General features: G+C 32.0%; 36 protein-coding genes, 3 long non-coding RNA genes and 1 other non-coding gene across 46 annotated transcripts in view; 21 read left to right on the top strand and 19 right to left on the bottom strand.

Moving 5' to 3' along the window:
- The first annotated feature begins 11,729 nt into the window (after positions 1-11,729).
- Positions 11,730-16,487, top strand: LOC126654557 (formin-like protein 1). The gene is made up of 4 exons (XM_050348460.2): positions 11,730-13,771; positions 13,894-14,093; positions 14,815-15,059; positions 15,365-16,487. The coding sequence occupies exons 1-4, from the start codon at positions 11,925-11,927 to the stop codon at positions 16,163-16,165; spliced, it is 3,093 nt and encodes a 1,030-aa protein (XP_050204417.1). The 5' UTR covers positions 11,730-11,924; the 3' UTR covers positions 16,166-16,487.
- A 64-nt stretch (positions 16,488-16,551) lies between these two features.
- On the bottom strand, positions 16,552-20,377 carry LOC126654558 (acyl-coenzyme A thioesterase 2, chloroplastic). 2 transcript variants are annotated; one of them, XM_050348463.2, is made up of 5 exons: positions 19,831-20,377; positions 19,255-19,432; positions 17,959-18,425; positions 17,086-17,214; positions 16,552-16,941 (listed from the first exon to the last, which is right to left on the bottom strand). In XM_050348463.2, the coding sequence occupies exons 1-5, from the start codon at positions 20,251-20,253 to the stop codon at positions 16,762-16,764; spliced, it is 1,377 nt and encodes a 458-aa protein (XP_050204420.1). In that variant the 5' UTR covers positions 20,254-20,377; the 3' UTR covers positions 16,552-16,761. The 2 variants fall into 2 exon arrangements, with proteins under 2 accessions (XP_050204420.1, XP_050204419.1); XM_050348462.2 differs by having other exon boundaries at positions 17,959-18,428; positions 19,831-20,376.
- A 93-nt stretch (positions 20,378-20,470) lies between these two features.
- Positions 20,471-20,543, top strand: TRNAE-CUC (transfer RNA glutamic acid (anticodon CUC)). The gene has a single exon. It is a non-coding gene; the product is annotated as a tRNA-Glu (tRNA).
- A 2,864-nt stretch (positions 20,544-23,407) lies between these two features.
- LOC126657238 (agamous-like MADS-box protein AGL62) lies at positions 23,408-24,138 on the top strand. Its single transcript, XM_050351900.2, has one exon. The coding sequence runs from the start codon at positions 23,414-23,416 to the stop codon at positions 24,101-24,103; it is 690 nt and encodes a 229-aa protein (XP_050207857.1). The 5' UTR covers positions 23,408-23,413; the 3' UTR covers positions 24,104-24,138.
- A 4,570-nt stretch (positions 24,139-28,708) lies between these two features.
- Positions 28,709-31,173, top strand: LOC126657536 (UDP-glycosyltransferase 74G1-like). Its single transcript, XM_050352241.2, has 2 exons — positions 28,709-29,464; positions 30,356-31,173. The coding sequence occupies exons 1-2, from the start codon at positions 28,811-28,813 to the stop codon at positions 31,067-31,069; spliced, it is 1,368 nt and encodes a 455-aa protein (XP_050208198.1). The 5' UTR covers positions 28,709-28,810; the 3' UTR covers positions 31,070-31,173.
- A 1,288-nt stretch (positions 31,174-32,461) lies between these two features.
- Positions 32,462-35,397, bottom strand: LOC126655732 (probably inactive leucine-rich repeat receptor-like protein kinase At5g48380). Its single transcript, XM_050350012.2, has 3 exons — positions 35,077-35,397; positions 33,773-34,735; positions 32,462-33,650 (listed from the first exon to the last, which is right to left on the bottom strand). Exons 2-3 carry the CDS (start codon positions 34,634-34,636, stop codon positions 32,637-32,639), a joined length of 1,878 nt encoding a protein of 625 aa, XP_050205969.1. The 5' UTR covers positions 34,637-34,735; positions 35,077-35,397; the 3' UTR covers positions 32,462-32,636.
- Positions 35,398-40,529: 5,132 nt separating this feature from the next.
- On the top strand, positions 40,530-45,841 carry LOC126655263 (FRIGIDA-like protein 3). Of its 2 annotated transcripts, XM_050349371.2 has the most exons (5): positions 40,530-40,723; positions 40,916-40,969; positions 42,609-43,663; positions 44,347-44,522; positions 45,212-45,841. In XM_050349371.2, exons 3-5 carry the CDS (start codon positions 42,619-42,621, stop codon positions 45,626-45,628), a joined length of 1,638 nt encoding a protein of 545 aa, XP_050205328.1. In that variant the 5' UTR covers positions 40,530-40,723; positions 40,916-40,969; positions 42,609-42,618; the 3' UTR covers positions 45,629-45,841. The 2 variants fall into 2 exon arrangements, with proteins under 2 accessions (XP_050205328.1, XP_050205329.1); XM_050349372.2 differs by lacking the exon at positions 40,916-40,969.
- A 1,353-nt stretch (positions 45,842-47,194) lies between these two features.
- Positions 47,195-51,722, top strand: LOC126654697 (TPR repeat-containing protein ZIP4). Its single transcript, XM_050348642.1, has 5 exons — positions 47,195-48,629; positions 49,111-49,300; positions 49,401-49,433; positions 49,522-50,142; positions 50,756-51,722. Exons 1-5 carry the CDS (start codon positions 47,263-47,265, stop codon positions 51,395-51,397), a joined length of 2,853 nt encoding a protein of 950 aa, XP_050204599.1. The 5' UTR covers positions 47,195-47,262; the 3' UTR covers positions 51,398-51,722.
- Positions 51,723-52,218: 496 nt separating this feature from the next.
- On the top strand, positions 52,219-54,451 carry LOC126657624 (rhodanese-like domain-containing protein 4A, chloroplastic). Its single transcript, XM_050352333.2, has 4 exons — positions 52,219-52,875; positions 53,027-53,129; positions 53,754-53,987; positions 54,184-54,451. Exons 1-4 carry the CDS (start codon positions 52,259-52,261, stop codon positions 54,229-54,231), a joined length of 1,002 nt encoding a protein of 333 aa, XP_050208290.1. The 5' UTR covers positions 52,219-52,258; the 3' UTR covers positions 54,232-54,451.
- An 876-nt stretch (positions 54,452-55,327) lies between these two features.
- Positions 55,328-58,530, bottom strand: LOC126654731 (uncharacterized). Its single transcript, XM_050348691.2, has 9 exons — positions 58,343-58,530; positions 58,140-58,221; positions 57,686-57,765; positions 57,256-57,358; positions 56,992-57,148; positions 56,717-56,845; positions 56,521-56,607; positions 55,757-55,801; positions 55,328-55,541 (listed from the first exon to the last, which is right to left on the bottom strand). Exons 1-9 carry the CDS (start codon positions 58,458-58,460, stop codon positions 55,401-55,403), a joined length of 942 nt encoding a protein of 313 aa, XP_050204648.1. The 5' UTR covers positions 58,461-58,530; the 3' UTR covers positions 55,328-55,400.
- A 3,059-nt stretch (positions 58,531-61,589) lies between these two features.
- LOC126656625 (photosystem I reaction center subunit XI, chloroplastic) lies at positions 61,590-63,154 on the top strand. Its single transcript, XM_050351234.2, has 2 exons — positions 61,590-61,796; positions 62,558-63,154. Exons 1-2 carry the CDS (start codon positions 61,644-61,646, stop codon positions 63,047-63,049), a joined length of 645 nt encoding a protein of 214 aa, XP_050207191.1. The 5' UTR covers positions 61,590-61,643; the 3' UTR covers positions 63,050-63,154.
- A 3,107-nt stretch (positions 63,155-66,261) lies between these two features.
- Positions 66,262-68,357, bottom strand: LOC126656247 (probable flavin-containing monooxygenase 1). Its single transcript, XM_050350760.2, has 5 exons — positions 67,892-68,357; positions 67,554-67,791; positions 67,306-67,481; positions 66,743-67,101; positions 66,262-66,669 (listed from the first exon to the last, which is right to left on the bottom strand). Exons 1-5 carry the CDS (start codon positions 68,354-68,356, stop codon positions 66,324-66,326), a joined length of 1,584 nt encoding a protein of 527 aa, XP_050206717.2. The 5' UTR covers position 68,357; the 3' UTR covers positions 66,262-66,323.
- Positions 68,358-69,707: 1,350 nt separating this feature from the next.
- Positions 69,708-75,021, bottom strand: LOC126656245 (probable flavin-containing monooxygenase 1). The gene is made up of 5 exons (XM_050350758.2): positions 74,535-75,021; positions 74,162-74,399; positions 73,919-74,094; positions 70,808-71,166; positions 69,708-70,146 (listed from the first exon to the last, which is right to left on the bottom strand). Exons 1-5 carry the CDS (start codon positions 74,967-74,969, stop codon positions 69,798-69,800), a joined length of 1,557 nt encoding a protein of 518 aa, XP_050206715.1. The 5' UTR covers positions 74,970-75,021; the 3' UTR covers positions 69,708-69,797.
- An 8,580-nt stretch (positions 75,022-83,601) lies between these two features.
- On the bottom strand, positions 83,602-87,060 carry LOC126657697 (uncharacterized). 2 transcript variants are annotated; one of them, XM_050352441.2, is made up of 2 exons: positions 86,100-87,060; positions 83,602-84,307 (listed from the first exon to the last, which is right to left on the bottom strand). In XM_050352441.2, the coding sequence occupies exons 1-2, from the start codon at positions 86,442-86,444 to the stop codon at positions 84,242-84,244; spliced, it is 411 nt and encodes a 136-aa protein (XP_050208398.2). In that variant the 5' UTR covers positions 86,445-87,060; the 3' UTR covers positions 83,602-84,241. The 2 variants fall into 2 exon arrangements, with proteins under 2 accessions (XP_050208398.2, XP_055959695.1); XM_056103720.1 differs by having other exon boundaries at positions 86,100-87,057.
- Positions 87,061-92,756: 5,696 nt separating this feature from the next.
- Positions 92,757-96,753, top strand: LOC126656381 (uncharacterized). The gene is made up of 13 exons (XM_050350944.2): positions 92,757-93,011; positions 93,103-93,157; positions 93,252-93,307; positions 93,595-93,692; positions 93,844-93,913; positions 94,321-94,390; positions 94,964-95,020; positions 95,116-95,183; positions 95,274-95,354; positions 95,465-95,542; positions 95,640-95,795; positions 95,920-96,072; positions 96,482-96,753. Exons 1-13 carry the CDS (start codon positions 92,859-92,861, stop codon positions 96,557-96,559), a joined length of 1,173 nt encoding a protein of 390 aa, XP_050206901.1. The 5' UTR covers positions 92,757-92,858; the 3' UTR covers positions 96,560-96,753.
- A 136-nt stretch (positions 96,754-96,889) lies between these two features.
- LOC126656382 (uncharacterized) lies at positions 96,890-100,499 on the bottom strand. Its single transcript, XM_050350945.2, has 14 exons — positions 100,349-100,499; positions 100,141-100,257; positions 99,955-100,017; positions 99,750-99,848; positions 99,173-99,253; positions 98,948-99,072; positions 98,755-98,856; positions 98,509-98,625; positions 98,370-98,435; positions 98,135-98,201; positions 97,984-98,037; positions 97,812-97,901; positions 97,678-97,716; positions 96,890-97,554 (listed from the first exon to the last, which is right to left on the bottom strand). The coding sequence occupies exons 1-14, from the start codon at positions 100,364-100,366 to the stop codon at positions 97,456-97,458; spliced, it is 1,137 nt and encodes a 378-aa protein (XP_050206902.1). The 5' UTR covers positions 100,367-100,499; the 3' UTR covers positions 96,890-97,455.
- A 1,868-nt stretch (positions 100,500-102,367) lies between these two features.
- Positions 102,368-105,795, top strand: LOC126657782 (uncharacterized). 2 transcript variants are annotated; one of them, XR_008791085.1, is made up of 4 exons: positions 102,368-102,545; positions 102,780-102,858; positions 103,769-103,853; positions 105,114-105,795. It is a non-coding gene; the product is annotated as an uncharacterized LOC126657782 (long non-coding RNA). The 2 variants fall into 2 exon arrangements; XR_007633419.2 differs by lacking the exon at positions 102,368-102,545 and having other exon boundaries at positions 102,560-102,858.
- An 11,861-nt stretch (positions 105,796-117,656) lies between these two features.
- On the top strand, positions 117,657-120,708 carry LOC126657781 (uncharacterized). Its single transcript, XR_007633418.2, has 3 exons — positions 117,657-117,835; positions 118,070-118,148; positions 119,059-120,708. It is a non-coding gene; the product is annotated as an uncharacterized LOC126657781 (long non-coding RNA).
- A 4,597-nt stretch (positions 120,709-125,305) lies between these two features.
- Positions 125,306-129,635, bottom strand: LOC126657257 (uncharacterized). The gene is made up of 2 exons (XM_050351923.2): positions 128,892-129,635; positions 125,306-128,059 (listed from the first exon to the last, which is right to left on the bottom strand). Exon 2 carries the CDS (start codon positions 127,436-127,438, stop codon positions 125,306-125,308), a length of 2,133 nt encoding a protein of 710 aa, XP_050207880.1. The 5' UTR covers positions 127,439-128,059; positions 128,892-129,635.
- Positions 129,636-130,766: 1,131 nt separating this feature from the next.
- LOC126657699 (uncharacterized) lies at positions 130,767-134,538 on the top strand. The gene is made up of 2 exons (XR_007633401.1): positions 130,767-131,084; positions 132,245-134,538. It is a non-coding gene; the product is annotated as an uncharacterized LOC126657699 (long non-coding RNA).
- A 1,881-nt stretch (positions 134,539-136,419) lies between these two features.
- On the top strand, positions 136,420-137,572 carry LOC126654611 (uncharacterized). Its single transcript, XM_050348525.2, has 2 exons — positions 136,420-136,803; positions 136,909-137,572. Exons 1-2 carry the CDS (start codon positions 136,796-136,798, stop codon positions 137,495-137,497), a joined length of 597 nt encoding a protein of 198 aa, XP_050204482.1. The 5' UTR covers positions 136,420-136,795; the 3' UTR covers positions 137,498-137,572.
- Positions 137,573-139,163: 1,591 nt separating this feature from the next.
- Positions 139,164-141,034, top strand: LOC126654740 (uncharacterized). Its single transcript, XM_050348705.2, has one exon. The coding sequence runs from the start codon at positions 139,395-139,397 to the stop codon at positions 141,000-141,002; it is 1,608 nt and encodes a 535-aa protein (XP_050204662.1). The 5' UTR covers positions 139,164-139,394; the 3' UTR covers positions 141,003-141,034.
- Positions 141,035-141,110: 76 nt separating this feature from the next.
- Positions 141,111-142,393, bottom strand: LOC126654741 (protein FAR1-RELATED SEQUENCE 5). The gene is made up of 3 exons (XM_050348706.2): positions 142,279-142,393; positions 141,504-141,964; positions 141,111-141,397 (listed from the first exon to the last, which is right to left on the bottom strand). Coding segments are annotated over exons 1-3 (645 nt in total). The 5' UTR covers positions 142,280-142,393; the 3' UTR covers positions 141,111-141,214.
- Positions 142,394-143,052: 659 nt separating this feature from the next.
- Positions 143,053-145,302, top strand: LOC126654812 (protein FAR1-RELATED SEQUENCE 5-like). The gene is made up of 3 exons (XM_050348811.2): positions 143,053-143,163; positions 143,990-144,408; positions 144,974-145,302. Coding segments are annotated over exons 1-3 (624 nt in total). The 5' UTR covers positions 143,053-143,162; the 3' UTR covers positions 145,178-145,302.
- A 1,303-nt stretch (positions 145,303-146,605) lies between these two features.
- LOC126656121 (protein FAR1-RELATED SEQUENCE 5-like) lies at positions 146,606-148,817 on the top strand. Its single transcript, XM_050350605.2, has 3 exons — positions 146,606-146,712; positions 147,357-147,957; positions 148,596-148,817. Exons 2-3 carry the CDS (start codon positions 147,403-147,405, stop codon positions 148,797-148,799), a joined length of 759 nt encoding a protein of 252 aa, XP_050206562.1. The 5' UTR covers positions 146,606-146,712; positions 147,357-147,402; the 3' UTR covers positions 148,800-148,817.
- Positions 148,818-149,795: 978 nt separating this feature from the next.
- LOC126654569 (uncharacterized CRM domain-containing protein At3g25440, chloroplastic) lies at positions 149,796-152,765 on the bottom strand. Of its 2 annotated transcripts, none has more exons than XM_050348476.2 (4): positions 152,586-152,765; positions 151,531-151,849; positions 150,928-151,335; positions 149,796-150,528 (listed from the first exon to the last, which is right to left on the bottom strand). In XM_050348476.2, the coding sequence occupies exons 1-4, from the start codon at positions 152,714-152,716 to the stop codon at positions 149,983-149,985; spliced, it is 1,404 nt and encodes a 467-aa protein (XP_050204433.1). In that variant the 5' UTR covers positions 152,717-152,765; the 3' UTR covers positions 149,796-149,982. The 2 variants fall into 2 exon arrangements, with proteins under 2 accessions (XP_050204433.1, XP_050204434.1); XM_050348477.2 differs by having other exon boundaries at positions 151,531-151,827; positions 152,586-152,674.
- A 1,876-nt stretch (positions 152,766-154,641) lies between these two features.
- Positions 154,642-155,891, bottom strand: LOC126655020 (calmodulin-like protein 3). The gene has a single exon (XM_050349022.2). It carries the CDS (start codon positions 155,662-155,664, stop codon positions 155,194-155,196), a length of 471 nt encoding a protein of 156 aa, XP_050204979.1. The 5' UTR covers positions 155,665-155,891; the 3' UTR covers positions 154,642-155,193.
- Positions 155,892-162,991: 7,100 nt separating this feature from the next.
- Positions 162,992-163,716, bottom strand: LOC126655051 (uncharacterized). The gene has a single exon (XM_050349057.1). It carries the CDS (start codon positions 163,657-163,659, stop codon positions 163,201-163,203), a length of 459 nt encoding a protein of 152 aa, XP_050205014.1. The 5' UTR covers positions 163,660-163,716; the 3' UTR covers positions 162,992-163,200.
- Positions 163,717-164,220: 504 nt separating this feature from the next.
- Positions 164,221-176,831, bottom strand: LOC126655050 (uncharacterized). Its single transcript, XM_050349056.1, has 10 exons — positions 176,434-176,831; positions 175,953-176,102; positions 175,638-175,852; positions 175,481-175,551; positions 175,199-175,361; positions 174,009-174,198; positions 173,646-173,804; positions 173,125-173,213; positions 172,652-172,871; positions 164,221-164,600 (listed from the first exon to the last, which is right to left on the bottom strand). The coding sequence occupies exons 1-9, from the start codon at positions 176,786-176,788 to the stop codon at positions 172,779-172,781; spliced, it is 1,485 nt and encodes a 494-aa protein (XP_050205013.1). The 5' UTR covers positions 176,789-176,831; the 3' UTR covers positions 164,221-164,600; positions 172,652-172,778.
- Positions 164,777-170,715, top strand: LOC126655049 (linoleate 9S-lipoxygenase 6-like). Its single transcript, XM_050349055.2, has 9 exons — positions 164,777-165,142; positions 165,805-166,085; positions 166,161-166,401; positions 166,520-166,858; positions 166,962-167,047; positions 167,365-167,451; positions 168,375-168,673; positions 168,926-169,189; positions 169,697-170,715. Exons 1-9 carry the CDS (start codon positions 164,959-164,961, stop codon positions 170,460-170,462), a joined length of 2,547 nt encoding a protein of 848 aa, XP_050205012.1. The 5' UTR covers positions 164,777-164,958; the 3' UTR covers positions 170,463-170,715.
- Positions 176,832-177,491: 660 nt separating the features above from the next.
- LOC126657351 (poly(A)-specific ribonuclease PARN-like) lies at positions 177,492-181,075 on the bottom strand. The gene is made up of 8 exons (XM_050352022.2): positions 180,698-181,075; positions 180,246-180,376; positions 179,701-179,889; positions 179,514-179,626; positions 179,256-179,372; positions 179,050-179,164; positions 178,737-178,952; positions 177,492-178,607 (listed from the first exon to the last, which is right to left on the bottom strand). Exons 1-8 carry the CDS (start codon positions 181,036-181,038, stop codon positions 177,967-177,969), a joined length of 1,863 nt encoding a protein of 620 aa, XP_050207979.1. The 5' UTR covers positions 181,039-181,075; the 3' UTR covers positions 177,492-177,966.
- Positions 181,076-181,960: 885 nt separating this feature from the next.
- Positions 181,961-188,248, bottom strand: LOC126656099 (serine carboxypeptidase 1). The gene is made up of 14 exons (XM_050350584.2): positions 187,990-188,248; positions 187,481-187,632; positions 186,815-186,891; positions 186,328-186,450; positions 185,979-186,081; positions 185,867-185,904; positions 185,246-185,347; positions 185,073-185,153; positions 184,414-184,662; positions 183,604-183,669; positions 183,401-183,522; positions 183,038-183,151; positions 182,912-182,957; positions 181,961-182,336 (listed from the first exon to the last, which is right to left on the bottom strand). The coding sequence occupies exons 1-14, from the start codon at positions 188,148-188,150 to the stop codon at positions 182,253-182,255; spliced, it is 1,518 nt and encodes a 505-aa protein (XP_050206541.1). The 5' UTR covers positions 188,151-188,248; the 3' UTR covers positions 181,961-182,252.
- A 3,008-nt stretch (positions 188,249-191,256) lies between these two features.
- On the bottom strand, positions 191,257-196,326 carry LOC126656624 (monocopper oxidase-like protein SKU5). The gene is made up of 9 exons (XM_050351233.2): positions 195,991-196,326; positions 195,100-195,209; positions 194,737-195,007; positions 194,502-194,640; positions 193,809-194,172; positions 193,003-193,368; positions 192,836-192,914; positions 191,868-192,064; positions 191,257-191,529 (listed from the first exon to the last, which is right to left on the bottom strand). Exons 1-9 carry the CDS (start codon positions 196,126-196,128, stop codon positions 191,418-191,420), a joined length of 1,776 nt encoding a protein of 591 aa, XP_050207190.1. The 5' UTR covers positions 196,129-196,326; the 3' UTR covers positions 191,257-191,417.
- Positions 196,327-196,851: 525 nt separating this feature from the next.
- Positions 196,852-197,912, top strand: LOC126657258 (uncharacterized). Its single transcript, XM_050351924.1, has 4 exons — positions 196,852-196,878; positions 196,968-197,464; positions 197,695-197,812; positions 197,865-197,912. The coding sequence occupies exons 1-4, from the start codon at positions 196,852-196,854 to the stop codon at positions 197,910-197,912; spliced, it is 690 nt and encodes a 229-aa protein (XP_050207881.1).
- A 7,058-nt stretch (positions 197,913-204,970) lies between these two features.
- LOC126657385 (uncharacterized) lies at positions 204,971-206,525 on the top strand. 2 transcript variants are annotated; one of them, XM_050352058.2, is made up of 2 exons: positions 204,971-205,607; positions 205,688-205,999. In XM_050352058.2, exons 1-2 carry the CDS (start codon positions 205,122-205,124, stop codon positions 205,754-205,756), a joined length of 555 nt encoding a protein of 184 aa, XP_050208015.1. In that variant the 5' UTR covers positions 204,971-205,121; the 3' UTR covers positions 205,757-205,999. The 2 variants fall into 2 exon arrangements, with proteins under 2 accessions (XP_050208015.1, XP_050208016.1); XM_050352059.2 differs by lacking the exon at positions 205,688-205,999 and adding an exon at positions 206,023-206,525 and having other exon boundaries at positions 204,979-205,607.
- Positions 206,526-220,277: 13,752 nt separating this feature from the next.
- LOC126656356 (probable sodium/metabolite cotransporter BASS3, chloroplastic) lies at positions 220,278-223,737 on the top strand. The gene is made up of 5 exons (XM_050350901.2): positions 220,278-220,874; positions 221,547-221,642; positions 221,741-222,047; positions 222,141-222,388; positions 223,182-223,737. The coding sequence occupies exons 1-5, from the start codon at positions 220,420-220,422 to the stop codon at positions 223,417-223,419; spliced, it is 1,344 nt and encodes a 447-aa protein (XP_050206858.1). The 5' UTR covers positions 220,278-220,419; the 3' UTR covers positions 223,420-223,737.
- A 13,496-nt stretch (positions 223,738-237,233) lies between these two features.
- LOC126656100 (transcription factor IBH1-like) lies at positions 237,234-238,167 on the bottom strand. The gene has a single exon (XM_050350585.2). It carries the CDS (start codon positions 237,870-237,872, stop codon positions 237,378-237,380), a length of 495 nt encoding a protein of 164 aa, XP_050206542.1. The 5' UTR covers positions 237,873-238,167; the 3' UTR covers positions 237,234-237,377.
- Positions 238,168-257,985: 19,818 nt separating this feature from the next.
- LOC126656519 (fimbrin-2) lies at positions 257,986-262,577 on the bottom strand. Its single transcript, XM_050351102.2, has 14 exons — positions 262,186-262,577; positions 261,900-262,070; positions 261,467-261,711; positions 261,201-261,372; positions 260,967-261,005; positions 260,749-260,817; positions 260,549-260,665; positions 260,027-260,238; positions 259,774-259,929; positions 259,422-259,621; positions 259,165-259,322; positions 258,868-258,964; positions 258,688-258,779; positions 257,986-258,358 (listed from the first exon to the last, which is right to left on the bottom strand). The coding sequence occupies exons 1-14, from the start codon at positions 262,270-262,272 to the stop codon at positions 258,185-258,187; spliced, it is 1,989 nt and encodes a 662-aa protein (XP_050207059.1). The 5' UTR covers positions 262,273-262,577; the 3' UTR covers positions 257,986-258,184.
- Positions 262,578-266,932: 4,355 nt separating this feature from the next.
- LOC126657529 (protein PEP-RELATED DEVELOPMENT ARRESTED 1, chloroplastic) lies at positions 266,933-270,674 on the bottom strand. The gene is made up of 9 exons (XM_050352234.1): positions 270,259-270,674; positions 269,753-269,908; positions 268,999-269,067; positions 268,730-268,900; positions 268,276-268,419; positions 267,954-268,112; positions 267,765-267,830; positions 267,502-267,561; positions 266,933-267,285 (listed from the first exon to the last, which is right to left on the bottom strand). Exons 1-9 carry the CDS (start codon positions 270,601-270,603, stop codon positions 267,241-267,243), a joined length of 1,215 nt encoding a protein of 404 aa, XP_050208191.1. The 5' UTR covers positions 270,604-270,674; the 3' UTR covers positions 266,933-267,240.
- A 9,810-nt stretch (positions 270,675-280,484) lies between these two features.
- Positions 280,485-284,107, top strand: part of LOC126657259 (uncharacterized) — a 5,451-nt gene continuing 1,828 nt past the window's right edge. The window contains exons 1-2 of the mRNA XM_056103814.1: positions 280,485-282,490; positions 282,557-284,107. The exon at positions 282,557-284,107 is cut by the window's right edge and continues 1,828 nt beyond it. Of these exons, the coding sequence (XP_055959789.1) occupies positions 280,485-282,490; positions 282,557-284,107 (3,557 nt within the window). The remainder of the gene's footprint in view (positions 282,491-282,556) is intronic.

Here is a 284,107-nt window from a genome sequence, read left to right on the forward strand (position 1 = left end):
TTAACCTATATTCTAATAAAACGTTAATGTTAATCATTTATGTATCTTGTTTTTAATATTTTCATCTTTAAATTATTTAAATTATCAAAAAAAATTACTCTTGGGGTACAAATGAAACATAAAAATCGAAAATAGGGTACAATTGAAAATTTTCCTAGGTCGTTGTATAAATGAAAAAAAGTTGCAAGGTGAGTGATTTTTAAGTAATTAGGTCATGTTTTAATTAATTGACCCATGCAATTCTTTTTTGCTCGTTTGAGTCCATGTACATCTCTTTTTATTTGTCAATCGAGTCCATTTCTTGGATATTCTGTCAGGATCATGAACTCATATGTGGTTAACTAACGAAAAGACACTAAATTTTCATATAGGAAAATATTGGTGACATGGTTATAATGATGAAAAGAGAAAGCATCCATGATTTTAACCCATAATCATAATCTTCATTGTGAAAATTTTTCAAATACCTAAAAAACAGCAACACAAATTCAATAAAAACATATCTTTACCAAATTCTTAATTGATTTACAATGAGATGCTAGGTTCTGAAAATCATTTCTGTTGTGAAATTTGCTATTTAGCTCGTGGCGATTGTGCGTTAACGTGAGAAAAGGCCGAATCACGCTATCGTGGGAAATCATGTTTGCAAATGTATCTCCTACGTGTGGCAGATTTGGATTCGTTAAAAAAAGATCTTATTGACAAAAGATGAAATGTACATGGGTTCAGGTGAGCAAAAATAAATTACAGGGATCAGTTAATTAATATGCATACAGTACATGGGCTCTAATACGAGTTTAGCCTAGATTATGGTTTTTAATCTAAGGATGGCCAACTGGGTTGTCGCCCTGCGCAGCCAAATTTGGCAGTTTTCCCCCATTTGCTTTGGTGTGAGCTTCTGTTGTTAATACCAATTATTTATGGCTTTAGGGTTTAGGGTATCCTTATGTAGGAATATTTTATAATTTAGTGGTCAGTTCTGACTGCAACAAATGCACAACTTGGGGTGAGCAAAAATCCGACTAATCAAACTGATGACTTTTGATCGCTTTGGTTATAAGTTTGGGCTGGATTGGTTCGATTTTAATTAAAAAATTGTCGATTTTTAGTTTTTAGTTCGGTTTGCGTCTTGGATAGTTCAAATTAATCTAACCGATTGAAAAAACAAAAAAAATTGGTTATTTTTTTAAAATTTCTTGTATTTTTTTTATATTAACTGAACCAACCGAATTACCTGTTGCCTCTTTTTTTATTCGGTCTTTTTGGTTTTGGTTAGATTTCTTTTCTAACTGGTTCAATTTCGAGCATTCTATTGATCAATTAATTCAGTTCGACTGAACCGGCTGAATGCTCACCTATATGCACAATTCTTTTTAATGGTTAGTTTGGACTAAACTAAAATCTTTATTTTTTTCATCCAGGACGCTTAAATCTGAGTTAGTATTAGGTTCGTTTTTCAAATGTCGGTTTGAATTTTTATTTTTTGTTAAATTTTATGTATGTTTTAAAAAAGTCGATCTGTAACTGTATATTATAATATATGAACTGAATTTTAACAATAAATATAAGTTCAGAATCGAATTCAAACCCGACTTAAAAATTTATATAAAAAAGTCAGATCAATCTGGAGCTATTCAACCCAGGGCTATGATGGAGCATAATCACAAGGGATTTTGGGGGTAGGGGGGGCTCAAAAGACTCCATAGAGACCTCTCCCTACATCAAAACCTAGTGGGTGAAGAAGGATGTTCCAAATTATGAACTTCAAAGGGCAATATGCCCTAGACCTAATTTTTATATATTTTTTGAGGTCCATATGGCTTCAGCTTCATAGTTAAATGAAATAAATTAAGGAGAGTAAATCTAGAAATGAACCCTTCAAGAATGGAAAGTTCCACAATTTTGTTTAGTTTTATATAAGAAAATGCCAATCTAAAAAAATTAGAAAAACCATATCAAGACAAAAATCCAATAACAAAAATATAAAAATTGAAGTGCATGATGATGCATTATAAAATTAAAGAAAGCAAGTTGTTACCCATGTGAAGATGCGATAATTTAATGATTAATTTACAATATGGTGAATCAAATAAACGGTCTATAAATCATTACTCACTAGCTACCATTTTCAAGCATTATTTTTTTAATTATTATTTGTTTTCATCTTTTAGATATGTATATCAATTATCATATCATTGGCCAAGAATTATTCAATATGTTTTGGAGTACCTTAATTTCTATTATCACAATAATTACAAAAAAAATTATATAAATTGTGTCTATCATATCGTTATTATAAATTAAATTAAAAAACTATAATTACTCATCATTGAATGATATTTTATTCTGTTAAAAAAAGAACGATATTTGACAATATAAAACAATTTTAATAGTTCCGTTTGATGATGATAAAAAAATGTGTATATACAAATTTCTCAATAATTATGGCCTAAAGTATTGATTATATCTGCCGACAAACTCATTTTGGACATAATTGTTGCAGACTTTTACTCGATTTGACATAAATGATAAGTAAAAAATTAAGTTTCTATTAGTGTAAAAATCATTGGTGTAGCAAGGATTAGTCTTTGTATTCAAAGGGATTAATTAGACTTTTGGTTAAAAATCGATTTTTGTTATGACAATATGGTGGATAGAGCCGATATAATTATATCACATCATTAGTAATGTCTAATTGATTAATAATATTAATTTTTTTGATATTATGTTTTAATTTAATTAGGTCTGTCTGCCTATGGGTAAGAGACTTTATGTAAGATCTTTTCTGAGTTCAAATTTTCACACCACATCCATATGTGTATATGAGAGTTATATTATTTAGGCCTAATATTTTAAAAAATTCTGACCTTTCATTCTCCTTTTCAATCATACTCTGACGTTGCAAATCAGTCAATTTTATTTTATTTTGAATTTTTTCATTTCAATTGTACCCTAATGCATAAAATTGACCTTTTTTTATATGGTAAAAATTCTCTAAATTGATTCTTTTTACATTAAATTAATTTTTTATATTGAATGGACCATTTTTGAAGAATTCTTTTAAAATTTTATCAAATAAATATTATGCTTCAGGGTACAAATTGAAATGAAAAATGCAAAATGGGATAAAATTGTCAAATTTTTAACGTCAAGGTATAATTAAAAAGGGAGATAAAAGGTCGGGATTTTTTTTAAGACATTTAGCCTATTATTTATAATGAGTTTAAGAGAATAAGCAACTCTTTGTTATATAGCGCACACAACATCTGGCATCTAATGAATAATTATATATTCTCTTTTTTCTACTAAAAATATATTTTTAGTAGATTTTAAATAGATTATTGACAAATTTTTAAAATGAAAACATATATATGTGTGTGTGTGTCGAATATCTATAAAAATTAAAATATAAAAATCCATTATTGACAAACAAAAAATTGGAGAAACCAATCACAAAAATGCAAAATGTTTTTTAATATTCATAACTTTATCATTTTGAAGTACATCCATAAAATACAATTTAAACATTCTGATGTGTTAATTTTACGAATTGAGATAAATATGATTAACGCTCAATTTAAATATATTTTTGGCGCATAATGCTTATCTTAATTTCAAAAAGTCATTTATGGAATTAAAAAAACATAATGCTTAACTTTACACGTTTAAAATATATTTAAAAAAGCATAATGCATAATGAAGTTTAAAATATATTTAAAAAGTGGTAATTATATTTTAAAAATAAATTTAATGAAATGACCAAAATTATGAATTTAAAAAAGCATTTTATCTTATCATAAATAAAATAAGTATAAGGACTCAAAAGTACGTTATGACTATTTCTAAAAGAATGAATCATGGGAATAATGCTATATGGTCCAAGAAAAATTAATTGGACTTTTGTTTTTTACTCTTTTTTATATTCTCTTATGGGTAGTTAAAAGAGTGGGCACCTACAAGATGCTGTATAATTACTGAAAGTTAGAGTGAAATTGTGCAAAACCAATACTAGATTTCAACATCAACCAGGAACATAGCTATAATAAGATGTAACCTATTATTTAATGTTGATTAATAGTGAAAATATTGTTTTCCTTCCTAAATTTAGTTTCTCTTTGATTAGATTGTTTACTTTATAGGATCCTTGTTAAATGGAATCTATGCTACTATGTAAAAGTCAAATAGGATTCCTGATAACCTCAACACGTAAATGAGTTAATAAGGCGTTCTTTTATTTTAAGTGAGATTGCGGGTTCGAATCGTACTTATATATACAGCCGTTTAAAATTTAGAGTTAGAGATTTACCTCTCACAAGAAACCTACGCGGCTCGAGTGAGGATTAATCTAGATGTGTGAGGGTTACAAACACCGTCTTATAATTGAGATCCGTTCAGGAGACCTCACAAAAATGCCAAATAGCGTGTATTCTCTTTATTTTTGTCTGAAGACGGAACCAAGAAGATAAGATAAACGGTCGCTCTTCTAACTGTAAGTCGATAATTCTATACATGCAATTGTGCTTTTATCTTCTTGATTTAAAGTGCAGATAACTTTATTATTTTTTTGATAATTTTAGATTTAATGATTTTTCAATACTATATTAAGACTTTAAAGTTATTGTTAGCTGAACTTTTTTCTAGATTTGAAGTATGCTAACCCCTTTTATTAATTGAAATTCAGACTGTCCATCAATTTCAATGATGTTTGATATAATTAATTTTTAAAATATAAATACATATTTAATTAATAAGAGAGTATGTAAATATTTAAGATTTAATATTGGGTCCTAAATAGCAGTAAAATCGAAGAAAAATATGTTTTATTTGGTCATACTTTATGAAAAAATGTAGGTGGATATCCCACTTTAAAGGGCTTTTTGGTGTTTTCTAAATTTTAAAAGTTCTAAAGACAAAAAAAAAAGAGTTAAAAATGAAAAAGATTTGCATAAAAATGTATCAATGTTTGGGTAAAGCTAATCTTTGAAAAAGTTTGAGGATTGAAAGTGTCCTAAATGCTAATACCACTACAAGAAAAGTAACTTCTAATAATGTTCTATTACAAAATTTACAAAAATTAATGTAAAAAAATAATTTTGCTGTAACAATTCTTTAATATTTCAAATATAATTGTCACAACTATGAATGAAATTATTATAAAAAATAACAATTTATGTAGCAACTTATTTTATATTACGTTCAAAAAATAACAGTTCGTGTCCCGTCAATTTTATAAATTAGAATAAATATATTCAACTCTCAATTTAAATTTATTTTCGCCAATAGTCTTCATTTCAAGCTTACATTACCTTTCCTAAGCAATTGTACAAAATAATTATTCATAAAATTAAAAAAAATTAAAAATAAGCATTTTGTTGAATGGAAAATAAGCATATATAATAGGAGTTTGAAATATAGTTGTCTCAATTTATAAAATGGTTGAATTATAATTTTTAAATCATTTTAAAAAAAATATTTAACAAAATAATTGAACTTATAAATTCAAAAATCATTTTGTCAAAAAGTCATAATTATACTTATGGCAATACCACAACTAACTTTTGTTGTCATTTTAAAAAAATAATTCTGTATTTTGAATTTTATAATGGCATATTGATGTTACTGAACTTTTAGATTTATAAACTCTCTTAATGATCCCAAACTAATGTCGAGCGATAATTGCAATAGTCCCAAATTTAGAATTATAGATTTCTTCCAAGTAGTATAATCTGAATTTCTGAGATTAAAGACCATAATAGAGATTGAAGAAATTGATATCAAATATCTCATTCTAGGTATAAAAGGAAACCTAGAAGGAATCTGAGGGTCCTTAAAGCCGTTGTATTAAGAGCCGAACGGGGTGATCGAATAGGTGAAGCCATCGGTTTCCGGTTTTTAATTACCGGTAAAACCGCTTCAGTTAAATCTTAATTTAAACAAAAGAATACGTAAACCGCTTTGCAAGTAAAACGTGATTAATATAGCTGGTAAGATTCTTAAACCCTAAATGTCATTCTCATTTACTTATACATAGTAAAAACTATGTTTCATTAATAATAATTTAAAGTACATTATATTATAGTAGTATATACTGATACGTCTGCCACAATACATGAACATAAAAACTACTCTCTGTAACAATAGTTTTCTCCCTTCTCTCTAAAACCAAAAAACTCCTTTTCTTCTTCATCTCCTTCAAGGGTGGGAGATGATGATTTTTCCGGTTAACCGGAAAATCATTTTCTCTCCGCCCATAGTACTATTAATCGCAAATCTATTTTTTTTGTTGCAATAATTTTTTTCTAAGGTGTTTATTTGAATGTTATTTTGATTGAATAAAGTCTTTTAAGTGCTCTTTAATCCGTTCGAGCTTTAGATCTATGTTATTGTAGATCTAAAAATTGGAAGATCACTAATGGATCGATATTGAAGATGGGATTTGGAAAGTTTCAAGAATCAAGCGTTTCAAGATTGTATTTTCAATTTGAACCATGTATGTTTTGGGTAACCTTTTAATGGTTGAAAAAGCCCTAATCGGTGACTGTATTAACAGCTCTCATCATTATTTTTAGAATAGTTTCTTTTAATTTGTTGAAGAACCATTCATATATATAATTTTCATTTTCATCAATGAAAGTTTTAGCCTTTATTAAAAAAAAAAAAAAAAACCTACTCTCTGTAATTAATTATCTCTTCAACTATTAATTCAAAACTTCCTATGACTAATTTTACTTTTCTGAGTGATTTATTTAGTTCCACGTACGTCAGATGTACCATATTTCAAATAATAAATTATTTTAATTCCTTCTGCACTAACATATTTCAAAGCTGAGAGAAAGCGTGTTAAACAAGGCCATGAAAAATGTAAAAATTTGACCCAAAACATTAATATAAAATAAAAATATAATATTGTTGTAGTGAGACATAACGTTGAGAATACTTAGGACAAAGTTCATATAATATATAATATATGTCGGCTGCATGCATTATTATTTATTACCATCAACCCCAAAAAATCCCTCACCGTCAATCTTCTGTAGTAATTATAATATCATCATTTACCATGAATCAATGTCCTTTTTATTACAAACTATAATATATTACTATAATATACACATATATAAAGAATTATAATTTTCTTTTTTCAGTTCAGATTAATTAAACTTCCCAATCTTGTAAAATAAATATGAATTTTCTATACCTCAAACTGCATGTGATATATACCACCCCTCCCCATGAATGTTCCCTATGTACATGCTCATCTATATTTCTTCTTTTGTTTTTTCTGTTTCAGAAATTCAAACATTTTCATTTTCTCGCAAATCCAATAAATACTTCTTATTTTTCAATATTTACAGTGACAAATCAAAACATTTGATACACATATATTTAATTATTTTAATGTTATATAGCTTGAAAAAAGAATTGTTAATATATTGTGTAATTGTCGGTGAGGTCTAGCCGTGCCCAAATGTGTATTTTTGAGAGATTTGGTTTCGAGTCAGTTATCTCTAATACTAACAACTAACAATTAACCTAATTATTCTTAAAAAGCAAAAACAATTAACTTAATTAAATTTTATTTTTTTAATATCAATTGAATAATTTAAGATAAAATTATTAAAAATCTTCAAGATTGAGTTGAAATAACTCAAAATTGATTTATTTTTTTAGGAAATAAATATATATATGCATTTGAAGGTTACTTGTTTGCTTTATTTGGTGATTCGTTGTTGTAAGGGGACGAAACTATTTTATTAATATAATTTTCTAACCAAAATTATGCACTATATATGTTACACAAATTGTCGGTGGGTGCTCCATTTTTTCACACATGTGCTTCATGGACTTGTTAGATACATCTCCCTTTTATATGTGTGTGTCTATTACAAAAATAAGATGATACCATATAATATGTATTTATCTACTAATTGTTTTATGTGTTTTCTTATAATTAAATAAAAAATTATTTAACGCTTATATTATTTGATTTGAGCTATAATTTATTGATTAAATTAATAAGATTTTAATTTTTAAAATAATATAGTTTTAAGGAAAAATTATTTTAATGAAATAAAAAAAAGTAAATTAAAGAACAAGTAAATTTAGAGAGACTCTAGTTGGTGAGATAAATTATTTATAGTATTTTAATTTTATTTCTTAGAATAAGAAATGATATTTTATAATAATTTCATTTTTGAAAAGGAGTTCAAATTTAAAACTTTTACATTTCAATAAGCTGTTATGGCAGATTAAATTCAGAATAATTATAAATTTTGTTTATAAAAAGTAAATAATTTAACTCATCAAGAGTCAAAATAAGTAATATTTGAAGTGAACATTGTGATTAGCTGTGTACCATCTGCAATTGTATAGTATACTATAATGGAATGCAACGTTATTTTCAAAAGTAATTTCAAGTGTTCATAATGGTATGCAACATGCTATATTTTATGAACAGAAATTTAAATTAAACAAATATCAAAGTGAAAAACGAATTTGGTATGTTGATTTTTTATAATTATATTTAAAAATAAAATAAGATAAATAATAGTTTAAAAAAAGGTTAAAATCTATACCGATCTCTGTATTTTATAACTTTTATTCAGAAATCTCCTATCTCAAAAAAGTTATAGTTTTAGTTATTATAGTTACCGAAATTTAATTTTCACGCCATTTTTTTGTGACTAAGAAAGAACGTATAAGTAGAAAGACGTAAAAAAACACTAAAAATGTTATGAAAATAGAATTTTGGCAAGTATATAGAGGGACTGGAAAAGTAATAAATATTTTATCAATATAAAGTGGCAATATACAAAAATTTCAGAATAAGTTTAGTCAACAAAACATTCTTCTCTCCAAAAAAAATGTCAATCTTCTTCTTTCTTTTTTTTTATCCCTTTTTTGGGATTTTTTATTAAAAAAACTAATGTAATCACCACCGATCATTTTATTAATCGACGGCTTCTATCGTCTCTTGTTATTTTAGTACTATTAAATTTACTTTAATATAGTATTATATTTTTAAGGATTTTTAATCTTTCTACACATGTGTAATGTTTTTAATGATATTTTTTTGGTAAGTTTTAAAGATATAAATTTCTGATTAACTCGTAAACTTTTTATTATTAATGAAATATTTATAATTTAGACTATATTTTCTAAAAGAACCTCTCCCTTCTCTTTAAAAAACTCCAAATCAAAAACCATAGTTTTAAGGAGGTGGTTTTGATCTTTGGCCTGAAAACCACCTCTTCACAATTTGATCTCTATTTTTTTATTAGTGATTTTTGATTATTGTACAATAAAAAAGATCCTTTTATTTTAAATTGATGAAGAAACATAATTTGAATGTGGTTTTGGTGGCCGAAAAACTCACCTTCTCACTTTAATTAGTGATTTTTTTTAAAAATTTATTAATGAAGTTTTTTTTTTCTTCAGTCGATTTGACGGATCTTTATTCGGATCAAAAAAGTTGAAAACTTTTTGAAAGTTTGTTTGCTCGGATCTAAATACTCAATTTAAAAAATAAAATTTTTGTAGTTGCTTTTTTCTAATATGTTCTTTAATGTTGTGTTTGTGTTTTATTAGATTTAATTTTTAGATTCATGTTAAAGATAATTTGAAAAGTTTGAAGTTTCAGGAATAAAGCAGTTTTAAGATCGTATTTTTAACATTTGAACTATAGATATATTGGGTGATCCATTTGATGGTTTGAAAAGCCCTAATCGATATGTATTTACCGCTCTAATCATTATTTTAGAATAGTTTTTTTAATTTAATAAAAAACTTTCAATTATTGTGTTTTTATTATTATTAATAAAAAAATTAGCCTATAACAAAAAAATTATAATTTAAAAGAATGAGTGATGGTTTAGGCAGATTGAATAGAGACTGGTGGACCGATTTTATTGACCCCCCAAATCAAGGGGCGTAATTGTCGGTATAAAGCCTAGGATTATTATTATTTCTTATAATCAAATTTCATGCAAAGGTTAAAAATTAAAATAATGTTGAAAATGACATGATAATCCACTTTTATCTTTGTTTGGGGTGATGGCATAATAATAAATAGTTATTTTCAAAGCTTTTATAGTTAGTGATGATGCTCGTGAACTATAGAGAAATGCTAAGTTAGAAATCATGATATAACATAATTATGCAATAGAGAAATGCTAAATTTCAATTTCATTTATTGATAGAGGGTAAATAGATGACTATCTTTTTCTCTTTTTGGGTCCTCATAGGATCATACAATCATATATGCTAAAGTAAAAGTTATATATTGATAATATTTAAATAATTACCGATACAAACTAAATTTCAAAATAAATATAATAAACCGAGTCATACAGGATCCGCTCTTCAGAGCGAAAGCGAAAGTCCAAAACTGATGGCATAATAAAATCTGCAAGATTTATTTATAATTTAATAATAATTTTATTAAACATTAAAAAAATTAAAGAATAAATCAATGACAACTCCTCTTGTGATAGCTTTTCTAAATTTTATCTTATTTTTATGATGGAGATCATTAAATTAGGTTTAACAAAATTTACTATTAATAGGTATAGTAATATCTAGAGAAATTTTATTATCGGTCATTTTTAAAAGAATACTTACTTAAAAAAGTATTTATTTTGCATTCTATATTTAAAGTTTTCACTATATATTATCAATGATATATAAGCTAAGTATATCTATATGCATGATGTATTTTTTTTATATTCAAGTGAAATGAAATGAGAGTTTTAAGTAATTAATTTATATGCGGCTCCTTCTCTTTCTCAAACAAATTGTACCCGCCTATACTTTTTGTATTATTTCCTCTCCGACTACCGTAAATGGTTTAATTTAATTGTTGGTGTTAGCTATCTCTTTTTTTATATTAATTGCTTTACTTCCATTACCTTTAATAAATAGGCAATTCTTTTTTTATTTTTATATTTAGTGGATTAAAATTTATCGACGAAATGTGTATCAAAATTAATTTGTAAATGAAGAATCGAAGATAGATTGAAGACCTTTCAACAATAAAGATGAAATCATTTATAGGCTATATTTTTTTTTTTATTATTTGTTGTCCTTTATTTTTGAAAAGTTTGATGTTCTTTTTTTGTGAAAGGTTTGTTGTCCCTTTTTTTAAAGATTTGTCAAGTGATGTTGAATCTGTTAAGGATATAGTTTCTGATATCATAATTCAAGTAGCGGACGTTGAAAAAGTTTGATCAAAAACTGCATTTAATTGGCGAAACAGATAATAATTCAGTTTTTGTTTTTGTGAATACGATCAGCGAATCAGGCAATGCATATTTGCATAAATAGCCTATTCCATTTCAAGTCATCGGTGTTCAGTTTTTGAATTTCTCTAATTTTTTATAAATGTAATTGTTTCCGACTCAATTTAATGAATAAAAAAAAAAGTAAAACGAAATGAAATAAAGGGTAAGTATTCAAGAAAAGGAACGAGTAGTATCCATTTGATAGATTTGGGCGGAATAGAGACCGTCCAATAATGGTTAATACAAAATACTCATTCCACTCATGGCCCCACCCCATGAGCTCCTCACACATTCACTCCATGCACTACACATCACTCACTTCACGTACTACCACTTAAAAATAATAAAATATTCTGCTCAAATTTTATAAAAAAACATACTAATAGTAAAATTTTACTTTTAAATTTATAAAAACATACTGTAGATAAAAAATGTTGAAAAAATGGCGTAAAAATTTGACAAATGGGAATCAAAAGCCAAAAGAACACATAATTTAGCAGAATCTTAGCTGGATGCATCTCTTCCTCTTCTTCACAATTCCACCCTTTCCCATTCTCTTTTCCATCACTTTCCTGGGAAAATCTCAAAGAGAAAGTTTCCACTTAATTCACACTCTCACTCCCAAACTGAACCTCCATCTCAACAATGCCCACTTCCTCTTCACTCATCTTCATCGCATTCTTCATCTTATCCTACACCCCATACCTCTTATCCTCCGCCCCAACTCGCCGAATTTTACACCAGCCATTTTTTCCGCTCGACAACATTCCGCCGGCCGAACCACCTTCTGCCTCTCCGCCTCCTCCGTCTACTCCTCCTAAAATCCCATTTTCCACTACTACCCCTAATCAATCTCCGTTTTTCCCGTCCTACCCTTCTCCACCTCCTCCTACTACTTCTCCGGCCACATTCGCTTCTTTTCCGGCGAACATCTCATCTCTTATTCTTCCTCAGTCTCCTTCGAAACCCAAGTCTCAGAAACTCCTCGCCGTCGCAATCTCCGCTGTAATCTCTGCCATTATTGTACTGGGTCTCATTATCTTTTACTACGCTCGCCGGAGACGAAACCAGGCTGGATTTTCCGATGACAAGACGTACAGATCCGATAATAGTAACAGAATTTATCAAGCTCAAGTGGGTTCGAAGAGCAGTACGAACAGTCGGAAGTTGAGGACAAGAACTAGTTCAACTAGCTCGGAGTTTCTTTATCTGGGTACGTTAGTTAATTCTCATAGTGTTCATGACTCTTCAAATGCTCATGAAAGTCCTAGTCTTGGATTGGATCATCGGAAAATGGACTCGCCGGAGTTACTGCCGTTGCCGCCTCTTAACAGGGTTTCCGGGCAGCAGAATTATGTGAATGGAGATGTGAGTTCCACTGCCGATGAAGATGAGGAGTTTTACTCGCCGAGAGGTTCATTAGGAGGTAGAGAAAGCTCTAGTGGTGTAGGATCAGCGTCTAGAAGAGTGATGGCCGCCGGTGGTGATCATTTTGGTGGTTTAAAAAGCTCTGATTCGAGTTCATATACATCTTCTAGCTCAGATTCTCCTGATAGGTCTCAGTCATTGAGCATCTCGCCACCAGCAAGTTCAAGTCCAAGACCAAAGTCACCGGAAAATAATGCTGCTGCTGCTCCTCTTCCACCGTCACCACCGTTAATTCCGCTCAGTAACGTACGGAAGTCTCAATCTTCATCTCCTTCAACTCTGCCTGCTTCATCTCCAGATGAGTCACCCAGAATATCATTTGATTTAGAGCGAATTGTACGGTCTCCATCACTGTCCCCAGCTAAAATATTGAATGGTTTGAAACAAAATACGCAATATTTATCCTCTGTGTCTACATCCCCAGATAGGGCTTTGGAAAAGATTCCGTCTTCAGGAAATTTATCAAATGATTTGAATCGAAATGTAATGTTTTCAGCTTCTCCTTCACCGGGAAGAGGATCGGAAATTAACCCTAATCAGAGTATAAAGTCTTCTTTAGTGTCATCAGCTTGTTCATCACCAGGTAGTAACTTGCTGAAGAGTACTAGTACTACACCACCAGATGCATCACCAAGTGTGAATTACGGATTTTCGGGTTTAAATGCGAAGATTAGCAATGTTCTAGAGCAGCCTATTTCAGCTCCGCCGCCACCTCCTCCTCCACCTCCACCACCATCACTTCCATCCCAACTACAACTACAACAGAGATACTCTTCAGCACCCCCGGCGCCGCAACGAAAGGGACTCTGGGATTTGCCAGTTGCATTGACTCCAACAGGGCAGCCAATTTCTAGGCCTCCGGCGATTATACCACCATCTAGGCCTTTTGTGTTACAAGGTTCAGCACCGATGGTATCTCCGATTGAGTTGCCACCAAGTTCTGAACCAGTTGAGCATGTTGAGGAGACTCCCAAGCCTAAGTTAAAGCCGTTGCACTGGGATAAAGTTAGAGCAAGCTCTGACCGCGAAATGGTTTGGGATCAGCTGAGGTCGAGCTCTTTTAAGTAAGATATTGAAGTCCTTTTCACTACTTACCTTGCTTGTGTTTATTATGTCTGGTTTGGTTATTTCAACCTTGAGTTGGTTATACTCCTATATACTAAATAGAATGGGGTGATATTTGCAGATTGAATGAGGAGATGATGGAAAGTTTATTTGTTGTTAACACTCCAAACCAAAAACAAAACCAGACAACTCCACGTTCAGTTGTTCCGTCTCCAAATCAAGACAATAGGGTACTTGATCCTAAAAAGGCACAGAATATAGCGATTTTGCTCAGAGCCGTGAACGTGACAATTGAGGAAGTTTGTGAAGCTCTTTTAGAAGGTAACTGTTCATTTACTGTTGTTAGTCCTGGTTCAGGTGCCTACTAGCCTGCTATATAGTTGCCATTAGTTTGTTCGTATAAACATTCTCTTGGCGCTTCTCTTATGTGTGCCTGAAAATGATTATTCCATTGTATAGCTTGAACACATTGGGAAATCTAACATTCTACTCTCTAGTTCTGTTTGCCTTGTTTGCAACTTTCATTGTATTATGTCGTTTTATTGCTTCTAGTAGCAGGAAGGAAATCATAAAATGCAAGATTTTTTTCGTAGCTATATTTTGATAACAGCTTGACATTAATTTGTTAACGCAATGCTATGTTAGTTATAGAGGGCCAAGGGGCGGATAATGATGAATGCATGTGGCATTTTCCATCAGTTTTATTTCAACCTTAGTCCAATTCAAAGTCATAACTGAGTTCACTTGTTTCCAGCTATAATGTCATTATTAACTATAATTAATAGCTTTCAGGTTGCAAAAGCTCAAAGTACATATATTGTTTGGTAGCATGGCGTTGCCGTAAACTGATATATCATCCTAAAATAACATACACTTGAAATTATGAAGTTTAAAAAGCTTTTTGTTCTGTCAAATGTCATTTTCAAATTAAGATATGTGGTCCTTCTACATTAGTGCATCTATATTAGGCAGTATACTTAATTACCAAGTTTATTTTTGAACTTGAGAACCTGCTATTAAAATAAGTGCCACTTATGTGCAGGCAATACTGAGACACTTGGAACTGAACTTCTAGAAAGCTTACTGAAGATGGCTCCTACCAAAGAAGAAGAGCGAAAATTAAAGGAATATAAAGATGATTCACCAACAAAGCTTGGTCATGCTGAGAAATTCCTGAAGGCTGTCCTTGATGTACCTTTTGCATTTAAGAGAGTGGATGCAATGCTTTACATAACCAATTTTGAGTCTGAGGTTGAGTACCTCAAAAGATCATTTGAAACTCTAGAGGTAAATGGCGGTCTCCTTCATATTTGACTCTCTTTCTTGCTTCCATACTTGGAGCCAAAATTGAATGTTGTTGGTTCATGGATCCTATGAAATTGAATATTCCTCAATACTATAGGAAATAATTGTACTAAAGCAGTTAATGAAATTTATGTGTGGAGTTTGGACGAAACATTTATGGCTGTCGAATGACACAATTTCTTGGCCATTTTGAGTTTGCCGGATCATAGTCGATGCCAAGAGATTTCTTCCTGCTATTATTTTTGGATTATTGTACTACTTTTCTCACCCGTTTCTCCATTTCACAGGCTGCTTGTGAAGAACTTCGAAGCAGTCGGATGTTCTTTAAACTTCTAGAAGCTGTGCTCAAGACAGGAAACCGCATGAATGTTGGGACTAACCGCGGTGATGCCCACGCCTTCAAGCTTGACACACTACTCAAGCTTGTTGATGTGAAGGGAGCAGATGGAAAGACCACACTCTTGCATTTTGTCGTACAGGAAATTATTAGAACTGAAGGTGCTCGTCTTACAGGTATCAACCAAACTCCAACTTCAACTGAAGATGCTAAATGTAGAAAGCTTGGACTTCAAGTTGTTTCCGGTCTAAGTTCAGAGCTCACCAATGTGAAGAAAGCAGCTGCTATGGATTCTGATGTACTTAGCGGTGACGTTGCCAAACTTTCTAAAGGCATTGAGAATATTAATGAGGTATTGAGATTAAATGGAACAATAGGTTTGGAAGAAAGCAGACAGAAATTTTCAGAAGCAATGAAAAGATTCATGAAAATGGCCGAGGAGGAAATCATAAGGATTCAAGCCCATGAAAGTGTTGCTTTATCTCTAGTGAAGGAGATCACAGAATACTTCCATGGAAATTCAGCTAAGGAAGAAGCCCATCCTTTCAGAATCTTCATGGTGGTCAGGGATTTTCTGGGCGTTCTTGATCGGGTCTGCAAAGAAGTCGGTTTGATAAATGAGCGAACAATAGTCAGTTCCGCCCATAAGTTTCCGATTCCAGTGAATCCTATGCTGGCTCAGGCTATTGCTGGACTCAATCCAAAGAAACAGTACAATTCTTCAGATGATGAGAGTGCACCATCTCCTTAGTAATTGTGGATCAGGCTGAATTTTTGTTGCATATAGCCTGAAACTGTGAGGCTGGTGGTTCTTCAGGTTTGCCTGCCTGATTCATGTAATTTATTTATTTTTTCTTTTCCAATATTTGTATAAAGTTTTGGGATTGCTTGTCTTATAGATAGTATACAGAGATCTTTGGGAGGAATAATACACATACCGATCTCGGGTGGATAATGAATCTCATGTAAACCTGTCAAAGACTTTGATTATAGGAATTCTGTTTAGTTATAGAAGTAAAGATCTTAACTTTAGGATTTTCCTGTTATATAGAAGAATTTATGCATAATTTTCATATTCTTGTCCAGAAATTTCTTTATTGAGCAAGATAGTCATGCTTTATGTTGTTATTATCAGCATGACAGCAATTTTATTTCAGATTTCTATTTATCCAATTAAAAAATTTATGATGATTGATTACAACTTTAAGGCAGAGAGTTTATACTACTCTTCTGCAGTACATAAGGATAAAGAATATTTTATGTTAAGATATCAGGCTTGCTTATTTCATTACTAGGAACCTATGATTGTTTCTCCGTTTCTGTCTCCGTTTCTGTTGCTTGGAACAATTAGGAGATATTGTTTGTTGGGCATGTCTTGCTTGGCTGCAAGGTCTTTGCATCTATGCGTTCTAGGACTCGGCGTGCTTCTTCCTCTGTTGCCGGAACCACATTGCGAATCCTATATCCATTATTTGTGGCTTTCGCCTCTTGACGTACTGTGAACGTGAAGTAAAATGTATTTGATACCTGTTTCAAACAAAACGATCAAAAACTCCAACACACATCTGATAACCATATTGTAGGAATAGTCTTATAACGGATCTAGCGATGATATAGCGAGACAATCAGCTATGCATATTCTATCTAAGAGAGCAGTGTGTAGAGGTTTACCTCACTTGACCTCAATTCAGGCCTCGTAACATGAGCAACAACTTCTATGTTGATCAGAGGCTGGTCAGGGTTTTCAAGTTCTGTGTAAAGAACACACGACTTCAGTCGCAGGAAGTCTCCAACATCCACCTGTTCATGAAACATACTTTATTAACATGGATTTCTATAGCATGGAGCTATACTTTATATTGAATTAGGAATGTGTATTTTGTTTGAACCGAAATGAATCAAAATTGTAATTTTATTCAAAACTGAACAGAGCTATATTTACAAAGATTTACAATATTTCAAACCAAATCAAACCAAACCAGTCTTCGATTTTATATCAAAAACTGAATAGAATTTTTTGATACTTCTAAAACTGAACCAAAACTGAAAAACTATTTTCTTTATACAATGTCAAATGGAACTTTGTGCAGTTTTTGCACACCCCTATATTGAATGGTTAATGACAACACAACAACTATCTACATACCTAGTACAACACTGCAGCTATCTGCATTTGACCCCCAAGTTGAGTCCAAGTTCGTGATTTTGGACAAAAACACTCGTAATTTATCAATTTTGGACCATTTTACACCGTTGACCATAAATAATCCAAAATTAACAACTTGCGGGGTCTTTTTTTGTCCAACACGAACTTGGACTCCTCTGGTCTTTTATTCCAAGTTGGCGGGGCCAAATTAACCTTTGTTGGTTAGACAACAACAGAATCACGTTATGCCTTCAGATATAATAAAAGATAATCCTTGTTAGTGACATGTAACTATAGTTGTTCAGTTTTGGAGTAGAGACTTCATTTGAGAGATGCAATCACAATCAACAATCAAGTCAGAGCTAATAATTCAACAAAAGAAAGATGGTGGCACTCACTGGTCTTAAGAAATCAACATGATCAACCTCTAGAAAGTATGGGACCAATCCAGCAAATGCATAAGCAGTTGAGAAAGCCAGCTCAAATGCCCGATGCATCAAAAACCCTCCAAAGATGCGGCCATGGATGTTCCTTTGCTGTGGCTGACAAATCAAAGAGTTTTCAAGGCGAGTATCCCGTAAAAGAATGCTGTTTCTGTCTGCTAATGCTGGCATGTCACAGAAGATTCTTCCTTCAGCCAACAGTGCTTCAAGTCTATTTACACCCCCATTCTCGCATTCCTTTCTCTCATCTATTCTCTTTCTTTTCCGCAATTTACTCCTTGCTTCCGCTTCTTCAAATAGTAACTTTTCTTCATCAGTTTCTGGTGACAGCCTATTCACTGGAGCAGCTTTCCCTGTCTTCGAGTCACGAGCCACGAAAATGAAGTTTGCCGTAAGAGCAACTGAGTTTAAAGCATCAGAGCCTTCTGCAAAACAATTTATCAAGTCCTTTAGTAATTGACAAATAAATCATTGATCAGATGATATGAAAATAAAGCATTTAACCCAATTATAAGCAAGAATAAGTTACACATTACATTTAAATAAATAAAAAAACAGACTTCCATGTATTTTGGAAAACACGTCAGTTGAAAAAAAGAAGGCTTTTCCTCTTCCGCTTCCATTCAGTTCTTGAAAGTTTAAAATGTGTGTCGTCAGAGCCTGATGGAAGGAATTGTTTAAATATCCAATTAAATTACCTTATCCTTGTAAAACTATAAAGTATAAACATCTAAAATGCTAGATCTTGATTCTTGACCATGGGTGTAATCCAGTTGAGCCGAACCACTATCAAGCTCGACTAGATTCAAACATGGTCGAGTTTGGTCGAATAATTGAGATCGAATTCGACTAGATTATCCATATCAATATTTAAAAATCAAATTTTAGAATAAAAGCAAGGATATTATGATAAACATGTTTAGTTATGAAGGATAAGAAAAGTAAATTACAATACTTGATTAGGCATGAGAGCTAGTTGAACGGAGTATCTTGATGCTCGAATTCAACTCGAGTATTTTAAACTCAACTTGATTAATAATGAATCAATTTCGTATGACTCGACTCTGTTACACCCTTAATCTAACTCGACTCTGTTACACCCTTAATCTCATCAGAAAAGAATGAAGTGCCTTTTCTAATCTTGAAAACCATACCGATTAAATACAACTCTAGACTTGATCACTTGCTAAATTTTGAAACTATGAATTTCTTAAATATAGCATCTAGTTGGAACTTGGAAATTAAAAATACCTTTATAGAACTGAATGACATCCAGTTGAATTTCAATGGATGACCGACCAACCCATATGACAGAACCAATTATTTTGAGATCAACATCAACGCTAATCGGCTTCTTTAGAACAATCTTGTCAACAGAAGCAGTCACCAGCAAGAGTGGCCTTGTTGTACAATCATCATCATAACAATGCTAATGCTCCAACAAACAACACATTCATTTAATCAATAAATATACAACTCTCAGCCACAAAACTACTCACTCTAAAACCACACGAAAAGAATTGCAGCTAAAAAAATATCAATCTTTTACATTCAGATAATTAAGTTTTAATCAAAACCCAGTTCAGATAATCAGATTCTACTCGAAACCCAGTTCAGATAATCAGACTCTAATCAAAACCCAGTTCAGATAATCAGATTCTAATCAAAACCCAGTTCAGATAATCAGATTCTAATCAAAACCCAATTTAGAAAATCAAATTCTAATCAAACCCCAATTCAGATAATCAGATTCTAATCAAAACCCAGTTCACATAATCAGATTCTAATCAAAACCCAGATTTTATTGAGAGCAAAAAGACGAAATACCTTGACAGAAATGGTGCCAGCTAAAGCATCAAGATCCTCAAGCAATTTCCCAATCCTAACTTCATTCCAAGGATCTCTATACTGTTCTCTAAGTATATAATCAGTAGAAAGATTATACAAAATGCTCGTACGGCTCTGATTAGGAAGTTTAGTAAGCAACTCACTTTGAGGAGGAGCATCTTTAGGTGGGTCAAGGAGTCTATCAAACATTTTAGACCTAGCTTCCCACAGAGCATTGGTGACCGGAGAGTGGTACATTCCGGGCCATAAGGCTATGGGTTTTTTAGTTTGGGGATTGGGATTTAGAGTGTTGGGGTCGCTAATTTGAAGAAGAGAGGACGAATTGTTGGAGTTGATGTCGAAGGGGTTGGCGAAAGTGGAAACTACTGAGATTGTTGGAGGTGAAGAGGGATTGAATTCCATGGAAACTGGGAATTAGAATTTGATCAGAGATTGGGATTGGAATTTGATTTCTGAGTTGAATTGAATTGGAATGAATGAAATTGGGTGGAAATGTACAGAAGTAGAGGTAGTTATGAGGTGGGTAGATAGTGAAGTATATACACTCCATAAATGCGGGAAGCTGACTGTAATGTTCATGTAAGATATATATTTTGTTTCGTAAGATGATACACAAGCATCCGTTGTAGTCTAGTTGGTCAGGATACTCGGCTCTCACCCGAGAGACCCGGGTTCAAGTCCCGGCAACGGAATAGCTTTTTTTACGCCTTTAAAATAATGAAATTTACAATTAATTTTTTTAATATAAAAACTGAGTTTCTGAGTTCTACAAATCGGAAAATCAAAGAGTATATTTTTTTGTTTCAATAGAAATATGCAATTAAAATAAAAAATAAAATCCATCATTTTTGTTTCATCATTTCAAACAAAATTCTAAAATTAGTGCAGAAACATGAAAAATAAATATATCAAATTGAATAGCAAATCAATGGAAAAATCCATGGCTAATATGGGGATCAATTGACAATCTTTCGAAAAAAAATATTACATGGATTTATTAGTACATTTTTTTATTTTGTTTGGAGAGGAGATTTTTGAAGGTTGTGTGATGATTTGATCTTATAATTCTAATATAATGATGCGCAAGACTCATATTATTTGAACTATAGCTTTCGATTAACATTATTTATTATAACCACACATGTTAGATTCGTTTTTAATATATATCTACTATATCATCCTTTTATTTTATACTATATCACAAATTGCGTTATCATTTAAAATAGAAATTTACATATATTATATTGACCAAATACAGTATTTTAATTTTGTAGTTCAATCAAACTAAAAGATAGATATTCCTACTAATTTGGAGACAATTTAGTTATTTTTTACATACTAAATTGGAGATAATTTAGCTACCTATTCTAATTAGGACTTTAATTATAATAGTGATTAATTAAATAACTGATTAGTTAATGACTATAAAACATTTATTTAGTAGTAAACTGAAAAGGATTATTCAGTAAATTTGTTTGTCCCCCCATCCGTGCTTTTATATGTACTATAGTAGAGAGATTTTTAGGTAGACTCAGTACACCACGTCATCCGTAGACTAGCCTATCATATAATGACACGTCATTAAAATGATGGCAATCTTGTAAATTTGTTTATTACAAGATTTACACTTTTGAATAGTAATATTACAAGATTGCCATTATATTCCATAAATGCCGCAAGCCTACCGCAACAGAGCTGTATACTCGGATGCACTCCACGAAAGCTGATAAGGGTGTCATGGTAGACAAGAGGGCCCAAGACATGAGTGTAAGTCATAAACAATCTAATTTTAGTAGTTGTTTTACTTTACTCAAGTGTTAGATTAAATTAGTGTAAAATGTGTTTTAATTTAAATTGTAAATGTTAGATTAGGTGTGTTAACAGCCGGTGGGTTGTATATGAAATCTATATGTTTGCAGGATGTCCCTGAAAAATGGGTGTTGATCAAATTATAGAGGAAATGCTGCCGAATTTTCGTTAGGATTTATACTTACATTTCATATGTTATACGTTTTAATTAGCTGTTATGTGATATATATGTTTTTCAATCTTTTTGTAGGATGCAATTGCTCAGAGACTTGCTGCTGCATCGTAGCCGCCGACCGGAGAGGGTGGTTCGTCTAGCACAGCGGAAGTCGACGAGACGCAGCTATTTCTGGATATCGAGGGCGTCAACAAGAAGCGGCGTGTCTACGGGTTGGGTTCAGCGACTAGTGCGTACGTGGATACGACGACGTCTAGTAGGGCGAGGACCAGGTCCACACAGTCACAGCGAACTGAGGAGGAGATCGAGCGGCGTGTGCGGGCGGGGATCCAGGACGGACTGCGCCAGATTACCACTGCGGTGGAGGATCTCCGTGCCCAGCAGGCGAGAACCAATGAGAGGATGGCCGAGATTATTCAGGCCGAGATGGCGAAGATGATGCAGACTCTTCCTCCGCAGTATCGCCCACCCCCAGGTCCTTCAGACGATGACGACACTCCGACTTTGTAGTGTCACGTTTGTATTTCTGACATTTTTATACATTTTGTGTTATCTTGTTTTATACATTTTCTTACGATATGTAAAATATAACATGTTTTTATATGAAATCGGTCGTTTTACTGAGAGTTGCAAATAATAGATTTTACAGATTTTAATCGTCGTGAATTGAATAGGAAAAACGGACGGAAAATAGATAATTTCTGTCCAAATTGCGACGAGTTTTGCGACGGAAGAGAGTCCGTCGCAAATATTACCATTTTGCGACGGACTTGACTCCGTCGCAAAAATGATACAAGTTTGCGACGGACACATAACCGTCGCAAACTTGTGCCATTTTGCGACGGAATTGACTCCGTCGCAAAATTGTAATATTTGCGACGGACTCTTTTCCGTCGCAAAACTCGTCGATCTGTCGCCAATACGTCTCCCTTTTCATTTTTTGGGAGACGACATTGGCGACGGTGTGTTTGGATATGGCGACGGGCTGGCCGTCGCCATATTTGCGACGGACTTATTCCGTCGCAAAAGTGTATTTGCGACGGATTATGAGTGTATTGCGACGGAATTGTCCGTCGCAAAACAGCTGCAATGCAGTAGTGGACGTGTCATTATGTGATAGGCTTAGTCCACGGATGATGTGGTGGACTGAGTCTACCTAAGAATTTCTCACTATAGTATAGATGAAACTAATTAAATGTTAGAAAATCTTATATATTTTTAACAATTTTTTTATGTTCTAACATCTAATCAATTTAGATCCGCCTATCATCCATGAATAACATATAAACCGGATGAAGCAAATAATTCTTCAGAAATAAATATGTTCCAATGATTTAGATTTCATTTTATTTTTTATTTCTTACATATATATTATCTTTGCCCATAATATATATTCGATTAATTAATTTGAAAATAGTACTCATTGACCATATATTCTCCTAAAGTCAGTGACTAATTCCTTAAATATCTCCTAAATCATAGAATGCTGCCATATTAGTACGTAGTTAAAAAAATATTGTCTATATAAAAACCCTAATATAAATTACTTTTAGTATTCACAATCACTACTCACAAATTATGGTTATCATAAAAGAAAATCAAAAGCGAACCAAAGGCCGCCAAAAGATCGAAATCAAACCCATCGAAGGCAAGAGCAACCTTCAAGTCACCTTCTCCAAACGCCGGGCCGGACTTTTCAAGAAAGCAAGCGAGCTCAGCCTCCTCTGCGGCGCACAGGTGGCGGTTCTCGCTTTCTCTCCGGGCAAAAAGGTCTTCGCCTTCGGCCATCCCAACGCCGACTCCGTTATCGATCGTTATCTTAACGAGTTAGGTTTAAACGCTAACTCAGAGAGTAATAATTTAGCGACGGGGAGTAACCAGTTAGTAGTTGAGCAATGGAATAAAGAGTATGAGGATGCAGTGAAGGAGCTTGAAGAAGAGAAGAAGTGTTTAACAATGGCGGAGGAGTGGAATAGGGTTAGACAGAGTAGCGGCGACGGCGGGTTTTGGTGGGATGAACCGGTTGATGATGATCGTATGGGTGTTGATGAGCTTGAAGAGTATGTTAAAGCTTTGAAGGAGTTGAAGAGAAATGTTGGAATTAGAGCTAATGAGTTGGTGATGATGGGTAATAATAATAATAATAATGTTAATTATTTAGTTCATAATGATAATAAGAATAAAAGTAAAATTAATTTGCATTATGGTGATGTTGGGTGTGGTAGTTCTGATTTAGGGTTTGGTTTGGGAGTTGGGAATTTTAATTGAAGTGGTTTGATTATAGTTTTCTGTGGTTTATTTTGTTGGGAGAATTGATAATTGATGTAATGATCTTAACTTATTATTGAAAATATTTAATATGTGAATGATCATAATATTATTAGTAGAGATTATATGTGCATGAGATATAGATCATTCATTTTCATGGCCAATTCCATTAAACTTATGACATATTTTCTTATTACAATAAAACATACAATTGATTATTTAAATATAGCGGCTGTGCTTGTTGTAAACAGCGCGTTAGTATTACAATAAGCCGATGAATATCTGCGGTATAAAAAAAATTGAATTATTTTTTATTCTTTTGTTATTAAATATTATGATATTACAAACGTTTTATTGATTTACTTCACGAATGACGTTGCGTTGAATAATTATTTACTTTACCAGCCAATAAATATCTGAGTATATGCTTCCTATACCGAATAGTGTTATCCGAACACACCAACCGGGTAGGCGATCACTATCTAAAAAACAAATTATGTGATCATGGACAGTTAACTCCGAAAAATATGGTGATCTGTGGTTGGAACTAGACTCTAACTTAGGAAGGTTGAAATTTTCACATTCGGTTATTCAAAAAAAATCAGGCGGTGGTAAATTGACACGGTGAAACTTTGGTAACTAAAACCGCCCTACAGGAAGAAAAACCGCCACTAACACTTCTAAAGACAATTTGTAGGGGCAGTTATACACAAAAATGGCCATTTAGTTGTATTTGTTTTTTATTTTTCCGGCCGACCCTCCTGACCTTCTCAGGGACGAAGCCAAGATTTTTTTTTTGGAGGGGCAAAAATAATCTTAATATCCATTCAAAAATTATGAAAGTTAGAGATTTACTTAGTTATGAAAATATATTAATGATATAATTAATTCTTTTATTAAATGAATGAATAATTACATTAAAACAAAACTTAATCACCAAATCTTTTCACCATTTAACCCTTTCAGTCTCACACCAACGTTGTAATGTTGTCAAATTTACCCAAATTTACACCTTTAAGTTTCAATTCCACCCTCAAGTATTAAATTGATCTCTTATTGATTCGAAAAAAAGTTTAAATGAGACATTTATTTTTAACTTTTTAAGCGGAAAAGAGTTCAAATAAATACTTTATAATGGTTTTTATAAATTTTCCAAATAAAAAAGAGTCCAATTTATAGTTTTGAGGGTGAAATTGGAGATTAAAGATGTGAATTTAGGTGTATTGGGCAAAATTACAACGTCAAAGTGCACTTGAAAAAGGGTTGAAAGATAGAGGATTTTTTTGGTGATTAAACGTTGGAACAATTTTATTAACTAGTTTAATATATATATATGAGTTTTTTAAAATTAAAATTTGTATAAAAGTATTGTTCTTAGGAGATTTTCCTTCACTAAACTTGAAAAAATTGGATATTTTGGAGGGGCAAGTGCCATGGCATGCCCCTCCTTATCTTCGTCCTTGGACTTTCTGGATCCGCCTCTGGTTGTAGATAACCCATAATCAGTCTATTTCTTTCACCTATGATATAAATAGTTGGAGAGAATCATTGTTAACAAGCTAATTATCACTTTCAAATTAAATACTAAACACTACCTTACATACATTTTCTTTTGCGGGCGATATAAATCTGATTTTATCATTAGAGTAGTTTTCAGGCAATTTTAATGTGGTTTCTTCTAACACTGTTCCTTGTACAAGTATTTCGTCTATGCCTCAGTGAAAGAAGAGAGCTAACATTTTCTTTTAATTAACTATAGACCTATATATTTTACATTAATTGTTAGCAGAAATTAGTTATTAATAATTTAATATTAAGTATTTTAAATCGGGCAAATCGACGCATGAGCAGAGTTGGGGTCACACCCTCAACTTCATGTGCAAAGAAGGATAGGCCAAGCCCTTCAAGTGCAGAATTGACATTCATAAATGTATGAATAATTAATTTTCATAGAAACCAAATTCTATCGTAACTATACTAAAATCGAGTCCCACAAGATATACCCTCCGAGAAAATATTAATTCTCGTTCAAAGTATAAGAACCCGATAATATTGATGGCCGAATTCATGAGATTCGCACAGTCTGAAAATCAAAGGAAAATTCGCCGAATTTCCAAGGTAAACTGGAATCCCCGAGGACTCAGAGAAAGCGAGTCGCTTGAGGGATTCGCTTAAACACCGAATATACGGAATATTTTTTTCATTCGAATAAAAACTCCAACTAATGAAGATAAGTTTATTGAGAATATTTCTGAATAAGACTTCCTTTAAATAAAAAATCTGTTTTCTATTCAAATTCAATCCCTATTAAATAAGAACACTTTTTTATTCGAAGTTTATTAGGTATGTCGAAAAACACAACTACATTAAACATTGCTTAAAGTCTAAACTGACTTTAACAATGGAGAGTTAATTGGACAACCACCATTCGATGAGCATCCATCATATTTTGCAGGTTACACACCACATCATAGGCAGACTTTATCGATGACTAAAAATTCAAAAAGAAAAAACATTCAAGAAGAGCTGACCTATTGAGTTACATATTACGGTACTTGAATTTTAAAATAATAAACTCAAATAGCTTCGTTATGTACAACAAAATAAATGAGGAGGAAATTAGACCCAGCACTGTTCATACTTACTTTATTCTCAAATATGGTGTCCGACCCTTCCTTCCCTACTAATATTGTATAAGCTGAGTTTGTTTGATAATTAACTTTTTTTCTTTTAATATTACTGTTAACCAACTTCACTAACACGATGTTTCTCCTAGCCACGATGTCGACGTCGACAAAGATGAGACTGACGAAGATGTCGCCGCTGCTAAGAAAGACTACCTTAAAAAAAACAATACGGATGAAGACAACACCGTTAATATAGTGAGCATGTGATTGTATTTATCGATCTGTAATTCGAATTTGTTTGAGTTTTACTATTTTAATTGGTTTATGTTTTTGAATATATGGGTGTGATTATTTGAAAAGATGCATGAAAGAAAATGGACCATAAATTAGGTGAGTGGCAAAGGAGATGAGGCTGTGGGTGGAGATGGAGTGTCTGGCGGTGGTGCGGATGGCATTGTTATATTTAGGTTACTTGATTCATGTTTGTTAAAATGCCTCTGTGAAAAAGCTTTGTAATTTTCTATTTGAAAAGTCTTACCCAGTTTACTACTTTTACATCCATATGCTAATCATTATTTGTTTTACAATTATCTTTATAAAATACATTTTCAATTTCACACAGTTGTGGTCTATATTATTATAGTTATAATATGTGATGCCTTGACTTATAACTGTGATTTAGAAACTAAAGTTTTAGCTAATTGTCACTGTATGACTTTGTGATTGATTGTAATCTGTAATGTTTTTGTGATTGATTGTACTTTTGCAGATATGGAAATGCAACTATGGCTTAGTATACAGTTAGTAAATTAATCTATCTTTTAGTAAGCTGATAGTAAACTGTTAGTAAACGGTTAATAAATTAACTATACTTTATATTTGATGAATTAACTATATTTAAAAAAAAATACTAGTAGTAAACGGATGGTAAATTAACTTATTTTTTTTAGTAAACTGATAATAATCGATTAATGAATTAACTATACGGTTAAAAAATAAATAAATAGTAAATTTGATTTTTAAGTAACCTGTTAGTAAACAGTTAGTAAATTGATAGTAAACTTTTTGTTAGTAAACCGATAGGAGATTTATCATATTTTTATAAATAAAAACCGTTAGTAAATTGTTAGTAAACAGTTAGTAAATTTTTTGTTTGTAAACCGTTGGTAAACTGTTAGTAATCCGATAGTAAACTTACTGGTTTTTTAAAAAAAACCGTATTTTTCAACTCAAAAAGTGTATCACAATTTTTAAAAGTCAACCCAAATTGGTCAAACCGTATTTTTTAAAATATTTATACACAGTATGAGTATTTTGGGAAAACTTTCATAAATGAGGCCATAAAACGTAAGCAATTACGTAATGTGTTGTGTACAAGACCTTATACTATAAGTTATAGTAATAAATTTTCTTTTTATATTGACATGTTTGGAAAAATGTTAAGAGTAAATATCGAACTTGGATTGTCATTGTTGTGGCTACATTATAACATGGACCCTCCGAGCATTTATATACTAATAACTACATTTGCCTACTGCATGGCTACTATATGAAACATAAATACGATATAGTTGGTTTAATCTACGGATAACGATAACGTGATAGACTAAATTTATTTGATAATTTCTCATAAATATATACCATAAAATGAAAAATTAAAATGCACACTGCTATATTTTTTAGATCGTGCTCAAATAAAAAAAACGTAAAATATATAAAAGATTGGGATTCCCTCAAGTTCATTTTGAACTTAAGAGAGTCAATTTAATGATCTACACCGTTTATTATAAAATGAACGGTATAAATCAAAAAAGTACAATTTTAATCAAATTAATCTACACTGTTTATTTTACAATGAACGGTGTAGATTAAAAACATGACCCCCTCAAATTTATTTGAAATGGAGGGAATCGCAATCCATATAATATATTACGACAATAACACTAAAAAGAATCCAAAAATGTGAGGCTACTAATTTACTTATAAATAGCAAGAATGCCACTGAAGCCAAGTACAAATACCTTGCTGCACACTCCAAGAAAACACAGAGATCAGAAAAAGCTTCAAACTAAGCTCAACAATGGCGGAAAAACAAGAAACACCCACTAAACCCCATGTTCTCATCCTCCCATATCCAGCTCAAGGTCACATAAACCCAATGCTCCAATTCGCCAAGCGCTTAGTCTCCAAAGGACTCAAATCCACACTCGCAAACACCATCGCCATCAACAAATCAATGCACTCAAACCCCAAAACCCTAATCGAAATCGAAACCTACTCCGACGGGTACGACGAAGGCGGCTACGCTCAAGCTGAGAGCGCAGAGGTTTACTTACAAACTCTAGAAGTCGCCGGTTCGAAATCCGTGGCGGAGTTGATCAAGAAACTTGGAGACTCGGGTCAGCCCGTTACTGCAATTATTTACGACGGGTTTATGCCGTGGGCGCTTGATGTGGCTAAGAAATTTGGAATTGTGGCGGTGGTGTTTTTGACTCAAGCTTGTAGTGTTAATGTTAGTTATTATTGTGTTCAGATGGGTTTGCTTGAAGTTCCGGTGGTGAATCCTACGGTGGCGCTTCCTGGTTTGCCGGTGTTTCGGGTTTCGGAGCTGCCGTCGTTTTTGTCAGATTATGGATCTCATCCTGGGTTTGGTTATTTGTTGGTGGATCAGTTTAGAAATATTGGTGAAGCTGATTGGGTTCTCTGCAACACATTTTATAATTTGGAGGAAGAGGTATTTTACTAAATTGAACCCGATAAAATGTGTGCGTTTATATCATTTGAGATATAACTCGTTGTATGAAAACTGTTTTGCCATATTTTTAGAAAAATAATTCTATTAATTTTATAAATTGAAAGAATTATATTTATAATATGGATTGCTTATGTGGATTTACTTGGTTAGTCTAGTTAAAAATGAAAATTTTATAATTTTAATTGAATTGAAGTGAATTGAATGGAATTGAAGTTTGAGTATAATTATATTAAGTTGTTAAATCGACAACTAAATTGTTGTTTAAAGACTTTATATATTGAAATTATTAAGTATGTAGAACTATATCGCCTATTATTTTAAAACATACTTTATAATAGTAGTCTTAATATATCGAAAAGTGATGAGATATGATTGTTAGAAATAAATTTATACTTTTAGTACCAATTTGATGTTAATTTGATTCTTAGTGCCAAATTAGAATATATGGAAAAAATGTGGTCATCCCATTCCCCATATTTATTAATCCCACATTTTGATCACTTTAGTTTGTTGGACGATACTTAAAACTAGGATGTCCATTTCGTTAACTCAACCAAATCAAACAAAAAAATTAATGATTTTTTAAATTAAGCTAAGCAAATTTATAAAAAAATTTAAAAAATTTAAAACTTAATTAAATAAAATTAGTCGGTTTAATTGCTTTTTTCTTCTTCGGGTTTGGTACAAAACTTAATAAAAGACGTTTTTACTTTTAAACTCGAAACTGAACCTAATTTATTTTATAATATCAAAGTAAATTTGTCAGCTCGATTCAATTATATAATTTGGCTTGACTTTTGCATACTGAAAATACATATAACTTAAATTGCATATTAGTAAATAGTAATGATGTGTGTGTATTTATTTTAGGTGGTGGACTGGATGGCTAAAAAATGGAGACTAAGAACAGTAGGACCAACACTGCCATCAAAATACTTGGATAAAAGACTTGAAGACGATACAGATTACGGCATCCATCTGTATAAACCAGATTCAAGCACATGTATACATTGGCTCCAAACCAAACCTACCAATTCAGTCGTATACGTCTCCTTCGGCAGCATGGCGGATCTCGGAGCAGAACAAATGGAAGAGCTAGCATTTGGATTAAAAAGTACTAAATACTACTTCTTATGGGTAGTAAAGGAGTCAGGAAAACACAAACTGCCCGACAATTGCATCGACAACGAAAAAGGTTTGGTGGTGACATGGTGCCCGCAATTGGAGGTTTTAGCTCATGATTCAGTAGGTTGCTTTGTGACACATTGTGGATTAAACTCTGTTCTTGAAGCATTGTGCTTAGGAGTTCCGATTGTGGCGTTGCCGCAATGGAGCGACCAGCCTACGAATGCGAAGATGGTCGAGGATGTATGGAAAGTGGGGATCCGAGCTCCGCGCAATGATGATGGTGTTGTGCAAAGAGAGAGCGTGGAGAGGTGCGTTAGAGAAGTGATGGAGGGTGATAAGGGGAGAGTGATTAAGGAGAATGCTATGAAATGGAAGATTTTAGCTAAGGAGGCGGTTGATGAAGGTGGAAGTTCTGATAGAAATATTGATGAACTTGTGGCTAAATTAAATAGCTAGCTTGCTTCTTGATATTTTAGCATTGAATTTGTATTTCTACGTTGATCATTCGTATCTTCATTGTTGTAATGTTTAATAAAGAATTAATGTACAAAATTCTAATATTTCAAAAAAATAAAAAACACTAATCAAACAATTTTTATTTTAATAATTTGTTGACATAACGTATATTTGAATTCATACATTTGCCCTGACAGTGGATCCCTGCATTTATATTTATCAACATTGAGTCATTTTTTTTTGTCAAATGCTAAAATTTCATTGAATGAAATATGAGAAATACAGAGATGAACGACTTCTCAACAATTTTGAGTCATTATACTTTTAATTTTATAGACATTGAATTCATCCATCACAAAAAAATAATACCGGTGTCAATTTATAACGAATACAAAAAAGACTATTTTAGAGACTTAATGTCAACAAATATAAAAATGGACAACTGAATTTTAATAATATAAAAATATGAAAATGGATAAAAAAACTTATATGTGAAATTTACGCATTTCATTTTCATAAGAGATGGACCAAATAATTACAAAATTAAAAGTGTAGAGACTCAATATTAACAAATAAACGTGTAGGGTTTCGGTGCCAAAAATGAATAACTGCAGTAATTTTTTGGTTTAGTTTTTTTTTTTTTTTTTTGGTTAGCCCATCCGGTTTCTAGAGTTTCGCCCTGACTAATCCGGATTCGACCTGCGTCACGCACCTGGCATGGTGGGTGAGCCTGCCCGTGAAAATTTTCTGCATTCACAAGATTCGATCCCGAAACCTTACTTAAGCGATATCAAGCCGCTTACCACTTGAACCAACTTCAATTGCTTATTTTTTTGGTTTAGTTTTAGGAGCATAATTATTCAATTCATTTTTAGTACAAAATGAAGTGACTATTTTGATTCAATTTAGTTTGAAAATTTTAAAAAAATTAAAAAGTTCTGTCTGATTTTAAGAAGAAAAAGAAATAAAAAATTTGACTCGCTCGGTTCGGTTTGAACCGAATGCATACCCTTGCTACCATACACTAACACCCTCAGTTGAATTGAAGGTGAAGAAAACATGAGTAATGCACATCCTAATCCCATCGAAACCAACATATATACACCTTCAGTTCAAGTAGTTGCAGCTAACAAGCAACCTAGGCATTAAGACAGAAAACTATATATACAGAATTTTACTATTTTTCAAAAACCGAACTGAAGTGCCACACAGAAATGCCATAACTTTCACATTCACATAGAAACTATTTACATTATTTGGGAAAAAAAAAGTTGCAAGATAACTCATGAAAATATGTAATCACTAGCCAATATTTCATCATCCAAGAATATAAAGCACTGATCTAATTACAAGAAAGTTGTAATGTTGAGAAATTAGAAGCAAACCGAAATATGATGCTGGAAAACTATAAAGCTAATGTCATTATAGCAACTTCTCAATACAGACATGAATAACAACTAACAATACAGTTTATATATAATATTAACAGTTTTATTTAGACTGAGCATATGGCAACATATACTTACATATAAATTCAGCTAAAACAATTTACCTACCTCGCGCCTTTTCAGACAGACTGGATTACATCTCGAGCAACGATGAGTTCCTCCATAAAATCAGCACCATTGTCCGAAGGCATCATAATTTCATCCTCCGTGGTGAAATGGTATCGCTCACCAATAGCTCGTAGAAGCTGGTAAATTTCGAACATCGTGGGCCTCTCTTTAGGATTCGCCCCTACACAGTTACATGCAACTTTAAGAAACTGGAATATCTCATTATCAACGCCTTTCCCAACCAAAGATTTATCTAAGGCTTCATGAAGTTCGGAGGTGCTCGAGAGCTGTGTAATCCATTCGACCAAACTACCCTTAAAAGTTTCAGGAGCTTTAGACACATGGGTAGGTTTCTCACCAGTAACAAGCTCCAGAAGTACGGTTCCAAAGCTATAAACGTCACCCTTTGGTGTAGCCACCAGCGTTCTTGCATACTCGGGAGCAACATAACCCAAATCCCCGAATTCTCCATTCACAAAGGTACTCAAATGTGTATCGATTGGATTCATTAGTCTGGCAAGACCAAAATCAGATATCTTAGGCTCAAAATCTGCATCCAACAAGATGCACTTAGAGCTTACATTGCGGTGGAGGATACGGGGGTTACAGTTATGATGAAGCCATGCGAATCCTCTAGCGGCTCTTATTCCAATTTTGAGCCTTAACGGCCAGTCCATAGGCTTCTTAGCTTCATCTGCAGGGTGTAAATTATCGTAAAGGGTGCCATTTGGCATATACTTGTAAACCAAAAGCCTTTCTTTATGAGCTATACAGAAACCTAAAAGGGGAACAAGATTAGGATGCTTTACACTTCCCAAAGTAGCCATTTCAGCTACAAATTCCTTTTCAGAACGCTGTGAATCCTGTAATCTCTTAACCATTAGCGACGTGCCATCCTCAAGTTCCGCTTTATACATAGTCCCCGTTCGTCCTGAACCAATTATATTTTCTTTGTTGAAGCTGTTAGTAGACTTCATAAGATCGCTCAATTTCATTTTAGAAACTGATTTTTCAAACATAGAGATCTGCAACAGCAAAAAAAACAATTGTCGTGATCAATGGTAGGAGAGTGAGTTAAAAATTTCAAAATGTATGCAAGGTAAACAAAAGAATTAGCATGATTTTAGAAGACACGTTAGTAACTTGCCTTGATGCCCTTAACTCCTTTTAAACTCTTTGCCCATTTATTTCCTTCAGGATCGTCATCCTTCTTCTTCCTCAATCTACCAGCCTTGCGATAGTAGAACAACAAAGCAATACCAATACCTAATGCAGCAATAGTCACCCCACCAACTGCTGCTCCAGCAACAATGCTACTGTTAGAGCCCTTTGAACTTGAAGTACAAGCTGCTAAAGGCTTTCCACACAGTCCTAGATTATTTGCATAGCTATCCGCTGTAAAGCTAACATTGAGGAAATTTGGCACCGGACCGCTCAGACGATTATTAGCCACACTAAATGTCTTAATTCGATTAAGCAAGCCAAGTTCAGCAGGAATTTGACCAGTCAGTCGGTTATGATCCAGGTTAAGAATATTCAAATAGCTACAATTTGCAAGGCTCGCTGGTATTTCTCCGGAGAAATTGTTTGACGAGAGATCAAGAGATGTCGCAAACTTAATTATATCATTGATATTGCGAGGAATCGGTCCAGAAAGGTCGTTGCTTGAAAGATCAATCCCGGTCATAGTTGTGCAATTCTGGAGGCCGATGGGAAACGCACCTTTAAGCCCCATATCCGAAAGCCGGAGATTCAAGACCCTGTTTTCGTCAGGGTGCCAACATTCAACCCCAGTATATCTACATATATAACCTTCCGTATTGTTGTTAAACGTCCAAGAAGAATTCAAGTAATTGAAAGGATCTTGGAGGGAGGCTTTTATACTCTTCAAGCAAGCAATATCAGTCTCAGTAGCACAGCTCAAACTACAGCTAAGTAATAACCAGAGACTACTGCTAACTAAAACCCTAACAACTTGTCTACTCAACATCATTTTCACTAAGAAACCCATCAAATTATGGCAAGAAAACCTCTTAAAGTCGCTCTCTTTCGCAAATTAGAGCTCGAAAATAACTAAATTCACAATACCCCAGCTTCATACCGCTAAAACCTGAAAAGAATTCGAAATCAAGAAACAATAAAGAAGCAAAATTTAACAAGTACACCACACAAAAACATCCGATCATATACAATATATATCCGACGAGATAGAGCTCAAAAGGTATAAGCGCTGAACAACACTCTGCCAAAGTCGTGGGTTCTATTACTCCCACAAGCGCTCCCCCCAATTATAAGCTAAATATATTAACATGAACGATAATAATTCAAGCAAAAAGCTCAAAATTAACGAAAAAATGATGAAATTGAAGGACCTGTTGACTAAATAAATTCCTGATCAAAGCTGGATCAAATTGAAAACAAAGTAAAATCAAGAAACAGAAGAAGACCCACCTGAAAATTGAAGGACCCAAGACTCAGATAGATCGAACCCAGAAACCCTTTTGTTGGTTCAGAGAAATGAGGAAGAACATAAAGAAAAAATTGGAAGAAAAACAAAAGGAAAGTCTATGGTTTGATTATTCAAAGCTCTATATTTAAAGAAATAAATTAATTCTTACTAAATAATTTTATTACAGTAACATTTATAAGCTGATTTGGATGTGAAAGTGAGAAGTGGCTGTAATAGCAACAGAGAGCTAAGGAAATTAATTTAATTTTTCTTAAGTTAGAAATAATTTTTGGATATTTTTTTTTGGTTTAGGGTTTTTGTAATTGATGATTGGCTGGTTGGTTCGTCGGGTCAAAGAAGCAATGCCACTTTTTTCAAAGCAAGGCGACGACTAGACTTGGAAGATAGAGAGAACGCAATACCACCTAGTGTTTTTGCTTGACTTGCTTCAAAATCATCCTTACAAAAATCAAGTGTGAAAATTATTTACTCTATATTTTTTATTTTATTTTTAAGTTTGATGTGTTAAGATTCTCAATTTTTTTACTACTTAAGATTCATTATAATTAAATCTCTTAAATTCATAATATTTGATATGTTTAGAGAGTTTTTGTGTAAATTATAGCAAATTTTATTAGTAGATTGTTTTTATGAAAATTTAGGTTTTCTAAGTGGCTATCACTTTAATAATAAAATTAATTGATTTTATAATTGTTAAAATTAACATACAATCTGAAAAATAAACTCAATAGGATGATTTTCAAAATTTTGATTAGAATTGGAGAAATTTTTAGGTAGACCTGAGTCTACTACGTTATCCGTATATTAAGCCACTACCACCTCATTAAAATGATGGCAATATCGTAATATCACCATTAAGATTTAAATGCATTTATTACACAATTATTACGATATTGCCATCATTTTAATGAGATTTTGCATTATGAGTGATTTAGTCTACGAATGACGTAGTAGACTCGGTCTACCTAAGAATTTCTCTTAGAATTGACTCAAAACATGAAATTTAATGTGTTTACAGTATTAAATCTTTTCTTAATGATTCCATAATTTTCTATTTTAAAAATATCTTATTCTTTTAATATGGTAATTGATGGAAACCGAATTTCAGCATAAGTATAGTGAAACTAATAACATTAATGGAGGAATTCGAAACTATTGATTGAATAGAAAAATAAGAGATAAAAAGAATAGAGGCTAACAATATAAGAGAAAGTCTTAACCTGAAAATAATATAAAAAGCTTTTATATAGACAAAACTAAAACAGTAAAGGAAAAGACTATAGTACTCCACAATAACATATTAGTTACGCTAATAGAAACAAATCGTACAACATTTGCTCTTCAGAGTGAATCTCAAAACTCGCCTAAAGCATAAATGAAGTAACCAAATTTTAAACTATAAACTGTTTGCTACATGACAAAAACCATTAGGATTAAATGTGTGTTTAATAATATTTGCTAAGTGCTTCACATACAATCCCAATCAAGTCATATGTGTGTCTCACATGATTTACCGTTTTTCTAAACTTGTTTGTATTTTCAGCACATTATCATATGTACTACATATATGATTAAGATTAGATAACAGGATATGTCAAGTAAATACAATTTTGATAATATATAAGAATTTTGATAGTGTCCATCAAACCCGGTTTTTTAGTCTGATGTAAGATAACTTAGTTAGGTGACGACTCTACTTGTTTCAAAATCTTTCCAGATTTGAATTCAACCATGAGTCTGGGTGAGCGGCCCACAGACCCGCTCTGCTCACACAACTCATAATCAACTTTATTTTTTAAATATACACTTATTATTTTATTGTGTGTTTATATAACTATAAACCGAATCTTCGTCAATTTCATATTTTAAACAGACATCTACTAATTAATCATATGTTTTTGTAATAATAAAGCAAGACATTGTCAATTCTATAATAGACACTAACTGTGTTTATATAATCATGAATTAATTTTGTATTTTAAATATATATTTTATTTATTTATAGTATGCTTTTATAACCATAAATAAATTTATTGTCAGCTCTAGATTTTATTACCTCGTAAACCTTAAGTACATGTTCTTGAATAAAATAATTAGAGAAAAATATATATGATTTTTTTATGTATTTAATATTTATATTATTTGTATTGAAATTTATATTTAATTTTGTTATTTAAACATTAGTTGTTGTAATTTGTTCTCATAAAAACTTAAAATCAACTTTGAACCTAATTTATGCATGTAAAATGTCAATAATAAGCATAAATGTAAAACCGCAAATAATAATTGATTATATTATGAAAGTAAATTTAGTGTAAAATCAGAAGTAACAAAATATAAACTTAATATAATCTTCATGTAAACTCAATATAAATTTTATGTAAATTCATTGTAACTAATTTTTTAATTAGTTGATTATAAATTTAAAAATATATTTAAATTACTTAAAGTAATTTATATAAAATTTGCGATGCTAAAAGAAAACATATTAAGTGAAAAATTATTGACGTTTTACTGAAAGTATAATATTTAAATTTAATTTAATATAAACTCAGTATATGTGTGTGAATATATTTTATTTATGGTGAAAGCTATCAAATCAAATTTTGCCTTGGTGATAAAACACTTGGTCATAAACTTTAAAAAATTATCAGTTCAATTTCTAGAATGAGCCAAATATTTATTTTAATTTTTATTTTATAGTTTGACCTATGTTGACCACTGGTCTAACATTCCTTAACCGCTGGCCGGGGTAGTCCGTGGTGGTCGCCAAAAGTTGATTGGAGGTCGGTCGTTGATGGATTAGTCAAAACAGGACCCACATTTGCCGCGTGTTAACATCTTATTAACTTACAATAGAGACTAATGAGATATTGAAACATATAAAGAATAATATTATCTTTTATCTATACTATTTATAAACTCACGGATGGATGGGAGGGGGTGAGACATGCACATTTATATTAATGCCCTTTTCACTTTATAAAATATAATTATTAATTAAGAACTATTTAAATAATTATTAAAATTAGAGTACTAACTAAAATAAACTACTATGATAAAATAATTATTAAAGTTAACAAAAATAAACTACTACGTTAAGATAATTGTCTAAAGTACTAATTGAAATAGAGTACTTTAAATATTTAATAATTATTTTATAAATCATATGAAATTCTAAATAAATTAAACTACTATTGCTATTTTAATTATTTGATATTTTCTATTTAAATTCTCTATAATTATAAAATTTGATTATCAATTAAAAATATTAAACTATTAATAGAATTATCTAAAACATTAAATAAAATAAACTATTTCTAGTTAACTACTATTTTAAATATTACTTAATAATTTGACGAGTCATACTACGAGCCATATGTGAAACACATAAAGTGATACTAGTTTGTTAAAATATGCTAATTTGAGATATAAACAAAAACATTTAAATTTTATTAAGATATAACAAATTTTTTTGTGAAACACAAATCAAAAGGGGATAATTAGGAGAATACCTAAATAAGAAAAATATTTACATTTGTTAACTCAAAAATCACAATTTAATTTACCTACCCTAGCGTGTCACATATTTATTTTTTTTACTCTTCTATTTATTTTTTTACTCCATTTATACTTTATATGTTTTATTGACAGTTTTTCTCTTTTCCTTCTTCTTTTTTTTTCTTTTTCACCTCATTCAAAGTAAAACAACTAACAATTCAACAATTTAATTCAAAATTTTCAGCATATAATAATTTAACAAACTGATTTCTCTAATTTTATCATAACTTCTTGAAAATTTATAGCGAATTTCAAATTTAATTTTGATCTGCTCGAATTTTTAACTCGTAATCAAATCGCTTCAAATTTCACTTCGAATTCAAATCTAACGATCATAACTTTCTCCAAAAAACAAAGAAAATTGTAAATTATTAATTTATCTGTTCTCATTAAAAATCTATTAACAACGGTTTCAAATGCAGTTTCAAATTCAGTTTCAAAGGTCTCAAACAGTCTAAAACAGTTTATAAAAAACACTTATAAATAGTCTAAAAAATAACAGTTTCAAACAATTTCAAAAAAAACAGTTTCAAACCGTTTACAAAGGTTTCGAACAACATAAAACAATTTCAACTCGTTTACAAAGGTCTAAAACAGTCTCTAAAAAACACTTTCAAACAGTCTAAAAATAAAAGTTTCAAATAGTATAAAACAGTTTCAAATCGTTTACAAAGGTTTCGAAAAACAGTTTCAAAAAACAATTTCAAATGATTTCTAAAATTAATTAAAAACGTTTGAAAACCAGGTAAAAGCATTATTAATGAAGAAAATGACGATTTTTTCAAAAAAAAATTGATTTTTTTTCTTCAGAAAACGATACTATAATAGTTTAAAACAACATAAAAAGACAGAAGAAGAAGAATAATAAGTTTCTCATCTATCACCCATCATATTTTCCCTTAAACTCATTCACAATTAGTAAAAAGAAAAAGACGAAGAAAAAGAAAAAAAAAAGAGTTGCAGAAAAAAGGAAAAGAAAAAAAGGAAGAAGAAGAAGAGGAAAAATGAGGAGGAAAGAGAAAAAGAAGAGAGAGAAAAAGTTGTAGAGAAAAAAACGAAGAAGAAGAACAAGAAGAAGGAGGAGGAGGAGAAAAGAGAAAAAGAAGAGAGAGAAAAAGAAAAGAGAAAAAGAAATATTCATATGCTTAAAAGAAGGACAATAAAAATACAAATAAATTATTTTACTAATTGAGAGTATAATTAAAAACAACAGATAAATAGAGTAAAAAATAAATTTTTAAAATTAAAGTATTAAGAATAAATAAGTTTAAAAAAGGAGTTTTTTGTGCAAATTTTTCAATCAAAACAAATAAGAATTTGTGAATTCCGCCCGACTTAAAATTGGATAATTTGTGTAAAGAGCCAAAAATTGAACTGGGCTTTTAAAAGACAGATGTTTTTATAAAGCCCAAAACCACAATTTTAAGAACACTCCTTATTATGCTATAATCCCACTAAACTAAACAAAGTTGCCATATGTCACATGCCATGATATGAACAGCAACCTTATAAAAAAAAACAACGCTAAATTTATTTTGGATTAAATTATTATTTTAATTTATTAAATCCATCAGCTTTTACTTAACTTTCTTAAATTTTTTTATTCAGTAGGTCCTTTAAATTTCTATTTGATTTTTTTAAATTTTAAATTTTAAATTTTTTAATTCATTAAATCCTTAAACAGATATCTATTTAAGGATATAATGAACGAATAAAAATAAAAATTTAAAAATTTAGTGAAAGAAAAACAAAAATTTAGGGACTCAAAAAATTAAATAAAAGTTGAGAAAACTGATGAACTAAAAAATAAAAATTTAGGAACTCTAAAATAAATTTAGCCGAAAAAGAAAACAAAAATGAAATAGCAAAAAGAAGAGTGGTGAAGAAAAAGCAAAAGGAGAGAGAAGGCTGCGACACTCTTCTTTAACTTTCCCCTTTGTTCTCTCTTATTGGATGCTAGGGATTGCGATTTAGTAGCAGCCACACTTCCATTTTAACCTAACCATGGATTTCGATTGACTCTTCGCTCCACTTTTTATCATCTATTTTCCGTTCAATTCAACTCAGGTAACTCGCTCATCCTCCTTCAACTTTGTTTCCTCACTCAGTTTCATGCGACGTTTTTGTTGTTGTTACTGTTCTTTATAGATCGGCTTCGTTAGAATTTGTCCTTTTTTTTGACTCGTTGAGCTCATATGCTGTTATTCTTGCTGGTATTTGTTGTAGTTTTCTCATCGTGTAGCTTTTTTTTTGTTTCAGTGTTCTTGTTTTACTGCTACTTGCTGTTATCTTATCTCTCCGGCGAATTCACTGGTGAGTTTTGCTAAAAAAAATTCAATTGCTAATAGTTTCGTGTATGAGTGGCGCTGCTGGTATGAATGCGTTTATCAGTTACTTATTTTATCTCTAGCTTGTACAGGAACTAGTACGTTTTAGGTCTTTGTCAATTCTGTAGCGGAGTCTGCTCATAACATGGAATAGCTGTAAAGGCGAGATGTGAAATCACACAATAAAGGTTATAGAAATTACAAAATAAAAAAATATGGACAAGAGCAGTGAACTTAAGTAGTTTATGAATAAAGGCTGAATTAAGAACTAGAAAGCACTAGTCGTATTTAAGGTGCTGGACTCTCCACCGACTCCTCAGCTCGATCACTAAACTTAGGTTGGCTTATGAATTTTATTAATTAACTATATCTACTAAAAAAATTAAATCATCTACTCATTTTCGTCGTCAAGGTCAATAAAATTGTCGTGCGACTTAGAAGTCGTCCACCTTTTGGCAGGTGAGGCACTAACAACTATGTTTGCTGGCTGATAATTTATTATCTGATATTTGAGAGAAGAATCTACTTTCATTAAGGAAAATCATTGCATTAAGTGCTCATGTATGTAGCATGTGGCTAGATCCTTAGGTTTATGATGTTATTAGTAGAATCATCATAAATTTGGATAGTTTATGTTGTAATTCTCCATGAAGTTTCTGATTAAAACAAAACGTTTTTCCCTTTTTCTACTGAAATTTAAACGGGTCTATATTTCTTTATACCCTACTTCTTTGCTGGTAATGTGTAATTGAGGGCCAGGTTTTAAGTTACTTTAAGATAGTATCCTGTATGCAAAAGAAAAAAGTATATATACAAACTAGCTAATATGTAACTGACTGTTTATTTGCTTTCAGTCATACCAACAGTTCTCGACTCTTTGATATCCCTGATGCTAATTGTGCTTCTTTTACTCTGATTGGATATTCTTTTCCATTTCTTGAGTCCATTTTTAGAGTTGAGCAGATAAGAGAATTAATAGCAGAAAATTGTTTTAAGTGGTTGAGCTCTCTTCTTTGTTTGTATATCATTATATGTATGTGTCAGTGTCACAATGAGTACATATTGTATTCGCTCTTGAAATTTATGAGCTTGGGTATGTCTCTTGCTCTTCATGCATGTGCATCATAACATAACCAAGTATATTTAGTTTCTAGTGATCATATACTTTGCAGCTGTGACCTTGATTCTCCTCCTCGTCTATAAGCTTTCTTCAAATTTATAACTGTAGAAATCTATTTTTCGCCTTTTCATTTCATCTTCGAAATTTGTTTTTGGACTTTGATGGCTTATTAGGATTTAGATTTTCTCATTGCTTCAGATTTGAATTAATATATCGATTTGTTCGTCAAAAAACGAAATGTCATTCTTAGCTTTTGGGTGTTTTTGCCTAATCTAGGGGACACGAGGATAGAGCATTTTACGCAACGCACTAATGCTCGTCCTGATGCATTTTACGCAATGTGCTAAATAATGCTCGTCTTCAACAGTACGACCGTAGGCTTACTTTTTTTTTGACTTTGTTAAGTTAATTTATAAATAGCAGAACATGTAATGCGCTAATGCTTATCTTCCACAACATGCAATGCGTTAAATAGCGGAGTATTTTCATATTCTTTTCTCTCCAGGTTCTCTGCCATGGAAAATACAGAATCAGTTGCAACACTCATAGACTCAACAAGCACTAAGATACAGCAACTTCAGAAAGCATTTGCTGAACTTGAAAGTCACAGGGCTGTAACACTCAACTTGAAATGGAAAGAACTTGAAGAACATTTCCATGGGCTTGAAAGGTCCTTGAAGAGGCGTTTTCATGAGCTGGAAGATCAGGAAAAAGAGTATGCGACCAAAACTACTAAAGCTCAAGAAACATTAAAGAAGCGTGAAGCTGCTGTTATGGCCAAGGAAGAAGCTTCATTGGAAACACTTCAAAAGAAAAGAGATGCTGCTGTCTTTGCAATTTCTGGTGCACTAGAGAAGCACAGAAAAGTTTCATCTGTAGAACATGATGCTGTTACCAAAGAGTTCCACTTTGCAGTCCCAACTGTTCGAGACGAACCATCTGATACCACAGCTTCTGATAGTTACCTGGGAGAGACTAATAATTCTTATGAACATGAAAGTGTAGAGGTTTTGTCGTATCCAGAGTTGATCAAATTATGTGAAGCAATGGATTCAGAAGGGTTGCATAAATTTGTTTCAGACAATCGAAAGAACCTTGCTGTCTTGAAAGAGGAAATCCCGATTGCTCTGAAGGCTGCAGAAAACCCAGCCCAATTGATTCTGAACTCTTTGGAAGATTTCTATCCCATTGAAATACCAAATGTTGATGGGAAAAAAGATTCTGGCCTCTTGGGTCTTCGTCGAACTTGTATCATGTTGATGGAGTGCCTTAGCATTTTGCTTATGCATACAGATCTACTTTCTGATCTAATCTCAAAGGACATTAAGGAACAGGCAAAAGAAATTGCTGAAGAATGGAAACCCAAGTTGGATGCTCTTGATGTGGATGCTAGCAACGGGAATTCCTTGGAGGCACATGCTTTCTTGCAGCTTCTGGCTACATTTGGCATTGCTTCTGACTTTCACGAGGAAGAACTAACCCGGCTAATTCCAATGGTTTCTCGCCGTCGTCAAGCTGCTGAACTTTGTCGATTTCTTGGGCTGTCAGAGAAGATGCCAGGTTTGCATTTATATTTGCCTGCATTCCCAATTTTGAAGTTGGTTTTCTTTTGATCATAAAGAATATGGGCTTGACCCAGTAGTAATGCATATTATAGCAGGCATAGGCCATTATGGTTTTATCTCATTTAGTTGTTCCCTAGATCATTTAGAACTACTAACACTATCATTCAACATTAAGATTGACGTGAAAATCTTTTCAAAGTTGAAGAAATATATCTATTATGAGGATTGGTTTTTTTTTATGCAAACATTGCTGTTTAGTTCTCATTCTTTTGTCCCCAAATTTAACTGTTGAAGTAATTGCTTTTGATGCAATGACTCCTGGGATCTTCTTAAGTATGACTGAATATTGGATGGATTTTATGTCATTTTGAAACTTTGTAACAAATCTAATTTACAAGCAACAACTATGCAAAATTCCTTTTGTCAAAGATTAGAGCTGTTCATGCCACCTTTTTGTGTCTGTAAGTTTGGTTCTCTCCTTAGACCTTACTTGCAAAAAAATTGACACAATCTCTTGGTCTTTTGTTAATGGTTCCGGTTGGACTCATACTACAACAACAGCTGCTTATTTAGTAACTAAGATAATACATCGAGTGTTCCTTTTGTGTTGCTAGTTTTCAACTGTCTGATTATTAATTTTGTTTTTCTTTTTTCGTCTTTTCAATCGGGATAATTCAGGGATTATTGAAGTACTGGTAAATAGTGGAAGGCAAATTGATGCAGTTAACTTGGCTTTTGCTTTTGAGTTGACCGAGCAGTTCTCACCTGTACCTATATTGAAATCATACTTGAAGGAAGCAAGAAAAACCACTTCACCTGTGAAGCCTGGAAGCGCATCGCCCACTTCAGTGCAGGTATGTACTCCGTTCCAACTGTATTACAGCAAATTGCAGGCTTCTATTCTTGCAACCTGGCTTTTTATCTATTGTGCAGATGACTATTTTGCTATCAGCTGCCAACTGTCTGCTTACAATTTGTTTACTTTTTAACAGAAACTATGCTAGTGATATAAATGCTGTCTTAGTGTTGACGCTCCCAAATATATTGAGATTCTTTATGACTGAAGTAGGGTATCTCCAAGATCCTAGTAATGGTGTTTTAAAACCCGGACTGGTGATAGAGGTCACCGGTTCAAGGTTTAGACGGTTGAACCGTTTAAATAAAAATAAATATTTTTAAATTTTTGTATAATATATAAATTATAAGTATGTTTTAAAATAATTTATATACATACTATGTATACACAACCCTCTTATATTATCTTTGTTCAACGGTTTGCCGGTTCGGGCGAGTTTTTCCGGTTCAATTTGGTTGAATCACTTTTCCGATTTTTATACAGAATCAAACCAATACTGGCCACCAGTTCCGGGCCGAACCAGTTGAACTGGCCTGTCCGGTTTTTGAAACAGTGCGTAATAGATGAAAGCACAACACCATTTGTACATACTTGAGAGCATTTTTAGCTGAAACCATATCGTTTTTGATATGTAAATAATTCCATGCATGCTTTTGTAAATCACTAGTAAATCTCATTTTGTTTCAGAATGAGGTCAACGAACGAGAGCTGACTGCCCTTAAGGCTGTTATAAAATGCATCGAAGAGCAGAAGCTTGAGGAGCAGTATCCGGTTGACCCGCTCCAAAAACGCCTTCTTCAGCTGGAAAAGGCCAAGGCAGACAAGAAGAGAGATGCCGAAGCTGCCAAGCCTCAACCCAAAAGGCCTCGTGCTAATGGTGTTGGATGTGGGGCCCGTGTAACTAATGTTGCTGCTGACAGACCATTCTATCCTAGAGTCCCTGATAGGTACCCGCAGTACGTGTATGACAGACAATACATATACCCCAGCCCCACTGACAGCCATATCCCGTCTCACATGGGTTCCGCTACTTACAACTTTGCTCCAAGTCACGGCAACTACTTCGGAAATTGCTACCAGTATCAGACTCCGTATCTTCACTAGTTAGCAAAGGTGGCGAATTAAGGTGACCATGATCCTGATTTTAACTGTTAGCCTTAACCCTTTCAGTCTGTTGATGTTGTATGATGAATTTAATTATCTGAAAAAAACCAAAAAAGAAAAAAAAAAGAAAAACTAAGTAAAACTGTTCTGTAATTTTAATCTGGTGTAGAAGAGTTAAATTGATCCTCTAATATATGTACTTTGTTTTGTGTATGTGCTGCCTTTTGTAATCTTTTTGTTTCTGTTCTCTAATTATTACTTGTTTTTGCCCAGTAAGCTTTATATTGAATTGCATTCTCATTCTTCGGGTTGCCTTCTATGTTTTCAATGAAGACTATTCAACCATCCACCCTAGAAAAAATAGGGTAATTTTCACCAATGGTCTTCCAATTTTACTCTCTCCACCACCCGTCCCTAACTGTTGGAATACGTTTTAAACTATAGGAACGAGTGCGGGAGAAAGTAAAGTTTGTGGATTGTTGATGAAAATTATCCATACAAATGCATTTATTAAATGAAGTTAAGTTTAGGAACAGTTGAAATATAAATTAAAGTTTAAGGAAAGTTCAAAAAGAGAGAAATTGCCCGAAACTATGAGCTCTGAAATGCTTTTCGAAGCAAAGAAATGGAGTTTCTTATGGATCAAAATTCAGTTGATCGAACTAATTAGAAATATGCATTCACAATGCTTCATCCTGTTCAAGTGAGCCAAACTGCTCATGAGCAACTCGCTAGCTTAACTCGGTAAGGACTGGTTCAAACTCTCTTTCAATTTATTAACAATTAACAAGAGATATTCAAGTTCAAATTTGAGCGTATTTTGACATATAAGCCTAATCTTAAACAAAACATCCAACTTGTTTAACCTAATGAGCTTGCAATTCAAGAAAACAATGTTGGATTTATAGCAAAACCAGAGATAGAGGGAGGTTAGTCTGAACTGCTGGAATGTTAAAGATGGATTAGATGCTCACAAGTTATTTAGTCCGAGCTGATTTTTTTTTTCAATCGTGTCAACTTGCATTAATAAATATTTGAAATTTTGAAGTACACTCATGTCTCTTGATAAAAATGAAGTACTATAATCATAATTTGCATGCTTAGTATAATTTATTGAGTATATTGAACTTTTTTTTTGAACATTTTTATATAAAAATTATGTAAATTTATTTTTTAACATTTAGAATGGGTAAGAGAACCTAAATGTTTAAATATTAATAACTAAATAGTAATATGAAATTCGTAATAAACGATAAAAATCACTGTTTAATTGAATATGTAATTAATACAAAATTTGAGTTGGACTCAACTCGTTTTCAAATGAAAATACTACATTTATTTGATAATATTCCTGAAAATTAAGTATCAATTGTAGTACTGATTCAATCGCGTGTGCGCCTCTTAAACTAATAAGGTCACAGTTGAAAATTGAAATGATTTTTATTGAGCAAAAATTGTGTAATTTAATTGTTATAAAATGCTGTTTTAGATTTTAAATTAAGTTGAGGGACGAATTAATCACTTTATCCATTTATTTTGCCTCCAAACCCTTTTCCCTCCAAAAGAAACAAAGAAAGAAAAAAAAAATCAATATCATCCCTTCCAAATTCAAATTTTCAAGTCTTCTTCACACAATGAGAATCGCCGAAATCTCGTCGCCGGAACTCCGGCAATCCAGCCAAACCTGTCCTCCGTCACCAAACAACCACAACCACAACCACCACCTCCTCCTCCTCTCTCAGATCGACTCTTCAATAAAACAAATCGAATCCCTCTCTTCCATTAACAACAACAACAACAAACATTTACCAGAAACCGTCTCAACTAACCTCCGTCAAACCCTAACTCAGCTCACTATTCTCCATCCTCTTCCTAACTCCGTCAACCTCCAAATCTGGAAACTCAGTTACCGTTTATGGAACGCCTGCGTCGACATTTCCAACTTCTCCTCCTCCTCCTCCTTATCCACCGTCTCTCTCCGCCACATCGCTTCCGACATGCTATCTCTCGCCGGAAACGTCGCCGGAGTTCCTTCTACCGGTATCAAATCCGCTTCCTTCTACTACAAAACCGGTCTCATCTATCACGACCTTAAAAACTTCGACCTCGCTTCCACTTGCTTCGAGAAAGCCACCGATATCATCTCGAGAATCGATATAACCAGAATCTCCGATTCCGGTGAGAAAAAACTCGTTCTCGATTTAAATCTCGCGAGATCTCGTACTGCATGGGAGGTAAACGACCGGAATCTGGCGGTTAATTTACTGAATCGGTCTAAAAACTTACTGTTCGGTTCGTTTGATCACTACAAAACGTTATCTCTTCAGTACTTAGCTTTCAGCAAAAGCTTGCTATCATCAAAAGCTGAAACTAACAATAATAACTCATTAAACGATGCGTTTAAGCTATTATCAGAAGCTCTAGATTTATGCCAGAAAGGATCGAGTGTATCGCGAACACGAGAACAAACAGTGGAACTCAACGACGTGAAATCCAAAACGCTGCGTTTTATCTCCGCCGTGCATTTACAGAAAGGAGAGTTTGATAGCGTGATTAAATGCGTTAGGGTTTTAAGAGAAGGTGACGGTGGTGGGGACAGTGGGGACCACCATGCGAGTCTACCTGTTCTGGCGATGAAGGCGTGGTTGGGGTTGGGGAGATATGAAGAAGCGGAGGGGGAGTTGAGGGGTATGGTGGCAAATAAAGGGATTCCTGAGGGTGTTTGGGTGTCTGCAATTGAGGCGTATTTTGAAGTGGCGGGAACAGCTGGGGCTGAGACTATTAAGGGGTTGTTTTTGGGTTTGTTAGGGAGGTGCAATGTTAGTGCCAGTTCTGCTGTTAGGGTCGCTCATAGAGTAATTGGGGAGAGTGGTGGTGAAGGGTGTAGTATTAGGGCTAAGGTTGTGGCTGAGTTGGTTTCTGATGAACGAGTTGTGGCGCTTTTTGTTGGGGAGGGAATGGATAAAGAGAGGAAAGCAATGCATGCTATTCTCTGGAACTGGTGAGTTTATGAGTTTCCTGTTAAAAATGTGCACATTCTGATCAGTTTTTGAGCTGATTTGGCATTATAATTTACGAATTCTATGGAACTTCTAATGCTATATGATGTTTTCCTGTTAGTACATTGAACAGTAAATCAATAAAGCCTGTGTTAATATTATGTTCCCAAGTATTTTGGTATTGGAAATATTGAATTTTAAGAATTAGATATGCAGTATGTTCGTAAATTAGCCGGACAGCATGCCATTGGATGTTTCATAGAGCTGTATATTGTATCATGTTACTGCTGCAGCTTGAGGGATCTAATGCACACTGATTTATTTTCTTGATGTGATCGACTTGCTTTGAGTATAGTGAAAATGTTAAGTTACATTAATTAGAATGTATCCACTATTTAACTGATAAATGACTGAATGATGCATTTGCAAAAGACTTTGTTGTGGAATCAGATATTTTAGCAGTTTTAAATTGGTCATTTGCAGTGCTTCAGATCATTTTAGATCAAAAGACTATAGGATGAGTGCAGAGATGTTTGAAAAGTCGATGCTTTATATTCCATATGACATTGAGAACAGGATTCTTCGTGCAAAGGGCTTTAGAGTTTTGTGTCTCTGCTATCTTGCTCTCAATCAGCTTGACAGAGCCGAAGAATACATAAATGAGGCTGAAAAGGTATCCTGAACAATGTCCACCTGGATTTTTGCTTTCAAAATCATTATGTTAACATGCGAAATTGATCGACATTTCTTCTTAATGCTTTTCCATTTTGCAGCTTGAACCCACCAGTGCTTCTGCTTTTCTTAAGGTGCTCTCTCTATCTATTTCTTTCTGTAGTTCACACATGATGGCATCGAGTGTTGCAAGTAGCTTGACGTTTCTTTTGGTTTGTCCAGTTCAAGATCTATCTCCAAAATGGCAACCATAGCGATGCTATCAATCAGATCCAAGCAATGAAAAGTTGCATTGATTTCATTCCAGACTTTCTTACCCTCTCAGCCCATGAAGCTCTCGCTTGCCATTCACTTTCCGTTGCTGTTGCCTCTTTGTCCAATCTTCTGAACTTCTACACTTTGGGAAAACCCATGCCAACAACCGAAGTTGAAGTACTACGAACTATAATCACAATCCTTGCTAAGGACCCTGGTAATGAACCAGAAATTTTGAAGTTCATGAAACGGGCTCTTGCAAGAGCTTCTGAGCTTGGAAGAGAGTGTTTTTTTGGAAAAGGTGAGGTTGGGAGAAGAGAACAAAATTGGTTTTTAGTGACTTCATGGAATTTTGGGACAAAATGTGGCAAGGATAAGAATTTTGAACTGTGTTCAGAATTTTTGAGATTGATTACAGAATTCTATGTGGATCCTATAGATGGGCAAGCAGAGGAACATTGTATTATGGTATGCAAATCATTGATATTGACTGTATCTGCCATGATAGCTTCAGAGAATCAAAAGGAGGTTGCATTGATGGACTCTGAACTGAAACAAGCTGTTGAACTGCTAGATAAAGCAGGGAAGGTATGTTTATCTCAGTTTGATTTCTCAATTTTCATTGCATGGATGACCTATAAAAAGTGCATCCCCTCGTAAATAGCTAATAGAATAATTATTCTATGCTGTGTCACATCATTTGCACAACAATCCAATTAAGATCTGTGGAATGTGAGAATCTTAATGCTTGCATAGTTATTATAAACAAAGTTTCCTACATTCCACACATCTTATTGGTTTGTTGTATAGATGATATGACACATCAGTTGCGTAAAATAATTACTCAAGCAAAAATGCTTGTGGTGTGTGGTAAATTGTGTGCTTATGAAGATATCTCATGTAGGGGTGTGCAAACCGAACTGATAAATTAATTTTGGTTCTGTTTGACAATATAAACAATTTGTGTATCTTTTAGTTTGTTTTGGACATAAATTATTTTAGTTAAGTTTTTGACAAACCGAGCCAAAGAAACCAAACCCAACCAAAAAAGTTTAACCACATAATTTGGTTTAGTTCAGTTTTAAAAAGTTTCATCCTGGTAAATTTGGTTATGTTCGTTTTTTAAAAAGCACAATTTCGATATGGTTCGGTTTTGACTAAATGTCATAATCTCATGCAATAAATTGATGCAATGCTGCAGATGCTGAAATCAATCACAGTAGGAGCTCGACTTCTCGATGATAAAATCACAACAATCGAGCCAGAGCTTGTCTTCATGTACACCTTCAATGCCTACGACATACATGGACGACTTGATAATTCAGGATCCCAACAGCAACTCCACATTGTAAAGACTTTTGCAAGCTCAAAAGCATGCAACCCAAAGTATCTTCTCCAAATCGGCCTGACCGCCACTCGCGGTCCACGGTCTAACCCTGAGGTAGCCACATTTGCTCTAAACGAGTCCCTTTCAGCCCTACTTTCATCACCCTCACCAGATTATCAAGACATCGGTATCATACTACGAGCACTGATTTTAATAGCGAGTCTTCACAAGGGTGACTCAGATGATGACATTGTGTATAATATGTACAAACAAGCGTATCGGATAATGGTTGGATTGAAGGAAGGTGAGTATCCCATTGAAGAAGGGAAATGGTTAGCAATGACTGCGTGGAACCGGGCGGCGGTTCCGGTTCGGTTGGGTCTGGTTGATGGTGCAAAGAAGTGGATGGATATTGGATTAGAACTTGCCAGAAAGGTTTTAGGGATGGATACATATAGGGCTTGCATGGAGGATTTTATTACAGGTTTTGGGAAGAAACTTCAATTGCAAAAATGATGGTTAGACATAAAAACCTGCCTAGTAGTTTAATAACTTGTAGTGATTGTCCAATAGTAGTACATATTAGTTGAAGATATTATAGTGCATACTGCATACACAATATAGATAGCTGAATATATGATAGTGTATAGGCAATGCATGAGATTTGACTATCTTGAATTAGGGGTGTAATTGAGTAGGGTTACCTTGTGAGATATTCGAAATTGATTATAAAAGTTGAAATGGAGTGATAAGGGTTCAATTTTTCTCATTAAGAGGTTTTGAGTTTAAGCCTTGTATATGAAATAACTTTAAAAATAATACTTATTAGAGAGTTTTTTCACCTTAATGAATTTTATCCTGTTCAAATTAATTGAAATAGTGACTCTGTATATCAGACGGTACCTGTATTAATCAAAAGATATTTGATTTAACAAATATTAAAAATTAACTCGCTATCAATCGAGTTGAGTTTAAGTTATTCTAGTCAGTTATCAAATTGAATTTAAATATCACAACATTCGGTTCGTAAACTTAATTGAAATTTAGTGAATTGATTTTTTTTATTTTTTATCCTTATATATATTTATAATAATATCTTTATATTTTTATGAAAATTAGTTTATAAATAGATATATAACTAAACTCGAGTTCGAGCATCTAAAAATAAAATTTTATCGAATTTGAGTTGAATTTTGAATTTTCAAATTTAATCAAACTCGAATTTGTTAGTACAATTTTGAATTAATTACTAATATTAATTCTTTTGGGCCCGAAATAGCCCAACCCAAACACCAATACTTTCATATATCTACCCAAGCCCAAATCCAACTGCATTAATCTTCATTCTTTATCATCCTCCACTGTACCCACAGCTTCATGGTTATCACCATGGAGTCTCTCTCCATCATCTCTTCTTCCTCTCCACCCATCAAAAACCACCCCAAAACCTTCAAATATCCCATCTTTTCACTCAATTCTCATCAAAATCCTTTACCCATTTCCAAATTCCTCCCCTTCAAATCCCATCACTTAACCAAAACTTCACTCTCATTCTCCACACTTCACCTCCTCACTTCTCTTCCCTCACTGGCCTCTGAAACTCTCACCTCTCAGTCTGAGCAAGTCTCAGACAAGATAAGCTTAGAATCCATCTTGGTTTCAATTGATAACTTCTTTACTAGCTACCCTTTTTTTGTTTATGGGTGTGCTTTTATTTGGTTGGTTGCCATCCCTGTTGCTCAACAGTTGTTGAGCAAGTACAGGAAAATATCAGCCATTAATGCTTTTAGGAAGCTTAAGGAGGACCAAAAGGCTCAGCTTTTGGATATTAGGGATAAGAGAAGCTTGAAGGCTATGGGGTCTCCTAATTTGAGGATTGTTAAAAAGAATGTGGTTCAGGTTGAATTCTCTGAGGAGGATGAAGAGGGGTTTGTGAAGAAGGTTTTGGAGAAATTTTCGAACCCGGAAAATACTGTGGTGTGCATTCTTGACAAGTAAGTGTTATAATAAGTTCTCTAGTGTTCAGTACTGCACTTAGCTATAGATTCAACTCAAAAGCATTGAATTGATTGATTTTGATATTGTTTTGTTTTACATGCATACATATCTTTAATTTCTGCCTTGTTTCCTCCTTTTGTAAGGTAGTTTTGATGGTAATTCAATGAAAGTGGCAGAACTGTTATTCAAAAATGGTTTCGAAGAGGCTCTTGCAATAAGGGGTGGAGTCAGAGGCAAGAAAGGGTGGTTGGTATGTTTTTTCCTTTATGCTTTACTTTCCTATTTACGACTCTTCAATACGAAAAAATAGTATGCCTAATGGGGAAGCTATTGCTTGGAAGTTGACCGGTTTTGACAAAGCTGTATACTTAGTTCAGGTTATATCTGCAAAGCAGATTTTTGAATTGAAACTTCGGATGTAGTTTAATAGAGTTCACCTGTTTGACATCTAAAATCCTTGATACGAGATATGATGACAGTAAGAAAACCTATTATAGGCAGGTTTTGCATATGATTGTGTTTGTTGTCTTCAGGTTGATACATTGCAATGAAAGTTTCAAACATGTAAAACACTTTGTCAAAGCTTGGTTGTCCCATTAATGTGTAGATTATGAGGGGCGAATGATTGAAGTCTTAAAAGAAACCAATAATTTATCACAATTATAAAAGGAAATGGCTATTTACCTATCTTTTTACTTCATCTATCGTCTTGTAGAAAATAATAAAACTAAACATTATATATCTTTTGAGATGGTGCTTTGTCTGGCTAAGCTTTTCTTAGACTATAGTTTCCTCACTCGTATCGTGTGCTTCCTAAATCCAGCCGATAGTAACAGCCGTAGAAATATTGATTTACTGTATTGCTTTCTTACAGGAGATACAAGAAACCCTTTTGCCACCTTCCGTCCATATGAAACTCAAGAAGAAAGCTAAAGTCTCAAAAACTGAAATTAATGGAGTTGGTCAGCAGACAGAAGAAAAGAATGTCAGTCCATCTTCTGCAGCTCTCTCAACAGCAGAAAACCAGAGAGTGGACAATGGACATATAAAGTCGTCGATAGATTCCACACCTCATATGAAAATTGATTCCCGATCTCCCTATCCTCATGTATTTTTCTCTCTCCCTCTCATTTTGTGTCACAAATATGCATGATATAGTTGAAATTTGAGATAAAAAGTTACTCTATGTTAATCGACCGTTTTTGTGGGGTTGCGGAATTTTTGGTCATTGTTCTGAAGCATGTTTTTTACTGCAATTTCTGCATAACACAATAACTAACCTTCATGTCTCTTTTTTGATGCAGTACCCAGATTTGAAACCTCCTTCTTCTCCGACTCCATCGAAGCCATGAAGTTGCTGCTCGGAAATCTCTCTTTTTAGGGGTGACAGCTAGTATATGTATGTTGTAATTGATTTCTTTCTCAGTTTTTAAAGTCCATTGTGATCAATTTGAGGATGTAGAAATTGAGTTCCGTTCCGTTTTGAGTGTGGGAAGTATCTGTAATTTAGTGCATGATCCATATGCTGTGTACATTCTGGTCATCTTATTCAAAAATGATTGTGCAGCTTAATTCTTGCCGGATTATGTGAGTTATATAATAATTTTGTTGCACTTTTTTTTTTCAATATGCACTAAAATAATGAATTTAGTTTGATTATTTCACTCTATGAATTTAAAGAAAAGTTATAAGAAGTTATAATAAAACAAATAATATTATTTCATTCTTCTTTTTGTTTTGGTTTTAGAACCGAAATCAATGGAACGACTCTCAATTTAAAAATATTTTTCTCAAAAGTTGCGTTTTTGTAAATACTAAAAAAAACTGCATTTTGTAAATATTATAATCAATGTGTTTTATAAATATTTATAGTTTTTGCACTCAATTTTCAAGTTCTTAAAAAGAGGAAATAAAAATAAATCAACCATGTCCAAATGTATATTCTTTTCTTCATTTTACTTTAATTTTGCATATCATATTTGTTTCTTATTAATTTCGGTATTTTCTTTCCAAAACAATTAATTAAAATCAATTTTTGTTAACGTTTATGACATGAGATAGTATTAGGGTTAATGTTAAGGGTTTGTATTAGGTTTAAGATTTGAAAACGTCTCCTCTGAAGAGATGTTATCTGGAAACGTCCTCATAAGATTTTTAGAATTTTTTTTAGGAGCGGTATTTAATAGTCCACTTAATTAATTTATCAAAGTTATCACATGAAACATTCAACAAATGTTTTAGTGTGTTTTGCAACAATGTCTATGGCAAGTGTGCCGGTAAAAGATAAACTTTTACTTATTGAGTTCTTAATAATTAATAGGCATAATTGTTAAAAAATATCCCGAATTTAAGTCAAACTAATTAAATTCTCCCTCACGTTTAAAAAACATAAGATTGTTTTCCAGAACTTTTAGTTGATTTAGTCAAATGATCATCAAAATTTTGAAATGTACAAGAAAAACCAATGATAAACTTTTCTGTGCAGTCTATTACAAAGAATCTTCTTGCAATATGAATACATTTATTCTGTATTTTTCTCAGGTAATCGGCTAAAGTAAACTAGAAATTCTATATTGCCCTCAGCGCCTTTTAAAGGAGACTCGATCCAGCCTTTGCTGCAGAATCCAAAGTTCTCTACGCCCTTTATTATCTTTTCAAGAACCTGCATAGAGAAACCAAAAAACTATCTTAGAAAAAATCCAAAATTCCGGTGATAATCTAGAGGCGAAAATTGATATAACGTAGGTAAAGCCGGTTGTATACAGAAGGGGTATGCATTTTTTATTTTAAGATCAAACAAACAATTAACTAAATATTAGTTAATTAAATTTTTTAAAAGCAACAATTAGTTTGAAAGAAGAGAGAACTATTGCATACCTCTTGGTGGACTTCAGGATCTCTTACTATTCCCCCACTTCCTACCTGTAAAGATTACCACAAAGTCAATTGTAATTTCAAATGACAATTATTTTGTCTTCGTTGTTATGTGATTGTGTGGAAACCTATGTACTTTCCCAGTCTTATGTTTCGGCATTTCATTTCCGTCCCAGAACACTAATTTTATAACCTATTTTTTGTAAAGAAAATCTGTCTCTGTTCCCCTATTTCAGAGATTCTGTTTTCGTAGTACATAGACCAAAACTTTTGGATTCGTATATATCACTTAAATCAATGGCAGCCTCACTCCACAAAAGTTAGTATTCAATGCATAAATTATTTGGTCTCATGCGCATACTTACAGAAGAATTATAATTAAAAGGAATCGTTTAATACAAAATTACTACAGAGTTCTACGACTTAAGATGTTTTCTTGGAGAAAAGAGGTAAAATCTCAGAGTAACTTATTATTGTCTTGTATAACTCAAATGGAATGAAGCAAAGATACAAAAGGTTGCTAGCTATCAAAAGTTGTACAGTTTTATAAGACTACTTGAGGAAGTGAGTAGGGCATTTTCGGAAATAAACTATGAAACTGGGGCACATTTCCAAGAATTTCAAAAGGCGGCTTCACGTTCAGATTTATAACAGAATCTGGTTAGCTTTTGAGATTCATACTTCAATAATTGACTATATTAACAAATAAAAGACAAACTGCCATAACATATTCTTTAATAAAAGAAAGACTTTAACTGGTTTCTTACTTGTTTTCGGCGAGCTTCAAATTGGGGTTTAACCAAAGTGACTAATGCTGCATCTTCCTTCATAGCATTAACTACAGCAGGCATGACCTGCATATGATGAATAAAGATTATTGATGTACTACAAAGTGCACAATCAACAGATACCAAGAGAGTGCCACTTTAAATTAAAGAGGTCTACTTAATCTGGAAGACGTACCAGGAGAATAGAGATAAATGAGAGGTCTAGAGTCACTAAATCAACTTTCTGGGGAAGTCCAGTTAGGTATCTTAAGTTTGTCCTTTCAACCACACTAACACGCTCATCTCGGCGAATTTTGTCTGCCACCTATAAAGAAGCCATTTAAATTTCATCAGCTACAGCCAAAGTACTATCGATTTAAAGATCATCGTCTGGCTCTTAAATTATCATGAATTTATCAATAATAATGCTTATTACTTTGGCAGAGTGTAAAATGACAAGATTAGTTATACCTGTCCATATCCTACATCAACACCATAAACAAACGACGCACCATATTGAAGCAAGCAATCAGTAAATCCTCCGGTCGACAAACCAGAATCAAGAGCTACTTTGCCAGCCACATCAACACCCAACTGTTCAATTGCAGCTTCTAACTTATATCCTGCTCTGAAATAACGGCAAAACAGCAAAGTTAATTTTTATATATTTATAAAGTTACTGCAGAGAGATTGAAATCTGAGGTAGCAACAGGTTCTTTTAAGGAGTATAATCACCTACATACATATTTTGGAACTTCAGCCATTATCTCTACAACTGATTTGTCAGAGACAGGTGTGCCAGCTTTGTTCACCTTCTTCCCATCTACAAATACTTTGCCTACAGAAAGAACCATTCAGCCATCGAAGTTCATTCCAACACTGAATATGCTTATGCCTCTGATAAATGCAATGACCAAACGCGCTAGGCACGCACACTTGTGCCAAGGGCTTTAAACACAGGAAAAGCACAGATTTTGACATATCCAAGTAAAATGACAAAACTTAACTCTAACCATTGGCTCTCAAAATGGCGTATCCTAGAGTATTGGTGTAAAGTTGAAATAACCAAGAAATGAAGTCTTGTAAATCTAAGAAGCTAAAATAAGAGACACATTATATATAACCTTATACAAGTAATTATATGAATATAAAGATTAAAGACAACCTTGCAAAATCCATGACTGTATAAACGTCCGGCTGTATTGCTGAAACCTTTCAAGACATACTTCATCCAGCCTCCTTTTCCTAAAATTTATATCAACAATCAACAATACAATATAAAATAAAAAATGATGGTAAAAAGAACAAAAGGAAATGGACTTTAATACCAATATTTGACGGTTATTGCTACAAAAATAACACAATTGACCCAATGCTTGAAGATTTTGGGGTCATTTCAAATTACAGGCACATTAGAAAGCAAACATTGTTGAAATAGTAGTGAAAAACTGTAAAACATTTCAGTGAACAGCACAAAAAATTGCATCCAAAAATAAAACTCTTACAACAGAATCCTGCTAGCAGCAATCTGATGATTCATTCTAATAGTCGACTATCCATTTAACCAGCAAGAAAAACAAGCATGAATAGACAGAACTCTTAAAGATAAAGAAGCATACTTTTTAGGTGCTTGAATCTTTCTTGCCTTGGCAACAGCATAGGTTCTAAAAGGATTGTGCATTTCTTGTTTGACCCATTTACCTACAAAACAAAATGATTAGTACCCAATAAATAAACAATGCAAAAATGTGAATTAAAATTATATCATCTTACACCACCAAGTGTTTGTGAAAATGACTCTGAGAAAAATTAAAAGATTTACGAGTAAGACTAGCTGGGTAAGATTTGCACAAGGAAAAGAAGCTCGAACTGCACAATGAATCGCCATTTTTATTACAGCATGTTGAGATTAATGGAAGCTTAAGAAACCGCAGTGCCATTTCAGTCAGACTTTCCTTTTCATTTGCTAAAACATTGGTTTTGTTGTGTTATCTTGGTGTAGTTCTGACAAAAAGTTGGCAGTCCTTTAAAACGGCGTCGATTTGCATAATTTAAAGTGCAGATCGTACTTTTAAGTTTTAACATAATTATACTAATTCTAAAAAAAAACATAATTATACTAGTTTATGTCATAAAGGTTTTTTTTTAAGGATTAAAGTAAATAGATATGTATGTGAAGATATGCATTACTCGAATATAATCGAATTAACAGACTGAATTAATTTATTTAGATTTGTTTGCACTGGCCCAAAAAGAGCTCATATGGGCTAATTCGGATTTTTGAGCCCAAAAGCCATCAACTATCCTTTTGTTCCTATCTTAGCTTAATAGTTATCTTTTTTAGTCATTATCTTATTTTTAGTCATTATCTTAATTATTTAGTTTAGTATTATCTAAATAAGAGATTGTATCTCACTAGACTAGGTTTTCTATTTTAGGGTTTGTCCCCTATAAATAGCTAGTTTTAGGTTTGTATTAACTACAACTCAAATCAATCAAACAAATACAACTTCAAAGCCCTGTGCTTTTTTATCCCCAACCTCCGCGGTTGGTTAATTTAGGAGTAGTTTTCAGTATTAATCTCGCCTGAGTTCATAGCTCCCAGATTATTACTATTAGATCACGTGGTTAAGTGTCTTTAACCAAACAACACACTTTTCTGACTAAATTTCGGTCTAAAGCATACTTCCATACAGAACCCATTATAAATTTAAAGATTCGCGTGTCTGGAAATTTTCCACGCAAACATCTTTTGGCGACTCCACTGGGGACGTGTTATGGTCGATACAAGGATTGCATTTAAGAAGGAAAGTGTCAAATTCAGACTCTTTGCAAGCTGTGGTGCGATCATAGTTTTGATCAAATCATGTCTTATTATTCGAGTCAACTATCGGTGATCATAGAGAATATGAGAGCCGAACGTGCTGCTATCCAAAAGGAGATCATGGCCGATTTTAATAAATTAAATTCGGCTATAAATAATCTTGCTAAGGTGTTAGAAGGCGAACAGATCAAAGAGCCAGTCTATGACTATGAGATCACCGAGTTTTCTTTAATCTCTACTAGAGAGATTGATAATGTTGATGAAATCCACACCGATGATGACATCGACGCCGATCTTGACGTTAGTGATACTGAGACCGAAGAAGCTTACATCAATGATGATCCTAATATTAGTATTAACCTTGATGATATCAAGGATGATATTTCTAGGCAAGTCAACGATACTGGGGGGCATGGGCGATCTCCATTCCTTTTAAGGGGTCAAATCCCATCGGATTTTGTACAAACCGATATTGCTGATGATGAAAACACCGAGAGGCAAGGCCGATCACCATTCGCCTTGATAAGTCATGTCGAATTGATTGTTAAGAATCTACCAAGGTATGTGTTGCGGTCAATGATTCATGGAAAATGCAATGAAATTTTTAGTCGAGGTACAACTTACTTTTTACTATATTTTCGGTCAAAAATTCAATATATGAAAGAACAGATTAAGCCGATTTATAATAAAAAGTTTCGGTTTAAATTTTGGACGATCTATTTAAAACAACCACGAAAGAAAAGAAAAGGTTGATCGTTTAAAATTGAAAGTAAGTCGATCACAATATTACAAATTGGTTGATGTTGTGTTAAGTGATCGGTTAAAAACGTTTTAAATAAGCGAAGGTGGCCGATCAACAATGACGTTGTTTTTAAAAAATTAAATTGATCGGCCAAGTGACGATCAATGCATTTTAAGAGTCCAAGTATGCCGATTCAATGGGTTAAGAAAGTGGTTCAGTGACATTATGAATCGGCCAATTAAATTATTTGTGGAATGGGAAAAGCTAATATGGTGACATGGCGATTAAAAAGAGATTCAGAGTTCAAAAGTTAGGGTTGCTTCGGAGATCAAAGACACGCGATAAAAATACGTCTTCTCACCTTACTTGACATTCAGCTAAAAAGACGTGGGGGGCATTGTTTGCACTGGCCCAAAAAGAGCTCATATGGGCTAATTCGGATTTTTGAGCCCAAAAGCCATCAACTATCCTTTTGTTCCTATCTTAGCTTAATAGTTATTTTTTTTAGTCATTATCTTATTTTTAGTCATTATCTTAATTATTTAGTTTAGTATTATCTAAATAAGAGATTGTATCTCACTAGACTAGGTTTTCTATTTTAGGGTTTGTCCCCTATAAATAGCTAGCTTTAGGTTTGTATTAACTACAAGTCAAATCAATCAAACAAATACAACTTCAAAGCTCTGTGCTTTTTTATCCCCAACCTCCGCGGTTGGTTAATTTAGGAGTAGTTTTCAGTATTAATCTCGCCTGAGTTCATAGCTCCCAGATTATTACTATTAGATCACGTGGTTAAGTGTCTTTAACCAAACAACACACTTTTCTGACTAAATTTCGGTCTAAAGCATACTTCCATACAGAACCCATTATAAATTCAAAGATTCGCGTGTCTGGAAATTTTCCACGCAAACAAGATTTTAGTTTGGTTTTGTTTTTCATTAATTTGGTTTGATTATGTTCAAATGTTCTAAAATTTTGGTTAGTTTGATTTGTTTTGATTTTCAGCATAAAATTTATGAAATCCACCAAATTGATCAAATTACATATAAATTGTTATTTTTGTAGCTTTTAAGAGGTTCAAAGTATCTTTTCTTTTATATAATTTTTATAGATTTTGAATAGTAATTTACTCCCTAAATTTATAGATAACGAGCAACTAATACTAAAATAATTTTTAATAACAAATTGTGATGAAATTTGAGTTATTATACTAATCGAATAGCCATTTTTTGGGTTGGTTATAATTTGATTTCTATATATTTGCAACCAAAAAGAACTAAATGGGTGCATAATAGATATTTTCATATAGCCTCACACATAATATATAATATATCAATAAAAAATGAGCAAAAAAATGTGGATAATATAAGGATAAGGTATCAACTTACAATACAACCCTCAACCAATAAAAAATCAAACAATCTTGACACATCATCAATCAGAACCACAAGTTTGGAAGCAATAGAAATTACAAAATCCTATATCCTCCTCTTTTATTTTTTGTTACAAATTGGTACACATTTAGCTTTAACAGAAGAGAGAAATTAAGACAAAATCATGGCTGCAACTGCTTCTCCAATGGCTAGCCAGCTGAAGAGCAGCTTTGCAAGAGGCTTGCTTACTCCTAAAGGTATTTCTGGTTCTTCATTTAGAGTCTCGCCCACTAAGAGGACCAGTTCCTTCACTGTCAAGGCAATCCAATCAGAGAAGGTAAAAAATTTTCCTCAAAATCTTGTCTAATTTGATATATTATTGGAATTTGATTGAAATCTTCTAGTTTTGTTGAATGATAATTTAAATGTGAAAAATAGTTAACTTAGTGTTACTTTGATATCGTTACAAGAAAAAAAAAACGTGGTAACATTTTCAAATTGTGTGATATTCTTGAAAATATGAAGCTTGATTTGACGATATTAGAGTTAAATCGATGCCCAAGAATAGTATTATAATAACTTGAATGAAAGGATAGTTTTAGTCTAAACACTTGGCAGCAAACTATTAGGTTGTGGTTTCAATTTTTCCTATAAGCGCTTCTGTTTTTTAACTATAAAAAAGTGGCAAATGATATTTTTTATAAATAAATTATTAATATAAAATTTTGAAGTTTTATTATTGTATTCGTAAATAGAAACAAAATATCAAATGTAAGAGTTGATAAATGTTTGTGCAATATAGATATCAACACATGTAGCTCACACATAATTGATAAGATTGAGTATTACAATATATTGATTTTCAATTGGTTAGACTTATTATCTACTGAGCATATAAAATTTGAAATTTCAAGAAATATAGTTTTGGAAATAGAATCAGAATTAAAAGATTCGACAAATTTTCGTGCAACATAAATCTTAACACATGTAGCATACACTTTTGGATCGATCATATCGAGTATTACAATATGTTAATTTTCAATTAGTTACATCTAACCATCTGTAAAGCATATAATAATTTGGTAATGTATTATACAGCCAACTTACCAAGTAATTCAACCGATCAACGGAGACCCATTCATCGGTAGTCTCGAGACTCCAGTAACATCAAGCCCATTGGTAGCCTGGTACCTCTCCAACTTACCTGCATACAGAACAGCAGTCAACCCGCTTCTCCGAGGAATCGAGGTCGGTTTGGCCCATGGGTTCCTTCTAGTAGGCCCATTTGTAAAAGCAGGCCCATTAAGGAACACAGAATTTGCAGGAGCAGCAGGGTCATTGGCAGCAGGAGGATTAGTAGTAATTCTGAGTGTTTGTTTGACAATGTATGGAGTTGCATCATTCAATGAAGGTGAGGCTTCAACTGCTCCTGGTCTGACCTTGACTGGGAGGAAGAAGGAGGCTGATAAGTTGCAGACTGCTGATGGGTGGGCCAAATTTACTGGTGGGTTCTTTTTTGGTGGGCTTTCTGGTGTCACTTGGGCTTACTTTCTTCTCTATGTTCTTGATCTTCCTTACTTTGTAAAGTAGAGATTAGAATTTGAATGTTGATTAATTCCTATTTGTCTCTCAATGTATATTTTCTTATTTGGGATTAGACATTTTGCAAATGAAAACTGCATATTTGTTTCTCTATGACAATATTTGTGCTTTAACTTTTTTTTTAGTTAAACTCATCTTTAACAAATATTCCGCATTTAAATACTCCCACGAGTTACGATTATTAATTTTGTATATCCGTAATTTATATGTGGACGGAATTATAAAAAAATGCCTTTGTTTTATGTCAGTTAAAGACAAAGTTTCATGAAAAAAAAAGTCCATATGTATAAAATAAATAGTTAAATGATTATTTAAATGCAAAATATTTTTTAAAAACCAAGTGAAATAAGAGCTATAATATAGTACATGGACTTCGGAATGTGTTTAGCTTATAAAAAAGTTAATGTGTAGTATTAAATTAGAAATTGCTATTCTTTTACTACTTGAAGTTGAAGGGATAACAACTCATAACAAATTTGATATACCAGTTTTTTATTTTTTTTATTTGATTGTAAGCATAAATTGTAAATACTTAACAATTTTAGAGCTCAAATTGAGTACATAGAGATTAATGCTATAAAAATCAAGCTGCATTGGTTTGGATCAAGACCAAATACAACCAAGAGAGTTTCAAAGTCGACCAAGCCAAGAAGCAAAAAAATCGAAAATCAATTGAAGAAAACACTTAATAAGATATTTAACGTTCAATAAATAAAAGGCTGAAAACATTCAAACATTTAAAATTGAACAAAAAATCTCTTCCGTCTAAATTTTTACCAAAAACATTCAAACATTTAAAATTAAACCAAAAAAGCTCTTCCCTACAAATTCTCAGTTAACTGATGACGTGACACATAGAGAAAAAGTTTAAAAACAACCTTAATGTTTAAAATACTTGCCAATTTTATATTTATAAATTTTTAATCATTTTCACCTTCTTCTTCATTGAAATATCTCTAATTAAATAAAATTATAAATTAAAACCAATTAAAGTTAAATTAAAACAATTAAAACCCGATTAAATCAATTAAAACGTAATTGAACACTTCAAAACACAATTAAAAATAATTGAATACGATGTGTTTAGAATAACTAAACATATCGAAACCCAATTAAACAAATTAAAATCTAATTAAATACATAAAAATCCAATCAAAATCTAATTATTTTTTTTATTTTTTTAAAACAACACCCGTAGGAGAAATCTCCAATCGCCTGCCGGAGAAATTTCCTCCGGCGGTTTGTTCTTGAGAAACAGACCAGGCATGAACAGATCTTCCATAGTCTGTTCTTGAAGAACAAACCAGATTCAAGACCGACGACCGGAGATTTCTCTGACCGACGACCGGAGATTTTTCCTCCATATGATATTTCAAAAAAATAAAAATTAAAGTAAAATTTTGATTGGGATTCGATGTGTTTCGATTAGTTTAATTGTGTTTGGAAGTGTTTAATTAGGTTTCACTTGATTTAATCTGATTCCGAGTGTTTAATTAGGTTTCGATTTGTTTAATTGTCTTTCAATTTATTTGAATAGATGTTTTAATTTTAAATATTATTTAATTTTTGATGTAAATGAAGAAGAGGGTGAAATGTGCTAAAAAAATTATAAGTAAGAAATTAGTAAATGTTTTAAACATTAAGAATGTTTTTAAATTTTTTTTTTGTGCCAAGTCACCGGTTAACGGAGATTTTGGACTTTTTATTCAAAAGAAATTAGAGGGTCGATTTGTATTCAAAAAAATTAAAGGAATGTTTTGTACTTTTCAAAAGACTACCTTCAGCCTAAATAAAATAAAACTTTAAAATATTTCATCCGCATCAGACCAATCGACCGGACGGACGGCATGCGTGTGGCAAGGGCGGAACCTAGAGTGGCGAGGCTCCTAGATCGGGAATGAGTGTCCAACCTTCGCCCCCTTATGACTCCCCCATGGTTGTCCCTGCAGTAAGCTTCCAACTGATTTCTTTTTAGGTTGAAAGGCCAAACATTTGGCCCTTTCATTATCAAATATGGATATTCATTTGGTATTTTTTGTTTGAATTACCAAACATTGGCCAAACATGTAGATTATAGGCCCTTTCATCACCAAACATTGTCCCTCTCATTATCCTGGCCACACATGAATAAAATCTCAAATAGCCCTTATATTTTTTTTATATCTTCTTTAATAAGTTTATTCTTTTCTTCTATTTTCACCATTTGTTCAAAATTCTTTTTTGTACAAAGCTTGTCAATTAGTGATTTTTTTTTAAAAATGTATCATTTGTTATAATTGTTTTTTCTATCAAATCATTTTTTCCTTTTAAAAATATTCGAACGACTTATTTATTTTAAATAGCCCAAAGATCGAATTCCACCCTCATAAATCAGAATTCTAGTTCCACAACTGACATATGGTGATCGGTAAGGATATATCTCCTCACCCACTCGTTCGGAACTAATGTGAAGCAATGATATACATCCATGCGTACAAAACTAATCTTACTTAGCATATACAATTATGCGTCACATCAGCTCCAAATCGATTGTGGATACTAACAAAGGTCAAAAGGATGGTGACATATATGGAAAAATTTAAAGATTATAATTACATTTGGCAAACATGCTAAAACCACAGGTAAATAAATATATTTTGCCTTGACTTGATGGTTAAAGAAAACCAATTTTTTTGGATTTTTTTTAAAAAATCGAACCAAAACTTTCAAAATTTACCTATCGCATCCGATAATTTCGTTACAAATTTATTTGATTGTTTGTAATCCATTTAACTGTGTTAACATTTTAGCTCTTGTATTATGTTTTTCAGTTGAATTTTTATACTCATTTCATATTTAGCAAAACTCATTTTCAAAAATTACAAAATCTAACTCATAATTAATCCAAATAATATTCTAAACAACAAAAAAATTCCAGTTCAAATTTTTTATCTTTTAGTGGTTGAAGTAAAGAAGAAGCAAGTTTGAAACTCAAAATAAATATAAAAGGCAAATGTGTATTATATTGAGGTGAAAGATTAGCATAAGTAAATTAGTTGTGTAAAATTGAATAGATTTGCAGAGAAACTATCAATTGAAATAGATTTGTCAACTCTAAAAGATTTAAATAGATTTTGTAAAGAGTGGAGAATGTTTGACATTTTTGAACCATTATATATAAATATTTTTACATGCTAAAATAAAATAATGAAACATAGCAATTGATAGATTTTGTTGCAGCATTGGCTTTTTATTAATAACACGCAACAATAACAAATTGTAATTAATATGAAGCTAAAACATAATCCTGAGGTCCATAAGGTTCAAATAATTCAGCAAAAATTCCTTTTTTTCTTTTTGGATTCCATCCCATATCTTTGCAAAGTTGATCATTGTACCAAATATGAATGCTTCCAATACATGATTTTCGATAATATGGTCCTGCATATTTTTTCTTGAATTTACCCCATTCTTTCACATCTTTTTCGACTTCTTTTATGCTCGGAATCTTGAATTTTCCATCAAGAAGCTCTGCTAGCCATTTGCATTTTATGTCTGAAGAAAACATGATCGAAAGACTTGCAAATCCAACTACTGCTAGTTGTGGAATCCGAGGATTAATACATTCCCTGAGTAAATAATTGAGGGACTATTAGTGCCAATTAACCGCGAATTAATACAGGAAGGAAGAACAGTAATAACCTGTAGAGGGGAAGTGCTGAATCAGGGGATCCAATTATGCATTCTTGAAAGAATTTGGACTGAAAAATGTCTCTCAGCTTTTCATCACCTTTAAATCCTGTGGCTAATATGACTATGTCGATTTCTAGAGGTTGATCCTGACCGTCAATCATAATACCTTGTTTGCAAAAGCTAAATTTGGGAGCCTTTGTGAGTATGATGCTGCCTTCTTCAACTTTGTCATAAAAATTCTGAGGTAATTTTGTGAGCAAACATGAACTGATTTGTGCACAAAAACCATGCTTAGGTATCATTCCGTATTTTTCCAAATGATGCTTGTGCTTGATGTGACTTTCAACAAATTTAGCAGTTGCCCATCTCTGTGAAAATGAGGTTAAACAAATTTATAACTACTTTTTGGGATTTGTTTTAAATAGAACGGAAACGGAAAATGGCCAAACGACAATATAATTTAGAAAAATCTATAATAAACAGAATTTCAGAGTCATTTCTGGAAACGTAAACAAAATGCGGAACGTGTAAGATTTTTATAACGTATAATTGAATAAGAAAACTTGATGTACCAATGGAGAAAGAAGTGTTGCGAGGAGATTGAGAAGAAAACTTTCACCCGGCTTATGAACCAGAAGCTCCGAGAATCGGTTAAGGTAAAGAAATTTCAAAGGAACTCCCCATGGAAAGACATCAGAAATGTGCCAATGTGCAGTCTTATACAAAACTGTACATGGATTTTCAAATCCTGCATACAAAATAAATCAACACTCATTTATCAAACTACATATATGTATACATAAAAAAAATAAAATTTTACCATTTTGTGCAGAACACTCCATTGCAATGTCTAATGCAGATTTTTGAAAGCCGACGACGGCCACTTTCTTGCCTTTAATGAAGTTAGAAGCACGTTCATGATCCATGGCGTAATAGTCCATCGAGTGTATCACCTTGCCGCCAAATACTTCCGGGCCTTTTTCGGGAGGAAATTGCGGAATTTTTGGAACATCACTCGCCCAACCTGTGCACACTATCACAAACTCCACTTTGCATACCTGTATACGTTACAATTTTGATCACCAAATATTTATTTCAAGTGGTAAGAGCGCCCCACCTAAGATCAATAGATTTCGAGTTCGAGTCGTGGATATGTACCTGAGTGAAAAGGGTTTCGTTATGTTGAACTTGTACATTCCATTTCCCATTAGAGCTAAAGGCCTCACCATTGCTACCCCACAAACTCCATGACTTCATTTCTTCTTCTGATGAGCCTTCATAGTCAATGCTCACAACTTTAGTGTTAAACTTAATATGCTTAAGCAAATCAAAATGCTGGGCATAAGAGTGAAGATAATCCATGACTTGTTGTTGGGTAGGAAATTCTTGAACTGAATCTGGCCATGGAAAATCAGAGAATTGGTAATCTTGTTTTGGAGTTTGAAGACAACAAGTTTTAATAGTCTTAGCCCAAACTCCTCCAATTTCATTTTTTGCTTCGAAAACAATGGGTTTGAACCCCTTTGAGAGTGAGTACTTGCATGCAGCAAGTCCACTAATACCTCCTCCTATGATGGCTATTTGTTTCTCCATTCTTGCTTCTCTACAAACATTTGACTCCATTGCCTATATATATATATAATACATAAATAATAAATTAAAGAATAAACTATTCAGGTTTTTCATATATATCATTTAATTTACATTTTTGTCTTTTTTGTTTAAAAATAAAACGATGTGATTTTTTACTTTTAATTCCGTTAATGTTCTAGTCCTTTGGTTCATTTTTAGTGTTAGTCAATCAAGTCAGAAGATTTAATTATAATATTAAAATTTAACTAAGTTATTTAATTTATATTTTTAGAATATATATATATATATATATATATATATATATATAATTCTATTATAATAAAATTTAATGACCTAACATTTTAATTTAATTTTTTAATATTCATTAAGATTTTAATTTATTTGAAATTATATATTTATTTTAATTTTTAAAAATTATATGAAGTGAAAAAATTAAATAAATAAAAAGTGAAACAAATGGTATTGGATTTACTAAGCAAGTGAATTCTATATAAATATAATTTTTACCTATACTTACTTGACTAGCACAAAAAATCATATGAGAAAATGAAATATAAATGAAGAACTATAGGGTTTGATTTTAAAATGAAAAAAGATAAAAATGTGAATTATGATATATAAGAAGTTGGTGTTTAAGTGGTCCGTTTGTGACCCTGCAATCTGCCCTGAATTGTTTTTAATATAATTATGTAGCACAATACGTGATTCGCTAGCATAATTGATTTATCCGCAAGATATATCCCGTAGCTAATATGACTATATCAATTTCTAGAGGTTGGTTCTGACCGTCTATCATAAAACCTTGTTTGCTAAAGCTAAATTTGCGAGCTTTTGTAAATTTGATGTTTCCTTCAACTTTATTTTACCAAACCATGTTCAAATACTATTTTGTATTTTGCCAAACTATGTTTTTGCTTTATGTGGCTTTCAACAAATTTAAAGTTGCCCATTTCTGTACAATTTATGATCTTTCATTATTATTAATTTATTATTTGTAAATTATAGCTTAATTAAAATTAATATTTTTTTTATAAAGGAACTTTGATTTTGGAACAGAAAAATTACAAAATTTGGATAAAACCGGTTAGTTTTTTTTTTAAAAAAAAACACATTGTTTATATGCACTATATTTTAATTTTGTTCTTAAAAAAGTTTTTACTTTGAACGAGTAGCGAAGCAAGAATATTTCTAATATCTATAAATGTGCATTTTACCGGGAGAAAGATCTAATTTTGCAGCAATTTATAATCAGATCAAAATATATTTATAAACTGTAATTTTTTTAAATAAATTTATAAAGAGTCTGGAAGGTGTAGATTTTTGGAATCATTGATATATGTATTTTTATAAATTAAAAAAATAAAACCGTGAAACATAGTAATTGATAAATTTTGGTGCAACATTGACTTTTTATTAATAACAACATGCAGCTAACAACAAAAAATATATTATATAGGAAAACATATGCTAATTAATTTGAAGGTGAATCATAATCCTGAGGTCCATAAGGTTCAAATAATTCTGCAAAAAACCCGTTTTTCCTGTTCGGATTCCATCCCATATCTTTGCAAATTTGATCATTGTACCAAATATGAATGCTTCCGATACATGATTTCTGGTAATATGGTCCTGCATATCTTTTCTTAAATTTATCCCAATTTTCCACATCTTTTTCCATTTCTTTTATGCTCGGAATCTTGAATTTTTGATCGAGAAGCTCGGCTAGCCATCTACATTTTATGTCTGAAGTAAACATGTTTGATAAACTTTCTGAATATCCGATTACTGCTAGTTGTGGAATTCGAGGATTAATACATTCCCTGAGCAAATAAAATACAACTTTAAATGTTTAAGCGGATGCGCGGTAATTTACGTTCATGGTCCCTCAACTTTCTTTCTCTTCCATCATAGTCCTTTTCTTTTATTTGTGACAGAAAATCCCTTAATTTAATTTTATAGCACCAAAAACCATGGCCGTTATTTTGGCTCTATTTCTATCAATTTTAGATAACATGACGAAGAGCTGGATGGATGCTTATATAGATGCTAAAATTACTTTTTAATCCATATAACTTCATATTACATTAAAATCATATAGCATTACTTCAGTGTCAAATAGACTTGATCATGAGCCGGTCCTGGACAAATTTGAATTAGATTCAATTGAACTTAACTCTTCTATACACGTTATAATCATATTAGAATATGGTACGAGTTTAATATCTATTATCTAAGTACGAACAAGACGGATGGATATCGGTATGTTGATAACATATAGCGCTGCATAATATAATGCATATGATCGTAATATATATGTGATGTAACGTTATGTGAATTAAAAAATAATTCTATTATTTATTTGATCGTTTAGTGCATTGCCACGTTATCTAAAATTAATAGAAAGAAGTTGATAGAAAAGAAAGTAGAGGGACTATGAGTGTAAATTAGCTTTCGAATACGTGAAGGAGTCACAATACTAACCTGTAGAGGGGAAGTGATGAATCAGGGGATCCAATTGTGCATTTTTGAAAGAATTTAGACTTAAAAATGTCTCTGAGCTTCTCATCACCTTTAAACCCTGTGGCTAATATGACTATATCAATTTCTAGAGGTTGATCTTGACCATCAATTATAATACCTTGTTTGCAGAAGCTAAATTTGGGAGATTTTGTGAGCATGATGCTTCCTTCTTCAACTTTATCATAAAAATTATCAGGTAATGTTGTTAGCAAACATGAACTTATTTGTTCATAAAATCCATGTTTGGGTACCATTCCGTATTTCGCCAAACGATGCTTGTGCTTTATGTGGCTTTCAACAAATTTAGCAGTTGCCCATCTCTGTAAAATTTATCAATTCTTTTATTATTATCTCTAATTAAGCTGAAACAAATTTATAGGTGTTTTTTTTGCTAAAGTTACAAAGAAAAATCCCTTCTTGTTATTCAAAAATGATACATAAACTGTTTTATTTTTTTTGGGCCACTTAAACCTTTAAAGCCTTAAAATATTGGGTTACTTACGGATGTATATAAAAAAGTACAAGTTATTTCATGCGGTACAATTGTTTTTAGTTTAAAAAACATGTGGTACATCTTTTTATTAAAATATGGCCTAATGTCTTTAAAAACCCCGACCTTTTAGCCCCTTTTCAATCAAACCCTGACGTTGAAAATTTGTCAATTTTACCCTATTTTACATTTTTGTGTTTCAATTGTACCCTGAAAAATTAAATTAACGTCTTTTGCGTTTGGAAATTTGTTTAAAACATTCTCCATGTCTCGCATATATTGATTGTATATTTTTAAAATTTATTTAAATTTAATTATATTAATTAAGAATTTAAATTAGTGTTAATTTGATTATGGTTTTTAGTTAGTTTTTAAAAATAAAAGACTTATTTGTACTTTTTTGAATAAAAAAGAATTTAATTTCATGTTTAGACTTAATTAATTGAATGATTTCATCATTTATGTAAAAAAATTAACAAAAAATAAAATATTGGGGTACAATTGAAAACGAAAAATTAAAAAGTGGGTAAAATTGACAAATTTTCAACGTCGGGGTGGAATTAAAAAAAAGTTTAAAGGTGAGGGTTTTTTGAGTGATTAGGCCTTAAAATATTACATGTTATACCTACTTTGCGTCAGTAGGACTGACGACGCATGAACATGTGCACCAGCGCAACATGCTCCATTGACGCGCGGGTGACGCGCGGGTCAGCTAGCTATTTTTTTTTTTTTTATTAAATCAAATAAAATTTACTTATTAATATATAAATTTTAACTCACATTTAAAATAAATAGTTTTTTTCATCTCACCTATTTATTTACTTATTTAAATTTTAAAATACTAATATCTTAATAAATTTCAAAATACAAATATTTATTTACTTATTTAATATTAATTTTAATTTTAAAAATATAAATATATTAATTTTTAAAAATATAAAATATACAAAAAATATTTTTTCCGCCTCATAAAAATGGAAAAACATACACTTTTGTTGTCATATAAAAATAAAATAAAATAAAAGTAGCCACATTTATTATTAATTAAAGATAAAATTATCAAAATACCCTCATGATTCTATTATGTATAAATTATGTATGTTTTAAGTGTGTGTGTGTGTGTGTGTGTATCATGTATGAATGATGTATTAACGATTTATCTATTTATTTTAAAGATATATTTATTCTGTATAAGTTATGTATTAGATATGTATTGATTAAGTATGTATCGGAGGTGTATCAAATATGTATACGAAATATATATATGTAAAACATGTATTAAAATTTTTGACAAGTTTCTGAGATGTATAAAAATATCAGTAATAACACCTAAAAAAAGACATAAAAATAAAAGAAAAGGTTTCAAACAACGAATATGTATCAAATATGTATTAGATATGTATCTGATATTTATCATAGATGTATCAAACATGTATCAGAAATTCATTAATATATTTTACAAATACCATTTGTATGTATCAAATATACATCTGTTGATTCAATTAAATTTTCAACAAGTCTTTGATATGTATAAAAATATTAGGTAATGGAATTTAAAAAAAGACATAAAAAATAAAGAAAAAGTTTCGAAAAACTAATATGTATCAAATATGTATTGGAAATGTTTTGAATAGTTATGGAAATGTATCAAATATGTATTGGTGATTCATCGAATATAATTTTTAAAAACCAAATATATATCGGTTGATTCAATTAAATTGATAAAAAATAGCAATTTAAATTTTTAATTAATTCAATTAATTCAATTTTTAAATTACTACATCTAATTCACTTCTTGATCCAAGATTTAAAAAAATTAATATATTTTAATTAATTCAATTATTTATATTTTTCAAATTTAAATTAAAGTTAATATTTTTTTAAATTTATTTAAAACAAATTAATTTTTAGCATAATTTAAATAAATAAATACATAAATAATTATTTATGAAAAGAAATATGTAAATAATATATTTAATAAAATAAAAAATATATATTTAATGGCTTTTGAATTGTCCAAATTTGAACAATTCAAAAGACCTGTGTGCTTTTAAATTGTTCAAATTTGAACAATTCAAAACCTGCACTAGCAGGTCAGCTATACTAGTGCACCAGCAAAGCTGGTGCACTAGATAAAGTGTCAGAAGGCCTGCGCTTCTGACGCGCGCGGTGACGTCAGCGCGCACTGACGCGCGCTGACTTAGTCAAATAGTGCGTATTTGTTGTAATATTTTAAGCTTTTTTAGCAAACATGTATTTTTTGGGGGGAAAAGATATTCATGTAATTTGGGCCTTTTTAGCCTATATGTGTAATTTTCTCTAAAATATTGTAAAGAAAACCCTTAAGTTGTACACAAAAACACTTAAACCCTTTTTGTTTATACTTTTGGACACTTAGCACTCACGTTTTTAGATAGTTCTATGGTCTTTCTCAAGCGTGAGGATTTATTTGCACGTTTTAAAAACGTTGAGGGTCCGAAAAAAAACCAAAAAGACTTATGTACACTTAAAATGTAAAAAACAAAAAACTACGAAACTGAAAGTGAAAGTGAAATGTAAAAAGATTAAGAAAATTTATGTACCAAAGGAGAAAGAATTGTTGCAAGGAGACTGAGAAAAAAACTTTCACCAGGCTTATGAACCAGAAGCTCCGAGAATCGGTTAAGGTAAAGAAGAGTTATCGGCACTCCCCACGGAAATTCATCAGAAATATGCCAATGCGCAGTTCTATACAAAACTCTACACGGATTTTCAGTTCCTGCAGTGCACACAAAATCAACACTAATTTTATTAAAATAGAAGCATAACCAAATTAATGAAATTACCATTTTGTGAAGCACACTCCATTGCAATGTCTAATGCAGATTTTTGGAAGCCGACGACAGCTACCCGCTTCCCTTTGATGAAGTTAGAAGCAAGTTCGTGATCCATCGCGTAGTAGTCCATCGAGTGTATCACCTCCCCGTGAAATGCCTCGGGGCCTTTTCCGGGAGGAAATTGTGGAATATTCGGAACATCACTTGCCCACCCTGTGCACAGGATCACAAACTCCACTTGGTATACCTGTTTCAAACTCAAACTCGACTTGATATTTTATATATCAAATTACTTCCGAATATTTTTTCGAATCAATTTCATAATTTCTTTAGCTCATTCAAGATTCAAACATAATTATGAGAGAAATGAATACACATATACCTGAGTGAAAAGGGTTTGGGAATCTTGAACTTGAACATTCCATTTCCCATTAGAACTAAAGGCCTCACCATTACCACCCCACAAACTCCATGACTTCATTTCTTCTTCTGATGAACCTTCATAGTCAATGCTCATAACTTTAGTGTTAAACTTGATATGCTCAAGTAAATCAAAATGCTTGGCATAAGAGTGAAGATAATCCATGACTTGTTGTTGGGTAGGAAATTCTTGAACTGAATCTGGCCATGGAAAATCAGAGAATTGGTAGTCTTGTTTTGGAGTTTGAAGACAACAAGTTTTAATAGTCTTAGCCCAAACTCCTCCAATTCCATTTTTTGATTCAAAAACAATGGGTTTGAATCCCTTTGAGAGTGAGTATTTGCATGCAACTAGTCCACTAATTCCTGCTCCTATGATTGCTATTCTTTTCTCCATTATTGCTTCTTCATAAGAATTTAACTACATAATACTCATGTATATATATATATATATATATATATATATATATAAAGTTGAGATTATTATGTAATCAAATAATAGTATTGTTCGGTCTACTTGTCCAACATGTATAAAATTATATACATAATTTTACCTAATAATACCCACTCTTCTTTTTACATCTGCTATTCTGTATCTATTCTTTCTTTTCAGTAATGTTTCTTGGATCTATCTGCAAATGACACGACCTGTATATTTACAAACATTAGAGGAGAAAAGTTTAAATATACCCCACTATTTTGTGCCAAGTTCCTTTAAGCTCCTAAAGAATGTTCTTTGGATTTGAAACACACTTGAGCCATATTTAGTTTGCAAAATATAATCTATATGAGATAGAATTAAAAAGTATGAATGAAAGGTTGAGAATGAAACTGTCCCCTGCGATAGTGATTGTGATGGCAATGATGAAGTAGAGACAATATATAGTGCTTCATGAAATCGACGAGGAAAATTATACAACACTATCGTTGTGCTATGTTATTTGTGCAACAAGCCAATAATGTGTTGGTTATATGAAGAACTGCATATTTAACTATAACTTGGTCTACTTTAGCATCCGCCATATGAGATAATTACTGTCATTTGCTTCGTTTATAATCTCCTATTCAACAATTTCTTTTTTCTAAGAATTAAACTCATCACATATACTGGCTATGATATCAATTCTTGAATCAAGCACTTACTACTAGACTAAAAGTTATAGCTATTAATCATGATGCAATTTTTTTAATTTAACTGTATTAATTCCACATGTCATGATTTGACTGTGAATTGTTCCGAATAGGTTTCAGTTAGGAGACAATTACTACCACTTATCTAACTAACAGATAATAAAATCAACCTAGAAGTTGATTTTTATGGCAACTTGTATGTCACATATTATTAACCGAAAGTTAATTATGTTAGTTTGTAATTCGAGAAGTGTTCAAATGCATCCTATTTAAGAGCATCGAGTGTCTTTTAGTTAAAAAAATATTTGAGGGGCTTGTATGGATCTTTTACTGAATATTAAGAGCATATTTAAACTTTATACGAAAACAATATAATATTCAAGATTTGCACAACTCAGATTTGGTGTTATCATAGATTTAGAAAGAAAAAAAGCTGGATATATAGGACAATGATCTGCATATTTTATTAGAAAATATCTTGATTCTTTTTTTGAAAATGACAATTCATTCCACCTGCTTCAATATTTAAATTATGGTTATGCAACCGGGGATGCTGATGATTCAGAGTTTGATAATTTCATAGCAATATTTATACCATCTAAAATCCATATTTATTTAGACAGAATCTCTGTGTTTTGCTGTAATCTAAATGTATATATTATTATCTTAGTGTAAGTGCATTGTACAAATTTAAAGATAAGTTTACAATTCACGCCAATCTATGTTTTGATTAATATTAATTTTCATTATTAATTTTTAAATATTAATTTAGTCCAATTTTTTAATGTATAATTATGGTTTTTAATTTAATCAAATTATAATAATTCAAACTATATTCTTTTATTAAAAATTAGTAATTAAAAATAATTTTGAAAAAGAAGATACTTTTAATGTAATTTATACTATATTGGCATACAAAATGTATACTAAGAATATATAATAGCGATACACATATTAAGTAACTAGTTTTTCGCCACGTGCTACGCACGTGAGCGATATTTGTATGACCCGTTAATTAATTAAATATTATCTCCGTCCCATTAAAGAAGGGGCCGGCAAATCATTTTCGCACATAGATTAAGAAGACAATAATTGCTATTTTTTTTATTTTATCACTATTAATTATAGTTTTATAGTTTAAGTGAAGAGTATTAGTCATTAATTATAGAAAGAGAAAAAAGAGGTGTTAACTTGATCTTGCATATGTTTTAATGTTAAAAATTTAAATTGTGATATTCGAAGTTAAAATTTTCATCATTAAATTAATTTCCACAAAATAAAAAATTTGCATTGTAATTATAAATCTAGAAGCTCGTATTTATATAACAAAAATTTATATTAAAATTAAAAATCACACATCTATTTATAATTTATTATCTTAATTAATTTATATGTTAGTAGAAATTAAGAGTCATTATTAAAATGCACTTCTATTGGTATTAGGTATTTTCCATAAAATTTGTTATCTAAAATTTACATGTGTAGTTATAATAATTAACTATTATTGTGGGAAATTAGTGTACTATTAACTTTCTTCTTTTAGGAAAAGAGTCCTATTAGCTCACGTATTGTATTTAAGCAATTGTATTGCTGATTTTGCTTAATTTTTTAACCAAATTAAGCAATTAAACTACGTGTTTACTACACTTATTAAACTTTTTTTTTCTTGTTAATGTAATAATTAGTTTTATTGTAATTATTAAGTAACTTGGTTGAATTAATGTTAATAAATTAATAACACAATAATTTAGATTTAAATAGTTTACTGCAATTACTATATAACTCATCAAACTCGTGTATTTTAATGTACTTCTTATATAACTCAAATTCATAAACTTTTAATTTTTAATTATTTTTAAATTTTTGTAAATTAATGATTCTTAAGAGTTTTTATATTTGTGAAACACCTTAAAACTTGATTATGATCTCTTTCCACTCGCTATTCGGGAAAATATGCAACCTTATCCTATCACCTATGCCATAGTAATTAGTAGTAATTATCTATTAGAATTAGAAAATTAGCATGGCTATTTCAATACAAACGTATATTAATCTAGAACTTAATTTAGTTTATTTTTATTTATTTATTATAATTATATGTGCACTTGACTTATTTTTTATTTAAATTAAACTTCTTATGTATTTAATTTTGTAAATGTTTTAATTATTAAAACTAATTTTGTAATTTTCCGTTACATTCATATATGACCCGTTATATATAAATATTAATTAAATTATTAAATAATATTAATATGACCCATTATTTAATTGAATATAATTAAATTATTTAAATTATAAACTGGACTTGGATGATAGCTCTTTTTTTTTTACCTCTATCGAGTAAAACCTACCTATTAAGTTTAGTTTATAATTTACTACATGTGAAACATTTTTTTTATTTTATAAAAAAGTATATAAATTATTTCAAGTACTTACATTTTTTTTTGTAATTTCTTTAATTTTAAATTGAAGTCCTATTTACTAACTTTTGCCTACAATCTAAAGATAATGCCATGAATTATTATATAAATAGATTATATTAACAATTTTTTTGAAATTTACATTGAACATTATTAGGATATAAATACATGTAAACAACTACTTTCAAGTCAAGCTACGCAAAATAAATTAAAAATAGTAATTAATGACAATAGAACTATCAATTAATGTGCGCCTCAATTTAGCTAATTAATCTATGCCATAATTCTCAAAATATAATCAAAAGTTAAATCAAATACACACCTCTTTGGCCCTTAACTCCACCATCATCCTTATAATTTGACAATTTTGCAAATGTCTCCTCCACCTGATTTTCTTTTTGGCCGGCCTCCACCAGTTTAATTAGGGATGAAATAATGCCCATTAATAGGTAACCTTTTATAGAAAAATTGGCATCAAATTTGTAGCATACGGCAACTGATTTTCTCTTAATAGTAGTTTAGTTTGAATTAAATTTGTATTTCACATAAAAGAATTGGCATCAAATTAATTTTTTACAGTATATGGTAATTAAATTTCTTTAATAGTAGTTTAGTTTGAATTAAATTTGTCCTTAAATTTAGTAATTATTTTAATTATTGGAGGCTAATGCTGTAAATTTACTTGTTCCCCCCCTTCCCACATATAAGATAGTTATAGATAGATAGATAGATTATATAGAATAATCAAATATTAATAAATCTCAGAGGCATATTCTCCCTCTTCCATAATCATCGTCAACAACTCAACTGTCTTTTTATGTCAAAGCAATTATTTGCAGATATGACAATTCTTTTACCATTGCATTGATCTTAAAAGGCTTTAACCCAACAATAGTTGTAGCATCCAATTTTATATTTATATAGTATAACATCTATATATTTCTGTATATTTCCGGCATATTGTAAATATATATCAAAATCACATTACTCTTCCTTTCTCTCTCTAACTTCTCTCTCTATCTCTTCTTAGCGGAATAACAATATCAGATTATGAAGTAGATCAAATGACATCGATAGCATTTCGGATGACATCGTCAATAATAGATCAGAGAATAGTGTCAATGGCAGATTGAAGGAATATGAAATAGTAGAAACACAGGGAACTGGATTTTTTAAAATTAAAGTAGAAATACTTAAAACAATGACAAAAAAAATGAAAAAATGAAAAAAAATCTAAAGGACTTTGAATTGAATTACGGAGATAGTAAGAAGAAGAATATAAAGAATGCTAGGAAAACAAGAAATAAATGGAAAAGATTTGTGCAAATAAAAAAATCACATGTTAGATGAAATAAGAAAGAGTTGTATGCGTTCTGAAGCCAAAATAAAATTTTAGTTTTTTTTTAACCAAAAATAACAATATATGAAGAATGAAGAAAATGAGCCTTTCTTTAAACAAATAATAATAAGTGGATTTTGTAGCTAATATATTGGGTCATCCAATTACACATTCATTTAACAAATTAAAATAAACCAAAGTTTAAATAATTTGTTAAACAAGTGAAACGGTAGAACGATAAAATAAACTGACGAAATTAAAGATAAACAAGACACGTAACAGTAGTAGAAATGATATGACAATAGTAGTATCTTCTAAGTTTGTTACAACATGCAACACTACTAGGAATCGGCCTTTTAGCGACGTAAAAGGCTGAAATCCGTCGGGAATTGTGTTCCTGACGGATTTGCCGACAGACATGATCCGTAGGCAAAAACCTCTTCGCCAAATTATTTAGCGACGAGAACTGGCGATGGATATTTCCGTCGCCAATTGGCAACAGCCGGCGCCAAAGGCGTCCGACGCTTTTGGCGACAACCAACGACAGATTTGGCGACGGTTTTGTCCGTCGCAAATTAGTAACGGACACATTCCGTCGCCATACTACACTACAAGTCGGCGGTTTCGTCATCTGGAACACCGTCATCAATGGTGGGTGGAGGCGGTGGCGGTCGTGGGAGTGGAGGGGTTGGGAGTACACCTCCCTGGGCCCGCTCCTGCATCTGCTGCATCGCCGTTGCAATTGCGACCTGGATCTGATCACGGATCATAATTCCCGAGCCGAGCAATGATTTCAGTACGAATCCTCTCCTTGGCGCCTGGAGACATAGTTTGAGATGAGCTGCCCGGCCGTCTACTACAAGTACCCCGCTGCGAGGCAACGTACTCAGAGCCAATTGAGCCTAACGTAAATACATCTCTTCCTCACCCCTCAACATCGAGATAAATCTAGTCCGGGTCCACAGGAGTAGAGAGTGTGCTCCCCTCAGTCGTCTGTGTGGCGGTCTGCATTTTCAGTAGATTATATATTTTTTAATCGAGACGGAGAGAATATAATTTTTTTTTCTCATAAATCATTTTTAATGTCCATGAATAATTTATTTCTGATAAAATTAGTTAATAAGTCATGAATACATTAGAAAAAATACTTGCGCATGAAACTATGATTTTCAGTTAGAAAAATCCCCATTTTGTACTTTTTTTTTGTTTATACTCCGATCTAAAAAAAATTCAATTGTACCCTATTTTAAATTTTAAATTCTTATGTTTCACTTCTAGAGAAATAGACCTTTATTTTTTTAAGTTTAAAAGGCGTCTGGCCCTTATATTTTATATAAAAATTTCAAAGAGTCTCTTATATCTTGTACGTAAGTATTAAACGAGATCGATGTTCTCTTCCTCCAACAAAGCAGCAAATAAATATACCGAGAGAGAATGAAATTCTAAAAAAAAAAACAACCAATCCAATAATTAACGAAACATTTTTGAATTTTCTACTCAATTCTCTATTAATTCCTAAATACTTTAATCTAATTTTCTAATTTAATTCTCCAATTTTATAACATAATTTTCAAATGGCCCAATGGTGAACAAAATTCAATTTTTTTTGATTTATTGCAATTTAATTCAAATTTTTTATTTTTGATAACACTAGCCAAATTATATATTTTTTTCAATTATAGTCAAATCGGTGATGAAACTTGTTATTTTCTATTAAACTGTTAGACTATTTTTTTGGTAAATAATGATATATTAAAAGCCATAAAAAAATAAAAATCACTTAGATAAGGCGTAGTATTTTCTTCCATCTTCTCTCTTCTCTCTCTTTTCTCTCTCAAATAGATTACGTACCCTAACTGTTAAGAGTTTTTTTTATTTTTCGCTTCAGCTACCGTTAATGGTTTATTTTTGTCTTTATCGATTGTCATGATAAACTATGTAGCTCACCAAACGTTTCTCAAATTACAGAAAATGTCATTAAACAAACTTTTCTTACAAAATGGTCACTGAACTATACTTTTTATTACAAAAGGGTTCACCAATATAAAACGTACCATTTTCATGCAAAAACGCAATATTTTTGCTTACGTGGCAAGTCAAAATTACAAAAAGGAATATAGTTCAGTGACCTTTTTGTAATAAAAGGTATAGCCTATGACTTTTTTATAATTCACAAAAAATTTAGTGTTCTTTTCTTTACAATAGAAACATTTTTATAATAAAAGGTATAATTTACTGATCATTTTATAAGGAAAATTTATTAATGATATATCTGTAATTTGAGAAAAGTTTAGTGATCTACAGAGTTTAATATCCGCGGTAGTCATTTCTTTTTTATTGCTTTAGAATACAATAAATAGCCGACTTCTTTTCATCTTTTTGCTTTTATTGGTAAATCTACCGACAAGCCGCATCAATTTCAATATATATACAAATCAAAAATCAGAGATAGATAAATACCTTTCAAGATTGAAGATGAAATCGTTTATCGGTTATATTAGTTTTTTTATATCTTTATTACAGCGATTGTCTTTTTTTTTACAAAAGTTTTACTGTTCTTTTTCTATGAAAGGTTTGTTTGTCTTTCTTTTATGAAGAACATGTGAATTTTCTGTTAAACAGAGAAGAATTGAGTCTTATTATGATAGAGCAGTTATATAATTTTTATTTTTATTTTTATTTTGTAAAGCGATCTGCAAATTAAGATTTTATATCTTGTTACATGTCAGGTAATTAGAAACGGTTATACTCTTTCTAAATTCTTACACTTATAATTGTTTGATTTTAATGTAAAATTATTTGATTGTGAAAAAAACCATAAAAGTGACAAAAATATTCAGAATCATAAAGCTTTTGCATAAAAAGTGCAATTTGGCTATTATTACAACGAAGAAAAAAAATTGACTATCATTATAAAAATTGGAAGTTTGAATTAAATTAAAACAAAACTTAAAAGTTTGAATTTTTTTTACTCATAAGGGCTCTTCAAAAATTTTAGTTTAAATTTATCTTTGGTCAATATTACCAACTCCAACAATCCTCTAATTTTAACTCTTTTAGAATCAATCCATGATCACTTCCAATTTTAAGTAAGTTTTTATTCTTTTATATATATATATATATATATATATATATTTTATTTGTATAAATTAATTATAATTTATGTATTTATATAATAATTATATTAAATTGAATTTTTAGGTCATCTAAATTGATTTTGCTATGGAAAATTGAAAAATTAATTAGACTAAAACAAAGTAATTTTTTTAATTATTATTATTTTATTTTGTTGATGATTAAATTTATTGTAATGATAATTAAATTTATTTTATTGATAATTAATGAATTTTGTTATTTGGATTTTTTTGTCTATATTTTAAAAATTAACTTGATAATAACTAATCAACATGTATCAGTTTAGATTATGGATAAATTTATTGTTAGGACACCGAAAAGTGTCAACCCCTTTTATGATAAAGAAGATAATTTGGACATAATTTTGTGACAAACAAAGGACGTATTAAATTTGATTATATATATATATATATATATATATATATATATATATATATATATATATATATATATAATTGTGGATCATGTATAACAGATTTCGATTGATGAATATAAAATAAATGTTAGAGATAAGTGAGACTGCATATATGTGTTTAAAGGATCTTGTCAACCGAAATGCCATAAATTTCCTCCCGAAGAAATTTATAAATCAAAAAAAAAAATTCAAAATATTTGGTTGAGTGACTAAATGTGATTGGGGTATAGTGTACCATCGATTTGATTTGAGCGATCGCAACAAATGTATGATCTATTATAATATTTACTATTATTTTTTATCACAAAAAATTTTATACAAATAAATAATCTATATTTTTATTAATTATATATAATTTAGTCTGAGCTAAAAAGGATTTTTAATTCCACCAACTTAACTACCCAATAGATAATTGTAAATATAAATCAATTTAGTTATTTCATAACATCTAAAATTTAAAAATCTAACTATCAAAATTATAATAATATTTAATAAATAAAACAATACCAAGTAAGGAAAGTTTAAATAAAATAATCATATATACATAATAAACATTATTTTATTTTAATTGCAAACCCAAAACAAGAGAGAGCAAAACATAATTGAACATAACATAGTAGTTAAGAAGGCGATTGATGGAGCAAAGGAGATGGAGATTGAGAGTTAAAGAGGCTCTATTGCATGTTTCTCGAAGTGGAAGCTGTAATAATTGATACCAGTGTAAATACCATCAATATGGTTAGTAGTTATGAAGTTTCCATTAGTAGAGCTCCTGTCTCGCTGAGTGTAAGAGAAAGGAACGCTACAAGTCCCTCTTGTTGATATAAAATGAACCCTGGCCCGGCTTTTAGGCGGCACAACAACTTTATACGCCGCTTCTGCTTTTCGGGTTTCCTCCGTCGTTCTGTTCCACTCAAATGATGTAGTTACCTCGGTAGAAACTGTAATCTCTCCTTCAGCAATGCGTGGGATCCCAGTTCCGATGGTGGTTGTTACTCCAGTCGATATCGATAAACTATTGCTAAACGTATACGACGATGTATCTTCATAACCGATTGTAATAGTTGAAGTAGCTTCTTTTTCGGATTCATTAATAGGAAAACCAATGCTTGCTATTGAAGCTTGCTCGTCGTAGATTCGGGCGTCTTCCATGCGAAATCGAACATTAAATATACTTCTGTCTAGAACAAGCTCTTCAACTGTTAATCTTGCTTCTCTTGTAATATTGTTCACTGCAGCATTGAGACAATTGGGGTTTCCTTCGGCTGTAAGAAGACTGGAGAATCTATTATTACCTGCATTGCGAAGTGTTCTCATTATAACTTTTACCCGCCAAAAATGACAGTAATACTACTACGACATTTTATATTGTTGTTTTATACATTAGCATTAAAGAAATTATTATTGCTTATATTTTGAAAAATGAGAACGATTTAAAAATTTCATTGCTTATAAAATTATTAGGGTTTAAAATATTTTGAAGTTAATAAACTATAGACATTTTACATTTAAGTTATAACCAACATTTTATTTGTTACATTTTGATAATCAAATTTTTATTTTTTGTTACTCATCCGTTTCAGAAAAAAAAATTCTTATACAACATTGAAAAAAAAATTTTTGTTACTCATCCGTTTCAGGAAAAAAAATTCTTATACAACATTGAAAAAAAAAATTGCTAACCAACTTTACCATGTAAGAATGCCACATACGAATGCCATATAGGCAAAAAGACAGAAAAAAACGAAGTATTAAGCTATAAGCGACATAGTTAATAAAATAATTTCCCTAATATTGTCTATGTGGCCTACACGTGCAAGTAAGTTGGCGTGGAAAAATTAGGTTAGCGGGTATTTTTCCGTTGCCACGTAATAAGTAAAATTTTGCCAGAAGTATTTAAATAATTTTTTGTTGTAAGTTAGATGGAGGGTGCATTGGCCCCCTTGAAATAAAACCACACACATATAATATATTGTGTTCTAATTAGCAATGGGTTAGATAGAAGGTTTTATTATGTATTTGTTCAATATTCTTAAAAGAAATGTATTTGTTCAATTAAAAACTCTGTTTGTGCCTTGCATAATTATATTTATAATTTTAATACTTTTTTCATCTAATAAAAACCACACTCACATAATAAGAAAATTACCATATAATGTGTTTATCTATTTGTTGTTAACAAAAACATAAAATTTGTTTTAATTGTAAATAATTTTTTAATATATTCTATAATATACAATTACTTTTACATAAGAGAAAAATTCTATAATTTCAAAGCTTTGATTTCTTAAAATCAAGTAAATATAAATTCAACTGTCTTTAACAATTTATTCTAAAAAAAAATTAAACTTAAATTTTTTACACAAAGAAAATTATTTCTCATTCTTAAGTTTTATATGTGAAACAATATAAAGTTATCCAAAAGAAAATAATAATAATAATAACACTTATTTTAATTTGCATATTTTTTAGTATAATCTTTTTCATTTGAATATGACACGACTTTATAAAAAAAATAACGAGTGTTAGAGAGAGATTTAAAAAATGTATTCAACAATCCAGAACTACATCCTAATTCATATGATTTGATAGCTCCGATTCATATAGTTATATTAAAAGGTTTTCATGTCAACGTCCTCAGTATAAATGTTTGCAAAAGACAAATAGGGCTTAAAAAATAATTTTTTTACATTTTAATTTGATAAATATCATAATTAGTTAAAGTATAGTAATATAAAAAATACAGTAATATAATATGTTTTATGTTAGTTTATTAATTTTTTAAAATAATATATTTATTATTTTAGATATTTTTTTAAAGTATATATATTATGGATTTTTATTTTTATGGTTTTAATTTCGACCCCCCTGAAGAAAAAAAATTTGTATCCGTCATTTGTTGTAACGAAAATAAAGTTCGGTTATCAACATGCAAAAAATGAAATATTTGTTACCGAAATATAAAAGGTCTATGATTTGTTAACCGCAACATATTTTAATCCAAACTAGTAAGAAATTTTGAAAATTATTAGTTTAAAATATGTTTTAGCAAATTATAGTGATGTTGTAGTGCAAAACTGTTTTTACCTGCATTGTGAAGAGCAATGGCGTTGTCACTAACTTTAACCGGCCAAAACAAAGTGTTAATGTCTGTGCCACTGTTATCTGTTGAATCTGACCATATCCAATTCGGAATTCGTCTCCAAATTGACCCACAAAATCAGACCTCACACGAATATGTCCATCGGGATGGAGCAGTATGATCTCATAGCCCGGTCTCTCGTTGTTAGGATCCTCGGATGAGAATTGATTGAAGTTGTTTCTATTCATCATGCCCACCACATGTTGAAGATACATGTCATTGAAGCCTTTGAATGCTACATGTCTAGACAGTCCACATAATGTATCCCAATCAACAAAAGTGAAAGTCATTTGATTAGCTAAACTATGCGGAACAGTGGCATCCTCCACAAAAATATTGCGGTCGCGAATGCGGGATCCGGATTCATTCGCACAAGCCCTCCGCTTTGAACATGTTGAAATACGAATGTAACGCTATTAATCGTTGCGATTGGCTCAAACATTGTACACGACAATTTGGACGTGTCTTCCTCCGGTTGGTTTGAATTAGCAAAAATCCATGAATTATTTCTATCACGACTGGCTCATGCCCAATATTTATTAGTGTGAGAGAATCGTAGGTGAATGAATTTGTCATTTGCTTTTGCCCTCTCTACTATAATCTTCGCAAATGGTTCGAAAACATTTTCTTCCCAACCAGTTACAAAACCACGTTGACCTGTGGGTTCTGTAATGAATCTGAGGCACCGCTGAGAGGCGGATGATCTTATCACAATAGACTCTGGAAGTGTATTTGCCATAGTAGTCGGCCTGTTTCGTGAGAAAAATAAAACATTTCATTCTAATTAAAATTTCAAATTTATTTATTTTGAAATCCGTAAAAAGTTTGGAACAATTCTATTTATTTATTGGAATTCATTCCGCTGGAATTCATTATAGAATTGAAATGAATTCTAGAATTCAAATCTTTTTATTTCTATTCCTAAATTATCCTTATAACCATTTTATTATATAAGTTAAAAATTATATAAAAATTAAATTAATACTAATATACTTTATATTATACTAAAAATAACCAACTATACCTACTCTACAATATAAATTAAGTATATACTAAATTACATAAATAAAGAGAAATACTTTAATCTATAATTCAACAAATTCAATATATACACATAATTGTACAACTATATCCATAAAAATAAAATAACAATCAATATCAAAATATCAAATCATGTTAAAAAATTCCACATATATGATTAAAATTAAATACATAATATATGACAAGAAAACAATTAAAAAATATTCATTATTTTATTTAACTACTTATAAAACCCTAAAAAAATAGTATCTATTCATAACTCAACAATTAAAAATATACACATCATCGTACAACTATATCCATAAGCAATAAAATAAAGAACAATAACAAGATTCCAACCATATTTAAAATTTACACAATATAAGATTAAAATTATTATGTAATATATGACAAGAAGACAGCTAAATAATTATCCAAAAAATTTAGAATAATATTATTAAAAATAAAATGAAATAATTAATTAAAAAATTATAAAAACGAGTTGATAAAATTAATTTTTATAATTTCATATTTTTATAGTAGATATTATAATGATTAGATATGGAGTATGGAGAAGAGAAGATGAAGGAAAAAAAGAGTGAAAGAAAATGGACATGAAATGACAGCAAAATTGTCAAAAGGAAATAAAAAAACCCTTAAAAAATGAGGGCACTTTTGTCAAAATAGAATTATTCTTTTAGTTATGTGTTATTCATTTGTAATTCTATCTATTTTTCTTGGATTTACAAATCCACAACTTATAACTTATTTTAATTCCAAGATTTCAATTCCAAGAATTATATTTGTCCATTCATTCATTCCAAACACAAAAAATTAGAATAACAAATGAATTTCACAATTTTTAGGAATTCATTCATTCCAAAAAGCCCTAATTATAAATTTATTTTTGTCAATACTTGAATTTAAATTTTTTTTTTTTAAAAAAAATGATATTATCAGTTTTTCATATTTAATTACGAAGACAAATGGTAGTTCAAAGTTAAATTTGGGTTAATAAATGTGAAGGTATAAATAAACCCTTCAACTTTTGATGAAAGAATATTTATGCCTCTAAACTCTAACTGGGTTCAACCCGACCCTTAAATTTATAAAAATGGCGCAAATAAGCTCTTACCCTAACGGCAAAATAAACGGTGTTAGTTTGAAGGGTTGATTTGCACTGATTTTATAAATATAGGGCCGAATTGCTCCGAGTCAAAATTCAGGGATATAAATATTTTTTATGAAAGTTTAAGAGTATATGTGCACCTTTTATTCAAGAGCGTGTCCCCATTTTTTACAAATGTAATTAACAATTTTAAAATATTTCAATATAATGAGTAATTAATTTACTTGTTGAAATACAAAGATTAGGTAATTATTTTAAAAAGGAATGACTAATTAATTATTTTTAAAAATATGCTTTTAATTGCTATTTTTAAAATCACCAGACAGACCAGTTGGACTGAATTAATTGAAAATTAATTATTTATCATGTCCAATTAGACATCAAATTTTAAAATAAACTAAATGAAAATGCGGTTGAACTGCATTTTTCCGATTTGATCATTAAACTTAAAGAATAATAATTATTTATAAATTTCAATTTAATTTAATCTTAAAAATACTTATTTCCAATAATTTAAATTATAAATGCTCATATATTGGAGATATTAAAATATATTTAAATTATTACTTTAATGTAACTTTATAGTTTATTATTTTATTAATTTAATGTTAAAAAAATATATATTTTTTAACTTTAAAATAAGATCATTTCTTATATTTGAAACAATTTAACTTTAAATTTCAATTAAAGTTCAATTTTAAATTTATTTTTAAATGTTCATATTTATAGTACTTTTAAAGAATTTAGATTATCTTTTGGTATTGAAAAAAATATTGTACTCTAAATATTATTTATCATTTCATATATTTTTATTATCATAAAAGAGATACGGTCGAAAGGCAAACAATGTTGATAATTTCTAACAAGGCTTAATTGCTTAAAAGATAGTGAAATTTAGCTTGTTTTGTTAATTTAATATGATTTTTCAGTTTTTGCAATTTTGAACACCAACTTTCATTTTTTTGAAATATTAAACACTGAGCAATTTTCCATTAAAAAAATGGACGTCGAAACAGTATTTATTCCGGTGTACACATCGTCGTTTTTCTTGACGGAAAATTTCGTTGTGTTTAAAATTGTAAAAAGATAAAGTTCATGCGTTAAATTATCAAAATTGAAAATTCGTGTTAAATTTGCAAAACACGCTAAAGTTCGTAATTTTTAAACAATTAAGTCTTCTAACAATATCATGAGTGATTTGCATTTGAATACTCTTCTTGAAACTAGTGAAGCATCTTCTTCCTTTTCAAAGTAAAATGAATTTTTCAAATTCAAATATTTACAGATTAAGAAACTTTAGAACAACATTTAAACGAATTAAATAAATAATCATAAATAGAAGAGATAAAATTCACCTTTGAAATCCTAAGCACCTGCGGTTTTACACCAATAAATCAGAACTTCAATATTCTAACAATAAAAAATAAGTAAATTTTTTCATATTCTTTTAAGGATTAATATCATCATTTAGCACAATTTTTAGAGAGAAGGGGGAGCACAATATTTTTAGAGAGAGAGAGAGAGAGTTGTTTAAACAATCAATTATATTCTTCAATGAAGTAACAATATGTATATTTTAAAATAATAAAAAAGTAAATATGAGTTTAATTTAATACAAAGGCATATTATAATTAAAATTTGTGTTTTTGCAAGTTCCTACATATAGACAAATATAATTGTAATTAAGAGTCAATTGATATATCAATATCTATGCAATTGTCTTAACAGAAAAGTAGTTAAGCACTGTTAATATGCAAACGATTCTTCTTAAAATGAATAAAAAAAGTGCTAAGCACACACAAACACAGGCATATTTTCTAAATGTTATTATAAAGAATTTTTTTATAATTTAATATAAAATAAAATAAAGTAAACAGATAAATATATTTTATAACAATTTATTTATAACTAAAATATTATATTTAGTAATTTAATTAATATTTAAAGTAAATAACAGGTCATACAATAACTATATAATTTAATAATATTTAAAATAAAAAACGGGCCATATATTTATAAATATTTTTTTAATAGAAATAATTTAAATAGGATAATATAAAATAATACAGAGCCTAACTTCAATAAAAAAAGTTTAATTATAAAGTCTTACAAAAATAAGTACAAGTCTAATTTTAATAAAATTTATACTAAATTAATATTTTAATTTAATAAAAATGTTAATTAAGTAACTAAAATATAATTAGATTTAATAATTATAATCTGTGTGTTATAATATGGTGATATTTTATTGTTTGTACATGAAACACTGGTGGACTATTAGTGTTTCTATAATTATAAGCCATATATATGTTTATGAAATTTGATTTCTAACAATCCTAAACTAAACTAACATCTATTCTTTTATATTACAAATTTAATTAATATTTAATATATATAACGAGTCATATAAATATCACTCACGTGCATAGCACGTGGCAAAAAACCAGTACTATATATAAAAGTACGGATAGAAAGGGGACAATGCAATTTACGTTAATATTTTTTTATTTAGTTTATTATTTCGTCAACTTGTGTCTCATTATCCATGAATTGGAACATCAACTTGTGTCTCATTATCTATGAATTGGAACATCAACTTGTGTCTCATTATGTATGTGTCACTATATGGTCCAACTAGTGAATATGCCACATATTATAACAGCTAAATAAAAGGAGATGATTTTATATATGGATAGATATTTGTACATATGATTGAATTATTTTTTATTTTTTTAACGTTGATAAAACATTCTCAACCATGAAGAATACAAAGTGTTTTTGTGAGACCATATACACTCATCTTCTTCACTCCTATTCTGAAATAAAAAACTAAAAGGACGCAAGTGTACATTTTGCACAACGCATATCATTCTCGACAATGGTTGAAGGTTAAAAAGGAAAAAGATGGAAAGAACAAAGGGTCAATATTTACTCTATAATATATATAGGTAAAAGGTACAAAAAAACCCTCCAAATTTATCTAAAAGTTTATTTTTTATTTTTGAAGCAATTTTAATGGGTTTCAAACAATAAGATACGATTAATACAGAGTTAAGTTAACAAGCAATCTATCGGAATAGCAAACCGTTCATTGAAGTTTTTAGCCCCAGAGAATGGTTAAACAGTGTACAAATTAGCAGAGTAACCGGAGTTTGATATATGAGAATTTAAAGAATTTGAAAAAGTGTAAGTAACAATTTTACTCTATTTTACAGCAGTATAACCAAATAATTATATTGTAATTCACTTTAATGAAGACATGCATTTCAATTCTCAAATATTAAGCATTTGCAAATTTTTGAAAAAAAAAATGTTCAAACAAAATTATTTAAAAGAATTACGTGGTTAGCCTAATTACCTCTATTTTTTATTAATTTAGCGATGTTATTAAAACCGGACCGGACTGGCCGGTCCGACCGGGTTAACCGGGGACCGGGCCCCTAACCGGTCCGATCGGGTCAATCGGGAACCAGACCCCTGTTCGGTCCGGTTACATACAAAAGTCAATTTTTCTGAAAATCGGTCAAAACCGGATCGAACCGGAAAAATACGGTTTTTGACCGAAACCGGCCAGATCCGGTTTTCAAAAAATTACACTAAAAAGTACCTTTTTTGTCCAAAAAATATTTATGTGGTCTCTTTTTACACATGTCTAGATCTCATGTGTCTATTTTTTTCTCTCTTTTACACACATTTTACTTTTTACTCACACTTTACTTTTTTTTCTCTTTCATACTCTCTCCGTCCATTTTTAGTTGTCGCTTTAGGCAAATATTTTTGTCCATCAATAGTTGTCATTTTAGGATTTCTAAGTGATTTTTACAATAGTATTCCAAATTTGATCTTCTTATTAAATACTTCATTAAATGGTAGTTCAATTTTCAAAGCTAAATCATCCAATAGTGGATTAATAACTCTATTTTCAAAGTTAAATTTTTCAATAGTGGAGTTTATAAATAGGGTTATATTAGTCTTTACGTTTATAATTTAAGAGAAAAGAAGCACTTTCTTAATTTTAGCAATCTAACCTAAAGCGACAATTAAAAATGGAAATAAGGAGTATACAACACTTTTTTTTCTTCTCTAACACAAATTAATTATGATACATATTTTTAAATATTATTCTTTATTATTGTATTTCACAAAATAAATTTATTAAAATTAATTTTTATTTCTCATATATAATAATTATTGTATTTATAATTATATTTTAATTTTTACATAAAAAATCTAAAAAATAATATTATATATATATTTTATCATTTTTTTATAATACTATATATTTTTAATTTTAAAAAATTATATTTATTAAAATTAAAAAATCCGGTTGAACCCGGTTGAACCGGTTGAACCATGAACTCTCGACGAAGCCGGTTTCCGTTCCGGTCCGGTTTTAAAAACAGTGTAATTTAGCAATTTAAGCTCCAAGCAGGCATGGGCCGATTTTGCTAGAATTTCTAGAAGAAATGATTAGAACCAGAGAACGGTTACAGTTATCCCTTACCTTAACAAAACCATATTAACGGTCTCGTTTTGTTTTTGCATAAACTTAGCCATGGCGTTTCTAGCTAAAACCCATTGCTCTCTTCACTCACTCCCTTTCCAGTTCCCTCTTCTTTCTCTCCCTCCGCCTCCACCGTCATTATCACCGGCCAAAAAGTCCACCGGAAAATCTCTTAAATTCATTTGCAAATCCAACGGCCAAGATGTATGTATAAATGCTTCCCATTTTGTTTCTAAATTCAATTATTTTTACCCTTAAAACATAAAAACATGCTTTGCCCTTTTGTTTTGTGTAGGATTATTTGATTGATGCTCCCGTTTCTGCTGGAGATGGGTTTTCTTTTAGTGGAGGTGTCATTTTTTTATTTCGAAAAAGTTGTGCATTTTTGCCTCTTATGGAGATTATTTGAAGATTAACGAACTTCTTTTGTTAATTTTTGAACAGGGAAATATTCAGATGAGCCTAGTCCAGCTGATGAATGGTTTAAACAAGGAAAGTTTGTAAGTTTTGCTTCGTAAATTCTCCATTTTCCAAATTTCAATTCAACTGTATGCTAGGGTTTAGGGTTTAGGAAATGTTTCGGACACGAAACTTCAGTTTTTACATAGGAAATCTTAAATAGCACTGTTTCCGTGTCCGAGTGTCCCCGTGTCCGCGTCCTTGTCCGAGTGTCCTGTGTCCCCGTGTCCGTGCTATCTAGATTGTATGGAAAAGAAGGAATGCTGATGGGAAAATTGGTTGTCTGTGATTAGTTTTTGATTCTAAGATTTTTTTTTTTATGTTTTAGGTGAAAGCTCATCCTGTTAATTCTGGTGAGAAGGCTAAAGATCCTATATTTGGACTTAAAATGGGCTCTGGTTCTCAGTCCTCAAATGATGTTTTCAGGTGCAACATTTTGTTCTATATATGTTTAGTCATCCGGTTTCGCTTTTATAATGGTTTATTTCAGGTCTGTAGCATAAGCAGGAATTGAGGTTGTATTATTTGCAGGGATTCCGATTGAAACATGCTCTATCTATTTGATTTTGTGCAATAGATGGTTTTGTGTTGAAAGTGGAAATGCAGACAATCCAACCGTTGTATTGATTCATGGTTTCCCTTCACAGGTTATTTCTTATCTAATTTCAGACATTCTATATGCTATTTGTCTACTTTTTCTTGCATTTTCAGTTACAATTCTCGTATAAGAATCGGACTTTTATCGATAAATATATAGGTATTCTAGTCTTTGGTAGAATCTAATATCACTCCCATGATATCGCAGCTAAGAAAGGCTTTTATGTGATGCTGATCAGTCACGATTTTGAAAATTATTACTATGAGTTTATGCTGCTGTGATCATTTACCTGCCATCTTTCAATCTTTAGTTACTGTTTTATATTTTAATATGATAAAAATATTCTCGACTTTGTATTACATTTCTTTTTTTTCAATGTTTTTCATTTAAATAAGAATGATAATCAGTTATTGAGTAATCCTTGATTATATAGAATAATGATTTCTTATGTAACAGGCATACTCTTATCGCAAAGTTCTTCCTGTTCTATCCAAAAACTATCATGTCATTGCCTTCGATTGGCTAGGTAACATAACATAGTAATCCATGAATTTCTGTTTCTTGATTTACATCTTGGGAGCAATTCGGATAGTTGTGCCATTTTATCATTTTGAAATGAAATGAATGTATTAAGAGGATGCTAAACATATGAGCATGAGTCCATAAGGGAACAATAGAGCGCCTAAGGTCTACCGCTTGTTGTATAGCAAGGTCAAATAGTCATATTGATGAATTCAAACTCGAAATAAGCCAAATAGGATTGAACTTTTTCCCATTTCAGAGGCTCTTTGGAGGTAAAATTGAGTAGATAAATCATTTTCAGGTTAGAGGGATGAGTCCACTTTTAGTTTATGGTCTGACAAAGCACATAGGCAAATATCTGTTTGCAAAAAGGTTGTTTTAGTCATGTATTTGGTAAGAAATGATTCACATGTTCGAAGTTTAAATGTAATTTAGTTAAGTGAATCAGAATTTAAAAACTGTTTAATATTTTGCTACTTTATAATTTGTATTCTTCAATCATCTGACTGATTACATGCTCCCATATGTCATTTAATCGGTGACTAGGTAACAAGGAAGCTTTCCCCTTCTTTTACAGGATTCGGATTTTCAGATAGGCCTCAACCTGGATATGGATTTGACTATACTTTAAATGGTAACTGTTCTATATAATAGTCTTAATAGTGACACAGAAGTGTTTATATTCTACTTGCGATGTCTTTACAGCATATATTTTGTGATGATTTGCAGAATATGTGTCATCCTTAGAGTCATTTATTGATGAAATTTCCAAGGAAAAGGTTTCACTTGTTGTACAGGTATTTTTCCTATGATCTATAAAAACATCAATCTACAATAAACGCCGTTGATCATTTGGCTAAAAATTCTAATTTTAACATTCTTCTTAGGGATACTTCTCACCGGTTGTTGTCAAATATGCTAGCAAACATCCGGAGAAGCTGAATGATCTTATACTCCTTAATCCCCCTGTATGGATATCATAAACTTTTACTCAGTTCTTGACTTCCTCTTTACCATCACATGTTTTATGATATTTGTTGTATGCATTGCAGCTTAATTTTATTTCGCTTTGCTGAAGGTAACAGCGAAGCATGTCAAACTCCCATCAACTTTATCTATATTCAGCAACTTCTTACTCGGTGAAATTTTTTCTCAGGTAGGAAAACATAATTTTATGTGTAAGTGTGCTTATTGCATCTATTCGTGTATTTCTGGATCACACATTTCTCAGTTTGGTTTCAATGACCAAATAGGATCCTTTGAGAGCCAGTGATAAAGCCTTGACAAGCTGTGGTCCATATCAAATGAAGGAAGATGATGCGATGGTTTACAGAAGACCGTATTTGACTTCTGGATCTGCAGGGTTTGCACTGAATGCAATTAGTAGGGCTATGAAGAAGGACTTAAAGGTGAATTGTTGTTGATTCTTATTCAAGATTTAGCATTTCATATGCAAAACACAAGTTTTGGTGTATGCTTCAGATTTTAATGTTTGTTTTTTTGGTATATTGTTTTGGTTTGCTTACCTGATAGAAGTACGTGGAGGAAATGAGGTCAATACTTATGGACGAAAACTGGAAAGTTAGAACCACTATGTGCTGGGGGAAAAGAGATCGTTGGTTGAACTATGATGGAGTAGAAGAATTCTGCAAAGATTCAAAATACAATCTGATTGAGCTTCCTATGGTGACTACATACTGTTCTCTTGTTACTTCTCATATATATAACACATAAATGGAAACGTGAAAACAACAAACGCCGAAAAGGAAAACCGGAAAAGGATATTTTTCATGAGAACAGATTATAAATATAGAATTTTTAGAGTTTTACAAGATTTTTCGAAAATGGAATGAAATGCAAAACACAAAATTCGAGAAGTTTTCATGTAACATAGAGTGAAGCAAGGAGATTGTTGCTTATGTCACTCAAATTATAGCTAGGCTGAAGTACAAACATATATGTTATTCTTAATTCATTAAATATGTTGGAATGGATTGATAACCTTTTCTTTTGATAATTTTCTAGCCGACTTTCTATGATTCGTGATGCTTATGATGCGGTGAAAATCTGTGGTACACGTGCTCCATTTTTGTAGGCAGGGCATCATGTACAAGAGGATTGCGGTGAAGAACTTGGAGGTATCATCTCTAGAATTTTCAGCAGAAGGAGCTGAAAACAGACGATGAACCTGGAGATCTACGCGTTCTGTTTATATTGCTGTCTGGAGATGCATATCAGGTGAACCCGCCTTTATAATTACTTTATTTATAATGTTTTCATACTTCTATGTACAAGGCAAATGAGACTAGTTTGTTCTTCTGTAATTGAACAAAGCATTTTGAAATGAATGAATTGTTTGGAAAAGAATCAATGCTTTGGTTTGAAGATTTATCAGAATGTTAGAGAGTATCTACACAGGTGATCAAGAACAAGAATCGCCGAATGTAGTACATATCAGAATTCATTTCTGACGCTTCATTCGAATTATCTACTAAATGATCGTTGTGTTGGAAATATTCTTGTCTAGACCGAGGCCATGTCGGATCACTCTCATATGAAGGAACTCCGCAGTTTAAGGGCAATGCAGTTCTTATGAGAGCGGTCTGTAAAAGACGTGGTCTAGGCAAGAAATTCTATGTTGTGTATAAAAATATAAATTCCGCAAACGAGAAGGTAGCTTTTTTTTTTATACTCAAACTTGCAACCTAGAACAGATGCAATATCGGATCAAATTTTTTGCAGTTACTGAACTATTGGTCTTTTATAGAACGGTCACCATCGTCCAATTTGTTAGATTTCTATAACTGGACTTTCGTATTTATATCAACAATAGGTTACTTAGCAATTCAGGCCAATTATTGCTTATGTGGCAACGGAAAATTGTGCGGTTATCCAACATTTTGTAGCCACGTCCTGTTGGTGTAAAAATGAAATTTCAGTTACCAAAATGTAGTAAGTTGAACAATGGTAAGCGTTCTATAAAAAGCATGTAGTTCAGTAACTGCATAAAACTTTAAACCGAACAATATGTTCCCGTGAAAATAACCCCGTTCTTGTTTATCTTCTTTTCTATTGTTTGTAAATGTCATTCCAGCAGTCATCATTCTCAGCAGCTTTTCTCCACCTATTTCTAAATATGCTTAGCTCCACAAATGACCATCTTCTAACCTGCAAAACAGAGTGGCAAAGACAATGAATACGGCTAAACACTAGGCAAGTTCCCGAAACATTGAATTGCATGAGGACTTGTAAATTCTTGTAACTTCAATGTAGGATCACTCGAAATCTTACCTTTTCTCTGGCATTAGATTGCTCGGACAATGGTTGTGTCTGCAAAACATCAAAATTTTGGTTCGATTCAATTTGATTTGAACGGAATGCACACTTTTAAGTTACAATTAACATACAGGCAGAATGATTCTGACCTTGTTTGTAGCAGAACCTCCTAATGTAGGAGTACCATAATGAATTATGTATTCAGAATCAACAATCCCTACATTTTTCGTTGGATCTCCCTGTCAAAAACAACCCCACATCAGACTTAAGAAAATTCATGGAACAGAATATGAAAAATTACATTGTACAGAAAGTAATTGCCTGTGCACAGTAACCAAGCTGAAAATCCACACCCCATCCATGAACCAAGTTATTCTGACAAACATGTAAAACAAATAATATATAGTTATATTCCGATCAATGCACGAACCTAGTTCATCACGCAAACACATGTTACAAAAAAATGTTGCACCTGAATCATGTACCATGTGCAGCGCCATGATGCTTTCGAGAAAACCGGAGCCATCATTTCTACAAACCTGTGTACACAACGTTACTCTTGTCATATGTACGACTAAGGATCTATGTTGCACGAAAACAAAAATGTTGAAACAAGAACATATTAAAAGGAAAACAGCAGATAATATTTTTTACAAAAAAAGGTTATGTACAAAATTTACATAATTCATGAACATAGTGTTTTATACCCTGAGCATGGTGGACCTGTGACATTTTTATCACAGTTTGTTTTACCAATCTTCCAATTTATCCTCCTGTCATTTATCCAAAATAAAATTATTAATCATTTTCAACTAAATGTCAATTTTAATAATATATGAAGAGAACCTATGTACTCTTGATCCTTTCTGTCTCTTGGTAAGTTGATGATGCACTTGTGATTTACGGGAATCAAGCCCCGGCTGCGATATCTCAAGACCTTCTTCTTTAATAATTGAAAGGTATCTGCATATGCATTCAAGTAAAGTTTTTGAATATCACAGAATCTATACTAAAACAGGTAACAGAAACAATAAAAAAAAGGTCAAAGCGTAGGACTCGACAAATTTCCGTGCAAAATATATATATATTTACCTTCCGGGATGAAAGTTGTCAAGTCCAAGATCTTCATCCCACAAGAAAATGTAATCATACTCCGGAACAATATCTGGGTGCAAGAATCGCTTTGCGAACCACCTAACACAATCATTCAAATGTATTTTGTTACGAACATTATATTAGGATTAACTGCAAGACTCCAACATCCTGAAGTGTAAATGATTAGTACCACTTGGTTTGATTGACAGCAACAATGTGAATGGCTTCATCACTCCATTCTAAATCTTTCCATTCATCAACAATTCCGTCGTAATGAAAAAGCATTAGAACGAAATCACTTTCGCTTGACAGGAACTGCGAAAATTGCAGAAATATAAATATGAAACCAATTAGCATATACAATCCATGCACCAAAAATAACAATGAAGAATGAGAAATTTGGCAGTTTTAATACCTTGTTGACAATTATGTCAACATTCTTCTTTTGTTTGATTCCAACTGCCATGGCAAGTATGTTCCTTGCTTTCGTCGAATTCTGAAACGAAACCAACACTAACGCATCATTTGGATTGGAGGTTGACAAAGGAAAGGAAAGGAAGGGAAGTGCTGAAAATGATGAACCCCTGTTTGGGAAAAATAAATAAATTGAGAGTAAAGATTGTAGGGGGGTTGTACTTTGCTTGTATTCATTTTAGTTACCGTACTTTGATGATTAAACTATAATTATATCACAACAAGAAGAGTTCTTGATCACTTAAAAAAATATCTGAGTCGATATTTGGTTGATTATTGTATAATATATAACGTATAAAACAAATAATCAAAAACTGTTGCCTTATGCGTATAATTTGCCTGGAAATCACTTAAAAACCTCATGATAACACTAAAATCATAGTCCATTAATTATGATGAAACAAATTAAAGTACGATTATCAGTTTGAAATTAATATACAAAGTACAGTAACACCAAGAATCAATTATCCCGTATTTTAACAAAAAGAAAAATATTTTTTGTGTGTTTATAGATGCACCTTTTCATGATGGCCCCATAATGGTTTTCTCTCCAAATCAGATGTTTCTGAGACAATACCTCTGGGTAATGTTTCAGTCGCATAATGCCTGTGCTGGGTCTAAACACAAATTAAACACAAATAAAATTAAATAAATGACAAACTGTTAGAGCTAAAAAATATTAATTAAACTTGTTAATTAATTAATGTTATTATATTAATAAACCTGACAATTATCTAAGCTATTGTCCTTAAGAACATCATCAACTGATCTCCAATCTAAAAGCTTCTGCATATAGAAAAAATGCAAGTAATTAATATAAGTTACAGTTTCTTGCATGACAAGTTTTCAATTTCTTTAATTTTTTGTATCTTGTATTAAACAAGTGTAGTATACATATATTATATATACCTCTTTATAATTCGCGAGTATACGTACTGCACTTCCGATAAATAAAACCGTAGAAAGCAAAAGAATTGTACGAAGCAAACCGCAGGAATATAATTTCTTCTTCAATTCAAACTCAACCTTAATTAATTAACAACACAAACAAAATAAGTTAAAAATAAAAATAATTTTGTTCTTGTGAAAAAGCAGAGGAAGAAGAGAAGGGACTTACAAGAGTAATTGATGGCATGATTATGTGTTCATAATAATTAAGTATTATTATAAGATATGAGATAAATATATAAGTGTTGAATTATGCAATCGTGAACTGAAGTTATTAATTTAAAAGTTTTTTAATTGTATGAACTGGACTTTGATCGATAAATGAATTATATTTTTCCAGTGTTATCGCAGACATGATTTTGAAAATTATTATGCTGTCATCTTCAATATTTTGTTATTGGCAATTGCTTCATATTTTACTATGAAAATAATATTGTTGACTTTTGTATCTACATATTTTTTCTAATGTTTGTTTAAATAAGAATGATAATCAGATGTTAGACTATCTATAATTTAATTAGTAATTTCATGAGGAGAAATTTTTAGGTAGACTCAGTCCATCACGTCATTAAAATAATGGCAATATCGTAATATTACTATTTAAAAGTGTAAATAAATAATAAACAAAATTACGATAATGCCACTATTTTAGTGGTGGGTTAGTGGCTCTCCAATTTTTATATTTCTCGTGAGTAGTGATTAAATTTTTGGACATAATTAATAAAAAGTTTGCCTTATATACGGCAGCAATAAATATTTTTTCTTTATAGCTATTTTGTGTTTACTTTAGTTTATCTATTTTTTGTTTTTCTTGTCGAAGATTCACCTTACAAAGGATGAAAGTCATATAACAAGAATTAATATATGAACTTTTAAAAAAATTAAACTATAAAATAGAGAGATTTTTAGGTAGACTCAGTTTACCACGTTATCTGTGGACTAACCTATCACATTATGATACATCATTAAAATAATGGCATTATCGTAATTTTTTTATTTCTTATTTACACTTTTAAATAGGAATATTACGATAGTGCCATTATTTTAATGACGTGTTATAATATGATAGGTTTAGTCTATAAATGACGTGGTAGACCGAGTCTATCTAAGAATTTCTCCTATAAAATAATAGGCAACAATAAGATACAAGTAAAAAATATCAAAAAACAAAGAAAATTTTAGACATAGATCCCCTAAACTTAACACAACGAAATTGTTGGAAGGGTGTTTTGAAATTTTCTTACACCAATTTGTCAATTAAACCGCTTGAACCGCTGAAACCTACTATTTCTGATCGTGGATCTTCATCTTTAATAAAACTCTATAGAGATAGATCCATATTCTTTTCATTTCATAAATCTACAATACTTTGGAGTTAAAACTCAACAAATGCTAATATTTCTTGTGGATCTAAGAAATATAAATGTAATAACCTAAATTTTTGAGGTATTACGTGTAGCGCCACGAGGCATAATCGTAAGGATTAAGAATGAGACTATCAGATTAAGACTGGATAATAAGGACTTAGACCGAAGCGGGTCTATTGGAATTATCGTAAAATAATAAATTTAATTGAAAATTATTATGCGATCAATTGGATTTAATCGGGACTAAAGGGAATAAAATAAAATAAGTTGGAAAGCCCGAGCTAATAATTTTCATGCCAAGATCCGTGAAATAATTTTTAGAAATTATGGAAAAAGTTTCATAACTTTCAGACATTGTTTAGTTAAGCATGTCAGTTAATAGAGAAGTTGAGGTAAAATGTAAATTAGCCACTTTAAGAACTAAAGTGGACTTTTAACCACAAACTTCCGGAGGAAGTTGTGTTTTACTCTATTTTCTCAAGATAAGAAAATAATATCGATAAAGTTGTTATCAATGGTCAATAAAATGAAAATTGGACGAAAAAGTGAGAAATAGTGCAAGTTAGCTCAAAATGGAAATTTGAGCGTTTTTGGCCAAAATTGCCAAAATATATTATTGGAAAGTGATATTAAAAGATATGAGACTAATGTTATTTATTTGGGAAATAAATAGTACGGAATTATCGAGAATCGAATGATTAAAAGATTAGTGCACTAAATTGTACGAAAGATAAGCTAGAAAGTGAAGAGAAAGGAGGTGACAACTTCAAGGATCTAAGTGGACTTTTTACCCACTTATTATCATCTTTTATGAATGAATAATCATTCATTTAAACACAAAATTGCAGCAAACCAAAGGTGAAATCCGTAGCTCTTCATTTCCAAATTCTCCAAAATTTCAAATCTTCATATCTTTTTCGTTTCTCAACGAAATTGAGCGATTCTTGCGGTCACGGAACGAGGAAGTGATTATCTAAAACTCTATGGCATCAATTTAAGGTAAGGATCTCGAATTTTGGTCAGGGTTTCAGAGTTATATTTCGGGTTTTGCAAGTTTGATGGTGATGATGCTTGATTAACTAAGACTTGATGTTTATGCTATATAATTGATTAGTTGTAGTGATTATGGCTGAGAATTGAATTGATTATAATGAGTGTGAGAGTTGTTCTTGATTAGGGTTCATGAGCTAATTTAGAGATTTAATTGGGGTTTTGGTTGTTTGATTGTTGTAGTGTAATTGTAAGCTTGTAATGAAGGTTATGGATGATGAAATTGGAGCTTTAAACCTACGGCAATAGAGACATCATCAAGGTGAGAAAATTCTGAAATTTCTTGGCTTTTGATTGATGTATTTGTGTGATGCTTAAGCATATGAATTAGGTAATAAACATGAGCTCTAGGTGTTTGATGAATTGATTGTAAGAAATTGTGTTGTTATGGATTGAATTTTTTGTATGAAATGTTGCTTAAGGTTTCGGCCATGGGCTGAAGATCATTGATATATGTGTGTTGATGGTTATAAGCATGGAATTTGGGTTGATTAGAGCTGAATTGAAATAAAGTTTGGTTGTTAAACTTTAATTGAAAGTGAAATGATGATTTGGTCTAGGTAAGCAAGTCATGTTCATATGAGATTGAACTATATTATGCTTTGATGGGTGATTGGTATAGGTATGTGTAAGGGGCTGGATTATGTTGAGGTTAGATGTTGGTATTGATAGGTTAGCTACGATGCATAAAAGTTGTGATCCGAATGCATGAACGATAATTGACGTTTTTGCAGAAAATGTCCTGCAAAACAGCCATATTGCGAGGGCAATATCTCGAGCTGTATAAGTCCAAATCACATTCCGTTTGTTGTTATGGAAAATTTGAGATGTTAGCTATAATTGTTTAGTTTTAAGTTTTTCCTAAATCTACCTCTAAACTGCTCGTTTAAGACAGGACATTACGTCGCGCAGAGCTGTCCTGCATTTTCTGGACAGCCCAAAGTATTAACTTCGAAACTTGTTTTCGACACCTCCGGGTGCGTTTTATGGTCCGAGACCTAAACGAAAGTTGTAGGCGACGTTTTAAACTTTAAGAATGTCGATTTCGTTCAGGGGTCAACCTATTTTAGATAAGCGGTTTTAATGACCGAAATAGGTTGATCGAACTAGTTTTAGATGCGTAATCGTAATTAGATTTGTTATTAATTCGTAGCGTTATCGAATTTGCGTAGACTCGACGAAGCGACTATCGACAAGGCTCGATGGGAACGGATCGAGATGTCTTCGTGTTTATTTGAAGAATTTGGATAGCAAGTGGTGAGTACACTTTAAATTACTCGCTAATATTCATAAAGCTACGTATTTTAATACGAAAAGCTATATGAATATTTATATATTTGAAAAGTTTGTTTTTAAATTGTATACGTATGTATGTTTTGAAAATGATGTTTTATCGTAATGTGTTAATTTGATAATAACATAAATGTTAAGGTACCGGGGATGGGTAAAGTAAAATAACGTGAATTGAACCAAATACAAATAAGAAAAGTACAGTACATTTCTATATGTACTAATAAATCGAATATCGAATAATATACAAGTATCAGATCAAATATGAATAAGGAAATATAGTACATTCCGATATGTACTATCAAACATAATAAATACCCATACGTGCGTGTGTTATAGATGTATGCTTGTAGATTGTAATGTGCATGCCATGGTCCATAAAGGATCAATACAACAGAACGAAAAATACAAAAAACGTAAAATGAGAATTGTACTATGGTACACAAAATAATAAGAACTGAGATACAAGGTTGAACTCGGTAGAATTATCCCGGGACCTGTATCTCATCCATTCTCGATGATAATCCTCGGAACTTATACATAATAAAAAGTAAGTGCGATACATCGAGAATCAATACGAAATAAGATCGAGGCACAATGTGAACAAGCACTCCTATTAAATGTCAATAGAAATTATATGAATCGACAGTTAAGTTCAAAAGACCTGCAGGGTGCAGAGTCCGAATGCAGACACGAAGGTAACTCGGTTGAACTATCTCGGGACCCGTGTCTAAGGAGTAACTCGGTTGAATTATCTCGGGACTCCTATCGATCGTTTGGGATTGAGAAATGGTACAAGTAACTCGGTTGAATTATCTCGGGACTGTACCATATGGTTATGGGTAACTCGGTTGAACTATCTCGGGACCCAACCATAAGGATCAAGTCACAAGAGACTTGCCAATGATTTAGTTCGACTTAGAATCATGATAATATAAACTTAGATTTAAGATTCAGTCGAAAACTAATGCAACAAAACGAGAAAGAAAAATATCAATATCATAATAAGAAATCAAGGATGACAAATACTTATAAACTATAAGTTTATGAAATAAACAAAGAGTTATGAAGGAAAGTAAAGAAGATACGCAATATGATGTCAAAAGATTATTTTTGATATATAAAATGGATTTTCAATGGATTTTAACCCTTTATGTGATATTGCGTGTAATTTGGTGAACTCACTCAGTTTTATACCGACCATGTTGCTCCTCCCATTTTTTTCAGGGATGGTATGATATGATTTGAAGAGTTAAGCTTCCGAAGTTTTAATTCTCGGAAGTCATTTGCACAAGAAGTAAAAAAAGGTTTTCATTCTAGCGGTCTGCAGTAGTCTAGATGTTTTTGTCTATGTATTTATCTAGCGGATTTTAACTCTGATATTTTTGTAAAATGGGGTCACGTGTTTTTTTTATAAATGAAAAATGATTTGATTTGCGAAAAATTTACACAGAATTTTAGGCTTGCTACGGGTTTCGGAGCTACCACTCCCATTCCCTAGCGCCGGTCGCGGCTCATTATTTTGGGTCGTGACAAAGGTGGTATCAGAGCAATGGTTTAGATTCATAGGCCATTGCCTGTATACGATTGATGTCTGTAGTTCCTAGGTATGATGTCACTAGGTTAAGCTAAGAACTACTGCGGATTATAGGAATTTCCAGTCATGTCTTTTGAACGTTATCATCTTTTTCATCGATTTTTCAATCATTTTACAAAGACGTCCCTTCCTATATGTGCTATTAGGAGTCGAGTTAGGAATGTGCATGAGCACAATTTATGTTTTGTGTTTACTCGAGTAAGCAATACGCTTTCGAGTATCTATAGTCTGCGAAGAGTTATATACTCTCGAGACTCATATGATAGAAGAATATTGTTATGGACTATGATTGAATTGATTGATTGGATATTATATGATTGATGAATAAGATAGGTATTGTTTTGCGCTGCGATCACTCAGGAGAGTGATATGATCACAGGTATGTAAGCCTATGATAATTTATGCGATAAAGTGAAATACGTGTTTGTGATTGATAATATGAGTTGGATTTGTGTCTTACGATTAGACGCTGATTAGTTCTGTTAAGTCTATGTTGAGTGGAAAGCTCACATGACTTAATATACGATACGTAGCTAAAGAAAATCTAGGGGACACAAGATTTTCTTTGAAATTGATTAACATAGACGCTCATAACTACGATAGTGATACGCACGGAACATATACTATGCAAGTATATGTTCTGACGATTTGCTAAGTCTACAATGAGTAAGAATACTCAGAAGACTTGCAATACGAGACAAGGACATAGAAAGACCAGAGAAAGGAGAACAAAGTCAATACGCGAGGGATGCAACATTCCATCTGATAAGATACCACGGGTGACACGAACCAACCATCTCCTTAAAGACGGAGTTTGTCGCGGCAATTTCTAGTTAGACACAACCAATAGACCGTATAGTAGAAGCAAACGTCGTGAAGTCCAAACGCTAGAAGCTCAATAGCGATTAAACCTTTTGAGCTAGTCTAGTGTAAACATGAACGCTTAGAACGTACTTTTCGAACGACGTCAAAAGCGGACGAGTAGAATTACATCTTTTTGTATGCAAAAGATGTACATAGATTGCGAACAATAGTACGATAAATGATAAGAACGAGTAGTTATACAGAGTCTAATGTCAAAGAAACTTACGTAAACCCCGTTTTATGAAAAGAAAAGTATTTGATCGAAATAAAATGTTTTGAAAAGACAAAATTGTGCCCGGACACGAATCATAAAAACATCGCATTGACACGAATAGAATTGCATCACTACATCCATATTGCATTCACTAGTAGGACATGCACCATATACATTCTGTGTCTGAAAAGAAAAGAGGAGTGTCATTGCAACTCTTGTGATGAGAGAAGTCATCACACCGGTGCACAATTATGACATGATTTCAGAAATGAAAAGTATCGTGGTTTTAAACGGATGAGTTTCCAAACGTAATTAAGCTCAGACAAGGACTCTGTATATAGAGGCGTAGGACAAGACTGATCATCTTCTTAGGCCTATATGAAAACATACGTATGTAATATGACAAGTATATAGAATGACGAATAGTGTAATGCGAATCGCAACGTATCGAGAATTGAATTGCAGATCTCTAAGGCAGTCTTGTATATTAAATACAAGAACAACGACGCTACTTTACAAACATGTAAAGTGATAGCGGCCACGTTTAAACTCGAAGCACGTTTACCTCTAGGACGAGGAAATCGAACATAGAAGTTAGTTACATGTAACACCCCGTATTTTTTCGGCTTGTTACGATGAGTTTTTCAATGTGTTTTGGGTTAATGTTTGGTGGTTTAGTTCCTTGGAACTTTGGTTTAGGTTGCACAATAGTTATTTCGATGTTTGGGCTTGTTTTGAGTGTGGTTCGGGCCGTGTGGATCGACCTTGGGCTTAAGGCCCAGAAAATCAATAATTTTGGAAGCAGGGGGTGTATCACGGGCGTGACAGGAGCATCACGGTCGTGATACACCATCACGGGCGCGATTCAGTCATCTCGGGCGCGACGCGGCACTGTAGGGTTCGCTGTTTTGTTATAAATAGCTCCTTAACTCGATTCTTTCAGCCCTTTTTCATCCTATCAGACCTAATGCGACCCTACACTCAGATAAACCCTATTTTTATCATTCCTTTATGATCCTTGATGGTTTTTAACAATTGATTGGTGATTGTTTATCCGTTTTGCGATTTCTACGCGTTTTGCTTGTGGTGTTCTTCGTTGGTGTGATTGTGACTCTTGTTGCTTCTGGTCCAGACCCTTACCTAGGGTTTAATACTTATATAATCTTGTTATTCTCCATTCTAAGGTAATTATTTCCATCTCTTATGTATTGGTGAATCGTTGTCTTGTGTTTTGCGTAGAATTGCATGTTTTAGGGTGTTTTGGAGTTTGGAACTTTATGATTAATGGTCTGAGATTTATGATTTGAATATTATGTTTTAAATGGAGTTTAATATGATTATAATATGATGTATCATGATTGGAATTGGATTTGCATGATTTAAACAACGAATTGGCTAATTCTAGGTTTGTATGAAATTGATTCGTTTAGTGATTTGTTAAAGTGTTGAATCTGAGTTATTTGGGATATTATGTGGTTATACTACAATAGCTAATGATCTTATGAGTTAGGATCTTGAAGTGAGATTTGGGTTTGATCTATGTTGTAAAAATCTCTACGATTTGCGAAATTGACATTTTTACGAAAGTTAAACGCTACGATTGCAAATTTGTTTTCAAATTCTATACCTACTGATCTAATATTTTCTATATGATGTTTTGATGTTTTTAAATCAGTAGTAACATACTTTGGTTCATCGATTGTTGGTTTTGAATCGTTTGGCTAGTTTAGGCAATTTTCGGCAAATTGCCAAATTTGATTATTTGAGTGCTTTGCCTTAATATTAATTTTAATCAAAGATTGTGGCTTTGTTAAATGCCTACTTAGGGTGGTTTGATCTTGTTTTAAAGAACGGGAAACTTTGTTTATAAAATGGTTTGAACTTATTTCAAGGATGTTATTATTATCTTAGGTTGTGGATTAACTTGTTTAAACAATATGAGGCATATAAGGTGTTATACGTTATGTAAGGTTTTGATTGAGTGATTTTATTCTCAAGTTGATACTTGTTAATTGTTGAATCATTTTAATTCTATTTAAGGTGACATATTTGATTATACTTTGGGTGTACTTGTCAAGTGTTGGCAAGGTAATTGATTTGTTACTTTGGTGTTCGTGGTAGGATTAAGTTAGGTATGAGTTCTTATTTAAAAATACTTTGGTTTCATTTAAGGATTTATTTAAGACTTTGGTTTTAAACTTTGGTTTATGGATGGGTCGGGTTAGACGTGGTCTTCCGACATGTGTTGTTGAGCTATACTGCAGTTGAGGCTAACACACTACTTTGGGAAATCTCTTTATTTTAAATAAAGTATTTAAGCTATGAAAGGACTTTGGTTTTGTTTTAAAGATAAGAACTCACCTAAGCTTAATTTGCCTAACTTGTTATATGGTATACTTTGGTTATGATAATACGTTGGTTATGTTTGATTACTTTGGTTGTGTTTGGTTGTGTTGAGATACTAGTCCTATGTGGTGTCTAGTAATCTTAGAGTTAGGGGTTGAATGGATTTTAACTTATACCTTGTTTTAGACCCGTCGTCTGTTCGTGCTTCGGAGTCCGCTCAGGGTTAGCTGTTTGCCAAGATATTCACGTGGATACGCAAGCAGTGAGTTGATAGTGTTATTTACCGCTTTATTAAGTACCGCAAATTATTTTAGTATATCAAATGTTGTGAACTGTTTTAAGGATTATGGATCTGGATTGAAACGAGCTACTCGATAGGCTTGTATCGAGACTGTGTGCACCGGTAAGTACTTTGGGATCGGCAGACTAATGTCTAGCCTACTTTGGGATCGACGAGGATTTGTTCCCGTCTACTTTGGGATTTGGTGATGATACGTCACACCTACTTTGGGATTTCATTTCAATACTGTCTTCCATAATCAAATATAAATATATTAGTATAAAAGGATTTGTTTTGAGGTTTTAATCTTAATAAATGTAAATAACATTATGAACTCATCTCAGTATATCTGACCCCGTTGCTTTCCAAACTTTTCCAGGTTTATGATTTTGAGAGCGTTGGTCATCTCCGATCTTTTGGTTCCTCGGAGGTCTTTTTATATTTTCAGACTAGTCAACTGTTTCACTTCTTAGACCGCAGTAGAGCTAGTTGTCTTTATTATTATACTTTGGTTTGTCGTTGTGGTACGACTGTTATGTTATTTATACGTTGACATGTTACATTGGATTATTGATTTATGAGGCATGTTTCTAGTTTCAGAATATTATCAATTGGTTGTAATAGAATTGTTATATAAATTGTTAGACTTAGGTTGGAGTCTCGGTTGCCCCCGAGCATTGGTTTTCTTGCAGGTTTATTTTGATTATATGGTTTTCCGCGAGGCTTGCTACGGGTTTTGGTACGACCATACCCATACCCTAGTGCCGGTCGCGATCCACGAAATTGGGTCGTGACAAAGTTGGTATCAGAGCTTTAGTTTCGAACTAAGGCCAAATAATTGCATGTTATGTGTTTATCGCTTTGAGGTATGTTAAGTGCTGTTGTTGTGTCATAGGATCTACTGCGGAATTAGGATTCAAGTCTTGTCTTTAAAACGTCATCTTTTGGTTTTCAAAACTTTCTACCTTCACCTATAGGAATGTTGAGTGTCGGTCTTATGTGTTACTGATGCTTTACTTTGGAATGTTTATTGCTTATACATTGGGTGATTTGTTGGCTGTTGTACCATATATGAGATATACTTTCGGTGATGTTTTGTTGGTGTTGTACCTTATATGGTGTTTACTTCGGGTGATGCTTTGTTGGCTGTTGTGCCCTATATGATGTTTACCTTGGGTGATTAGTTGTTGGCTTTTACGCCTTTGGATGATTTTGATTATAATTTGATTGCTTTCACCTTGTTGGTGAGTACAGTTTGGTTTGGTTGTGTTATTGAGTGCTAAATACGTTGGCACGTACTATGATACGTTAGGCGTTGGCCTTGTGTGGTTTCTAAAAGATTTCGTGTCAAATCTTTAAGCATGTTTTGTGGGTTTATGCTGTTTGACCGCACGATGGTTTTATAGTTTTATTAAGAAAATTATTTTGATTTGGTTTTTATTTTGACACGAGGGCCGGATGAGCGGTCTGGTCATAGTACATTGAAAAATGTGATTTTTGGTTACTTTGCAAGTAAAATGAGTTTCTCGTATCTTAGAATGTTACGTTAGACTTGGTGTTGACAAACGGTTGTTTTTAAAATAATATTATTTATGAGCTTTTCCCACCGTATTGAGAATTTAATATTTTTGGCTGTTATTTTACCATGTTGTGGTATGTCGACGTTTGAAGCGTCGTTTGGTCATATATTGGTAATTATGTTTGGCTTGCTTAGGTGTTTACAAAATGATTGTTTGAGATCAAAGATTTTCTCACTTAAGATTTTGAGTTGATTTCGATTCTTGGGTTGCTTGAGCTCTTATTTTGAAAAGGTTGAGATTGTTTTTTTTTAATTTTATTTAAAAGACTTTTTCCGGATTTATAAATATTTTGAATAAGTTTTAAAAATGGTGGTTTTGGGATTGACTTAGGTCACCCAAATTTGGGAGTTGAGCTTGGTAGTTGTAATGACTCGGCTAACTAGATGGTTTTATGGATTGAGATACTTTGGAAATTTTAAAGCAATTGTTTAATTGAGGAGATATTTTCGGATATTGATTTTGCTTTTAACCGTGGGGCTCAACTAAAATTTGGAAGTCTTCTGGTTGACTTTAAACTTCAAAATGAATTTTGATACGTACTTTTGAAAGATGATATATTATAGGTTTATTTTGTTACAAAGATTCAAAATTTATTGTATCATGTCTTGATTCGTCCTTTAAGTATGTTTGGGTTATTGTGCTTAATGGCGTGCTTGGGAGGTTTATGGTTTGTATACCTCACATGTTTGGTTGAACTATGTTAATTGTTTTTGTTTTATCTCTTCGTGCGGAGTAGCACGTGAGATGAATTATTTCACGTGGTCATGGTTGGCTTACCTTGGTGTATGGTTTTATTTTATGAGTAGGACCTTCATTTAGACCCTGTATTGCTTTAGTTTCGGTTTTGGATTATGCTGGGTTTGGTGTGTTATTTTGTGGATTTGAGATTTTGGTGTTTCGATATGAGTAAGATGAAGAAAGTGTTTCTTTGGTGGTTTTTGATTATCTTGGACAAAGATGTTGGAAATTCTTATTCGAAGAGATAGATCGGTGTATTAATACACTGGCGTTTTTCATCCAGATTGGATGATGCGATGCGGGAACTGGTGGTTTGTTTTGTAGAAACGTAGGTGATATATTGTTTTTCCTTGAGTTAAGTTTAAGCTTAGTGAAAGTTTTTTGTCGCATAAGAGATTTTATAGTAGTTATCGGTTTGAATTGTTATGTTAGTATCACATGATTTGGTAGATTGCAAGTAAGGATTGAGAAATGTTTTTGAGGTTATCGAGTGCACATCTCACAGAGTGAAACGTCTAGCAAATGTTTTATTAATAAACTGATTTCAAATGAAACTTATTGAAAGTATTTGAAATGTTTTTATCACGTAATTGTGCCCAGACATATCATGAACATGCATTTTTGTATGTCACGAATAGGGGATTTCATTGAGCACTAAGTATGTTCACTAAATAATAAGAAAATAAGTAATTTGTACATGCATAATAGTACATGCATCACGTGCATTGAAATGGTTAGAGTTGGATGCAACTATTTGGGGATGAAAGGTGTCATCACCCTGGCGCACAATTATGTAAAATGGATTTCGGGAATAAAGAATTTTTGAGAAAAATGTTTTGAAACGAACTCGCGAGTCACTTTGGGATAAATATATTTATAAGGTTGGATTTCAAATGATTTTGAAACTGTTACTGAAGGGTAGCTAGACAAAATACTCTGTGATGATGGTGGTGAATTGAGGATGATTATGCTATGAGTGATTGGTTTGTTGTATAACAAATTTTGTACTTGGTAGGGAGTAAGAATGAATATAACATTGCACTCGAGTTATTATTATAATAAGTATGATAGGATTTTGAGGTCGGTTTGGAAGGCCTTTGTGTTAGCTTACGATTTATGAATTGAGGTTATTAGATTAAGGGATTTGGTTATGCTCGACGTGTGTGTTTACGCCGTGATTTTAAAGGAAGTTTGTTTTTACATATTCGTTTTTGTATAATGTTTTGGTATACTCGTATAAAAAAAAATATTTGTATGTATGTTGGTGTTAGTTACTTTGGGTAACTTCGGGCTGTATGTTTTCTTATTGTATGAGTGGAAGGATCTTTCTGAATTAGTCGGTTTGTATGTAACTTGGAGATTCGTTATCATAGGTTAAAGTGATTTATTCTTTGGAATATCAGTATGTGAGTATGTGTTTATTGATTCGTTAAGGTTGATGGTCTTGTCGAGCTTAGTCCTTGTCGTGTGTACAACTCGAATTTCATGATATTTTAAAGTTGGCTGATTTATATTGGCGAGAACCTTATCTAGTTAATTTTGTACTAGACCGTTCATTTGATATAACGAGTTATTTATATCTTTGATATGGGATAATAGGCGTAGAGATGTTAAGTAGGTGGCGAGGATTGCATGATGTTATTAATGGGGATTTCGAGGTTTTCATTTGAAGTGTTAGATTTTGGTATTGTAAGAATTGCGATATGAGTTTCGGGCTTGTCCTTGCACCTTGTCAAGGTTGTCTTGATTGCTGTCAGAACTCGAACGAGTTTAGTAACCTTCCTTGTGAGCATGTTTAATGTTTATAGTTGAATAATCTTGGAGGTTTATATTTTGTTTAATCAAGTAATAGTTGGAGTATTGAACTGTTGAATTTATAATTTTGCGCATACGTGGTGTGGAAATTTGAGTTGTTGTTTTATGTAAGCGGTGATTTGAGTTATCATTCGAGGTACAACGTGTCGAGTTGTGGTTATGCAAGTGCGTAGGTTGATGAGTGGAGGAATGCCTATGGTTTGAGCTTTATTCGGTTATATAGTTGGGGAGTATACGTAGGGGACGAAGTCCATTATGTGCAATCGTTATCTTTTATTCCTTGAGGTACGTGGGGTTTAGCGCTGCTTCGAATGTTCGATGCTATTTTAGTACTTTGGATTTGTGTTATATGTTCTACTTTGGTTGCTTTGTGCGCGTATATTGTGTTTTGTGCTTTGTATTAAAATCGAGGACGATTTTGTTTTTAAGTTGGAGAGAATGTAACACCCCGTATTTTTTCGGCTTGTTACGATGAGTTTTTCAATGTGTTTTGGGTTAATGTTTGGTGGTTTAGTTCCTTGGAACTTTGGTTTAGGTTGCACAATAGTTATTTCGATGTTTGGGCTTGTTTTGAGTGTGGTTCGGGCCGTGTGGATCGACCTTGGGCTTAAGGCCCAGAAAATCAATAATTTTGGAAGCAGGGGGTGTATCACGGGCGTGACAGGAGCATCACGGTCGTGATACACCATCACGGGCGCGATTCAGTCATCTCGGGCGCGACGCGGCACTGTAGGGTTCGCTGTTTTGTTATAAATAGCTCCTTAACTCGATTCTTTCAGCCCTTTTTCATCCTATCAGACCTAATGCGACCCTACACTCAGATAAACCCTATTTTTATCATTCCTTTATGATCCTTGATGGTTTTTAACAATTGATTGGTGATTGTTTATCCGTTTTGCGATTTCTACGCGTTTTGCTTGTGGTGTTCTTCGTTGGTGTGATTGTGACTCTTGTTGCTTCTGGTCCAGACCCTTACCTAGGGTTTAATACTTATATAATCTTGTTATTCTCCATTCTAAGGTAATTATTTCCATCTCTTATGTATTGGTGAATCGTTGTCTTGTGTTTTGCGTAGAATTGCATGTTTTAGGGTGTTTTGGAGTTTGGAACTTTATGATTAATGGTCTGAGATTTATGATTTGAATATTATGTTTTAAATGGAGTTTAATATGATTATAATATGATGTATCATGATTGGAATTGGATTTGCATGATTTAAACAACGAATTGGCTAATTCTAGGTTTGTATGAAATTGATTCGTTTAGTGATTTGTTAAAGTGTTGAATCTGAGTTATTTGGGATATTATGTGGTTATACTACAATAGCTAATGATCTTATGAGTTAGGATCTTGAAGTGAGATTTGGGTTTGATCTATGTTGTAAAAATCTCTACGATTTGCGAAATTGACATTTTTACGAAAGTTAAACGCTACGATTGCAAATTTGTTTTCAAATGCTATACCTACTGATCTAATATTTTCTATATGATGTTTTGATGTTTTTAAATCAGTAGTAACATACTTTGGTTCATCGATTGTTGGTTTTGAATCGTTTGGCTAGTTTAGGCAATTTTCGGCAAATTGCCAAATTTGATTATTTGAGTGCTTTGCCTTAATATTAATTTTAATCAAAGATTGTGGCTTTGTTAAATGCCTACTTAGGGTGGTTTGATCTTGTTTTAAAGAACGGGAAACTTTGTTTATAAAATGGTTTGAACTTATTTCAAGGATGTTATTATTATCTTAGGTTGTGGATTAACTTGTTTAAACAATATGAGGCATATAAGGTGTTATACGTTATGTAAGGTTTTGATTGAGTGATTTTATTCTCAAGTTGATACTTGTTAATTGTTGAATCATTTTAATTCTATTTAAGGTGACATATTTGATTATACTTTGGGTGTACTTGTCAAGTGTTGGCAAGGTAATTGATTTGTTACTTTGGTGTTCGTGGTAGGATTAAGTTAGGTATGAGTTCTTATTTAAAAATACTTTGGTTTCATTTAAGGATTTATTTAAGACTTTGGTTTTAAACTTTGGTTTATGGATGGGTCGGGTTAGACGTGGTCTTCCGACATGTGTTGTTGAGCTATACTGCAGTTGAGGCTAACACACTACTTTGGGAAATCTCTTTATTTTAAATAAAGTATTTAAGCTATGAAAGGACTTTGGTTTTGTTTTAAAGATAAGAACTCACCTAAGCTTAATTTGCCTAACTTGTTATATGGTATACTTTGGTTATGATAATACGTTGGTTATGTTTGATTACTTTGGTTGTGTTTGGTTGTGTTGAGATACTAGTCCTATGTGGTGTCTAGTAATCTTAGAGTTAGGGGTTGAATGGATTTTAACTTATACCTTGTTTTAGACCCGTCGTCTGTTCGTGCTTCGGAGTCCGCTCAGGGTTAGCTGTTTGCCAAGATATTCACGTGGATACGCAAGCAGTGAGTTGATAGTGTTATTTACCGCTTTATTAAGTACCGCAAATTATTTTAGTATATCAAATGTTGTGAACTGTTTTAAGGATTATGGATCTGGATTGAAACGAGCTACTCGATAGGCTTGTATCGAGACTGTGTGCACCGGTAAGTACTTTGGGATCGGCAGACTAATGTCTAGCCTACTTTGGGATCGACGAGGATTTGTTCCCGTCTACTTTGGGATTTGGTGATGATACGTCACACCTACTTTGGGATTTCATTTCAATACTGTCTTCCATAATCAAATATAAATATATTAGTATAAAAGGATTTGTTTTGAGGTTTTAATCTTAATAAATGTAAATAACATTATGAACTCATCTCAGTATATCTGACCCCGTTGCTTTCCAAACTTTTCCAGGTTTATGATTTTGAGAGCGTTGGTCATCTCCGATCTTTTGGTTCCTCGGAGGTCTTTTTATATTTTCAGACTAGTCAACTGTTTCACTTCTTAGACCGCAGTAGAGCTAGTTGTCTTTATTATTATACTTTGGTTTGTCGTTGTGGTACGACTGTTATGTTATTTATACGTTGACATGTTACATTGGATTATTGATTTATGAGGCATGTTTCTAGTTTCAGAATATTATCAATTGGTTGTAATAGAATTGTTATATAAATTGTTAGACTTAGGTTGGAGTCTCGGTTGCCCCCGAGCATTGGTTTTCTTGCAGGTTTATTTTGATTATATGGTTTTCCGCGAGGCTTGCTACGGGTTTTGGTACGACCATACCCATACCCTAGTGCCGGTCGCGATCCACGAAATTGGGTCGTGACATTACAAAAGAGACGTGAATCCACGTGCAAGAAGATATTATTGTAGTCGATCGAAGAAGAAGGGATTGATTCATAATGATTATGAATCAAGCAATAATAAGATGGTTAGGATTGTTAGCATAATAATTTACTCGATAAGTATATCGAGATGACCGTATAAACCTAATTGTAAAGTCAACAGTTAGTGAATAACTAATCAGAGTATCGCAGCGGAAGTGTGGAAGGAAGTGAATGATAAGGTTTGAACAAGGATTGGTTAAGTGATATTAGAAGATTATGAAAATTCGAGGACGAATTTTTATAAGGGGGGAAGATTGTAATAACCTAAATTTTTGAGGTATTACGTGTAGCGCCACGAGGCATAATCGTAAGGATTAAGAATGAGACTATCAGATTAAGACTGGATAATAAGGACTTAGACCGAAGCGGGTCTATTGGAATTATCGTAAAATAATAAATTTAATTGAAAATTATTATGCGATCAATTGGATTTAATCGGGACTAAAGGGAATAAAATAAAATAAGTTGGAAAGCCCGAGCTAATAATTTTCATGCCAAGATCCGTGAAATAATTTTTAGAAATTATGGAAAAAGTTTCATAACTTTCAGACATTGTTTAGTTAAGCATGTCAGTTAATAGAGAAGTTGAGGTAAAATGTAAATTAGCCACTTTAAGAACTAAAGTGGACTTTTAACCACAAACTTCCGGAGGAAGTTGTGTTTTACTCTATTTTCTCAAGATAAGAAAATAATATCGATAAAGTTGTTATCAATGGTCAATAAAATGAAAATTGGACGAAAAAGTGAGAAATAGTGCAAGTTAGCTCAAAATGGAAATTTGAGCGTTTTTGGCCAAAATTGCCAAAATATATTATTGGAAAGTGATATTAAAAGATATGAGACTAATGTTATTTATTTGGGAAATAAATAGTACGGAACTTATCGAGAATCGAATGATTAAAAGATTAGTGCACTAAATTGTACGAAAGATAAGCTAGAAAGTGAAGAGAAAGGAGGTGACAACTTCAAGGATCTAAGTGGACTTTTTACCCACTTATTATCATCTTTTATGAATGAATAATCATTCATTTAAACACAAAATTGCAGCAAACCAAAGGTGAAATCCGTAGCTCTTCATTTCCAAATTCTCCAAAATTTCAAATCTTCATATCTTTTTCGTTTCTCAACGAAATTGAGCGATTCTTGCGGTCACGGAACGAGGAAGTGATTATCTACAACTCTATGGCATCAATTTAAGGTAAGGAGCTCGAATTTTGGTCAGGGTTTCAGAGTTATATTTCGGGTTTTGCAAGTTTGATGGTGATGATGCTTGATTAACTAAGACTTGATGTTTATGCTATATAATTGATTAGTTGTAGTGATTATGGCTGAGAATTGAATTGATTATAATGAGTGTGAGAGTTGTTCTTGATTAGGGTTCATGAGCTAATTTAGAGATTTAATTGGGGTTTTGGTTGTTTGATTGTTGTAGTGTAATTGTAAGCTTGTAATGAAGGTTATGGATGATGAAATTGGAGCTTTAAACCTACGGCAATAGAGACATCATCAAGGTGAGAAAATTCTGAAATTTCTTGGCTTTTGATTGATGTATTTGTGTGATGCTTAAGCATATGAATTAGGTAATAAACATGAGCTCTAGGTGTTTGATGAATTGATTGTAAGAAATTGTGTTGTTATGGATTGAATTTTTTGTATGAAATGTTGCTTAAGGTTCCGGCCATGGGCTGAAGATCATTGATATATGTGTGTTGATGGTTATAAGCATGGAATTTGGGTTGATTAGAGCTGAATTGAAATAAAGTTTGGTTGTTAAACTTTAATTGAAAGTGAAATGATGATTTGGTCTAGGTAAGCAAGTCATGTTCATATGAGATTGAACTATATTATGCTTTGATGGGTGATTGGTATAGGTATGTGTAAGGGGCTGGATTATGTTGAGGTTAGATGTTGGTATTGATAGGTTAGCTACGATGCATAAAAGTTGTGATCCGAATGCATGAACGATAATTGACGTTTTTGCAGAAAATGTCCTGCAAAACAGCCATATTGCGAGGGCAATATCTCGAGCTGTATAAGTCCAAATCACATTCCGTTTGTTGTTATGGAAAATTTGAGATGTTAGCTATAATTGTTTAGTTTTAAGTTTTTCCTAAATCTACCTCTAAACTGCTCGTTTAAGACAGGACATTACGTCGCGCAGAGCTGTCCTGCATTTTCTGGACAGCCCAAAGTATTAACTTCGAAACTTGTTTTCGACACCTCCGGGTGCGTTTTATGGTCCGAGACCTAAACGAAAGTTGTAGGCGACGTTTTAAACTTTAAGAATGTCGATTTCGTTCAGGGGTCAACCTATTTTAGATAAGCGGTTTTAATGACCGAAATAGGTTGATCGAACTAGTTTTAGATGCGTAATCGTAATTAGATTTGTTATTAATTCGTAGCGTTATTGAATTTGCGTAGACTCGACGAAGCGACTATCGACAAGGCTCGATGGGAACGGATCGAGATGTCTTCGTGTTTATTTGAAGAATTTGGATAGCAAGTGGTGAGTACACTTTAAATTACTCGCTAATATTCATAAAGCTACGTATTTTAATACGAAAAGCTATATGAATATTTATATATTTGAAAAGTTTGTTTTTAAATTGTATACGTATGTATGTTTTGAAAATGATGTTTTATCGTAATGTGTTAATTTGATAATAACATAAATGTTAAGGTACCGGGGATGGGTAAAGTAAAATAACGTGAATTGAACCAAATACAAATAAGAAAAGTACAGTACATTTCTATATGTACTAATAAATCGAATATCGAATAATATACAAGTATCAGATCAAATATGAATAAGGAAATATAGTACATTCCGATATGTACTATCAAACATAATAAATACCCATACGTGCGTGTGTTATAGATGTATGCTTGTAGATTGTAATGTGCATGCCATGGTCCATAAAGGATCAATACAACATAACGAAAAATACAAAAAACGTAAAATGAGAATTGTACTATGGTACACAAAATAATAAGAACTGAGATACAAGGTTGAACTCGGTAGAATTATCCCGGGACCTGTATCTCATCCATTCTCGATGATAATCCTCGGAACTTATACATAATAAAAAGTAAGTGCGATACATCGAGAATCAATACGAAATAAGATCGAGGCACAATGTGAACAAGCACTCCTATTAAATGTCAATAGAAATTATATGAATCGACAGTTAAGTTCAAAAGACCTGCAGGGTGCAGAGTCCGAATGCAGACACGAAGGTAACTCGGTTGAACTATCTCGGGACCCGTGTCTAAGGAGTAACTCGGTTGAATTATCTCGGGACTCCTATCGATCGTTTGGGATTGAGAAATGGTACAAGTAACTCGGTTGAATTATCTCGGGACTGTACCATATGGTTATGGGTAACTCGGTTGAACTATCTCGGGACCCAACCATAAGGATCAAGTCACAAGAGACTTGCCAATGATTTAGTTCGACTTAGAATCATGATAATATAAACTTAGATTTAAGATTCAGTCGAAAACTAATGCAACAAAACGAGAAAGAAAAATATCAATATCATAATAAGAAATCAAGGACGACAAATACTTATAAACTATAAGTTTATGAAATAAACAAAGAGTTATGAAGGAAAGTAAAGAAGATACGCAATATGATGTCAAAAGATTATTTTTGATATATAAAATGGATTTTCAATGGATTTTAACCCTTTATGTGATATTGCGTGTAATTTGGTGAACTCACTCAGTTTTATACTGACCATGTTGCTCCTCCCATTTTTTTCAAGGATGGTATGATATGATTTGAAGAGTTAAGCTTCCGAAGTTTTAATTCTCGGAAGTCATTTGCACAAGAAGTAAAAAAAGGTTTTCATTCTAGCGGTCCGCAGTAGTCTAGATGTTTTTGTCTATGTATTTATCTAGCGGATTTTAACTCTGATATTTTTGTAAAATGGGGTCACGTGTTTTTTTTATAAATGAAAAATGATTTGATTTGCGAAAAATTTACACAGGATTTTAGGCTTGCTACGGGTTTCGGAGCTACCACTCCCATTCCCTAGCGCCGGTCGCGGCTCATTATTTTGGGTCGTGACAATAAACAAAGGAAAAAAAGGCTTAAATTTTATTTTTAACAAGCAAGAAACAAGACCCAAATCAAGCAAAAATTAGAATTTTATTTTTAGATTTATTGAGTTAGACAAGTAAATCTAGAAAAACTAGTAATATGGGTGGGGAGAATATGATTTTCCGGCTAACCGGAAAAATCATCTTCTCCCACCCTTAAAAAGATGAAGAGAAGTGAGAGCACCAAATTTTAGAGAGAGAAATATCTTTCTTTTATAAAATGTAACACAAAACAATTCTAGTTTATCCATTTTACTATTAAATAAACGTCATTATGACTCATCCGATAGTAATAAATATAAACTAATATTTTTTTTTATAAATAAAATAATCATAAACGTACATTTGACGACATAATTATTTTATAAAGGAAATTTTCTATACTAGAATATTTTCTATTTTATTTATAATTTTATATTGTTCTTTTTCTGTATTTACTTTTTTAAGTTTTTTTTTTACGAAAAATACCCTTTTTCTAAATTTTACAAATATCTTTTTTCACTTTTTAATTATTTATTTTCTTTTTTCATAATTGTTTTTGGTATTTTTAAAATTTTTTATCGTGTTTTTAATGTAATTATGGTGTATTATAGTATATTTATCGTGATTTTTAGTGTAACTATGATGTTTTTATAGTGTTAAAAGAGTGTATATAGTGTATTTATGGTAATTTTGTAATGTTTTTATGGTGTATACCACCATAAAAACACTGCAAATGCACCATACATATACTAGAAAAACGGCATAAACACAAAAAACATAGATACACCGAAAACACCAGAAATACACTATAACGTACATATATTAGAAAAACACTGCAAATACACCATAAATCAATTCGTTCTTTACAAAATCAGTAGCATTAAAATAAATAAACAAATTTATAAATAAGAGAAGACATAATAATAATAATAATAATAATATTAATAATATTAATAATAATAATAATATGAATAGTAGAACAATTTTATAAATAAAAAAAATCATATATCTACAATAATTTATTTGCAAAATGTTTAAATTATCACAAAAAAACCTAAAAAACTACAAGAAAATCTAAAAACAATGTCGAAAAATCTACAACGCGAATGGAAGAGACGAACTGGAAAGCGACCGGAAAAGACGAAAAAACCCATTAGAAGTACTTGGAAGAGACAAATGAAAAAAATTAAACTTTTTTAAAAAAAGTTCAAAAGGACTCCTAGTTAATTAGAGTATAATTGTAAATAATTAGTATTTAATTATAATTAATTAGAGTAAATTATAATTAATTATAAATCCACTCTCCAATTAAGGTGTCACGTCAGTATAGAAATGTTTTTGAACCGGTTTTGACAAATTTAGGGTATAAGTAATCTGATTTTCCAGCTTTAAACTTTTTTAATATTTCATGCAAGTTGAGGGGATAAAATAATCCTTTGTTCAATAACTTTTCTACAAAACCAATTTTGAATTCCGTATTAAAATATGGGAAGTTCTTACCTAGACCCGGTTCATGAAAAATTCATGGACCTATCCAATGAGGTGTTAGAAAAATGTGAAAAAAGAAAAAAATAATAAGAAGAGAGAAAATTGTGTTAAGTTTTCTAACACTTCATTGGATAGGGGACTAGGTAAGAATTTCCCTTTTAATAATTTGTCTTTTATTTATATAAAAAAAAGGTAAGAATTTCCCCTCAAACATATATTTCATTAAACACGTATCCAGCTGTAGAATTGAAGGGCCTTAGTGATGTACTTTTTGTTAGACAGAATTGAGAAAACATTTAGTTGATAATCATTGCTAAAGGACGAGATTACTTTCATAGATTTTACATGCTTTGTACTTTATGTTTCACACTTTTCTTTATTTTTATTCAATCGTACTAGTAAGTAGCCATTATATTTATAGGGAGTGTTGTTTTTACCATTTGCAAAATTTAAAAATGAGGAAGAAATGTATTTTAATAAAAATTTAAATTTTAGCAAAGTTTGAGATGAAAGTAAGTTAGGGATTAGATTTAATTGACAACTGCTCATGGAAGACTCGAAGAGTAGTCATTTGATGGTTAAAATTAGGGGCGAAGTCAGGAATTTTTCAAAAGGCGGACAAGAGGCGTATATCGATAATAAAAGTGGTAAGTTATATATATAAGAAAAAATTAAATATGTAAGTAAAATGATGAAGTTTAGATATATAATAGTAAATATATAAATTAATTTTTAGTTATATAATATATTTTGTTTAAAATTATTATCAATAACTCTTTATATTTTGAAAATATAATATATTTACATCATTTGTAGGACACTATCAAGTAAAATTATTTAGATGTGTACTTGTTAGTTGGTGAGGTAGACGGTAAAAGTTTCTCTCTCCGAGAGAGAGAGAGTTGATTTTGATCAGTTTTGAGCGCATGAGTCGATAATTTTCGGCTCTAGTCAGAAATCATTGTTTTGTTTTCCTTATTTTTTGAAGAAATTGCTCCGTCATTTGGAATTTTGTATGATTTTTATTGCCTTATTGATATACAATTTGTGTTTTGTATATTATTAAATCGTTTAAGATTTTTTAGCGTTTGTTCAATTTTCATGTTTAAGTTCTTGAAGAATTAAATTTCTATTGTTTGAATTATATTAATAGCGGAACAAAAGATGAATGGAAGTTATGAAAGTGCAATTGGTATTAAGGAATTCTCAGTACTCCAATTCTTTCTGGTTAGATAACACCCGCAACATTTGTGTATTTTAATTTCTACTACTATTTTGTTCCTTTTACATGAACTGATTATAAGATTTCATATTGTTTATCATTTTTTTGTAATTTTAATCTACGATTTATTTGGAAAAATTAAGTTGTAATCTCGTTTTTTTTAATATATAATAAGTCTTTGATAAAAAAAAATTTAATTTGATTTTTTTAGTGTAGATGTTAGCCTTTTCTTTTCTTAGAAATACATGTATTTAGTAAAGACGATCAACTTTTAAAACTGAAGAACGTAAAATGTTAATTTAAATATTTTTTCAACAGCTAATAATTAGTTTAATTTTATTTAATTATTTAGACAAAAATGTTTAATTTTTTTAATTCATAGATTTTTTTAAAATATTCTTAGATGGTTCATAAATTATATAAAATTATTAAATCACAGTAGTTATATTAACTACTCCCTCCATTTTTTTTAGTTGTCACTTTAGGCAAATGTATTTTTCCATCAATAGTTGTCTTTTTAGAAATTCAAGATAATATTAGCTATAATCTTCCAAATTTATCCTTTCCCTAATAAATGACTCTATGACTCAATTTATATAAGCATTTATTATATAATAAGGTTATATGAGTATTTACTCCCGTAATTTAAGACAAAAACCCCACTTTCTTAATATGTGCAACTTTTGCTAAATCGACAATTAAAAAAAATAGAGGGAGTAATGTTTATATAAAATGATTTTAATTAAATATTTCTTTTTTACAAAAATAATTTTTAATTCTATTTATCAAATATTTTATAAAAACAATAGATGTTAAAAATAGATATAGTCTCTTTGATGTCTTTTTCGGGACATAAAAAATCTATATAACTAGTATAAAGATGAACCCAAAATACTATTCATTTTGGGTTCATTTTACTAAAAAACCAAATCTTTTGAAGTAATATCAAGATAACCTCTGTAGGCAGAATAATTCGGATGTCTAATTTAGTCTATTTCTTATATTTTTCTATTAAATGACCATTACTTTCTTACCTTATTACAAGAATACCAACCATGGCTAAATATAAAAAGCCAACTTTGCTAAATTAATTACAATAAAACCATCTGAGTGGCTGATTTATGTACACAGATGGGTCCACAGGTCCCACTCTTTTATAATCTATTTTTTTTTGAATAATGATTTTACCTACATATGTGAAATATAACAAAAGCAAAATCCTTCAAATCCTAATTAATTGCTATAGTTAACCACATTAAAAAATATAAATTTAATATTAATTTTAAATGATAAGAGTATTATATTTTAAACTTCAAATACAATCATTTTTTAAAGTAAAAAACAAAAGAAAATTCACTAAGATATATTATATATATTTTTATTGGTTAATTACTATTAAATTTTAAAATGTTTGTTTATTCTATTTTTAATAATTTTAAGAAGTACTTAATATAGATACAGAAACATCAATTTTCCTTGAGATTTTTTTTTAATCTTGATTCATTTTTATTAACTTAAATCTATGAAATCGATACATTTCACGGTTCAATAATATATAACACTGCAAATTATTACTAATTGAATTATTTAACCGATAATATTTAGTTATAATTTTTTTATAAAAGGGCACCCTAAGTTCTATAATTTTTTATTTTATATTTATATTAGCATAATATTTATTACAAAAGTTCTTATCGTCTCATACATTTACATAAAAAAACTATTTGAATTAATATATTTTTACATACTGTAAATCACAAGACTTAACCTCTTTTCGTTTACAAAAAATTGAAAACATTGGAAGGAATTACAAACTTGCTATCCAAGTTTAATTATAAACTTGGAGATCAAGTTTATCAATATTCAAATCTATCAAATAAAATTGGAGACCATATTTATCATTGAACGTGGACAACAAGTTTTCCTATTCGTATACTTTAGAGGCTCCCACACGTTTTTTGGAAGTAGCTCCCGAAGGGCGATTGGCAGAAGTCGTTGCATAAAAACATGGCAGTCATGACTTTTCATTCCATGCATTTTCAACCCCTTTAGATCAACACATCTAGACAAGTTTGACGCGTACCCGTCTGGAAACTTTATTTTCTGAATCCACTCAAGCAAAACTCGTTTTGAATCCCTATCCAAAGCATACATTGCCTTTGGAAATCGCCCAGTTGCCGGATCTTTAGCTAACCCTGGCCGATCACAGATGTCGTTCAACTCTTCACGAGATTTTGCATGGTCTTTTGTTTTCCCGGGGATATTGAGAACGGTATTAAAAATGTTATCGAAGACATTTTTCTCAATGTGCATGACATCGAGATTGTGACGTATTACATTCGTTCTCCAATAAGGCAAATCCCAAAAGATACTTTTTTTATTCCACCCATGATCTTTTGACAGTAATGCATTAGTAACTTTTGCACCAGGCTCAAATGCCTTCTTAAACCCCAGTCGATCAATCTCTGCTAACAGTTCATCTCCAGTTCTCACCCCTGCAAACCTTTTGCCGACCTCTCGTTTCCCCTTACGGAAATCAGTAACATTTCGACGGAATTGGTGATTCGGAGGCAAAAACTTGCGATGGCAATCAAACCACGATTGTTTACCGCTTTTATCCAGTGTGAATGCATCAGTGTTTTCCATGCAGTACGGGCATGCTTTTCTACCAGCAGTGCTCCAACCAGACAACATAGAATAAGCGGGAAAGTCATTTATTGTCCACATAAGAGCCGCTTTTAGTTGAAAATTCTGACGCTTATGAACGTCATATGTCTGGACTCCACATTCCCACAGTTGGTTCAACTCTGCAATCAGCGGCTGTAGGAAGATATCCATTAGGTGTTTCGGGTTTCTAGGCCCCGGTACCAAAACCGTTAAAAACATAAACTCATCCTTCATGCACATGCCTGGGGGGAGATTGTACGGCGTCAAAATGACCGGCCACGAGGAATACTGCTGCCCAAAATTGGTAAATGGCTGAAACCCATCGGAGCATAAGCCTAATCTGATATTTCTCCCTTCATCGGCAAACTCAGAATGCAGTTCACTAAAACGTTTCCAAGCCGGAGAGTCGGACGGGTGGCACATCTTATCACCCTCCATCTCGTGGTCTGCGTGCCAGGTCATATGCCGAGCAGTGGCTTTCGAAGCGTACAACCTCTGTAGCCTCGGAGTTATTGGAAAATAGAACATTTTACTATATGGCACGTTAGCCTTTCTTTTTGTGGATTTTCCTTGGGTCACAGGTTTCCACCGCACATAATTACAAACTTTGCAGTGCGTTAGATCCGCGTCCTCCCCCCAATAAATCATACAGTTATAGAAACAACAATCAATAACCTCAACCGGCAACCCCAAACCTTTGACCAGCTTCTTAATCTTAGCAAAATTCGTTGGCATCTTGTTGTCCTCCGGGAGCAGCTCCTGTATCAATCCGCATACGTCGTCAACTAAAGCTACCGAACCCTTATGTCGACACTTGATCTCCATCACTTTAGCAGATGCAGAAAATGGAGAATGTCTGCTATTCCCAGGCCATATGTCTTCTTCAGCCGCACGCATCATATCATAAAATTTTTGAGCTTCAGCATTCGGGAGCTCATCTTCAGGAAACGTTATTTCTGGACCGGCCGCATCAAGAATCATTCTTTGAGCGGAACTGAACTCACCTGGCCCCTCATCTTCATAGTCGAACTCAACATCCTGCTCTGGTAACTGTGAAAGGGGAGGGGGGTTCAAAACGCTCCCTTCGCCATGAAAAACCCATACTTGGTAACCTTTCACGAACCCATTCTTCAATAGATGGAATTCCACCTCATCGACATCCCGATAGCTTGTATTTCGACAACCTCTCTTAGGGCAGGGGCATTTTATCTGTACCCCACTCATACAAGCCGGATGCCGTAATGCAAACCGGACAAACTCCTTCACATGCTCCTTATACCCTGTGGTTAGCAGCCCGTTTGTGTGGCTCCTGTACATCCAACTGCGGTCTGTCTCCATTTCTGTAGCGCGGATAATTAGAGGTGGGGTTTTCACTCGAGATAAGCAAAGTCAATGTAATTGACTGCTGAAAAGGTAGGGCCCTATCCCATTCGCAAAACAGGCGCCCCGTAACTCGGCCACGATATATGCCTAGCAACGGAGAAAAATATTCGGCAGCCTTCCGGCGTCGTTCTCCTTTAGTGCGATATTTAGTATATGCGTTGTAACGCTAATTATATATTCCTCGAGGAATAAGCGTTACAAAACATATACTAAACATCCACCCGGAGAACAAACGCTGGAAAACAACCGAATATTTTTCTACCGCTACTAGACATATATGGTTTTTCGTGATCGAGTTACGGAAGCACAAGTTTTGCGAACTGTACAAACTGTACAATCCCGTGTCGTTCAATCTCTTGAACACACGGGACGGGAACTCTACGGCTAGGTTTACGATTTTATTCGGTGGGAATAAAATCGAGGTTTATTTAGGTTGATTATCGTAAATAAAATCTATTCCAACTAAAATAAATCAAATTAATTGAGCGATAAAACCTACTTGTTGAAGGGCAGAACCGCAAAGAAAAGGTGAAACGTCCGGATCAATCGGTACCACGGTGCGCGGGCTATCAAGGGCTATAAAAAATACGTATTAATAAAAACAAATTCTAATTAAAAATCGGCAGCACTTCCCCTAAAAATGAGCATCACCCATTTTTCAGGGAAGTCCTGCAAGCAAATAACAATACACAAAACCACCAAGTTTATCGCAAATAATTGAAATAGTATTGATTAGCTTAAATTATTATCTAATCCAATTAATTAATTAAATTAAACAACAAACTAACAAATTGTTAACAATTAAAAAACTTATAATATAATCATTAAATTAATCTAATTTAATCAACCAATAATAATAAAAATATTAACACGCAACTTTATTAAACTAATTAAACAATTAAACCTAGAAATATCTAGCTAACAATTTTAATCTAATTTAACCTAACAAATATTAAACAATTTTTTAAAAAAACAATAGAATTTTATTAAAATTAATATATTTTATTATAACAATTCAACTTAATTCTAATATAATTTTTAAAACATAAAATTAATCATAGTAACCTAAAACACAAAATTAACCCTTAAACTAAATTAACTTATAATTAATATAATAATTAACTTAAACATTTTTAACTTAATTTTCTTAAATTTTAATATAATAATTAACTTAATAGTTTAATAATACTAAAAATGAATTCAACATAATTTGTATTAAATTAACCTAATTATAAAATAATTTAAAAACATAAATATAAATTAATTATTAAATAATATAAAAACAGAAAATTAAATAAAAAATATACTATAATTTAATCTAAACTAACCTAATCTAAACTAACCTAATTAAAACTAACATAATTAATCTATATAAATTAATTAACTGATTTAATAAAAAAAAACTTACCTAAAGCAGCAGGTGGACGCCGGAGAGGAAGGGAAGGACGGCGCCGGAGAAAGAGGATGCCGCTGGAAAAATTGAAGAAAACGGCGGAGAAGAGGAGGGAACGGCGGCGTGGTGGCGAGGACGGAACGGTCGGCGGCGTGGTGGCGACAGTGAACGGCTGAGAAAGGGAACGGCGTGGTGGCGACAGTGAACGGCGTGGTGCAGGCGACAGTGAACGGCGTGGCGCAGGCGACAGTGAACGGCAATTTTTTCTTTTGTTTTGTAAAAATGGAGAGCGTTTTGTTCTAATCGGTTTTTTATTAGGGTAAACGTTTTGCGACGGACTTATGTTTCCGTCGCAAAATGTGCTTTAAATGAAACGAACCGTTTCATTGATGCACATTTTGCGACGGAAACATAATTCCGTCGCAAAACGTTTTGAAAGTTTGCGACGGTGATTTTTTTCCGTCGCAAAGCTGTTGAATGAAACGATTCGTTTCATTCAACATAAATATTCGCGACGGACAAATTCATCCGTCGCAAACTTCTTAAACAAAACACAAGGCGGGAAAGCTCCCGCCAAAAAAGCGACGGCTTTGCGACGGACAGTCCGTCGCGAACTTGGCGGGAGCTTTCCCGCCATTCTTTTCAAGATAATTTGCAACGGATAAGCATTCCGTCGCAGAGTCCGTCGCGAAAATATAAAATTAGCGACGGATTATCAATCCGTCGCAAATTTCCGTCGCAAATATGAAGATTTCTAGTAGTGATTTTTAAAGGTTTCTTTCTCAGTTTCTTATTTGCTTTCATATAACTAAGTCTATTTAAGACTTGGTTTTTAATTTTCTTAAATTTTTGAGTCAAGCTTAATTATCGACATATTCGATCAACGAATATATACGTGAAATGAACTATATACTTGATATTGATGTGTATTAAAGTATTATTTTGATTGTATTTTTCAGATCTTATTTTGTATGGTTCATTATTGATTTTATTTTTAAAAAATATTTTTTAATTTGTTTATGATGAATTTGAACTTCTTTGATACATATTATACAAAGATTTATGAGGATGAGCTGTTTTTTGAGATAATCATCTACAGTTTTTATGAACATATGTTTATTTTTCATTCTCTTTTGATTATAGGTGTTTTATTTGTTTTTCATTTGATCACTTTGTATTTCTTTTAATCTATTTGCTTCAAATTTTAAATCTCACTTTAGCATACGTTTAATAAATGAAGATGCACCGAAAATATGAATTTTGAACAAAATATATGGTACGTTTATTGTTAGTTAAGATCTGAAATTTTCAAAAAATATAAAAATTTAAAGGCAAATTTTGTTGCTAATGCCTGTAGAATTGTTTTTTTTTTAATTTTTTTAACTGAGTTGAAAATTTTAATTTCGAACACAAAGACAATGTTTTGATGTTAGTAAACTAGAAAATGATATTAAATTGATTTAAGTGTCATTTTCGTATTTAATAATTTTTTATATTGATGAAAAAAGTAATACATATTTAACTAAAAGTATTCTTAAGTTTTAGAAAATTAATTGATTTCATTTGATTTTATTTATATATATATCTAATATACTATTATATAATACTTAAATAATATAGTACATTATCTATTTTTTTATTTAATTTTTTTTAACATCATACCAGTTTAAAATTAAATATAAATCATGCATTTATCCAGTTTTAATATTAAAATAATTTTTTTCTAATTATAAACATTTAAATAAAATAAATTATTAAATTCAAATTTATATTTTAATTTTAATCTGGTCAATTCCGAAGCGAAGCGAGGGTTTTACACTAGTATATCATTATTTATGATCATTTAACATATTTAAAATTAATTAAATTTTACCAAACACGGAGTAGTATCAGATTTTGTTATTTTTTATAAATATTACATTTTATTCAACTGATATTTATTCACAAACAATTTTAATATTTTATTTTTTACACTGGAATGGAAGCCATAAGAATTTAGGGCGAGAACTGTTGGTAGATGTGAAAGCGTACCAACATAACATGTCATGTCATCATCAACAATAATTCTAATTCGTCCTTATCTCTCTAATTTTTCTATTTATCTTAATCTCCCCAAACCAAACCCTCACTGTTTACCCCGACTCTCTACATTACTAATTAATTAATTAATTAATTTGATCCCCAACAAAATTTTGAGTTCCATTCGAGGTTCGAAATTTCTCATTTCCCGTAGTACTTATTTTATTTATTTTATGCAGTACTTATTGTTTAAGAATGGTATGCTTTTCAGTTCAATTCAGTAGCTTGTTGTTTCTTTTCAGTTTTAGGGCATCTTTTTGCCGTTTATGGAATAATTTTTTACTTTTTTTTATGGGTTTCGAATTTGGATCTGCTCTGTGAAGCTTTTGTTCACTTTAATTACTGTTCTTTTTAAATGCATGTATTAAATTGATTAAGTACATATTTCATGCATGTTGTTATGTCATGGTTGTAGATCTGCTCAAATGAATAGGTTATAACATTAAAAGTTATCCTTAGGGTTTTCAGTAAACTTATTATGCTGTTTTTAGGGTAGAAGATGTTATAATTTCTGTTGTTGTTTGGATGTTAGGAAGAACAAAGTGATGAAAAAAGAAATAAACTGTAGTTTAAGTGATCATTAGGGTTGCTTCAAAAATTGAAGCTGTGAAAAAAAGAGCCTGACTTTGGTGAAACACATAGGTAACTAGGGCTTGAAAAGTGGCGAATTTTATTTTTTGGAGCTCTTAAATTATGCTTTTATTAATACAGAGATGAATTCAGCTTTGTTTATTTGTAGGTTTACTTGCCAATTATTGTTTTTGAGTTAAAAAATCGGTAACTGATTCATAGTTTTTTTTTTTAATGAACTTATGCTGGACGTTCGACAAACCGTTTTGGTTTTTCAACTTCCTCTAGTTTATAGATATTATAGGTCTTTACTGATCAGAAAAACCTAATTATGCTTGTAACTTATGAAATCTAGAACAACATATGTAGCAACATATGCATTAGTCTGCAATTGAACAGTGAAGGTGCGGGTAATTGGCCTTTTTAATCGAAGGGAACTAAATTGAGCTTCTTGAAGAATCTATAACCTATACTTGTATACTCAATTTGTTTTTGTTTAATGTTTACACTGCTAGCCAATGTTTATGTTGGTTGAAATATTTATAATCCTTGTCGTAGTACGTGTAACATTGTTGATAATTTCATGGGTGGGAAATCTTTCTTTTTGTTTTTCTTATGAGTTATGATCATATAGGTATTTTAATTGTTTTAGCATATGAAGTAGTTTATATCAAAGAAATTGGCTGTGTAAATATTGATTAGCTAATTTATTCTTGCAGGTAGTGTACCAAGATTCCAAGAACTCAAGATTTGGCAGTTCTTTGGTTTAGATAATGATTGAAAATTGGGCATATATTGCCCATAATAAAACGAGACAAGAAATAATTTCCCCTTAAATCTTCCATTTTTTCTACTCATATTATTATGTGTGTGCAACCCTTTTTCGGAGATCTCTTCCAAGCTTTGACATCATTTGTTGACAATGAGAGAGAGCACGCTTGTTTTCCTTTATTCAAGGACATGGTTGTGTACTAGCGTGCTCTCTGTCGTTGTCATAAGATGAGTTCAAAGCAAGCTTCTTTCGCTTTTTACATGATCATTCCATGTTAAGCAGGTGAGTTAATCACTAATCCTATTATTAAATTTTGACTCGATGATTATGCTAGTTCCTATGGAAGATTTCCATGTATACATTAAAGTTCGGCAATGAACATGCGATAAAATTTCGGATACACCTTCTAACGAACTACATAAATGATTTTTTTTAATTTAATATTCTGTTGTTTTAAGACATTCAAATGCCATTTCTAATTGGATTTATGTTTGTCCATTTGTTATGTATGCTATTCTTTGATCTACCATGATGTTTAGGCTTCCTGCATTCTTTTCAAGATTAAGAACCTGTTCGAAACAATCTTGGTATGTGAGAATAGAAGGCTAAATTCCGCATTAGAGGTAAATTTAATGGCTTTTGAATTTACATCTGTCCGTTTTTCTGGAGACTAGACTGTTTATTGATTCATCGGCTATGTTGTTTTGCCTTTACATCTCAGCCGGTTTACAAAATCTCCTTTTCCTCTTTTTATTATATTTATTTATTCTCTATGTTATTGTTGCCTTATGATTGATTTGCGTGGTAATTGTCTAAATAATTTTTTTTTCTTATTAAGCATTCTGTTCAGGTATGTGATCAGCTTTATTTTCAGCTGTATTTGATGATATAATCAGTAGATTGAAAATTGTAGCATTATTACCATCATTGCCGCTGCTTGAATTAGTCCTGAACATTTTCAATTACTGTATGTAGACACCAACATCAGTATCTTGATTCATGACGTATTTTCAGTTGAAGAACTTCACATTTATTAGTTTACTTTGTTAGATCATAAAATAACCCGGCTTCTAAATTCTTAAGTTCATTAGATGCCTACTTACTTTTAGATGTAATCATGTAACTAAGGAGCTATTTTTTACTTTGTGAAAATGCATCATTGCATGCTTTTGCACCGTCAATTTTTATTTAAGGATTTTTTTTAAGGGTATTAGAGCTGAAAGGCATGCACTATTCCGTCGTTTCTTATTTAACATTCATATGAGAAATATGATATTCATAGACTTCAAATTGAATTTTCTTTGCATTTTTAAAGATGAACTACTAGTAGTAAATTAAGGAGCGGAAACTGAAACAAGAACAAGAACCTAGAATCAGCTATTTTCATGCACCAATTTTCTAATGTTCTTGTTTAGAGATTCAAACATATTTCCGATTGGTTAATTCTCGTGTTGGAAACTACATTTCTACTAATGTTGCAGTTGTGCTATTAATATTTGGCTTTTTATTAATATCGTTATCAAGTTAAACACTGTTTCTTCTTTGTTGTTAGTCAGTTTGTTTTTTTAGTTTAGAAGTTTTACTGGTTAGGAGTTGGTCATATCAAAATGATTTTATAGTAAAGATACTGACTGGTTTACCTTGCTTGAATGATTAGCACCATCCTACCAGGTGAGGTTGTTTACTTGGAATAAATGTTTTTAATATTATAATTTCATGTTTTTAATTTGACATTTTGCTGTGTTATATAATGATTTATTTTTCTATCTTTATCTTTGGTCTGCATCTGTTTTTTGCTAGAAATCTAGGAAAATTGACTATTGAGTTCAAATGCTTCTCAATGCATCCGAAGAACGGAAGAGAATGTAATCAAGTTTTGATTCTACGATACATCTAGCTTCTCCCAGTTCTCTTACTTTCAGCCATCATTATCGGTTTCATTAGCTATAGCTCTTCATTCATATCTTCAATATTTATTTATCGGTGTCATTATTTCTTTGATGAATAGTAGTCTTATTGGTTATGTGCAATTATGAGAGCAAGTTTTTGGAACCGTAATTAATGGATGTTTTAGTCCTGTACGTGACGAACTAGGTTCCATCTTAAAATTTCTCGTATTTAGGTTTTACCATTTTTAAAATGGGGAAATGCTCTTTTGGAGATTACTGGTGAAACAGAAGTGTAAATTTTGCTGTGTATATATCTCATCAGGTTTATAATTTATAATTTTTATATCTATCTATCTTACATCAGGTTTATCTATTTTTTTTTTTTGCTCTTTGAATATACTGTTTTAAGTTTATGATACAGTGTCGTTATCATGAATGTACGTAGCATTAAATTGAAACTAGACGAGCATTACATTAAAACAAAAATTTTATATTGCAATCCTAAAATTGGATTTTATTCCACAAAATATTGGAAAATTCTCTTATTAATTCAACCAATATTTTATAGCCAACATTAGAAGCCTTTTTTTTCCTAAATGTAATTTACTTTTGTAATTACTAAAATGTATTGGCGTTAATTAAATCCAAATTTAGATCGGACGTTTAAAAATATTAATTTGTGATGGCTTCCTCTCTTTCCATATAAAATCACCGAAGATGATCAATTTAATTATTTAAAATGTGCAACTTGAAACCGTTGATATTATATACTTGATCATTAAGATGCTTGTGACTTTGAATACATTGTTCACTAACGATGCGTCTTAGAAGAAACGATTAAGAAAAATGGAAGCTCGAAATTATGAAGAAATTAATTAATAGAATTCAAACAAGAAGCCAAAATTTAAGGCGTTTGTTAAGGAAACTAAATAATCTTTTGTGTGAAAGATCATGCAGTACATGTATGGAAATTTTTGAGAAAATATACAAAAAGGTGCTAATGTTTTGCCGATGTTTGAAATAATCCCATTTTATATAAGATGTTTCGTATTAAACTATTTTACTAAGTTTTTAAAATGGCTCATTAAGCCTCTCTTCTAGTTCGATCATAACTTGTTTCTTTTGTTTGAGGTAGTTAATATAAAATTTTAATTTTAATAATTTAAAATATTTAAATTATCAATTTTTACAGTTTTTGATATCAAGTAACTTTTTGATAAGTAAATATTGATGTTCACGCTAGAACGATAAATATTATTGTTTTTTTAATAAATATATTATTGTGTTCAACTATTTAGTGTCTTATATTGCATTAGTTTGTGCTTAATTTGTCAAATTTGAAAATTTATGTTATACATTTTTGTTTTACAATTATTACGATGCAAATTATTTTATGCTCAATCTCAAAATTTCACAATTAGATTATGTTCAATACCATTATAATAATTTCAATATCTTTATCATACCATTAACTAAAAATTCATCAAATTTAGGAGATATATGATATCTACCTCGCGTAAAGATTCTTCTGATCATATTTGGTTAAGTCACTATTTATTATTTGGGATTGTTATTGTACTATAACAATCAATTTTGGTGCAAAATGCACATTAATAAAATTATATTCTCTCAACTTCAAATTAACCGGCAATACTGTAGATAGTCAATTATTAGTTTAATACTCCCTCCGGTCCATAATATTAGTCGCATTTGAAAATTTCTTTTGGTCCATAATATTTGTCACATTAGAGTTTCAAGAAAGCATTAATTGCTATTTTTCCAAAATTATCCCTAGCAATAAATACTTTGTAAGGTTAAAAAAAATAGTCAAACATAAAACAAGTGGTAATTAATATGGACAATTTAGTAAAACTATACACAAATCAAGACATATTTATTATTTTCTTAATCTATGTGAAATTGTCAAATGCGACTAATATTATGGACCGGAGGGAGTAATTAATTGTCATTATATCCGCATTAATTATAGTAAAACGTATTAGAAAAATAAAAAACTACTACTACCAGATAGAATGGCATTTACTAAGAATTTTAATTCATTTTTTTAGATAAACTCAATTTTTAATATATATATATTTTTAAATTGTTCAACAGTTTTTAATGTATAAACTAAATGAGAGAATTTTAGGATGAAATTTCTCAAAAAACATGGGGCTAAAGAAAACTTGTAATAATGTACAAACAGGCAATACACTTGACTTTCTACAATGTCATTACAATCTCCACCTTAAATAACACAGCTACCTTTTTGATTTTCAACAAACTTCATCTGTTTTTTTGTGCTTCATTTCCCTTTAGCCCATCCCTCCTAATCTCTCTCATTACACCACCTTTAAATCAATCCTATAAAAATTTAAAAAAAGCAACTCAAAATTAACTAAAAGGTACAAAAAGAATCTCTTCTCCAAGAAAACAAACTCAATTCCCCACAAGAAAAATACACTCCACAAGCAACACAAATCAAGAAAAAAAGGAAATTTCTCTATAAATTAAACACTGTAAATCCTTCAAGAAGCTACAAAACAACAACATAAACCCTACAAAAATTCAAGAATTTCAAGATTCTTTAATAAAGATTAAACAACATTATGGATCTGTAACTCTCCCATTCTCATTTCTTGACTTTATATTCTTTATTTATTTGCATTACATCTCAATCTTTTCAATTCTTTATTTATTTTCTTGATTTTCTTGATTTTAGATCACCTAAAGAAGCATATTACAGCCCAGGAGGAAACATAACAAGAAGAGCCACCTCAACTTCCTCCTCCGCCGCCACCTCCGCCACCACCAGCGTCCATGTCACCGCCCTCGACGGCCTAGTAAACGTAAACTCCCTCTTCACCATAGCAGTCTTCGTGGGCCTTTCTTTAACAACACCAGGCCAACGCAGCCTTGAAAACCGGTCAGCTTGCGACGCAGGCATTGACGTAGCGAAAAAACTTCTTGTTTTCGAAGTGGTTTCGTTCAGTTTCTTCCTGTTCTCCTCTCTGGTTGCTCAGGGTTTGAAGCTGGCCATCAACTTGCTGAACAGTAAGGACGTGGATGAGGCGTTCAGAGCTCATATAAATCTGAAGGTGCTGAGATTTGGGATGATGGGCTCGGCTGTTGGGTCGGTGATGGGGTGTGTTTTCTTGATGTTGTCGATGGTGAATGTGATTGAGATTAGGTTGGGGATGTTGTCGTGTGGGAGTAAGAGCACTGTTCATGCTGTTACTTCTTTGGTTGTTTTGGTTTCTTCTGCTCTCTTGGTTTATATTTCTACTGCTGTTTATGCTTTTCTTCATTGAAATGAGTTTGGATTTGGGTGTATAATAAGTTTGGTTGAAATGAAATTGTTGGGTGTTTTGAATTTTCTTGATAAATTATCTATCTTTTTTCTTGGTTAATTTGGTTTATGATATTTTAGTTGGTTAAACTGATATTTTCTGGCTAAAATTGGCTTATCTAAGCATAGAGATTTGAACTTTTCTGACTAATATTGGCTTTTAAGCTTCCGGCACCTCGCAAAGAAAAATCCCGAATTGGATCCCAGATTGACGGGTTAGTATGAGCTTATCCGTGCGGTTATAGCCGGCGTACTTACTTTCTTTATCAATGTCGGTTCAGATTGCTCGAATGCGACGGCATAAAGATTTGGGCTTTTCAGTTTATCTTAGTTTAAGATTTTAAGGGTGTTCTTGTTGTTGTTATTGGTTCTTCAGTGTGAAGTAGGTAATGTTAGTTTTTGAGCTAAATTTGGTAAATGATGAGGCTAGTTGGTGGAATTTCTGATTGTTTTACTAGTTTTGGCAAGGTTTTGATGTGTTTTATATGACTTCTTGTGGTTGGATTCATGAAAAAATGGATAAGTTTGGTTCTGATGTGGTTTAATGTAAGTTGAAGTTAAGGTTCTGATATAGTTTTGCGTTAGTGAAAGTGACGGTGCAGGCGACAGATGATCGGATTGAAACTTATTTTATATAACCAATAGGCTTATGGTAAGTATTATCAACCTTTACTTGTAAATCGCTCGGCTTTCTCTTAGTTATTCGATGTGTGAATCATAGCTTCAATACCGATTTGATTTCTCTGTAAGCTTTTCACTTCTGTTTGAGGAAGCATTGTTGTTGTCTTGGCATGTATAGTCTAGTAGTAGATATATCATGTTGTAGCTTGAAAATTGCGCGTCCCAATTGATCCGCAAAATTGCTGTTATTTTCAAGTATTTTAGAGTAAATGAAAGTGTGCAAGTTAGTTATCAAATCTTGCAGTTAGCTGGCAAATCAAGTGGAAAACAAACTGACTCTGCATCCTTAGAATGTGTTCTGTAATGTCAAATTTATCCGTGGAGCCAGATATAAGTGCAGAATGTAGGGGCTAAATTAATAACAAACTTAATTTGCATTCTAATTGACTAATAAATGCAAGTTGAGAGGGTAAATTGATAATTAAGGCTTTAAAAACATAAATGCGTTAAGGTGTATCTTACAAGGGATGGTTTCTTGTCTTTGATCTCAGGATTCTGTTTTGCTTTGTTATGTTACTATAAAATAAGATGACTTGGATTTGGACATTCACGCAATTATTTTGCACCACCAATCCAACGTTATTGTTCTGCAAATTGCATTGTCTACCATTTAAAACACCATGAAAATTATACTTTCATTAATTAATAATTTCATTGATTACGACTTTAATTGATAAGCTATAATTATATAGGGAAAAAAAGAATTTATTTTAGTGGAAATTAAACATATTGTTTCTCGTACTATTTTTTTTATTGTCTAATAGAATTGTATATTCTTTGCTAGTAACATACGCAAAAAAAATTAAAACTTAAGTTGACCTATATTCAGACTAGCACTGGGAGGTTTAGAATTTAATTTTAAACTCTAGTAGGAACCAAATAACAAAAAAAAAAAACTATATCTAATTATTATTCACATAATGATTACTTTTAATCCTATTAAAATTTGGATTAGATAAAACATGTGAACCAAAAAACTGTTCAAATACAAAAAGAATTAAACTTTCCATAAGAAATTATTTATCCATTAGGAATTCTTAGTACCGTTTGAAATAGAAATACTTATACATTCAGGATTCAGTAGTTACCTATATAAATAGACGATCCGATCATTGTTAATTTTATCAAAAGCTCTTCTAATTTTCGAGCTCAGTCAACCTAATCAATCTAATATATTAATGGCGGAAAAATTAAAAATTACTGGAATTTGGGGAGGGGTTGTAGAGGTAGAATTGGAGAATTGTACACTTAGCATGTTGAAAGAAGAGATATCGAACCGATCGAAGATCGGTTCTGATTCAATCAAATTGATATGCAGCGGTAGAGTATTGAAAGATGGAGACAGCGACGAAAAGCTCACGAAACTGGGTATCAAAAACAACTCGAAGATTCTTGTTGGTCGGGTTCTTGTCGAGGAGGGAAAGTCGTTGAAGCAAGAGTTTCTGGCCGTGGAAGAACACGACCAACGACTAGCCCGAGTCAAGGCGGCTGTAACTGCGCTCTCCACCAGACACGGCGAAGTATCGTTTCCAATGGGGAATTTTAGTATAGAACTTGAAGATGATAATGGCAACGAATTGCATTTTTCGGAGACTAATCGACAGGCAATAATGACGGGTCTGATGCTTCATGCAATGGGCAAGGGACTAATTAGGAAGCAGAAGTATAAAGATGCATTAGAAGTTCTTTCTATGGGAGAAGAAGCTTTTTCTCTATGCGATCCTAAGTCTATTGAACTTGTCAATCCGTTCTTGCACATCGACATGGTTTGGTGCTATTTCATGCTCCGTGACATTGCCTGGCTTTCGGTTGCAGGAGAACGCCTTAACATGGCTAGAGAAGGACTTGAACGCACTCACGGAAAAGATGTTTCGTGTTTTAGATTCCTTCAATCAGGTCAATCTTCAGGCTTTGTGTTAAATATGAGATTGGAGCTCTTGATCGGAGTGGTTGCATACCACAACGGCGAGTTTGATAAATGCAGAAGGTTTTTGGTTTCAGCGCAAAGAAAATTTTTGAAGTTTCAAGTGACGGCGGAAGCTCTATCAACTGTTATGAGCATGGGGTTTACGGAAAAAGAAGCGAAAAGAGCATTGAGAATGAGTGATCAGAATGTTGAGAGTGCAATTAAGTTCCTTGTCGGAGAGAAGGAAAAGAAAAGGAAGAGAGGAAAAGACAACCTTTGCCGTTTAGCAGAAATTTGCGAGCAACAACGCTTTGGAGAAACGCCATTAAAGAAAGCTGTAAATCTATCGATATTGAACACCTTAGTTTCTATAGGATTAGAGAAGAAAATTGCTGCCGAAGCTTTACGAAGAAACGAGAATGACACCAATAAAGCATTACACGACTTGATAAATCCTGAGACTTATAGAGCCATCCAGGATGAAGTTGAACGTAAGAAAAGAGAACGAATCCAATCACTAATTAAACGATGCAAATCCAGGGGAATTCAAGGACCATCAGTGGCTGAAGCTATTATTCGCGGTGTTTTAGATGGTACCCGTTCTGTTGAGGAAGTAGCCCAACAGTTAAGGACACGAGGAAGAAGTTCAAACGACACGACAAGGGCAAACATTCCGAGGCAAGATGAAGAAGAGAGGGATGTAGAGATGGAGGGTGAGATTGCACAAGAAGTAGCTAATGAAGATGCATTATCGGACTACGACGTAGAAGTAACGAAAGAAGGAGAAGCCATAAACGAATATCTAGTGCTGCTGAAGTCTGTTTATGGAAGTAAAATAGCTTCTTCATTAAAGAATTCTTCATCACTGAATTCTGTTTAGATAATATTTTTATTTTTCATTATTCTGGAAATTTAAAAGTTCGGTGTTCAGATTAAATTTTAAACATGTAGACTTATTCTAGAAAAAGATATATATGGATATATCATATATGTTGTTTAACTATACTTTTTATTTAACTTGTTTAAAACCTACATAGCATTTAGAGGAAGTTGTACACAGACAGGCTAATATAATCTATTGAAAAAAACGGTCTACCTCTTATTTTCGATTTCTCGAACGCTTTGCACTATGTCTTCAATGTTTCTTGATAGGTAAGTTGAATGCTCCTCCATATCTCTCAAAACCACACACAGCTGTTCTTGATAAGCTGCAGATCGCCTTCGTTCTCGTTGTAGTTCAGCAGTCAATTCCCGAATCTTTACATCTTTATCATCCTGCAAAATAGCAAAGAAACATACACATTACAAATTTTATGATACATTAAATGAAGAACTACTCCCTTTCAAAATCAAACAATTCATATCCGAGCTTGGTACTCACCGGTGCTTGAGATAAAAGCACACTCCGTCGACCATTTGGAGGTATCGCGACAAGAGGATGATTATGCTCCCTTACAAATCTCGTTACGATCCATTTCCCTGTTTTCTCTTTCTTTACAACTATCATAGCTTTGCAACCTTCTCGTGTTATTGCCCGAGGCTTCCTATTCTCACTTCTCTTAGGCCGTAGCTTACGGAACCCTTCTTTATTACACACAAGCCGACGCCACACAACTTTGCCATCACGCATAGATCTCCGAAATGCATCAACGCGCATAACAAATCCCAAGCGCGTAGAGTATGCATCGTAGAACACCTTAGCAGCTTCTTCGGATTCAAATCCCATACCTACGTACGGTTCTATATCGGAACTTTGTTCATTTGTATTTGCCTCTTTAATGTTGGAACTCTCTACAATTTGATCCATTTCTCCATCATCACTGGTAGAAAGTTGTTCATCCACTAGAATAAACATATTATGAATATTTATTTGTACATTGCAATAATCAAATTAAGGTAAACAATTACATATATAATCAAGCATTAAAACAAATATGAAATTATATTCTCAATTACTTAAATTCTAACATGTAAATTTAGAGAACTAAAAATTAAATTAATCTAATTGAGCTTCTGATGATAATTTGTACTCACTTTACACAAGATTTAAGCAAATGGAAAATTAATCAAAATGATTAAAACAATTGATATACACTAACTATAGAAAGGGAATGATTTAGGACAAAAATTAGAGTTATAAATTTAAGGATACTTACTTTTAAACAAGCTACAAACCTAAATTAAGGTTTTATTTTTCTTGATTTTAAGGATTTTTGTTTGGATTGGAGAGTTAATTTTGTTTTGGGTGTGGGAGTTGGAGAGAGCTAAGCATACAGAGGAGAGAGGTTGTGGGTAGATTCTCTGCTCTTCATGACTATATTAGTTTTTGATTATGACCAGTTATAACGAGCCACCTTGGGTGGCAAATATATTAACCAATTGAAAATTAATAAATTGTAAATGAATATTGGTGTATGATGCATATGTTAGATACTATGAGCCATGAGTGATGACTGATGAGTGATTCATTAACAACATAGATCAGCTTCATTAAAAAAACAAAATTCTAAACATTAATGTTTTTGATTTTATAAATCTACTTTTAATTTTTAAAAATATTTTGTTATTAATTTTAATTCTAAAATTAGATAAGACCATAAATCAAGGGAATTAGTAATATCTTTTTAAAAATATTATCACATAATTTACTTCATCCAAAAAAGTTGTTAAAGTGGTAAATATTAAAATATAAGTATAGATTTTATAGTCTTGTAATATCTACTAAATATTAATAATTTTCATTTATTAATTATAATTTTCATCTTAAAAATTTTAAAAATATTTTAAAAGCAGTATAATAATTGATTAATTTTTGATTTTTATTGAAGCTGAAAAAGGATAAAAATGAATACTGAAAGTTAGGGTACAAGCAATCACACGCAAAGCGAATCGAGAAAACAGATAGAGCATTCAGTATTAGTGATAACTAAATCCAACGGTGCAGAATGAAGCAATTTCATAAATTTAGTTTAGTCGCGCATCGATGCGAAGATCGCCTCTCTCCAAAAATTGGATGACTCTCTCTTCCTTTTTGTGATTCAGTAAGTTCGTTTCCATTTTTGCACTCTCCGATCAATTTTTCTTTTAAAAAAACTCAAGAAAAAAATAAAATATTATAAAAGCCATTGCTTATTTTTGTTATTTATTGCTCGTTAGCATTCCTATTCTCCATAATTACCAGATAGAATGTTTATAATTCTGATTTTAATTTTTAATACCGATTCTTTTCAATTTTTCACTACTCTAACTCGTTCAAGGTGAAATTTTGTTCTGTATTTCAATTTTATGATGTAATTTTGTCATTTATGTGTATTTTCTGCTAAAAAATTTAATTAGATTGTTGCTTATGTAATTTCTTTTGCATCTAGACTCAAATTCGAGAACCTTTTGAATTTGATGATGTTTTTTCTTTACAGTTAAGTTCTAGGTAGCACGGACACTGACACACCCGGAAACGGTACACGGACACAACGAAACAGTATTATTAAAAGGTTTCCTATGTGAAAAATAAAGTTCCGTGTCTGAAACGTGAAGTGTCCGAAACGTTTTCAAAACGGGTTGATTGAATGAAGTGTTCGTGCTACCTTGACGTCAAGGTAGCACGAACACTTCATTCAATCAAATTTTTTCCATTACAGAAACGTTCCGGACAGGAAACTTTACGTTTAACATAGGAAACCTTAAAATAATATTTGTTTCGCCATGTCTGTGTTCAAGGGTCCCGTTTTCTCATATGTGTTCGTGCTACATAGCTTTTGAGCTTGAGCATTATTGCATTCTTTCAAGGATTTACTAGTGAGAGAAATAGTAATAATTAGAAATGATTTGCTTTGTTTTATTGGATGTTGATTTTGATGCTTTTGACAGTGGAATTGGAGAAGGAAGTTGAGGCAGTTGACAGTTCTATTGAGGAAAAAGTTGAATGTTTAGGAGATGGAATTCTAGAACCTTTTGTGGGTATGGAATTTGATTCGGAAGATGATGCGAGAAAGTTTTACACCGAATATGCTAGGAGGGTGGGATTTGTTGTGCGCGTTATGCAACGTCGTCGTTCTGGGATTGATGGGAGGACTCTTGCTCGTCGACTTGGATGTAATAAACAGGGTTTCTCTCCTAATCACAGGATTACAATGGGGTCGGATAAGAAGTCTCGATCCAGTGCACGAGAAGGTTGCAAGGCAACGATCTTGGTGAAAATGGAAAAGTCTGGAAAATGGGTTGTCACAAGATTTGAGAAAGATCATAATCATCCTTTAGTTATTACTGCCAATGGCTTGAGTACAGCGGTTAGTATCTGCACCCTACACTTTTTCTTTCTTTCGACGAATTATATTGACTGGTGTATGGTGGCATGTGTGTATTTGCTCTGCCCTTTCTATTGCATTCATGTGTTTTTGCTCTGCGAATTTGACGTTTTGATCAGTTCATTTACTTTCTTGGGTACACTGATTAGTGCCATAGAATAGAAGGCATAAGCTGATTATCGATGTATGGATCAGCCGGCTCAAATTCCGGCTGTTACCTGAACAATGTGTGCAGAGAAATTGTAGAATGCTTTAGGAATTCTGAATAATATATCGGCAATTAAATGTGTCCTTCGAAAGATATTCTATATATGAATTAGTACTTTTGATACATTGGTTTCCCTTATGATTAAGGATTTGGTGAGTAATGCGGTCACCTTAGGCTTGCCATCATGTCAGTTCAGTTTTACTATATTATTAAGATCCTACCACAGACCTATAACCATTAAAGCTTTAATTCCGCTTTGATTCTATGAATTAGCGATTTTTTAGGGTGACACAATTAGCTACAGGTATCTGAGAAAATTGATTGTTTTGGTACTTGTAGGGTGACAAAGATAAGAAAATTGAAGAACTAACTATGGAGTTGGAGCATCAGGAGCAACTATGTGCACTTTACAGAGAAAGGTTGCTTAGTTTTATGAACAGCGTTGACAAACAAACCGAAGAACTCTCTTCAAAAATTCAAGAAATTGTCGACAATGTGAGAAAAGTTGAATCTGAAGCAAAAATGTTTTCCCACCGTAGATAACATAAGCATTAAAATAAGCTTCGGTTTATATATGGTCATGCAGAATCTGTATTAGAACAACATCCAGTGCTCTGTAATTGTACTCATAATCAGATGCAATAGAAATTTCACACGGTTGGCCTGTCTCTCTCTGTTTTACATGTTAGATCATGTGTGCATCGGAATTGCGAAGCGAAAATTTAGATATGTTTTCGATGGCTAGACGAGTGAATCAAACTCCATTTGAAGCAACGAAAAGTAGAAACTCGATATATGTTCCTGATTTCATTGCAAGATAATGTACAACCAGTACTCTGCAATTGCCTGGATGATTGGAATATCCTATAAGCTGTTGAATTCCAGTCTCGATTGCTTTTACATATAGCAACTGGAGTTTCTGGTGATATTAGTTCAGTGTGCTCCCAAACATTTTTTCAGAGGGTTTCTCAGAAAATGATTAATTATTTTTAAAATTATTTTTAATGTTGAAAGAATGCATTTAGTTTTAAAATATTGTTAAATTTAATTTTTGCAATAATATTTAATATAGACATAATTATTTTTAAAAGGTTTAAGCATTGAAAAATACCTCACATTTGACAAAGTAAATTTTATCAGTTTTATTTTTTATTTAAATTGTATGGGTTAATTAATTTTATATCCCTTTGTTTAAAAAATAGTTTTATACCCACCAAGTGATTATCAGCCTATAAGAATATATCAGAATATCAGAACTGTGTTGATCTAATAAAAAAATTAAAACTTGCTACGGTATGTAAATAATCATTTTAACAGTTCAGGTGTGTAAGCGAATAAATATTAAACTTCAGAGGCATAAAATTATAGGCCAAAGGTACTAAAAAAACCTCATAGTTTCAATAAAAGAACAAATTAGTCTTTAAACTATTATTTAGAACAATCAAGTCCTCTTTCTTTTCCAAATAGAACAAATAACCTCATCCAACACCGTTAGAGACAATCAGAACTGCTTATGTGTCTCTTGTAACTATACTGAAAAAAAAGTTAAAAAATATTTATGTTTATAGTATTTGTTAATTATATATCTATGGATCTTTTAGCATTTTTTATCTTGTTTTTTTTAAAACACCAATAATTAAATAACATTTAAAATTAAACAATATTTTAAAAGATAAAAAGAAAACATCACTCCAACCAATGAAGGTTGATCCGTCTGAGACGAATCCAAACTGAATTTGTCCTTAGACGAACCCATCGTCTCAGACAAATTGGGTTTGTATGAGAAGGAACCTAGAAACATCTAAATTTGTTCTCAAACAAACCCCATTTTCAAAATTTAAAAGGTTTAAATGTGCCAAAAATAAGTTAAATGAGCTTAATTATTTTCAAGAATAGTTTAAAGGACTAAGAGAGTTTTTCAATATCTTATGTCTAAAATTATATGTGGACTATTTTTTTAACTAAAAATGGAAATTAAGAAAAGAAGTGCTTACGTACATGTCCGGTCTATCATGTCTGCAAGTGTCGCCTCAGACAGTAAACATCTTTGATTAATCCTAGGGTTTTCACTGCTTCTGGTAAGCTCATCATCACCCCTTCTTTTTATTTTAATTTCTTATTTTACTCTTACTTCTTTTTCCTTTCCCGTTTGGTTCCCTGGAAAATCAGCTCTTACAAAATAGAAAAAAATCAAATGCATTTTTCTGAAATGGATTGTTTTTAGCAGTCAATGAATTCAATTCTTAACTTTGTAATGGCTATGATTAGTGTGAACTTTTAGAATAAATTAACCAAGTCAGGTAGAAGTATGTGAATGGCAGCTAAAAGATAATATTAGAGAGTACTTTATAGCTGCTTATTTTAAATTTGCTTGGTTAAATTGAGGGCATTTGCAGTTGTGGAATTCCAATTTTTTTTACTATTTTTGACAAGCTAATGTTTTCCTATTGATACTAGAGCTCAATTTTTTAGTATTGAATTATGTAGTACGGAAATTTTGAAATGGAAAATGAGGAAATTATAGTTATTTTAGATTGTAAATATAGTGTTTTTGAGTTTTTTAAGACTTTTGAAAATGGAAATGAAATGCCGAAATGTAGGACTCGAGAAGTTTTTACGGTAATATACGTATTGATTGCTTGTCTAAACAAGTAACGGCCTGTTTGTTAGCAAAAAGTGCTTTTTGAAATTTTTGAATTAATTATTTAATTCCTATGTGCAGTTACATTGGATGGTTATTACTGCTTGTCTGAATCTCCAGCAAGAGCATGGAAAGCTTCTCTAGTCAACTATTTGATTCAGATTACGGCGAAAGGCGCTTTGGAGACGGAAATTATGACCGTCATGAAATTGAGGACGACGACCTCTCTAAAAGTATCGATTTGTGTCTAGGTGAAGTTGACAAGACTATAGAGCACTCTAATGATAGTTTACCTTCAATATGCGGCATTGTCGAACCGTACATTGACATGAAATTCAAGTCAAGAGATGATGCTAGAGAATTTTATATTGCTTATGGTAGGCATACAGGGTTTACTGTGCGCATCCATCATAACCGGCGTTCTAGAGTAAATAACATGGTTATTGGTCAGGATTTTGTTTGCTCTAAAGAAGGTTTTCGTGAAAAGAAATACATATACAGGAAAGATAGAATTCTTCCTCCTCCGCCCATAACGCGAGAAGGCTGTCCTGCAATGTTGAGGGTAGCTTTAAGAGATGGAGATAAGTGGATTGTCACCAAATTTATAAAAGAACATAACCACTCGTTAATGTCTCCAAGTAAAGTACCGTGGCGAGGATCTGCAAAATGTTTGGTCAATGAGGTATGTTATTTTTCTCTTTTGAAAATGTGTCGGAAACTTTGGCGTTTCGGATACGAAACTTCCATTTTGAACATAGAATACTTGAAAATAACATTGTTTCACCGTGTCTGTGTCCAGACGTCCCATTTTACTGTATCAGCGTCCAAGTGTCCCGTTTTTTTGTATGAGAGTTCATGTTACATAGCTCATCCATGATGTTGTGCATACACTACAACAAAATTTCAGTTAATGAAAGATGTAATCCATTTTGAAAAATCAAAATACATATGTCGGATGAAATAGCGGTTATTGCTATTCGCTCCAATAACGAATCATTATGAATAACTATATTATTTCTAGCCGCCTTAAACCTTGGTTTAGGCTCTAGGCAAAGTCAATAGAATAGTTTACTTCATGACTAATTTATGCGGTTAAAGTAATACTATGAACGATATGATACACAGCAAAACAATTCTATATCTAGTTAGCAATCATGGATAAAGATTGGCGAATGCGATTTTTACTTGATTTCTAACTTTTCAGGTGGAGAATGATTGCCATGCTTGTGCGTTTAGTATATTGAACTCAATGTTTTAGCCTGCATTATTTTGCCGAGTCTTGTTTTGACTATGTCCCCGTATAAATTTTTGGGTTTTCAGGATGAGAAGGACCGGAGAATACAAGAACTTACAATCGAGCTGAACAATGAGAGACAGAAATGTAAACGTCGGTGTGCTGCGTACCAAGACCAATTACGTAGAGTGTTGGCCTATATTGAGGAACATACTAGTCGCTTGACTAGTACGGTTCATGAAATTGTTAACAATGTTAAGGAACTTGAAACTGAACAGCTTGAGCCTTGAAGTATCAGATTTCTAACATGTCTAGATGTGCATTTCTTTTTTTTCCCTTTTCTTTTCAAATATTAAACTTTAACTTGACATAACAGAAACTTAGATAAACCTATAAATATGTTCATTAGCGAAATAACTTTAATTTATAACTTCTAAAAATTTATGGATTCAAGAAATATTAACTAAGACATCTAATAATTCTTTTATTTAAAAATTCTGAATTTGAGGGGGAAAAGGAGAAACTGTTCTCTAAATAATTTTATTAATTGAAAATTGCATCCTTAATATATATATATATATATATATATATATATATATATATATATATATATATATATATATATATATATATATAAAGAATAATGAAATTCTAATTCAATACTTAAAAAGAAATTTTAGGTAAAATTGTTAAAATAAAGCATATCAGTTAAAGGGAAAAGGGTCATTTATGCTCCTAAGGTTTGACTTTAGAATCAAGTAAGCCCTCAACGTCCGAAAAGGTTCAAATATTCCTCTAACGTCTTAAAATGTTGACAATCATACCTCTAATTTTGACGCATAAATGATACGTTAGGGGCCTAGTTGTCCAAATCGGGAGACTGGTTGTCAATATTTTAAGACGTTGGGGGCATATTTGAACCTTTTCGGACGTTGATGGCTTACTTGATCCTAAAGCCAAATTTTAGGGGCTTAAATGACCCTTTTCCCTTAGTTAAAATATTAAAAATGTAAATTTTAGAGGCTTAAGCGACTGAATTTAGCCTAAAAGCAACGTAGATCATGAACGAAATCACCTAATTTGCACACTTCAATCTTAGACAAATTTACAAAATTATAAAAATACAAATTTTCGATCTAATATTTTCATAAATTCTTAATACACATCATTCTCTCCAGGATAAGAAAAGAGTTTGCTAGTTGAGGCTTAAGTTTAACATATATAGACTGTTTGTTTTCCTTGTGGCAACTACATTACACTTACACAGGGAACACAGAAACCATATCTTTCTAAGAATAAATTACAATTAAGTTTTGGAGTTTTAAAAGTGTTACCTGAAACAGAAACGGAACCTCAAAATGTAAATTTAATCAGATATAATAATATTGCCTAAAGTACTACTCTGATCATACCAATTGCGAGCAAACAAACACAATTTAATGTCTAATCAACATTCTAACCTTCCAACATTTCCTATCTGTTCTGTTTTTTTAGAAGAGAGGCAGCACGAAGAAACAAGCGGTCAACCTCATCGAAGGTGGGTATGCCTGCATCTTTTTCAGATGACCGGCCTTTTCTGGAGTCCATAGATAGTTGGCGTAACTGCTCCTCAAAGTCTTCAGGTTCTCCATTATCTTGAGTCGGGAACTTCTCGAACTCATCCATATAAAGAGGACGTTTTGCTTCATCTCGAGTCTCTGTATCAGAATCTGTCTCAAAAATATCCGATAAATCTTCTGAATCTGAAACCATTCCCAAATCTGTAGGAGATTCCTCATCACCACATTCTTCTCCACCCTCCATAATTTCTTTTAATTTTTCTGAATTCTCCAAAGAAATACTCGACATGACTCCAGATTCCGCATCAATGTCGGCATTCGTAACTTCTGCGGCAGAGAGAGTACCACTTTCAGGTTTTCCTCTACCTTGTGCTTGAAGCAACTCAATGTCTTGTTCCAGTCTAGGAATATGTTTCCTGACTGCCCTAAGGCCATCTCTGTACTTTGATTTATCCAAAGCCTGCAAAAGATGAATTTGAAGGAAAACAAAAATTAGCAGAACGATTAAACATTGTTTACGGTAGAGGTGTGCAAAAAATGAATTAAAACGAATAACTGAACCAAATTGATAAATTCTGTGCAGTTTGATATTTAAAGAAAAATGAACTTTTTGATTCATTTCAGTTCAGGGAGTCAAACAAATTCAGTTCACTTTTGGTGCAAACTGAGTCCAACTGAAAAACGAATTGAACCGACAAATTAGGTTTAAATTTACTTATAGTTCTGATAAAATCAATTTGGTTCGATTAAAAACAAGTCACAAGTTTGAGTCGGTTTGGTTCAGTTTGAACAGAATCATCATTTCAATTGATTATTCATTAAGGAATCCAAAGGAGACGCAGAGAGAGAGAAAATTAACCTTCTTTCGTGACAGAGTGACACGGGGTGACATTATCTCTGTTGGTGGCTGAGAATAATTCTTCCCTCTGTACATGATTATTGTGTTCTCTTCATGAATGTCTAGCACAATTCCTCCGGTTAAACGAGCTAGCTCAGCAGCAATCTCCTTGACTTCCTCCGGCGAGAACGTCTTAACCTCTACTTGTACCGTTTGATGCTTCTTCCAGTGCAAGTGCATATTAAGAATTACACCTTGGTATATTCCCCGCCTTCCAATCGGTACATAATTCTTGCCCTTGAGGCCCATCTTTAAGAAGAAAAAGTGCTCTTCTGGAGTCAATATCTCAGGATCGTGAGTTGTTTCTGATGATTCCTTAGGTTCAACCTTCTCCAATGCTTGAACATATCTTTCCTCCTTCTTTCGAGCCTGCAAAAAAAATATTATATAAATAAAATAAAAGTAGGCAAATCAAATTCTAAAAAGTAAAGTTCAATGATGCCGATTTTAAACACCCGTAGTAATCTCTTCTTCTAAATGATGCAATCAAATTAGGAAACGGAACATTTAGTTCAATTATCTTAACCCGTAAAAAACTATATTGAAAGCAAATATGGAGTTTACCTTATTTAGCTTGTATAGAAGTTTTTCTTCTACTGTCATTCTTTCATATTCTTTCTTCTTTTTCCACCTGAAGAACTTTAGCCACCTTACAACTGCTCGTTTTCCTTTTAACTTTTTCCTCTTTACTTTCATACCACCTGAACCTTCAAGAACTGTGCTTTGTCCAGATTGCAGTGGCGACTCTCCATCTTTGTCAACATTATTCAGCGTTGGACCAAAGTGAATCCAACGACGTCCACTAATGGAAGGCCCTTTAAATACATAGACTGGTCTAAATGCAGGTGCCGGATCAAATGCCTTGCGTATGACATCAAACAAACTAATAAATCGTGAGCTGACCTTTATCGAAACATTAAATATATGTTCTCTTGAGTGTTGACACTCTTCTATGAAGCTAAATAAAAAGTTTTCATATTTTACACTAAAAGTAATCAATCTTTTGTCAAAGTTTCAGGAATCATATGTATCATTTAACAATCCATTACAGTTAAGCAAATAGGCATCTAGATCAATATAAGTGTTGTGGCATATGAGAAGGGTATGTTATCGTTGACACCAGTCTTTTTCAGCTTTGGAGCAAACGATTATAATACAAAAAAAATGACAACAGTGAGTATATATCTGCAAGATATATTTTGCTCATTTGAAAGGAGTATACTCGTGAATTCTTAAAGGTAGTACGGGCACTTCATTCAATCAATATGTCTGAAATTTGGCGTTTCTGATACGAAAACTTCATTTTTAACATAGAAGACATTAAAATAACAAGTATCATATTTCAGCCGTCTGTGTCTGTGCTACCTAGTTCTTAACAACTGGAGGATCAAATTAAAGAAGGGTTTATCAAAACAAATGCTAACACAAGCAAAACTACCAAAAACATTTCATCAACCGTAGGAATAAATTTAACTAGGTTCTCCAACCAAACAACAAATCCAAAATTTTATCAGTTAGAATAACAAAAAAAACAACTAAAAACAGTCTCATTTCAGAAGAAAATGAATTAAAAAACAGCTTAAAAAGGCAATTGATAGCTAAAGAAGAAATAAGAGTACCTGGTGGTGGTTCTGTAAGGCGGCGAATTCGAAAAGAAAGGATTATAAATGTTATTACACAACAGATTATTTAGGTGGTAAGATTTGCAGATTCTAAACGCTATCGCCCTCTTTATTGCCAATGCCGCCATTTTCAAGCTAAAGATTTCTTTTGATGTTCCTTCGTTCTGTTTCTTTTTATTTTATGCATTGCTGCCGGACTTTTTTTTTTTTTTTGGTTTGGTCTTCCGACCCGGTTTTAGCTATTATCGAGACGTTTTAATTTTTTTCTCCGAAAATAGACCTATTTTACTTGTTAGCGGGAGTTAGTCGTGGTTAGCGGGAGTTAGTCGTGGTTATATACATTTCTAAGACATCCTTCTAAAACAAAATTACGCTATACATTTGACATTTTTAAGTTATTAAGTCTTTATGAAAATAAAAGGTTGATTTAAAATTTAGTATAAATATCAAAAACTAAACAATTATTTTTTTAAATACATTTTGAGTTTACTGTTAATAAAATTTCAGTATTTTAATATGCTATTTTTGGAGCAGAAGGAGCATAACATATAAAGAAATACATTCATAAGGCCCAAAATGAAAACCGCATACTCGTAAGTCGGATACCACATCAAATCCAAAACTCTATGGCTCAACGAACCTCAATTGAACGCCCTCACAACGAATCTTTGATACCAATTGTTACGAAATTTACGCCCGACGGAATGGTTGAAACAACAATATGCGAAAGAATAATGAATTTTATAAAATATATTTAAAATACAAATAATAAACAAAACTAAAAAGATAAGAAAACAATCACACACAATAATACAATAATTTAACAATGTTCAATAAATCGCTTACGTCCTCGAAACAACCATAAAAAGTTTCATTTATATCAAATCAATGATTACATAAAATCTAAAATTGTTAGTGTTATATACTAAAACTTTAGCCTAAAACATGTTTGCTCATACTTTTATTCAATGGGAATAGAGTTTCAATACCCATGGTATATACCAAAAACTAAGAAATCAAGTCTTACTCGAAATAGGCCAAAAATCACGCATACGACCGGACCATTGGACAGAAAATGCCATAGGTCTGGTTCACTCTCGACATCCTTTTTAGAGTCAACCGAATCTACCAACCGGTTCTGCTAGTATATAGATTGGTCAAGCTTAAATACCCAAAAAATTCAGCGAAATCTCAGTGAAACCAATATGAAACTAATCCAATTTTAACACTTTTCAACAGCTATAAATTAATTTTGATATGTACACTACTAATAATTTATCGGTACAATATTGCTATAATTTTAATATATTTTTTAGTTTATTTTTATTTATATATAAGTATATTTTGATATATGTATATTGAATATGTTGTTAGTTTAATTTGAGTATATTTTTGATATAATTTTAAATACTTCCAAGCTGTATAATATAGGACGGATTTGTTATATTAATAGTGTGTATAAATATTTTTTAGATCTTCTATTTATATTTTATTTATCCCTTTAGTATAATGTTAGTATACTTTAACATCAGTTTATATAGTAAATTACTTTGAAGTCTCCACATATGTCACAATTCACATTTTGATCCTTTTTGTTTGAAAATTAATAATTTGGTCCCTCACTTTTATTTCCGTCAACGATTTAGTCTTTCCGTCCATTTTTTATGTTAGTCAACCAGTTTAATTGGTTCAATCTTAAATGAAATAAATACCGCAACGTTTTGTTTTTTATTGAAAAGAATAATATTTAAATTGGTTTGATCGGTTTAAATTCTGCTACGAATTTTTTTTATATTCTTATGTAACTGAGTCGATACCGAACCATCTGCCTTCTCAATTAAACCGGTTGGATATGTAGGCTAATCCGGTGGAATTTTACTATTCTGCCAAAAATCTAAAAGCTGAGATTAACTATTCTTACACTTTGAAGGTCCAGCCATGCATGAAGAAAATTAACATAACAGGACTATAAGATTTAAGAAAGAAAAACTTATTGTCTATCAACAACAAAAATTAACAACTTAATAGTACCTAAACCAAATCACAAACATAATTTGATCATATAACAACTATTTTTTTCCTTGAGAGATTTAACTAAATTTATCAACATTAATTAGCCCTTACACAAGTGGTGATACAATGTGCATACATTTTTTTTTTGAACTGAAACGATACAAAGAGAGGTTTATCTTCTGCATCTAACTTTTTTTTTATCAAAAATTATATATCAACCATGCGGGTTAAAAATTTTAACGGCTATTGAAATATAAATTTTTTACATCTCGATTATCATCGTTTCATTTTTCACATCTTGATAATCTAACTTTCATTTTCTCAAAATAGAAAGGTACTATCATAATTCCGGCAAATAATTGTTTATGTGGCAATGGAATTCGTCCACATAAATAATAAGTTGCATGAATTTACTGAGTAACATTCCGTTGTTGAGAAAATGAAAACTAAATTATTAAAATATAAAAACTAAAACGATGGTAATTGAAACGTAAAAAGCTTATAATTCAATAACCGCGGAAAATTACAACCCTCGACCATGCATTTAAAACTTTATCTCTCTCTATAAATATGTTAATGATTTGAATTTTGGTTAAGATGAACCTAGGGCAGCAAATCCACCACCTTTCATCATCTGTTTAAACTCTATATAATTAACCATACCATCTCCATCAACATCAACTTTTTTAATCATTCTTTTGCAATCTTCTACGGTTCTTCCTTGTTTCAATCCCAATGATGATAAAACCGATCTCAATTCGTCAACGGTGATAAATCCATCTCCGTTTTGATCGAAAACGTTAAACGCTTCTCTCATATCTTCTTCTTCATCTCTCTCGTCCATTATTGTTTGATATAATCCACCAAACTCTTCGATATCCACGAATCCGTCTCCGTTTACGTCTATTTTTTCGATCATTTGAACTAAATCCTTGTCGGGTATGTAAATACCCAAGTTTTGTAGCGAATCACTTAGTTCTTTCCTCGTAATCTTTCCGTCTCCGTTCCTATCGAACATTTGAAAAACCCGACGTAACTCTGCCGGATCCATCGTTGACTCCATAACGAGTAACGATGATCAAGAAACACGAAACTATGTATAGATTTATATTTCTTGAAGAAGTATGGTGTATGCAAGTATAAGATTCAAGAATTGTTTTTTTAGATGAAAAATATTGAAAACGAGATTTTTTTTTAAAAATTTGTGGATTAAATTTAAGGAGAGAACAAGAGCAAATAATGGTCTATAATTTCAGAAAACTATAAAACCATTGCTTGGTTTGATGAATGGTATGTATATATACAAATGTAAGATCTCTTAATAAATTAAAATTATAAATAGAAGCTTAAGAAGAATTTTTGTTGAAGAAAACGCGTTTAGTTATTGTTGAAAGAGTCCAAATAATTGTGTATTGGCACTACTAATCTTGGCGATTTTGTTGAGGTTTTTGATGCTGGCCGGCTTTATTTGGAGGCTATAGACCGTTATTATAGTTTTTTAATGGGTGGCTACGAAGATGACATGTGGATGATAGTTAACATATTCTAACTAACTCCATAGGATTATAATGATACTATTGATTTAACTTTTTCTCTTCCATCCTCTTAAATCATTATTTTTTAAGGTACACTTGTTTAAAAATGATGGGAAGGACACTAATATTTAAGGAAATAAGAAAAATAAGATGCCATAATATTTATTTATTCCTTATTTAAAATTAAAAAAAAAAGGAAAAAGAGTCAAATAAACCCCTAATGTTTAACTTGTGGGTCAAGTAGGGCCCCAACATTTGGAAAGGTGCAACAAAGATCCTAACGTTTTAAATCGTATCATCTAAGCCCTCCTTAGGAGTCCGTTGAAACAATTTAAAAAATATTAGGATTTTCAGTGTTAGTAAGAAGGACTTAAATGATATAATTTAAAAACATAAAGGGCTTAGTTGACCCTTTCTAAGCATTGATTCTTTTTCCAAATAAAAATGTAAAAGAATCTTGTTAAATAGCATGAAGGAACAAAGGATCAAGTCACCCTCTCAACTTGACACGAAATATCAAATAAGTCATTTTCACCGCTTTTGGTACAAATCAACCCGCAACTTGCGTTTTTAGCTTGAATCAACCCCTCTGACACAAAAACACCCTATAAATTTAAAAATTAATACTAATTAAACACAATCAACATTAGTAAAACACAATTAACACTAATTAGCCTTAATTATTCTAACTAGCTACCTACACCTAATCCAACTGAAACCGTCGCCGGAAAATGTCTCTTTCACCGAAAAACGCCGCCGCCATGCTTTTCTCAGTGTGAGAACAGCTCGTTCTCGTCGAGAATAGTTCTCTGACGAGAACAAGAGGTCGTGCTCACATCATCATTCTATTACACCTTCCTTTATTACACTTTTCTCCACTATAAATTACACAACTTAAAATATAATCCCACATTTTATAATTATTGTGTAAGTAGGGCCATATTTTGGTACCGCCTACTTATATGAGATGGTTCTGTAATAAAATGCATTACCTCACATTATGAGAGAAAGTGTAATAATGGGTATAATAGAAAAGCTATTACGCTCTCTATTACACAAATGTTTATCCCATACAACGGATGTACCACGTTATTTTTACAACAAACCAATAATTATTTGCCATAGGGATCTTTATTTATTATTTATTTTTTTATCATTAAACATTTGCACATGGCTAACGCCTTATTGGTTTGTTGCACGAATGACGTGGCGCAACCGCTGCGTTTTATAATTATTCCTATTACACCCATTGTGGATGCACTTAGTTGAATTCTTGTTCTGATAAGAGGTTTTTGTGTCATTGGTGTAAATTGCCCAACATAAACATTAAAACACAAGAGTTTACTTGGACAAATTGAACTATTAATAGTAACTAATTAGGGAGTTGTAGATGATCAATTTGATTCATTTTGAATTTTTGATAATATGCAATTGCATTGCCCCAGCCAATAACAGAAATGAAGTAACGTTAACTATCACATTAACATGATAGATATTAATTTTAGTAATTCAAAACAACAAAAATATTTAAACAAGTCCTTTTAACTTTAATTTAGTCAAACTTCTTTAAACAAGTCTTCCAGCAATCCCCTAGAAATATTTGTTCTTCCGTAATATTCCGGTCTAGCTATTCAGTCTTCATGAATTTGTATAGAAAAAGATCGTCTAGGTCAAAAGAATGACTCAATAATCAAGATCTTCTAGCACAATTAGTATATTCTAAATAATTTAATTCGATAAATTTGACAATTTAAAATGATAAACGAAATGTATTCCAGCTATGTGGCCAATAAAATCATAGAATTAAAAAAAGATATTATAGGCGAATAGATAAGCTGGAAATTTAAAAATAATATTGCAAACGAAGAAATTGCCACAAAACATAACAAAATAGATTGAGTTTAGGGACAGAGTGCGTTTGCTTCATAATGAATTATTAAAAAAGATAATGAGTGTGCCAGCATTTAAAGGGCCTGAAAAATCACATCTGGAGATCAGATTCAGGCGAGTGATAACTGGCTTTCGAGTTTCATTTCGCAAGTGTTTTGAGTAAATCTGAACGGAACGTAAACGTTTCTAGATCCGATCAAGAAGCTGACTTGCTTAAATCACATAAATAACACAGATGCAAAATTAAATAAAAAAAATTCAAGAAAACGAGAGTCGGTGATTGCAGAACGAGAGGCTGAAGCAGAGCAATGAAGAACAGAAGAATATATAGCAGCTGTGGAATTTTAGGGTTTTAATGTAGCGATGCCAAAATCAAGATTTCATGGGCCAATTGGTCTTTGGGCTAATGAGATCTTAAATGAAGCGGCTCATACCCAAGTCCATGCCGTTTAATCAAGATATTGTAAGCTAATATTTGAGCTCATTTTTTATTATTTTTCTTCAATGTATTGTTAATTTTTTATTTACACATCTACTATTTTTATCGATTGTTTGCTATTCTCTCTTTTGTGATCATAGTTTTAGTTTATATCCTTCACTTAATATGATTCATGTTAAAATAATATACTATATGTGATAAATGTTACTAATTGACTCTAAAAAAAATTATTCATTTCTTGTTATTAGGTTGCATCCTTCATATAGCTTACATAAATTTTGCTATTATTTTATTAAATTATAATATATAGCAAGCTTTACTGTATGTAGGTTATCCAAAATTAATAATTTTTTTTATCAATTTGTACCCCATATGTTTCAATGTAATTAATAAAATTTATATATATATATATATATATATATATATATATATATATATATATATATAGTTAAAAGAATTCAATAAAAAAATCGGTTATAATTTTTCTTTTATATCATAACAAGGATATCTGGAACAATGAAAGAGTTTAAGAATCTCCAAATCAAAAATTTACTGGCAATTCAAGAGGACCAAGCTGAACTTGGTATACAGAACAGAAAAGGCATGAAATTTTGAGCATTCCAGTTAAGCTATCAGATGCTGCGAGTAAATTAATTGCCCTCACCAAATTCAAACTAGGAAGAAATTTATGATAACCTTTCAGGTCTAGCTTATGATCTTTCACATTCACCACCATGCCCAAAATTCTTTCCATTTAAAAAAATTAAGACAAAATTTTTACTTATGATATCTGAATTTTCTTCTCTCTCCCAATGCGGTACCTATGCTGTAATTCGTAACTATAATATACTCCCTCCATTCTGAAATAGTTGTCGCTTTAGCCATTTTCACACAAATTAAGAAATCAATAAATATGTCTAAAATTATAAATATTTTTACTAAATTAGCCCTTCTTGAAACTTGTTAATATTAATTAGTATGACTCTTTATTTGTATTTTTGTATTCTTTCAATTAATTAATGAGGGATATATATTAAAAATAGCAATAAATGCTTTCTTGGTATTTTAAAGTGACAAGTATTATGAAACAAAAAAAACTCCCTAAAGCGACAACTAATTCAGAATGGAGTGAGTAATATCTAAACCACGATTTGTAATAATAAAATTAATTAATTAACAAATCTCCCGCCAAAATAAAGCTTAAGTGGCAACACGTGAACCCATGTCAGATATGACGTCGACAATGTAACGATATGTCACTCGAACTCTTTATTTTTTCCTGCCACACCCGTATCATATATGACATTGGCACTAGCCCTAGCACAACACATGATATGGATCCAACCCTTCAACTGACAGGTGGTCGCTAGGATAGAACTCCAGAAAAGTAACCATATCACGTGGTAAAAAGACTATATCAATGTATGAAATAATTATACAACGCAACGGTTGCGCCATGTCATTCGTGCAACAAACCAATGAGGCGTTAGCCATGTGCAAATGTTTAATAATAAAAAAATAAACAATAAATAAAGATTCCCTATCGCAAATGCTTATTGGCTTGTTGTAAAAATAATGTGGCACATCCGTTGTGTGGGATAAATACTCAGTTTGATGTCATGTCTGGAATCTTAAAAGCTACTAATTGTTATAAGGGCTAATTACTTAAAACACTCCACGTTGAACTTTTTTTTCGTCTATACCCCGAACTAGGAAATTTTTTAATCGTACCCTATTTCGGATTTTTTGTTTTCACCTATACCCTGAAGTACTAAATCGATCTTTTTTCATCTAAAAAAAATTAAAATAGTATTTCATTTTTAACTTATATTCTAATTAGACATAAATGTTATTAATTCAACAAAAAAACCACCTCTTTTTAAAAAAAATCAACTAATAATAATAATTACTTAATTTATATTAATTATCAATAATTTTTAAAAATAAATTACCGTAAAAAAAATTAAAATTTACATAAAAATAAAAAATTCCGACCCACCGCCGCCGCCGTCCTCCTTCTGTGGAAGGAGGACGTCTTCGTCCTTCCATGGAGGAACATCGTCGTTTCTCCTTCCATGGAGGAACATGAAGGAGGAGCAGCAGCTCCTCCTTCCATGGATGGAGGAGCTGCCGCTCCTCCTTTCTCGGAGGGTGGACGTCGGAAGCTCGAGCGGAGGAGTACAAAAATCGAAAAAAAATTAATTTTCTTTGTTTAAATTTAGTGACGGGTTTTAAATCGGAAAAGTATAGTGGTAGATCAGAATTTTTTTTAAGAATTTAAATTTTTAATAAGTTTTTTAAAAATAATTAATTGTTAGGACTTATTTAATGTTTTTTAAAGTTAAAGGACTTGTTTGTATTTATCCAAATAAGAAAAAATATGGTAAAATCCTTCTATTTATTGTTATTAACGTTTTATCCTTAAATTATTTAAATTGTCAATTGTACCCTTAGTTGGGGTGAAAACGAAAAACCTGAAATAGAGTACAAATGAAAATTTTCTTAGATCGGGGTATAAACAAAAAAAAAGTTAACGTGGGATGTTTTTAAGTAATTAGGCCTTGTTATACTTTCATTTTAGTTATTTTTTTATTTTTTAAAACCAACATACAATGATTTTAATATTTTATGTCTAGTGTATACATACATATATATATATATATATATATCCGTACCTAAGTACCCAAGTCCTATATCAGATTCATATCCCCGTATTTTCAGTTAAGAAAAAAGTAGCGTCTTGGACATGCGGATACGTATCCATTTTGGGCACCTATATCCAAGTCTGAAACATAGATGTAATGTATGTTTAGTCAGATTAAAAACATTATCTATAAGGTAATACGTCTACATCACCGCCATACAAGTCTCTTTGACAAGAGAATTATTAACTAAAGATGTTCTACTATAATAAAATTATAGTTACCAATTAAAATTTATCCGCAGCGCTGGAAGAGAGAAGGAAGTTTAGCTACGATCAATGAACAACATAATCAACTTGAGGTAATTCAGGGCCTAATAGTACCAAACCCCAACACTAGGTCATATCTTGACAAACTTGAGCTAACTTCTTTAAAAAATTATGTATTTTACCCACTACAGGCAACTGATTAGACACCAGAAACAGCACCTATGCAACTAAGTGGTTCCCTACACTGAGGGTGCCTTAGTATACCTTGACATTTTGCATCGATGATGAGGTGCCGACCCTGAACCTTTAATCTGCTAAAGCTTAAGGTTTAGATACTTCACTTTCTCCCTCACAATTCAACATGAAACTATCTATTGATGCTGCTCTCATTCTGTGATCTATTTAAAGGGTGTCCTATCTATCTCACCAAGTTTTGATAGGAAAATGTCTTTCTGATAGCACTTTCAATTTCTTTTCTGAACTTCTCTTAAAACCCATGTAAACTAATGTCACAACTACAAGGAAAACTTGCATTGCAACTGCAATTTCCATACAATTTACCCTCTTTCAAAAGTTTATGAATCATGTCCAGTATGTATAATTACATATAAGGAAAATCCATAATCAATACTGCACTTCAAATCAAACTCCAATCTATAAGCAGCAGTAACAAGTCAATTCAATAGCAAGCGAAAAAGGCACATTGCTGCTTTTTCTGATTTGATGGATCCAGGCTAACTATGTGAAGCTTTTATAACGTCACTGCCTAAAACTTACCTAAAACTCACTGATTACTGCTGGAACTTTTTTTCCAACTTTGTCGCTGCAAGCAATCGAACCAAGTCTCCAAGAATCTAGGATGTTGTTTTTTTGAACTGGAAAGACTAAGATTTTGATATTACATTATATCAGTGTTCTACATAATCTAATTGCCTTGTAAATCTAATAAGCCAGTGGTCAAGATTCTTGAATGTCAAGCATTTCACAATCAAGTATGGCTTCATCTCATCTCACTTAACAACTGTAAACAACCATTAGTTTTCAGTGCTTCTTCAGTGGTATAAGTAAGCGTAGACACGTATAAAAGCTACATCAATAAACTACTAAAACCCCTATAACAATCAAATCACTAAAAAGATAAAAAGAAAAAAGAAAACTTGCATTAGATAAAAAGGAAAAAGAAAACTTGCATTATTGTTGGAGTTCTAACACAGCTTGCATTTGGCACCAATTGATATAAATTGTACATATGAGAAAAGGAATAGAGAGATTTGAAAGCCACTACAAGATATCCAGCCAGACCCCGCATAATAATGATTCATTTATATACCAAATAAGGTAATGGGGAAAGAATTCACAGATTTGCTTAACTGTATGAGATTTCGATAATCTCAGCGCCTAAAACTCGTTGCTCGGCTCTTTTCTAATATCATTAGTACAAGCAATTAACAAGCCACCCAAAACCCAGGATTATAATTTAATCATTATCATTAATTATGATATAAAAATCTTAATAATCATACTAATGACAAGCCTTTCATATCAATACTACTGCTATCTCTAAGTCCCTAGTTTCTAAATATCTCTCATTAACATACAAGAAAGCGCAAAAATATACCCAAACCACAAAAAATCAACACAAATGCCAAAGTCTATACATTTCTGCAGAAAATCTCAAATAGACAATTAAAAAACCCCAATTTTAAACAATTCAAGGGTTATTATGATGTTCCAAAAATCCCAAACACAGAATCCATTAAATCTGCCACATTATTCGCAAACATTCCGACTTTTTTCAAACCCTAAAAATCAACATTTTAAAATTTACGGAATATCCCAAGCTTTAGGTTCAGGGACAGCAACGACCATACCTTGAAGATCCTTCTGAAGCACAACCTGACATCCCAATCGAGCATGCTTATTCAAAACCCTAGCTCTCGAATACTTCTTCAAAACAAACTCCTCGTCGTAAGATCTCGGCGGCAGCTTCTCCAGCCATTCTTGAGCGATTCTCACTTCGCACTCCGCCGAGCACGCGTCGATCTCCTCGAGGCGGTGAGATTCAGGATCGATTAAGCCGCTGTTGGTGAGCGATTTGAGAAGTGTGTGGCCTGAGAGACCGATGATCTCGCGTTTTTTGCCTTCTACATCGACGGCGAATAGTTTGACGATTCTGTCGGAGACTTTGGCGGAGGTTGTTGTTGAGCGGATGGTCGGAGATAGAGACGGGAGGCGGTGGTGGAGTTGAGCGGTTAGTTTCTTGATGGACTGTGATATGGCCATTTTTGATTGTGAATGGTGAGGAATTTCCCTGCCTCTTTGCTTAATTGTTTCGGTAATTATAATAAAGTCCCTGTAGTTTAGTTAAAAATATTTTGAGTCCTTATATTTTAAAGATGTTTTCTTTAGTCCCTCAAACTTGACAGTGTTAGACGCTACAGTTCTGCTTTTTTAGCTTTTGCTGAATCAACCATTAATTAAATTATAATATTAGTGACATATTTAACTATATTATATTTCCAAAGCAAATGAAAAGAGTGACAAATAAATTGTGATGAAAAGAGTATTATTTTTTGCATTTTTGTTTTATTTTTCTGTGAGTAAAAGCAAAAAGGTTTTCTAAAACTGTTGGAAAAGTTTCAAAAAGGTTTTCTAATTTCAACATGCTGCGACATTTTCTTTTACCACATAAAATTGACTGAAACTTCAACTTCAATTAAGGTCCAAAATTTTAAAGGGTGCTAATTGCCTATGCTAACACACATTTGCTTTCATAAAAAAGAAAAACATTTGCAGTTCTTTGCACCAGAAGTAATCAAGAGCAGAAAACATTAAGATGGTAGATTTAACAAAATAAAACTCATCTTTAATTTAGCACTTCGTTACCTAATTGATAAGGATCATACATCTTAAATGCAACTACAAGAAAATGGGATAAAAGAACTCGGCAAAAAACAACTCGTGGGCGGGTAAAATCCGACTCAACAATGTGTTTAACTCATCTCCATAGACTAGCTCATGTGGTAAGACCAAAAATCCTCATCAGAAGAAAAATGTGCGAGAGAACACTGTGTTCAATCTTCGATCTAAAAAATCATCAGACCAATATGTTTCACTCACCAAGCAAAGAAAAGAGAATAAAGCCGAAAAGCGGCATCTGGAAACAGCCTTGCAGGTCATCCCAACAAACTATATGTCTCAATCTTGTCAGTAGGGCAATCTACCTGCAAATACAACAAACTTATAAATAAATTAAAATATAAGTTCGACAGACAACTTGAGAGACAAGTAAACCACACAGGAAAGCAATGGATCAGATGCATAGCTAACCACCGTAAGTAAGGGACATAATGCCTTTTCATTATAGGTTTATATTAATGATTCAATGCCAATATGCCAACATTCCACAGACAACCAATCAGAAACAGGTTTAATATAAAGGCAGTCAGAATCACTTCATTTTCTTAAGTCATAATTTCTATTTTCAAAATTCCACAGAGCCAAATTCGTCATGGTTCATGTAAGAACAATTTCTGGTAACGAAAATTGAGCAAAATCAAGAAAAACAACAGAAAAGTAAACATGGGAACACATAGTCCGAGCTCCAGTTTGCATTCGTGCATGGGAACCGTCAGTAGCAAGATTCTGCATCCAACTAAGAGATACATCGTGAAAGGAAAATTTGTTGTACAACAGAACCAGGGTCGATCAGGTCCTGGAAAATCAGCATCCATTCAGATTTATAGCAGCACTGAAATCGACCCAAGTAAGTGCAAAACAATGGATTTGTCATTTCTATTAGGTCTAAAAATGATAAACTGTTAAAATACCAGCAAATATCTCTAACCCCTCAAAAGTACAGCTCTAAGAAATATTCAATTTGCAGTTAAGACATAAAGCTAGCATATAATGCATATTGTGTTAAATCTTTTATCTCATTGCAGCTTCAGACCAACCTAATGCCATTCAATTCCAAGAGAACACCAAAAAGTACACTCCTACGAGAACTCAGTACTGCAAAGTTGTTACAGCATAGCAATTATAATTTCTAAGACCCTAGTGTCTAGTCTTGTTTTTGGTTTGCTTTCATGTCAATGCCTATTACATGTGTTGCAGGGAAACAGAAAGACTGAAACGGAAATTGCTTAAAACAAAAACGGCGAAATGATAGTCTTTAAAATTTTGGAGTTTTAGAAGCCTTCCCAGAATCATACATGAAACACTGAAACACAGGAAAAATAAGTTGCAATACAGCCTATTACCTTCAACTCCACTTGAATTTGATGTCCCACATACAAAAATATTAATTGCTCATAAACTCGTGATGCCACACCATCTAATATAATAAAGAGTGAATCTATGAAAGAATGTTAAATTCTGCATAGCATCAAATTCTTACTAATCTTGTAGTTCGTATCATCATGATAGGCACAGGCAAAGGAAAGCTGAGTGAGAAAGTGTACCTCAAGCACGCAAAGAGCAAGAAACATGACGGAATAAAAATAACAACATATCAAACAAAGCTCCGCATTGAGCAGAATTTTGGAATTCCTGGAGCACTTCTCGTAACCAACAAACACAAGCATGAATTTTTCCTTGAATCTGCAGCGCTAGAATTTAAAGACCGTCAAACCATTCATTTCCACTGCAGATCTTGGGTATACCCAGTCCAAATGACAAAATCAGCGCGCTTGTTCTTCTCAACCACAGTAAGTAACAAACTTAACATTCTACATGGATACATTGTAATGCAACTAAACTCCATCAATGTGTTGCATCAATAGTGTTATCTGCCAAAAGAAACACCTAATGCTTTGGTGGAGTTAAGGAAGTTAGAACTTGAAAGCTTGAGGGGAGATGGAATTAAAGAAAGAAGCAAATGGGATCGAATCTATGATTATGACTATTACAATGATCTTGGTCGCCCAGATAAAAGTCCAAAACACACTAGACTAGTCCTGGGCGGTTCAGAAGCACATCCATATCCTCGCAGGGCAAGGACTGGTTGCCCTCCTAGCAGCACCGGTATCCAACACTACCACTCAGATCCCTCTAGGGACATGAAATTATTTACTGCTCACTTTCTAATACTTCTTGTTGTTACAAATATCTCACTTTTTCATTTGCTCACACTTAAACATAGATCCCTCAAGCGGGCACCAACTGAAAACAATCGACTTGGATGTATATGTTCCTCCAGACGAGCAACTTAGCCCCAAAAAACTTTCAGACTTAACATCTAATATAGTCCAGGCTGCTGTACATTTTCTTATCCCTGAGGCAAAATCTTTATCCAAACAAGATTCGGGTACGTTTAAGTCATTTGATGAAATACGTGGCATGTTCACTAGGAAGAGAAGTCGAGCAATTGAGGGAAAGGTTGCAGAGAAATTAAAGAAGTTGGTACCAGATGAGCTTTTTGAAGAGATTGTCCATGCCAGTAAACAAGACTTGAATATTCCATTGCCTCAAATTCTATCAGGTGATGCAGCTAGCAATCTGCTCTTACATTTAATGAAGCCTAGAGGAGAGATGCATTTATTTGTTTAAGCATTTATAAAGTCATTTTGCAACTTTTTCTCCAGAGAAAGACTTGGCTTGGAGGGACGACGAGGAGTTTGGACATCAAATGCTTGCAGGAGTTAACCCCACACGCATTCAGTGTTTGCAGGTATGTATGTCCGTAATTCTTGAATATTACTATTACGAACAATCAAAAACCTTGCTCAATACAACAATACAAGCACAACCTAGCTAAACTTGTTTCATGACCTGCTGAAACCTATAGTAAAAATGATGTCCATCAAATATTAAGTAAAAATTTCCTATAACACAAACACATGTATGTCTATATCACATTTAATGATTTCTACTGATTGCGATCATCATTTTAAATCTTCAATCATACAGTTAAGAATTCTTATTACAGTTAACACCATCAGATAAAGTTACTTCTATGCACCGTTCTAATTTGACAATAACTTGCAGCGCTTCCCACCAGAAGGCAAAAACGGAGAGAGTAAAATAAAGGTATCAGACATAGAACACAACTTAGATGGCTTGGACATTTATCAGGTACTTAAATTACCGCACTTCTCTCTCATTCTCCTCTATTTATCTTTGAGTAATCAACAATTGAAGAAAACAATATCTTTTCACCTGCGATCTTACTTATAAGTTAAAATCACATCAGGACTCGAACCATTATGCAACAAATCGCAATTTTCAATGATCAGGGATGGCATGTAGCTGCTAAACTTGAAACCAAAAAAAAATAATTAGAAGCCGTTTTAAACATCTCAGATTCCTGATCTATTCATAAAGAAGAAAGAACTGATTGAAAAAAAACATTAAACAAGAGCAAATTGGATTAATGTCCATGCAATACTATTTCATTGGATGAACACTTTGAAGTTGACTGGAAAATCTTAATAAAAAATAGGGTTATCCCCATTTTACTCATAAAATTGGAAACGAGATAAGTATAGACTCTAGAGTTTAGAGGGCTTTCCAAATTCAGTCTATCAACACTATTTTATGGTAAGACCACTTCTCTGAAAAAATAAATTATAGTAATCCCAACTGTTTTAAAGATAGTAGCTTAGTGTTTATCTATAAATAAACATCTGAAGGCCATAAATCAGGTATACATAAATTGGGAATTTGTTGAAATGTACTATAATTACATATAAATAGAAAACTCTGGCCGCTTTGGACACTGACCTCCCACCCCCACAAATTATTATAACTAATATCAAACCAAAATTTAACTCGATTTAATTGGTTCGATTCAGTCGATTATTTTAGTCTTAACCAAATAATGTCCATGCCTACATTCCAGATTCATGGATGAATCTGAATTTTCAGATATTTAAACAAAGGAAAAAAAAACAAGAACAACTGAAATCAATAGCTCAAATCTAAACAAGAATACTATATTCCATATTTCAAGAGCAATTTTTTTAAAATTAGATCCTCAAGTCCAAAAATACTTGCAGGCTATGTATCAATGGAGGATGCTCGTCTTGGATCACCATGATTATCTCATGCCCTTTCTAGGCAGAATGAACAAAAAGGGCGTTTGTGCATATGCATCAAGAACACTGTTTTTCTTGCGAGACGATTCCACACTGAAGCCAGTAGCAATTGAACTTAGCTTGCCCGGGTCTCTTCAGCACAAAGAGGTCAGCCGGGTATTCCTACCAGCAAGTGAAGGAACTGAAGCAGCACTTTGGCAACTTGCTAAAGCTCATGTAGCATCTAATGACTCAGCATACCATCAATTAATCAGCCATTGGTGAGTTAAAATGCTTCTGTTTGTGTTGGTGCTAGACTGCTCTACATTGTTCCTTGAGTTTTCCCTGCTAAAGTATATTCTAAAGGGAATTTATCTAGGATCTAGGACTTCTACATTCCACTAGATGATTAATAAACTGAAATTCCAAGAAATGTATACCATCACCCATAACCAATAATTGAAAAGTAAAAGATACTTGCACATTTGTTAGATTACCAACATTTTCTTCCGTATGTTGTCTGCATTTTGAAGGTTGCACACTCATGCAGTTATTGAGCCATTCGTTATTGCAAGTAGAAGGCAGTTGAGTGTTATGCACCCAATTCACCGGCTGTTAGATCCTCATTTTAAAGATACTATTCATGTAAATGCATTGGCTCGGAGAATCCTTATTAACTCTGGAGGAATCCTTGAGAAGACTCTGTTTACTGGTGAAATATCTATGGAATTATCTGCTGAACTCTACAAGGACTGGAGATTCGATGAACAAGCTCTCCCTGCCGATCTTCTTAAAAGGTATTTCATTCTCAATAAAAGGATTTTGATTATTTTCTTCCATTGTCAACATAAAGAAGGCAGAATAAAAGTGGCCCCACTATTTGAATCACTAACACTTAGAAAACCATATAAAATGTGGAACTATGGCCTAGAAACCAAGGTTAATTGACAAACAACAAAACCAGAAATTCATACTAAAACAATTACGTGATTTACTTATCACTCTAGCATCTAGTGCCAAGGATTTGAGTTAAACCCAAAACAAAATCATCAAGCATACCATTTATCAACTGCATTTTTGTCTAATAAGATGGACGACAATGGAAAATTAGTTCACCCATGGCATGCATACAAACACATTAGTAAACATCATACATGTTATACATCAAAGTAGGAAATGCAAACTTTAATAAAAGCTGAATCACAATACTGCCAAGACCAGAGTAAAGACATTTTAAGAAACTCCATGAAATATAAATTGGTGAAACGTGGAACTCTTTCACTTATGGTAACTGTTTTTTTCAGACAACTGGCCCTGGAAGACCCAGACAGTCCCACTGGGGTTCAGCTTCTTTTCGAGGATTATCCCTATGGTGCAGATGGACTTGAGGTATGGCGTGCCATTAAGACATGGGTAACAGACTATTGCTCCATTTTCTACAGAGACGATGATTCAGTCAAGATGGACATAGAAATCCAAGCATGGTGGACAGAAGTTAAAAACGTAGGTCATGGTGATAAGCACAATGAGACATGGTGGTATGAAATGACAACTATCTCCAACCTAATAAAGGTTATAACAACTCTCGTATGGATTACATCAGCCTTTCATGCATCAGTGAACTTTGGACAATATGCATATGCCAGTTACCCTCCTAATCGTCCCATGCTATGTAGAAAATTCATACCAAAGGAAGGAGGAAAAGAATTTGCTAAGTTCCTAATAGATCCAGATAAATTCTATCTTAATATGTTGCCCGAAAGATATGAAACAGCCCTTGGCATCGCATTGACAAAGGTTCTCTCACAGCATAGCTCTGATGAAGAGTACTTGGGACAGAGGCCATTTGAGTGGACTGACAATAAAGAAGTTCAACTATCTTTTGAAAAGTTTACCGCAGAGCTAAAAGAGATAGAGAAAAAAATCTGCGAGAGAAATGAAAATCCAAGGTTTAGGAACAGATGGGGCACTGCCAAGATACCATACAAATTTCTTGACCCGGATACATCAAATGTTCAATCAAAAGGAGGCATCACCGGAAAAGGGATCCCTAATAGTATATCTATATAACACATCTTCCTTGTATGGTAAACTTTAAATGATAGTTAGGTTATACCCTCAAAATGAAGTGATTCTCTAATAAACTCTAGATAAAGTTGATCAAGCATCTTAGGCACTACATTTCGTGGTCCAACTATATACTCCCTATGTCCCATAAAATAGAAACAGTTGACACTTTTAGTGTCCCATAAAGATAGAACAAATTTCCACATTTAATGTTAGCTAAGAAAAAATTATCAAAATACTCCTAATATTCTTATTATATGGGCATTAAATATATTGGTTCCATAATGATCACTTTTAAATTATAAGGATATTGCAGGAAAATTTTAGTAAGTTAACCGTGATAAATTAGTTTCTTAATTCTTATGAAAGTGTAACTTTTTCTATCTTTATGGGACGGAGGGAGTACGTTATCACATTCTTCAACTAAGTATCTTTTTTTTGCAGCTAAGCTTGGAAATTAGAAATAGGCCAAATGATCAAAAAAGTCCAAACCTTTCAATTTTATCCAATTTGTCCTGAAACGCATGATTTCGTTTCAATAATGTCCAACTATGTAATTTTACTCATGTGGCGCTAACAAAATTATGTAATTGGACATAATTGAAACTTAATCATTCATTTTAAAACAAATTGGATAAAATTGAAAGGTTTGGACTTTTGTGAAACCTTTATGAAAGGTTTGGCCTTTTTTAGTCATTTGGCCTTAGAAATAATACTTGCAACAACTAAAACACTAGTACAAGTTTTGTAATAGATTAATTTATGGATCTTTAGACTTAAGGAGATATCACATCCTATCCTACTGACTACCTGCTTATCCAGTAAAACTGTCAACAAAAAACATACAGCATCTTTCATAATGAACCATCTTAATGCAACCTTTAACTGACATGAGGGATCAAGGTTGATGTAGAATAGAGAAGGCTTAATTACTTAAAAAACCCTCACCTTTAATCTTTATTTCGTTTATACCCTGACCTAGGAAAACTGTCACATATACCCTTGACGTTGTCATTATGTTTCACCTCTACCCCAAATTTCAAAAAAAAGATGATTTATTAAAAACAACTAAATTTAAGGGCTATTTTATACTATTTTCCTATTAAAAAATGTACAAACAAATACTTCATCTTTAAAAACGTTCAAATAAATCCTAAAATAAATTAATTTTTTTAATTTAAATAAAATAAGATATTTTTATTAAATCCTATTTATAACCGTACTCCTATTTAAAAACCGTTAATATTATTTTTTTAATTTTTTTTTATTTTTACGGAACTAAGCTCCTTCCTCCATGGACTCCTCCATCCATGGAGGAAGGAGCTGCTCCTTCCTCCATGTTGGAAGGAGCAGATCTGCTCCTTCCTCACATGGAGGAAGGAGCAGCGTGTTCCTTCCTTCATGAGGAAGGAGTGAGGAAGGAGCAGATCTGCTCCTTCCTCACATGGAGGAAGGAGCAGCGAGCTCCTTCCTCCATAAGGAAGGAGCAGCGAGCTCCTTCCATGGAAGGAAGGAGTTCGCTGCTCCTCCGTCCATGGAAGGAAGGAGCAGCTGCTCCTCCGTCCATGGAAGGAAGGAGCAGCTGCTCCTTCCTTCCATGGAAGGAAGAAAAGCTCCTCCTCCCATGGAGGAGGAGCAATTTTTTTTTAATATTTTTTTTTAAAAAAAAAATTAAATAGATTTTAAAATTAAAGTACGGTATTAGATTGAAATTAATTAGTTTGAATATTCTATTTGTTTTATATAAAAAAATTTACGGTTTTTTATTTTTAAAAAATTATTAATAATTAATATAAATTAAATTATTATTATTAGTTGAATTTTTTTAAAGAAGAAGGTGTTTTTGTATAATTAATAACATTGACGTGTAATTAGAATATATGTAAAAAATGAAGGATTATTTTAAACTCTTTTGCAAATGAAAAGAGGTCAATTTAATACCTCAAGGGTAGAGGCGAAACATAATGACAACGTCAAGGGTATATGTGACAGTTTTCCTAGGTCAGGGTATAAACGAAATAAAGATTAAAGGTGAGGGTTTTTTTAAGTAATTAAGCCCAATAGAGAAAAAGAAAGGACTAAGCAAGTAAAATATGTGTGTGTGGAAAACAAGTTAAAACAACAGCATATACAAGTAATATAACAAAAAACCCATGGATAAAGCAAAGCAAATATAAATGGAAAAGCCCTACCTATATATGTCCGCTACTACAGTAACAAAACTGTATTCCTTGTGACCATGAGGTTTCTAAAAACAGAGCCCAAAGATCCTCACTCTGTCAACATGTCGATCATCCAGTGCTTCTCTTTGCTGTAAAATCAACATCGACCCTGAACTGAAAATAGGGTACTTTTGACAGTCCCAGGTTTGCCCAACACCATATCAGCAACCATTTCAGCAGTACCCAAAGCCTGAAAATTGAACCAAAACAGTGCATTTGTCACCTGAAATTTCATCTCTTCAGAAAGAGGCCATATTATTAGCAATTTAAATGATTAAAGTGCAGACAGGACAATGGGCACAGTCATGGTTGATTTTAGCTTCAGAGTGCATCAATACAAGCATTTTCATAACCTAAATGCGCTGGACGAAAGGAATCATTACAATCTAGACAAGCTAGCTGCTGACTTTCAGGGAAAAGGAGTAGAATTATGCAATTATTACCATGGAAAGTCCTCCGCCTTCATGCCCAGTTGCAATCAGCACATTTGGAAAATCAGGAACATGCCCAATCACCGGCTTACCATCTGGCACTGAATGGAGCAAACTGAAATTGGTTAATTTACAAGGCAATGTCTCAAAGTTTGCACTTCATATTCTTAATCTTAGCTAACATAAGAGCTTCAACCTGGATATACATTTCAAATTCCTAAATCTTTGTTATCTTCTCCACAAATTCTATGTTATACTCTCTCCTCATCACATTAATAAGTCACCTTTTGTTTTACACAGTTTAACAAGACATAAATTCATTTTTTTTAATCCTTGTTCAATTCTTATTAATTGATTTAGAATTCTCCTAGGTAATTAATTATTTATGAATTGCATGCAAGCATTAAAATAAGAAAAGGGCCAAAAGATAAAATTTAAGTTAAAAAATACTGAAGATACAGAGTGGACTTAGTGGGATATTGTTAAAGGAAAAAGGTGTCTTCTTAAATGGAAAGGAGGGAGTATCGACTTACTATAAGGGCGTAATCCAATTCTCAGTTTTCTGCTCTTATTAACGTCCATAAGGGATATCTCTTTTAATTTAGGAAAGAATACTCCAGCCCGGCTCCATATGTGATCAACAATGGATTGATCTGCTTCAGTGTTAAAACCTGAAAACTCACGGCTACTACCTATAAAGACGGACAATAAATGGTGATTGTTGGAGACACAAACGAATTTAAAAAAGTCAAAATGGTTTGCAAAGCCAAGAACTACAAAGATAATGGTATTGAAGATAAACAAAATACAAATTTACATCTCAGGGTAGAAGGAATACTCTCATAGAGGTAAAATGACATAAAATCTGAGAAGTCTGAAGTGTAACAAAGATTTACCGAGAACAAGGTTTCCCATGGCATCCATAGTGGCTGTCATTGAAATAGACAAATTTCTGCTAGAGTCAACCAGTGGTGTAGCTGAATTGTTGCTTTTCACACCTGCACCATAATGATCAACATAACCTGCCTCCATCACACCATGGTTTAATGTAAGAGCCCCAAAGTTCTCAAGCACAAGCAAGTGACCCTGTCAGAAGATGAAATGAAAAACAAATATCAAGCACATGGGTTTCTTGAACTGAATATTACATGCATAGAGTCGAACTGGATTAAAAAACACTACATAAGAAGTGCCATATGAGTAAATCTACAGATTATTCCCATTAATCATATTTCATTATCATGATTATGAGTCATTTTTGAAAAAAGACCAGTTTTATTTCTAAAAAGTAAAAATCAGTCTTTTTCCTAATCAACGGTGACCTTAATATGCATGTACTAAGACATTTATGTGTTATACTTATTTTAGCCATGTCATTGTACACAGAAGCATATGCATATGGGGCGGCTCACACAGTTTCTATTTCTGGAATAAATACCAGTAACATACAAACATCATTTAATATCAACATATTGATGTAAAAATGTAAAAAGAACAACTCATAACCCACGAAACTTGAGCGCATCACTCATTTCATTGTGCAACAGCTCAATGAATATATAGAATAATATTGGAATAGCTACAGGTTTAACTCGAAGGAGGGAATTCCAATGTGCTAGGAAAAGAAACATCTCCTAATGCCCAAGAAATCACAGAAAAAGAATAGCTCACAGATGTTATTAACCAGTCAGCCCTTTCTGATTTTGTACAAGCTTGTTAACAAAACCCTTGAAACATCAAAAGCATGAATTGAAGTACAACGAATAATTGAATATCCAACAATAATTCGGGGGCTTAAAAGAAGTTCCGCAGACAGAGACATGAAACATCAACAAAATCGTAGCAGGCATCACCACCAACAATCACCCACAGTAGAAAATAGTCTAATTCAGGTTATAGAGAAAGAGTTATGAAAATGATTTAGGGCTGATACAGGAAGGAAAAAGAAGAGTAAAGGACAGAAGAGTAAAATAAAACAAAGGAAAGAAGCTGACAATCTCAATTAAATAAGGAGAAAGGGACATAAAAAGAAGAGAAGAAAACATTTGACAAAGTGTTAGGCTCATATCCATAGCTTAATTCAAACCTTCCGAGGCTTAACAGGGACATTTAAAGGAGATACAGTTTCTCTAAATAGGTCATGCATCAAAGTCCCACTCCAACAACCAGCAGCAACTACAATGGCCTTCTTACTGTACAAAGTATTCTTGGAAGTCTGAACAGCTTCAATCTCCCCACTGCTAGAAGATCTGAATACAAACAACTAATCTTAAAACACCATATCACATCTCAAAAAAGAAAAAGTATACAATATAAAACACAGGTACATTCAACAACCAAAAACATTAGGGTAGGATAGCAAACAAACCTCAATAAACTCTCCACTGGATCGTGATAGAACTCTGCATATCTCCCTTTTGATGCAAAATGTCTATTAGCCTACACATCAACCCCCAACAAATTTAAATACTTGTAAAACATTTAACAACAATTACTTGAGGTAAACAATTAAAAAGTGAAGAGACCTTTTCAATAAATTCGACAGTACGATGGGCGTCCAGTTGACAATCATCCGGAAAAAAGGCAGCCCCGCCACCTTCTCCAACCTGCAATGCAGGTTCTTCCAAATGCAAATCTTGACCAGACAAATACTGCGCTTTCAATCCAGCTTCAGAAAGCTTCTTTACCCTCTTTTTCAATGCCTCACACTCTTCCGGTGTTCTTCCTACTAATAAGCTTCCTGAAAATAACAATATCAACACCCATCATAAAACACAATGTCATTATCACAAAAGAAAGTTAAAGAAAAAAGAGAAACATTAAAGTTTATGTTAGCATACCAGTATTTTTCCAGCCTAACTCCTCGAGCGGATTCAAGCCTTGATCATGGATGCTATCAGCAAGCATTTTCCATAAATTGTGGCTTCGCATTGTGAGCTCCCACATATCACTCTCGGGCGACTTGTGCGCCATCCATATGTAGCCTTGCCCTGTAATCGCATCAAATACAAACAAAACACAGAGTCAAACATTTATTTTTAAAACCTTATTAGGCATGTATCATGTGCAAGAACTAAGAATTCAATTCACTTACATTAACTAAACAGTATCAAATTTCAATTAAATTCTTGCATTTCAGACTCTCCAAACACACTTTATGACCTTAATTTGAATTAAATCTTCGAATTCAACTTGCAAATTCACATGTATGATAATTAATCTCATTTCTCCATTAATAGCACATTTTATTTTTATTAAATAGAAACAGTGCAATAGAATTGAATTTTTCTCACAGTTTCTTAACTGTTCTATTAGGTTTACCTGCACCGGTGGCACCAGAGCAAGGGACGGCTTTATCGACAACAGCAACGGACAGATTCGACCCGATCAGAAGCTGCCGGGCAATAGCTAACCCGATTATTCCAGCACCAATGATGACTACATCGAAAGTATGAGAAGAAGCTGTTATAACCGGTACGGTTCGGGTTGAATGATTTGATAATGAAACCGAAATCGGTTTGGCGGGCAATTTGGAGCCAAAGAAGGTACTAGTATTTTTGAAAGTGAGCGTAGTGTGTTTAGGACATAAATGCGTACTACTAGTTCTACTTGGGAGTGAAACGATGTCGTTGTTACAGAGATGGGGGCGTTGGGAATAAAGCGAAGTTAATGCCATTGTTATCGGTGGTGGATCAGTAACTGTTAGAAAGAAAGCTTGTTTGTATTTTTTATTTATTTTCAGGTAAATTTACTTCTAAAATACAAACTTTTGTAAATAAAACTTAATATTTATAATTATGTGCTCATTTGAAAGGTTTATTGTAATTTTATTTGAGTTCTGAAATTTTATTTTTTTAATTTAAATTTTATATTTTTTTATCAATTGCGACTAAATTTTAGCTAACTTCTAAAAATGACTGTTATAAAAATTTGACTGCAATTGATATATAAAATGTAAAAATTTAAATTTAAGAAATAAAACTCAAAAGTTTTGCCTCAATTGTAAAACATTTTTTAAATTGAAAAATAATCTTAAAAATTAAACAAATTGACTGTAATTGATAAACAACGTTGAGATTTAAATGTTACAAGTGATTTTGCCAATTAAAATAATATAGTCTTAAATTTAAAAATATAAAAAAATTATTACATTTTAAAAAAATCATTTTGTATGCTTAAAAAATTCATGTAATCTATTTTAGATTCATGAGCCTCATGAATCTTTCTATTTAATACTCGAGCTCGGCTGAGATTAAATTCGAATAGTTCGAAATCAAGCTCAACACAAATTTTTCTAATCAATCTCAAATTTCTTTCGAGTTAATCTCGAGTGTTCAACTCGTTTACACCACTACACCCAACACTATAATGAATGAATGTCTAAAAACTGATAATAGATTGAATCCATTTTCTCATTCAAAACAATATCTATTTCAAAGAATACTTCATCATAATCCATTAACCAAACTAGTAGCATCTCAACGACTCAACTTACAAAAGTTAAGCTGACAAAATAAGTGATACCATCAGCTGCAATTTTCAGTTCTTTGAGAAGCAACGAGCCATGAGCTACACAAAACTCATATTTGAGAGAAACTCATTCCTTATATTCGCCCCCATAAAGGTGAATATAAACACAGACCAGGCATGCAAAAATACAAAATTCATATACGCATCAAACGCATCTCTTTTCAACAAATGCAACAATCCTGGGAGCTCCATATGTATTGCGGCTACCAGCCTCCACGTTGATGACTGGTGTATGAGCGCAGCACATAAAGTCACTTCTATGGAGAATTCTGCATGTCTGCCAATTTGTGAACTAAAGAATTAAAGAGTTTAGAACTCATGGCCTCAGAGTTCATCCAAGTTGATCATCCATTCATTGCACCATTGAGTTTTAGATGAATTATTCAGAGAGTCAGAATCCAAATGTCCGTCCGGAGCTTCCAAGGCTTTATCTAAAGAATCTGCCAAAATTTCATCCCAACAACCCAATCTGCACGCTCTGTCGTAAGAATTGTAGCTTGCACCTCTTACACCTTCTGATACCAACTCCCTTAAATCTCCAACTACCTCTGAATTACCATTCAGGACATCCAGAAAAGTTTTAGACAAACCGGGTTCCCAGAAAACAACAATGGCACAACTCTTATCCACAAATCTAACATCAAATTCTTTAGAGAAAACTTTATGAGACTTCTGAAGCAAGCTCTTCAGCATGCCAGCCGACATACTTTGCTTAAATCCCCAAATGAAAACCAAATCCTGCTGGCTTACTTTTCTAGTATTGTTACTCCAAATTCTAACATCTTCATCGGTTTGCAGGCCAGGGGAGTACAGACTGAAAACGTTTGCATAGGCTTCGATTATTGAAGCCAGATTCTTTTCATCAGATTGCATGGGGCCAAGTTTGAGTATAACGGATAGCTTCGCAAATAGGTCACAAATCTTCACAGCCTTATGCCCGTGAATCTTGCCTTCGGTTACCATACCTGAAAAACTTCACATAAGATGGGAAAAATTAGGTAAATTCTTATGCAGAAACACCAAAATTACATGGACACAACTCAATTATTAAGAGACAAACAAGCAAGTGGCAGAATCCAGTGAGAACCACTGACCTAGGAACGGAATTTCCAGATCAACCGGCGCAAAGAACCTATTCTTTAAATAAGATGTAGTGGTAGGTATATTTGTCACTTTTCTTTGAGGGCTAATTTCCTTCATAAGATGATTAACATCAACCACCTGAGGGAAAGCTTGGCGCAAGGAATGTACAAATTCCTCCATGCTAGGAGGTAGGGGAGCTAGAAATTTTGAATGGATGAACGTCAAATCTACAAGCAAGAAGAACATGATTTAAGTCGCATCGTCAAAAAAAGGACAAGAAAAAAGTACTCTATGATCTAGAAATCCCATTATAAAGATATACACCATTAAGGGAATTGTGGGAGACAACAGGCTTCTGTGAAGCAGAAATCAGATCGATCACCTCTCGAAAGCCACGGATTTTCTTGTTCTGTTCATCTTCAAGATTTCGGATCTCTGTCTGTCAATCAAAAAAAATACTGTAATATCATTAAGGTGAAGGTCGACAAAGACCCATAAGTCATAACCAAGCTTTTAGATTCACTTGCTACCTGAAGACAATCCCTATCTTCTTTAGAACTTGTTAAGACAACACGAACTGCTTGTGTTTCTCCACCTTTAGCAGGAATGATCAGAGAGACAAAGTCATCACCAAATTCTTTCAACATCTGTAAGCGCCAGAGAAACATTCAAGAAGTTATTACAAAGTGAAAATTGCAATAGAACTCCAATTAAGTCATTAAAACAATGAGACAGAGAGAGAATAAGAACTACTAAATAAAGCATCTAATTTCATCACGTCAACAAACCTCAATTACAAGTTGCACTTGGCGTTCACTGCAAACATCTATATTCATACAAGGTCTTGAGTTATACTCTTCGAGTCCCAATACGAGTTTTCTCAGGGAATTCACCAAAACATCTAGGAAACGAGCAAACACATTAAAAAGTTGAGAAATTTTACAAAGACACAAGGTGAAGCCTGAACTTTCCTACCATCTTTCCCTTTACTGGTGCGTGTACACGCACTTTTCCAATTCTTAACACGGGATCTAGTCCGTTGGACAAAGATTGAATCAGCAACAGAAGAGGTAGAATTCGATTCTTCCACATCCCTAGCAAGATGTGGGTTCCCCATCCAAACTTTTGCAGTAGATTCTTGTGCTTTGGACAAGTACGATATCCCTATAAAATGATACAAATCTTTCGAGAGTAAGATTCAAATCCAGGCAATCTAAAGAAATGTAGGCCACCAAACCAACACATCCTAATAGCAAGTTTTCCAGCTTAATCAAATTAATATTCCCAGGCACCAGAAGTCCAGTTAACAATAATAAACAAATAATACCTACACTATTATGATCATGCACAATCTTTACAATTCAAGAGAACAATACATAAAAGCTAAAGGCTTTTATGCCCGCCTCAGCAGCACAAACACTTCATTCAATCAACATTTTCCGTTCCAGAAACATGTCGGAAACTTGGCGTTCCGGACACACAACTTTACTTTAACATAGAAAACAAAGCTAATGACTTACCATCATTAACACAAGCATTAAAATCAAAACCTTCTTCAACCATTTTACTCAAATAAGAAGCATGACAAGAAAAACTATAAGCTGGCATTCCAATCCTCAATTCATCCCTCGGATACAAATGAAAATTATACCTGCAAATCAAATTCATTTCATCTTAAATCACGAACTTAAGAATAATTTGCAATTAACAACACGAAATTTGAAACTTGTCAATAACACTAACGTGCACATTATAATATACATTCACGTCAGCATTTTTGCTGTTGTATAATTGGTTGATGTTCTAATTTATCAAAAAATGAAAATTGATAGCTGATATTGTCAAGTTTTGAAATCCTTGTTGTAATTACAAATAACGCTAAAATTCGTAAACTAGTCTGCAAACAAAAACAAGTAACAAACAAAAATTATACTAAATAGCAAAAAAGACGGTCAGTGGGTCAGCTACTAACGGGTAAGCAGTAACTTTAGAAGCAGAGAGAGTAAACGGACAAACAGCAAACTGAAGAATCTGGAACTTCTCAGCGGCGTGTTTGGCTTTCAAGTAAGCGGTTTCGGGCGTGTCGAACGGGGACACGTGGTGCCATGGAGATGAGAAAGACCCGGTTTTCTTCAAGGAAATGGATATGAAATCGGAACCGAAGATGTGGGTTTTGATTTCTTGTAAGGAATCTGTAAAATTTGACTTGGTTATTTGTTTGATGCTCCATTGATTTTGATTGTCGGGTTTGGGGGTTTGGGCGGGTTTCGTGCAAAATAACCGTCTTTGCAACCGGAGAGAGAGGGAAACCATTTTTGTTGCAGTGGTAAGGGATACAAACCAGAGCAATTTAATTCAAGGCTAAATAAACAATTGGGACCTTTATGTTTGGCTAGGTTCTTAATTTAGACCTAAGGATTTTTTTTATTTTAAAATGGTACCTGACATTATTTTAAAATGACCAAATGATACCTGACATTATTTAAATGACAAAATGAACCATATTTAAGAGATTTCTAATATTATAGGTTTTTTTTTGAATAAATTTCTAATATTATAGTTAATCATACTAACATGGAAAATGTGTGGCGTACATGGGATGTTGACGGGGACTTCAAATTATAATTCATTTATAATGCTACGTTTTATAAAAATAAATTTATTTATTTCCAAATTGGATAAAAGGACACGTTTATATCATATATCGTCTGTAACGACGAAATAAAAATTTGTTCAAGGAGAATTTATTTTACTATTTTTAATACTATTAAATATCACTTTCAAATAAAGAAAATTATTAAAATATACGTCTAAAACGTAACCCTAAGGATCAAAATTATACATTTGACCTAAATTCAAAGAAAATTATTATTTTTATTAAAATATTATGAACTTTTATAAAGTAGTAATATAATATGATAAAGCACTTTCTTTATTATTATTTGAAAATTTGTTCATGGCCAATTTTTGGATACTTATTTTCTATAAAATCACTTGTAAATAGTTTAGAGGCTTAAAGCATAGTTTGGTGCTATTAAATCCTTCAAAAATTAATGCTTTATATAGTCAATTGGAACCCTTTTTAAATTTTTGTTGAAACATAATTGGAGCGCTATAAGATGACGATTTAGAATTGCTCAAGGTCAAAATTCATGGCAGAAAATTTTAAAGTAGCAGCAAGAATCGTAGCAAGTGCATAAAATGGGGAAAATGGAATTACAGGAGAAGCAAAAACTCTGGTAAAAATAATTATTTATTAGACTTGTGAGCATGTTGAACAGACTCGAACTCGACTCGAATAACATGAAAAATATTTGTTGCATCAATTCCGAGTAGCTCGCTAGTTGTCTCTTAATTACATCCATAGAGCAAGTCATTACATACGCTGACTGATTCACTAGCATTCTATGAAGTGTTATCAGTTAACTACATTCAGTTTCCGGTGGTGAAATCAAATATTTTTATTATGCTCTTCATAAATAAGTATAAAACTGTTTAAATCATAGTCATGTCTCATGAAATTCTACTTATATTTTCTTTCCGGCAAGGAAACGACTGTAGAGATCCAATGCCTCCTGTGGTTTGTATTCTGGAACAGTATGTCCAGCTCCCTGCTCCGATTTAAATCATAAAGACAGTAAATAAGTGGTAACATTGAATTTGCAACGGATACGAAGACCTTTTCATGGGCCAGGCCTGAATGATTTCGGACCGAATTCGACCTTACTTGACTCTTCTACATGTAAGTTAAAGCCTGATCCGAATTCGATTCGCGCCTAATTTCATTATCTAAACTTAATCCAAAATTATATTTATACGGGTTTAGATCAGATTCAACCGGATTTAACTCTTTGACATATAAGTTTAAGCCTCACCCGGACCAGATTCCGATTTCATTTCATTATCTAAGCCCAATCCACAATTATATTTATGCGGACTAGGATTGGAATTTTTCGAATTTGTATAAAATTTTGAGAAAACCTCAAAATTACCTAAATAATTGCTTAATTTTCAAAAATATGTTTTTTTTTCTATGAAATACCTCAAATTCGAACTCGAACTCGGATTAGACTTAGTCTTAAAATTAAGTATTCGATTTTGTCCAAGTTGGACGAGCTTAAACGGATACCGACAAATACGTATCCAGTCCCATGAACAGGTTTAAGAGAGTCGAAGAATGTAGTACCTTTATGGTTAAAAATGTGAGGTTGTTGTCATACCCTTGTACATAACTGAAACCAGAAACAAAATGTCATTTTAAAGCCAATAGGAAATGTCAAGATATTTTAGGTTAAAGAAGAATAAAAAGTACCCAGCAACTTGTCCTTTGGAGATCCATGGCCTCCATTCATCAACTATTTTATAACCCATAGATCTTGTCCAAGCTTGACTCCCAGTATATGGTACACACATATCATGATCACCACTGCCAAACAAAATCGAACGGAACCAAACCAAATTTAATTTTTATTTTTTCAAAATCAAACTAAATCAATTTTATAACATTTCAAACCGAAACAGTCGGTTTTGGTTGTTTTTTGTTGTTAATTTAGTTTTATGGTTTATTTTTATCGAAACTGATTTGAAAATTTTACAACCAAAACTAAACCGAGCCAATTTTTTTAAAAAATATATGTTTCCAAACCGAACATGAACGTTAAGTTTGTAAAAACACCTGAAAATGAGCGCTCGGAATCCCCTCATAGTAAGGTTCCGGTGGTACTTGATCATGCTCCCGGCATCATGTGTAAAGGTGATTCTATCTGTGCATAAATCCCAAGCACCGGATACGCTTTCCTGTTTGGTTGCTAGTTTTATAAAGTTTACTATCTTTTTCAATAATGTTGTATAAATGCAGGGATGAAATTGAAAATTTACCTCGTCGGCGTGGATTGCTTTCCTAACTGCTGCATTATTCAGCCATGAGGTAGCAATTTCATCATCCTAAAGAGTTTAATTTTCCATATCAGCCCAAAAACAAAATTTGCAATGAATTAATATTTCTAACTCAATGGCAAAATTGAAGAACATATTCTAAATGGAACATTGTGTCAGTTTGGTCCAATAAATTTATGATTTGCATCAACTATATTCAAATAGCTAATAAAAAATAAAGGAACTAATTTATAAAAATTTAGTTCTTAACTTATTTTTATGATAATTTAACCCATAATTAGAGAATATTGTAAAACTTTTAAGAAATTATCAATCCAATTTCATCAAATTTTTATCTTATTATCAAAATTTAAATCTTTTCTATTCTCATTAAATTTTATGGTTTTTTCTTTCAAATATAAAATAATTTGTCTTAAACTAACTTAAAATATTAAACTCTGTCTAATTTTTGTTAGGGATAATATGTCATTAACGTTTGGGTTCAGGATCATCTATGCCCTCATGGTTTGAAAAAGGTGCATATATGATATATGCCCCTAAATGGGCTCATTTAAGCCCTCACACTTAACACGGTTAGGGGCATATATGACTTTTTTTTTAAAAACGTTAGTGGCCTAAATGAGCTCATTTGAAAACATTAGGACCATATATGAATCTTTACAAACCATGAGAGTGTGAATGATCCATAACCAAAAATTAGGGGCATATATGACCTTTTTCCTTTTTTTTATTAGGATATAATTGATGCAAAATGCAATATTGATGGACTATTATAGGCAATTATTTACTTACAGTGCACGGCACATTGTCGCCATTGAGGATCTGCGGCCAAGTTGGAACAATACCCTCTCTAACCGGAGCTCTAAATGGCCAAGCACGACCAAACATCCTCTTCCTCACCGGAAAAGGCCTATCGGTCCGACCTAATTCCCGGAAGCTCGAAGGTAACCTTATTTTACTGTCTGTATTATCCTCCTTAATTACATCTGTTCCATGATAGCATGGCTCTAGAATGTCGTATACGTTTAAACCTTCAAGATTCTGACATTAATCGGATCATTAATAATTGAATGAACCAACAAAGATAAAATTTACACCTATTCCTAGAGTTAAATCGAATCGAATTAAACTGATCTTTTTTCCAAAATCGAACCGAGTTTAGAAGGAAATAAAATATTTTTAACTATAACTTAGGGTGTGCTCTAGCTCGGACTCCCTTCATAAATTTTCAAAAAAAAACAAAATAGGGTTTGTAGTAAATTCAGAATTAGAGGAAGGTTAAATCCGAAACTGCCGAAAGGTAATTAGATGTTGAAATTATGTCTATCAACTGATTCGGTTTGTACCAAAAAGGAATCTAATAAACTTTTTATTCTCGAAATTAAATCAAATCAAAAAAATTGATTTTTCAGGTTAGTTCGGTTTTTACACATCCGTAACTATTGCATTACCTTATCAACCTTCAGAAGCTTGCTCTCACAAGTTTCACTGAGTGGATTATAGAAATTTTCCTTGCATTCATTTATCACCTCCTACAATATGCAAATTTATACATTGAAACATTATTCAATTCAATGTTTATAGAACATAATTTTATTTTCAAAAACATGTTCCATCTACTCACCTCATATAGTTCATCTGGGATCAAGCCCATTCCATGTGCAAATGGAATAAGAGCATTGCCATCAAAAACATCATCCGTTACTCCATTTCCCACCAAATATCCCTGCATTATTAAAGCGCCACGTGAGATGACGACTGATGTAGCGACTAACATGACCGTATAATACTAAAAATTTATTTCATTTGTTCATCCTATCATATTGGAATGTGATAAAATATCATTCCCTGAAATAAAAATTGAATTTGATACTATTTTGATATGAATTGACGTTTTGATACCAAATTGAAACATCATATATATAGATATGGTACCACTCAAGCTTTTAACCTTAACTTCAAGAAGTAGCTTTCTAGTAATATACAAATAAAGGTTCATTTCGACCCTTCAACTTTGAATAAAAGATAAAAAGAGTTCAAATTAGTAGTTTAAAGAAAAAACTCATCAACTAGAATTGCACCCTAATTTAATTTCAATCTAATGAAAGTTTTGATGGTTAAAGGCGGTGATTCAAAATCGACAAGTTGAGACTTTTTTTTACCAAAACTAAGAATTTGAACTTTTCTGATCCTTTGTCTCAAGTTGGAAGGTCGAAATGAACCTTTATCGAGAAATATTATATACCTTGAGATTAAGCTTAGGCTTTGTACCAGCATCAATACCTGTCAAATATCCAGAAAAGCATCTTATATTTGTCCCGATATACGAAATGCAACTCAATGTAATAATTACTTACCTTTCATTACTTCATAAGCAAGGGTTGGCACATAAACTCCAGCATACGACTCCCCAGCAATGAAAAAAGGGTTGCCAAGGAACTCTGGGTACAGCTTAAACCACTAGTTTGCAAAACAGTAAATTAATAAGACTTAAGGAAATGGGAATTAAAATCTCAACGCTTCAATTTAATATCAAAATTTTAGTTCGTATTAAAATAATACTAATTGTTTTTCGGACAATAGTATCTCGTCGCTTTTTAATTTGATAATGCGATAGTATGAAATATATATTTAGAATATGTTGTCACGCCGACTGTCAAATTATATAAATATCAAATAATCCTTTTCTTGTATTTTGATTAATACCTTCAGGAGAAATGTATGTGAATCCAAGGCAGTTTTCAAATCACCAGTAATGTAATCAGCTGTATTCTTGGAATAAGAGAGGCCAACACCAGCAGGAGAATCTAAATATATAATGCTGGAGACCTGGAATTGAGCAAAGGCTGATCAAAATGTAGCCAGTTCAAGTTAAAAAATTACCGTTACGGTTACTAAACTATAAGTTTTTATATTTTGATTATTATCGTTTCATCTTTTATATTTTGACAATTCAACTTCCATTTTCTTAAAAAGGAAGGTTAGTATCGCAATTTACGTCAATAATTGCTTATGTGCAAGGAAACAATTAGATGCCACGTAATTTTCCGTCCGTCATATAATAAGTAACCTTTCCGTGTTGAGAAATGAAAATTGAATTATTAAAACTTGAAAAATAAAATAATAATAATCAAAGTGTAAAAACTAAAAAGGCAATAGAAAATTGCAACTTCTGAAACAAAATTTAGTCAACCTTAGACCAGCTGTACGGATTAAGATGCAATTTAGGTGAATCTTTTGTTGCATTTGCTGCTTCAAAATTGAATGGACCTGCATAATACATTTAAACCAATAAATGATATGAGATAAAATAAAAGAACAAATTCCATCTAATTAAAAATACTAAGAAATGAAAACAATTAAAAATCATAAATTTGATACAACACGTCTACGTGCCATGAAAACTTACCGAGTTCTACATATAAGTACTTTCTTTCTATTTTTAGAAACACCTATAAAACTTGAAAAGTTTGTCTACTATTGTAAAAAAAAGCAAGGTGTTCAAAATTTTACTTATTCGAAATTGATCCCTAATAGAAATTACAAAGATGTAAAATTTATCAAACCGAACCACTTGAGTTTTAGTTCGGCGCGGTTTATACCAAAACTTAACTCAAAATTATTTTATATCCAAAAACAAAATAAACCGAAAAACAAATTTTGTTAACAGTGTCAAACTGAACTGGACTGAATTTGGTGGTTCGGTTTTTGCATTCCGAGCTACATGCGAACACACAAATCCAAAAATTCATTCTGATAAATTCATTAATATAAGTACCAACAATTGGTTACTTTAGATCTTGAATATTAATTTAGCAATAAAATGGGGATTATGAAAAGGGTAAAATTGAATAAATACCATGCTCATATACAAATCCATCAAAGCTGGAGCATCCAGGCCCTCCATTAAGCCAAAGAACCACAGGATCCACCTTTGGATTCCCCTCAGATTCAACAAAATAGTAAAATAATTTCTTCCCATTGTCACCATTTTCATCAATATTCACATATCTACAAAATCAACCAATAAAAACCTTTACTTTTAGCCAAAGAAAACTGTTCAACATTCAAGAACACCCTTCAATTTTTCAACACTTAACACAAACTGCATAATTATACAAAATAACAAAGGTCCGATCACTAAAAAAACATCCAACATTTTCAATTTTTTTCATTTACGGCTCAATCTTTCACAAAACACAAATTTTTACCTAATTAATTTCGATAACTACATCTCAATTGCAGCCAAATACACCCCAAGAAAAACCTTACTTTCAACCAAAGAAACTGTTCAATAATCAAATTAAACCCTTCAATTTTCAATAGTTAACACAAATATACATAATTATACAAAAAGAACAAACATACCCTGAATAATGTTTAGAAGGAAGAGCCCCAGAAAAACCAGGAAGTTCAAGAACCAGAGCATCTTGAGGAGCTGAGTGAGTCACAATTACAGACCTGAACAGCAAGAAACAGACAAAACTATGCAAGAAAATGGGACTTCTCGAGATCATAGGCTTGATCATGTTTTTTTTTTTTTTTTTTGTATATTTAAAACAGAATCTCTGAAAAAAGTTTATTTTTTTGTGTTAAAAAGATAATGCAAGAAAGAACATAAGAGTGCGATGTACATTTAATAGTAAAATAAAGATTGGCAAGTTGCAACGTTTTGGTAGGACTCATATTATTAACTTAGAAGACAAGAGACCCATACTAAGTTTATGATAGTAACTGAAAGTGTTACTCTCACGTCTGTCTGTTTGTTTGTTAACACAATCGAATATTCAAAAATTGAAATGAATTTACCTCTCAAAAAAAAATTAAATGAATTTTTTTAATTAAATTTAATAGAAAGCATTTTATTTTTTTATTTAAAATTATAGATAATATATTATTATTAAAGTGATTAAATATATTATCATTTTAATTGTATTAATACAATTTAAGTTCCTGATAGAAGTATGCAAGACAAAAAAGTTAAATTACATCGAACGGTGGTAGTCTGATAGTTGATAGTTTAAATGATCTTAATTCAAAATAATGAGATTTTTTTTAAAAGATATATAGATGAATTTAATTTGAATTATATGTTTTCTTAATAGAAGAAATCGTATTCATGTATGTTGTATAATTGGAGCTTCGTAATGTACAAATCCCTTTTTTGGATTAGGATTCCTTCAATTTTATTTTGAATTTGAGGGGTTTCATGTTTACAATTTACACCGTTAATTGTAAAATGAACAGTGTAGCTAGAAAAAAGTATAGTTTTAATCAAATTAATCTACACCGTTCATTTTATAATGAACGATGTAAATCATAAACATGACTTCCTAAAGTTTAAATGAATTTGAGGGAATTCTAATCCCTTTTTTTTTACGAATTCTGTGGGTCGATGCTATGAAGTCAAGCCAATGGCTAAATCATGACTGGTTTATCCTTTTAAAGTAGACAGCCCGAATTCAAGCCTCAACAACATAATTTATTATTTCGGCTGGTTGAACTTTAAATCATATCTAAAACTAACAATTACACTAATTTGTTTATATAATTAACAATTACACTAATTAGATTCTATTTCTGTAAATCATTTTAAGTTTGATAAACCATGAATATCAAAAAAGAAAAAACTTGAACCATTCAACTCTTTAAATGCTAAACTATTTTAAAAGCCAAACATACACATGTGTCAAAAACCACTACATGGTTTGAAATAAAAGTAATCACCACATTAATTAAATTCCAAAATCCAAAAATACACATATGACACAGCTACATATCACTATTTGATAGAAAAAAAAAAAGTAATCCTGTCACTTTCTCTAAACTACTCTATTTACTTAAATAAACAAAATTTCTCAATATTTTAATTTGACAAGGACCAAGTATTATGATGATTATTAATTATGTTTATTTTAGAATTTGGATGCGTAGTTGGTTTTTTGGATTGGATCTAGATTACCATATCTGTGAAGATTAATTTTATATTTAATTTACGTGTGTGTTAAGTGAGTTTTAATGAGACGAAACATGGAACAATATGCGCACCAAATCAGTGAAAATGTGACTTGCACAGTTAGCCAGCGTCACTTAAGACGCTACCAAATAATAATATAAACTCCGTCCGATCCAAAATATTCATCGGTTTGGAAAAAATATTTTTTTTTGCGTTGTCCATTCGGTTTCTAAGATTTCGCCCTGACTAATCCGAATTTGATCCGCGTCGCGCATCTGGCATAGTGGATGAGTCTGCCAGCAGGGATTTTCTGCATTCATGAGACTCGAACTCGAAACTTTACTTAAACAATATCAAACCGCTTACCACTTGAATCAATCTCTGTTAGTTGAAAAAAATGTTTTTAATCCATAATACAATTATTACTTTAGAACATTAAAAGAGCAATTATTGCTATTATTTCTATCAATAAATAATTTAGTGAAATCAAAAAAACCAGTTATACATAAATCAATATTCAAGACCTTTAGAGTAGTAATTAACAAAAATATTTTATTAATCTATTTAAAGTAGTCTAAAGCAATAAATATTGTGAACGGAAATGAGCAAATCTTTTCTTGTTAAAACACTTATTGTTCCTTTCTAATTTTTTTATAAAATTCGAATGGATAATTAATTACAGTCACTAAATTTTTATTTTTATTTTCATTTTAAAACTTTAATTTTTTTTTTGTAGTTACTGGACTTTCATTTTTTTTTTCATTTTGGTTTTTTTGCTAAAATTATCTAGATAACAGTTGGAATTTGACATGTGACAGTTAGATTTTGTTAGTTTTACTCGGACAATTTATCAAACATGCATAGGCCAAATTATACATATATGACAAAAATAAATAAATTCTGACTGCACCCGGAAAATAAAAGAAAAAGCATTACAATTTAGTAACCAAAAAGAACAAAAAAACAAAATTTAGCAACTGAAATGAAAAAAGTAAAGAGTAACTATAACTATGTTCAATCCCATATTTGAAATCTAATATATTGCTCAAATGTTCAATTACAACAAAAATTATAGCCTTAATTACTTAAAAAACTCCCACCTTGATTTTTTTTTTCGTTTATATCCCGATCTTGTAAAAAAGTATTTGTACCCAATTTTGAATTTTTAGGAAATCTCCACCCAAAAGTACTAAAATTGCCTCTTTTCATTTGAAAAAAAATTTAAGATAATCCTTCAATTTATATTTAAATACTAATTAGACGTATGATATAACCTTTTATTTAAGGGTTAATGTCATAAAAATTCACCAACTTTACACGTTTTCTCATTTTAATCACGTAGTTTAAATTTTCTTATTTTTATGCACGAACTACCATTTTTTTCTCAAATTCATGCACGGTGCTGAAGTGTCACGACTCCATTGGTGTAATTCGCTGAGATGGAGGTCATTTTATACCAATAAATGAGTGCCACCTCAACGCCTTGCATGAATTTGGAAAAAAGTTGTAGTTCGTGCATGAAAATGAGAAAATTTAAACTGTGATTTTTTTTTACATTAACCCTTTATTTAATTATTTTTAATTTTTTTATCCTTTAATTCATTAAATTATGTATTGGGTAGAGATGAAACCTAACAACCCAAAATTGAGTACAAATGACTTTTTTACAAGGTCAAGTATAAACGAAAAAAAAATTTAAGGTGGGGTTTTTTTAAGTAATTAGACCAATATTATATAATACAAGTTAGTTACTGCGATACAATATATACTACTCTCAGTGGAAGATTCATTTCAAATATGAATAAATCAAACCTTTTCGAATCTATTGTTTCAAAATCTATTACCCGACAAAATTCGCATACAATGCTAAGACTATTGCAATGAAAATTGTATTTCTACTCGCATTTGGAATTGATGGTGCACCGGAGAACTTAAATCTCTGAGCCTGGTCCCTGCAATTGAGGAAAATGGAAATGTGAAGCGGTATCAGCTAATGTTAGACTGGAATGGATCGTGTATGAGATTCCCTTCATCATCAATGTTCATGAACTCTAGAGATTTCAAAAAGATTTTACTTGAAATACAAGCAATGATTCAGACCTATATAGCACGGAAACAAAAAATACTGAAATGAAAATCGCGGAAAAGGAAAATTAGTTAAACAACTTTTTTACAAGAATATGTTATAGAATCTAGATATAGAATTTCGGAGTTCAGGAAGAATTTTCAGAAAGTAGATGATAATAGGAACAGGAGGCATAAAAGTTCAGTTATGGTTCAGATATCTTACCTCTGTAAAGATGATAATAGCCCACAGTAAATGGCATTGTCAGGCAAAGGAACCTCGGATGCATCAATCTCTGGATTTACAACGCTCACGTAAACCTCCTGGCCCAAATACCACGAGTCGAGATTTTGTGTGTGGAGATTCCAAATGCCCGTATTGTCAAGAGAAACTAAAATCGCTGTCCAAGCTCCAGGGAAGACCTGTAACCATGCGAGAAATAAGAAGTATTACCACATTGCCCTATATTTCTTTTAGCAACAAAGGTTTATTTCGGCTCTCCAACTTGGAACAAAATATCAAAAGAATCCAAATTTATGGTTTTGGACAAAAAAGCTCACAGCTTGTCAATTTTGAGTCAGTTTACGCGCTCATATGACGGCAGCCTGACATCAATCTTGATGTCAAAGGTGTAAACTGGCCCAAAATTTTGACAAGTGGATGTTGTTGTCCAAAAACACGAACCTGGACTATTTCGATCTTCAGTGCCAAGTTGAAACTGCAAAATGAACCTTTATTGTTTCTTTTAGTATGGCATGAAACCGTCTTCACTTGTTTTATATGAGTTGTAGAAGGGCTAAAAGCCAATCAACGGAACACATATCACATCTACCTTGGGGTGTGTACATTTTGTTCAACTTGAACCCAATCAAAATTTTAATTTTTGTAAATCAACCCAAACCGAATTTACAGACATCTAAAATATTTCAAACCCAACTGAACCAGTCGATTTAGTTGATTTTTCAGTTATGTTTTTTCGATTCGGTTATGTACTAAAATTGAACTGAATATTTTTTATTTTCAAAATCAAGTCAAACCAGAAAACAAAAACTGACTTTCTTTATTATGTCAAATAGAACCAAATTTGTAACCCCTTTATCTACCTGGCAACAAAAATTATCTTACAAATAATTCTGTTAGCTTGCGAACGAGCATCCCTATAGACATATAGGAGTGGTTCCACAACAAAATACCTGTATAGTGGAGCGAGCAACACCATCCCATTTGTTGTATGTGCCTCTGCTATTGTCGGTCCACACTCCAAAATCCATACTACAGTGCGGAAAAAGAAATTGCAAGATTAAATCTTCATTCTTTGCATTAATAAAGATGATAAGTAAATGTAAACTCAGAATCTCACCCCACAACGAAGAATGCATATCCATCCATATGGTAGCTCTGGACGGAGGTGTCATTATTCTGAAAGATAATTTCCATAAAACCTTTAAAAGTACCATTAATTAGAGATGTATCGACTTTGGGAGGTCTGTTCATTATTCTATTCGGGAAGTCAAGCTTGTAGACACCCGAAATGTTGTATTGCTGAGCAAGCTTCAGAGGTGTTGAAGGTGCCAAGTATGAAATGCCATTGAGAGTAGAACGCCGTTTCCCATCTATAAGCTCAGGAGGTCTATCAAGAATTACATATACATCCGTCACTGTAATTTCACCGTATTTGAAAGATCCCTGGGGATTTGGACGAGCAGCACCAGCTGAGACATTCCGTCTATAAAATGTTACAAGAATTCCATGAACATTCAGCTCCATATCAATGACAGTTACTAGCTACTTGCATATGAAAATAAAAATTCAACTAGAAGTAAAAGCAAACAATAGTTAGTAGCTATTTTGGTGTTATGGTGATTCTTTCAACTAGGGGTGTGCAAAAACAGTACCAAATCTAACCAAAAAATTCTATTCGATTTGACTTTATAAAAAAAATTGAATTTTTGTTCAGTTTGAAATATTTTAAATCATCAAAAATTTCATTCGGTTTTAAAAACTTCAAAATTTCAATTTGGTGTTGTTCAAACCGGATGCACACCAAGCAGTTTGTAGCCAAACACGTCCACCAATTCCAAAAGAAAGCAAAAAAAAAGTTATCAACAGTTCAAAGGGTTGAATCAAACAGCATCTTTAAGTAATCAAAAAGTACTTAATAGCAACCTTATGGATCTCGCTTGATTCATTGAGAAAAATGTATCATATTCATTAGGAGGATCAGGAAGAGGACCCGAGGCAGGTCCCTGGGAATTTGAATAGTGTAAGATAGCAACTCCAGCAGCTTTATTCGAAGCAGATGATTTGGCATATCTTGGAGTGGCAACAATGTAATAATCACCGCTAGCATTTTGATCCATCGTAACCAAGAACGAATATGACTGACCCACATGAATATCCATGTTTTCATAATTCTGCTGAACAGTGTATGATCCTTCAGTCTCAGCAAGAAGTAAGTTGTGGTTTTGTATTCTAAAGTTCAAGCTGGTTGAGATACCAACATTGTGCACCCGAAGACGATATGTCTTTCCTGAAAACACCAAAAAAAGCAGGAAAATGAAGTTAAAGTGTGGGCACATATTGTCTAATTGGTGTGTAAAACAAGAAAGAACTGAAGGATAATGTGGCGTTTGGTCTTTACTTTGAGAATGATACGTTGATCAAATAAATGAAAATATAAATGATATTGAACATTTACGAAAAACCTGCTACAGCATATATTCTTACTTTTCCCTGATGTATCTCGGAAAATACAAATCATATTAATCAAATCATTCCTCCAAGAAACGTTCAAGTTCTAAAAAGTAAAAATAGCATGTAATGACTAGTTGAGCAAAAGATAAATATCTAGGAACTTACCAGGTTCAACATTTATAATTTGATAAGTAATGCCTTCTCGGACAAGCGCCTCATCATATCTATAAGGACCAAATCCATTAATCAGGATACCATCGGGAACTCCTAGGCCATCTCGATTTTCAACATGTTTCCTCAGGTCCTGTTGCCCCCCCATGAACATCGGTCAACTACATACGCTAACTCAAGTGGCCATTTGTTCACCACAAGCAATAAGCCAAACACCATTTTTACTGACCTTATGACTCTTTGTAAACCAGTCACTGATAAAAAGAGTAACATCCCCATCAGGCACCAAAAAGGGCAACGGAATGATGTCCCTATTGTTTATAATGATGCCTCCATATCCACCTGCTGCTCGCTGGAAGTTAAGGGAAGGAAAGTAAAAGAAACTTCCTATCTGATCTTTCACCTGAAATTGATACGTCCAATTCCACCCAGCAGGGATCGGACAATTAGTCCCTAAAACACCATCCTGCCATGAGTTTTTCCTATGTTGTATACCATTCCTACATCAAGTTACACAACATAAGTGTGAATGATATTCATTACCAGAAATTTTTCTTCCAGACATTTTAAATTGTATAAGCATATAGCATACCATGTAATAAGCAATGGCTCGTCGAGTTCATTCTTGACATTGACAACAACATTCCAATTTGTAGTAACATTAAGAATTGGTCCAGGAAATATGCCATTGATACCAATCACCTGAATAATGATTCAAGTAACACCAACAGACAACCAACTTCATATTGGCATAACTCAGATATAGCAGCAAAACAACAGAAGCTGAATGATAAAAACTAGAAGTAAATTGGTAATATTGTGCATTTGTCTAAATTGGAAGAATAAATTCAAGGGTTAATTGCAAATAATTGCTCAACTTTTATCGCCTTTAGCTCTTTAATCGCGACTTTGAAATATTGGCAAATTAAGTGCTAATCTTTGTAACTTCTGCAATTCAATGCATAAAACCAGCCGGCGGTGAAATTTGTGCAGTAAAATGTCATCGTTTCAGAAGTATCCCGACATGCCACATCAGAATAATTTCACCATCAACTTGTTATTTGCATTGAATTACAAAAATTACAAAGGTCGGCAATTAATTTGCCAAAATTAAAAAGTCGCGATCAAAACGCTAAACATTAGGCGTTTATTTGCAATTAATCCTAAATTCAATTATAATTCTCCTAACTAGGTACATTTGAAAACCTGCAGTTTCTAAAATCCAATTCTTTCAACTGAAGCTAGTACAGTTTTACAAAAAAAAAACATTGAACTTTCAAGAAGATGATTTGAGCAGCACTAGAAAACTCTTAATAACTATGCAATTCAAACTCTACACTAGCTGGTGAAAAAATAGTAAATCTCCATTATCCATTCTAAGAAACCATCAAGAATTACATCTAAAACAAACACAAACTACAGCCAATATAGCAAAATAAAATAAAATTGCAGCCATGAAACTAAAAGAAACAGAAAAAAGAACCTGTTGCTTAACACCAAGAGGGTAGCGAGTAAGATAAGAAACAGTCCAATCAAAGAACACATAAGGGTCACCAGCTAAAGACCCAGTTACCACACACCCAATAACAATTAACAAGGAGTAGCAAACACCAGAGTGCATTTGATTCTCTATCTGTAGACAGATAAACCAAAATTAAAAATAAAAATAATAGGTACGAGCTGTTTTCTTTTGCTTTTGCTATAACAAGTGGAAGAGAGTGAAATAAAGGAAGAACATGGAATTCTGAAGATGCCCATGTTTTAATTTGTACGCAGACTCAGACAGCTAATAGCTTCGAGCTGAGCTGACTGACTGACATTTTTTTTTTTTTTTGACAAAGAACAGGGACCCAGTTCTTCTACATTTCTAGAGAACTGGAGCCATTAATTATTGGCAAAATAAATAATTTTCTTTCAGTATTTTTAGTTAATTGAATGCTAAAAATTTATATATCAAAATTAAATAAATTTTTTATTCAATAAAATTATAAAATTTCTATTTTGAAATCAGATTAATAAACTATATGAAGTGTCGAGATTAAGAGTTATTTAATTTAAATTAAAATAAAATGAAATTACTAAAAAAATAAAAGTGATCTATTTAATGCAAAATGCAAAAATTTGAAATTTAATTAATTAAAAGATTTAAATCACATAAATTTGAGATTAAGGTCGACCCTTTGAGCATTATTGATCTGCTTTAATCTTTAGTGGTGATTAGATTACTTTGTAAAAATTTATTTGTAATTGTGGGTCCAAAAGAGTTTGCAGTATGAATTTTCAACCGACAAGTGAGTGTATCTTTTGGTATTGGGATCTTGTTTTAAGTCCCATAAATAAAATAATGAGCAAATTATTCATGAAACCTCTCGTACATGTTTAACTTTGATCAACCCTTATTTTGATTACAAGTTGGGTAATGGAGAGATTTTCTCATTCTGGTATGATCCTTGATTGGAGAAAAAAAGTATTGTTGACAGATTTCCTAACATCAGTATTACTGATGCTGACATTAGCAAATCTGCTAGTGTCAAAGACTTGTGGAAAAATAACCAATGGGCATTTTCAGATCCCATAGATGAAGCTACTCAAGAGATGTGGAACCAAATCAAAAATAACTATTGTGTTACCCCTGGAAATATTGACAGTATCACCTGGAAAGCTCAGAGCAATGGTTTGTTCACCATCAAAAGCCTCTGGAGAAATTTGAATGTTAGCAGATGCAAAGTCCCTTGGTATAAAATCATCTGGTTCTCTGGGAACATTCCTAGACACTCATTTACTACCTGGTTAGCCTTGAATAACAGATTAAACACTAAAGACAAGCTAGTAACATGGAAAGTTATTCCTACTAATATCTGCAGTCTCTGTAATCAGTATCCTGAAGATGTCAACCATCTCTTCTTTAGTTGCAAGTTCTCCTATGAAATTTGGAATTGCGTTCTGAAAGATATGGGGTATAACAGGCAGCCTATGCCTTTTTTTTTTATCAAAGGTGGAAATCGACTCTTTAGAATCTCATGTTAGTTGTTAGTTACCGAGGCGTGGTTCGAACCCACAACCTCTCAATGCACTTAGAGACGCCTTAACCATTCAGGCTAGGCCCACATTGACGGCAGCCTATGCCTTGGAGAAGAGAAATCAGCTATTTTTCAAGAAAGTGCAGTGGCAGATCTTTGATTGTCAGGAAAAGGAGGCTTTTCTTATGTGCCACAGTGTACCAAATTTGGCTTGCCAAGAATGGAGTTATCTTTAATCAAAAAGTTGCCAATAGTGATCAAGTGTTTGGTTGTATTAAAGCTGATGTAATGAGTAGATGTAGCAAGTACTAGCTCTGTGTTAGCCTCTTTCTGATAGGCTGCTGTTGTAGCTAATTATCACCTTGTTCTTTTGCCAGTTTTTTAGCTTTAAGCAAAAGAATTTGCTTCTTTGGTGATTGACCAAAACAAAATATTATAAATTTATATTTTACATGTTGATTTCTCTTATTTAAAAATTAAATAATTTAATTTTGTTTATTTTCGCCAACAATTTAATTCTTCTGTCTATTTTTTATGTCAGTCAAATGAGTCAAATGACTAAATTAAAAAAATTAATTTTAAAAAAACGATGTGGTCTTTCACTTTTATTTTTGTTTGCAATTTCGTCCTTCAAATTTGAAATTAATTTACCCATAAATTTTTTTAACTTGGTTGACTAACACCAAAAATAGATAGAGAGACTAAATTGTTGACATAATCAAAAGCGAGGGATCAAATCGTTTGATTTTTAACAAGAAGAACCAAAATGTAAATTGTGACAAATTTGAGGAGTTTTAAAATAATTTGTACAAACAAAATATTATGTCAAAAAAAATGCGTTCAAATTATTTTTCTAATTAGAAAAAATGAAATAATATAATAGATTGTTTCTAAAAATATTATAATATTTCTTACGCTTTTGGTATCATTCTATTAATATACATATTATAACTACATTAAAAGTCTTAAATGTTTTTTATTTAAAAATATAATATAATCGAATTCATTACTAATTTGGCACATTAATTTATATATTTAACTCATTTGTAGTAAAAACAATATGTAGATAATATGTTGGTAATACGTTTAGCCCCTAATAACCAACGAATGGTAAGTTAAAGGGCGTAAAATAAAAAGATTAAGTCCAAATTTTTTTTGAATCATAAAGTACAAAAAAGTGATAAATAAAATGATACTGACAGAGTGATTATAAAAAAATTAGAAAAAATATATTTTTCAATCAAACATAAATAAAAACAACTTTCTCTTTAAATAAAATAAGCTTATTTTTTATATACGTATTATGATTGCATAAAAATATAAATTTTTAAACTAAGTTACAGTTATCATTAAATTATTGAAAATTAAATATTGAAAAATATTTTTCTAAGAAAAAAGGTCCTATCTATAAAATATTTTCTGAAAATAACTAATATTTATATCTGGCATTAAGATAAATTAAAATTCAGATAAAAATAAATTTATAATTAATATTCAACGAAAATAATTATTTTTCCAAAATAATAAATTAATTTCACTAAAATTTGATATATTTATCTCATTTGATCATACAAGTTTAAAAGTCAAAATGTTAAGAAATTTAAAACCGTTCTCAAAAAAATAAATTAAAACGGTCTGAAACCGGTCTTCTTCCCTAATTTCTGATTGCATATAAATATAAATTTTTAATCAAAGTTACTGTTATCTTTAAATTAATTTTAATATATTTATTTGTATGAAAATTAAAGATTGAAAAACATTTTTCTAAGAAATAGGTTCTATCTATAGAATATTTTCCGAAAATAACTAATGTCTATATTTGGCATTACAATAAATTTAAATTTATAATTTCTGAATATTTTATCAAACGTTCAACAAAAAAAAATTATTTTTCCAAAAAAATATTAATTTCACTAAAATTTGATATATTTTTCTCATTTGTTCATATAAATTTAAAATTAAATATCAAAATGTTAAGAAATTTAAAACCGGTCTGAAATCGGTCTTCTTCCTCAATTTCTGGCTGGATTAGCTTACTTTCAGATTTAGCACTTTCTGGGTTGGCTTCAGTCCGATTTAAGGGCCGAATCGGCCCGTAGCCACCTTTAGATGATTGTATTGATCCACTGGACTTGTGCTCATTCTTGTTGGCCCAACAATGTTGGCGAAAGCTTCATTACGTAGTGGGCCAGACTATTGGGCTATTAGCGCTCTTGCTTGTAATCCTAACTTTGTATAAATTTAAAAAACAAATTAACAAATATTCATCACAAAAAAATAGAACAACTAAAATGTTTACATATAATAACCTTGTGATAAAAAGAATCAACTTTCAATTTACATTATAAAAAAGAATATTTTAGACTGCAAATTTTAATATGGTTTCAATATGATTTTATATATAAAATGCTTAAAACATACTAATAAATAAAAACGCAAAAAATATGCATAAACTACAAGTTAATATCATATCAAAACTGCTGACCACATGAAGCCATAAGAACTCATTGAAAAATTAATTAAAACTATATTGGAATAATTAAAAATATTTTAAAGGTTATTTACATCTGAAAATTACTGAAATCGGTTTTAAAATTTATTGAAAATTACATTCAGATCAATTGAACTCATATTCAAAACTACAGAAACAATACTATTGAAACTAAATCGAATATCCGTTGAGGTCTTTTGAGACTACGCTAATGTTCTATTGAAACTACTAAGAAATATTTAAGATACGTCTCTAGAACTTATCAATATATTAAAATTTAGAGTAAATTACTTAGAGGCCCTGTACCGTAATTAACAGTTTGATACCCCTTGTTTCAAAAGTCTACTTAATTGTCCCTCAGTTTTAATTCCGTTTACAAAGAGATCCTTCTGTTAATTTGAGGGACTAAATCGTTTAATGGACTGAAACTCGGGTACTAAATCGTTTAAAAGTGAGGGACCAAATCGTTCACAAAACTAAAGATGGGGTACCAAATTGTTTGAAAATAAGTATCGAAATTAACGGAGAGACCTAATAGTTAACGGAATTAAAACTGAGTGATCATTAATTAGACTTTTAAAACAACAGATACCAAACTATTAATTAGAATATACCTCCAAGATTTTAGCTTAATTTACTCTAAAATTTATTGGAACTATATTGAAATGACATTCAAGCCTATTAAATTCAGATTTAAATCTACCTAACTAAAATCATGTTGAAACCTTCAAAGATTGTTAAAGGTTATGCAACCCTATTGGGGAAAGAAAATATAAAGGTTATGCAGCCATTAGAACTTAGACAATGTTTGATTCATGAAATAGGTGCGGAATGAAATAACTATTTCATATTAAAATGGCAATTCTTTACTTTGGTTCATAGAATAAGTATTCCAAAAAATTGATATTCCATGATTTTGTGAAATAAACACTCTTCTTAAAAACCAAAGAATGGCTATTCTATTCCTTATGGAATAACTATTTTATTCCATACTATTCTATTCCATGAACCAAACATGGCCTTAATGGAATAATTAAGAAATCTAATGAAAGTCCGCTAAAACTAATGAGGGTTAGATATCAGATAAAAAAAAGTCTTATTTATAGGCCAATATATTATATACAGTATAATGTATAAATTAAATGTTTACATATTAACTTTTTACATAATAATTATAAAACACTCAGAATATATGTCAATCATACACAGATAATATGTATACACTAAATTTACATAAGAGTTTCAAGTTTGGTGGATAGGAGAAAATTAAATAGCAAGTTCCCATGGGTCCATGACAGTATGCAATTAAATAAAAATTTAAATTATATATATATTTGATAAAAAAAATTATGTTATTAATCATTTCATCAAGTGTTTATTTATAGGGTATAAAATAATAAAATTCTTAGATAGACTCAGTCCACCACATCATCTGTGGATTAAACTTATCATATTATGACAAATCATTAAAATAATGACACTATTATAATATTACTATTTAAAAGTGTAAATAAGTACTCTTTCTGTCCCATTTAAGAATATCTTATTTTTATTTGTCTCACTTAAAAATGTCATATCATATTTTTTGTGTTAATTTATATGAATTCTTTTTTTACCCCATTTTCTCTTTTCATAATTAATAACTATTAGTCTATACATAAAATACAACACTAATAAATAGCGGTAAAATAAAAAAAATACTATAATAGTTAATGCTTTTTTAATCTATGTAAAAAACAATTTATCCCTTTTTAAACGAGACGTAGGAAGTGATAAACAAAATTATAATGATGTTATTATTTTAATAACGTGTCATAATATGATAGCCTAATTTACAAATAATATGATAGACTAATCTATCTAAAAAACTCTCTAGAGAATGATAGATAAAAGAAACAAAACTATATTTTAAAGCACTACCCAAAAAAATACAAACAAATAATTCATATAAACATGCTTAATAGTAAATTGTCTAAAATTGATAATATTAGACATTATTGTTTGTTATTTATGTGAAGACAAAATCATAATCATACTCATACCCTAACATCTCTATCTTGCACATGCAATGTCTCTTTCTTTTCAATTATTTTCATATCTAAACATACAACCTTAGAAAATATTCTAAAGTGTAGAATTTAAAAGTTGCATTTGGAAGTAATATTAACAAATTTATTTCAGTATGAAATTTTAAATTGGAATTCTCATATATATTCTATAAGAATATTAATGAATAACACAAAAGATATTACAATAGGATGAAGCTAATGATGCGCTTTTCCTTATAAGAACCGAATGATATGAAATATGAACAAGGTAATACTAGTAATACATGCATATTTTTATTATATTAAAATAAATAAATGTTATCATCTCGTATAATTAGATTAATTAATATTTTTTTAATTTCAAAATAGATTATTAATGTTTTTTTTTAATTCTAACTCGCTTCAAAAAAGAAATTTAAACTATTGAATACTCTTTCTATCCCATTTTATTTAGCACTTTTTATTTTTTGCACATACTATAAATATATCAATATTATAGATATATTCTTTTATGTATCTTTTACACTTATCTTGGAATATAATATAGTTAAATAAATTATTAAATTTGTATATTAGTCTACACACAAGCTAATTAATGTTAAGGCTATAAAAATATATGTTGATAATATAAAAATGACTTTTTAGGTTTTAAAAAGTGGTAAAAAATACAAATAAAATAGACGAAAAGATTATTTAAATATAAATAGAAAATAACATATTTTTAAAATAAAAATAATAATAATCTTCATTTAATATTGTGAATGTATCAATAACCTATAATTCAAATGGTATAAACGTTAAATAATTTTGTGTTGTAGTCATAGGTTCATTTTTTAATACATGCGTTTCAACTTTCCAAGATTGAAAAAAAAGAGAATGAGATTAAATTTTAAAGTTAAAAAACTATTATGATCTTAATAAATTTAAATAATATATTTATTATGAATATTAGCACAAAATATTTTAATATATATATATATATTTTGTAATTAAAGTGGTGAGATGCTTATCTATATATGGATAGATATGGGATAGCGGCAGCAGCTTTTTCACTCAACTTCTTCATCTTTTCCAGATCATGCTTTCCTCATGTACTCATTTCTTTTTCTTTGTTAAAATTTCCCAAACTTTTCTTTAACTTCCTCCTCTTTAATTTCTTTCTTTTTTAAATAATAAAACCTCATTTTATACACCAAATAAATCTTATTAGAGTTAAAAAAAGATGAATAAAAATAAACGATCCATTAATGTTGATCTGACTAATAACAGGATATTTGACCAAAAATCTCTATTTGCAAATCGTTTTAAAATATTAAATTAAAATTGTATAAGTATTTTGACGGAAAAGTATAAATACAATCTCTTTCCATTTCATTCACACTATAAATTTTAAAAATATTAATAATGGACGATCAATTTTATACTACTATAAAGTAATACCTAAGTTTTCCTTACACATTATGAGTCAATGATTATGTTTATTTAATTTAAATAGAAGATTAATGCATTTTTTTAACCAAAGTCTGAATAATTTATTATTGACCTATGGCTCTCACCTGATGCACAATAAATCAATTTTAGTTTTAAATTGTCTTCCTATTAGAAGAAGGTAAACACATGTCAAGTATTTGCTTGGCAACAAAAATAATAAAAATTTCTTAATCACATAATAGATAAACTTTTATTAATAAATAATAGTATTAATAATAAAAAAGTATACCCATATAACAAATATCTATACAAATTAATTTAGTATTTAACAAAACCAATCAGATTTTAATTTATATAAATAATATCAAAGTCGATCTAAGCAATGTTGTAGTCAAGTATTTGGAATATGATCTGAATTTTAATGTAGTCGATCTAAGCAATGTTATTATTTAATATTTAATAAAAAAAACATATGAGTCATAACTCATTTGAGATGTTTACAATTTTTAAAGAATAAAAATTAAATTAATGTTACATGAGAATTTAAATCTAAGAGTTAATATTTCTTCATTTCAATAATAAAAAAATGGGTCTCATAAATGTTTTTTGGTTTGGGTTCATTATTCGGGTAATAACCAAATTAACCAACTGAATTAAATCAAAATTTTAAATTTGTTTTTATTGGTTAATTTGGTTCGATTATACGATTACTAGTTTTGAATGATTTGATTTGTTTTTCAGAATTGATTTTTATTTTTTCTAAAAATTGGAGAGGGGATCGTTTGTGGGAGGAATCAAACTGAAGACCTAACAGTTTGTTATCCCGTCTTATACCATTTGACTATTTGAGATACAACTCATTAGTTTAAATTTTCAAAATTAGCCGAACCAATTTAATTCCATACAGTAATGATGTTATTTTTGGAATTTTTAAAAAAATATTAAGGTATTTTTTATAATTTTACAGGATTTAAATATCAATACGTCCTAACAATTTGTATATAATTAAAAATATAACACCAAAATTAATTTATTCTATTTCTTTTAATAATCAATATTAATAAAATTTAATCATTCAATTAACCAAATTAATTGATCAAACCAAATTAGCATTTCGAATCAATTACTATTTAAAAGTGTAAATAAGTAATAAACGAATTTACAAGATTACCATCATTTTAATGACGTGTCATTATATAATAGGTTTAGTCCACGGATGACGTGGTGGACTGAGTCTACCTAAAAATCTCTCTCAAAGAGAAATCATATACTCTAGCGACAATTACGGTTAATTTGGTTCGATTCGATTCGGTTGAATGCACAACAACCCTAGTTTTGGGAAGCCTGAGATCATCACGTCTGCAAATTAGCAGATCATAGGGCTACGGTGTAAGTTTTGAATAATTTAAGTGGCCCAAAATTACCCAACCAGGCCCCACAGTCCCCACCAATAATTGATAATTCTTCTAATCCTATCTGTACACCAGCTGTCATCATTGTCTTCTCCTTCCTCACTTCTCTTCTCCATTTCTCATCTTCCCCCTTATTTCATCACTCTCCCAATCCTTAAACCCTAACCCTAATTCCCACTCTGTAAATAAATTCATTTCTTCACGCCCAAGAAATGAATTCCTGCTCCCATTATTTGATTCTATTCACTCTCGTAGCTCTACCGAGTTTAGTACTCGGTACCGAGTTATCATTCTACGATGTTCTTAAGAAGCACGATTTGCCGATGGGGTTATTGCCGAAGGGAGTTAGGGATTTTAAAATTGACGACTCGGGTTTTTTCGAGGTGTACTTGGATCAAGCTTGTAATGCCAAGTTTGAGAGTGAAATACACTACGATAGGAATGTTTCGGGTACTATGAGCCGCGGGCAGATCGGGGCTTTGTCGGGTATTACGGCGCAGGAGTTGTTTTTGTGGTTTCCGGTTAAGGGTATTCGGGTGGATATACCCAGTTCGGGTTTGATTCATTTTGATGTTGGGGTTGTTTCTAAGCAGTTTTCGCTGTCGTTGTTCGAGACTCCGAGGGATTGTATGGCGGTTCGTGATGGACAAATTGAGGATATTAAGAATGGGAAGCTTATTGCTGATGCTGTCTCTAAGGTTTTTCTTTGAATCTTTAATTTTTGTTTTTAGTTGAATTGAATTGTAGTGCTAAAATTAGGGAAGAATTGCCCGCACAGGTTTGGTTTAGTGGTCTAAGCTATTTGAGCGCCATAGTCATGGGTTCAAACCTCGGATACTCTTTCTAATAGCCGGGAATTGCCAGGTATGTGGGCTTGCGGGCAGTCCACATCCCGGAGTTTTGACTATGATCCTGGACTTCTGTTTGGGAGAGTTCTCGTCATAAAAAAAATAGGGAAGAATTCAAGAAATGAAACCTTTGAATTGATTATGATTCCAAGAAAATTGGATTTTGAATAAAGTTGAACTGTTTTTGGAAGATTAAATGCTTTTGAAATGGCTATATTTTTGAAATTTGTTGTCTTTATTGTCTAAGTTCTTGTTTTATGTGCAGAGTCAACTTGGGGAGTTAAGATATCAATTGGACCAAGAGAATTTTGGGAGGGGAATTTTGTAGAGTTCTTATTATGATCAAGATGTGCAGTAGCTCAATCAAAATCAATCAAGTAATGGGTTCATCAGTTCACTTTGTAAATTTCATGGATGATTCTGCTTCAGCAGGTCAAAAGGCTTCGATTCAGTGTGTTTGCATTGTCTTTCCTTTTCTTTAAGCATATAGTACAGAATATGGGACTTAGCAGAGCCAAGCTTACTTATCTATGCCGTAAATGGAAAAAATTATCGAGGTGGCGGCATGATCATGAACATCAAGCGAGAAAGGAGCATTTGGCTGAGGTGATATTCAGGTGATAAATTCATATGTTAAATTTTCTGTATTTTTAAACACGGGTGCATTGTCAAATCAGTTTTTGTAGTATAAGTTTTCTTTTAGATTGATGAGAGACGTATACATTTACCACAAAAATATCAATAAGAATAAATCACGTTCTGGATTCACTTGTAGGGAATTTTGTATTTTACTTTCTTTTTTTTTGGTTCATCATTGTCACTGCTCTGGTTTTTGCATTATTCTCTGCTTCTCTTTGATTAAATTGTGTAGCATGATTAATACTTTCAATGATGGATGAATTAAGTATTTGACAATCCTTGACTTAGTTGCTCTACCAATTTGTTTAAGGGACTCATGTTTATCTTGTTATGATCAGGTATAATAATCCTCGACATTGTCAGAGAATTTAAGCAAGGAATTGAGTATCCATATTTATTTAGTAGATCTCTTCTCTTAGATTCCGTCCTTTTTTTTCTTCTTCTTCTTGGTAGGATAATGTGCTGCAGGGGTGGAAGAATTATGATTAGGCAAATTGGTTGATAATTTACTTTAGAATTGAATTTGGTTCAGGAATTGGTGCATTCATGATATACTCTATCTTACTATATTCTGCATTATTGGAGCTTGGTGAGAATTTTTGGATGTTAAATTTCAGGAGGGATCTTTTACGGTTGATTTGTCTTTTTATTATTTTTTGTCCAAAAGTTTGTCGACTGGACGGGGCGGTCATCTCCCTTGCTAATCCCCAAGCTCTCTGAATGGTTCTGCACATTCATTATTAGTTGTTAGTGGCTTCAGGGTTCAATCGCAGGCTGTCGACCTCCCAAACCGTTCAAGCTTATTGAACTACTAGACCTGTGGCCAATTTCCTCTTGATAATGATAAATGCTCCTCTCTCCAAACCTTTCAGTCCCCCTTAAGCCCAAGAATTTGTGTTGATCTTTAGCATGATATCTTTAAATCTTTCAGTTTAGGTTCAAAGCTGGAGTTTCAAATCTTGAAACATACAAAATCTTAGTTGAGCCATATGATTGTAGGTCCTATTCTTGTTTCAATTATGTGCTATATTAATATTAAAAAACTGTTTATGAATTCAAAAGAATATAGTCTCATCAAGTGCATGGGGTTCTTGCTGTCTGGTTTTTGTGTTCTCTTAGCTATTATGTAGCAGGACATATAATCATTAATTATCAAGTGTGGTAAAATTGTTAATATATGATTAAAATTTAGAAATGTGAATCAATGGAGTGGACAAATGAACATGAACTCCAAACATTCCACATGCATAAATAGGTCAGGATGTCTTGACATGCAAGCAAGTGGTAGCAGTAGTGGTCCTGTCCATTGGATTTTTGTTTGAGAGGCAGGGTCTCATGTCTTAGATATTGTATCATGTTAGAGAAGATTTTTCAAAACTCTTTGTTATAGGAGACAAATTAGGATGACTCATTTCGTTTGGATTTTTGGTTTGGTCGGTTATTTCGGTTCGGTTTATATTAGAATTTAACTAAAAATTTAATGTCCTGAACTGAACCGAAAAAACAATCTTGTATAATATCAAAACGACTAAAACCGAATTGGTTGGCTTGGTTCGGTCTTTGCACGCCAAGCATGACCCACCTTTTATAATGGGGGATTATGGCAGATGGTTTTGGTAGCATCTGCATTATTATGTCCAATAATAACAAAAAACCTCGCAGTGCAATGCAATAATTGGTAAATTATTCTACTCAAATGTTCTATGATATTATTGAACTTGTGTTTTAACCTGAGAAAGTTACAGTTATAATTCTTGTGAGAAGGGTTTCTGAAGAATCGGTTTGGGTAAGAAACTTCCTGTTTCCGAATCATGTTCAAACACATGGTTGTCTTTGATGGCTTTACTGTTGTATTAGTTGTTTTATTTAGAAGGATGAGACTGACCATGTGCTCCACGCATACGTCATAGCCATAGGTAAGTGTGTACAAAAGACGAACCGAACAAACCGATACATTCGGTTCGGTTTGATTTTTTAGTTCAGTTTGGTTTGAATATAAAAAATTTTAGTTAAGCTTTAACGTAAACTAAACCGAACTAACTGAACTGAACCAATAAATTGACTGGATCAGTTTAAAAAATTGCACTTTAAATTTTGGTTTGTTTCAGTTCTGTAAAAGAGGGGAATTTCGATTTGTTTTGGTTAAATTTGAAGTGAATGCATACCCCTAGCCATAGGCAATGCCAAAATCTACTAAAAGTCTAAAACCGTGACCTTTTGTTTATGAAAAATTATTACATGCAACGCAACCGATGTGCAATATATTCGTACAACAAACCAATAATGGGGTAGCCATGTGGAAAGATTAATAATAAAAAAAAAATTAAATAATAATTAAAAGATTTTTTATCACAAATGTTCATTGGCCTGTTGTAAATATGACATGACACAAACAGAGTTTATCCTATCTAAAATCCCACCAATGTCCTACCACCAGCCTCCGCTCTCCATTGACACTCATCGACGGAAATTGTCAGCCACCGCACTACTACCTTTAACCTCCAGTCATCGACAAACTCCAGCCACCATCATCTTAAAAACTAAACGCTAACCATTAATTTGAATAAGTTTTTTTACAATTAATTTCATCGAAGTATTTTTGTAATTATTTTTTATCAAACAAGTATTGACAACAAAAAGTAACAATCAATCCGTATTTTATTTTTTAAAAATATACGATGCAATTTACTCTTCTAGAAATGAACACTTTACTTTAGGTTTCAAAATTCAATCTTAAGCATCTTTATGTCATCTGTGGGAAATTTTACAGTCTGGACAGTCACGAGAATGGTAATGTTACATTTGTGTTTTTGTTCAGCTTCTTATGCTGTCTGTTGCCACAATAAATGTTGGATTTATAGGCCCCTTAAAAATGATTTTTAAATAGGGGAGGAGAGGTTTTAATGCAGATCAAATTAGACAATATTATTAACTGGATATGCCTTTTTAACTTAATTATAATTAGAAAAACTGAAACAGCAATTTTTGAAGTGGAAAAGTAAAAATGTGGCTTTTTCTAAAAATCAAAGTAATAATCAGAAAATGACTTCAATCTGCCGTAACCGTATATCAGAATCACAGAATGGTTTCCACTCAAATTTGTGTTTTGTAATGCACACTCTAATATTGAAAATCGAAAGCCATTGTTGATGAAGGAACAAAGTATCAATTCTGCTCTTCAACTTGACACGAAATATTAAAAACGTCATTTTAAAAAACATTAGTAAGAAAATCACAACTTTGCCATTTTAAAGTGTATTTCATACATAAAAAAGGAATAAAATTATAATTATGAATCTAATTAGAAACTTAATTAAGTTAAAATTTAATTCTAACTAACCATGATTAAGACCCTAATTAAACCTCAATTAAAATTTAATTAACAACATATCTTCGGCGACCCGATGCTTCTTCGACCCCCTGTTGTTCTTGCATCACATGCCATCGCCGCTATTGCAATGCAATCGCATGATGCTGCTCCACTCGCCGTTGTTGATGCTACTCCATCTGTCGCCTGAATCAAAGGTTGAGAATGACGAAGCGAAGAAAAAGATGATTTCAATGCAAAAAAAAAGATCTCTAATTTTTTATTTTAAAACTGATGCAATTTTTGAACTTTTAAGAATACTAGTTTCGTATTACGTGCTACGCACGTGGCTCGTAATGTGACTCGTCAATTTATGTATTAAGCAAATTTATTATAATTATAATAATTCATTTTATTTATTATTGATATTAAATTAGTTAGAATTTTTGTTGGAAATAAATATAATTATTTAATATAATAATTAAATTTTATAATTTCCTTATTCCATTAAAATATCACCAAATTTGTTAAAAATACTTTTGTAAAGGTACATTATATTTGTTACTTTCGAGCACCCTTAATTTCAAGTGTCCAACTCCACTGTTAAATTAGTTAGAAATTTTTATTAGAATAACAAATATCTATATTACAGACTTTAGATTAATAGTTGTAGTTCAGTAAAATAAGTTTAATATGGTAATAAATGCCATATTAAAATACCATGGAATTAGGGAAAGAAATGGAGGAATTGGAAAATTGAATGGGTCGAGAACAATGAAGTCGTAACACAATTTTAGGTAGGACAATTATCCCCCAGTAGTTATCTACAACTTCGTTTTGTTTTTTCAATGAGAAAAACAAAAACTAATTCTATTCAATATATAACGGACTATTTTTGCTATACCTAGGACTCTAAAATTTCTATTCTAATATCTTTCTAATTATGTATTTGATTATCCTTGTTCAAATCAAATTTTAGCTATGTTATAACTCTAACATTTAGATAACGATTTTTATTTATATTTCATTAGTTAATTACCATAAGACCTTAAGTTAAGTAACAAATTATTAAGGACATTAACGTAAAAGTGCCTGTCCCCCCCCCAATCCGTGCTTTTAAATATAGTATAAATTAACGTTACAATTGATATTTAAAAATTATTAAATGTTATTTTACGAAGATTATTTTTAAACTTTTTTTTATATATTTGTTGCCCCATATTTTAACTCATGAGTATGCAATTGGTAAGGGGGTTTGATATAAAAATGCAAAATTGTGTAGTTTTTCTTATCAGTATCTATACTATATATAAAAGCACGGATGGGGGGGACAAACAAATTTACTGAACAATCCTTTTCAGTTTACTACTAAATATATAAAGGTTTTATAGTCATTAACTAATTAATTATTTAATTAATCACTATTATAATTAAAGTCCTAATTAGAATAGGTAGCTAAATTATCTCCAATTTAATTTTTAGTTTGTAAAAAATAACTAAATTATCTCCAAATTAGTAGGAATACCTATCTTTTAGTTTGATTGAACTACAAAATTAAAATACTATATTTGGTCAATATATTATTATTTAAATTTCTATCTTATTATTTTTAAAAATATTATTAATAAAATTTAGTTAATTATTTAATTATGGTTATTATAAAATTAAAAGAAGAATAAATTCAGTATGGAAAAAAATTTAATAACCGAATATATTATATTTACTTTTACAAAAATTCTTAACTAATTTAATATTAATTATAAATAAAAAATTGATATAATTATAATAAATTTACTAATATATTCATTGAGAAGTTACGTTACGAGCCAAGTGCATGGCATGTAATTCGAAATTAGTCTTTAAAAATGACTTTATTGATATTATATGCTCAGTTGAAGATTGATCCTTTGTTTATTATTGAAGTTTAGAGATTAGTATAGCTAGGCTCGAACAATTAACTTTGATAATTGAATCTGTTCAAGACTTACTTCTAAATTATTATAATTTATTTAAATGTTCAAATTTTGAGTTTTTATGATTTTTTTTTCAAATTTAACTAATTTTTTTAATTTTGCTAACTATACTTTGATTTTTTTATTTGAAATATGTTCAAGTCTGCTCGATTAATTTATTTTTTTTTGAGTTTCCGCTCGATTAATATTTAAACTACTCCTACTCCTAAATTAACCAACCGTGGAGGTTGGGGATAGAAAAGCGCAAGGCTTTGAATTTTGTTTTTTGATTGATTTGAGTTGTCATGAATACAAACCTAAAACTAGCTATTTATAAGGGACAAATCCGAAAATAGAAAACCTAATCTAATGAGATACAATCTATTATTTAGATAAATACTAAACTAATTAGAAAAGATAATGACTAAAGATAAGATAATAACAAAACAAGTTAAGTATTAAGCTAAGATAAGAATAAAGGATAATTAATGGTTTTTGGGCTCGAAAACCATATGAGCTCTTTTTGGGCCAGTGTAAACAGTAATTCAACGAGAAATTTATTTTGTATTATATAAATTTACAAAAGAAAATTATTATCATTTATTTTTATGTTTATTATATTATTTTAAATTATTTCATATAGATATTTGAGATGTTTTATATGTTATCTAAATTTTGATAAAAACTAGAGGAAATTAGACTCTACATCACCAAATAACTACTTATTCTCAGTAATACAAACACCTTTATCTCCTTGCCAAAATACATTAATCTTCTTCTTCCCTTCTTCTTTACGATTTTTCTTGATTTTTTATGTTCAAATATTGAAAAATGCAGAATCCTCATCAGCGATAACGAAGGTATTTTGTATCATAAGGCTGCTGCTAAAGCGACGATGGGTTGCAGATCTATGGGTTTGCTGGCGATGGCGGCGGCGATGGGTTGTTGATTGTTCGGCCGACAATGGATTGTCGATTGTTGGATTTTCTGGCGGAGGTACTGACAATGGTGGAATTTCTAGCAACAAGAGCAGCGACAACCACAATAATAAGGTTGGATCTGGCTGAGATTATGATTAAGGCTAGCTGGAACAGATTTGTGAATTGAAAATTTAAGTTGTACCAAAACTTTATCTATGTTTCAATTTGAAATCTCAAATTTCATTCATATTAAAGAGGTGCCAGACATTTGCCTATATTATCAACAAATTTTGCTACCAAAATACTGGACAAAATGACTTTCTATTTATCATATACTTAAATTTTATATTATTTTTTATTTATGAATTTTAGTAATCTGATTTATTTTTTAGTAAGATGTTAGGAAACTGTTAGTAATTAACTTATCCTTTAGTAAACTGTTAGTGAAAATAAATATTTAGTAAACCGTTAATAAACTGTTAGAAACTAAAATCGTATTATTGCAAATAAGAAAAGTATGTTTATAAAAAAAATTGGTCAAGCTGTAAATTTCAACTAGTTTTAGTCAAAAGGTATGTAACATCCCAAATTTTTATGGATAAAATGTTGCCACGTGTCTAATATTTTATTAGACAGGAGTACATAAATTAAATTTAAAGATAAATTTAATTTACAAGTGTCCCTAAAAATATATAATGGCAATAAGATTTCAAATTTATATTTTAAAAATTTAAATTTGGATATTTATATAGTTAACGTGAATAAAATAAACTTATGAATTGGGTACAGAATAATTCATAAGTCCCGTGTAAATATTTTTGGTGTCAATATTCGCGGAATAATTTAAGGTCTAATTACTTAAAAAAAAATCACCTTGTAACATTATTTCGTTTATACCCCGACCTAGGACAAAGTTCATTTGTACCCTTTTTTTGATTTTTCATTTTCGTCTCTACCCTAAAGCACGAAATTGAACTTTTTTCATTTAAAATAAAGTTTAAAATAGTCCTTCATTTTTTAACCCATATTCTAATTAGACTATAATATTTTTAATAGTACAAAAATACCTTCTTCTTTACAAAATTAAACTTATAATAACTATTTAATTTATATTAATTATCAATAATTCTTTAAATATAAAATCGTAAATATAAATAATTTATAAAAAAAACCCGACTCTCCGTCTGAAGGAAGAGTCCGCGGCTCCTCCTCCGGACGGAGCCTGCTGCTCTTCCTCCATGGAGGAGAAGCAGCCGACCTTCTCCTCCCCCATGTGAAGGAGGAGCAGTTGCTGCTCCTCCTTTCGTGAAGGAGGAGCTCAAAGAAAAAAAATTAAAAAAATATTTTTTATAAAAAATATTTATCGGATTTTGGTAGCGTATTCGTAAATCGAAGGAGTTATGGTGGGTCGGAAGACTTTTAAATAAAAAATCTTAAAACAATTAATTTTTAGGATTTATTTGAATTGTTTTAAAATTAAAGGATTTGTTTGTATTTTTACAAATAGAAAAAAGTTTAATCTTCTATTTAATTGTTTTTAATATTTGCATCCTTTAATTAATTAAATTATCAAAAAATTAAATTTTAGGGTACAGTTGAAAATGAAAAATCAAAAAAAAGGTATAAATGAACTTTTTCCTAAGTCGGGGTATAAACGAAATAATGTTATCAGGTGGTTTTTTTTAAGTAATTAGGCTATAATTTAAAAAGGTTAGCGTGAAAAAAGGTTAGCGTTAAAGTGCATGATTGAGCTAGTATTTAAACGCACTTTAACCATTATTATATACATAACTTAAGCCTGAGTTAAATGGTTACTGAAAACCATTTTTTTTTCATTTGAAAGAAAGAAAAGAGCAGAAGCTCTCTGAGGCGACGTCGAACTAGGGTTTCGGCCGATTCGTCCGTTTCTCGATTCTAACTCTGTTTCTTCGACGATTATTCAAGTAATCGAGGTATTAAACCCGTATTAAATGTTTATTTCGAATACATATTCGTTTATAAATGGTTACTGAATCGAACAATTGAAATATATGTCCGAATTGCGTCTGATTTGTGCTACTGTGAACTAGGACGTATCTATACACGTTTGCAGCGTAGCTGACGTTCCGAGCACGTCGGAATGCCCCCGAAAAAATTGTTTTCAGGGGCTGGAAACCGGCTGCACGGTCGTGCAGCGACATGCTGTTCCATGCATAGCAGGTCTGATACCAAACGGGAGGGGGATTTTGAAGGGGATTTTGCCCTAAGGGTCTGACGTGATTCCATTGACCCGAAAGTGTTTAAAACGATGATTTGTTTTAGATTAAAACGAAAAGAGTTTCAAACCTAAAGCTAAAAGACTTTTATAATGAGATTTTAAAATAAAGTTAAACGTTTAAAAAGAACTTTAAAACATTTAAATTCGACGTTTAACCGGTTTAAAAGATTTGGCAAACGATGTTGCTAAATAATTAGTATTCGACTGTGAACTGTTTTTGCAATCAAGTCGATACTTTTAAAGGATTTTTATTAGGTATTACTATACGTAAAAGGACTTCTACAGTGAAGTTTAAATGTTTTCTTGAGATGAAAACAGTTCAAATGGTTTTAAAAAGAAACAGACCATACGTGCTATGTGTTATATGTTAGATTAAACCTAGGCTTTTAGACCTAGATGTTTATACCATAAATAAGTATTGATGTGTTGTTTTATGTGTTTTGTATGTTTGATCCGAATAGCTGTCCAGCAGTCAGACCAGGACTCAGGGGAGTCTGTTACACATATAACAGGGCTAATTAGTAACTTAGTAGTACTGTGAGTTTACGTGTTTACTTTTGAATATCAGTATTCAACTGTTTTAAATCCATAATCGCAATAGTATAAACTATTTAAGAGAGATCCATTGGAACGAGCTAATTATTGGGCGGCAATAGAGTTACGTGATCACCAACACCAATTTTAGATATAAAAGTACAATGTGTCAATAGAGCACTAGCAGTGCATGGTCATTTGAAAACATAAACAGTGTGGTTACTGATTTTTCTTAAAGTTACTTGAAAATATAACGACTGAGAGTCATGCAACATGAATAATGTGGCAAATAAACTATTGAAGAAAGACCCGGCAATTATTTGCAACGGTCGAAACATGGACGTGAAATGAAAAGTTAAGTGCAATAATAAGAAGGAAGAAAATATGGGCAAAAAACTCTTTGAGGTTGAAAGCCACTTAAAAAAATTTCTAAGATTAAAATACTAACTATTTGAGGTTGTTTTGAGGTTAAACTAATGGGACACTATTTGTATAAAAGGAAAAGGATGACAACAAAATAAACTTCGAATAAATTTTAAAAACCAGTCTAACGACATAAACGCTTTAATACAAACACTTTATACTTTCTTATTTTTATACATGTGAACAACTTTATAAGTTTTGATTCAATTCTATTTCAAGCATTTAATTTTTAATTGCTTGACATAAATTAAAGTACTTGCTATAAAATTAACCAAACTCACTAAATGGTTTGTTTGAAATCAATTTCATACTCATAATTGGAATTCGTTTCGTGACATTGCCGTATTAAGAAAGCCTTACAATTATATAACTGTAATACCCTGCATCGTCATGAGGTAAGAATAAGACGTGTGATGCACGTAAAGGCTAAAGTCCGACGAGATATATACGTTTTTGACGTTAGAATGAATTATGTATGCTAAGTAAGATAATTTAATTGAAGTTTAACAATGGATTAACCAATACATATAGCAAACAGAAAATATACATAAAAGGATTATTGTCATAAAAATTCACCAGCTTTACACGTTTTTTTCATTTTAACCACATAGTTTAAATTTTCTCATTTTCATGCACGAATTACCAATTTTTCTTAAATTCATGCACGGCGCTGAGGTGACGGCTTCATTAGTGTAATTCGCCGAGGTGGTGATCATTTTACACTAATGAATGAGTGCCACCTCAGCACCGTGCATGAATTTGAGAAAAAGTGATAGTTCGTGCATGAAAAAGAGAAAATTTAAACTGCGTGATTAAAATGAGAAAACGTGTAAAGTTCATGATTTTTTTTGACATTAACCCTTCATAAAACATATAAAAGGTATACCAAACTAATGTAATCGTTAAAAAAATGATAACCTATAAATAACAATCAATACATATAACAAATGCATGTTATACATAATATATATAAAAAGTATAGTAAAACAATATAATAAAATAAGATAAAAGAATCGGTAGATAAAACAAAACAGAGCATGGTTAAAATATAAACTGTTATTATAGACGCTTGATATATAAAAATATATTTCACATAACACCATTTTTATAAATTCGATAACATAAAATAAACACAAAGCATTGCAAAATCCATCAGTACATTTTTAATACATACAATACGAATACAAAACGTATACCAAACATGTCAGATAGTATAACAAAAATAGTATAAAGAAGATGAAATTTACCGATGACATGAAACCTCAGATCATCTTTTTATGAAATTTAGAAACATGAGGAAGAAGCTGAAATCGATTTTAAAAGTTTTGATTTTAAAAATAAAAGAAATTCAAGAGGGAAAAAAATGAATTACTATTGATTTTCCGCTTGGATTTGGGTTTCTCATTTGGGAATAAGATCAACATCGTCTTTATTTTGCCAAAATCGCTGTGTTGAAGCACATATCACTTGTTGGATGCAAACTAAAATCTTAAAAAATCACGTATGAATGCAAATCTGAAAATTTTGAAAGTGTTGATTTTAAATATATGGAAGTGTCCGTATTTTTTAGAATACTTTCAGTATTTTGGATAGCTTTCAATCTTTTCCTTAGTTATATGATTAATTGTTATATTTATTTTTATTAAATTTATAATATTTTGAATGACAAAATTGAAAGGAAATTACAAGATATTCAGCAATACAGAAATCTAACTATATTTAATAGAGGTAAGTATTGTAAACTTTTAATGAATTGGATCCTTTTATTTAGATAAATTAAATTTTTAATATTTATTTCTGTACTAAATCACATACTATCAATTTAGAAAATAGATTTGAAAGAGAGAAAGCAACAATTAAACTCATTATTGAACTCTTAGTCACATTATTATTTAATTTTTCTAAAAATTACAAGTGAGCTATATCTCAAACGGTATAAGCGCTGAGTATTAGATGTGGGTTCAATTCCTCGCACAAACGCTCATCCTCTTCAATTATGAAAAAAAAAAGATTTTTTTTTTGAAAATTAATTATATCATTAGTATTCTATTGTAAATTTTTTTATCACCCATTAAGTTAGATACTAACCGATGAATGTCAGATGTTTTATGTTTTTTTGATAATTAGATTTCTGTTAGAAATGCAACCAAAAATCAGAAATGGAAATGGACATTTGTGTTTAAACTAAGAAACACGCGGCAAAGGCAGTTAACATGCATACACATGCATTCACATATTTCAATTTTTCTGCTACTAATCAAAATCTATATGTTAATGGAAATTTCTGGTATGTCCGTATTCAATAGATTCTACTTATAAGTTTTTTATCTATACTATATATAAAAGTACGGAGGGGGGGACATGCAAATTTACCAAATAATCCTTACTAATTGATTAGTTAATTAAAGGTTTTATGGTAATTATTTTATTAATTAGAAAATTAAGATATCTATTTAAGTATTTGAGTTAGAATAAAATTGTAAATTACTTTGAATAAGAAGCAACGAAAAACTATTCCTTAATATAAAATCTACGATAATCAAATATTTGATATTTGGCCGTTAATTAAAATATTAAAATTTGAAACCCTAACAATTTAAAGACCAACGGAAAACAGTTTTAGTCATTCAAAGTGTTCCCGCATTCTTATTAACAAAGCAATACTTTTTGAAGACTTAAATCTCTCATGGCTTTTAAGATTAATTGTAGTAGAGTAAATACATGAATTAAGTGGAAAAGAGTTTTGAAGGCTTCCATATAAATATTACTACTTATTCTGTTTAATTATAAATATTATTAACCAATAAGTATGATACTTTTTGTATATATTTGTTTCTGTTTAGTGGAGCTTTTTTTTAGATTTTTTTAAAAAGAGATTATATATTGTTAAGAAATACAGTGACCAAAAACACACAAAAGGATGCTACAGTATCTATAATTTAAATTCAAGTAAAAGTTAATTATGATAAATATTTAATAATATAATTAAAAGATATTAGTTATTATATAAAAATAATAATAGTAATTTTATAGTAATTTATTTTTTCGAGTAAAATATTTATTTTTTTAATTAATAATAATAAATTTAAAATAATATTAATATTAAAAGGTAATTATCAAATATTATTTATTATTTATTATTTATTAAAATTATATTATTATTGTCCTATCACATTACGAGCCACGTGCGTAGCACGTAAATCAATACTAGTTGTTTTAAATTAGGGAGTATAAATAATTATACCCTACTAAACACATCTTATTCTCACTAAGCTGAGTAATGTACGCAGTAACGGTCTATTAGTGAAGGACTAGCTTTTACCAAAATTTGAAAATATAAAGATGGATAGTGAATATAAAACAGTTGAGTCTAAAATAAAAATTATGTTAAACTATAGGGAGCTGGATATATATTTTCCCAACAAACTAAAACAAACACTGACTGCTGCCTAAATTGCATGGGCAAATGAGTAGATACGTGGCTTAATTACAAGAAAATATTTTTTTGAAAATGTTAAAAATAAATCTCTAAAGTCCAACCGATTTTTTTTTTTGACAATGCCTTTTTCATACATTCTATAATTTTACTTTATGACTAATTTTGAAATATTTAGTAATGTATTTAAGATGTTTTTTCTATAAAAAATTAATTTAAAAAGGCAAATAACATTATTATTTTTTAGAAAAGGCTGAATTCCTTAAAAAAAATCCCACCTTTCACTTTTTTTTTCGTTTATACCCTGATCTTGTAAACACACCATTTGTACTCAATTATGTTTTTATGTTTCATATCTATCAAAAAATATTAAATTGTACTCTTTTTATTTAGAAAAGAGTTTAAAACATAATTTTTCTATTTTAAAAAAACATAAACAAATCCTTAAACTTAAAAAATAATCAAATACATCCAATTTATTAATTAATTTTTTTAATTTTATAAAATAAATTAAAAAAAATTAAAAAAAATCCGGAACCAACGAGGAGCCGCCGCCGCTCCTTCTCACTTTTGGAGAAGGAGCGAGCCGCTCCTTCTCCAAAAGTTGCTTCTTCTCCGGCCGCTCCTTCTTCGATGAAAAGGAGCGGCGGCAATTCCTGAAATAATTTTTTAAAAAATTAAAAAAAATTATTATTATTTTTAATTTTATCATAGAAGATGACATTTTTTATACTATTAATAATATTAATATCTAATTAGTATATAGGTTAAAAATGTATCATTTTTTTTTTAACAAACAGCAGATGTAGTTTTTATAAAAAAAAATATACACGGATTCAAAATTATATAATTAAACTTAAAATTGTTTTAATTTAAAAATATTGATGCCAAAACTCTCGTGCTTCCTGTACTACCGTATGATTAAACAAGTCAACAGTACTTTACTATTATTGCTATCATCTTAGCCGTCCATTTCACCCATCTCACCATACAAACAAACCACTAGAACACTCCAGCTATCTCTTAGCTTTGACAAACCCATAAATAAAAAAAAATCTATCTTCTAAATTTCTAATCTCCTCCACCCGACTGCCACCGCATCACCACCACCACCACCACCACTCTTCTTTCCCTCACCGGAATCCGCCAACAAACCACCTTCATCAAAAATTAAAACCCACAAAAAAATCACAAATGACCACAAACATAATTTCTTATATATCTCCTCCACCACCAAAACTCTTACAAAAAATATCTCCGCCGCCAAATTCTGTATCTGTATCTTCTTCTCCGTCTTCATGTTCACTTTTCAGTTCTTGTTCACTGTCCGTTAAGCAAAAAAAACCAGCTTCATCGTCAAGGGAAGTTAAGAGAATTAACAATGGCGCTCTGTTCACATTGGTTTGTTCGTCAACGTCACCGTTAATAGGTAGAGTTGGGTGGCAAGGAAGAGAGGGAAATGCTTCTCTTTTATATTTTGGGATTAATAGTAATTATAATAATTCTGTTAATGACGGTGTTAACGTGGCGGTGACTAAGACAAAGAATGACGAGGATAATTCTTCTTCTCAAGTACTTTCAGCTTTGCTTCCGTTTGTTGTTGCTCTTACTGCTGTTGCTGCTCTCTCTCAACCCTCCACTTTTACTTGGTGAGGTTTAAGTATATTCGTTTGCTTTAATTACGGGCCAGATAGCACGGATACGGAAAAACGGGACACTTTAACTCACGGCGAAATTGATTTAAATTAAGGTTTTCTACTTTAAAATTAAAGTTTCGTGACTGAAACGCCAAGTGTTTGACATGTTTTTAAAACTGGAAATGTTGTTTGAGTGGAGTGTCAGTAGCTAGTTTATGGGTTTTATAAAAGTATTAATCTTGATTAAATTTTACTATTCAAATGGGATTACTTGTTAAGTTGGGGAACTTTTGGTTTGGGAATTTTTTGTTTACCTGTTTTTATGGGCTGTGTTTGGTTTTGTGACTGTTATTGATACCTTAATACTAATTGTTTACTATATTGGTAACTTCGAGATTGTTCTTTAAATTACTAATTTTTAATGTGTTTTTTTAACTATATTTGTATATTCTAGTATTTTTTGCTGAATAGTGTTCTTTACTGCATTTTTAATATTTTTTACAGCTGAAGATTGTACCTTTTCAGTAACTTTTTGAGTCATTTGTTAATATTTTTGAGTTCTCTAGAAAAGGGTACTCATAAATGGTGGTTTCTGTTTGAGATGTATTAGAATTTGGGACTGGTACAAGTGTTTGATAAAAGTCCTAAAAGAGGGAGAAATTCTCATTTCTGATACTTTTGCAGGGTATCTAAGGAAATGTATGCTCCAGCTCTTGGTGGGATCATGTTGTCAATTGGAATTAAACTTTCCATTGATGATTTTGCTCTTGCACTTAAGAGGTATACCATGTTTTTTCTTAGCATTTTAGGATTATTAATAATTTATTTAAGACACTTGGAATATGCATTTGCTTATTTTCTGTTTTCATGTAATGCAGACCTATACCGCTCTCTGTTGGTTATCTGGCACAATATGGGATCAAACCGATCCTTGGGGTATTAATTGCAAAGGCATGCGGGCTGTCTGAAATGTTCTATGCTGGTTTTGTGCTCACATCCTGTGTTGCAGGCGCTCAATTATCAAGCTACGCTAGTTTCTTGGGCAAAGCGGATGTTGCTATGAGCATTCTTCTTACTAGCACAACAACAATTACATCAGTGTTTGTCACACCTCTTTTAAGTGGCCTTCTTATTGGCTCCGTCGTTCCTGTTGATGCCGTTGCCATGTCAAAGTCCATATTGCAGGTAAGACTCGGCTTGACAATGTGATTGATATCTTAAAGTAGATTTACTTTAATTTTTCTCAGTTAAATTAAGTTGCAGACATTCTGTTGTTAGGTTGTTCTTGCTCCAGTCGCCCTTGGCCTCGCGCTCAATACCTATGCAAAACCGGTTGTAAAAATAATTCAGCCTTTGATGCCATTTGTTGCTATGATATGTACCTCACTTTGTATTGGTAGTCCCCTAGCAATAAACAGGAGTCGGATTCTTTCTGCAGAAGGTATCAGATTGATTCTTCCTGTTTTGGCATTTCATACAGCGGCTTTCACTTTGGGATATTGGATTTCTAGGATTCCATTTTTAAGGTATGTCATAAATACTTCAGATCTTTTGATTTTAACTTTGATTCTTGACCAAGAATTTGCATTATCTAATAAATTAAAAAGCCTTGCTGTTTCCCTGTTTAATTTAGTAATTTTTTTTTCTTGTTTTCGTGATTCTCTTCTAAGTTATGCAGTTCTTCATATGGACTCGGGCAATCAATGTATGTTTATTTTAGAACCCCATTAAAGCACAATATCATTTCTATCACTTCTAGTCTTGTATACGATGACGCACGAGCTAGTGGGGCTTGATGCAACATGTTGCTGTGTTGTTCCTTCTGTTTTTTTCTCTCCTATATGAAGATGGTGTGAGAAATACAATTCTAGGGCATGAAATTCTAGAAGTATATACTTTAATGGTCCTAATCACCTGACTGTTACTTATGGTAGGTCATCATTCTGTTGTATAATCCTTTTCATTTCCACTTGTGATTTGCTGTCATGCCAAATGCGTTCTGTCGATGCCTAATTGATTTCCTTACTCATTTACTTACGGAAATGATATTTCCTATTATAGTTGCTTTCATGCAATTTCACTGACTCTCTTAATCCAATGCATTCTCAATCTTAACTCGTCAATAATTTATTCCCGCCTTCATCATCCCACCTCATTTCCACAGAATATAATCCTTCCTTTTCGGAAATGAAAAGGATCATTCTAAGACTTATGCTTCTATGGTCGAATAACTAATAGTTAACGGAGGACTATCTTTTCATTGATATACAATTTATTTGCATCAAATAATAACATGATTTTACGTGGTTATTAACACAGGCTAGATGAAGAAGTTAGCAGGACTATTTCATTATGCACAGGAATGCAAAGCTCGACCTTGGCAGGGCTTCTTGCAACCCAGTTCCTCGGGACTACTCAGGCTGTCCCACCAGCATGCTCAGTAGTCGCCATGGCTATTATGGGTCTTAGTCTCGCGTCATTCTGGGGCAGTGGATACCGAATACGGGACTTGCCCTCCCTTCTCATCCCACAATTCGGTTCTACCGTTGAGGCTTAACGGAGCAACATTGTGCTGAACATTTTGAGGACTCTACGAGTCTTAGTTGAGCAAACAAAGAGGATGTGTCTCGTTACACCACAAAAGCATCACTATTAGCAGTGATGGTTGAACCGACATAACGATCAATAGAAAAATAGAAAGATATATAGATGGTGGGAACTGGGGATGTGGTTGGTGTTGTAGAGTTAGAAGAGCTGTTTTCACCAGTTATACATTGTACTAGTTACTTCTGTATATATGAATTACAGGCTTAAAAAGTACAGAGTTCAGTGAAATATCAGATAAATGTGCTTGCTTAGCCTCAAATTTTGCTCATGCTCCTCTCTTTGTTAATTTTCTGTTTGGTGTTAATATTTGGTGTCCGATTGTTCTGAATTTCCTAAACCTTGTTTTGTACTCAGATATTTTTAGCTAATAAAGTAGAAATTTCCATTGAAAAAACAAACGAAAATCTAACCATGAGCAGCATATAAAATCATATATGCATCCAAATAAAAGAGATGCAAAACGAGACGGTTAGAATTATAGCTAAAATTTTAAATGATTTTTGTGATGGTTTACACGTTTTTGAAAAACTGACCATATTTTGATAAATGGACAATACTACAAACGTGATGGGAAATGTACGTAATTTTAGTGAGAAACTTTATTCATCTTAAATCACGATCGCGGCATGAAAACACAGGTCAGAGAAGACCACCACAAGCATGGTGAAAATCGTATTGCGTTGGCTTGAAGCACACCATGGCATGCACCAAACCATGAATCTCGGCCGTCTTGAAAATCAATGGATTGTAATAATAGCACGGACAAACTACAACCGTGATGAAAATCGGTGGATTATAAGAACACCACGGACAACACCACGATCACAGTGCACATCATGATGAATAGAAGAGCACTACGTACGGGTAATACTACGTAAGGTGCAACCGGTGATGATGCACGAAACAATTATTTTCTTTGAGGTAATATTATTTTCTCTATAAATAGCACAAAACAGTTACTTCCTTTAAAAAGTTTATTTTTTTTTAGATACATATACTATGTGGCAGTTAGGGTTTAAAGGATTTAAATGAAATGTGTGAAATATTAGACATCCTAACTATAAATAATCAGAACTCAATTATGGGCTAGCAATTCATCCTACAATGAGTCATTTTCTTTGGTTTATTGCATCTACTTTACATTAGATGCTTATTTGTGTAACATATTGGCTATACCTTTTGCAATATATACACCATCTTCTACTTAAAAAAAAGTTTTTAATCAGTTAGCCCCCGATTTTTTCCGTATAATTCAGCCCTTCAAACAAAATTTTCTAATTCCGGTTATGATTTTGATCAGAATGGATGCACGGCCTCGTCTGTATGAGAGCTCAATTATGGGCTAGCAATGCGTTTCTCACTTGGCCATTTACCACTTTACCTCAGGAGGGCAATTTTCATTTTAGCGTTACTTGACTTTTCAAGAAAATTTGTTTTTTCGCGTCAAACTTAAAATTAAATATGTAGGGTCAAGATTAGTTTACTTTTAAATTAATTAAATTCTATTAAATCAAATTTAAAATAGTTATATTTATAAAAGTTTCAGGAAAATTTGAAAATCAATTTTGATGATCTAATATGAAACATACATTTTATCCTAACACGCATTGTCTGTTTTATAAATTTACTTATAAAAATAAAAAATAATTAATCAATATGTTTTGCTGACAAAGTACAATATTCCATCAAACCTTTTCATCACTTGCAAACTGATTTCTAATCACAAAAAATATAACCATAACATCTAATTCAACTACCGCCTGACAAACTTTTCCATAAAAAATAAAGATTACTTCCATAAAAAATCACAATCTTTAACAAAATTTCATTTTAATTACAACATTTAACACTACTAAAAAACAGCTATTTTGTGACGGAAATTTGTGACGGACAAATCCGTCACAAATTTGTGACGGATTTGTGACAGACTAGTGTAGGATTTATATGTTTGTGACGGAATTATTGACGGATAAAACTTTTGGTTGCAAATTTTTTCGGAAAGAAAATAGTTACGGATTTGTGACGTATTTATGACGGATATTAATGACGGATTTATTTTCCGTCACAAATACTTATTATTGTGACGGAATAGTGAAGGATATATCTGTCACAAATCTTTGTGACGGACTCGGCCGTCACAATTATGGAATTGTGATTGTCCGTCACAATTCCGTCACAAAATTGTGACGGAATTGTGACGGATATATTTTATTAACTGCAAAACACAAATAGGTGTTGCCGTTTTCTTTCGATTAATCAAAACACAATATTTCCTTCTTCACAAATCCATGGCAAAAACCTAACTCAACACTCCTCAATCGACCTCATTCTCTAAGATATCATTCCACCACCTCAACACTCCTCAATCGACCCACTTCTTCATTCTCTCGCCTCTCTTCTCCAGCACCACCAGAATCAGCAGACACCCAATTTTCACTCTAATACCAAACCTAACGCCCATAAAAATCATCACCAAATATCACATTTTCAGTCGCCACGAATCAGTACGCTTGAGGCTTCTCTTCACCATTTTTCTGCTTCTAATAAGCGTTTTCAGGGCTCGTTTTCTTTGAGAGAAGCAGCTGCTAAGGTTATTCAAGAACCCTAAGTCAGCTCCAGGAGCTTGCTTTTATCAAATCCACCTTTAACGCTCTCAAATCTTCCGCTTTGAATAAAACCCATTTTAATTATGGCAAAAACCCTAATTTCAGTTTGAGTAAGGGACAGTATGAGTGATTCCATTTCAGTCTCTACCTGAGTACAGTGTGAGTGATTCCCTAACTCAACAAATCCTTCACTCCTTCAAGTTCAGGTGAGTACATTCTCTTTTTTGTTAAGGAATTTCAGTTTCCCCTATTTTTCTCAACAAATCACTAACTCAACAAATCCCTAATTTCAGTCTCTACCGTTGGCTACGAGTACTGTACTATTTGAACGATTTTAATCCCAGAGAATGATGCTACTTGAACCGTTTCAACTGAGACGCTGCTATCGGTAAGCATTCCAAAGCTCTATTTCCTTTTCGATTAATTTTTTGGAGATGGAATGATTTTAAAGAATACATGGAAATTTCAATATTTGTGTATGTGCAGTTAAGTTGTAGAAACTGACAGCAAATTTATATATATTTCTGTTTGATGACCTGCTATGATATTTTAGCCAATTGTTTCTTTTGCACTAGTGCTAGGAAGAATTAATGGGTGATTTAGACTCATGTAATTAATGTCTTGCTCTCAAGTAGTTGCTCAATGCAATCATTTGATACTCTAACAGTAACTTTTGAACTTGATAAACCAATCATTTACTTTTGAACTTTCTGACAGTTTATAGAATGTAGCTTTGATAAAGTTGTGAATTAATTAGTTTATAAAATGAGTAGCCAGTGATAATGTTGTTTGGAAGTCAGAATCCCATCACAATTAATTAGTTTAGTAGACGTCACATGTTTCTGAATTAGTTTAGTAGACGTCACATGTTTCTGAATCTCTTTTTTTAATACATGTTACTGAAGCTCTTTCTGAATTACATGTTTCTGAAGCTTATTTTGAATTACATGTTTCTGAAGCTGCTCTTTCATTTTAATGTCAAAGAATTAATGGGTGAGTACACTGCTAGTGATTTGAATTTCCTCTTGATTTGTATTAATCATTTTGACAACTTGGAAAACTGAGATCTAATTTCCTCTTGATTTGAATATTTTGACATCAATTATTTTAAGCAGTTGGTTTTATCTTTAGATTGAGCCTGGTCATTTATTTGTCTAGCTTAAAATTGTTTTCCTCCTTTCTATTTTAGCTCGTCACTTGAATGTCCATACAATGTCTCTTATTGCAATTTCATAACATACTCATCATTTCCTTCTTACATCAATTATTAACTTACTCATAATGATATTTTTTATTTTTCAAGTTTAAAGTTTGGACTGTTTTATTAATTTTATTTCCTTCTAATAGCAAATGTCTCTCAATTTTGCAGGTATTTACTTTGTTTTCTATACTAGTCTCATTACTATTTCAGGCCCTTACGCTAGGGCTCCATAAAGGTATGTGCTCACTTGAAAGTGGAATCAACTGGCTGTACTTCTGAATTGAGTTCATATAGAAGAATTGTTTTATTTTTCGCTATTGATTGAGGACAATTTGCAGGTCCATATTTGTCATTGGGTTTATGTGTTGATTGAAGAGATTGAAAGATAAGCTGTTGATGTGAAAAACTCATACTGATGGCTACTTGTTGATCGCTACAAATGCATTCTTAAATCAGCAAAGAACAAAGGTGAGTTTTTTTTATCAAATAATTCTTTATTTATTGTGTTTTTTTATTATATATGCTGCTAACTGTTGTGTAGTAATTGACATGCACTATGCATTTGGTACACATAGGAAATTCAAGTGATTTCATTGAATAATGGGCTCTTGCTGCTTAGTATTTGTTGCATAATGTGGCTGCATCGGTTCTTGATCCTCAATTTTGTTTGTGCTGATGCAACTTGAATGTTAATTCTGGCTAGTTGCTTTTGGTTAACTTGATCTTGAGAATAGGATTTTAGCTGTTGCTCAATGTGCCGACCATTTGTCTACATAAACTATAAATATGGGATTTTGTTCGAACATTCAACAGTTCAAACAGTGATTCTGAGTTCTTAAATTCTTCTTGGCACTGTCCAATTATAAGGCAGATTTATATCTAGGAAGAGGCCCATCCTCACTGCTCCCCACCTATCCTATTTCATTCATTTAATATTAGCATCTTTCTAGGTCCCACACTCAAACTTATTCACTGTGGCCCTTGGTGCATGATTTTGAATTCATGGAGGTGGACCTAACTTGACTATTTTTATTCCATAATTTATAGATAAAGTCTACTCATATTAGTAGGAAATGAGTCGTGTATATATTATGATGTTGTTGGTGGTGAGAAGAAGAGGCGTGTATATGGATTGGGATCTCAAGCATCGGTCTTTTATCCTCGACATTTGCCATCTACGTCTACCCCGTCCAATTGTTCAACCTCAGATGATGTGAAAAGGATGATGGAGTCTTTGAAGGAACAACATGAGTTCTTGTCTAAGAAGGAAGAAGCTATAACAGAAAAGCTGAACTTTTTATCTGAAAAAGAAAAAACTATAGAAGAGAAGATGGAAAAATTAGAACGTATGCAACAAGATTGTTTGCGGGGTTTTCAAAGCTTAAACAATGATATGTAGGCTTTGGTGGTTGTATCTCTACCGTAGTAGTTTTTTATCGTTGTTTTTCGTAATATTCGTACTTAGACTACTTTTGATATTATTAATAACTATTATGTATTATATTTTGAATTTAATGAATAGGTACCATTAAACTTATATTGGTTTCATATTTTTTTATTTAGAAATTTTATTTATTGTTATAGTAATTATTTCTAATATTTTGTCAAAAAACTGTCACAAGTTGTGACGGATTTATGAGGAAATGTATTAGTTAACAAATGAATTTCCTTCACAAATCTGTCACTAATGTGACAAACAGGTTAGTCATAACTGAATTTCCGTTACAAATCCGTCACAATATTGTGACGGCTTTGTGACGGATTTGTGATGGAAAGTTCCATCACGAATGATATCCCGTCATAAATCCCTCACAAATATTGTGACGAATTTGTGACGGACATCTCCGTATTCCGTCACAAATCCGTCACAATTAGTAACAGATTTGTGAACGAACAATCCGTCACAAATTTGTGACGGATTTTTTAAAAATTGACCATTGACTTTAGTGACAGATATGTGAGTCACTAATCCGTCACAAATTTGTGACGGATTAGTGTTTCCGTCACAAAGTGTTTGTGACGCCTTTTTTTGCAACCGATTAAAATCCGTCACAAATCCGTCACAAACAGCTGTTTGTGACGGATTTGTGACGGATTTTGCCGTCACAAACTGGCTGTTTTTTAGTAGTGTAAAAGTTGGCATTTAAAGGCACGATTTTTTATTTTGTTTCAAATCTATCACTAAAATAAAATTCGGTGTATTTTTCTGACGAAAAATTACTAATCCTACATATTCTAACCGAAAGATAATAATATTTGGTGTCAATATATAATTTGGGTCTTTAATTAATGCTTTAATGAAGAACTTAGTCAAAAAAATGATGGATTTAAAAAAGGCCAAATCTTTCGTGAAAGTTTCATAAAATCCAAATTTTCCAATCGTACCCAATTTGTATAGAAACGCATGATTTCATTTCAATTTTTTCCAATTATGTAATTTTATTCATGTGGCGCCTACGTGGCGCTGATGTGGCACGCCGCACATCAGCACCACATAAGTAAAATTGTGTAGTTATAAAATTGAAATGAAATCATGCGTTTCAGGATAAATTGGATCAAATTTAAAGATTTGGACTTTTGTGAAACTTCCATGAAAGGTTTGACCTTTGAAAAAAAATAAAAGGTCATGATTTTATATGACAATTTCTAAAGGTCGTGATAAAAATGAAATTTCGTCTAAAAATCATGATTTTTTTATGAAATTAACCAAAAAGATAATAACAAACCTTAAAAAAAATGATAAAAAAACTTTCAAAAAAAAAAGAGAACAATTTCATGAGCTTTAATGACATGAAAATATCTCAATGTTATTAGCTGTGGATTTGAACTTTTTACTAAAAAGAATAAACTATCATAATCTATAAATGATCTCATTTTTATAGTTGAAAAGTCTTCAATCTATCTTTGCAGTATATTGAATTTGTTATGCATTTCGTCGATAATTTTTATATTTATTAAAAAAAATAAAAAAAAGTTGGTTGTTTTTTATATTTTATGAATTTAAAGCAACATGAAAAATGAAATGGTTACTGTTAATGGCAAAAAAGAAACCATTGATTATCAATTTATCATAATTTTAAAGAGATCAAAAGCTATATTTGATTGAGTATTTGGAGACTACAAAAATTAATAAATTTATGAGTAATCATCAGTTTATATAGGCTACAATCGATAACAAACTTGTAATAGAATTCACACTAAACAAGCTTGCTCTAACTGATGTGGCAGTAAGCTGAAGTGGACTTGAGTTTTATAAAGCAGTAGATGAAGAGTAGCAATTTCGGTTGTAATTTCTGATTCTTATATCAGTAGCTGCTACAAGCAGCTACTAGTATGTTTTATCCGTCTTATTGACAGCGTTCGAAGAAGAAATACGACAATAATTATATGCGGCTCGGGTTTTCAGGAGAGAAAAGAGAGTATATTTAATATTTTTATTGGCATTGTTAAATAATTAATCTATTAAAAAATTAAATTTTTAAATGAAACAATTCAATTATAATATTATCTATAATATTCGGCATTTAAATGCCAATTTAAAATGTGAACAAAATATATATCAACTTTATTTTATTCATTTATTTAATAAAGTGAAGTTGTTAGCAATTGAACACTAAACTGTTTGATCTACATTATTACAGAATCAAATAATCAATCAATCCAAAATTTGAAATTGTTAGATGAGATTCCGATAATAGTATCTTTAACAGGAGAAATTCTTAGGTAGGCCGAGTCTATCACATCATCCGTAGACTAAACCATTCATAATACAACACCTCATTAAAATGATGGCAATATTATAATATCACCATTAAAATTTGAATGTATTTATTACACAATTATTACGATATTGCATTTAACAGAGAGTAAAAGAACTAAGATCTATGTATAGAATTAATTTTGCCTCACTGGTTTTGTTGCTAACTAAGTTACAAGATCATCTTTACGTTTGAGGTGGACCGAACTTGTTCTTTGTTTAGCTCCGTAATCCTCAAACTGCACTCAGTTTATACTCAAGAATCTAACTCACCAGTAAGTACTCATATGGTAATTGCCACATCAATTTCAAGTGAAAATACGGGCAAATCCTTAAGTATATTCAGTCCATTTATTATCGTAGACTAATGCCATTATTTTAATAATGTGTTTAAAATAATTGATTAATTTATGAATAATGTGGCGGACTGAGTTTACTTGATACTTATCTTTTTGAAAACACATATATAAATTGCACAAATTAAGGTGCAGAATCTACAGATAAATCAATTCTCCGTACTTCTCATGCATAAAATAATATTGGGTGAAATTGATGACATTATGCCATTCTACATTGTCTACAGTATTTTAAAGGGATTGAAAAGGAAACAAATCACCAAGTTATTCATAATATTTGGTTTAATGGTGCTAAAATGAAAAAAAAAATTTAAAAAATATGTCCAGACATTTTAAAAGTTGTAAATTTATTCAAATATGTCCAATTCGATGGAACTCTATACAAATTTTTAAAATTAATTTAATTGTGTTTATATAACAATTGAATGTATAATATTTTAGAATTTAATAGAAAAATTATTGATTGAAATGTCATGCGATTTGTGTAAACTATAATTTTATAATTTATACCAACTTGATATGTCATTTAGACACAATTAATAAATTTTAAGAAATATGATAGATTTTCAACACAATTAATAAATTTTAAGAAATATGATAGATTTTCAACGAATTGTTTAAAATATGATAGATTTACAACTTTTGAGAGATTTGAACAAATTTTCAAAACGCCAAAAGAATTTTCTTAACACCATCGAACTTTAAAAATAAAACTTATTATATATGTTTCAATTAACTTATTTTTATTTTTCGACTTTGAGTTTGCTTATTATAGTTTATGACATACTTATAAGCCCTAGATATATTATAGTTTATTGAAATGGAGTTGAGATAGAATTTATATTCTTTTTTTCTTTCGTTTGATGCCCTTTATTTTTAGAATGTCAAAATTTAATATTAAATGGAATGAAATATTTTATAGATCAGTGAAAAATATATATTTATTTGTTGCTAATATAGTTTCTAAAAATATGATTGAATTTTATTTAAATGTATAAATAATATTTTAAAAAAACCGTGTGTTAAAGAATCACGATTTATTTGTTTTAATTATAGTTAATACCTAATAGTTTGTAGGCAAAACCTATCGTAACATTATTGTACTTTCCATTATTTATTTCGTTTCTAAATTTCTTTTTCTTTATTTGATTTTTATACTTCCGAAAATAGTTTAATGAAGTTTTTTTTTGTTAACAAAAGTGCGTAAGTATCAAAGATCAAGTAAAACTGTTTTTGAAAGTACAAGAATTAAATAAAAAAAATAAAAGACTTCATAAAACTATTTTTGAAACTATAAAGATCAAATAAAAAACAAAAATACATAGGACGAATTAATAAAAAAAAATACACTAATTTTAGGATAGGTTAAGTCTAGTTTATAAGTGAGAGCTGATTGAAGTGCATATACATTAATTGATGAGTAAAATTTTGTTAGAGGTACGTAGTTGTTGAACCACAAACTAATTTTTAATATTTATTAAGGGTTAATTTCATAAAAAAATCACGAATTTTACACAAAATTTCATTTTAATTACGATTTTTTAAAATTGCCATATAAAACCATGATCTTTTATTTTTTTTAAATCTATCACCGATTATTTTTCGATGTATTTTTACCTTTATCTTCTTTGAAATCAGCTAGATTCCAGTTGCCACGTCAGCAAAAATATACTGAAAATTACTTCGGTGATAGATTTGAAAAAAATAAAGTTTATGATTTTATATGGAAATTTTTAAAAGTCGTGATAAAATGAAATTTCGTGTAAAGGTCATGATTTTTTATGGAATTAACTCATTTATTAATGTTATATTATACGGTGGCGGACCCAGAAATATTTTATAAGGTGAACAAAGTTGTGCCAAAAGTTTATAAGATAAACAAAATTGACGAAATATAAAATTTAAGATGGTTAATACTTCAAATTTTACAGTAAAAAAACTATAATGTTAATTTATATATTCATATTCTTTTGAAGATTCTAAATAATAAAATGGTCAATTCCTACCATAAGTTTTCCTACCATAAATTCTTCCTAGATCTGCCTTTGATATTATGTTAACTTATGTATAGTTTTTTTAGAAAAAACTATAATGTTAACTTTGTTAATTATATCAAATATAGGTAGCAAATGACATTTTTAAAAGTAAAATATAATTATATACATTATGCTAAATAGATTAATTAATTTAAAATATTAAAAAAATTGTTGTTATTATAATATAATAATTTTTTTTATTTTTATTTAGTTTATATAAGTTACATACAAATATTTTGAAATGACAATAATTTTAACATTACATACTTTACTATGAGTAATTGTACCTAAATTTAAATTAACATAATATTTCATCTTGTGAAAAATGTTTCAAAATGAAAATTTTCATAATTATTATTGGATATTGAAAAACATAATTAAAAGCTACTAATTATTTTATTTACCAATACTTTTTTTTTACTGTGGTAGAATCTAATTACGTTAGTAGTTAGTGGTTAGTAGTTAACTTCCATTTTTAAATCGGCCTTAAACACTGGCCCTACTTAAATTCGAAACCGAGATCTTAAAAATGCACTGGAGCGCCTTAACCACTTGGGCTAGGCCTCACTGGCACCAATACTTAATTATACCTACTAAATGTATTTCACTCCCAACAATTAATCTATAACACCCTCTTATTTTCTAATAATATTAATGAATGGCACTATATTATCCCAAGTAAGCCATAGGTTGATAGAAGAATATATAGGAATGAAATATACACTAAAGAATATTTGGAGGACATAACAACTACAAATGGAACAAAGTGTAGATTATTCTGTTATGGCCTAATTATTTAAAAACCACTCATCTTGTAACTTTTTTTCATTTATACCACGACCTAGGAAAATTTTTATTTGTACCCTATTTTCGATTTTTATGTTTCGTTTGTACCACAAGAGTAATTTTTTTGATAATTTAATTAATTTAAAGATGAAAATATTAAAAACAAGATACATAAATGATTAACATTAACGTTTTATTAGAATATAGGTTAAAAATGAAGGACTAATTTAAACTTTTTTTTCAAAAAAAAATAGGTCAATTCAACTCATTAGGGTAGAGATGAAACATAAAAATAAAAAATAGGGTACAATTGAACATTTTCCTAAGTCATGGTATAAATGAAAAAAAATTATAAGGTGAGTGGTTTTTAAGTAATTAAGCCTTCTGTTATCAACTCATAAATTTGATGTTTAGGTATATATTTCTTTCCATTATTAGTGTTGAGTGTTATAAATATTGATTAGGCTAATTATTTAAAAAAAAACTCACCTTATAATATTTTTTCGTTTATACCCTGACCTAGAAAAAAATTCATTTGTACCCTTTTTTTGATTTTTCGTTTTCAACTGTACCCCAGAATCTTATTTTTTGACAATTTAATTAATTAAAGGATGAAAACATTAAAAATAATTAAATAGAAGGGTTATATCATCTTTTTTTTGTTTGAAAAAATACAAATAAATCCTTCAACTTTAAAAATATTTAAATAAATCCAAAAAATTAATTATATTTAATTTTTTTATTAAACAACTAAATAAATTAAAAAATATTTCCGACAAACCACCGTACTCATCCAATCGATACACTGCTACGGATTTTTCTATAAAAAAAATTAATTTTATTTTTATTTTTTTTCCGGGTCCCTCGAAAGGAGGAGCACAGATCTGCTCCTCCTTCACATGGAAGGAGGAGCGATCTGCTCCTCCTTGACAGAAGGAGGAGCACAGATCTGCTCCTCCTCCATGGAGGAGGAGGAGCAGCGGAGAATTCAGTTTTTTTTAAAAAAAATTATGTAATTATATAATTTTGTGTTTAAAAATTATTTATAGTTAATATAAATTAAATAATTATTATAAGCTTAATTTTATAAAGAAGAAGGTATTTTTGTACTGTTAATAATATTAAAGTCTAATTAGAATATAGGTTAAAAAATGAAGGACTATTTTAAACTTTTTTCTAAATAAAAAAGTTAAATTTAGTGTTTTAGGGTAGAGTTGAAAACGAAAAATCAAAAAAATGGTACAAACGAATTTTTTCCTAGATCAGGGTATAAACGAAAGAATGTTATAAGGTGGGTTTTTTTTAAGTAATTAGGCCTATTAATTATTATTGAAAAGTACGTACAATGACCAAGAGTAATGCTATTTAACCTATTTATTTTAATCCACTTTATATCACTTGACATGTCAACAAATGAGTGGATAAATTTAAAGTTTAATTATTTAAAAAAAACCCACCTTGAAACATTTTTTCGTTTATACCCTGACCTAGGAAAAAGTTCATTTGTATCCCAAAATTTTATTTTTTGACAATTTAATTAATTAAAGGATGAAAACATTAAAAATAATTAAATAGAAGGGTTATATCATCTTTTTTCTATTTGAAAAAATACAAATAAGTTAAAAAATGAAGGATTATTTTAAGGTTTTTTCTAAATAAAAACAGTTCAATTTAGTGCTTTAGGGTAGAGTTGAAAACGAAAAATCAAAAAAAGGGTACAAATGAACTTTTTTCTAAATCATGGTATAAATGAAAAAATATTACAAGGTGGGTTTTTTTTAAGTAATTAGAGCTAAATTTAAAGAGAAAAACTGAAACATACACTTTTAAAAGAAAAATTGAGCGAATAAATAACTGTCACGGCAGGTGATACAATAAGATAGGTTAAAATATATAGGTTAAATAGCAGTGTTTAATAATTAGTTTAGGGAACAATTTGGATTGAGAACAAAATTCATGAATTTTGCACACCCCATGAATTTCATCGAAATCCATTCGTTTAGTATGAAAAAACAACATAAAAATCCATAGATTTAGAAAATCCATCATACTCCAAAATGCTTATTTAACTTCCTTAATTAGCCGTATAAACTTCTGTCTTTTTATATTTACGGATTTATCATCATATCTAAGCATATTTAAACTTTTGACTTATATTAATGAAAAGAAAAAAGCTGAAATGAAAAACGGTCAAAATTATTCTTCTATAAAAATTAGTTATGAATATAAAGTTTTGAAAATTTCAAAAGCATTTTCGTGAATGAAAATAAAACGTTGAGAGGTAGACATGTATAGCTTTGGGCAAAAGCCAAGGTGAACAGTTACAAAATGCACATGAATTAGTTGTCTCTTTCCTTGATGTGCAAACTATTGAGATCTTGTGTAATAACTTGTCATGAGTTCTTACAAAAATTGACTAGAGAATAACAATCTTGAATTCATTTTTGTTCAAACAAAATGCAAATTAATGGTGTTCTTTTTTATTATGATAATACAATTCAACAGAACAAAAAACTTAATTTGAAAACAAATCTTTAAAATCTACAGGCTGGGAAACAAAATTTGAAAATAATGGGAAGCATGTGAGGGAGAAAAAGGAATAATTTGGTTAGCCCTTTTGAAGCAACTGGATGACAACCCTAAACTATTTAAAACTAGAGAAACATTAAAATGGATTTCATGACAAAAAAGAAGCATCATTATTTATTTCTAGGTCCCATTGTCTCTTCTAACACATGCCTTTTTCTAAAAAAGAAAAACATAAAGAAACAGTTTTATTATTTTGTTTTGTTAATTCAATCCTCATAGCTAAGTTTTTTTAATGTAAAAACAGATTCATTAAGTTAGAAAAATTTCAATATATTCATATATATCTCACCTTGATTAATTAGCTCTTAGTACTTCCATCATATGCCTGCAACACTTAGCTAGAGATCAATGTATATATTACAAAAAATTATAATCCAAGAACCAAAACATAGGTTAAAAACACAAAAAATATTCATACAAAATGCAATAGATAGATATAGAATACCTATTAATTATTTGTTCACAACTGTAAACCTCACCATATGATTTCTCTATCTTTTTAAAACCTTACATAGTAATAATATTCATCTTTTGTCTTTGATTTGTTCTATATTTCATAAAATAATTAATATTTCTATTAATTAGAATATAAATCAGCAATACTTTTCATCACCTGTACCTGTGTATTAAGACACTTAATATAATGTGCAGCTTCACCCAACAAACTGCACAACTCCATACCCTCACCGCCCGGGACGAGCTTTCTTAGCATACACGTTTGATCAAAACCACCACCTTCTTGATTCTTGACGATCTTCTTTCTCTTTATCTTCGACTGATTCTTGATTCTCTTTACCGAAACACGTCGTCCGAGCAGCCGTCTGTTCCGAGCTCGGTTCTGAATCTTGCAAATCATTGCCCTACTCCAAGCTCTTCGTGTTCCGACAGCGAAAGCAAGAGATTTATTCGCAGCAGTTCGAACCCTACGCCACCTTTGAGAGATCGAGATGTTGTGAATATCATTTGGTGTTTGGCGGTTGATTTTTAGCAAAGATCGGATGAATCTTTTGGTAAACCTAGATTTTAACGAATTAGGGTTTGAAGAAAAGCGGTGGGGATGACGACGATTCATGAAGTTTTCTAGAAAATTAGGGTTTCTGGTTGATGGGGTTTTAAAGATTAGGTTAGGTGATGAATGGAAGAGACAAAGGACAGTTGAAGATGAGAGATTTTGTTATCTGACACAAAACAAGGGGACCTATTGCCGATCAGAAATCAGAAAAACAAAAGGGAAAATTTTAGTTATAAGTGTACGATCTCTGACACCAGAATCTAAACAAGAAATGAAGAGAGAGAGTGATGTGGGTAGGCAAATTCTAGAGAGAGAAAGAAAAATAAGTAGAGATTGGAATTGGGAGGTGTAAAGAAGAAGGAGATAATAAATAATAGGCAAAATAGTTTTTTATATCAGAATTTTATAAATAAGTACATTAACTCTTAAAAAAATTGTAATAATCAGCAAATTTAATAATTTATAATAATTATATTTAATTTTGGATTTTGAATAAATTATCGAAATTTATTTTTATAGGTTGATGATTTATTTTTTATTTGAAAAACAATTATATAACTGATATATTATTTCATGTTAGAAAACTTATGAATTACAATAGGTTTAAAATTAAACATAGTGTCGTTAAAATAAGTTAGAATTGGGATTTAAATATTTATTATAAATCGCACTATCAACAAATCATATTAATATAAAAAATTGAAAATATACTTATCATTTTTATGAAAAACATACATATTTAATGGGAAAATCTTACCTAGTCCCGGTCCATGAATTTTCCATGCACCTACCCAATGAGGTGTTAGAAAATCTAATACAATTTTCTCTTTTTTTTATTATTTTCTCTTTCTTCTCATTTCTCTAACACCTCATTGGATAGGTCTATGAATATTTCATAAACCGGATCTAGGTAAGAATTTTTCCATATTTAATATTATTTTACTTGAGATTTATACTTTTTTTAGTTGGAGTTGAGATTGACTAGTAAGGACTTCGAATTTCTTATTAGTTAGAGAGTTTGGAGGACGAAAGAGACTCAGTCCACCATGTCATCCGTAAAATGAGTTAATTATTTTTAAATATATTATTAAGTGATGACATTAATATAATTTTGTTTGTAAATTTGTTTATACATTGAATGATGTTTTAAAATAATCGGTATAGATGATGTGACGAATTGAATCTATCTAAAAAAATTTAGGATTTTAATTTAAGCTTATGGTAAGCAATTTTAAAAATGCTTTAAACTATTTTTACTGTTTCAATGGATATTTTTTTTTTTTGATAATTTGAGAGGGAGAGCGCTTGTGGGAGGAATCGAACTCATGACCTAACAGTTTGCTGCCTAGCGTTTATACCATTTGAGCAATAACTCATTGGTACTGTTTGAATGGATATTACCCAGCTCGATCCGAATTAATTAGTAGAACATAAAACGCAGCTATAGGAAAGAATTATAGGTTTGTGAAATCATTTTCAGAATTGGGATTTGAGAGATGGAAAGTGAGTTATTGTGGGCCAAGAAAATGGTAACCACCATATGATCGCACATGCTTCCATTTAGCCACTTGAATTTTGTGGGTCCTTTTTTTCTGCTCAATGCTAACTGCTAAATCTTTCTTAATTAATATTATTATTTATATAAATAATGTTAGTTTCTACAAATTGGCTTTGCTTTTCGGATTTTTCATTACATTTCTTCTGTCGCCACATGTTTTAAGACAATGCTCATAACTGCTATAGAATGATGTAATCTGTTAGAATGAGGTCGGCACACGAAATGACATTTGTTTTGCAATATTAAACTTTTATTTAGATAAAAATCATTAGTAAATCACTGAATATTTCTGATGGTATGATAGCTTAGCCGGTAGCCTGAAATTGAAAAAAAGGAATCAACAAAACTTCGAAAGATAATTATAATTGTTCGCTTCGATGTTTAAATTAATATATATAAAAAAAAATTAGGATGTACATATATATATATAAAGAATCTACTTATTTTACCTTAAAAGAGTATATAAAGTTTGTAATTTGTATGATTTTTCTCATCATCCCTATGTTTATGTTAAATTGTGTAATTCCATTATATTTTGAAAAAGTGTATTGGATTAGTGAAATTTTTGTGATTTTTCCAATATCTCTAATCAGTTATGGTCTTGTTTGCGTGGAAAATTTCCAGACACGCGAATCTTTAAATTTATAATGGGTTCTGTATGGAAGTATGCTTTAGACCGAAATTTAGTCAGAAAAATGTGTTGTTTGGTTAAAGACACTTAACCACGTGATCTAATTGTAATAATCTGGGAGCTATGAACTCAGGCGAGATTAATACTGAAAACTACTCCTAAATTAACCAACCGCGGAGGTTGGGGATAAAAAAGCACAGGGCTTTGAAGTTGTATTTGTTTAATTGATTTGAGTTGTAGTTAATACAAACCTAAAGCTACCTATTTATAGGGGACAAACCCTAAAATAGAAAACATAGTCTAGTGAGATACAATCTCTTATTTAGATAATACTAAACTAAATAATTAAGATAATGACTAAAAATAAGATAATGACTAAAAAAGATAACTATTAAGCTAAGATAGGAAAAAAGGATAGTTGATGGCTTTTGAGCTCAAAAAACCTGAATTAGCCCATATGAGCTCTTTTTGGGCCAGTGCAAACAATGCCCCCCACGTCTTTTTAGCTGAATGTCAAGTAAGGTGAGAAGACGTATTTTTATCGTGTGTCTTTGATCTCCGAAGCAACCCTTACTTTTGAACTCTGAATCTCTTTTTAATCGCCATGTCACCATATTAGCTATTCCATTCCACAAATAATCTACTTGGCCGATTCTCAATATCACTGAACCACTTTCTTAACCCATTGAATCAGCATACTTGGACTCTTAAAATGCATTGATCGTCACTTGGCCGATCAATTTAATTTTTAAAAATAACGTCATTGTTGATCGGCCACCTTCGCTTATTTAAAACGTTTTTAACCGATCACTTAACACAACATTAACCAATTTGTAATATTGTGATCGGCTTACTTTCAATTTTAAACGATCAACCTTTTCTTTTCCTTCGTGGTTGTTTTAAATAGATCGTCCAAAATTTAAAGCGAAACTTTTTATTATAAATCGGCTTAATCTGTTCTTTCATATATTGAATTTTTGACCGAAAATATAGTAAAAAGTAAGTTGTACCTTGACTAAAAAATTCATTCCATTTTCCATGAATCATTGACCGCGACACATACCTTGGTAGATTCTTAACAATCAATTCGGCATGACTTATCAAGGCGATGGTGATCGGCCTTGCCTCTCGGTGTTTTCATCATCAGCAATATCGGTTTGTACAAAATCCGATGGGATTTGACCCTTTAAAAGAAATGGAGATCGCCCATGCCCCCCAGTATCGTTGACTTGCCTAGAAATATCATCCTTGATATCATCAAGGTTAATACTAATATTAGGATCATCATTGATGCAAGTTTCTTCGGTCTCAGTATCACTAACGTCAAGATCGGCCTCGATGTCATCATCGGTGTGGATTCCATCAACACTATCAATCTCTTTAGCATAGTTTAAAGAAAACTCGGTGATCTCATAGTCATAGGCTGACTCTTTGATCTGTTCGCCTCCTAACACCTTAGCAAGATTATTTATAGCCGAATTTAATTTATTAAAATCGGCCATGATCTCCCTTTGGATAGCAGCACGTTCGGCTCTCATATTCTCTATGATCACCGATAGTTGACTCGAATAATAAGACATGATTTGATCAAAACTATGATCGCACCACAGCTTGTAAAGAGTCTGAATTTGACACTTTTCTTCTTAAATGCAGTCCTTGTGTCGACCATACACTACTAGAAAACAGGGCATTAGCGACGGATATATCCGTCGCTAATGCCCCACATTCCGTCGCTAACTGCTGTTAGCGACGGAATTGCGACGGACTACGTCCGTCGCAACATTTTTGGTCGCAAAACAAATTAGCGACCAAAATTGTATTCCGTGGCAGATTTAGCGACGGATAATCCGTCGCTAAATTCACCAGAAACCGTCGCTAAATGGTCTCAAGCTGAGACCAAAGCTGAGACCGAATCGCGACGGATTAGCGACGGATATATACGTCGCTAACCTTTCCAATTTGGAGTCAGACTGGGCACCTTTGGCGACGGATATATCCGTCGCTAACCTGTATGCAATTCACTGAAATGTTTCCACGCCGGAGAGTCTGACGGGTGACACATTTTTCCATCAACCATCTCGTGTTCTGCATGCCACGTCATATGCTTGGCGGTGGCTATAGAAGCGTACAACCTCTGCAGTCTCGGAGTTATAGGAAAATAAAACATTTTCCTGTAAGGGACGTTAACTCGTCGTCTCACAGAATTTCCTTTAGGGGGCGGTTTCCAACGTTCGTGATCGCAAATTTTGCATCGTGTTAACTCCGCGTCTGGCCCCCAATAAATCATGCAGTTGCGAAAACAGCAATCGATAACTTCAACAGGCAATCCAAGACCTCTAACTATCTTTTTGATTTCAGCAAAGTTCTTTGGCATCTTGTTGTTCTCTGGGAGCAGCTCTTGTATAAATTCGGTCACATCATCTACTAAAGCTACTGACCCACTATGTCGACATTTGATGTCTAACATTTTAGCAGCTGCAGACAAGGGAGAGTGTTTGCTATTACCGGGGCATACAGGTTCTTCGGCCGCCCGCATCATATCATAAAAATGTTTCGCTTCATTATTCGGTTCCTCCTCCGTGAACACTACTTCTGGACCGGCAGCATCGATAACCATTCTCTGAACGGAGCTGAACTCGTCACCCCCCTCATATTCCATGTCAACATCATACTCCGGTAGCTCTGCAACGGGACGGGGATTTAAAACATTTCCCTCACCATGAAAAACCCAGACTTGATAATCTTTGACAAACCCTTTCTGCAAAATGTGAAGCTTGACTGTTTCGACATCCCGATAACTCGTATTTTTACATCCTGTCCTAGGACAAGGACATTTAATCTCAGCCCCACTCATACACGCAGGATGACGTAAGGCGAAATTCACAAACTCTTGTACGCGCTCGTCAAAACCTGGGTACAACAACCCGCCCTGGAGCCGCCTATACATCCAACTTCGGTCTGATTCCATTTCTGTAGCACGGATAATTAGGAGGGGTTTTCGCTCGAAAATAGCAAAGTCAATGTAATTGACTGCTTTAAAGGTATGGACCTATCCCATTCGCAAAACTGGCGCCCCTTAACTCGGCCACGATATATGCCTAGCAACGGCGAAAATATTCGGCAGCCTTCCGGCGTCGTTCTCCTTCAGTGCGATATTTAGCATATGTGGTGTAACGCTAATTATATATTCCGCGAGGAATAAGCGTTACATAACATATACTATACATCCACCCGGAGAACAAACGCTGGAAAACAACCGAATATTTTTCTACCGCTACTAAACATATATATTTTTCGTGATCGAGTTACGGGAGGACCAGTTTTGCGAACTGTACAAACTGTACAATCCCGTGTCGTTCAATCGCTTGAACACACGGGACGGGAAATCTACGGCTAGGTTTACGATTTTATTCGGTGGAATAAAATCGAGGTCATTTTGGGGTGTAACAGCTTATAAATTAACTGATTATAAATGAAAAATAATAATAACAGTACTTACTTGTTGCAGAGCAGAACCGCAACAGATAAAAAGGAAAGATAAGGAATGTCGGACCGCTGCAACCAACTGACGGCTACCAAACCTGTGACGGAATTAGTTTCAAAAATATTAATTTTATGAAAAAAAATTGGCAGCACTTCCCCTGAAAAATGAGCATCACCCATTTTTCAGGGAAGTCCTGCAAACAAATTGCAATTCATAAACCACTATATATACTAAAATTCAGAAACCACCATATACTAAAATTCAGAAACCACCATACTACTTAATTATCAATATAACAATTTAAACAAATAATGCAACTTTAAAGTAATCAAATTATGAAATTAAACTAAAAACCTAAAAATTAAATTATACATTCATATAACGTTTTAAAAATTAAGCTAACAATTAACCTAAGTTTGACTAATTAACAAATTAGTTAACCTAATAATTAAAAAACCAATTTCATTAATCAAACCCTATTTAAACAATTTATTAATCTAACAATTTCATTAAACAACTAATTATACTAATTAATTCATTAACCCAAATTTTTACAATTTAACAAAATTAATCAATCAAATTAAATTATTTAATCTAACAATTTCATTAAACAAATAGTTAAACTAATCAATAAAATAAAACAAATTAATCTAATTTAACAAATTAACTAAACAATTTAATTTAAACTAATCAACTAATATACAATAACTAATCTAACAATTAAATTAAACAACTAATTAATTAATTAACTAAATAACCAAAACAATTTTAATTTAATAAATAAACAGAAATTTTACCTAATTAATTTGATAATCTAATTAAACAAATTTAACCTAATTTATTATTAATTTAACTTCAATTTAAACTACTAACCAAAAGGGCAACTGGAAATACGGAGGAAGAAGAATGGGCGGTGGAGGCAGTGGACCGGCGACGGCGGCAGACGTCCGGTGGTGGCAGAAACTGCCATTTTGAAAAAAATTAAAAAACAGAAATAAAACAATAAATTAAAAAAGAAATCAAATAAAACTCACATTACCTTACTGAAAGACGGAACGACACCGGCGAGCACAGCAGACGGAGGCGGCGGCAAGGCAGCGACAGCGGTGGTGGCTGAGCAGAAGAGAGAGCAGAGGAGGAAGCCTACCAAAAACGGCAAAACAGATGGGAACCGCCGGTGAGGAAGAAGGGTTGCCGGAAATAAGATAAAACGAAGGATTGCCGGTCAAAAATTGATGAATCGCTGGTTGGAGGAAGGTAATCGCCGGTTTCTGTTTTTTTTTTTCATAAACTGCTGCTGCTGCTACTGAAACGATTGCTGTTTAATTTAGGTTTAATTTTAGCGACGGATTTTATTATCCGTCGCTAACGTTAAACCTAAATGAAACGCAGAGTTTCATTTACAGCAGTTAGCGACGGACTAGTACATCCGTCGCTAAATGTTAGGTTCAAACGCAGCGTTTTAATCTGCGAGTGATTTAGCGACGGATTTACCATTTCCGTCGCTAACGTTTGGGGCAAAAATCAGCGCCAACTCTTCCCGCCCTACATTTAGCGACGGAACATTGAATCCGTCGCTAAAATTGGCACCAAAAACCAGCGCCAAGTCTTCCCGCCATGTTCCCGCCAACTTGGTGACGGAATAGCGACAGACTGTCCGTCGTTAAGTTATTTCAGCGTCGGAACTCAGTTCCGTCGCTATTTCCGTCGCAAATGTTATAAAATAGCGACGGATTTGTGATCCGTCGCAAACGTCCGTCGCTATTCGCCTGTTTTTTAGTAGTGATAACACGTCCCCAGTGGAGTCGCCAAAAGATGTTTGCGTGGAAAATTTCCAAACACGCGAATCTTTGAATTTATAATGGGTTCTGTATGGAAGTATGCTTTAGACCGAAATTTAGTCAGAAAAATGTGTTGTTTGGTTAAAGACACTTAACCACGTGATCTAATAGTAATAATCTGGGAGCTATGAACTCAGGCGAGATTAATACTGAAAACTACTCCTAAATTAACCAACCGCGGAGGTTGGGGATAAAAAAGCACAGGGCTTTGAAGTTGTATTTGTTTGATTGATTTGAGTTGTAGTTAATACAAACCTAAAGCTACCTATTTATAGGGGACAATCCCTAAAATAGAAAACATAGTCTAGTGAGATACAATCTCTTATTTAGATAATACTAAACTAAATAATTAAGATAATGACTAAAAATAAGATAATGACTAAAAAAGATAACTATTAAGCTAAGATAGGAACAAAGGGATAGTTGATGGCTTTTGGGCTCAAAAAACCTGAATTAGCCCATATGAGCTCTTTTTGGGCCAGTGCAAACAGGTCTGAATTTAATTCGGTTGATCAAAACTCCGCTCTATGCTTAGTTATTTCTCGTTCGGTATGATTCTACCCTTGAATGGTTCTTTTTTATTCGAGTTATTCTTGATCTGGATAGCTATGCTCCTATGTTGAGCTGTGATAGACATATATCGGGCTTTTAAGTATACATGCTACGGCTTTATCCTCTTGTGTTGCCTGAGTTTGACTTGCTAAATTCAATTATCTCGTTTTACAGTTGGTTCTGGAGTGTAAGTTATCGATGAAGATTCAAAGTCGAAGTCTTTTATAATTTTAAAAATTGAAAATAAAAAAGTTAGGCTATTTTCTTATTGTAACTTTTTTAATATTTTAATTTAATTTTTTTATATCATTTTATCATGAGTTATCATATATTTATTTTAAATATTATTATAAATAAAATACTATCGCGTTAGTTGATATAATATAATTAATTTTAATTATTTTCAGCTTTTCTATTAAAATGGAAGAGATAAATATTTTGACTTGAAACTCAATATTTAACATAATGTTTCTATTGATAAACTTATGGTGACCAATGAAATTTATAGATAAACGAATAGATTGTAGCACCCTTAAAAGAATTCAATTTATAACTTTAACGTGCAGGTTAGTTGGTAAGGCACTTTTATGATTAAAGTGAGGTCGTGGATTCGAGTTGTACTCATGAATGCAGCCGTTTAAAATTTGGAATCAGAGCATTTTATTTTGCGAGAGGCCGAACCGGCTCGAATAAAAATTAATTTGAATGAAAAAGAATTAAAAATGCCGTCTCATAACAACTCATAAAATTACCAAAAGAGAACTCCATTTATTGAGCAATAATAGAAGGTAAATCTTTCATTAGTCGGTCCATTAATTAATATAACTCTCTCTCATATTTGAAAAAAGGTTAGTTGAATTATGTATTATACAGCCGAATAACCTACGGATTAGTTACAGAATAGCAAAAGGACCAGTGACATTTTCAAATGCTCTAAATTTGTATTTGTTGATCGTATATATTTAATAATTTACTAGATAAAGAAATATTAAATTAGGAATTATAATTATTTTAAAGTTGTCTTGCAGAGAATCAGAGATTTTAAAATTAATGTATGGTGGTTACAACTGCTCTCGGAACGTGATGACCGGATACCGTCACCAACTAAAATTAATAATTGATTTATAAGAAATTAATAATTTTAATTATTCGTAAGTGATTTTTCGATGTTATTAATAAATGAATAAAAATTGATTGTTTTTAAAATATTAGACTAATTTTCATATTTAATTTTATTGATTCTAAAAATATTATTTTAATTAAGGCTTAATGGCAAAAAAAACCCAAACCTTTACGACTTGTTGCAATTATATCCAAACCTTTTAATTTTTGCAATAATATCCAAATTGTATTATTTTGTTGCAATAATATCCAAATTGCACTTTTTATGTGATTTTTTTTTGAGTTTTTTGCCATTTTTGGGACTTTTACTATATTATTATACATCAAAACATAATAATAGCCTAATATCTTAATTGAAAACAACAAGTTTAGCCATCAATTTGACTATTATTGCTATAAAAAATGCAATTCGGATATTATTGCAACAAAAAAAATACAATTTGGATAGAATTGCAAAAATTTAAAGGTTTGGATATAATTGCAACAAATCGTAAAGATTTGGGTTTTTTTTACCATTAGACCTTTAATTAATTATTGTAAAATTTTGGCTTTTATTTAATTTAAACTAATTTTTGGCTTTTATTAAATTTAGATCTAATTTGATCATAAAAATATATTTAGAGGCTAAATTGAACTATATTTTTATTAATTAAGTCTCTTATAAAAAGTTACATGATGTAATTGATAATGATTGACAAGTTGACTTGATAAATTGTTAAAAAGAAAAGATCAGGTGTTAGCTGACCGTAAAAGTTTAAGAGGCAAACTGATAAACAAAGAAATGTACACGTCCATTATTAGAAGTGAACATTACAAATTGAATAAATACAATTTGATAAATAGAAAACAAATTTATGTATTAAACTGCCCACAATATTGAAAGCTGTACTAATCGCCCATCACTTGCAAGTTGGGAGGAATAAATTATCATTTAGGGGCCGTTTGGTTCGTCAAAAAAAAAGAATGAAAATAATTTCTATTATTTATGTTTGTTTTGTCAAATTACACTAGAAAATAGGAATGTGATTACCCTTTTAATATGAATCACCCATTCCCCCTTATCCTATGAGAATGAACTTTTAAAAATGGGAATCAAAATTTAACAAAATATTTTAATAATAAATAATAAATATATAATTATTAAAAAATTATTTCTAAATTTTAAAAAATATACTTAAAAAAAATATTTTTTAATATTTTTCTAAAAAATATTATTTTTTTAAAAAAATATTTTTATCTTTTTAAAAAATAATTTATTTTAAAAAAATAATTTTTTTATATAAAAAATATTTAAAAAATAAAAAAAATATTTTTAATAATAATAAATAATATTTTTATGAAACTTTACCTATTTCCATTTCCATTCCCACATTTTGAATCAAACAAAAAATAAAAACAATCATTTCCATTTCTATTCCGATTCCCATTCCAATTCCCATTTCTAACCTTAAAACAAACGGCCCCTTAAATCTTTTATTGATTGACTCATAAATTTTAGATTTCATAATTTCTTTTATATGAAATCATAGTTTAAAATGAATCAACCATGATTTTGGATTCCAATTTCAAAGTCTAAAATTTAACTGGCATAAAATGTTAAATGTATCCTCTTTATTTTTTATTTGTTCATTTAATTAAAATTATAGTATATATTAAAATAGTGGATATTTTATTTTAAATTATAAAAGCAAATATTAATATTAGTAAATACACTATAAATTGACTTATATAGTCATTTATTAAGGACAAATACATCTTAAAATTATATTAAAATTCTAAAGGATAATTAGAGACAAATATTTTTGTTTAAATGGACAATTAAAAAACATAGAAATAATAATTTTTGACCTGAGAAATAGATCAAAAAATACAAAGAATGAAAGAGTTGGTTCAGATAATTGTTTATGTTGAGGAAATTTGCATGATCAAAATCCATAGATTTTGCATAATCCATGGATTTAAATAAAATTTACCGTTCGGTATAATAAAAAATGATGAGAATCCATGGATTGTCACAATCCACCATCCTCCAAAATCCTTCATTTGATTTCCCACCTAATAGGTAGGAAAGTTAAAGTCCACCATTTTTTATACATGATAGATTGTTAGAATAATTTATTATTATAAAATTATCGTATAAACCCATTGATTATAGGTTCTATCCAAATAATAGAATTTATAAATCTATCAATTTCATATTTCATGGATTTTAAATCCATTAATTTTGTCAAATCCATCAATTTTAAAATCTCTCAATCCAAACGGTGCCAATGATATTCGATGACAGAGGGGGTAGGCTGGGAACGGCATTGGTTCTCCCTAATTTTTCAAAATAACTAAATTAGCATGGAAACCTTTATTTGTTTTGCAATTTGGCCCTCCTCAACTTAAAATATTATCTTTATATATAATACATTGCAATTTAACCCTCCTGACATAAAAAATTATAACTTGTCACCGGAGATATTCAAATTATTATATTTTTTTGTAACAAAATTTTAATTCATTTTAATTTAGTTATTAAACTTTATTTTATTTTTAATTTGATTATCAAACTTTAATTTTATATTAATGAAAATTTTTCTGGTAAAAAATACATATTTGACAGTTAGATTCTACTTCCTTTTTACCTAAAAACTTGACATGCAAGCAAAACTTGGCCGTCGCAATTGAATTCAAATTATACATAAATAACAAGTTTTCATAAAAATACAAGAAAAAACAATTGATGAGTGGCTAAATCTGGATTTCACGTCATCATTTTTAACCGGAAAACTTATGTTGAAATAATATTAAAATTTGATAATCAAAATAATATAAATTAAAATTTGGTCATATAAATAAAACAAAGCGATAGTCTGACGAATTTATTTATAATTAAACAAGTGTGTAACTAATCAAAATTCTGTTAAATTTTTAAATAGATATTGAAGATATAAATAAATATAAAACAAAGCGATAATTTGACAAATTTATTTATAATTAAACAAGTGTGTAACTAATCCAAATTCCGTTAAAGTTTTAAATAGATATTGAAGATATAAGTAAATATTCATGAAATTGCATATTTATTGTAATAACCCGTATTTTTATAACTTGTTTTGGTGGTTGGTTGTCCGATTAAAGTTTGGGTTGTGATGGATTTTGGTTGTGTTTTCACTTCGACATATTCTCGTTGTGCTTCCGACTTGTTTTCAAATTGATTTTTGTGCGAATTAGCGTAGGTGGTCCCTTGGTTGTGTCATGTTGAATGACTTGCGTGTGCCACTTGAACCTTTAAGTATTTGATGTTGAATTGATTTATTTCCAGGTTGTTATCGAAACAATGTTGGCATGTTTTCCAAATCTGCCATGTTGTAGTAAAACGTTCATATCTTCCAATTGAACCGTCGGATCGGGCTGCATTTTGGATATGTTGTACCTAAGAGGATTATCTTTCATTCGACCGTTCGGATCGTCATTTTGACCTTTTTTCGGGTCAACCGGACCTGTGAACCGGACCTGCTGGGTAGATCAAGCCGTAGGTCCGGTCCACTTCGATTTTTTGGTTTCAGTGAGCAAACCGGTTCTATGGCCGGTTCTACCCAGTAGAACCGGTTGGGTTCGTTTGGAGGCTTTAAATAGACTTTTACTCGACCTAAACAGCCCATATTCAATTTCTAAAACCCTAAACATATTCTAATCACTTCCTTGGCGTTTTTCCTTCGATTTGTGGTGTCCAAAACTCTTGGTAAGTGGTTTAAATCTTGTTTTTCAATCTCAATTCTTAGTTTAATAGATTGAGGCTTATGGTTTTCCATTCAAATCAATTTTGTAGCTTCGAATCCAACCCATCTTTCAGATTTTTATACTCTTTGATCTATTAAGGTATTTAATCCCCTTTCCTTTGCTTTTAATCGTTTTATATCGCTGCGATTGTTAGGTTGTAGATTATCTTGGTATTGTTGATTGTTGTGCCTTGAGTTTTGTTTATGTTGTGGCTGATTCTTTATGATTTAGGTTGAATTATAATATTTTGGCTAGCATCATTGTATTTGGCATTGTTATGGATTAAATCTTGTTTATTGTGATAAAGATTCAAATTATAGGTTGTGTGGATTGTATAAACTGTTTTAGTTGAATCATTGGCTGCCATAATGTTTTAAAGTGGATCTATGTTGTTAGAGTTATAATAAAATCATGCTTGGTTGTTGTAAATCCATAGGTTGAATGGTTACAATGTTGTAGGGAATTGAAATACTATAAACTGTTTTATTGTTCTTGATTATAGGGCTGTAAATAATGGATTTAGCATGTGATTGATGATTTAAAATCAAAGTAATAGAGTTTGATTAGTGGGGTTTGTGTATATTAAATTGTTGGTTAATTGGTTTGATTATTGTGATCAATTGGCATGTTTTGACAAGAGGAATTGAAGCTGAAAATAGAAATTGTTTATGTCAAATGTCATTTGTTAAATTCTTGTAGTGTCTTGGTATGTTGATTACAAGATTACTTGGAATACTACTTTGGCGAAGTGTTATTCTAAGTATCAATAACTCGACTTGTTAAATTGTTACATAAAAGCTATGGTTTGTGTTGTCCATTTCAAGCAAGTTAATTTGTTGTGGATTTTATTTAAACACTTGATATGTGTTGGTTAATTGTTGATTTAGCGATATTGAGTTCCTTGTTTTTCAAACTTGGGTTTTGAATTATTATTTGATTCCGGATTTTGAACATTTATTTACAACTTGGTTATGTTGGGTCGGGTTAGACTTGGGTCGCTCGACATGTGAGTTAAGCTTGGAAGTCTTATTTGACTCGGCTAAGTACCATTGTGGCTTTGAAATATTTTACCAAATGGTTTGGAAAGTTTCCGGATTTTTATTTCAAATGGAACTCAATAGGACTTAACTTATTTTATGGTTTTAGCTTATGGTTGGTGTATGTGTAATTAATCTATGTTGGCTTATGCATTGGTTCTATCGTGTTGTACTAGTCCTACATGGTGTCTAGTAATCTCTAGAGTTAGGGTCTGGTTTTAATTATTATTTATACCTTGTCTAGACCCGTCGACCGTTCATGCTTTTGAGGCGAATCGAGTTTAGACTGCTTGCCAGGAGTTATCACGTGGATTAGCAAGCAGTGAGTTTATATCGCTATTTACCGCTTTATTAAGTAAATTGTATTTTTGCATATATATATATATATATATATATATATATATATATATATATTGTATAAACAGCTTTCGAATTGTTTTTCGGCATTATGGATCTGAATTGGAACGGGCTACTCGATGGGCATCATCGAGACTGCGTGCGCACCGGTATGATCATATATGGTATTTGAGGTAGGTTAGAGATATGTCTCACCTAGTGAGGGCGCCGGTGGAAGATACGTCTCCTGGGACTCACGTGTTTTATTTGAGTGACAGTCGGGGATCGGTTATGGAGATACGTCTCACCGACACGATAACTGGATTTAGATATTTGTGGTTTAGGGTTTCAATGCTTATCCATAATGGTAAAATGCTTTACAAATGTTTTAAGGTTTTTAAAGGTTTTCACTTAATAAATGTAAATAGTTGTATGAACTCATCTCAGTATATCTGACCCCATTATTTTTCCAAATTTTCCAGGGTTATGATTTGAGCGAGTCAGCTGGTCTCCGATTCTTTATTTCCTCGGAGGTTTATTTTATTTTATTAAAACTATTAAACTGATTTTATTCTTAGACCGCAGTAGTAATTAGAAGTCGTATTTGTCTAATACTTGTTATCAGAATTATTCTATTGATTTAAGTGTTGTTTTGAAATTAATATAATAACTTGGGTTATTAAATATCTATGCTATGTTGGAGACTCGGAATTGATCGACCATATATTATATAAATGTTGTATTTTATGAACTGCTAGAACTAGGCTGAAGTCTCGATTGACTCCGAGCATTGGTTTCTTACAGGTTATGTATTTATAAGGTTATATGTAAGGCTAGCTACGGATTTTGGTACAACCATACCCATACCCTAGCGCCGGTCGCGATTCATGAAAATGGGTCGTGACATTTATCACCGGTCTAAATATGTCAGATCATACCTGTAAGAGAAAATTACCCCTCACGTTTGTCACAATTTACAGTTTGGTACTCTTTGTTTGAAAATTAAACGATTTGGTTCCTCATTTGATTCCGTCAACAACGCGAGGCTTCTGTTAGCTAATTCTATTAATAATTTGACATTTATTTTCAAACGATTTGGTACATCACTTTCAATTATGTTAACGATTTGATACCTCACGTTTCAAACGATTCAGTATCTCACGTTTCATTCCGTTAACAATTTGGTATCTATATTTAACTGAAGGTTGTAAGTGTTTGCGAAATCAAAACCGAGGTCCCAAATCGTTTGATTTTTTAATAAGAAGTACTAAATTGTGAATTACGACAAACGTGGGAGCCTTAAAGTAATTTTTTTACTTATAATCGTAATACACATAGCCTTAAAATGCAAGAATTGTTGACATTTCAAAGCAAAATTGCTTATAAGAAATTTTTTGACATTTTGTATGTTTAATTTTGCTTTTAGAATAGCTAATAAAAATCTGTAGATATTGTAGGTTTTGGATGATATGGAAATACAAAAGGAAAAAAAGGTATAAAGGACCAAAAATTGAAGTCTTTAGAAATTGTATAGTTCTAAATAAAATTTTATATTTTATATTTTTAAAGTCTGTTTGATTCAAATGAATTTTATAATTGTTTTAAAATTCAATTGAATTTTTACAAAATATGTGTTTGGTTCAAATGAATCTTTACAATTTAAATTTGCAATTACACTTCAAATATAATATTTATTTTATTTCATTTCATTTAATATTAATTCTATATTTAAAATTCGGAATACCAAACACAATAATTTATTTTTAAATTAATTTTCAAATAAAATCTATTTAGAAATAAAATGGGATTGGGATTCTCTCAAATTCAAAATAAACTTAAGGGGTCATATTCACAATTTACACAGTTCATTACAAAATGAACGGTGTAGATCAAAAAAGCACAATTTTAATCAAATTAATCTACACCGTTCACTACTAAATGAACGGTGTAAATCGTGAACATGACCCCCACAAGTTCAAATGAACTTGAGGGAATCCCAATCCAATAATTGAACCACACAGTTATTGGACACTATAATTGAACCACACAGTTAATCCAATTTGAAAGTAGCGCAACGGTTTTAATTAATTCATTCCTATCAATTTAATTAATAATATGTGTCCAATCTCATATTGCATTCATGGTGACAAAAATTATGCCGATGATAATTCATGAACCCTTTTCAATCTTTTATAATTATAACTAAAACAAATTTAAGAGTTGGATATGTATTATAAATTGGTGTGTTTCACGAGAATAAGAGAGAAAGCAAAAGTGAAAGAAAGAAATAAAAACGCATGCTCCATTGGATTTGGGAGTTGATCTTTAGAAGAACATGGTGGGGTAAAGTATGGGTATGGATTGAGATACAACTAAAGTAATTTAGAATTAGACTCTTTAACCACCTTTTTATAATTATGTTTAGGGTTAGATAAGCAAAATATCCCACATGCTTATGTTTCTTAATTACTTTTCTTTTCTTAGGACTTTGGACCACCACTAATTATTTTATTTTTGCCAAAAAAGCATTTGGGTCCCTACCCTTGTTCATTTTTTGATATTTAATCCCTACACTTTTATTTGTTAATATTAAATTCCTATACTTTTAATTTTATAGACATTAGATTAATCCGTCACGGAAATAAAGTACATGCACTATAAAAAATTTATGTATTTGACAATAAATATTTTTGCAGCTAATTTTTTTTTGCTGTTAAAAGACATTTTACAGAAATGATTTTGAAAGTTACTGCCATTAGTTAAATTATAGCAGCATTTTACAGCAAATTTTGTTACCAATTACAAGACAACGTTTTATTAGCAGCAAAATGCCACAATATTTTTTGTTGTTATATGTTAATAATAACAATTTTATCACTATTAGCAGTAAAATATATTCTGCTATTTTTAATATTTCTTATAGTGATGTAATTAAAATCCAATAGTGAGACTGAGATATGTTTTTTATTCACTTTCTTTTTCATTTTTACTGACATGACGTCTTTGATTATTTTTATTTTTTTCTGAATTGGTACCATTAAACTTTTATAAAAAAAGGAGATTCAATGTCTGCAAAATTAAAAATATAAGGACTCGATATTAATAAATAAATATATAGAATTTCAATACCAAAACAAACCCAACAAACGTAAGAATCTAAAAATACATTATGCTTTTTTTTCATTCATTAGTTAATTAAGGATAATTTCATTCTCAGAACAATAATTGATAGAGATACAGCCTTTTTTCTTTTTCAATTTCATCTAGATTAATTATTAGTATTAGAAATATATTATGTTAAACCAAACAAAAATGATTGTGCCGAGACTCCAAATTGAATTTTTCGAAGCTCACACGACCGAGGTTGTATATGGCACATAAAATAAATTTTACATATGCGACTAATCAACATTCCGCCACATCAGCTCAAAACAACTCACATGTATATTTAATCACGGGCAAAACTTAATTAATTTTAAAAGATTTAATTTATATTTAAAATATATCCTAAATTAGTCATTTATAGAAAATTTATCGAATTTTTACAATCAATGTAATATTTTTTAAAATTAATTCATATTGATACTTCTATTTTTTCATTTTTTAAGTTACACATTCAATTGGCACGTAAGCACAATTAAATAAATTTTGCAAAAATTGAATAAATTTTCAGTTTATCAAATTGAGAAAGATTTATAAAATTTGAAAGGAATATGTAGATTTGAAAAAACAAAAAAAAAGTTTTAGTTTTTTTGGCACTATTAAACCTAATTGGGTTAAGTCCTAAAAAACTCACGAATTTTACACGAAGTTTCATTTTAATCATGACCTTTAAAAGTTGCCATTTAAAGGCACGAACTTTCATTTTGTTTCAAATCTATCATTTCAGTGTATTTTTGTTGACTAAATTCTTAAATAAACCATTAATGAAAGACCCAAATTATAAATCGACATTAAATCTTATTATCTTTTAGTTAGAGTATATAGGATTAGGAATTTTTTGTTCGATAAAATACATCGGATTTTACTTTGGCGATAGATTTAAAACAAAATGAAAGTTGGTGCCTTTAAATGACAACTTTTAAAGTTCATGATTAAAATGAAACTTCGTGTAAAGTTCGTGATTTTTTTAGGAATTAATCCAACCTAATTTTAATGAAAAGAAATTAAAAAAGACTCTCATTTAATTATAATAATTGAACAATGTGTTACTTTCTTTAATTTATAGTATGTCTAGAACTATTTTTTTTCATCTCCGGTTAATATTTTCAAAATTAAATTTATAGTAAAACTATGAAGTAATTATAAGAATAAAAGGATAATAAAATTATTTTTTATTCATTCAATTATCTTATACATAGACAGAATCTTGTCAACTAAATGAAACAATAGTTTTTTGTTTTTTAGTTTATTATTTGATAATATGTTTTACTAGAGGGGGATTATTTAATAGTTTTATTTTACAATTTTATATAATAAGTTAATTTATGGAAATTAAAATTTATTATATCATACTTTGAATTTCTAGTATTCTATGTCCCCACAAGTTTAATCTAATAATAAAACCATATTATTCAAATCTATAAATTTATAATTAAATAAACTATTCATTCCATTGTAATAAAAAAATCGAATATGTTATGTAAATTTATCTAGTATATTGAAGCCTAAATGCCACTGGAGCTCCATTTGCAACTAGGTTAGAACTTTAACATATCAGGCCCTATATTTAACATGTTTAGAACTTTAGACCCCAATAGTTTGAGATGCTATTACTTTCATCTTTGGATCACCAAGACATGCCCAAAACAGATGTAAACACTATCCCCCTGCTCAATATATGCCCAATCAAAATACCATTAAGCTACCTCAAATAGGTTTCAATCAAAGGTTTCAAAAATCGGACCGAAAATTAAACCGGCTTTTTTGAGAGGTTTTTCAATCGATTCAACTGGTTTTACTCTAATCTTTTAAATTTAATAATTGTTAATTAAAATTTATATATTATAAGATCTTATAAATAAAAAATATAATAGCATATTTAATCAATACAAAATTAAGAGATTATAAGAGAAGAAATTATTAAAAGATAATAATAAGTAATTAATATTTAAGTTTATAAATCATGTAAATGAGAGACTGTTAATGGAAATTATCCAAAAAACTGAAACTATTTATCATTACTGATTTGGCATCTACAAATTATTGACGTGGAACATGCAAAATTGTGTCACATCGGCATTATAAAATGATATTAAAGGACAATTATAAGAGGAGCATAATAACAATTCAATGAGCTGTTGATATTAGACACTTATTTAATACCTTCAGTCCGTTGATCTGTATCAAGAATTCATGATGGTGTTTTTTCCTTTGGCAAAACGTTTACTCGGGTTCCTTCATTTTTCTACCTTTTGATATTCAATCCCGACACTTTTATCTGTCCACATTAAACTCATATTTTAAATTTTATAGACGTTAAGTCTTTCTACAACAAAAATAAAATGTGTACTTCACACGCCCCATTTGCATGGTTGTGATAAGTTTTTTATTTATTCTTTTACTTTTACTTGGCTAAAATTTAGTCCGCCATTTTTATTTTTATTGATATTAAGTACCAATTTCTAAAATAATTTTTTCAGTATCAATTGATAACGTTAACACCTTTTGCGACAGAGGATCCAATGTCTGTACAATTGAAAATATCAGAACTCATTATTGACAAGTAAAAGTGCAGAGATCCAATGTTAAAAACAGTATAAATGCAGGGACCAAAAATACGTTATTACTTGTTTTTCTTCAAATAATTATACATTAAATATCTATTTCATTACAGGGAAGAAAAAAAAAACTATCCACATTCACATTGCATTTGCTTACCAAAATTTGCTTTAAAAACTGCACTCCAGTCCCCTTAAATCTCTCATACATTACATTACAGATACATTTCAATCAAGTTTACATAACAAAGAAACAAAGAATAAAAAGGGGCCAATTCCAATTAAATAAAATAATAAATTATGTATAAGTTTTATGCAATTATTTATAGATGGCCATTCTCATCTAGAGATGACTCAGAGGCAGAATCATCAGCTGTTGAATTTGAAGAAATGGTCTCACTGTCTGAAGTTGTAGATGATGCTTTTTCTTCAACTGGTTGTTTCATCAACCAATACATTATGCTTGCAGTCAATGTTAAAATCATCTTTTGATTCACCTGATAATCAATTTTAACACCATTTTATCATTAAGCAAAACTCTAGTTTGTACCAAAATTACGTTTAATACAAATTGTTGCACAAATCATGTGTATATATAGCCTTCGATTCGATAATTGACGCGTTTTGAGTTTTTTTATAGTTAGCTAATAAAAATTTAATATGTAACCAACTATTTCAGATTATTCCTAAAACCCTACACTCTAATTTTTCTATATATTTTAAAGTAATTCAATTAGGGGTATTGATATTATAAATTCACGAACTATATACATTTTTGCAATTTAATCGCGTTTTATAAATGAGTCATGCTATAAAATATTAATACCTCAGTTATGTCTTCAGGAAGCAAAAATATTGAGCATCCCATCTTTCTTGCTATACTTATGATGTAGGTTGCATTCATCTTTTTCTCCTCATCTGCATTTTCATTGGACAAAAACAAATTTAAGACAGTTCAAGAAAATTGTTCTAAAATGTGCTCAATCATAAGAACAAAAGTACATACCAGTTACTCCTTTTGTAACAAGACTCCAATTTACTGCTCTAGCCTGAACAGCACTTAAAAGCTCTAGAAAGAAAATACCATCTGACAAGCTTTTATCCTGCAAAATTTACATAGATTTCATTGACATTTTCCAATCAGTTTGGTTGTTTTTTTGGTTCGATTCCGTTGGTTTTTCCGTTCAGTTAGTACCAAAAGTAATTATTTTACTTCTGAAACAAACCAAACTGAAAAACTAAAAAATTTCAAACTTCAAATGAAACCGAACCAAATTTGTCGGTTCCATATATAAGTATGTACCTTAAAGCTATTCATTCGACTCTGGCTGCCTCCGTTGCGAACTTTAGTATTGGCCCATTGTAAAATATCAGTATCATTGATCTCCTTTCCATGAGAATGGAATCTTAAGTTCCTTAGAAGCTGAAGAATGTTATATCTCATCAACTGCCATAGATAAGCTGAAGAACTACCAAACATTAGGACAGTTCATTTCTGAAGACTATTAGAGCAACTAAGATCGATTCATCAGTGTAATAGTTAGGTGTAGAAGCTAATACCTAATATCAATTTTTTATTTCCTTGCACGATGTCGTTTCCAGCAATGTTAACCAGGGAAAACTTTAACTGTTTCCCTATTTTTACAACTTGGTTACAGTTTTCTACTTTTCTGAATGGCAGTTTGATCGGAGGCTTATTCGCAATCTTCCAATTAACAATCCCCGGCGACACTTTGTCGAGGGTCTCTAAAAGAATCCACCTGTAGTGCATCACAGATTTCACTTCAGAATGAATAAATTAGATGTAATTTTGAGCCATTATAGAGGTAACTTGGCACACAAGTTATCGTGTTAAGAAAAATAAATCGCTTTGAAGAATCACTCTCAATGCACTGTAATAGCTAATACTGACCCGTTCCTGAGATCTTCGAAGACATTGTCGATATAAGTTGAATTCCCGAGACTATTCATCCACAATCGAAATGCTCGTTCTTCTCTAGAAATCTGTGAGTCATCAGGTAGTGTCTCAAGGAAAGATATTTGTTTAGTTTGAGTTGACAGTCCATTTCTGCAGAAAAACAATGGTACTTAGGCTTTCATATGTCTTCCATCGTTTGGTAGATTATATGAAAAGTTGCAACCATCTTCACGGAGATTATACGCACCTGTGCTGGAAAATATGGGCAACAAAGGCAAGGTTGAGATTTGGAGAACCTTCAACTATGTCTTTTGCAGTTAAGTATCTTTTGCAACCCATTCTATCTGCATGTTCGAGAACTAACTTTGCTCTTTGTAGATGGTCTCTCACATTTAAGGTTGATGGATTACTACACTCGGGTGCAAGAATATTTAGAAGATGAGCATAAGCCTCTGCATCCTGCAGATGACAGATATTAAAGTTAATTAAACATCAGCATAATCCCAAATATCTGGAAGACAACTATGTTTTGTACAGGAACAGAATCGTTTGAAAGAGAAATGCTGAAACAAAAAATAATGAAAATGATATATTTTACAATAATAAGTTAAAAAAATAAAATTTCGGAGTTTCAAAAGCATTTTAGAAAATGAAACGCCGAAATGTAGGACTCAATAAGTTTCACGCAACATAGGAAGAGGGACAAGCTTAAATCATACAACCTGTCATTGGACCTTATTAGTAGAGTTTATTTTAGAGGCTATCATACCTTAACATCTGAAGAGAAGTTGGTAACAATTTTCTTGTATCCACTTTTTTTCAATTGGAAATTCATCCATCTTAATAAGATTTTCTCTGGTGGTAGACTCATCAGCTCTTCCACATCCTGTTTGCATAAGCCAACATCTAACATTAAACAATCCAACGATCAACGACACCAAAGAGACACTATGTAGGAGATAGACATACCTTGCTGTCATCAACCAACTCTACCAACTGAGGTGTTTTCTTCAGGTTAAGGTCTGCCAAGAGTTGTATCTACAAAACCATCACACTTGAAGAAATCATATAATGCCTAATGGTAATCATAAAAACAAATGTGCTATCTTTATAGCCTACTTATGATCATAAAATTTCAAATTCTATTGAGCATTATAATGATTTCATCAGATTCTTGAAGTTATTACCTTAATGATTTGAGAAATCAATCCAAGCACAAGATGGCGCTGAAATGGACATCAACCAAGAAACTATCATCAGTATGACACAATCACATCTCATTAACAGATTAAATACGGAACAGAAACGCTGAAACATTTCCGTAAACAAAATCAAAACCCGGAACGTCGGCCTCGACAAGTTTCCGTGCAACATAGCACGATATAGTAAAACTGAAATGAAAAAGACATTTATCTACATACCCTTCCTTCAATGAAATCCTGAGTCCCAATATTGACAACAGTACATCCAATAGCCTTAGCAGAATTAAGACATAATGTATGATTTTCATTTCTTTCCCATGGATTAAGAACTGTCTTTGTATTAATTGCCCTTTCATCAATTGTACCAGGAACTGCCACATTTATAAGCTTACTGCATCAAACAATAACAACAAAATAGATCTTCACTCACCATCATCAACAAACTAAAAACAAATCAAGAACAACAAAAACACTCAGAATTTTACCAAAGGAGGACCCCATCCTTAGTAATCTCGAATAGATCGTTAGTTGACGGATCGATCGGAAAGTTTTTGTTCAAGAAATCATCTTCTCCAAGATAATTATTGATATGAGCAACATAAGATGATTTTTCAGATTCACTGATGGTGTGAAGTAATGTAGTAGTTGCAGCTTTAAGAAATGCTGATGAATTCTTTGCAACACTATTTCCTGTTCTTTCACTTGCATGTGCATGTAATTTCAAATACACCTGCAAAAATTCTACTTTTTAATCCCCAAATTCAAATAACTAAACTTTCAAATCAGTTTATCAAATATGACACTTCATTCAATCAGCATGTCCCGTTTTAAAAACGTGTCAGATATTTGATGTTTCGGACACAAAACTCCATTTTTTGACATTGTGCAACCTAGAATATGATGATCAATTACCATTACCTTTAAAAAGAACTCGAAATCGACTTCATCGTCAAGATTTGTGTACAAATCTTGAATATAAGAAGCTCGTTCTTCTTCAGTGAGATTTTCTCCGACAACTTTCAATCTTGACATTCTTGAAGCTAAGTCTCTCAGTGTCAGCTTCCCACTCTCTCTTCTCATGCTCGTGAACTTCAAATATTTTCAAGAATGGTCAAGAAAACATTAAACAAGATTAACAGATCAAGAAAATAAATAAAACAGAGTACGAGATTTGAATTTTTCTTTACATAAGTGACGAACTTACTTGAGTTTTTAAGCTTCGAAGCTCGACTTGAGTAAACTGGTTTTGAAGCCATGGATCTGATACAAGAATTCCTACGTAACCTGACATTTTCAGTTCTTGAATTCTTGAAAATCTTTCTTGTTCTTGAATTAAACTAGCTAGAAGAGAAGAAAGAGAGAAGAAATGTTATTTCTTGCTCTCTTTCTTGAAGGGTATTTTAGGCAACTAGCTTATATTACCAAATTTGAAGAGTTGATTTTGGATGTTTGTTAAGTTTATGGGAAGAAAACAGAGTTTTTGTTAGAGAGTGAGAGAGAGGAAACTAAGTTTTTAGTTTGGGGGGACGGAGATGAAGCTGTCAAGTTTGAAACAATTCAAATAATGACCATTTTGTCCTTTTCCTTGTTTAATATTTTTTAAATTTGATATGGAGTGATTCAAATTTTTAAGATGAACTGACATTGGAGTCGTTTTAGGAGATGTTATTTTGAATTCAAGTTATAGCTGGGGCCAATCTATGAAAAACAATAGGTAAATATAATTTTATATATTTATATTTTTGACCAAAATGACAAGTATATTAACCCCAAGACGCAAGTCTCAAGACGCTAGTAAATTGGTAAGGCGCTTTTCTGGCTGAAATGAAATCGCGGGTTTGAACTGTATTCATATATGTAGCCGTTTAATATTTGGAGTTAGAGTTTTCCTTCTCACAAAGGACTTGTCTGACTCGAGTGAGATTAATCTGAATGTAAAAAATTTAAAGTTATCTTATAGTTTAGATTTGTTTAGTACACCTCATAAAATTACCAAAAACAATAACAAATATATTCTTAAAAATAAATTGTGACGAATTGATCTCTCAATTTTATCATTCATGGTAAATATATTCCATCTTTATTTCAAACTCACATTATCTTTATATTAAAGTTACTTAATTCTCCTAAACTGAAATAAAAGACCATAAAATAAATTTTAAAAATAGATGCAAATATATTATTTTGGTTATAGATGCGGATATAAAAAATAATTATATCAAAAAAAATTATAATTAAGTTTATAGTGTATCTGTTCGATTATAGCCATCGTTTTTGAATAATCAGAATTTTTAGATGGAGTTCAATTTTTTTAAAAATCAAAATGGAACTTTCATTAATAATTTAGAAGGATTTACAAAATAATTACTACTAATTACAATAAACACAACAGATAAAGAAATGGCACAAGGATAGCATAGTCATTTGAAAGAAAGATGCCAATTAGGCCAATTTTCAAATTGAGGGATAAACCCCACAACAAAAAGCTTCGCTGCTTTATGACAAGGTTGAGTTAACAGAAGAACGGTCATATTTTAACCCTATTAACTTGGATTAGATGAGCAATTAATTTGAAAGCTTTATTGACTAGTTATAATAATTAAATTCAAAAGTACAAGTCATGTCCGTAAATGAACATAATAATTTTACCTTTTCTTGTTTAACTCAATTAATCACTCCCCTATTTGGTAGTAAATCATTCACTTCTTTACTTTGTTAGCAAATGCATTCTTCTTCCTTAATTATGTTTCTAGTTTCTTTAATTATTTAAATAATGGCCCAGTGATTAATCAATTCGTCAACGGTAACTTCTTTTAAGAAGATTAACATCCAACAATCATTTTGTTTGCTCTAAACATTTGCTTAAAATAACTTGCTTTAAACTGATTCTGCTAAATCTCAATCTTCTGAATTCGAGATAACAATCAATATTACTGGAAAAAAAATGTATTGCTTACGGAGACTAAAATTCAGATAAGACATTTTTAGTTATAGTACAATTAAATGACAAGATACAAATTTAAATGGATTTAAATCAAAGTAAATAGATTTGGGTAACAACTAAAACGCCTCTACTTTATTAGATTAATTTTTAATATCTATTGACCCCCTTATCCTTTTATTTTATACTAAATCATAAAATTAACCCCCTTTAAAATATTGTATGGCTTCACTCATGGATATTGTACATCCCGTGATAATTATTTGATATTAGAAGCATGTCATATTTGAATTTTATATATCAAACACAATTATTAATGGTATTATATTTGTATTTAGAATAGCTATGTCATAGAAATAGACAGGCAAGATCTTTATATGACCCGTGTACATGAATTATCAAGTATATTAAAATCTCGACAGTAAATTAGTAGAAATTTTAGATTCCATTTTGAAAAATCGCAAGTTATAACTTTCTTTGCACTTCTCTTTTTTTCAGACAAAAACTAACCGTTATATAATGCATCTCACAAGAAAAGTCCCATTAATGTACAGCAGGAAGAAAAAAACATTAGGTAACTGGAGTCAGATGGCCAGTATAATGAAGATGACTATTTAATCTTATGAATTAATGTTTTCCACGTGAATCTTAAAAAGTTATTGTTTTCTCCTATAACATTGTTTTTTAATTAAAAAAAAGGAGGGGGGGGGGGGGGGGGGTTCAATATATATAAACATAAAAATAAAGGAGGAAATAGTAATTTTTAAAAATAAAGGGGAAAAATAATGACTTTTCAAAATTAAGAGGAAAAACAGTAATTTAAGCCTAAACTCATAAAAATTATAACAATTACCCCTTAATTTTATATAGATATTTTAAATTATATTGCCTCATTCGATCTGAACTAGGTTATGGAGCTAATAAGAAATAGCCATGTGAAGGAGGGACCATATATATAAAGAGATATAAGACCTAAAAAAAGTTTGATATGCTTCTTTATGTCTGTGATACATAAAGATGGGAGGTTGCCTTTTTATTATCAGTATCACCCACATTCACATTCCTTTCATTTCTTCCAATCACCCACTTCTTGTAATTCCATTAAATGAAATGAAAAAAAAAAAAGCTAGTGAAATGAAAAAAAATAAAAAAATAAAAAAATGTATATATTAGAAGAGAGACAAAACAACCGGAGTGCCAAGAGGGCGACCGCCCATCCCCAAGTTTTGCTTAATCTTTATGTATCACTTTGTTGCGCAAAAAGTCGCGAGTGCAAACTCGTAAAACAAGTGCGAAATATATTGTAAAAAGAACTACATTTCCAGAAATTTTGGGAAGAAGATATAATGCACTCAAGGATTATCTGGCAATTGATGTGAGAAGTTGTAGGACCTTATTTTGAGAGTAATGAAATGGAAGGCAAGAAGAAAATAAACCAAAACAAATGGCTGAGTTGATACCAACTGAAAATGCACACATACATTTCATTTCTTAATTGAAATCTAACACATTATTAATGTTAAGGTGGACCAACAACAAGATTTATTGTGTGCAATGCAATTCAAATCCATACAAAATTTTGAAAAGCACATCTATACTTTCCATATATATATATATGAAGCTATATATCATAAAAACTTATCGAATCATAAATTTCAAAATTTCATTTTTAGAAATGGTATGAAACTTCAAATTTTATAATTTTTTGTAAAAAACATCGTTTTCCGTTTCAACATTTCATATTTCATGATTTATATTTCCGTGCTATGTAGATATGAAGTATTGCTCTAAACTCTAAAAATATGAACCACACGGGACTATAGTCAGATTAGCTATTAACCTCAAGCAATATTTACAAGGATTAAATGCTAATTAAATCATGAATTTTAATGTGTTCTGCAATTACTTCACGAACTTTAAATCTAGACAATACTTAATTGCAAAAATTGATAGTTCGTGTTTTACATTTTCAAGGTTCGAAGTTCGTGTTGTAATTGCAAAACACGTTAATGTTCATGATTTTTTTTTAGAGTAAACTCTATTTACAATGCATAATCAGATAGTATGACACATCAACTTTCAATCCGATTCAATCATATGTAAGTACTCGATGACCGGGTGATCGGATAAATTACCTAAAAATGTCAACTAATGGAGAACACCAAGAATGAAAAGAGATATAAGAGCATGGAAAGCCAGCAGTGCTACAAAAATGTGGACCAAGTAAAAGATACAATACAGACACAAATAGACAATGCGTGGTACCAAATCCAAATAGGTAAGCGAGGTTCATATATGTATATTATACAAACATAGCTTTACTAAAAAGGCAAATACCAGCAATGAAGAGAGCTTGTGGGGAAAAGCAGATAAAATAATTGGTATAGAATATGTAGCAATCCTTGCTGTGTTTGCTTCTACTCATCAATACATTCAAATCATTACTAAGGTCTACAGACTGATCCCTATAGATCATCGTTAGGCGTGTGCATTTGGTTCAACCCAAATCAGACCGAATCAAAAGTTTACTTTTTTAAAAACTGAACCAAAATTCTTCAAACCGGCTAGTCATGTCGGTTGATTTTCTGGTTCGGTACTGAACTTTTTATGTCCAACATCAAACCGAAACGAAAAACCGAACTTTTTATAATAACAAACCGAACCGAGCCAAATTTGTTGGCTCAGTTATTCAGTTTGGTTCAATTTTGCACACCCCAAATCACCATGTTGCTCTTCGTCAAGTAGGTCCATTCCCCACATGGCATTCCACTATTTATTTAAAGTTTGAATCTTCATCATTGTTAGTTGATATGGTATTGCTAATAAAAGTATGAATGATCTCAGCTGCATATGGGGTTCCATTTCTTTATCATTGAAGATCTCATTAACTAAGTATAATCATACTATACTTAATTAATGAAATCGCCACCCTAATCTTAAGCACGTTTTCAAAACATAAGCAAAATACACAAAGTAAATTCTATGAAGTTGATACTGGCTAGACGGTAAATTAAATGATTCAAGACATGATTTTTTACTCACTTGTGCATGAAAAGTACAAAGGCGGACAGCCCTTTTTTGTTTCGTCAAATGGGCTACCAAATTCTAACATCAGAAGTCACTAGCTCAAGCTTAGTTTAGCTAGCTGCAGTGATTACTATCTTTGAGACAGTGACAAGAAGAATTTTTACGACTCTTTTTCTTGTATCAGAGGTACAAAAATCTTACAATTAGCAGTTCCTTTGGCTGTCTATAAACATGAAATACTAGTTTCTACTGTATAGTATAAAGAGGAATCTGTTACCTCCACTGGAAAAACTAGAATGCTATTTCCTGAAGAATTTCAAGTGTCTTTTGATGAACCTGGATATAGAGCAAATAAATAGTTAAATGAATCGTCAAAATGCTATGAATGACAAATAGGTGATTCATGTCCGGGAAGTAGACTCCAACTTTGTAGTTTTGCTATTTTCAGAAAGCCCTAGAAATCTTTTTATACTCTGTTAACATGAGGATGAGAAGTATGATATAAGTTGAGGCTTTTCAATGAACAAAGGAAGTAGAAAGTGAAGAATTTACCCATTCTAGATGTTGTGCTGTAATGCCTGGGACATTTCCGGAGTATATACCGCCTAAGACCTATAGAATCAAAGTAGAGAAAATCATCAGTTATCATTTAAGAATAAATTCACTTGCATTGATTAATGCAAGTCAGTGAGTGACCATCTGTTGAACTGGAGCACTTATACAGCAAGAAAGAGGACACTGATATATTCAGTGTAAAACATGATAAGCAACTCACAAACATGCACTCATAGACAAAATTAGGAACAAGTGGGTACCTTGGTGACCGTGTCAAGAAACATGCCTGGGCGTACAGGAAGTGGTTTTCGTCCTGTTACACTTGGCTGCGAACCGCAATATGATTCAGGTTAAAGAACAAGTAAATAAAGCAAAGGGAAAGAGAAGTAAACAAATTCATTACAATCAAACATACATCTGGACTTAAACATTAGTGAAATCAAACGCACCTTTCCTGTGATTCCGTTTGAACTACTTTCACCCCTAGTGTTCTCCTCTTTACTAGCGGTATCTTCAGCTCCTTCATCGTTTCCTAGCATTACATTTTTTATCATTTCTTGAACAGTTTTCCCGGGTTTTAGAGCCACTAGCTTGGTTAAGAAGTTCACCTGCACGAACAAGGTACATAATCATGGCACTGAAAACAAATTGCTACTAACAATTATTGACATTGTATAATTCAAAATGTAAGAACGAACAACTAAAATATCATACTTAATTTTGATAAAAAAGAAAAAACAATTAGTTACATCATTGATGAATAATACAAACCTCAGATTCAGGAAGAGTACTAAAACCACGGTCATTTCTTTCATCCAGTATTCCACCTCCCATCATATTCCTGGCTTCTTCTCTGATTAGTACAAGTCTTGCGAGTAGTTTTCGGTCTGGAACAACTGGCCGTGTTTCCATTGACTTAAGAAGTATTGTCAACCAACAATAGAGAAATATTAATAATTGAAATGACTACCTTGCAACAATCAATTGAGGCAACATTTTATTACAGTTTCAGCACTAGGCTTTACAGATAGTTACTAGACTAGATCTGCCTAATACTTTGCTAGCATACCAAAACCATACAGTATGCCATATAGGTTTGAATTCATACGTTCAAACAGCAGATGAATTGACTAATGACTAAAAAGTAATACGTATAAAGTTACTGCTGAACTAAGTATCTGAAAGAAGAGCTAGATGATGCAAGAATACAGTATCTATGGACTACCTCCAATAGATCATCTGCTTGGTTTGCTATCTCATTTAGATTTGCTGCTGGAATATGAACTTTGGTTCCATTTTTACTTGCAAAGGCACCACCACCGGCGGCAACTCTTCGTAACAGTTCATGCCTGCTTTCTTTCTCGGGAGTTCTGCAAAGCAAGCCAACCACTTGAACCTGAAAATGAGAAGCATTCCATACTTTAATGGATCGTGTTTCATGAATTGACTTCCAATTAGTACAATAATCAATTAAATATCTTGAGACATCCTTACATGTGGTGGACATTTTCTTGTAAGATGTGACAATACAGTTTCCTTCACCACTTCCAACAGGATCTTACGCTGAAAAAAAAGACATTTATTTTTGCAATATTCATTTCCGAAGCTTACACCATCTTTTCATTTAAAAGGGGAGATAAAACCAAGTTTGTTTAAGAAATACAAAAATGATGCAATGGATCTTCCAAATAGGGTTATAGGAGGAGATGGCACGATCACAGGTTTCCAATTTTACAGATAAACAAGAGTTAGCCAAAAGGTGTAGCAAATATCTGAAACATGATGTGCCAACTAAGTCGGATAGAAACATATAGGGTTGCTAATGAGAATGTATAAATGACGTTCCTTGCTTTAAAAAAAATCCAATTCAGGAATCAACAAAATAAACCCATGAGCACCCAAGATCAGATTGACGGTATGAATATGAATTTCAGCAAACAAAGAGAAAAACTTAAAATACTGTTTCCCATGCCAGGTGGCCTACTAAGGTTTAAAGAATAGTCAATGTACTACTTAGCATATATCCATGCCATCAAATATTAGTGCAGGGTAATAAAGATTCTATACGTGTTTATGATGGAGATAAAAGTCCAGTTGCATTGTTATAACATCAAAAACAGGTCTTAAAATCTTGTAATTTCTAAAACCAACTTACATGAATTTAGTCAGATTACATGGATAGATAATAGTGCAAATAGACTGCCAATAAAAAGTCCAGAAAATGTAACAATCCAGCTCTAAAAATTACCTGATCATCTCGGTCTCTTTCAGCAGCTTGAATCATGTGATCCAGGGCCATCATAAACCCTGTTTCCATCTCATCCACTCTTTTACCAATGACTCCTTGTGCAGCCAATTCCACTGCCACCTTCTCAGATGCTTCATCCATGTTCATATCCTCCAACTACGCCATCATAAAAGCATTCGACAAACACCATAAAGAGTTAAAAGTAATAAGCACAATAAACGTATTCGTACAGGCTACAGCATTAGCAATATCACTCTCACTTTCTGCAGATTATCCATTATAAACTACAAACAGTATACGCATTCGTACAGGCACCACCGTAATGTTGTATAATTTAAAAATTGCATATATCTCCCAATTGAATTTTCTCACCCTAACATAATTGAATAACAATTTATACATCAGTTAACCATTCACATAATTTTTCATTCTAAAAAATTAACAGCAACATCAAATTTGAACATAATATACAACAGAATTTGAGCAGTAAAGTAGAGAATTCTTACAAGGGTGATCATTTCTTGAAGAACAGAAGTGACCTGTTCTCCACCTTTAAGTATAGCCTCATAATGAGAAGACTCAACTTTTTCACTCCATTCTTCATTAGTTCTTCTTCTTCCTCCATCTTCTGCCCCACCTAACTGCCCATTTAAAGAGCTCCCATTAATACCCACATCGGAATTTGCACACAACACCAAGAATTGCTTAGTTTTCGTTACTGTTCTTCTTATGGGTTGTTTTAGGTGCTGCTGCTGTGCATAATTGTGTAAGCAGTGGGGTGTTATGAAGAATAATGAAGGAAAATGAGTAGTTTTAGTATGGAAAAGAGTGGTAATGTTCTGCAACATCATCTTGGTGCTGCTGGTTCAGTTGGGTTTTTGGGTTTAGCGGTTTTGGCATATAGGATTATGATTTTTTTTTATTTTTTTCACAATATGAATAAATTATTAAATAATTAAAACAATGTCTTAGACCCAGCCCAAAATGTGAAAAATAACCATATTGGAAACCCAAATCTTAAAAATTAAAGGGAAAAAGTTACTAAGAATTATTAGCATCTGAAACATTACTTTCTATTTTAGAGAGCATATTATTTAATTATCGTTAATAATAAAAAAATTAGATCAACCTCAAAAAAATGATATGAACAAAGGTTCGAATTAGACCGGCATATATAAAATTAAGTTTTAACTAGATATGTTCATGGCCAAGTTCAGGCCGGGTTTAGCGGACTTTGCTAATTTTTGTGTAAGTCCGGCCCGACCTCGATTTGGGCTTCATATTTGTCACTCAAGGCCGACCCTTAAACTCTATATATGGAAGTCTGGGTCGGATTTTTGTGGACTCACCTATATAACAGCGAGGCTTTTTCGAGCTTGAGACATAAAATTAGAGTCCAAACCCGGTCCTAGGACGACGGACCTGGGCAGGTCTAGTCTTAACAGAACAAAAATAATATCAATAAAACTAGCTATTCTTTTAATAAAATTGGAAAAAGACATTTAAAAAATCAATATTTGTGTAGGAGAAAAAATAGAGAAGATAAAAGGAGTAAGAGTATAAAAAAATATCCCCTCAACTTACCTATTTTAAGAGTATTTATAGAAATTTTTGTCGTATATGTTGGTAGGGGACAAAGTTAATTTACTTATACTCCCTCCATTTGTTTTTAGTTGTCCATTTAGCAAAATTTATACATATTAAAAAAGTGAGGTTTTTGTCTTAAATTATAGGAGTAAATACTCATATAACCCTACTATATAATAAATGCTTTTATAAATTGAGTCAGAGTCATTTATTAGAGAAGGGATAAATTTGTAAGATATAGCTGATGTTATCTTAAATTCTTAAAAAGACAACTATTAATAGAAAAATACATTTGTCTAAAGTGACAACTAAAAAAAATGGAGGGAGTATTGTTTTCCTCTAGTCGGATACGTCGACTTGGTGTGAGGGAATGTTTATTGTCAGAATGATGGTGTATACTCGGTATGCCGAGATTGGTTATGCTCGGTTAAATACTTACCTTGTTAAGATTTGTTACTGGCAATCTATGGTATGGGTTGGAGGTTATGCTCGGTAACTCTAGTTTGTTCGGCATTTGATCATTGGACTTGCTATTATTCACTGCTGGGCTTTGGCCTTAGAGCTTAGATTTGACAATACTACCATATCTTTAGTTTTAGAGAAAATTAGAGAAAACATACAATTATCTTTTAAAATAATGTAATTTTTACCTCAACAAGAAAAAAATAGAGAAAATACTTCATTTTTCTAGCAATTTTATTTTTTTATTCTAAGGTCTTTTTTTATTATAGTAATCATGGTTGTCAAACTCAAACCGGACCGGCCGGTTCGATCGGAAAACCCGCGAACTGGTTAGATCAACGTTTGGGGTTGCACTAATACCCTTGTAATAAGAAAACCGCTAATTTTTAATCAAACCGGCCAGATACTTGTTGATTAAAAGAATTAAACCGGAAAACCCGCTTCGGTTCAACCGGATATTAAAAACTTGCCAATTGTCCTTATCAAAAAAACAAAGGAAATGAACTACAAAGGTGGGATTCGAGCTCTAGTGGATTAATAATATCAGATACGTGTATGACCATCATACTAAACAACAATATGTGCTCAAAAGTCTATTTGTAGGGGTGAGCACGATTCAGTTCGGTTTCAAAAATTTTGAAACCAAACCAAACCAAACCGTCTCTATTAAACTCAAAATCAAATTTACAAATACGGTTTCGGATTTTCTCGGTTTGGTTAGCCAAAAAAGTAGGGTTTTTCAGTTCAGTTCGGTCGGTTAACCAATTCAAATAAACAAAAAAAATCCACAAGAAGTCTGATCAGAGAAATCCAAATCGGAAGAAATATCAACATACAAATTTATATTCATATTAATAATCTATTTACATTACATGAACTGATTTTGTATATTATAACCAGTGTTTTAAAAACCGGACCGGCCGGTCCGACCAGTTTAATCTCTAACCGGTTAGTGGTCCGGTCTGGAAAGACAAAAAACCGGATCTTTTAGTTGGACCGGGTTGAACCGGATTGGACCGGTAAAAAACCGGCTGTTGAACCGATAAAAAACCGGTGAACCGGATTTTTTTTTAATTTTTTAAAATTTATTAAACCGGTTGAACCGGTTGAACCGGAAACTGGTGGCCTCACCGGTTCGGTTTTTAAAACACTGATTATAACAACACATCAATGACAAATTAAATTGTAATACCCCGTAAGTTCAGGTGCCGTTTAGTGCAACGTGTCCGGCAGAAAAGGACCGGAGTTGCAGAGATAAAGATATTGGATATTAAAGAAAAGGATAATATGGAGTAGGACGTAATTGTTTATGGATTGGAATAAGAAAATAAGGAAAAATATCAAGAAAAGTCACAAACTTTAGATCAGGGACTAAAGTGGTAATTTAACCAGTTAAGTCCGAAAATAGAATTATTTCGCCAAGGTCCGCGAAATGTTTCATAGTATTGGTGGTAAAAGTTTCAGGTCAATCGGAGACCTTTTAAAATTTGGACGCGGATTCATTTTGGGCTAAATTGTCAATTTGAAGAGTTCAAGGACCAAAGTGCAAATTAGCCAATTTAGCCTCGAGAATAGCAATCGGAAGATTATCGACGAGAATAGTTATATTTGGAGTAGTATTATTTATCTGGATATAAATAATACGTAGATATTCGAGTTTAAGTGAATAATTAATCGTTCGGTTAAAATTGAAAGTTTAATAGAGAAATGGTTTGAGTAAAAGAAATGAGGGATCAAAGTGAACCTTTAGCCAAATATGTATATATGATTAAGAAGAGAAGAAGGATCGAGAGAATGAGAAACAGAGAAATGGTTTTTGACGAACGATTTCGATCCGACGCGGTTTCGCCGTTTCTCGTCCGAATCGAGTGATTCTCGCGCCGATGGATTGAGAATTCAATTCTCTATCTTCTACGAGCGTCAATCGAGGTAAGCTTGACGTTTTGGTTTAAGGTTTCGAGCGGTTTTATCGTTTTAACGATTTTAGATTCGAATTTGACGTTTTTGAAGTTATTATGACGTTTTTGAAGAAACCGAGATATGGGTTTTGAGTATGGATGTGTGAAGCATGTCGGAATGGTGATAAAACCCCGGAAATCAACTTCCGAGGAGCTGTGCACGTGGTGCACGACCGTGTACTGAAAGTACACGAACGTGCACCTAGCAAGGTACACGATCGTGTACCTAAAGTACACGAACGTGCACTTTTCATGGTGCACGAACGTGTACTAGAAGTACACGAACGTGTACCCCTGAGGTGCACGAACGTGCACTTGGTTGCACGATCGTGAACCCACCTCGGGGCACGCCCGTGTACCTCGGCTCGTATTCACGAGTGTATGACTTCTATTTGATCTAGAGATTTGATATTTTCGAGAAAATTGGATTAAAATATTATCGAAGTCAAGAGTCGTATCGGGAATACGATCATATTGAACTAAGTTTATAACTTAGAGTTTTAGTATTAAGTTTACGATGATGGATTAAACGTACGTATGATGTGAATAGGAAGTGGATACATCGACGAGGTACGAGATCGACGAGCTGGAATAGTTAAAAGAGTGAATGACGTGTGGAGCTTACGTTTGGATATAAGGAATAGCGATCGTTGTGAGTTAAACTTTACTTTGAGTATTATTACGCAATAGATAGTTTTTATATTATAAACATAATATTAAACTACATCGCATGCTATAGTATTTTATCGATAGAAATGAATTTGTACATCATATTATCGAATATATATAGATTGTGAAAACTAGTATATGATCCGGGGGAAACAAGCTACCTATTGGGTGTCAATAGGCTGTGTGATCACCAGCGTCCGGGTAAGTCATAGATAGAGATTTCATGGGTCGTATATCATACTTGTTTGTGCATGCGATACAGAGCCTATCTGGTTGAACTATCCCGGGGCCTGTATCTGCGAGTCGGCTGGTTGAACTATCCCGGACTCATATCGATCGATCGTTAGATGTTGTGATAATGTTCATTATGCATACTAAGGTATTAGGGTTTCGATCGGATCAAATGCTCGAAGTATAATATGTTTGTATATATGCGTTTTGTTTTAAATGCGATGTTATTTTCTATAATACCTTAGTAATGTGTTATCTCACTCAGTATTTCCCCAAATACTGACCCCTCACATTGATGTTTTTCAGGTGTATAGAGTCGGATCAGACAGACCGTCTTTGGTGTGCTGGGTACAAGTCCCCTTGGTGCTGCAGTAGTATATGTGTGACGAGTCTTAGCCTAGTATAATTAGGTCTTATAGGTTGTGTACGTGTTTAATGTTTGTTTGATGTGACATCTTTTGGTTGTCAGTTTTTGTATTGATCGATAGATGGGCTAGTACGTACCAGTTACGGAAGTGAAATGCCCACTATGATTGTATCGATGATGTGTCTATATATGATGTTATGTTATGATTGTAAACGTGTCTTTCTTATTTTATGTCTATAGGATAGTTGTGTTTGCGTTTCCGCGAAAAAGTTAGAGTGGTTTTAGGCTTGCTACGGGTTTCGGAGCTACCACTCCCATTCCCTAGCGCCGGTCTCGGCTCAATAATTTGGGTCGTGACAAAGTTGGTATCAGAGCAGTTGGTCCAGTTACCTCTGCTAATATGTGATTTGAGTGCAGTTGGTCCATGATACCACTGCGAGTCTGTGATTGGTGTTTGTTTGTTCCTAGGTATTATGTCATTAGACTAAGCTAGGAACTACTGCAGCTATAGAATTGAGCCATGTCTGATCCAAGTCGTTTGTATTATTTGTTTTAAGATCGAGCTGATTGATTGTGAATTTTTGATTGATTGAGAATTCTTGTTTGTTTCATTATGATAAGTATGATCGATGGATTGTGAAATTCTTGTTTGTTTCATTATGACAAATATGATCGATGGATTGTGAAACCTTTGTTTGTTTCTTTGCGAAATACGTATACGATGTATAGATGGTATCGCAATCGAATTATCGAAATGTCGAGATGTGCATGAAGAAGAAGTATGAAGTTACAGAAGTGGAAGAACCTACCGTGTACAGAGTTTAAATGTCTAGAGAACTTACAAAACTCGAAGTTTAAAACTTTTTGAAAGTTGTTTGTGTAAACGATTTTGAAAACATAGTTGTGCCTAGACCCGCGATAGTCATCGATAAGTGCCACGACATTGATAGAAGTGCATCACTACATATATCTGTACATACATCAATAGGACATGCATCATATGCATTATGTTCGGACGAAAAGGTGAGATGTGGCAACTCTTTGGGGATGAGAGACGTCATCACCCTAGTGCACAATTTTGTTAAAATGAAAATGAAATTTGATTTAAAGTTCAAGATGAATCGTTTTATCGAAAGAGTTTTGAAAGAGTTTTGTTTTCATGTAAGTATACCTAGACCAGAACTCTGTAACGGAAGTGAAGTGCTCGCGAGCAAGCTGCGATCAAGACCAAGAAGCGAATGAATACGTATCGATGCGAAAATATAGACGTTATGCTTCTAGGATATGAACTTAGTTTCGAGTTAACGAGCTAGTATATAGTTAAGATCGTGAATACGTTGGACAGTGATATGTACCTGATTAGTGATGTGTTAGAAAGTAAGTATTTCTTTGACGGGATGTCAAAGATCTTAAACAAGGATATAAGAGAAGAAGTGGATATGAAGGATGAAGTTTGTATAAGAGAAGTGAATGATAGATGTACGTGAATAGCGGAATGAAAATGATTGGACGGTGAACTAGGACGTTCATATTGTATGATAGGAGTATGAAAGAAGGATAGTTGAGTATAGGAATCGATTTATAGTTTATGCTTTGAAGATAGAAGATTGCCCTTATGATAAGATGAGGTGGATATTGTGTGATATTAGAAAGACGTCGGATTTAATAAGGATATCGACGATAGATGTACAAGGATAGGAGCGACGAGTCAAGAAAGCGTGTGATGGAATACAAAGTATATAGTATTGAATGTTAAACAAGGAACAAATGAAAAGGGTCAAGGGTTTAAGATAAGTAAAAAGGTTGTATGAAAATTCGAGGACGAATTTTTATAAGGGGGGAAGAATGTAATACCCCGTAAGTTCAGGTGCCGTTTAGTGCAACGTGTCCGGCAGAAAAGGACCGGAGTTGCAGAGATAAAGATATTGGATATTAAAGAAAAGGATAATATGGAGTAGGACGTAATTGTTTATGGATTGGAATAAGAAAATAAGGAAAAATATCAAGAAAAGTCACAAACTTTAGATCAGGGACTAAAGTGGTAATTTAACCAGTTAAGTCCGAAAATAGAATTATTTCGCCAAGGTCCGCGAAATGTTTCATAGTATTGGTGGTAAAAGTTTCAGGTCAATCGGAGACCTTTTAAAATTTGGACGCGGATTCATTTTGGGCTAAATTGTCAATTTTGAAGAGTTCAAGGACCAAAGTGCAAATTAGCCAATTTAGCCTCGAGAATAGCAATCGGAAGATTATCGACGAGAATAGTTATATTTGGAGTAGTATTATTTATCTGGATATAAATAATACGTAGATATTCGAGTTTAAGTGAATAATTAATCGTTCGGTTAAAATTGAAAGTTTAATAGAGAAATGGTTTGAGTAAAAGAAATGAGGGATCAAAGTGAACCTTTAGCCAAATATGTATATATGATTAAGAAGAGAAGAAGGATCGAGAGAATGAGAAACAGAGAAATGGTTTTTGACGAACGATTTCGATCCGACGCGGTTTCGCCGTTTCTCGTCCGAATCGAGTGATTCTCGCGCCGATGGATTGAGAATTCAATTCTCTATCTTCTACGAGCGTCAATCAAGGTAAGCTTGACGTTTTGGTTTAAGGTTTCGAGCGGTTTTATCGTTTTAACGATTTTAGATTCGAATTTGACGTTTTTGAAGTTATTATGACGTTTTTGAAGAAACCGAGATATGGGTTTTGAGTATGGATGTGTGAAGCATGTCGGAATGGTGATAAAACCCCGGAAATCAACTTCCGAGGAGCTGTGCACGTGGTGCACGACCGTGTACTGAAAGTACACGAACGTGCACCTAGCAAGGTACACGATCGTGTACCTAAAGTACACGAACGTGCACTTTTCATGGTGCACGAACGTGTACTAGAAGTACACGAACGTGTACCCCTGAGGTGCACGAACGTGCACTTGGTTGCACGATCGTGAACCCACCTCGGGGCACGCCCGTGTACCTCGGCTCGTATTCACGAGTGTATGACTTCTATTTGATCTAGAGATTTGATATTTTCGAGAAAATTGGATTAAAATATTATCGAAGTCAAGAGTCGTATCGGGAATACGATCATATTGAACTAAGTTTATAACTTAGAGTTTTAGTATTAAGTTTACGATGATGGATTAAACGTACGTATGATGTGAATAGGAAGTGGATACATCGACGAGGTACGAGATCGACGAGCTGGAATAGTTAAAAGAGTGAATGACGTGTGGAGCTTACGTTTGGATATAAGGAATAGCGATCGTTGTGAGTTAAACTTTACTTTGAGTATTATTACGCAATAGATAGTTTTTATATTATAAACATAATATTAAACTACATCGCATGCTATAGTATTTTATCGATAGAAATGAATTTGTACATCATATTATCGAATATATATAGATTGTGAAAACTAGTATATGATCCGGGGGAAACAAGCTACCTATTGGGTGTCAATAGGCTGTGTGATCACCAGCGTCCGGGTAAGTCATAGATAGAGATTTCATGGGTCGTATATCATACTTGTTTGTGCATGCGATACAGAGCCTATCTGGTTGAACTATCCCGGGGCCTGTATCTGCGAGTCGGCTGGTTGAACTATCCCGGACTCATATCGATCGATCGTTAGATGTTGTGATAATGTTCATTATGCATACTAAGGTATTAGGGTTTCGATCGGATCAAATGCTCGAAGTATAATATGTTTGTATATATGCGTTTTGTTTTAAATGCGATGTTATTTTCTATAATACCTTAGTAATGTGTTATCTCACTCAGTATTTCCCCAAATACTGACCCCTCACATTGATGTTTTTCAGGTGTATAGAGTCGGATCAGACAGACCGTCTTTGGTGTGCTGGGTTGATAGGAGTAGAAATACTCCTATTTTCTAGATACTTTCAGGTCTTTTTAATGCGTATTTAATGTCAAATTCATGTTATTTGTGGTTCTTATTGTTATGTCCAAGTTTTTCAGGTATATGCATGAAAACGGATGATTTCGGAGCTTATTAGAGTGATTTTGGACTTGCGGAGGACTCGGGAAGCATTTGAAGCAAGAATCGGAGGTTTGGAGCCAAAATCTGTAAGTGCACGTCGTGCACGTTGGGAGCACGTTGGGAGCACGTCAGGGTCCAGTGTCCAGAACTTTGGAGATGGGAGAGCACGTCGTTGAGCACGACGTGCTTGAAGAAAACTGGGACCGCACGACGTGCGGTCTTGCTGTGCACGTCGTGCGGTGTGGAATGAAGAAGGGCACGACGTGCCCTTGACTCCTGCACGTCGTGCCCCCTTCGATAGCAGCCGGCGAAATTGACGTTTTAGCCCGTATTTGACTATTAAAGACCTGGGTATTTTGGGAATTTCACATAGCTCGAAGATTACAAGAAAACATAGTATAAATACCATTCTTAATCATTGTATTAGGGTTCGCGACTTTGTTTTTGAGATTGTACCTTAGTTTATTACAATTTTAGTTTCGTTCTTCATTATTATCGCTGGATTTCCATTGTTCATTATTAGTTTACTTCAACCAAGGTACGATTGATATTAATTTCATACTTCAGTATTTATTTAAGCGCAGAATGAATTCGTTAATTATTGCTTTAAGTCTTTTTATTATTATGTCTAGCTAAACCCTTCATTGGGGATTATTAATCTAAATTATGTCTGTTTAATTGAATTGAATTTATGGGTTTTTGTTCTTGATGGGTTTTAATTATTGTGCTTAACGCTTAGCCTGAACTGATCACTTAGTCTATGCCGTTTGTTTTAGTTTTAGCTCGAGAGAGTAAAATTGGAATAGAACAATATAATTAAGAACGCAGGAGTTAATTGTGCGAGAGTGAATTAACGAGTGCGGGTTCATTGAATTTGCTTAACAACCATTAAATTGATTTATACATAGGTTAATCATTGTGCGAGAGTGAATAATTAATCTAGTATTAGTGAGTTTAATGCTTTTGCCTGTAATTGCTCGAGAGAGAATTTTAGGTGCTCTAGATTAGTTCGAACATCATCAGAACAATACAATCCATAACCCAAATCAAGTAAACAGCATAACGAAGATTAATAATCCCTGCCTTTCCCATTATTGTTAAAACACCGTTTGAATTACAGCTTTAGTTACTTTAAATTACAATTGTTAATTTCTGTCTTTTAATTACAAAACAAACAAAAACTATCTTTTCGGCTATTCGAATCGAGTTCCTTAACTGGTTGTCTTTAGAAGCTTTCTCTGTGGGTACGATATCCGGACTTCGCAGTCTGTATTACAAGTTGGCATACGTACGCTTGCGTATTTTCACCAACAAGTTTTTGGCGCCGTTGCCGGGGAAAGTTTTTCTTTAACAACTAAGTTGGGATTGCTTGACTTGTTTTAGTCTTTATTTTTCTTGTTTTACGCGTGGGGTTTGTTGATTTTGTTGTTTTAGGTACCCTTCTCTTAGTGTATGCATAATACACGACGCAAAGGACTACCGTTAGAACCGTTTCAACAAGACCTCACTACCTTTGAGCGCAGCGTCAGGAAAGCAACACACTCAACTCAAAGGAATCTCAACATGGAGAACGAAAACGATGCTCCTCCTGGATTCAACAATGCGGGTGATAATCGAGTGATCCCGCAGAATCAAAATCAGCAGAATCCGCAGAATGCTCAAGGACAGAACAATGAAGGGCCTCGAGTGAAAACACTGATGGAGATATTTCAGCCGAATGTGGGAAACAACACCCATGGCTATTTTGCACATCCTGTGCCGACTACCCATTATGAGATCAAAACGAGTGTCATTCAGCTGTTGAAGGATAACTGCCAGTTCTATGGGTTGCCCAGGGAAGATCCTAACGCACATCTTGCAAACTTCTTGGAAGTATGTAGCACATTCAAGATGAACAACATGACTGACGACGAGGTATGGCTTCGCCTGTTCCCATTTTCTCTGAGGGATAAGGCGAAACAATGGCTTCACGCTCTACCTAGCGCAGGAATTAACACTTGGTCTGATTTGGCGAAAGCGTTCTTGCACAAGTATTTCTCCATGGCAAAGACTGCAAAGCTGACTAGGGATATTATGCTCTATCAGCAACTTGATGGGGAATCAGTTCATGAAGCGTGGGAGCGCTATAAGGAGATGCAGAGGCAAGTTCCGCATCATAACATCACTCGGGAGAATCTGATCCAAACCTTTTACAATGGAGCAACTGAATTGGGGAGAAGCACGATTGACGCAGGCGCAGGAGGGTCTCTGATGAGAAAAACGGCGGATGAAGCATTCGATCTGTTAGATGAGATGGCAGTAAATGGCTGTTTTTGGCCATCTGAAAGGGCGAAGGCACCTGCGCAGAGAGGAGTTATGTCAGTTACTGCTGAGTCTGCAATGGAGGCTTTAAAATCGAAGACTGCAGCATTGCAAAATCAAGTGGATTTTCTTACACGGCAGGCTGCAGGAGTTAATATTAACAGTGTAGCTGCCATTCAGAGTAACTGCGAGGTATGTGGGGAGCATGGTCATATGTCGAATGAATGTTCTGTATGGGGTCAGCCTAACAATGAACAAGTTAATTTTGTGGGAGGGCAAAGACAGGGCAATGATCCATACGCTTCCACTTACAACCCAGGATGGAGGAATCACCCGAACTTCTCATGGAAGGACAATGGGGGTAATGCCAACAATCAGGCAGGTCCGAGCTTTCAGGGCGGACAGAGGCCACAACACAATCAGGGCAACTACCAGAATCAAGGGAACTTTCAGAATCAAGGGAATTTCCAACATCAGAACAACCGACCGCAGCATCCTCCTGGCTTCCAACAAAGAGAGCAAGGCGAGTCTCTCCACAGCAAGTTTGATAAATTGATGGAGATGATGATGAAGAAGGATGCCGAGACGCAGCAAACATTTAAAAATCATGCTGCCACAATTCATAACCTTGAGGTGCAGAATCAGCAGATGGCTAAAGCACTGCAAAGCAGAAGTCAGGGGGGTTTACCATCCACTACTGAGGAAAACCCCAGAGAGCATCTCAAGGCTATTGAGTTGAGAAGTGGGAAAGCACTGGATGATCCATATGCAGGACGTGCTACAGTTGGGGCGGAAAAGGAACAGTGTGAGGGTGGTGAGCCTGAAAAGGTAGTTGCTAAACCACCTCCACCACCTCCTTTTGTGCCAAAGGTGCCATTCCCACACAGAGTGAAGAAGCCGCAGGACACTTGGAAGTTTCACAAATTTCTTGAAACTTTCAAGAAGCTACAGATTAACATCAGTCTGGCAGACGCATTGAGAGAGATGCCGCACTATGCAAAGTTTCTCAAGGAGATCATCACCAACAAGCGGAGTTGGGATGCAGAGGGACCAGTACCGATGACAGAAAACTGCAGCTCAATCATATTGAGCAGTCTACCGACCAAGCTTAAGGATCCAGGAAGTTTCACTATCCCTTGTACTATCGGTAACATGCAGTCTGTTAATTGCCTTTGCGATTTAGGTGCTAGTATTAATTTGATGCCCTTATCCCTTTTTCGTAGTATGTTTGGTGATCAACAGGTACAGGCTACGCCGATGATGTTGCAGCTAGCGGATCACTCTCTCAAAAAGCCACATGGGATTGTGGAAGATGTCCTAGTGAAGGTCAACAAATTCATATTCCCTGTGGATTTTGTTGTCCTTGACTACGCAGCGGACAAGGAGTGCCCGATGATATTGGGGCGGCCATTCATGAACACTGGCAGAGCTCTTATCGATGTTCATGATGGAAAGCTGACTCTGAGAATTGGGGATGAGAGAGTTGAGTTTGACATGAGAAAGATCACACGCCATCCCAATTCTGGAGGTGAATGCATGCGGGTAGACATGGTGGATGAGTTAGTGGAAGAACAACTGGCAGAAACCAATGCCATCCTGCAGTCTATGCCGAATGAAAGGGAGGAGTACTTAGAGGAACCAGTCCTCGAACCACTGTTGAAAAGCAAGCACATCACTCCTCCCTCCTCTGAGAAGCCACCAAAAGTGGAGCTCAAGACTTTGCCTGCACACTTACGATATGCCTTCTTGGGAGCGGATGGCACTTTGCCCATTATCGTCAGCAACAAGCTCACCAAGAAGCAAGAGCAGAGAGTCATTGAGGTAGTCAAGGGACGTATCTTGGCTATTGGGTGGCAGATTTCAGATATCAGGGGGATCAGCCCTTCAGTAGTGATGCATCGGATTCATTTGGAGGATGAGTCTAAGGCATCTGCGCAGAGACAGAGACGGCTGAACCCTAACATGAAAGAGGTGGTTCACAAGGAGATTGTGAAGCTACTTGATGCGGGCATCATCTATCCCATTTCTGATAGTTCATGGGTGAGCCCAATTCAGTGTGTGCCGAAGAAAGGCGGGATGACAGTTGTAGAGAATGAGAAAGGGGAACAGATTTCTACTCGCACGGTTACTGGGTGGCGAGTGTGCATTGACTACAGGAAGCTGAATGCCGAAACTAGGAAGGATCACTTCCCGCTTCCTTTTATTGATCAGATGCTAGAGCGAGTGGCAGGACATGCATTTTACTGTTTTTTGGATGGTTACTCTGGGTACAATCAGATCATTATCTTCCCAGAGGACCAAGAGAAGACTACCTTTACTTGTCCATATGGCACTTTCGCCTACCGCCGCATGCCGTTCGGTCTTTGCAATGCGCCTGCTACGTTTCAGAGGTGCATGACTTCGATCTTTAATGATATGATCGAAGACATCATGGAAGTATTCATGGACGATTTTTCAGTCTTTGGAGACTCCTTCGAGTGTTGTCTTCGTAATTTAGACCGGGTCCTGCAGAGATGCGAGGAGACAAATCTAGTGCTGAACTGGGAAAAATGCCACTTCATGGTTGAGGAGGGCATTGTTTTGGGGCACAAGATATCCAGAGAGGGTATCGAGGTTGACAGGGCAAAGACAGAGGTGATTGAGAAGCTTCCACCTCCAATCACAGTGAAGGGAGTCCGTGCCTTCCTCGGGCACGCAGGTTTTTATCGCAGGTTCATCAAGGATTTTTCTTCCATAGCGCGTCCTTTGACTACCTTACTTGTCAAGGACGCGCC

The sequence above is a fragment of the Mercurialis annua genome, linkage group LG7 (genome assembly GCF_937616625.2).
Source record: "Mercurialis annua linkage group LG7, ddMerAnnu1.2, whole genome shotgun sequence".
In the NCBI taxonomy this organism is placed as follows: Eukaryota; Viridiplantae; Streptophyta; class Magnoliopsida; order Malpighiales; family Euphorbiaceae; genus Mercurialis; species Mercurialis annua.

Bases quoted from the DNA above. Each gene is read 5' to 3' on its own strand.
- LOC126654557 (XM_050348460.2), top strand. From the start codon at position 11,925: ATGCCCACTTCCTCTTCACTCATCTTCATCGCATTCTTCATCTTATCC. The intron at 13,772-13,893 runs GTAAGATATTGA...TGATATTTGCAG, and splicing joins CTGAGGTCGAGCTCTTTTAA to ATTGAATGAGGAGATGATGG. The intron at 14,094-14,814 runs GTAACTGTTCAT...ACTTATGTGCAG, and splicing joins TTGTGAAGCTCTTTTAGAAG to GCAATACTGAGACACTTGGA.
- LOC126654558 (XM_050348462.2), bottom strand. From the start codon at position 20,253: ATGGAATTCAATCCCTCTTCACCTCCAACAATCTCAGTAGTTTCCACT. The intron at 18,429-19,254 runs GTATTTTTAATT...ATTGTTTTGCAG, and splicing joins TGTCATTCAGTTCTATAAAG to AAGGCTCTGATGCTTTAAAC. The intron at 17,215-17,958 runs GTGAGTGCCACC...TTTCATGAACAG, and splicing joins ATGTTGATTTCTTAAGACCA to GTGGATGTTGGAGACTTCCT.
- LOC126657238 (XM_050351900.2), top strand. From the start codon at position 23,414: ATGGTTATCATAAAAGAAAATCAAAAGCGAACCAAAGGCCGCCAAAAG.
- LOC126657536 (XM_050352241.2), top strand. From the start codon at position 28,811: ATGGCGGAAAAACAAGAAACACCCACTAAACCCCATGTTCTCATCCTC. The intron at 29,465-30,355 runs GTATTTTACTAA...TATTTATTTTAG, and splicing joins TTTATAATTTGGAGGAAGAG to GTGGTGGACTGGATGGCTAA.
- LOC126655732 (XM_050350012.2), bottom strand. From the start codon at position 34,636: ATGGGTTTCTTAGTGAAAATGATGTTGAGTAGACAAGTTGTTAGGGTT. The intron at 33,651-33,772 runs GCAAGTTACTAA...TTGCTGTTGCAG, and splicing joins AAGGAGTTAAGGGCATCAAG to ATCTCTATGTTTGAAAAATC.
- LOC126655263 (XM_050349371.2), top strand. From the start codon at position 42,619: ATGGAAAATACAGAATCAGTTGCAACACTCATAGACTCAACAAGCACT. The intron at 43,664-44,346 runs GTTTGCATTTAT...GGGATAATTCAG, and splicing joins GCTGTCAGAGAAGATGCCAG to GGATTATTGAAGTACTGGTA. The intron at 44,523-45,211 runs GTATGTACTCCG...ATTTTGTTTCAG, and splicing joins CATCGCCCACTTCAGTGCAG to AATGAGGTCAACGAACGAGA.
- LOC126654697 (XM_050348642.1), top strand. From the start codon at position 47,263: ATGAGAATCGCCGAAATCTCGTCGCCGGAACTCCGGCAATCCAGCCAA. The intron at 49,434-49,521 runs GTGCTCTCTCTA...TGGTTTGTCCAG, and splicing joins GTGCTTCTGCTTTTCTTAAG to TTCAAGATCTATCTCCAAAA. The intron at 50,143-50,755 runs GTATGTTTATCT...GCAATGCTGCAG, and splicing joins TGCTAGATAAAGCAGGGAAG to ATGCTGAAATCAATCACAGT.
- LOC126657624 (XM_050352333.2), top strand. From the start codon at position 52,259: ATGGTTATCACCATGGAGTCTCTCTCCATCATCTCTTCTTCCTCTCCA. The intron at 53,130-53,753 runs GTATGTTTTTTC...GCTTTCTTACAG, and splicing joins GAGGCAAGAAAGGGTGGTTG to GAGATACAAGAAACCCTTTT. The intron at 53,988-54,183 runs GTATTTTTCTCT...TTTTTGATGCAG, and splicing joins CCCGATCTCCCTATCCTCAT to TACCCAGATTTGAAACCTCC.
- LOC126654731 (XM_050348691.2), bottom strand. From the start codon at position 58,460: ATGGCACTGCGGTTTCTTAAGCTTCCATTAATCTCAACATGCTGTAAT. The intron at 57,149-57,255 runs GTGATTATACTC...CCGTTATTTCAG, and splicing joins GTTCCAAAATATGTATGTAG to AGCAGGATATAAGTTAGAAG. The intron at 56,846-56,991 runs GTATAACTAATC...GCTTCTTTATAG, and splicing joins TTGATGTAGGATATGGACAG to GTGGCAGACAAAATTCGCCG.
- LOC126656625 (XM_050351234.2), top strand. From the start codon at position 61,644: ATGGCTGCAACTGCTTCTCCAATGGCTAGCCAGCTGAAGAGCAGCTTT. The intron at 61,797-62,557 runs GTAAAAAATTTT...TGTATTATACAG, and splicing joins AGGCAATCCAATCAGAGAAG to CCAACTTACCAAGTAATTCA.
- LOC126656247 (XM_050350760.2), bottom strand. From the start codon at position 68,356: ATGGAGTCAAATGTTTGTAGAGAAGCAAGAATGGAGAAACAAATAGCC. The intron at 67,102-67,305 runs GTACATCAAGTT...TCATTTTCACAG, and splicing joins CAACACTTCTTTCTCCATTG to AGATGGGCAACTGCTAAATT. The intron at 66,670-66,742 runs GTTATTACTGTT...TTATTTACTCAG, and splicing joins TCAGCACTTCCCCTCTACAG to GGAATGTATTAATCCTCGGA.
- LOC126656245 (XM_050350758.2), bottom strand. From the start codon at position 74,969: ATGGAGAAAAGAATAGCAATCATAGGAGCAGGAATTAGTGGACTAGTT. The intron at 74,095-74,161 runs GTAATTTCATTA...TGTGCACTGCAG, and splicing joins GGAGTGTGCTTCACAAAATG to GAACTGAAAATCCGTGTAGA. The intron at 70,147-70,807 runs GTTAGTATTGTG...TTATTTGCTCAG, and splicing joins TCATCACTTCCCCTCTACAG to GGAATGTATTAATCCTCGAA.
- LOC126657697 (XM_056103720.1), bottom strand. From the start codon at position 84,164: ATGGAAGACGCCCGAATCTACGACGAGCAAGCTTCAATAGCAAGCATT.
- LOC126656381 (XM_050350944.2), top strand. From the start codon at position 92,859: ATGGCGTTTCTAGCTAAAACCCATTGCTCTCTTCACTCACTCCCTTTC. The intron at 93,012-93,102 runs GTATGTATAAAT...TGTTTTGTGTAG, and splicing joins GCAAATCCAACGGCCAAGAT to GATTATTTGATTGATGCTCC. The intron at 93,158-93,251 runs GTGTCATTTTTT...ATTTTTGAACAG, and splicing joins TGGGTTTTCTTTTAGTGGAG to GGAAATATTCAGATGAGCCT.
- LOC126656382 (XM_050350945.2), bottom strand. The intron at 98,857-98,947 runs GTACTAATCATT...TGATTGTGTTAG, and splicing joins GCTGTCAATCAAACCAAGTG to GTGGTTCGCAAAGCGATTCT. The intron at 98,202-98,369 runs GTATAAAACACT...TTGTGTACACAG, and splicing joins ACAGGTCCACCATGCTCAGG to GTTTGTAGAAATGATGGCTC.
- LOC126657257 (XM_050351923.2), bottom strand. From the start codon at position 127,438: ATGGAGACAGACCGCAGTTGGATGTACAGGAGCCACACAAACGGGCTG.
- LOC126654740 (XM_050348705.2), top strand. From the start codon at position 139,395: ATGGCGGAAAAATTAAAAATTACTGGAATTTGGGGAGGGGTTGTAGAG.
- LOC126654741 (XM_050348706.2), bottom strand. The intron at 141,398-141,503 runs GTGAGTACCAAG...GCTATTTTGCAG, and splicing joins TGCTTTTATCTCAAGCACCG to GATGATAAAGATGTAAAGAT.
- LOC126654812 (XM_050348811.2), top strand. The intron at 144,409-144,973 runs GTTAGTATCTGC...TGGTACTTGTAG, and splicing joins CCAATGGCTTGAGTACAGCG to GGTGACAAAGATAAGAAAAT.
- LOC126656121 (XM_050350605.2), top strand. From the start codon at position 147,403: ATGGAAAGCTTCTCTAGTCAACTATTTGATTCAGATTACGGCGAAAGG. The intron at 147,958-148,595 runs GTATGTTATTTT...TTGGGTTTTCAG, and splicing joins CAAAATGTTTGGTCAATGAG to GATGAGAAGGACCGGAGAAT.
- LOC126654569 (XM_050348476.2), bottom strand. From the start codon at position 152,716: ATGGCGGCATTGGCAATAAAGAGGGCGATAGCGTTTAGAATCTGCAAA. The intron at 151,850-152,585 runs GTACTCTTATTT...ACGATTTATTAG, and splicing joins CCTTACAGAACCACCACCAG to TTTGTTTGATGTCATACGCA. The intron at 150,529-150,927 runs GTTAATTTTCTC...CATCTTTTGCAG, and splicing joins TCACTCTGTCACGAAAGAAG to GCTTTGGATAAATCAAAGTA.
- LOC126655020 (XM_050349022.2), bottom strand. From the start codon at position 155,664: ATGGAGTCAACGATGGATCCGGCAGAGTTACGTCGGGTTTTTCAAATG.
- LOC126655051 (XM_050349057.1), bottom strand. From the start codon at position 163,659: ATGGCCATATCACAGTCCATCAAGAAACTAACCGCTCAACTCCACCAC.
- LOC126655049 (XM_050349055.2), top strand. From the start codon at position 164,959: ATGGGAACACATAGTCCGAGCTCCAGTTTGCATTCGTGCATGGGAACC. The intron at 166,859-166,961 runs GTGATGCAGCTA...CTTTTTCTCCAG, and splicing joins ATTGCCTCAAATTCTATCAG to AGAAAGACTTGGCTTGGAGG. The intron at 167,048-167,364 runs GTATGTATGTCC...AATAACTTGCAG, and splicing joins CACGCATTCAGTGTTTGCAG to CGCTTCCCACCAGAAGGCAA.
- LOC126655050 (XM_050349056.1), bottom strand. From the start codon at position 176,788: ATGGCATTAACTTCGCTTTATTCCCAACGCCCCCATCTCTGTAACAAC. The intron at 175,552-175,637 runs GTCTCTTCACTT...GTTGATGTGTAG, and splicing joins CTGTCGAATTTATTGAAAAG to GCTAATAGACATTTTGCATC. The intron at 173,214-173,645 runs GTAAGTCGATAC...TGCTCCATTCAG, and splicing joins AATTGGATTACGCCCTTATA to TGCCAGATGGTAAGCCGGTG.
- LOC126657351 (XM_050352022.2), bottom strand. From the start codon at position 181,038: ATGGTTTCCCTCTCTCTCCGGTTGCAAAGACGGTTATTTTGCACGAAA. The intron at 179,890-180,245 runs GTAAGTCATTAG...ATCATTTTATAG, and splicing joins TAATGCTTGTGTTAATGATG to GGATATCGTACTTGTCCAAA. The intron at 179,165-179,255 runs GTAGCAAGTGAA...TTTGATTGACAG, and splicing joins AAGATAGGGATTGTCTTCAG to ACAGAGATCCGAAATCTTGA.
- LOC126656099 (XM_050350584.2), bottom strand. From the start codon at position 188,150: ATGATCAAGCCTATGATCTCGAGAAGTCCCATTTTCTTGCATAGTTTT. The intron at 186,082-186,327 runs GTATTAATCAAA...TTTGCAAACTAG, and splicing joins CACATACATTTCTCCTGAAG to TGGTTTAAGCTGTACCCAGA. The intron at 184,663-185,072 runs GTAATGCAATAG...GATTAATGTCAG, and splicing joins AGCTTCTGAAGGTTGATAAG to AATCTTGAAGGTTTAAACGT.
- LOC126656624 (XM_050351233.2), bottom strand. From the start codon at position 196,128: ATGCACTCTGGTGTTTGCTACTCCTTGTTAATTGTTATTGGGTGTGTG. The intron at 195,210-195,990 runs GTTCTTTTTTCT...ATCATTATTCAG, and splicing joins CTCTTGGTGTTAAGCAACAG to GTGATTGGTATCAATGGCAT. The intron at 194,641-194,736 runs GTCAGTAAAAAT...GGGGGGCAACAG, and splicing joins GGTTTACAAAGAGTCATAAG to GACCTGAGGAAACATGTTGA.
- LOC126657258 (XM_050351924.1), top strand. From the start codon at position 196,852: ATGAGCAAATTATTCATGAAACCTCTC. The intron at 196,879-196,967 runs GTACATGTTTAA...CCTTGATTGGAG, and splicing joins AATTATTCATGAAACCTCTC to AAAAAAAGTATTGTTGACAG. The intron at 197,813-197,864 runs GTAATGAGTAGA...TCTTTCTGATAG, and splicing joins TTGGTTGTATTAAAGCTGAT to GCTGCTGTTGTAGCTAATTA.
- LOC126657385 (XM_050352058.2), top strand. From the start codon at position 205,122: ATGAATTCCTGCTCCCATTATTTGATTCTATTCACTCTCGTAGCTCTA. The intron at 205,608-205,687 runs GTTTTTCTTTGA...TTGCCCGCACAG, and splicing joins TTGCTGATGCTGTCTCTAAG to GTTTGGTTTAGTGGTCTAAG.
- LOC126656356 (XM_050350901.2), top strand. From the start codon at position 220,420: ATGACCACAAACATAATTTCTTATATATCTCCTCCACCACCAAAACTC. The intron at 220,875-221,546 runs GTGAGGTTTAAG...ATACTTTTGCAG, and splicing joins CAACCCTCCACTTTTACTTG to GGTATCTAAGGAAATGTATG. The intron at 222,389-223,181 runs GTATGTCATAAA...TTATTAACACAG, and splicing joins TCTAGGATTCCATTTTTAAG to GCTAGATGAAGAAGTTAGCA.
- LOC126656100 (XM_050350585.2), bottom strand. From the start codon at position 237,872: ATGAATCGTCGTCATCCCCACCGCTTTTCTTCAAACCCTAATTCGTTA.
- LOC126656519 (XM_050351102.2), bottom strand. From the start codon at position 262,272: ATGTCAGGTTACGTAGGAATTCTTGTATCAGATCCATGGCTTCAAAAC. The intron at 261,373-261,466 runs GTAAAATTCTGA...TGTTTGATGCAG, and splicing joins AAGGATGGGGTCCTCCTTTG to TAAGCTTATAAATGTGGCAG. The intron at 259,323-259,421 runs GTATTAGCTTCT...GTAGTTCTTCAG, and splicing joins AAATAAAAAATTGATATTAG to CTTATCTATGGCAGTTGATG.
- LOC126657529 (XM_050352234.1), bottom strand. From the start codon at position 270,603: ATGATGTTGCAGAACATTACCACTCTTTTCCATACTAAAACTACTCAT. The intron at 268,113-268,275 runs GTTTGTATTATT...TTGTTCGTGCAG, and splicing joins GTACTCTTCCTGAATCTGAG to GTGAACTTCTTAACCAAGCT. The intron at 267,831-267,953 runs GTGCGTTTGATT...TGCGGTTCGCAG, and splicing joins CAAACGGAATCACAGGAAAG to CCAAGTGTAACAGGACGAAA.